General features: G+C 41.2%; 5 protein-coding genes and 1 non-coding gene across 9 annotated transcripts; 3 read left to right on the forward strand and 3 right to left on the reverse strand.

Moving 5' to 3' along the window:
- Positions 1-11793: 11793 nt before the first annotated feature.
- Positions 11794-22352, reverse strand: Cript (CXXC repeat containing interactor of PDZ3 domain). The gene is made up of 5 exons (XM_003473068.5): positions 22205-22352; positions 17907-17972; positions 17128-17182; positions 13598-13701; positions 11794-13319 (listed from the first exon to the last, which is right to left on the reverse strand). Exons 1-5 carry the CDS (start codon positions 22218-22220, stop codon positions 13255-13257), a joined length of 306 nt encoding a protein of 101 aa, XP_003473116.1. The 5' UTR covers positions 22221-22352; the 3' UTR covers positions 11794-13254.
- A 22-nt stretch (positions 22353-22374) lies between these two features.
- Positions 22375-53451, forward strand: Pigf (phosphatidylinositol glycan anchor biosynthesis class F). 3 transcript variants are annotated; one of them, XM_003473067.5, is made up of 6 exons: positions 22375-22557; positions 24258-24506; positions 25748-25839; positions 27425-27541; positions 42321-42429; positions 53127-53451. In XM_003473067.5, exons 2-6 carry the CDS (start codon positions 24279-24281, stop codon positions 53238-53240), a joined length of 660 nt encoding a protein of 219 aa, XP_003473115.1. In that variant the 5' UTR covers positions 22375-22557; positions 24258-24278; the 3' UTR covers positions 53241-53451. The 3 variants fall into 3 exon arrangements, with proteins under 3 accessions (XP_003473115.1, XP_013011234.1, XP_063085155.1); XM_013155780.3 differs by lacking the exon at positions 22375-22557 and adding an exon at positions 22571-23282; XM_063229085.1 differs by lacking the exon at positions 22375-22557 and having other exon boundaries at positions 42321-42433; positions 53127-53212.
- On the reverse strand, positions 50558-87909 carry Rhoq (ras homolog family member Q). Of its 2 annotated transcripts, XM_003472932.5 has the most exons (5): positions 87597-87909; positions 86996-87054; positions 57575-57739; positions 57163-57258; positions 50558-53805 (listed from the first exon to the last, which is right to left on the reverse strand). In XM_003472932.5, exons 1-5 carry the CDS (start codon positions 87736-87738, stop codon positions 53650-53652), a joined length of 618 nt encoding a protein of 205 aa, XP_003472980.2. In that variant the 5' UTR covers positions 87739-87909; the 3' UTR covers positions 50558-53649. The 2 variants fall into 2 exon arrangements, with proteins under 2 accessions (XP_003472980.2, XP_063085160.1); XM_063229090.1 differs by lacking the exon at positions 57163-57258.
- Positions 87910-88192: 283 nt separating this feature from the next.
- Positions 88193-110472, forward strand: Atp6v1e2 (ATPase H+ transporting V1 subunit E2). Its single transcript, XM_003473066.5, has 4 exons — positions 88193-89139; positions 104092-104760; positions 105639-105819; positions 109503-110472. The coding sequence occupies exon 4, from the start codon at positions 109645-109647 to the stop codon at positions 110323-110325; it is 681 nt and encodes a 226-aa protein (XP_003473114.1). The 5' UTR covers positions 88193-89139; positions 104092-104760; positions 105639-105819; positions 109503-109644; the 3' UTR covers positions 110326-110472.
- On the forward strand, positions 91974-92110 carry LOC111757790 (small nucleolar RNA SNORA2/SNORA34 family). The gene has a single exon (XR_002792076.1). It is a non-coding gene; the product is annotated as a small nucleolar RNA SNORA2/SNORA34 family (small nucleolar RNA).
- An 8966-nt stretch (positions 110473-119438) lies between the features above and the next one.
- On the reverse strand, positions 119439-138593 carry Tmem247 (transmembrane protein 247). The gene is made up of 5 exons (XM_063258168.1): positions 138390-138593; positions 137053-137358; positions 134203-134391; positions 119674-119904; positions 119439-119546 (listed from the first exon to the last, which is right to left on the reverse strand). Exons 1-5 carry the CDS (start codon positions 138504-138506, stop codon positions 119439-119441), a joined length of 951 nt encoding a protein of 316 aa, XP_063114238.1. The 5' UTR covers positions 138507-138593.
- Positions 138594-228927: the final 90334 nt, after the last annotated feature.

A 228927-nucleotide genomic window follows, 5' to 3' on the forward strand; every position in this document is an offset into this window, starting at 1 on the left:
GGGATACATAAAAGTTGTTGGACTATGCAATCTGCAATTACTCTGACAGACAGAACTAGACATTAGCACACCAGCACATAAAGACAGAAGCACATAAAACAAAGTGAGGAAACATGGCCTTGGGGCCAACACATGTTAGCTGTGCAGCATCACTTTCCTGAGTCTCAGTTCAAACCCAGGAAGTGGAACCAGATGGTTGCTAAGTTCCTCCCTGGCCTAGTGTTCTATGAACCTGGTTACCTGGGAGTTGGAGGATGAACAGTTATTCATTAAACCCCAGAATATGTAACCTCAAATAGGAAAGGCCCACAGCATCCTTCACTGCATATATAATAGTTGAGAATCTGGTCACCAGAATAATTCACCTTCATGGAGTCATTTTTAAGTTCAATTCTGTAAAGTGACAAGATTATGTACCGGCACCTGAAAGACTTCATAATGTTCCCTTTGCTTCCGTTCTTGCCCACGGCTACAGTGCCAAGAATTGTCATAATCTGGAGAAGCAATCAGAGCTCTCAAGCTGCCTTTCAGGCTGCTGGAACAGAAGGTGCTGACAGGGTGGGAGTGAAGGAAGGCCTCCTCTCAGTTTACTCATCCCGCAGCCGCCCTTCACAAGCTGCAGCAAATATTTTGTGACGTTGCAAGATGTGACAAGAAGTGAAAAGCAAGCTGTGATTCAGCTGGTATGAAGGCTCTGCAAACAAAAAAAAGAGTGATCTGTTTTGCGGCACACTACATCTTCTGCCAGAGTCCACAGGCTGAAATACTGAGAGAATTCTGAAAGATATTGTCATTGTACATATTGCGTCTTCTAAATAAGACCCATTTAAAATCCTCTGGCCTAGTACCTTCCAACTTGTGGGCTGCAGACCCCTAGGAGATACAGTTAATGCCAGGAAGCTGCAAGCCCCTGCATGCTTTGTTTGTAGACTCAATGATGAATGTGCTTATTTGTGTGGATTACTTTTTAACTCAGCACAATGTCATTATGATGAACAAAAGAAATTAGTTTGCAATGTTACTGAATATATTTTTGCTTTCTGTTTATATCTTCTTGATCAACTGATACTAAGATAGTGACTATCATGCTTGAACTTAGGAAAAAGATTTTTATTGTAATGTTGAAATGTTGTCTCCGTGTTTCAGTATGTTTGTCTTGGTCCTTGGAGGAGAGAATAGGGATATTTTGCTGTTAGGATGGAAACTTTCTCTTGATTATTGGCTCCATTTTCATGGTTTCTAGAACCTCAGCACCTGATGCGAAGACATGGAAGTGGCTTCCTGAGCATACTTGGCTGTGTGAAATGCCAGCCCTGGATAGAAGTAAGCTGTGAGCAGTGGATACAATTCAAAGTTCATACATTTATGAAAAACACAACCCAATTTGATGGCAGGAACCCATTTCTTTGCATTGTCAGAAACTGAACCTCAGAGAACTGATGACTTTCCACCTTTTTTTCCCCTGGGAGCATGTCTAGGGCAATGGTGAACCTTTTAGCACCTCTCCAATAATACAGACAGCCCCCTATGGCATGTGTGCCATAGGTTTGCCACCAGTGGTCCAGGGAGAGGCTCTCTGTAAGGTATGCAGTGGGGGAGGGGAAGGGAGATGTGAAGAATTTGTGCTCGGGTTTTTTGTGGGGTACGTGTCAAGACATCCTTCACCCTGGTCTGCATGACCCTTTTGGGCCAGAGTGCCCTCCATTACTCTGGCATCCTCTGGGCACCAGGAAATATGCTTTAGTCTGGCTGGGGCATGGAATAGGCATATCTATCTAAGGTGTCTTTAGCAATGACCCACCAAGTCCCTATTTCTCGGAGGTCTTTCTAGGTGAGCCTGGAGTAGGTCACAGGACCCCTTCATATTTTTTCTATTTTCCCAAGAATTTACTTCTTTTCTCCAAAACTGTTTCCCGCTTTTCTACTTTCATTTTTCAAATAGTGTCTATGCCACTAGTTCATTTTCTGGTTTGTTCTTCACTCAGGGAAGCTTCTGAAACCCAAAGCCAGAAATGTACTCTTGTTCTATGCCTCTTTCTATCGCTTGTCTTCTCTAAGACAAGGGGCACAAAAGGCTAGCTCTGCATGAGGGGGAGGAACAGAGAGGTAAACACGGGGGAACGGGATTGGCTGATCTTACTCTGGCACATATCTAAATTAGTATAGACTTCATGGATCCGGAGTCTGCAAGAGAAATCAGCCCCAAATGAAATGAGACTATTGAGTAGAAGTCGGAAGAAGAGTAAAAGAACCTCTGCAACAGTATTGCAGTTTTTCTACAATTTTCTGCACTGTGGCACCAAGAGCTAAGTTCCTGAACTTTCAGACACAATGGTGAACACCGCCCCCCAAAAAAACTGTGTGTGTATTGAACGTTCCATTGTTGTATATGGCAGTGCTTTAGCCTCTCCCCTGGAGACTTGGGGAGGTTAGGAAGGGTAGGAGGAAAAGAGGAAGCTGCTTGCTCACTGTTATGGCTACTTCCTCCAGGCTCTGTCTATGCAGACTCTCTCTGGAACTTCCCTGCCTTTAGGCATGTTGGAAACACAGCTACTGTTAACTCCACAGTTTCTGCCCCAACACAGATGTAGATGTGAAGTATTTTCAATCAGTCATTTACTTTCATACAAACCACTGAATTTCTATGATGGGGTTTGTACTGGGGAGTAAATAACCCCACTTAAGACTTGATGACCTTATCTAAAAATCTCTTTGGAAAAAACAAATAACAAGGTTTGAATTTATGAACCTTACAGTGTAGTTGTAGGTGGGAAGAGCCCGTGAAAAGACAGGAGGAGAAGCAATCTCAGTGCTATTATAGGAGAAATACAGTCTGCAGGGTACACTGCAGGATGCTTAGCAAAGCTATGAGGTGGAAACAGCTAAAACAGTGGAAACTCAAGAGAGGGAGGGGCAGGGCAAACTCTGAAAGGCCAGGCCGCAGGCTCTACCACCTCTTAAGTAGGCACAAGTAGCTGGTCTGGCTGCAACCAAGCTCCAACTTTCCAGAAGCAGTGTTGGCTATGCATTTCAGATTTGGTGGTCATGAACACACGATTCTCCCACTCAGAAAGCTGCAGTCTAGGAAGAAGATCCTATTTCCGTTTTTTAACTCAGCGGTGGGAATTAGAAGCCTATGAGAGGAACACAGGTATATGGTGTGCATCCGTATGTATGTATATCCTTGCAAATGAAAACCCACAAACACTCTTTGCTCTGCCTCTTGAGTGGAGAGAGAGTGGCAGCTGCCTTAAAGCAACTACATTTCAAGGACAAAGATTTGTTGGGAAAATCACTGGAGAGAAACTAGAGTGCTAAATTAGTCATTGAAACCAACATACTTTTATTATTAAACTTCTAGATAAAGCTTATTTGTTTCAGGTGTATCTTTGGCACTCACCTGAGTATGGTGAAATTCAATTTTTTGCAAATGATTCACAAAGAAATCAAGTTAGCATTCATTTTATAAAATAAAGACAAAACAAGAGGGTAGAAGGCTGTTTGGTCTATTAAATCATAAGGAAAATTCTGTTTCTCCAGCTGTTAAGAGTGACAATGAGCATCCTGTTTGGGGACGCTCAACCATGTCACCTAAAGGCCAACTCCTCCATGTCATGGAAATAAATCAGAAGACTGTTTGGACAAAGACCTCCACATTCCAGATCACACAGGAAATTATTACACACTATTTTTGAATGAATATCACAAGCAAAATATAATTCTTGAATAAATAGCCAAAATAGACTATGTTCATTTGGGGTAAACTGTAAACAATCATCTACATTAAATTACTTGAAAATTTTATCCATGAGTATGCAATAACATGTGCTTTAGAGATGCCCATAAGATAATCTTCGGAGAGGCCTGAGTGGCTTCTGGCTCTAAATGTAATCCATACGGTGATTAAGGAATTAAGAACCTGTAAAAATAGCTCATGAAAAATAATGTACCACTACTTTGCCACTATTAGCCTTTTATATCAATCCAAAGTTTTCCCAAACATGCTGATCATTTCTAGAATAAACTGGAATAAGGGTCCACAAAATTTTTCTTAAAGGATCAAGTAGTAAATATTTTAGGCTTTGCAATGCTGCCATCATATCCAAAAGTAGATTTATACAATATGCAAATGACCATGGCTATGTTCCAATACAACCTGACTTGCCAAAACAGCAACTTGTCTCATGGCTGGAGTTTGCTGATCTTTGATCTGAACAATTACATAAATGTAAGAAATTTATTAATTTATTTTGGAAAATTAATGAATTACTTAGAGTTCCATAGCAGACCAACTTCTGTGGGGCTGTGTACTGGTGTCCATTAACCCACTGGCCAGTACACTGGGTCCGTTAATACTTATAAACAGTACCTAAGGGGGTCTGAATAAGGACTGTCCGATGTGGTCAAAGAGGCCAGATGCTTCAACAGGCAGAAAACTTGTTCTGGAATTGGGGAGAATTATTAATTTGAGGTAGTGTCAATCACTAATCCAATCCAATACTCTTTTATTTTCAACTCGATAATGCTTTTATAAAAGCAGCATGAGACCTCTGGACCTGATACCAACTTCAACAGTTCCGGTTATATATCTAAAAGTTCCAGCTTTTTTTCTAATTCAGATTCATTTGAACCTCGGTTGGTTAATTTTTCCCATCCTATTTGTGGTATCTGATGATTGAATATTACTATGTAAACACCCACTTCCCCTACCTAACCCCTGCCATGGGTGGCCACTTGGTTATGTGTAACTTGTGCCCAGTTTTGAAACTTGGAACTAGATCATAATTCTCTTTCAGTGATTTGAGCTGAAAGAGGGAAGATGTAGTTGCTGGGAGAGATGGAGCCAGAAGAGTCCATGTTGGCCTCATGGGCTGGAACAGCCACTGGTATGCTCTATACGAGGTATGTTCACTAAAAAAGTAGAAATAAAACAGAGAAAGCATGTCTATTTCTTTCCAGTTCTGCAGTCCAAGAAGACTGATTGTTTTTTCAGAAATCCTTACATTCCAATGAGACTACTCTGGGTTTATAAAAGCCTCTCTTCACCCATGCTTTCTAAAATTGTTATTTTTTGTGTTTGAGATGGGAATCTTGCTATATTGTCCAGTCTGGTCTTGAGCTTGGGAGTCCACTTGCCTTAGCTTCCTGAGTCTTGAGATTCCAGGGAGCACCGCCATACCCAGCTTCAGTGCTTATACTTGAGCTGTGCTAGGTGAGCTTCTTCTTAGTAACAGTGCTAGAGAGAGCATCATACCCACACTGCATATCAGTAGCCTTGGAGAGATCAACATTCAGATTTGAAGTACACAGCTTTTAAACCATACACATAGGGCCGCAGATTTAGCTCAGTGGTGTAAGCGCTGGGGATTTAGCTCAGTGGAATAAGTCCCTGTCTGGCAAGTGCAAGGTCACAAGTTCAATTCCTGGTACCAAAAGAGAAAAAAATACAAGCAAACCATACCCATAGCTTGGGAGGGGTGAACAACCAGTTGTATATAGTTGAATGTTCTGGAATCACTTGACGTTTAATGCTATTTATTTAACCAGGCTTCCTCATGTCACCCTGATTCCTCTGAGGGTGAATCCTAGAGGTACATCCCCTATCCATGCAGATCCTGTTGACCCTTCTGAGCCGAGCAAAAGACTGGAGGTAAAGCGACATGAGGCAGCTATAAGACATAGGCAGAGTTTTCCTGGAGAGGGTTCAACTATGCAGAAAAAGTTCCAGAACTTTCACAGGACTCCTGAATCTTGGCTGAATACTAGAATGCACATGTGTAGTGCCCAAGTCCACAAGCCTGGGCAAAAACAAAAAGGGAAGCTTGGAGCAGAACTGTTTCCAGATCTCACACACGGCAGATAATTATTCAACGTTCAAACATAAAGTGGGGGAGTCTTTGCTAATCAATGGGGGCATCTAGTGGTGGTTTCAGAAGGGCTATGCTTTCATACTTTACAGTTCATGGGGCCAAATGATCCTCAAAGGCTACTCCATAGTTTCCCTAAGAAAGCTCAAAAAATGCCTCTGCCAGGAATATAGTTCAGCGGCATAAGCACATGCCTGGCAAGGGCAAGGTCTTCAGTTCGATCCCCATATAAACAAAACAAAAAATAGATTTAAAAAATGCCTCAAAGAAACACACTCTACCAAACACAATTCCCCATGGGAACAAAATCTACTGTTTTCAAAGAATGCATTTGACATTTGATGTATTTGTTAGGCTTTTTTTTTTTTTTTAAGAAATTCCTTTTATTCTAATTTTCTAAGAGTTTCCACTTAATTGTTGTATTTTACCAGATGATTTCTCTGCACTTACTGAGATGGTCATGCAACTTTTCCTAACTTGCTAATGCAGGTAATTTAAAAGACTCTGAAAATGTTGGTTAATCTCGCTTTCCTGGAATAAGTTCACACTGGTCCAAAGTAGTAGTATTAACCGTTATGCATTACTAGTTTTCTAATATTTTCCGTCTTTGCTGATGAGTGAGAATGACTTTATTTTTTTGCACTGGGCATTAACTCAGGACTTTGTACCTGCCAGGATTTCCTTTACAGTACTTGCCTGGGTTGGGTAACAAGGTTATATTAGCCTTATGGGTGAGTTGAACAGTACCCTCATTTTTTCACATTGTTTGAAAAAGCTGTATAGTAGCAGTTAGCTGCTACTGGAATTCTGGTATGCACTGCCTGTGAACTGCTTCATTCTGGTGCATCTTCAACTCATTAAATGTCTCTAATGAGCAGAGACTCTTAAAATTTTACTTTATTCTCAAGCTTCAACTGGCATTTTTTAAATGAACTATTCATTTATTTTCAAAAAGATTGGAATAAGATAGTTTACAATATTTTTTGATCTTTTCTATCTACAATTTATTTCATTATTTATTCCTACAAGTGGTTCTTCATTGTTGTGTTTTGCCAGGAGCTTGAGAATACTAGTCTTTACAATGAACCAACTTTTTGTCTTATTGAATTCTATTTCTTTGATTGCATTTCTCACACAATTATTTTGTTCTTGTATTTAGTAATTTATCCTAGTCATTTTGGGTGTTTTTTCTGACTTAAATTTGAAAGCTCATTGTCAGCCTTTCTCCTTCTTCTATGTAAGCATTTTAAACTACATTTCCCTCTAAATTCCACTTTGGCTGTATCCTACAAGTTTTAATAACATGCTCATTAACATTTGATCCCTTGTATCTCCTAATTTCCTGAAAAAAAAATTTTTTTTTTTTTTGAGTCAGGGTCTCACTGTGGAGTTCAGGCTTGTCTTGAACTATGTAGTCCAGGTGATTTTCATGCCCAGCCTCCTCTGAGTGCTGGGATTACAGATGTGCAGTCATGATTGAAAATGTTTCAGATTTCTTTAAAATCCTTAAAATTATTAAAAAATTATCTTTAAAATTATTTTACTATTAACTGTGGTTAATTTTTTGTGGTTATAAATTTTTCTTTATGGTATCAAATTTCTGATGTCTTATATTTTAGTACACGATCACTTTTTGTATAATTTCCTTGCATGCTTAAGAATGGGCTTGGGCCAAGAATGTAGCTCAGTGGCATAAGCGCCTGCCTGGCAAGTTCAAGGTCCTGAGTTTGATTCCTGGTACCAAAAAAAAAGTATTATTCAAATATTGGGCAATATTTCATATATGTCCTTTAGGTAAAGTTGGTTAACTGCAGTCTTGAATTCTCTTTGAATTTTTTATTTTTGATTGCTTATTCTAGCAATTACTCAAAGAAGTACATAACATTTTTCACTACCAATAGTTTTGCCATTTTTTTGTTTTATGTATTTTGAATCTACATTAGCATACATATTAAAACTTTTGTCTTCTTGGGAGCTTGAAGCATTTATCACATATGTCTTAGGATGTATTTTTTTTTCCTGCTACTATTTGTGACGCCTTTTAAAACAGGCTTTTGATCTTGAAGGACCAGCAGAAGTTCTTAACCTAAGCACTGGGTGTGGTGCTACTTTACCTTTTGAGTTGGTACTTTCCCTTTGTTTCTGGTCATTCCTTTTTCCTAATTTAATCACATACACATTTAAAAATTATGTATGCACATGTGTGAACATATATATTTCCTGTATGTATATATGCACATAAGTAACTATTTTCCAGGTTTTTAATCTTTGGTTCATTTGTGGTTTCTCTGGATGGCTTATTCACAACACTGTTGTGAATTCAAGTCCATCTAGTTGACCTTTGAAGTAGCTCTAACTACAAATGTTACCAGGATGGCAAGTTAAAAACTAAAATGGAACATCACTGCCCCCTGGTGGAGACCTACTATTACCGTGTTAAAAGGTGTCTCAGACCTCACAGCCCCTTCAGTCCGTTCAAATCCTTTGCCAGTTCTCTGAAACCTGTCCTTTGATTTCCATTCTCCTGGTACTACTTTATTTCAGTTCCTTTTTGTTTTTGGTAAAATCCATTACTTTTGAAGTGGTCTCTCCTTTCAGTTACTGTTCTTTCTTATATTTTCCCTGTTCCTTTTCTTACGCTTTACTTTACAGTTTTACATTTATTTGATGAGGTGTATGTCATTTTTATGAACAAAAATTTTGGAACCAATAACAGTAGTCTGAATAGGGATAAGAACAAAGCAGAAGTATAATAAATGTTGGCCAAGTTGAAAAAAGTACTTAACACAATTTGCTAGATGTGTGAGACAGCATATGCACACAGCACTCAGCTTTGTTTTTCTTTAATAACAGATGGATAAATGACATCTGCATGTTAACTTTCCCCGACCCATATTTTCTAACTTAAAAATTAAAATTAAAAAACACATACATACTCAATGTAAAAATTTCAGAGTTCCACCAATGAGTAACTATACTGACATATTTGGAGGAAGGGCTTTTCATTGTGGAAAAGATATAAATATGGTGTGGAGAGAGCCAAGGAAAGAATCCTGTAAGACTGGCCTGGAATTAGAGGTATCAGTAAAACCTGTCATTTTTAATATTTAGGTTCCCTGGTGCTGTCAATGGAGCCTAAAAGCAGTGACAACCAAGGAGGCCCAGATCTTAGGCATCTATACATTACTCTCCATTTAAGGAAATATGGCTGATTTCTAAGGATAAGGATATATAGAGAAATACCTGATTCCAGGCTGAGGTAAGAGGCAAAAGAATCCCACAAATCAAGACAGATGTGGAATATTCTGTGCTGGAAAGCAAGCCGTTGCTCCAGGAATAGGAACACTTCGAAAAGACCAGCAGCCAGCTTGAAAGGTCTCCCAGTGATCAAATCTAGAATAACTTTTTTTTTTGTCTTTTTCCTTTTTGTCGGCACCAGGGATCGAACTCACAACTGCCTGCTTGCGAGGCAGGCACTTATGCCGCTGAGCTAAATCCCCAGCCCCAAATCTAGAATAATTTGATGTCAAAACAAATGATGGTAACAGACTGAATAATACAGCAATCTGTGAGTTTATATTAATATAAATGAGAAAGAGAGAAAGGTTTTCTTTACTGTAGAGTAAGTACAGAAAATATAGGAAAATCAGCATTTGGCAAACATAAGTAACAATTCAGCCAAGACATATCACTGTATATTAAAATTTGTGTATGAACGTTTGTTGGGAAACAAAATACTTACAGTCTCAAAAGTATCTTTCCACAAGATGCTTCTTAATACAACAGGAAAAAAGTCCAGAAATTCACAGTAAGAGACCTAGTAGATGCCACAAAATCACCATCTTTGGAATAATACCATGATATGATGTGCTGAAAAGGTATCATTTCTGCGGTATTCCTGAAAAAAACGCACCATAGTCGAATTAAGAGGAAACATTAGAAAAACCCAGATTAGGGATATTCCATAAAATGTCTGGTCTATGGGCTTAGTGGCCATGGCATTTTTGAAAGACTTGAGAACGGTTTCAGATTAAAGGAAACCAGAGACATGATGACTAATGTAATGTCATTACCCCAGACTGGATCCAAGACCACACTTTTTTTTCCTACAAAAGACTAAGGCAGCCACAGGGAAGAAATTAGGTAATAGTATTGTAACTAATGTTAAATTATGATTTTGATAATTGCACTATGGTTATATGGGAAAACATTCTTATTCTCAGGAAACACAAACTTAAAAAGTATTTGGCATAAAATAGCTATCATGTCTGTAATGAACATTCAGAGTTTAGAATAAAAGGGTTCATTCTAAACTGATGATAAAGGAAAAATTCTTCCTTACAGGATAACAAGTAATCAATCTAGAAAGAGACATTTTGCAAACATTCTGGTAGAAATTATTCAGATAAGAATGATCAAAGGATGCTAAATCCAGGAAGGACAGGTGTGATGAGGGATACATTAACCAACGTGGTCTCAAAATTCCTCCTCACAAATTACCCACTACTTGTAAAGGGAAAAATAGTGAGTATACAAATACAGTCACAGGACATCATCATACCCACGTGATCAAAATTAACATCACAAATAAGGGGCAAAGGGACAGTCTGTACATTTGGGTGTGAAACATGGGGATGTGACAGTATTCTCACTTGAAATGTACAATCTAATCAGAGAAAGCATCAGTAAAAACCCAGCTGGGCCATACTGTTCAAATATATCAATATAACAAAAGACAGGCCAGGGATATAGCTCAGCACAGCGCCTGTCTGGCAAGTACGAGGTTGTGAGTTTGATTCCTGGTACCAAAAAAAAAAAAAAAAAAAAAAAATACAGAAAGGATGAGGACCTGTTACAGATGAAACAGATGACAATACGACTCTGGACTGGGTCCTATAGCTGAAGTTACCAATGGGACACATGAAATTAGAATATAGACTGTATTACTGTGACAATGTTAAATTGCTGAATTTGGTAACTATACTTAGATAAAATAGTATGCTGTTCTTATGAAGTACAACACATAGTATTAAATGGCAAAGAGTACAGTGTTTGCTACACACTCTTCAATAGGTCAAAAAATGTATCATCAAAGGAGAGAAAATGACAGCAAACATATGAATCATTTAAAATGAAATCAAAGTGCAGAACAATGCATACATTATTCTACTTGAAATTCCCAAAACAAACACAGGCATGTATGTACATACATACATATATTCCAAAAAATCTTAATAATCTCTACATTCCCAGGTAGGAGAATTAAGTGTTCAAAAATATTAGGACTTTGGTATAGGATGGAAAGGATTAAGTCTCTCCCAGAGAAAAACAGTACAAACTTCTAGTATTCAACATATGTACACACAAATTTCTATGCACATATATAATTATCATTTTGGTGGTTAAATATGCTAATGAATGAACATATAAAACTAACTTAGGTATGCTTCTAGTATTTTAATATAATCTGAGATTTTAAAAAATCACTTTACATTTATTATTTCTTACATTTACTTTAATACAAGTTACGTTTGCCTTAATTCTGACATCTTATTTTGTTAGTTTCTGTTTTTGTATCTGCTTTGTAAAAAGTACTTTATGTTCATTTTTGTTTGGGGATTTTCCTTCTCATCCTAGTAGCAACTTCTACGCAATTTATCAGTCATATTATTACTTAGAAAACATGAAGACTGCAAACACTTATATTTCCAGAAAACTCACTCATGGAAGGAAGCTTCTTGAGGTTCACATGTAAAAGGTCAGATGTGCAAATCCAGTCCCAGCTGATCCCTAGGAAATGTACTTTCCCAAAGTCAACCAATCCAATTTTTATTGGCTCTGGGTCTTCTTAACAGGCCCTATTTTGAGTTCCTTGTGTTATGATTTTAGTTAAACACCTCAAATTAATAAAAGCAGGGGACGATACTTTTGTCCTCAAAGATATTATTTATTATATTTTGCATTATCCTTGCAATCTTTCTAGATAGGCATAAATAATAATATACCCTAGAAACACTATATGAAAAACCTTGTAGATAAATTGTACAGTTAAAATCTAACTATTACAGCAATTTTAAAACAATAAAAATGTAAAATCTATACCGCGTTATTATCCATTATCCATTGTAGTCTATGTATCTTATAGTATCACATATTCATACATACGGCAGTTAGAAATAAAGAGTCTGCATTTTCGGTTTTCTACAGTAGGTTAGAAGTTTTAGAAGTCTTTAACTATGAAGGTAGCACAAGAAAAATTCTCATTTGAAACCTCAGAGTAGTCCCTTTACGGTCTACATCATGTTTAAAAAAAAAAAAATCAATACATTTGCTTTGTTCTATTTATTTCCTTGAGGGATGGGGAGGAGGTACCAAAAAAAGGTTAGTTGTCTATTTCAAAGAGATTTCTCAAAGACAGGATCCCTTTTTTGTTACACATGAGCATGGCTGAATGTTGGTCTCATGGCTTTCATGACAATCTAAATTCAAATACGTTTTCTGAAATTCAGTGTATTTATCTGGATACATGTTCTTGTTTACACATGAAGGAAAGGAACTGCCACTTTGGCTTCAAAACAAATTTATAATAAATCACAAATCCAACTTGTCTTTGATTTAGGCCTGGACTAATTACTAGGGGACCATTCACTGAGACAGCCTTAAGCATCAATCCTAGGAAACTGCAGCTAAGGGACTGCTGATTCAAAGAACTAGTCCTCCAATAAGGGAATCCGAGGGAAGAAGCCTAAGTCCACATACCCAGTTCACAACAAAATATCAACAATTTCCTCATTCTTTCAATATCTACAAAGAAAGTAAATGAAGGGGATAAGAATAATATAAATGTTAAAAGTACACAGAAAACTTAGAATGCTTTTTATTAAATTTCATTCATTTTATTCTATTTCAATAAAATGCTTGTAAGGAAAATAACCACTTAAAATAAGAGTAGTTATTCAGAATTTTCTGAGAGCTAGGCATGGAGGTGCATGCCTGTAATCTCAACGGTTGGGAGGCTGAGGCAGGAGGATTGCTGTGAGTTCAAGGCCAGCCTGAACTGCATAGTGAGACCCTGTGTCAAAAAAAAAAAAAAAAAAAAGAAAAAGAAAAAGAAAAACTTTTGAGAGCATAAGAGCAAAGGAGGAATGCTTGTAGCACTTGGGATGCTGAGGCAGGAGTATCACTGTGAGTTCAAGGCCAGCCTGAGCTACGTAGCAAGACCCTGTCTCAAAAAAAAAGGAAAGAAAGAATGAGGATCAATTGCCCTGTTTTAAATTTAATCACCTGTCTTGAAACAGATTACTCTGCAAGTTAAACATCTACATTTTGCCTTGAAAATTCAAAGCAGAAAGTAAAATTACACAAGCCAGAAACTTTATCAGTACATCTAGACAGACGTTTGCTTGTAGTTTTTGGTATCCAAAACCTTTTTTCCACACATCGCACAGATGCCTGAAAAAAGAAAACATGTAAACAATCAAAATCTAGAATTAAACGTTTGGATTATTTATGTCAATCCTGATACTTAAAAGTTTCATCAAACAGTATCAGAAATGAGAAAAAGAAAAATATACTTTTATTATGAACATGTTTTAAGTTCTATTTTGAAAAAAGAGTGTTTTATGATACTAGCAAGTTTTATGAAAGGCTATTACTTTTCTGTTATCTAAATCAGCAACAAATAAGTTAGGTTACCGAGCAGTAGAAAAATGGCATTAAAAGAAACTTACCTTTTTTGTAGGCACAGCCCTGGCAGTAATGAGAACCCGGCTGGTGCACAGAACTTTTACAAATTCTGCAAGTGGAGAATTTATTCTTTCCATAGGGATCGAATCTGGAAAATTATTTGTAGGAAAGAAGAATGCACACTATAATGAAAGCTCTTAAGCCCACGTATGCGACACCTATAGTTAAGCCGTGCGCACCCTTCCCTCTGAGTTCCACAGTGGACAGGCAGCTCTCGCGGGCTGGCTGCTGTCCACCACACCATACACGCCTTTGCTGTTTCTTATGAGCGCTCTACTTATGCAGTGTCAGCTGTATTTATTCCCCAACCTGCGTGTGTCACTTGCATTTGTTACTGTGTGATATAAATATTAGGAAAACTGATGAAATATGAGTGCAAAGGGTGACTGAGTCCACAGAAAGTGACTGCTTTAGGATGACTAGGTAGGTGTGAGCCATTAACAAAGCGATTGGATAGGTGTGGCTAAGAACAGTGCTGAAAGCTAGGAGGAAAACCAAGCACTCCATACTTTACAATGGTCAGTTTTTGCTTCACTCTAAAGATTACAAATACAGCCTGGTTATAAATTACATGAGGAAAAGGACATAAAACTCTCATCAGTAGACACACTAAAAAGATCTCGTGTCTCAATATCAAATGATGGTTGAATCTATCCACAACTACGTAGTTTAAAACAAAGCAAGATGTGTGCACCTTATAATGGTTGCCGGCTTTTTAACTGCCATTTTCAATGGACTGGCACAGTCCTTTTGGCTAAAGGGGTTTCTAAACCAAAAATGTCATCATGTAGTGACTGGAACGACAAATAACTTTAGAAGAACGATTTCTCTCTGACTTGGTAGTAACACTCTGATTTAAAACTGCTCCCCTAGAGGGCCAGGGATCTAGCTCAGCAGTGAAGCGCCTCCTGGGCAGTGCAAGCTTGTGAGTTCCCTCCCGATCCCCCCTCCAAAAAGTGTTTCCCTAACCACAAAAGGAGCTTCGTGATATTCTCACAGACTCCAAAGGGTTGCTGTCCTCTCTTAGGGTACAGGAAACAGCTCATTTTCAAAGATTAACTTGACCAAACCCAAAGAATTCCACTTTGTTCCCCACAACAGGAGACAGAGACTATCCTTTTTGATAAGCTAAGTTTATTTGAGCCTGTATGTCTGAAGATTCCTTTTTTCTTAAAATCATATTTTATCATTCAAGATGTAAAATTTAATCTCTAAAGTCAACTAACTGGCAAAATTTTTTTTTCTTAACAATGTGTCTCATAAATAATGTATTGTAGATTCAATACATATATGGAATGTATTGAATTATAGAAGTATACTTTCCAAAGTGAGATAGTTAGAAAATCCAAAAATAATGGCTACTTTTAAATAATATCATAGTAAGTTTAGGAACATAAAGACATTGCAAGTTCTTAAAAATGTACAATCTGTTCACAAATAATAACTTAGTTAATAAAACTGAGTGGTGCTTGAAGACATCAGTCAGTCAGTCCATAACATATCATGCTGTTTTATATCCATTATTAAGTACCTACTATGTACTAGGCACTGTATATAGTAAAAACTTTATTATTTATAATCCTCAAAATGATATCACATACAGGTATTTATTCATTTAGCAAATATCTGAGTGCCTAGTCTGCCAGTTACTGTTCTAAACATCAAATATGAATATATTAGTGAAGTCCCTAACCTCCCCAAACTGATAGGCTAGTAGGAAGAGATAGACAATACATGAGGGGACGGACAGCCTAATAAAAATGCAAAGTTTTTGCAGATAACAGTAAGTGTTATACAGAAAATTCAAACAGAATATGGAGATAAGGGGAAAGAGAAAAGATTTGCTCTCATGTTGGTGAGGGACTGTTATTTGAAGAGGTGATGTTGAGGGAGCACCGTAGGAGGGGCCAGTCAGCACAAATCTTCTTAGTCCGGAGTGGGCTGCACACCTCTAATGAGGACAGTACACAATGAATGAAGACAGTGTGGTACAGTACGTCAGAAAGGAGAGGTTCTTCATGGAAGGCCTTGTGGCTTAGACTATTCTATGGGAAAAAGAAAATCCTTGGAGGGTTTTAGTTTGACTTACGTTTTTCCTGATGCTGGAGATTGAATCTAAGCCTGGTATGCTCTGGGGCAAGAGCTTTACCTTGTTGTCATAGATTTTGATTATAAGAAAGTAATTCTTTTCCTTCTGGGCAAGAGAGATACAGTTCCAGCTCCACTGCATGGTTTGAAGAAAAGAAACTACAAAACCTTTTAAAAATACCATTCTGGTTGCTATGAGATAACAAACGAGGAAAAGCAGGAAATGGCTAGAAATTGTTTCTGTATAAACTAAGAAATAATGGTGGTTTACAGCAAGGTGATAAGAACGAAATGGACAGAAGCAGGTGTACGTATTAGACTTCCAAGGTAGCTTCAAAGAAACTGCTGATGAATATGGGAAGTGGGAGAAAGAGAAGAGTTAGTAGCTTCGAGCCTTGAGTCACTGGACTGGACGGCGGTGCCACTTACTCTAATGAGAAGACTGAAGGTCAAAAGGTGCTGCATTCAGACATCAAACATGACAAGTTAGGTAAGCAAACAGATACAGGCTTAGAGCTCAGAGAAGTCAGATCAGTGTTATATACTTGGAGGTTACTAACATGTTCTTTCAATTTAAAGCCAATGAACTAGAGATACTTCAGGAGCATTTATAAATAGAAAATAAAAATGGAGGCCTGAGACCTGAGCCACTGGACGGGGAAGGGATGCCCAGAGCTGGGAGGAAACCGGGACAGTGGGAAGGCTCTGAGAGAACAGAGGCCCGCCAACAAGGCTTAGCTTCTAAGAGGTGAAGGAGCAATAAAGATGTGGCCATCACTTTTAAAGGTCACTCATGATCCTAACGAGAGCATTTCTGGGCTGTAAGCATGACTTGAGAGGCTGAAGGAGAGAATGGAACTTAAGGACACTGAAAAAATGTCTGGCTGAAGCTTTACCTAACTTCTGAAAAGAAGGAAATTGGTGGGAGCTAGAGGGGTTCATGCAATTCTTAAGACAGGATAGCATGACATCAAAAATTGCTTTTAGAACAGGAGACATTTTTACTGCTCATTCTGCTGAAAAAATTAAGTTCACAAAGATTAAGAAACCAGTTTGACTTGCTTAAAGTAATTAGGCTTCACAGTGACAGAATCTAGATTCCAATTTAAATCTGATTCTGAAACTTATGTTATGTATGATCTTTTCACATTTCTCTGCTGCCTCTGATTTGTAGAATAACTAAGAAACAGGTAAAATAAAAGTCATGGTTTCTGGTAAAAATCATATAAAAACTTAGTATTAATATGTTCATATGTTGATAGAGTGAACAACAGAGTGAATCAGCAAGTTGTTACAGGCAGCTTCCCTCCGTGTGCTCGGAACCACTTGAATCTGTGTTTTATCACAACAGAATGATTTACAGTAGCCTTAAATATTTAAAAAGCACTGGGAATTTACTATTGTTCTAACGGATGCTCATACCTACCTTGCTTTTTTTGAAGTCAAGGCTTTATTTTCATTCAGTTTTCTTCCACCACTTTCTATATCAAAACACACACACACACACACACACACACACACACACACACACACATATTAGTGAGTTACTTCTGTGTTTAACACGTAACATCTACTATCTAGCAATTACTTAAAGGTCATACCTTGATTGCTGACCAATAGAATACCTTATATCTAAATTTTTAAAATCTTCATTTAGTAGCAAAGTTATTGAGATATTACTTAAAACAATTATTAAGGAAATGATAATTTTTATAAAATGCAATAACTTTATTTCTCAGATTCAAATTAATACTTTAGGAATGGGTCCATTTTTTCTCTACTGTCAAATCTAGACACCTTTACCTTGGTGGCATACTTTATAGAAAGTAATTCTTTTCCTTTCTTTTGAAAACATAGAATTCTCTATGTATTTAATGTTAATGAAGGTAAGAACAGTTTAGATTCATTTAAAAACATAAAAATCAGGTGAGGAGGAAACATTAGATTACTAAGCTCTAAGTCAAGACGCAACCATCACTTAAAAACCATTAATTCTGTTACCTCGTGTCTACTATGTTAGGGACCCACACATGTAAATGACAGAACTAAGCAGAATACATTAAACTATTGGAGGATCCAATATTTTTTAGTATTTAATACCTGAAATACACTGAACACATAACAATGCATTTTACAAAAAATGTAAAAGCTAAAACAGTATTCTAAGTGTCTAATTCAATTTCTATTTACTAAAATAAAAAATACCTGTGGTATTTCTTGCACCATCTTTCCATGTGTCCGGAGTAATAACAGTACCAAGTTTCTTTTCACCTGTTATAATAAGACAGCAAAAAGGTAAATACTATTTGTTAATAAATATATTATTTCATACTTGAGCTTCACAATGGTATCAGCAGTCACAATGCAGTAGAAGCTTCTTAAGGCTGGGGCAGGGGCCAGTGAACTGAGACTCAAAATATCAAATGTGGCTGTTATGGTTATTACATTGTGTCAACTTGAAAAGCTTAGAAGTTTCAGAGACTCAGCAGGATGCCAAGGTTCTTGCTTTGTAAATATCCTTTTTCTGTGCAAGAGGAGGGCAAGGAGATTTTGTGAGTGCTATACCTGCCCTGCTGGGGGAGGGGCCTCTGTACAATATAAGGAGGAAACAAGGCTTGCTCTGTCCTCCTTTTGCTCTGACTGCTTTTGCTGGCTGCTGCCTGAAGTATTGTCCAGTGCCGTGCCGCCCTGCCTTGGAGCCAGCTGATTATGCACTGAAACCTCCACAAACTGTGAGCTAAATAAACCTTTCCTTCCTTAATTTTGAGTGTTGGGTATTTTGTCTCAGCATTGACAGAAAATTAAGTGAGACAGTGGCACAATAGTTAACTTTCAGTACAATTTGTAAAATAAGATGATTTACAATAGGCTTTCACCATTAATACTTGAAACAAATTTGATAAAGCTGTTCATAAACATTTACTAAGCATCTATAATAATATAAACCACTATACAAAGTATAGAGAAAAATAATTGTTAACCAGAAAAAGATTTTAGGGAGATTACATGTAAGTTCGTTGATTTCTCTAAAAGGATTGCATAATGGGTTCCATAGGTGGAACTTAGATATGTGAAGAAGGTGGAGTTGTGCATGACCCAATCTGTGTGCACATGCTTTAGGGAAGTGACTGGTACGGATGTGCTGAAGTCAAGCACTTCCAAGATAGTTAAACAGCTTCAGAGGAAAAAAGTAAAACCAAAAGAAAAGTCCCTGATCTTGGTGATTAGGAGATCACTGGTGAACTTTTGGAAGTGACAAACACAACCAAATCTTTAAAGCAATTTATGATGCAGGGAAAGGGAGAACTAAGGTCGTGGCCCCAGACAGCATTATGCTTGAGACATTTCGGCTTATTTATAGGGTGAATACAAAGAGATGACAGATTGGAAATTAAAAATAAAGGTTAGGTTTTCAGAAGAACAAAGCAGTAAAAGGTAGAAGACGGAATAACCACTAATGACACACATCATATTCCAGAACCAATTATCATACTGGATCTTGGGTACTCTAAATTTTTATGTACACTGGGACTTTCCCTTAGCCTTCTAAAGTTAAAATGCACAGAATTGTTAAAAAAAAAAAAAAAGACTGCTACAAATTTAAACATGTAAGAACTAAATAACCTAAAAGACACCACGGCAGATTTGTAATCTAAAGACATTTAAAGTACATTTAATGAAACACACACAATCCGAGATATTTATCAATAAATGGGCGCAGCTTGAGACCATACTCGTAAGTGAAATAAATCAATCTCGCATGTATGAATACCAAAGTTTCCCTAATGTAAGTAATGATTCAAATATATAAAAATATGTGGTAATCATGATTCCCCTATTGTGGCCTTGAAGCCTTATAAAGTTTTCACTCATTAATTAGAAAGGCTTTATTCTGGGCTTCTTGATATGGAAATACTTGAAGCTATAGTATATGAAGTTTTATTCAAATATTTCAAGGAAAAAGACAGACACTATGGTTAACTACTATTAAGTCGGGTTATTTGGTGGTGAAGCACTAGGTTGCTGAAACAGTCATGCTTTGACCTGTATTGTTACATTGTTATGTCCTGTTTTATCTCGATCTCTGCCTTATTCATTAAAAAATTATTTAGTTATTTTTTATGTTTTTTTAATTAAGGGGAAAAATTTTAAAAATTAGCAGGGTATATAATAGTAACTTTTTTGATTTCCTATTAACTTGTTTTGAAGTCCTGTAATACTCCCACTATCTTGTTTTGACTGATTAGACTCTGTTCCATTCTGTATGATAGTATCAAGTTTGAGGGTATAGGCAACTACTTTGAAGGCAATTAAGATTCACTAAGATGCCCATTCTGGTTTGACTATTGTCTCCTTTGGAAGTCCTGTAATGTTTACAATGCTTAAGTTTTATTGGTCTTGTTCTCTACTGTTTTGTTCAACTTTATAATATATAATGAGATAGACAATTCTTTTTAAGGAAACAAGAGACATTGTTGATAACCATTGTTGATAACCTTGTACTCTGTTTTACATCATGTGCTATGTCTATCCTTGGTTTTGACTGACAGCTTTGTTTTGCCATATTTGACTTTATTCCCCCCCCCAAAAAGTAATAAGAACTAAGGAGTAATAAAACCCAAAATGTGTAAATTTTGTTGTAAAAAAGAGAGGGAAAAAAAAAGAGTTCTAAATGATACAACAGCAAGAGTGTTTAGGGGTGTTAAATAGCTGACCATATAAATGTTTTTGGTTGGATCATTGAACACAACTGTTTGCAGTCTCACTGTTTGAGTGTCCACTTTGTATGCTTTGATACTGTGATTTGAACAACTATCTCTAAGATGATAATATGTAATCTATTAACTGGTGATTTCTTAGTTTTTTTTTGTAGTTCTGTATTACTTGTACCCTTACACTGCTTTGTTTTGTTTTGTTTTTTCTCTTTTTCCTTTTAAATAAAATTTAAAAAAAAAGAAACACACACAATCCAAAATAACTGCTTAAGGATAGAGCAGAGTTAAGGAGTGTCAATGAAAAAAGCATACAGTGTCTTTTGAGTGATGAAAATGTTCTAAAATTGATTGTGGTCAGGGTTGCACAACACGTGTGAATACTTCAAAACCACTAAATTGTACTTTTCTTTCTTTTTTGTCTTTTTGAGACAAGGTCTCACTATGCAGTTCAGGCTGGCTTTGAGCTCACTTTATTAGCCTAGGGTGGTCTCGAACTTGCAATGATCTTCCTGCCTCAGCCTCCCAAGTGCTGGGATTACAGGAGTGTGCCACCACGCCTGGCTGAACTGTACTTTTTAACTGAATTATATGGGGTATGAATTATTTCATTAGTTTTTTTTAAAGCTTGACATAGGACGACTATGGTATACGGCATATAGCCTATAAAGAGGGAGGTTTTGGTTGCACTTTTCCCCACACATAATGGAGTAGAGTTTAAGCCCAAAGGTCAAATATTGGGGAAGGATAAGACAGAAATAACCAGTTTTTGAGTACACACTAAGGCACTTTTATACCACACATTATCTGCATTAAATTAATTTAAACTCCACAAAATTTCACGAATTATGTATTATTCTCATTTTTTTCAGATGAGAAAATAGAGGCCAAGAAAAAGTAAGTAGTTTGTTCATGCACTTTCTTTTACCTAACATAAGAATTCTGATTGAACTTATGGGTGTCTGTGTCCCAGTGGATCACGTTCACTAGACAATAGGATAAGAGAAGTTGAAACCTTGTTACAGAAGAGTCTGATATGTTTAGCTGGAGGAAAAAGACTTGGGGATATGAAAGCTGTTTTAAATAATATAAATAGCTGGTGAGGTTTAAAAAATTAAACACTTTCTAGAAATTTCGAGTTTGCACTGACTTACTGGGTGCTAACTGTAGGGAGAAAAGACCTTTTCCCACACTCCTGTCCCCAGTGCTCAAGGTATTCATGCCCGGAGCTTACAAGCCACTGGATGGGATGGTGGTTTAGCGTTGCCAGTTAAAATACAGGATGCTCACCTAAATTTAAACTTCAGAAACCAATACCGTTTTTAGTCAAGTATGTACTAAACATTGCATAGGACGAGGCATTTATACAGTAATAAGGAAGGGCAAACGAAGTCTAGCCTCATATATTGCATGGGACTACGTATGGTGCTGAAAAATTCAAGTGAGCGTCCAGATTTTCTATTAACTTTGTATCTGACAACTTTAGATGGTAACAAAATGACTTCGAGAATTCATTTGAATGAGGGAAAGTTAAGAGGCTGCTGTAATTGAGGTCTGTAGTTAGGGGAGGCCAAGAAAACAGAACACGAGGTACAGAACGGAGACCATTCTGAACACAAAATACACAGATCTATATAGTCACTGGGGCGGGGCAAGAATGACCATAGGACAGGGTGGGAGGACAAAGGCTGTAATCAGAGACCTGAAGGAAAGCCAGAAAGGGCCAAGTTCCCAAGAAGATCTAGTTAAGTAGTCCCAGCCTCCTCCCACAGAAACGGTGTCTTAACTCACATTTTTCGCACACCATCCTTACACCGACTGTTCTCTCCGCCGCAGAAGCTCCGGCAGCTTGAAAACATCAACACACCAGGCGACCAAAGCGCCCCTTCCGGCTACGTCAGCCCACTTCCGGCCTCGGAGTCTTCCGTTCCCGCCTATCTCACACCTGGAAAGCTGCGGGAGGAATGAACGCGGGCGGGTGGGCAGGACTGCTTTATAGGCCCGCCCTCCCCCTTCTGTGATTGGCTGAGAGGCTGTCGGTCCCCGCCCCAGAGCCTGCGCCTGCGCTCAAGCCAAGGCAGCCCATCGCACCTGATGGTGGGAGTCTGTAACTCCTCCTTCCCAGCGGCGGGCGGGAGTGTTAGGTAAGCCTCACTGGAAACCCCTAGCACCTGGCTCGCCTCCGGTGGGTGCACGCCAGCCCACCGACGGCCGGAGTGACGGTTGCCTGCGCTCTCCAGCATGCGCGAGTACCCCGGCCGCTGGAGCGTCCCTCCTCGGGCGTGACCCCAGGGGCTGCCCTGAAGAAGCCTCCCTGGAACCCGAGTTTCGCTGTCTTAACTCCCAGTTTCCCTTTGCTCCAAAACGTGTGCTCTTGGGTTGTGTCCCTCCGCTGATCTCCGCGCCGTCCTCCAGCTGAGCCTGTGGTTGGGTTCCCGAGCAACCTCGAGTGGGTCTAGAGTCTGCAGCCTCGCGAAGGCGGATTCCCGCTCCTGGGCCTGTGGACCTGGCCCAGCTCCGGTCGCGACGCCGTCGGGTGACGGTGGCTCTCTGCCCTTGAGGACCGACGCGCACACTTCACTTGCTTTGTGCAGCAAGACTTTGAGTTTGGGCGCCGCTAACTTACTGTTAGGTTTCTGTGTGATGACTGCACCTGTCATTCTCTTGCGAGAATGGATCTAGACTTCCCTACTCGACCTGAAATGGGGAGTGCAGAATCTGTGAGAAACTTTCCCTTCGTCCCTTTTTACATCCGTTCTCTTCCCGACCTTGGAGTCTATCTTTTGATTAAAGAGGCTAGACTTTGAAAGCATTTCGCACGTGGGGCCTTGGGTGTGTCTCCCAACTTGTTCCTCCTGTTTCCTTATCGGTAAAATATTTGCCTTTGAAAAATGAGAGTGTGAATTAAATGAAGGTTGTTGGGACAGCGCGTAGATTCACTCTTTCTTCTTTGACTCAGTGCCTCCCCCGGTTGTGTGTGTACTGTCGCACCACAGTGCAGCCTATTAACCATTACTTTAATAAAGTCATTACTTAACATTAGTCAATACAATGTATAAGTTCGCTGTTAGGTAATTTAAATATGTGTAATTGACAGTTTTTTTCCTCCTTCCATTGATGTTCTACTTTTGATTAGAATTTAGTACCTGTAACAGACGATCTCATTTTGGTAATTCTGGAACACTGGAAACCCGTATTTTTGCGTAATGTCTATTGCCCTTATCACCATTTGATTGTTAAGTGTGTGTTTGGTATTTTGTGGAGAATGTAAACTGATGTTAAGAATAAAAAACAAGCCGGGTGTGATGGCTCACTCGGGAGGCTGAGGTGGGAGGATCGTTGTGAGTTCGAGACCAGCCTGGGCTACAAAGTGAGCTCAAGGCCAGCCTGAACTGCATAGCGAGACCCTGTCTCAAAAAAAGACAAAAAAAAAAAAAGAAAGAAAGAAAGAAAAAACACCAACAGTTTAGCCAAGATATACTCACGGTGCATCTAGAATGCATCGGTTATGTTTCCAACTAGGCAGACCGTTTGTAAGCCATGCAGTTGATTTCCACTTCGTGATTTTGACCAAAAAAAGTAAAACGAACTACTTAATTATTCCTAAAGCTTAACCTTTTTGCAGAAACTAGTTAGAACTATTTAAGAAATTAGTAATATTTTCCTTTTTAGGTTCTGAGAGATATTTGTACCACACTCTAATGTAACAGAATGTTTTTGAAATATGCATTTACTATAGAAAATAGACTTTAGTTGATGCTTATTTTTATACATTTAAGTACTTAAGGACAATCGGAAAGTCACTGTTATGTGCTGTGCTTTTATTTTCTTTGTTTTTCTTTAGACAGCCAACCTCAAAAACACCATGAAAGAAACTGATATCAAGACACTCCTGTATGCTCATTTTCTCTGCATATTTTCAGTGATTCTAAGTGTCCTTATTCCATCATTCTTCGTGGAGAATTTCTCAGTGTTGGACACACACTTGACTTGGTTGTGCGTCTGTTCTCTTTTTGTAACTGCAATCAACCTTGTATTATATTTAGTATCAAAGCCAAATGCATCTTCTAAAAGAAGTTCATTGTCACATAAGGTAAGGATTACTTCTTAATAACCAGTTTTTGGGTGCAGGTAGTGTTTCTTTTAACGAAAGAATAGCTATTAGTCAAGTCCCCAGGTTATTTATAGTATGTAAGGGGTATGTGACTTTTTTTCAAATCAATAGCCTGTTACTTGCTGTGAGGTGGCCCACAGTGTTTGATTGATCCTTGCCATGCATTAATTATGCAATTATGACTCTTTGCATGGATAGCATAGTACTATAAGCCTGTAAAATCATTGTTTTGTGTCATTATTGAAGATAAATACATGTGACCATCTATCTTTAAACGTTATTTTGGAAGACATTTATTTTAATTTATTTTTTACACTTCTGATAGATAGTTTGAATTTTTCAGAAACTGAAAAATTAATCACTGTGGTAACCTATTTTAAACATGGCCTTCCTGACTTAGTAGTTAAAACTTTTCAGCTATTAGAATCAGTTTTATGGAGTATTCACTGTACTGTAATACATGACTATTATTTTAAATTTAAAAGTCCTCACATTTCATACTGTGTATAAGCTCTCTGCTACTGCTTTGTGCTTTTAAGCTTAGTATATGTTTTATAATTTTATCTTTTTTTTTTTTTGTCTTTTTTCGTTTTTATCGGTACCAGGGATCGAACTTACAACTGCCTGCTTGCAAGGCAGGCGCTTATGCCGCTGAGCTAAATCCCCAGCCCCTATAATTTTATCTTAAGACCCAAATTTACTAAGTCCCCCATGAACTTACTAGTATTCAGGTCTTTTTTTTCATATGGTCCACATAAATAACTTGAATGTGATCTGGAAAATTTTTGAGATTTTACTTTTCCAGTGCAGTTTTCTAGGAGTTTAAAAATTTAAAAAAATCCTTTATTTTCTGCAGACATTTTTTATCATTACATGATAAGACTTTTTTGTATCTTAATACTCTGTTTGTAATAAATATTTCATAAATACTGGTTAATGAAATGACTCAGTACATATAGAATGGAAGTTTTCTTTCATTCTCATGTGGCTTATGTCAGTAGAACACAGCTGTGGGTGATATTTGCCTTTCAGGATTTTTTACAGATACAGTGAGAGCTGTGTGTGACTGTGTATAAGCCCTGTGATTTGACTTGAGGCTCCCCAACAGAGAACAGTCTACTGTTTAATACATATGGGAATAGGTTGTATTTGTAGATAAAGTAGAAGAATGTATTGTCCTTCAGGCATTCTCTTCAGTCTTCAAATGATTTTTCTTTCAGGTAACCAGATTTTTGAAATGCTGTATCTACTTTCTTGTGTCTTGTTTCATCTTTCATGTGATTTTTGTTCTATATGGAGCACCATTAATTGAGTAAGTTTGAAATTTTTACTTTATACTTTAAAATACTCATTTACTAAATAAACTGCTAACTTTTTGGCAATTATGGAAAAGCAGTGCTGGGTTTAATGCATCAGAGTAGGATAGAAATGTCATCACTCTCCTTTAGCACTGTTATTCTTTCAAAAAAAACTCCAGTAGAATAATTTAATTTATTAAATGCTTCTCGCCTTCTGCCACCCAGCTGTATGCTGGGAAGAGGAAGGGAAGATGACAAAACTATACTATGTTAATCAATGTGTAACTTTAGAACCTCAGAGAGAGCTTACTATCATGATATATGTGAGTCTGTTATAAATAACATATGATTCTTTGTAAATGTGATTCTGAAGTAAATGTGATCCTAAAGAAAGTCTGTAGAGCCCTGTATTCAAATAGTTAATTAAGATGTTTATAGGTAAAATTTGACTTAACACTTTTTAAAAAACTGACCAATTTCAAGTTAGTAGAAAGTGAATCCTTGGGGCTGGGGGTTTAGCTCAGCGGCATAAGCACCTGCCTTGCAAGCAGGCAGTCGTGAGTTCGATCCCTGGTACCAATAAAAATGAAAAAGACAAAAAAAAAAAAAAAAAAAGAAAGTGAATCCTTGTAGTATGGGTATGTGTGTGCATGCGTGTGTGTGTTGGGAATTGAACTGACGACCTCATGCTTGCCAGGAAGCTATATCCCTGGCCCCAGGTATATTTCTTATGTAATTGCTTATTATAGCATGGGAAACTATTATAATTTAGCATATTATTAACTATTATAATGGTCATGGTAAAAGGAGTGAAGTATATATATATATATATATATATATATATATATATACACACACACACACACACACACACACACACAGAGCATGCACTTACATACAGTTAGATATGTATATTTGTGTATAATTGTATATACATATATTAAGCCAACAGGTTAGTCTTTTCTAGACAGAAAGGACAAGGCCTTTGTTGTGGGAAATAATAGTTCTATCCAATCCATCTTAAGAATAGAATGAATGAAAAAATGGTCCTCACAGTGAAAAAGTTTTCAGCATCAACTTCCTTTCTTTCTCTTTCTTTCTTTTAACAAGGTTTAACTGTGTTGTCTTGGCTAACTTACGATCCTGCTGTCTGAGCTTTCTGAATAACTGAGATTTTAGGCATGTACCACTGCCCTGACAGCATCAACATTTTATTAAATGCAAATTCTCAGACCTCAACCAGAAATGCTAGAGGTAGAGCCTTCCAAACTTCTATTTAGCCCCTCTAGGTAGTTCTAAAATAAGTTAAAAGTTGAACCGCTGGCTTTAGAGAAAGTTCTAGAGACCATTAAAAAAAATTAGTTAGGATTAGGTTTCTTGCAGTGGAAGTCTTAGTACTTTAGGGTTGTCAACATTTCTGAAATCAATCAATAGATATTTACTAGATTTGTATTTAAAACTTGAATTTCAGTAGTAAAATTATAATCACTTTTGTGGGATGCGTATAACCTTTCAAAGTAAAGTAGAACAAAATATATTAAAGAATGTGCATGTAGCTTTAATATGTTTTTAAAAATTAATAAAGTGTTTTCTTTCTAGGTTGGTGTTGGAAACATTTTTATTTGCAGTTATTTTGTCCACTTTTACTACTGTACCTTGTTTATGTTTGTTAGGACCAAACCTCAAAGCATGGCTAAGAGTTTTCAGTAAAAATGGGTAAGTTTTAATTTTATATTTTATTGATATTAGTCATTTGTTCTCAAACATATCAGAAGGGGTTAGTGTCTCTGATGAAGGGGAGCAAGAATGGACAGCTTGACGGGACTTACACAGACAGAGTGTACGGGCTGCTTCCTCTATGTTAGCAAAATTAGCTCTGCTTTTTTCTGGGTGATAAAATTTTACTTAGCCTTTTATTTGAAAAAGAGAAAAAGGTTCTGCTACCAAAATAAAGCTTTGAAAACAACTGGTATAATTTGGCATGATAAAGTGCTACAAATAAAACTGCTTACATCCATTTTGTCCATAATCTATGGACATTATTTTGTCCATAATGTTTTATGCAAAAATAATAATTTCTTTTTTGGTACCAGGGATCGAACATATGCCCAACAATAATTTCTTATTTAGCCTTTGTTATGGTGAGATATTAGAGTGCAAGTTTTACCAGATTTTATTTCTTAGCAGCTATATATTTTCAGCATAACCAAGTTAAAACTAGTTTCTTCAGAGGCTTTGCAATGAAATATATAGCAGAAATGGTTGAATACTAACTCAGAAAACCAGAAAATAATTTAGTGGTCATAATTTTGTCCTTTTCATCACCCAGCAGTAAATCTTGTTGAATGTTTTGTGTTCTACATTATGCTAAGCTGTGTACTCTAAGATATTAGGAACATTTTTTTTTCCCCTGAAGAGCTTGTATGTTTAAGGAATAACAAGGAAATGAACAAATAGTGTGAGATTAAAATTGTAGGAATCTAACAATCTGTGCTACAGGAACTAAGAGGAGTCGGGGATCAGTGAAGAGTAGAACTAGAAAGGGGAGTAATCTACAATAGACTCGGGTTAGAAAAGAGACGATTGAAATGGATGTGCTGGAAATAAATGAAATCATAAAAACTTACACGTGGCATCTGGAAAGAAACAAATAGGTCCAAGGATAGTAGAGGGTCCTGCAGGGTAGCTTGATTCCAAAAACTACTGACTTTTTCCTATAATCCTGGTTGCTCCAGAGGCTGAGGCAGTAGGATTGCCAGTTTCAAGCTGGACTGGTCAACTTAGCAAGACCTATTTCAAAATAAAAGGGCTGGAGGTGTAGATCAGTGGTGGAGTTTTTCCTACCATACGTGAGGCTTAGGTTCAACCCCCAGAATCACCGACAAAAAAAGGTAGCATGGTTTTACACGCTATTTGTTTGAAGCATATATAAATATTACTAAATATGGCTTTTTTTTTTTTCCTATGAAAAGACTTGAAGTTTGCTTTTGGAAGTAGACCTGGAAAGTGTTGTCTCTTGTGAGTTATGTTGCAGTTTTGAAGGATGGTTGTTGAAAATCTGATCAAAAGTTTACATCAGATATGAATAGATATGGCTCATGATATTTGGTAAACTGGGGTAGCTGGGAGGTATTTTTTAAAAGAAGTATTGAAGCCAGGTATATTGAAGCCAGGTGATGCATGCCTGTAGTCCCAGATGCTCGGGAGGCTGAGCTAGAGAATTACTTAAGCCCAGAATTGGACAGCGTGTCGGCTGACTGTTTTTGTTGTTTTGGTACTGGGGATTGAATGCAGAGACAAGGTTTCACACTGACACATCCCTACACCTTGTTATTTTGAGACAAGGTTTCACTAAGTATTCCAAGTGCGATTAGGACTTGTAGTCCTCCTGCTTTAGCCTCCGGAGTGCTGGCTGTGTTTTTGTAATTTATTTTATTTTTTATTTTTTTATTTTTTGGTGTCCGGGATCAAACTCACAACCTTGTGTTTGTCAAGCAGGCACTTATGCCTGCTGAACTAAACCCCCGCCCCCTACTGGCTGTGTTTTAAAAACTCCACCAGTGCTGAATGTAATTGACATACTATTCACATCACTTATTTAAAGTGTACAATGTAATGGTTTTTAGTATATTTACAGACATCACCAGAGTTAAATTTTAGGATTTTAGAATTTTCATCACTTCAAAAAGAAAAGCTGTATCCTTTAGGTCAGTAATGGCAAACGTTTTAGAGATGAGTGCCCATACTGCAACTTAAAACTCACTTATTCATTGTAAAGTGCCAACATCACAATTAAACCTAAATACTGGGCTTAGGAAAAACATCTCATACATTCACCTCTTTTGTCTTCAAAGAAAAGCAAATAACACCCTTGCCATACGTTTACCACCACTCGTTTAGGGTATCACTTCCTTATCTACTTTCCCCTCCAACTCTCAAGTTGCTATGGGGTTACCTATCCTGGACATTGCATATATTTGGAATCATACAACGTATCGGCTTTATGACTGATTTCTTTCACTTATTGTAATGTTTTCAAGGCTCATTCATGTTATAGTGTATGTTCTTTTTATGACTGAATAACATTCCATTTTGTGCCATATTTTACTTATCCATTTATCAGTTGGAGGACATTTGGACTTTACCTTTCTGTTCTTATGAGTAAGTTGCTATAAACATTTATGTGCAGGTCTCTGTTTAGACATATATTTTTATTTCTTTTGGGAATAGTTCTAGGGTGGGTCATATGGTAACTCCGTGTTTAATCCAGGGTGGCTGCACCATTGCTATAACATCTGGAGAATTCTGCTTCCTCTACATCTTTAACAATGCTTTTAATCTAATTTTTGGGTTTTCACTGTCTTCCTGGGTGTGAAATTTCATCTCATCATGTTTTTTATTAGTATTTCCCTGCTGACTAATGTCCACAATCTTTTATGTATTTATTGGCATCGTACATTTGCATTGGAGAAATGTCTCTCTTTTTTGCTTTTTTTTAATTTTTTTGCTTATTTTTAATTGGGCTATTTCTTTTTATTATTGCGTTATAGGAGTGCTTATATGTTAGCTATAGCTCTTTTATCAGACCCATGGTTTGCAAATATTTTCTTTCACTCTATAGGTTATCTTTTCACTTTCTTGGTAGTGACCTTTAAAACAAAATGTTTTAATTTTGAAATCCAATTTATTTATTTTTTTCTTTTGTTGCTCTGCATTTAGAAATTCATTACTAAATCCAAGATCATGAAAGTTATTTCTGTTTTCTTCTAAGAAGTTTGTAAGTTTAGCTCTTACCTTCAGGTCTTTGATTCATTTTCTGTGAGTTACTGTAAATGTTTTGAAGTAAGGATCCACCTTCATCCTTTGGCATATGACTACTCAACTGTTCTAATACCAGTTGTGGTTGTTTTCCTCATTGAATCGTCTTGGTACCTTTGTCAGAAATCAGTCGATTTTAAACCAATGGTTTTATTTGTGGACTCTCAGTTCTTTTCCATTGACCTATATGTTATGCCTGTGCCACACATTATGACTATGTTAGATGTTTGAGGGGTACACTATATGTTTTCTGTATTCCAGGGCCTTATGTTATAGCTGGGTGCAATTTTTGGAATTTACAATTAGTGTTTCACATAGGTGAAATTGCTCATATTGCTCCTGTATATATGAAATTGGAACAAATATGAAACTTCAAAATAAGCATTATGGTAAGGCTGACTATATATGTAAAAATTCCTGATTTTTGAGATAAGGGTCCACCTTCATTCTTCTGCATATGACTACTCAATTGTAGTAGTCATTCAAATTTTAAAAAGGTAAAAGATAAAACTCAAGGGAAACAAAGAGAAACTTATCCTACTTTCTCAGGATAACATCATACATTTAACATGTATGCGTTTTTCTGGGCCCGTTTTAACTCTTCGTGCATTTTAGACTGAATTATATCTTACTTTGTCCTGGGAGTGGAGGAGAGTGTGTTTTTGTTTGTTTATTATAGAAGTTGCCTTTGAATCTTCTCAGATTTATTGTCATCTTGTTTTCATACCTATTAGTACTATATCCCTTCTCAAGGTCTGTGACAGGAGTAAAACTAAAAGTTATGGGAAGGAAAATCTTGTTTTCTAGCTAACAGATCAACAGAGGTCAGGAAGCTTTAATAGTACTAACAGCATGAAGGGTGTGAGAAGAAAGAAACAAAGGGCATGTTCAGACTATGAAGGGTAAGTTGGTTCGAACTGTAGGAAGAGCAGTTAGGAAGCACTGTCAATATTACAGACGTACAGCCCACAATTCTACTTCTAGAGTTTTACTCAGTAGCTATAGATTAGTATTCATTTCATCACTGAAAACCTAAATGTCCTTTAGAAAGGAATTTGGTCAAGTTATGTTTAATCCACATGAAATACTGTGCAGCTGTCAACACACACACACACACACATTTATTCTATGTAAAATAGAAAAAAGCAAGATTTAGGGGCTGGGGATTTAGCTCAGTGGCATAAGCGCCTGCCTTGTAAGCAGGCAGTCGTGAGTTCGATCCCTGGTACCGATAAAAACGAAAAAGACAAAAAAAAAAAAAAAGAAAAGATTTAAAAATGTATATAGGGTGCTGCTATGTATGTAGAAAATAAGTGGGGGAAGGGATATATTAGTGTATCTCTGGAAAGATAATAAGAAAAGGCTAGAATGGGGCTGGGGATTTAGCTCAGCAGCATAAGCGCCTGCCTTGCAAGTGTGCAGTCATGAGTTCGATCCCTGGTACCGATAAAAATGAAAAAGACCAAAAAAAAAAAAAGAGAGAGAGAGAAAAAGATACAACTTGTTTGTCTCTGGGAAGGACATCTGAGAAACTAAAAGAAAAGATATGGAGACTTTTCCACTGGATCCTCTTGAAATTGGAAACATGTCAATGTATCTTTCTCATCAAAATGAAAATTACAGTGTTAGGTTTTTTTAATATTTAATGTTCTACTTGATACTAAAATATAAGTCAATATTAAGCTGAGAGGCCAGGCATGGAGATATATGTCTGTATTCCCACCTGCTTAGGGTCCTGAAGCAAAAGGGTTTGAGTTGAACCCAAATCCAAAGGTTTGTCAGCTTGGACTACCAAAGAGATGAAAATGTAGCTCAGCACTCCCAAGGTTCAATCTTATGTTCTGCAGGAGGAGAAGGAACTAGATTTCTCTGATGCTGCTTAAACTTCAGAAAATTGCAGAAATTAACCTTGTACAACTAATGCCATACTGAGAACAGTTCAATTGCTGGAGGACAATCCTAATAATCAACTTGTGATACAAAACACTTTGTTAATATTACAGTGGACATGACATGAAATAGTGATAATACAGAAATAATTCAGTAACCTTTGAAGCATTTTCATGACTTTTATGACATTGCTCAGAGTAATCAAGTGAAATGCTCCTATTTTCACCATTTTCTACATGAAGACAATGGAAAGCTGACAGGCGACAACCAATAACCAGTACAGCTGGGACTTGAATGTTAGATCAGTGGTGGCGAACCTATGGTATGCATGTTATTTGTTTTTTAGTGACCTGAAAAGGTGCTAATAGATGGATTGCTTTTTATACACTAAAATCTCAATATTTGGGTTTAATTGCATTGTTAGAACTTGGCAATAAATAAGTGGGTTTTGGGTTGCAGTTTGGAGACTTGCCATCACTGATCTAGATCATGTGACATACCATACTGAAGAATCCAATAATTGACAGTGACGCTTCTCAGTGGCCAAGTGATCTTAGCCTACTTATAGATCTTCATGTGTAATATAATTAGAATAAAACTAACATATATTTTGCAGGGCTGTTGTCACAACTGAATAAGATAATGAGCGAAGTCAATACATAGTAGCTGCTCAAGAATGTTTATCAAGAGAATTAATAAATGTCAGGAAGCATCTTTATAAGTTACACTTCCCATCCTGACAGTAGTTGCTGAGCACTTCCTCCCTGTATTTCTCCCTGGAATACAGTGCACAGACAACCAAAGGAGTGATGTCTTTTTCAGTTCATTTAGCATGACGTTTGTCTGAACTTTTGTCATGAGAAGACATCTTACATCTTCCTGCCTCTCCCCTACATTAGTGAGAGTCCAGGTCCTCCTTAGTATTTTATCACATGAAGTTTAGTATAGAAAGCATGTCAATTTTTGAGTGACCTAGAAAATAACTAAACTGATAGAAGAATTTATTTAACCATAAAGTTGGCCTTTGTAAATGTTCATTTGATCTGATGGTTCTGCAATGAAATGTGAAACATCTATGAAAACCAGTTAATCGTCTCTATATGCAGTGAGTGTGAGAACTTTAACTTCAGAGAATTCCATTATTACTTGAGGAAGCTGTACAAAACAAATTAATAATACATGCTTTTTCTTAATAATTTAGAACAGAAATTAAAAGTTCTAATCTGAAATTTTTATAGTTCTAAGTATTTAAAATACCTTAAAGTATTGATTGGAAATTTTAGAGATTTAAATGTTATTAGTCATCCTACATTTAAGTATAAAACATGGTAATCTTTTGTTTTTTAAAAATTTAAAGTCTGGTCCTTTTAGCATTACCATATTGAAATATGACTTGGATATTCAGTGTGAGCAGGCCAATTTTGAATTAGTATGATATCTCAGTACTGAATCAATAAAAATGTTTCATACTATTTTTCAGTACGATGACCTTATATATTCATTTTTAATGTATTTTCACATTTGTAGCAAAATTAATATTGAACAATTGATAAATATATGGAGACTGAAAACACAAAATCTTTGTGCTTGCGAACCTTGTAGGAAAAGGTTCAATTCTAAAATTTTTTGAGATTTAATACACAATTAAGCAACACTATTTTTATGAGAGTTTTCTTTGAAGAAAATGTAAACATTCTAAGAAAACAAAAGAATGCTCCTATAAAGAAACTGGAAAGTAGAAAAGTCATTTGGTTTCTTAAAATATTATTCCAACTTTTTATTGGTATACTTTTTATGGGGTATATCTAAGTCATACTAGCTTAATTCAGTTTGTTGCCTTGGTATTATAATCATTTTGACTTTTTTTTCCATTTATAGACTTTTCAATAAAGGAAAGTAACAACTGTGGACCTACGTTTTTCATCGAAGTTTGTTTTTGGATTTATCAGTTTTTTTATGCTTTTATTGAATGTTTGAGTTAGACCCTGATCACTTTTGGTGAACTGAACTGTTTCCTGAATGGAACTAAACATGATTCTATGGTGATTTTTGCCAAGGTGAAAAGGTCTTTTTTGTAGACAAAGGCAATAAATCTTTTTTGGTCATTTTGTAATGGAATAAATTTCATATTGAAAAATACAGGTGATCAAAGGCTGACTCATATATCACAACAGGAATTTAGAGCCGGCCACAGTGATGGGTGTCTGCACAGCAGGCCGAGCTAGAGGGCTCCCTAGGAAGTACTAGGCCAGCGTATTGAGGCCCTCTCAGAACAAAACAAAGCCCCCAAATAAATAAGAGAGTTGGTTTAGCCTCAGTGTGGTCACAAAAACTCAATAGCAAAAAGACATTGATTTTAATATTCTTCTGTAGAGAAGTGAAATTTTTATATTGGAACTATGTAAAATATCTTTAGCCACTAGGAGGAGTTGTACAGTGTCTCTTTTAGATGGAAAGATCAAATCCATTTATATAAACACTGTTTTCATAGGAGCTGACCTAAGCTCCAATGAGCTTAGGTGTTCATCTGAAGGTACCTGATACAGAGTCTGGCATACAGGATCACTCAGAATGGCCTATTTCAATTTTAGGGGAGTCAAATAATTTGGATAGGTGCTTGGACCTCATTGTCATAAAGATTGCTCTATAGTATTATTTTAGTTATTTAAGTTTATTCACAGTAGAGCAGCAGGCCATTTACTCTGTTTTTAGCCTATATATATGTTACATAACTATAATGAGATGAGCCAGTAACTGTAGAATTTAGAGGACTTTATTATGGAAATCCATAGGAATAAACCAATGTCAGTACTACAAGAAATTAAATAATTTAATAGAATTCACCTGCTTCATTTCTTTGTATCGTGATCATTTCTTTATTGCAAAAGAATACATGTATGTGTGTACATATGTATTTTTACTATATGTAATAAAAATATATAAAGGTTTCCATGTCATTAAAATTTAAATAAAACATGGAAGGCTAAAATTTTTAACATTCCTATTAAAGAGTTAGTGCTTGTAAACAAATTGTTTATATTCTAATTTTGCCTATGCAGGTAATATATATATCAATTTGAAACAATGATTAAACTAGTTGATACTTTATAACTTTCTTTTTTCCAGTAATTTATTACAAGCATCTTTATCCATCTATGTGTATATAATCTCCCTCCTTTAAAATAGTATACTTAGTTGATATATCTTTAACATAAAATCTCCGCTGTTACTGTTTGAACACTAGTAAAACGGATTATGTCAAATAACATGTTGCACACTTCCAGATACAGATAGGATGTGGTGATGCTTAGGGATCCTCCTAGTTCTTATTCTTAGACGAGGAGGGAGTGAGATTTTAATGTTTATAGAAAATATTATGAACATCTTCGTGTCATTTAATTTTGTATATCTGTGCAAGAATTTCTGTCAGCTAGATTCCTGGAGTAGAATTCCTAGATTAAAAGAAATTGATAGATGCTATCAAACTAAAGTTCTTCCTAGAAGAATGTGTAAACCCTTAGATAAGTATCCTACCAGCAGAGTACTGGCTCCCTGACTCATCCTCGGGCTTGTTTACTTGTTTGTTTGTTTTGTTTTTTGAGACCTGGTCTCACTGTGTAGCCCAGGCCAGCCTCTAACCCAGGATCCTCCTACCTCAAGCTTCTGAGTGCTGAAGTCACAGGCATACACCACCACACTTCTGCTTTTCATTAATCTACCCAGGCTGTTTCTGGCTGAGGCTTTGCCAAGAGGAAGACTGTGTGGCGCAAAAGCTTCATTTGGCTTCTAATAGGATTCAAAACCTTGGCCATGAATTGTTAAAGGTTGATTGGTGAAACCACCATTTATTAAATTTCAGCTGAATGTTACTGATTGAATTGCAGAGATAGCATTTACCTTGGCCCGCCTATCTCCTCCCATTCTTTCCCTCTGCCTCATGTTGGCAAAAACTATGGAAAATAACATTCAGTCCTCAAAGTACTTCTCCAAGATAGAAAGTGGTACCACTTAAGATGGGAAGACAGCTTTACAGAAAATTCATTCATCATATCTGAGGAAATAGTCTAGCCAGCCTGAAGTGTGAGCAAGATGAATCGAAATGGCACAGCAACCTTAAAACATGGATGAGGGTGTATGCAGATGACAGTCAATCTGGAAAAAAGTGCTGTTGAAACCAAAACCAAAAGACTTCATGCAGTTTACTGTAGTGAATATTATTAAAGTTATAAGCTCAATAAAATAAAAATGAAAATGAGGAGGAAAGTTGATTGCAGAATTAGTGAGATAAATTGAGAATTCAAACCACACTGTTAGGTATTATAGACTAGAAACATAGATAAGTTAGAAAATCAAATTTTAGCATGGAGGAAAGGTTTGAGCTAATGAAAAGGAAGAATAGGTGGTTGGGGAGGAAACAATAGAGAAAGGATGATATAGAGAAGAGATAAAGGAAAGTTAAACATAGTACCTCTATAATATGAAGCTTAATAACCAGAGGAATTCAAATATACAATAGAGGACAGTGTCCCCAGATGAAGGCAATGTTCAGTTTGTATATTTAAGGGGCTCATTATATCAAGAAATATCAACGAATTAGGGTTGCAGAATGGGATGTAGGTACTATAAAATAAGCAACTGTCTTATTTTTCTTATTACTGAGACAAAATACTTCACATCCATTAAGGGGGAAAAGGTTTTTTATTTAGTTCACAGTTTGTAGCGGTTTCAGTTCATAATTGACTGGCTCCACAGCAGGGTGATAGGGCAGACAGTCATCACAGAGGAGAAACAACTTAGGGTGGGCAGAAGATAGCAGAGCAACAAGGGTTGGCCACAGTTGTTCTTATTCCTTATAACTTATCCAGGCTACTTAGGGCGGGTGGCACTCATATCCTTAATCCTAACATTGTGCTGTGAATCAATCCCAGTGTCACATGTGTTAGATCCAGCCTCCTAGGTTGGGGGACATCTAGACACAAGCCATAACAGCCACAAAAGGCGTCCAGTGGGAAGAAGTTGGAAAATATATTTGTACCCCGTATATCCTCAACTATTCTGGCTGTCTCCAGACTTTCAGTTATTTGTTCAGCCCCTTTAGAGAATAAAGATTAAATAAAGCTACACACTGAACAGTGAATTCCCACCTCACATCTAGCTCTTTCTTATTGCTTGACCCAGAGTACTGGCAGCCAGGCTTTTATCATCCTGATAGAATATTGGAGTATTTCAGGAGGAAATGGTACAAAATAAAAATGTATAGATCTTGACATTTTGAGATCCTCTAAAAAAAAATATAGTCTTCTCATCTAGTCCTGGGACTTGTGAGGCTCACAGGCTGAATCATCTGGTGCGTGCACTGTTTAGTGTTTTGTTTTGTTGTTACTGGTTTAAAATAGCTTTGTTGAACTGTAACTGCATCCCATGAAATCCACCTGTTTAAAGTGTGTAATTCAGCGGTTTTCAGGATAGACACAGTTGCACACATATTACCACGATCTAATTTTAGAGCATTTCATCACATAAAAATAAACTATGCCTGCTATTAGTCATCCCTTTTTCCCACCCTTCTGTCCCACTCTGCAGGTCGGGCAACCACTAGTTTAATTTCCCTCTGTAGACCTGCCTGTTCTGAGCACTTTGTATATGATGTTTTAAGTAGGATGAGAAATGAAGATTCATCAGACATTTCAGGACTATCTCAAATGAAATCCAGAAATGAAAGCAACAGAAATCTTAATGGAAACAAGGGTAATATAAAGATCAAATGATAATTTTAAAATTCACATTTTTTATATCCATTAAAGAATAAGAAGTTGTCAAAGGTAATATTCAGAGACCTAAAAAGCTCTTTAAAAATAAAAATACAGTACCACAGAAAAAAATCCACAGAAAGAGACAAAATTGAAAAAAAATCTTTTTGTCAAACAAAAGGAATTATGGAAAATGAGTTAACAGGTAAGGCATGGTAGTGTACACCTGTAATCCTAGCATTTGGAAAGCTGAGGTAGGAGAGCTTTTGCAAGTTCGAGACCAGCCCTGAGCTATAAATAAATAAATAAATAAATAAATAAATAAATAAATAAAAGCTTTAGTTCAAAGTAATACTATTTCCAGTTAAAAGTAAGGAACACAAAATTCCTATGAAGTTTGAGTAGAAAGTCTTTAAATAGAAAAATTCGAGAATCAAAGGAACTTGAATGATAGATTAAGAGGCCCATATATTTCCCACATAACTGATGAAAAGCCACTTCAAGACACAATTTTGTGAAGTGTTGCCAGGACCAGCGGTGATTATAAATACTTCCAGAGGGGAGGAGAAACATGTTAACCTACAGAGGATGGGGCACAAGAATGGCACTGAAACCTTTAAAATCTGAGGCAAAATTATTTGCATCAATTAATGTTTTCAGACTTAAAATACCTGTAAAAAATCTGTTTTCCATGTACGTTTTCCTAGGAATCTGTTGAATAAAAGGAGAGGCGAGAAGTGGAGGGGAAGGAAAGAGGGCCAGAGATGGAACCAGGGAGTTCACCAAATGAGGGTGTAGGGACCTCCCCAGCGGCAGTAAGCAGTTCAGGTTGGGGAGCTGAGGTACCTCAGAGAGGAGAGCAAAAACAGGCATCTGGAGGTCCTGCTGAGATTCTTTGGGATATTTGAAGTAACTTAGTGGTAGCTACATAAATAACCAGAGTGGGAGGAAAAAGCTGTTTTAATATCCAAGAACAATTAAAATCATATTTACTAAGAGAAAAGACACGTAACTTGTGGTTTACTATGTGTTTCCCTATAATTAGCTTTCCCTAATTATAATATTGAGCCAAAAGGTGGTGATGTTACCAGAAAGGGAAGGACAAACAGGGAGAAGGCTGTTTGTGGAGGCAGGGTGCCTGTGAAGAAAAGGTGCTAAATCTTCTGTAGTAAAAAGCAGAAAATAAGGAGATGTTGAAAATCACCCATACGTTAGTTAGTATGTTTTATGCAGTTGAGATAAAAAGAACAGCAGAAAGAGTTGTGCTAGGTGCACAGGCAGGAGCTGGGGGATTTGATACATGTAGAATTTTTATTTTAAGCCAGCTACGGTGACCCGTGCATGCCTGTAACCTAGCACTTGGGAGAGTGAGGCAGGGGGGTTATGAGTTTTAGACCACCTTGAGCTACATACCAAGACCCTGTCTCAAGAAAAAAAAAATCCTTTTTTTTAATTTTAAGAAGTCAGGCTATAGAGTTTTCCTATATTTTAAACTAGGCCTTAATTCCATTTATTTCTTTGTTTATTATATGTAAGGTCATAAGCACTTTTGGATGCATCAGATAATCAAAACAGAGGGCAACCTCTTAAATGTTTGCACTTTTCATTTTAATAGACATAAGCTGGCCACAAGAACACTAAAACTGGAAAAAAAAATGAAAACATGTATGATGTGCCTTAGTCTCACGGACTTGGGGCCCAGAGGTCAGATAAGATATATATGTAAATCTTAGAAAAAGCTCTGATCACATAGCTGCCTTTTAAAACCTCTAGTGATTCATTTAATATGACATTTAAAACTTTTCTTATATCCTAAACCTAAATCTACCACGCTGAGAAACCGTTGCACATCCACAAAGATAATAAAAGATAATAACAAATGTTAGAAGGATATGGAAAAATTGGAGGTCTCATACACTACTGATGGGAATGTAAAATAGGTTAGCTGCTTTAGAACATGTTCTATAGTTCCTTAAAGATTAAGCATTACCAGATGACCCAGCCATTCCACTGCTTGATATAATCCCGGTAAAAATGAAAACACATGTCTATGTGAAAGCTCGCACATGAAGGTTCACAGCAGCCTTATTTATGTTAAGTTAAAGAAACCAGGCACAAAATACCATGTGTTGTACAGTTCCATTTATATGACATGTCCAGAATAGGTAAATCCATAAAGACAGAAAGTAGCTTAGTGGTTAGAGCTGGGGTCAGGGAAGAGAAATAGAAGATGACCGTTAATGGATAAGACATTTCTTTTTGGAGTGATAAAAATGTTCTAAAACTGACTAGGGTGATCATACAACTAGGTGAATATACTAAAAACACTGAGTTATATATTAAGTGAGTGAATAGTATGACTTGAAAAGGATTTTCTAGAATAATTTTTTATTCAATGAAACTGTTACTTCTAAAAAGTTCTTAATGCTAACCTGCTCTCAGCCTTATTTCCTATTCTTCTCCTTGGCAACTAGTATTACTTATGCCTCTGTCTGCAGTGCAGTCTTTTTTCCAGTATGAGGTCCAATGCTACTTATCTTTCAAATCTATCTAAACTCTCCTCTTGTACTAAAGCAGGATGTAATTGCCCAGCAGAACACAAGGCTACTCCCAAGCTCTCCCATAATTTATGCCTTCTGTATTCAATATTGTGTGTTGGCTCGTCAACATTTGTCAGCTGTAGTCAAAAACTGTCATTATTTGTCAACATAGTAGAAAATTACTCTAGAAAGTGGTGGCAAACCTGTGACCTGCATTACGCAGTGGACTGTTTGTATCATTGAAAGTTCTAAAAGATTTATCATCATTGCCTTAGAGAATCCTTAAAAGTTGCCTGAACAATACTGTTCTCTTTTTCCATTTAATTTGGCTAGATGTTTTCTCCCTGCATTATTGAAACAGGCTTCTGTTTTGCTAAATTCTAGTTGAAGAAACAGACTAGCATTTATATGCATTTTATAAAACAAAAAATAATAAAGCCCAGAAACTAATACAGTTTTGAGTATACAGTATCGTGATTGACCTTGCCCTCCAGTCAGCCCCAGTTCTCAACAGAAACAAGCTAAGACTGTTATTACCTTATGTAAGTAAGGCTGTGAGATGAGAGGTGATAGGTTTGGCTTATGAAATAATTTTCATTATTTGAGATTTGTCTAATTCAGCATACACTTTAGGTGTAATAATTGAGCAATTTGTCCATTTTGCTGGAAGATTCCCCCTGCCCTGTTAACATCATAATGGAGTTACTGTTCATTTGTAAGTGGTTCAGTAGTAGGACCCCATTCATTGTATTGTGGTAGGCCTTTACTGTAAACCAGACACATGTCCCACAGGACTAAGTATTCATACCGTGAAGCTGAAGCCAAGAATCTGCTAAGAGCAGGGCAGAATTATGACTTTCTGCCTTTTCATTTAAAATGTGTACTTAGTAAATAGTAATGGCAGGGACAGTCACTGAATCTTTTGAAATATTTTGTTCTTGTTTTCTGTCACTTCTTTGCCAAATAAATAATTTATTTAAATGAAATGTGCCATAAAGGAGACTAGTTGAATAAATGATGTCCCATCATACAGTGGTATACTATTATAGCTGTTAACAAAGAAAGGCTATGTATACATATACATGTATATGTAAATATATAAGATATAAATATATATGTATAAAATGTGCCCATAACCTCCAAAATAAAATTGTATGTATATTTGTACATGTCTAAAATATTTCTGGAAGGAATGTGATAGCTTGGAAATAAGTTTCTTTCTGGGGAAAGGAACCAGAAGTTGGTATTAGGAAAGGAGGAAGATTTAAATGTCACTGCAAATACTCTTTTGTGTGTTTGATTCTTATTATGTGCATATATTAGTTTTTCATTGCAAATACATTTATATTTTCTTCATGGTATGTATCTAAATGTTGACTTGATGTTAATTTTAAATGAGTAGAAAACTCGCATAGTGTTAATTTGTGCTACTGCGCGTTTGATTTTCCAGCAGTTAACATACAAACTACCAGTGATTTGTATATTTCTGTTTTACAGAGTTACATCCATTTGGGAGAACAGTCTCCAAATCACCACAATTTCTAGCTTTTTAGGAGCATGGCTTGGAGCGTTTCCTATTCCATTAGATTGGGAAAGACCATGGCAGGTTGGTTTCAACTATTTAAAGCAATAAAATACCTGTTGAGACATTGTGGTAAGGCCTGTGATGCAAACTAAGACATCTATATCTATATTGATACAATATCGATACGATATATGTAGTTTTGCTGTTCAATTTAGAAAGAGTACCAATTCCATCAGTGTAAGCTAGGTGGCTTATTTTGGGGGCTGTCCAGGTGACTTGGACATCCAGGTTGGCCTGCATTTTCCTCCAGCAGTATTTTTTCTACATGTATGAGTGAATAAACAGACTTAATTTGTGAATACATGTGGGAATTTTTCTTAACTTTTAGGTTGGAAGTTACAGAAGTTTTCTGTTTTTAACTTTTATATTCACTGTCCTCTAGTTTTAGATTTATTTTTTCTTAATATGGTGTGTGACAGATTGAATATTGACCTTGAAATATGTTTAGAAAATATACCAAGTAATTTTAAAAATAAATATAGTATCAGAAAAAGCTCACAAATGGATTTTTCATTTCCTGTTACATTGGGATAAAACCAATATGGTAGGTAAAGCACTGTCAGATGAGTGGTTTGTGTGTGTGTATGTGTGTGTTTTGTGTTTTTTGTTTGTTTTGTTTTCATCATTTAACAGAGGAAATCAACACTTAAAAGACAAGTAACTTTGTTAAGGTCACTAAGCTACTAGATGATGGATATATCTTTATTTTTTAAAAATGACTTTGGAGTATACTATTGTAGATTATTCTGTCATTTAATACATTGATAATGATCATTGGTAGTATTTTGCTATAATAAAAACACTGCATGTTTGAATTCATAGCTTCATGAATTTTTCTAATTATTTTCCAAGGGTATTCTCTCCCAAACAGAATTATAGTATTAAAAATTAAATGTAGAGTTTTCTAAGCTAATGACCAACTTTTTAAAACTGTGATATTTACTGATAGAATTAGTATATAATTAACAATTTTATGTAATACTCACCTGCTCGTCTCTTGGGTGTTTTTAATAAGCTATATCTATTATGTGGCTTTTTTCTTTCACTTTTTATTTTTAGCAAAGGTTTTAAGTTTTTGTTATTTTTAAAATTCTTCACAGAACAAGAAATCAATGTGGCTTATGATGCTAATAGACTCTGCCATGGAGGCAATAAAAAAAATAAGAGGACATGGCATTTCTTAAAAATGGAGGCTTTGTTAGAGAAAAGTTACACAAGAAAATAGTACTGGTGTATACTTTGTTATCTAAAATACCACACATATTAAAAAGAAACTTTAGTTCTCTAACCTTTGTAGCCTAATACAGGTTTGGTATGTTTATGGTAAAGCAAGCTTTTCTGGATTGTGATTTGTTTTGTTTCTAGTCAGAGAAATAGGAGCACCTGGCTAGTTATACTTGCTTTAAAAGCACATGCACACACAGAAGTGCAAGAAAAAACTTACATGTTTTAACTAATTTTTCTGTACTTTGAATTCAAATATGACTTCCTATGAAGTTTCTGAGCCCAAGATTATAGTGATACGAGTTTATGAGAAAGTTCAAGCATATTTATATTCTTAAAATCATTTCCTAACAAAGGGACTGGAAGGGCCCATTGAAAATGTATAATCTCTGTGAAAAAGTTTTTTTTCACTTAACATGAATTTTAACTGCTTTTAAGTAATGATGAAAAGATACGAGGCATCTTTCTAGGTGGAGGAAGCCTTCACTTTCTAGAAGGTAGCAAGGGGATTTGGTTAAAGAGAATCTTGTGGAGTGACTATGAGTACATCTTTGGTTTGTTTCATCTAATATTTGAAATTCATCCTGCCTTCTCTGGACTGCAGAAAACCTTTGTGCATTATAATTGGGTTCTTTACCAACTGTAACTAGTAGCTAATTGTAAGTATCTGTTACTACTGTATACAAAGCATTTACTCTTGTAAGTATAACACTTGAAGTCACCTAGGACCAACATTGTTTCATAACAATAAAACTTAGCTTCAGATTCTGACTCAGATTCACATTTAATATACCTTAAGCATTTTGTAAGACTGAGTTTTTCATCTGGAAAATGTCTTAAATGTTTATCAAAACTGGGCTGGAATTCCATGTTATAAAAACTTGTGAGGGGGGTTAAGAAGTGTTGGTTATTTTGAGCTAAGGAAATTGACCATGAGGTTTTTTATTTTATTTAATTAGGGGTTTTTTTTTTTTGGCTTTTTTGGGGGGGGGTAGGGAGGGGAGGCAGGATCTTGCTGTGTAGTTCAGAGGGACCTCCAACTCGTAGCTAGCCTCCTGCCTCAGCCTCCCAGTGCTGAGATTACAGGTGTGCACCACCATGTCCAGCGAGCCATGAGGTTTTTAAACCTGTGTGTTTTATTAATAGGCAGACAGTTAACATGATGATTATGAATTCTGGCATCAGATTACTTGAGTTTAAATCTTGACTCTGCCACTTGCTAAAGGATTAAATGCTAAAATCCTTTTAAAATACTTAGTACCTGATACACAATTACTGCTTAATTAATGCTATAAGCATTTATGACCTATAAAAATAGTTTAATGACTATACTTCTGCATTCAAAACAAAGAAAACTCTATCTACTTGAGTCCTCATGTGGTAGGGGCTGTGTTGTCGCAGTTCATCATCTTATTCTCCCCAGCAGTCCTTCCTTTGGTAGAATGGTGTATTAGTGTATCTTCCTGTTTCTGTAGTATTTTATTGAACCAATTTAGGGTATTTGGATTTCACATAATTTTCAGTTCTGTCAGAGATTGCAGGCGGCATTTGAAAGAACGTGGCAACATGTGTAGATCTCTCTGTGTACCAGGCCTGGGGTTGGCACTGTCACAAAAGCAATTTAATCCTGACAGCTATAATGCAGCGTTGGTTTTTGACCTCGTTTTTACACACTAGAACAGTGATGGTGAGCCTTTTAGTTTTCAGTGATACAAATAGCCCGCTGTGGCATGCATGCCATAGAAAGTCCAAGCATGGAGGAAAGGACTGTACATCTTGCTCAACATTGGCTGGCTGGTAAGAAAGAGATTCAGGATTCAACAAGAGCCCACTACTCCATGATTCCCTTCACTGCTGGCCCCCCAATGGTCATAACCTAGATCTCTTTGGAGTAGCTTGGGCAAAGATGATTTATGTCCCCACCTTGTCACCTCTAAATGCTGCAGCCACTCCAATGATACCTGTATTTGATACCATAATTTTTTATGTCATGATTTAATACATTTGTAGGAGAATATTTAAGGCTGATAAGTAATGCTTTTGTGCTTGAAAAGTCTGCATGCACCTTTGAACTCTGTAGACTTTAATGCTGGTATCTCTGAAAGCAAGTGAACATGACCAGGTCTCTCCTGGGGCAGTTTTTGGTTGTTTTTTTTTTTTTTTTTTTTTAATAATTTAAAAAGCAAAATGTATTTTAAGCAATTGAATAGGTTTTGAACTTTAGGTGCTTGAGATGATCTTTGACACTATTTTAAAATATTTGTATTTATGTCCATAAGACACCAGATAAATGAGGCATTGTTGTATTTAATAACCTTTTTCCTTCCAATTTTACCAGAATTAAACTTTCATATTTGTGAAACATATATTCCCTTTCTGAAGTTACAGATACCACAGATAAATTTTTCATAAATTGAAGCTAGAGATCATAGGATTATAACTAACTGAATCGCTGCAAAATGCTGGAGGGAAGGATAAAAGTGAGATTTTAGATTTGATTGGAGAGTTGCATGTTTTTAGGTTAATTGGTAGTTCTCTTGCCAAAGGGATTATACTGTTTGAGACCAAAGTAAAACATTAATTAGTATGTGATTTATATGTCTCAAACACAGGGAAAAAACATTGTTAACTGACAGAAGATGGCTTGGGATTTAAACAGTATGTTCGTTGTAGGGTAGTTGTGTTGATAGCTTTGTCAGCTCTGTTAGGACTTTCATGGGAGTGAGAATGCTTTGTTCGGGTTAACTCATTTACATGACTAGGACAGGACCACTTAGTGTCACATGGAAAAAAATTCCAGACCAGTGATCTCACACCACTCCACAAATATCTTCTGTTGTTCTTAGTCATAGGAGAGTGCTCAGAATATACACTGGTCAGTGTGGATTCACAAGGACAGCAGCTTTGTCTGTATCTGTATTTCTGCCTCAGGCAATAGTATTTGTTTTAGGAATATCTAGAAAAACTCATCATTGCTCAAGACCAACTTCAGAGGAAAATGTAAATGACCACTAAAGCCCTTGGAAGGTCAGCTGGCTTTGAAAGACAAATTCTGCTATTCCTGCAAAAGCAAATTCGTGGTAAACATAATATAGCATATATATTAAAAAGTAGCTTGTGAGAGATTTAGAACTAGCTGCCTCTGTTTTATTTTCCTTTGTCAGAAAAGAAAACCTGTAACCCAGTGATTGGGAGTCATTAAATGTTTCTAGGTGTTCTCAGGTCAGTTTCTCCATGTGATTTGTGATGGCATATACTCACCCCCTTATAATTCTATTGGAATACACGTTTTTAAGGATTTATCTGCAACTGATCTAAAACTGAATAATTTAATCTTAGCTTACACTTTAACTTCTTGATTTATAAACTGGGCATGGTGGTGCATGCCTATAATTCTAGCATTCAGAGGCTGAGGCAGGAAGACCCCTGTGAGTTTGAGGCCAGCCTGGGCTACATAAGGAGACCGTCTCTAAAAAATAAATAAATATAAATAAACTGAACTTCTTGATTTATAGTAGGGGATCAATAGTTTTGAATGAGACTTTCAAAGATAGCATGACAGGACAGAGTAGCATGTGGACCTGTTGGCCCAGCTACTTGGGAGGCTAAGACAAGAGGATCTCTTGAATCCAGGAATTCAAGTCAAGGCCACATAGTGAGACCCAGTCTCACTAAAAACTAAAACAAAATTAATCCAAATACCTACCAGTGATTGGTTTAAAACTCGTATCTATACTGAATCTTGCTTCTTAAAATTTATGAAAAACTAACAGTCAGGAGCAGGTAGTCATTCTTCTATTTCTGAAAGGAAACTACAGATAATGTGGTGGCAGTATATTGTGTACCTCCTGAGAATTTTCTTTTGTAAGCTGTATACTCTGCAGACAGCATATATTAAAGATGATTGTCTTACTGGGGTAAGGGTACAGTTCCTACTATACAGTACAACAATACTTATCAACTATTTTATTTCTTCTAAACCATTGGTTCTGTTTACTACCTAGCAATGTCAGTTACCTAAGAAATCATTAGTATTCATGTGAGTTTTTTAAGCTAAAATATATAATATACACAATACTGATACATGGTTCTCAAAGTTTTCATGTCAAATTTTGAAATATTCCTTCACCTAATGTAACTATATTTTTAAGTATAATTGGTACTGTTATCTCTGCTTTGCAGATTAGGAAACTGAGGCTCAGATATTAAGTGATCTGGCCAAGATCATATGGCTGCACTGGCCCTGAAACTCTGATCATTTTTCACACTCTTGCTCAAGCTGTTTCCAAGAAAAACTTCTAAATACAACATGTTATTTAAGAAAACAGCTAATATTTTTGTGTACTTTTAAACTTTTTGAACATTCTAAACTATTTTGAAAAAATTACCATCTAATTTCAAATAAATGATCATCATTATAGAAAGCCTGCAGCAGCTTGTCAGTAGGTAATGACGTATCAAGGCAGCTTTTGTTTAATGACATTATAAATTTTAGAATCTATTTTTATTATATATATTCATATATATACTATATTTTAAAAGACCCTCTAGAATAACATAACTCAGCTATTTACTCCTAAATTATGTTTACTCCTAAATTTAGCTGTTTACTCCTAAATTATGTAATTACAAACAAGTACCATCTATATATAAAGACTTATCCTTAAAATTTGGAGACCTAAAAGGTAAAAGGTCACTATGAATAAAAATACTTGTTATGGTAGAGAGGTACAGAGGTATAAGGATTCTTAACCAGGAGTCCGTAGATGGGCTTCACAGGTCTGTGAACCCTTAAAATTACATGTAGGTAATACCTGAGAATCATGTTTGGCCAGAAGAAAACATGAATTTGGTTAGATGTGCCTCCTAAAAATATTTTTAAAGAACTTTCAGGAGCAGAAGAGTTTGCATATTTAGAGAATGCTGCTCTGGGTTGTAATGGCAGCTTATTTGGACTAGGGACCAAAGAATTATGATCTGTAAAGAGTTCAAGTGCACTGGTCCTGTGTGCCGTGTGCCAGATATCATTATATGCATGGTAAAAGAATGCATGGTACATGCCTTCATCATTACAGCACTTAAGTTCTCATTTTGCAGGTAAGGAAACCACGGCACAGAAAGGTTAGCTGACTTGCCCAGGGTCACATACTTAGTAACCAGCAGTACCAAGTCCCAAAGCCAATCTCTAGTATCAAAATTGGTGTTCCTTATCACTGGTCTGTACTACTGAGAACATGCTTTGAGAAAATTAAACACCTCCTCGCTTGGCAGTATGCTTTCCTTTCCTAGAATGTAAGCAGAGTTCAGTTCTGCAGCAGAACCTGATGAGGAAGAAAGTGTGTGGTTTCAGGTGGGAACCTGTATAATTTTGAAATGTTTTTCACCCAGCAATAATGATTTATGTAACAGAGAAAACATACAAAGTTTATGTATTAGGTTCTTTAATTTATAAAGATAAAATTGTTTTATTTCTGAGAGAAAAAAAGTACTTAGTGTGATATGATGTACCCAGATACCATTTTATGAAATGGAAAACTTTTATCACTGCTATTTTAAGAGAAAATCAATCATCTTTTGATTTAAGGGATAAAAAAATACATAAAAAAGATCACGTAATTTAAAGAAAGGATAATAATGGTGTCCTAAGTGGGCTATTTTAGCCACTCAAATTTAAACAGGTTTTTCTTTTAAGACTAATAATTTTACCCTCTTATGTGTATGAGTTATCTCTTCTATTTAGTGATCACAAAATAAAAAAAATACTTAACTGGGTGTCATGCGACATGCTTGTCATCCCCGCTGCTCAGGAAGCTAAGGCAGGATACCAAACTGAGGCCAGCAGCCCAGGCAGTTTAGCAAAACCCTATCTCAAGAGGTATAAAGAAACAAGAAAAAGAAAAAAAAAGTAAAGATACTAGATTAAAAGAAGTTGTCATTTGATAGCAACCACTTGTGAATTACTTCCTTTATATGAAAGGCTTTTGTTCTGTTTCCTTTTTTCCCTGAACAAAACAAAGTAATTATATTCAGCCATCTCACATTACCACAATTTGGAGAAATACTTGTAGCTATGCAGCTGAACTGTGTAGTGTATACACGTCCAGGTCTATCTTTAAGTTCTATTTATGGCATGAAGAATGCTAAACAGAAGTATTTCTGTATGTGAAAAGAGGAAGTAGTTTTAAATAGAAACCTTTAAGATCTAATTATTAAAACAAATGATTATGCTAGGACGATCTGACCAGTTACATGAACTGTGGCTGTGGTGTAAACTTTTAAAGCAATTATAAGAAAGTCAGAACTTGCTTAGCAATGGTTGTTGGGCAACCTCCCATCACTACCCCTTTTTCCTAGTCCTCTGTGTTGGTCTAGGAAATCAGGAAGATTGTGCTTAGATGAGGAAACTTTTTAAAAAGGGCTGTGTTCACAATTAAGGAGTGTTTATTTCGGGCACGTCAAGCAGCTACTTTGTTACGTACAAGGCCAATGAACGTTTATTTTGCTGACTGTGACGTGGAGTTCTTGAGATTTAACTAATAATCACCAGCGTTCCAGGCCTTAACTTCTAGTTCGGCAAAACCTTTAAACTCCAGCATTCTGTTGGAGGCGAAGTATAGCAGCAGTTTAAAGAATTTATGTGAATGTCTCTGTGTATGTTTGAGAGCAAAAAACCATTGTGAAATTACACAGATGAACATAGAATTGAGTACCCCAAACTTGAATCTGGCCAGGACCCGTGAGGGATGAATGTTTTTCCTGCGCCCTGACCAGAGCTTTTCAGCAGAGTGCAAGTGCTCCTGCCCTGCCAAGGATGCGAGGTCCCATGGCAGAGGACACAAAGGAACCACCATGTCCTCCCAAATGTTCTCATAGTGAGTTCAGTAAAGACTACTGAGGTAAGAAGTTCAGTACTGTACATAGATAGTAAACTATGCATATCATTTTATTCGTAACCCCATGTGTTAAGAAGGGACACTGTTAAAGTAACAATCACTTTAGCAACAGCCAACAAACCAGTATTTAATTTGGTACTTAAAATAAAATAATTAAAAATCCAACGGAAGCAGTCTCTAAAGTAACTAAGAATTCATGACAAACACCATTAATTCAAGCTCTACTTACTGGAGATACTTTTCAACATGGGTAACATAAAATGTACCTATAGAGATAAAATAAGGATGTAAATTAGCCAAGTATTAAATATGACTTCAGGAAGTTCCTAAAATTATTTTTAAGAACTTCAGAACTAATCTACTATATGCAAAAAATGGATTAACTACAAATCTCTTTTCTTTCATAGGTGACCTTATTAGAAGCAGTGTATTTGCATCCACTAGCAAAATTCATAAAGTAATCTTGAAGTGTGTTTTATTTCTCAGATACTTCACTAGTTTGAAAGTCACTCCAGAGATTCATCTGAATTGCTATTAAAACCTAAGCCTTTAATGAAAAACATGTCTCTGAAAATAAGGCAATTTTTCTACAATCTGCTTATGAATAGAAAACAAATCTTTGGTTTTTAGTTTAAGTGGCAGGAAGGATTTGCAAAAAGAAACATTAAATAACTAAAGCAATTAAAAAGCTCTGAATAAGCAATGGGAAACTCCAAACCCCAGCAAGGTCAGTAGAGCACCTAAGGCACCTCAGGTTCAGACGATCCAATCATCTTCACTTAAGAGTTCTGAAAGTCTGTATGCATGGTCCTTACCATCTGGAGAAAGTGCTGTCCAACAGTGATTATTGAGAACAAGAAAGAGGACACTAAGAACTGGTAGATGGGAGAGACACTGGAGATCATCTCTTCTACCTCCCGAATTTTACGGCGAGGAAACAGGCCCAGTCTAGAAGCAGCTGACACCAGTTTGTGTTTCCAGATTCCCTAATCCATCTCTTATAGCAGGATAAATTCTAGATACAAAATTTTCATTGCCTAGAAAACCAAGTGTAAAGGGTTTCAAGGAGGTAAATTAGGAAAAAAAAATCCCCATCAAATTCCCAAAGGCAACTAGGAAATGTATAATACTTTACTGTCTTAATTCCTTTATATCATGTGTTGGACAACTCAGAATAGTATGTTAATTGATTTATACAATTCCTCAAATTCTATCTAAAAATAGACCAAAACTAAATGAGAAAGTTACAGAAGATTTCATTTGAGCATACATAAGGCCATGATAGTGTGAACCACCATTCTTGAGAAGGAAGATATCCAACGTCCAGTTCTGAGAGAAAGCTTCTGACCAGTTATCCAGTAGACTCTCCATTCTTCAATGGGGAAGATGATGCTTGTATTTTTAAAAATCTCTACAAAGCTCACGAAGACAGTACATTCTAGATTTGTGACTGATATAAGCATTTAAGGCGGTCATTTTCAAGTATAAATGTTTAGTGTTCCATTACCCAATCTGTGCAATACATACAGCTGTAAGTACAAATCATAAAAATAAACAGAAACCTACCAAAGACAAATCGTAATTTAGGCAACAGCAAGTTGAAATGTAGGGAAGGCTGGGGGAACTATGGATTAGGTTATGCATCTCAAAACTGCATTAGGTGATTCACACTTTGTCTAACGCTACTTTCTGTTGTGTGGCTTTTGGAACACGGAAGATCCATAGCAGACCAAACAAAGAAGGTAAATTAGTTAATAGGATCGGTTATTTAAAAAGGTTCACCTCTAACATAGTGCTAAGGCCTGTTCCTCAGATGATGATTAGAAATGGCTCTAATATAACACATAAGCTTTACAGATGAACATGAGAAGTTTCTTTCCAATTTTTTTTTTTCCTTTTTAAGCAGAGCCTTTCACCTCAGGACAAATACATACTGCTCATGAACTAAATAAAAATGTCTGCTTAATGGTATATTGTGAAATGTAATACAACTGAGGAGAATAGGTATTTAGAAGCCATGGTATTCTGTTTAACTTATATTCTAGGTGTGTACATAAATTATGGTTCTGTAACTTCTGCTATGGTTGCAGTATCTGTATCTGAAAGGTGACAACAGTTTTATTACAGAAGTAGCTGCTGTGTTTTAAATTCCATGTAGCATGCTCAGGTCCTAGGTCTTGTGTCTAAGTTTTCTTGTGTTTCAGTCAGCATACACACTTCTCATGTCTTTTGATGTACACAGCCAATGTGGGAATTTAAAAAAATTTACCAGCTAGTTCAGAGAGCTAAATCGAGTCCGTGATTATGGCAAAGTCTGACCCAAAAATTTAATTTGTAATTTTAGTATGTATCTCATGCAATTTGGGGAGCATCAAACTAAATCTACAATTGTCAGAAGCCTTGTTATAGTTTAATGCACATTAACTAAAATGTGTACTTTTTAGTGTTGATGATAAATGCAGTTATGACCTGATTACACTTCTGGCATTCTTTAAGAAAGCACATTATGCTTTAATATAGAAATATTTAGGTTACATTTAACTTGTGCTCAGGTAATAATAAACGTTTGTTCGCTTTTGATCTCATACGTTCTCTCCTCAGGTATGGCCCATCTCCTGTACGCTTGGAGCGACCTTTGGCTACGTGGCTGGCCTTGTTATTTCACCACTCTGGATATACTGGAATAGAAAGCAACTTACATACAAGAACAATTAACTGGAGCAAAAGGAGGAGATAATAATTCTTTGTGCAGATTCCATAAGGGCTGTGCAGAAATGTATGGTCAAAGCCAAGCAGTTCCATTTACAGCACTGGTCTTTTGTTGTTGTTTTTAATGTAGTTTCAACATGATGTGATTGTAGCTTTTTAAACTATGAAAACCCTGAGAGATTGTACCTTCTAATTGAAATAAAGTATTTATAATAGATTGTGGCTTCAGATTCTGTTTGCTGCTTTTTAGACCTGTAAGGAACATTCTTAATGAACTTTATAGAATTCTGAGGACAGGTTTTTTGTTTTCTTTCAAGTTTTAAACTGCTTCATTGCAAGAGGTCGGGTATCGCTGTAGCATTTCATATGCTTTCTGAGAGAAACGGACAGTTTTCTTGGCCACTGAAGACGTTCTTCACGTAATTAAACAACAGTTTATACATCTTGATCCTATTCTTTTTTTAACTGTATGTTTCTTTGGAGTTAAAATGGCTATGATAGCCTCATCAAAAACAGTCTTCAATCCCTTCTGGGTTAAAGCTGAACATTCCACATAGCAGCATGCTCCTATCTGGGAGGGAGAAAAATAAAATCACAAATATATAAAATCCTTTACATAATCAGTATGACATCACATTAGAACACACACACATTACAAAACACAGGTATGCAAAAGAAACATCATCCATATTCTTATGCCCATCAGTAGCCTACTGTTAAAATACTAGTATTTTTCCTAGACTTTATAAAATATTCTTTCATTCATCAAATATTTGTTGAGTACCTACTGCACTCATTGTTTGGATGCTGGAGAAATACCAGCGAACTTGACCACATCTGCTGTATCTTACAGGGGACAGGCATGCAGAGGACGCTGGACCAGATGGTACACATGCTAGGGAGAAAAAGTGACAGGGCACAGAGGCTGGTGGTGGTAGCAGTGGTCAGGAAAGGGTTGACAACAGGTCAAGCTGAGCAGTGAAGGTCAAGGGGGCGGGCTCTAACAAGGATCCTACATGCAAATACCTGAGGTGGGAACATGTCTGCGGCAATCAAGGAAACAAAAAGACATCAGTGTGGCAGAAGAGAGTGAGCTCAGGGTGGGAAACATGGGGTCAGGGAGGCAGCCTTAAGGCCATACTAACTGGACTCTATGTAGAAGGGACCTGTTTGTTCCTCCACTGACAGTTAAGTGCATAGCAGAGAACGAAATTCATTCTCCACACTACTCCTATGAAACTCATTGCATCTTAGAGGGAGAAGCCCAGCTAAGCACTAGTGAGTACAGAAGCACAATGCTGAAAGGCAGTGTGTGCTGTGGGGAAAAATGGGAAGGGAGAAAAGCAGGGAGTGCGGATGGATGATCAGGTGGGGGTCACATGGAGGCGGTGGGTACGCAGAGACCTGACGGGTTGAAGAATGAATAATGGACAGGTAGAGAACAGTCCAGGCAGAGGAAGCAACAAGGTACCAAGGCCCTGAGGCAGCTCAGAGGCAGAGTGAGGCAGCTAGGGCTGGAGCAAAGAGGGAGCACCGCCTCGGGCTGCTGGCAAGGGGCTGGCTTGCACTCTGAGTGTGGTGGGGACCAACCAGAGGGTTCCAGGCAGACCAATGACCTGACCAACCCTGTATTTTAAAACTCATTCCTTGCTGTGTTAAGAACAGATTATCATGGAGCAGAGACAGCAGAAAGGTGAGTGCAAAGCCATTCCGGTATTCCAGGTCAGAGGTCAAGAGGAGAGGCTGAGAGGGAAGCGTGTAGCGTCTCAGTCTGTTCTGCTGAAAGGTTAAATGTGTGAGATGGGAGAAAGAGCAGGGTACATATGACTTCAGGCTTTCTGACCTGAAGACAAGGGCAGGCTTGGAGGCTCAAATCAGGTACTCTGCACACGTTAATTCAGAAATGTTCAGCCATCCGGACAGACTTGTTAAGTGAACAACTAGACAGAGCATCCAGAGTTTATGGGAAAAGGTCAGGCTGGAGATGCACATTTGGGAAACTGTTCAAGAAACAAGATGGGAAGAGGCTCCCGAGGCCTCAGGAGTGGGGATGGCTGAGGCCTGGGGCCCTCCAACATTCAGGGGCGACGGAGATGAAGAGATGGCAGAGGGGCCAGTGAGGCGGGAGAAGAACCAGGAAAGGGTGCTCAGGAAGCCATGTGAGCAAAGTGCCTAGCATGTGTGATGGCCCTGGGTGCAGCCTCAGCACCACCAGAACAGAATAAAACGTAACCAACTGTGCCGCATGCTGCCAACAGCCGAGGGCCGTATGATTCTGCAACTCCTTTTTCCTTAAACTGTGTAATAAATATGGATATTTCAAATAGATTCTCAGTGTGAATTTTTAGTAGATGCAGGTTTTTTTGATCATTATGAACAACGCAACCTCTCTGTAGCCATCTCTTGGAAGCACATCCCCAATACCTTCATTGTAAACTTGTAACTATACAGTTACTGGGTACAAAGTGACATGTACATGGTGTTGAATGGTTAAATCAAACTAACACGGCCATCATGTCAAACATTTACCATTTTGGTGGTGACAACACCGGCAGGGTGCTCTTGTTAACTAGTCTCATCACCCTGTGCAATACATCCCAAAAACTTACCCCTTCAGTCTTCAACCAATGACCTAACACTTTGCTTAGGATACATGGCTGCATAAGGAATCACTTTACATCCAAGGTGAGTGTGATCTGAAGGCTTCTGCATGTTATGGAATGCCTATATCCTTGCAGCCCTGGAACCGTAGGTGTAATTAATTTTCAATTTTTTCCAACTTTATATGTGGAAACTGAATGACCTTAAATAGGTGTGAATGACCTTAAATGGGTGTGAATTCCTATCTTTAATACAATCTGTTCTCAACCCATTTTTCTATTGGGGCATAGGTCTTTTTCCAGTTAATTCATTTATGCAGGCTTGCATTATAATAAGGATACTAACTCACTTTTCTGTCATGTATATCATTTGTTGTATGACTTTCAGTATATTTCTGGCATTTGATGTATCAAAATTATGTATGGTTAAATCATCAGTATCTTCATTTATGACATTCACCTTTATCATATTTAGAAATTCCTTCCCTTCCTAAGATAACAAATCGAATACAACAAATTCCTCAAGTGATTTGTTAGCGAAACTTTCATGTTTTGCTTTGGTAAAAACTGCCCTAAAGAAAATGTCTTTGTTTTTCCTTCGGTCTCCTAATATGTAGTACATTTAAAAGACCTTATTAAGTTCTATTTCCAAAAATCCTATAAAACATGTAACATTTAAAAATATATTCCAACTGCCCAGTGATATGGCTCAGAGGCTTAAGCACCTGCCTGGCAAGCACAAGGTCCTGAGTTTGATTCCTGATACCAATAAATAAATAAAAATATAATCCAATAATGTTAGGGCCAAATAGAGAAAAAGTAAATCTAGCTTCAGGGTAAAGAAGAATATACATTAAAAGGTATTAGGTACTGTTTCATATTTTTTTAGAAACCTAGCCATAATTTTCTGTTTTTAAGTTGCCTTCCTATGTTACTCTACAACCTAATTCCATGAGTCTGATTTGGCACAGTACAAATATTTAAGTATTTAAAAAAGAATTCAAGTCAGCATCTGTTACTGACACTCTATCCATACATAACTTTTAAGAAAATACTGTTAACAGTGTGGCACTGGTAGATGAGCCCAGCTTTGGACTGAACCCCAACTCTGCCCCTTATCACTGCAGGACCTTAGGCAATGTCCCCAAGCCTTCATTTTCTCTTCTCTATGACAAGGTAAAAAGATCTGCCTCACAGGGCTGGGTAAGGATTAAACAAGACGATGCATGTAAAGCACTCAGCACAGTGCACGGCGTACAGTAAATACACAACTGTTTGCTTCACTATTATCTTACATTTATTTTTCAATTCTGCAAATGTTCCATTACCTCTTTTGCAAGTTTCTGTCCTTGTTCCATACATATAGGTTTTTCTTTCATATCATTCAGTCTTGCTAAAGTTTTGGGGTCATCTCGGAGATCAATCTAATTAAGAAAGGTCAATAGTGTCCCATGACATTACAACTCTTTAAAGAGAAATCAAAGCATGTCATCCCATGAGTCCCCAGTTACTAAAATAAAATAAAAATTTTATTTATTAAATTAAGTTTTTTTAAAGCTACTAACATAAGTGCTCTATTTTGACACTAATTTTTTTTCCCCAAAAATACGACAGAACTTATTAAGCTGCACCTGGATTCAAACACATCATTTGCTAACGTTGGGACCATGGGTCTGAAGTAATCCCCAACCACTGGCGATAGAACTTATGCTTCGCTTGGTAAAATCAAGGCAGATGTACCTGAGTTCCTATTAATAAAAAGGGTACGTTTGGTGCATATTCCTTCAGTTCTGGTACCCACTCCTCTTTCACATTTTGAAATGAGGCTGGATTGACCACGGAGAAGCAGATGAGGAAGACATCAGTCATTGGGTAGGATAAAGGCCTCAGACGATCATAGTCTTCCTGAGACAAAAAGAAAAACCTCATTATCTATATTTACACTGATTTATAATATGTACCTTACACCACATGATCAAAGAGATAAATTCAGGAGTATCCCACAACCAAAATGTACGGCACTCTCCATAAAACAAGATAATTCCATTTGTTTTTGTTAATTTTTTCAAAATTCTGAACACCAGGAAAAATGAGTTTCATTAATAAATTCAAGGAAAACTTAAGAAGTACCTCGTGATTACCAAAGCATTCATTGGAAACATTTTTAACTAAAAAGTCTGCACAAAGAACTGAGGAAAGCTAGATACTAAGTATTATAACAATATATAAATGTTTTTTATTTGTCAAGTATTGATCATTATGTTCCCTCAGGGACCACTTAATCCTCCTAAGAACACAAATACCAGGAACCTGTTTTCCTTTTGAGTACATGGAGGCACAGAAGGTGAGAACTATGTATGTGGGTGAGCAGCTGGACATATAAGAACTGGGCTTCAGCCCTGCAGGGTTTATTCCGGTCTACGCTCTTAACTATACTCAAGATGTGACCATAACATACAGTGGTTTAAATTGTAACAAATATTATCACAGTAAAAGATGCGTTGCTATTAGTTGCCAATAAAATACTTCTGTTTTATTTTTTCAGCACCAGGGATCAAACTCACAACCTCACACTTGCGAAACAGGGGCTTATGCCAGTGGCAGATCCAATGAATACGGTGATGCAGATGCATCACAGTGTCCCTGACAGAAACTGATATAAACATTCAGTTATCAATTCAGGAAATCCAGGCAGTCAGGAGAAGACACAAAAGAGGACCTCTACACTGCTCCACAAAGTGACAAGGACAACAGGGTAAGTGTGCTCTGCATGGAAGCAGTCAGAGGAGGTTGAATGCAATGTGCCTTTTAGTGTTAAACATTTTTTTCATTAGAGCCAGGGTTTTAGCTCAGCAGCATAAGCAACTGCTTGCTAAGCGTGAGGTCGTGAGTTCGATCCCTGGTACCAATAAAATTTTTTTTTTTAAAACATTCACCATACTTTTTGGTCACACTTCATAGCTCACTGAGACCCCCAGTTTTTGCTTCCCCTGTTTTCTACAGTTTTTAAAAACATCCCCTCTCCCCCATATGTGTATAAATTCAAAGATAGAAACATCTGGAGCAAATTCACAGAAACCTCCTTTTTCTCCCCAACCTCTATCTCCCTTCCCACATGTTTTTATGTTACGTAGTCGGCTCCAGTCTTTTCTATGCACGTGTCCACCTGAAGCTGTACATATTCATACATCTGGACACAACAAGACTGTGCAGCGCATGCCCTGCACCTCCCCTGTCCGGTCTGTCTCGGAAACCTCTCCAAATCAGGGCACGCTGGACTGCTGAACTCTCTTCAGCTGCTGCTGGTCTGTGATCCTCCCGATGGATGTTTTAGTCTCTGTCACAAAAGGTAGTAAAGTGCTCTTCTGCCTGGACTACTCTCAGTGACACCAAATTCTGCTCATTCACATTCTAGTGAGGGAACAAAGCCAGGATTCCAGTTCTTTTAAAGTAGAATATTAGCTTTACTAATTTTTTAATATAACTAAGTTTATTGGTATATTTTAGGCATACATAATGGTCATATCTACCATAGGGAATTTGTACCTGTACGTGATATATTTTGATTGGTTTTTCCCAATCTCCTCTCCTCCCTTAAAGCCCTCTTCACCTCCCTACAGTTTACGAAGTTTTATTTCCATTTTACCCCCTTTGTAAGTCAGTTTTCTCCCCTTTTCTCTTCCTTCCTTTCCCCCTTTCCTCACCCTCGTCCTTTCCATTTGGACAAAACATTTGTCACTGGCTACTCTGCATCTGGTTTCAAGGACACTTTGTTGTGGGCCTTGGTCTCCTCCCCTCTTCAGTAACTCACTTCGCTGTCAGAACAGCACAAATGTGGGGCTAGGAATATTAAAAACATCTTCCACTCAGACTGCCGATGGTCCTATTTCTTCCACCGAACAACTTTCATGTCATCTTTTGCCATTTTTCTTAATATAATTTTCAGCTCAAGCATAGAGCTACCCCTCAGTATCTTGGAGGTTGGTTCTAGAACCCTGCAGCTATCAAAATCCACAGCTGCCCAAATTTCTTAGGCCAAACAGCGCAGCGTATGCACAGAACCACCACACACTCCCTGTACACTTTCAATCATCTCTCTAGATTACTTAGAGCACCTAGTAGAGTATAAACGGTTATCAGCTGTACTGCTTAGGAAACGATGAGGGAAAGGCCCACACAGGTTCAGTAAACATCCATTTTCCCCTCAAATATTTTCAGTCCACAACCGATAGAATCCACAGGCCTGGAACCTAGGGACACAAGTCGACAGTAATAACATCTCAGACTCTTGACTCTGGAAGTTAACTCTTCCATTTTACTGCAGTGCTTTCAAAGGGCGCTCCTATACTCCAGGCATGCACACTCAAAGATCTCTTAGGCAATGATATATCAGGACAAAGGGGACCCCCCCATCTTTTATTTTTGTTTTTTTGAGACAAAGTCTCACTATGTATAGTGCAGGCTGGCCTCAAATTCACTACATGGCCTAAGCTGGCCTCAAACTCACAGTGATCCTCCTGCCTCAGCCCCTTAGGTGCTGTGATTTACAAGAGTGCACCACCATGCCCAGTCTATACCCTCTATTTTTAAAAGTGAAGGCCTGAATTTCATTTTAACTCAAACTATGCCCTAGTATTAAGAAACTGAGGAAATAACTGGGTGTGCCAATAACCCCAGCACTTGGGAGGTCAAAGCAGGAAGATCACACAAGGTTGAGGCCAGCCTGGGTTACATAGAGAGTTCTGGATTACACAGTAAGACCTTATCTCAAAACAAACAAACAAATGAAACTAACAAGGAAATTAGGTAGAGTACCTATGGAACATGTTACACTCCAGCAGGACTATGATCAAAAATACATGCTTTGAAAACTCAGTTTGAGCATTAGGTAGTGTAATCAAGTGCATTAAACATGGTTTCCACAATTTACTCCCTGTTTCAAACTGCAAGTCCATCGGAGAATCAAACAGTATTTGACCTCAGCATCTCACCCAGCGGCTCTATTCTTCTGAGAAAACCTGTATTTGGCATGTCTGGGAATGGGGTGTTCTCATTAAAACACACTCATCCAGATTTAGGTTTCCAGTGTTTACAGAAATAGAACCAGATGCTATTCTAGAGAATTCTGAGGAATAAATAAAACAATGCATCTAAAGCACTCAGCATTGCACCTAGCACATGAGAAACGCCATCCAGTGCTTTAACATGAATTCTCCATGCCATGCACACCCAAGCAAAATCCCAAGAGTCCCACACATCCCTGGCTTTGTATTTCCCTCCAACCACAATGAAAGCAACATCTTCGATGAGAAATACAAATTTTCTGCATTCTCAACACAATGCATAAACTGAGGTCTCTTGAGAGCAGTATTAATTTTCAGGATTATAAAAAGAGAATGATATCCCTCTAGAAATTAGTCATTTTGGAATTGAACAGCCGTAAGACTACTTTACAAGAGAATGAAGGAAGACTTCAAGAATGCCAAGTTAGATACTGTAATGAAAATTTTACTTTTCAAGCCAGTTTACCTCATCAGGGAAACAGCATCATATACTTTCTCTTTGGGGCTATGACAAGAAGTGTAAAGTAGGTAAACTGACAGTTCACTAGAAATGCTGGATATTAATCAAAATATTCCACAGAATATAAATCTGCTCTACGGATTCCTTTTATAAGCACCGTGAATTCTGATTTTCTTCAGTGAGGGACACAAGTACAAATAAGGGCGCTAGACTGAATCATTTCTAGGCACTGCAGATGCTGTTAGAATAGCTAAATGTGGGAAACTGAGGTTATAAAACAAACAAACAAACAACAAAGCAAATAGGCTTAGAACGCTTTCGAAGGAAATGTTACTTCACAAATCCAAGCTTCCTAAAATGAATTCCTTCTGCCTGTCATCTCTGGCTAAATAATTGGCAGTTATTATAAGAATGAGACCTTTCCGCTTCCATCCAGCCTAAGTAATTAGAAGTCTAATAATAGATAGCAAGTTGAAAAAATAAATTATCCCTTGTGCACACTGTACCTGGAATCATATAAAACTATTTATGCCCTCTGCACCATATCTTGAGTTCACTTAATGTGGAAAATTGGATTTGGGAATAAATAGGTGAAAATCTGCAGATTCTGTCATCACAAGCATGTATTTTAAATATGACAACACAGAGAAAGTTAAATGTAGTACAACTGCCCTTATTTTAAATGACCACTTATCAAAGTCAGCACTTCTCCCAGCCAACTCTCCAATATCCTCCTAATTAACAAACCAATTATATATTTTAGATCTAATTTTAAAGGTAGGAATTTAAACATTTAACTAGAACATTCTCAAGACTGTAGAAAAGTATATTATGGACAATTATCTGACATCAAACCCATAAAAAATGTTGAGTTTGGTCAAAGGATCTTGGACTGCCTAATAAATCCTTTACTTTGCATCAATTCGCCAGGTAGCAGAGTTGTCAATTTTTAAAGCATGTTCTGGTAGCTTAGTGATTAGACTCTCCACTGCTGTCAAGAATTCTCGATCTGTGACAACATAATCCTTAAAATTATCCCACACTTACTACCTGACAGAAATTACGAATAAGAGACCAAAGGAATATGCTTGAAGCTGGGCATTGTGACACACAGCCATAATCCCAGCACTTGGGAGGCCGAGGCAGGAGGATCACTGTGAGTTCGAGGCCAGCCTGGCTACACAGTGAGTTTAAGGACAGCCTACATTACAAAGTGAGACCCTGTCTCAAAAAGGGGGTGGGGGTGTGCCTGAGAGGAAACAAGATTTTCAGGAGAAACAGGGACACACAGCAGATGTACTGCAGACAGATCACCTGCTGATGTCTGATTCAGCCCACAACACTGCAAGCCTCTCTGCTTCACTATTCTTGTCCAATCATGTGGATGCCCCCTCCACTTTACTGGTCTTGGTTTAAAATGCTTGCATATGTCTATTTAAAATAAACAAAATGAAAGCCATCACCAAAGATTCACTGAGATTATACTGCATGGAGAATGCTCACATACACACATTCAGAAGCGTAACTGTATGCTCGGGAACTCACAGTTTAGTTGGGAATTTAAGACATACAGATAGAAAGAAGTCATGGACAATGGGGGAGACGAAAGTGGAGGCAGAAGCAGATGAAGGGATCAGTGTCTAATCCAAGAAACATTAAAGTAAGCACCTACTAGGTACACAACGCAGTGCTGTGACCATCAGGGACAGGAAGGAAAGCTGAGATTCAAAGAATTTATCAGACACTCTGCAAACATTTACCAAACTCTCTGGTAAGATGTTAGTGTGCTAAAAATAAGGCAATGAGCACAAACGAACAACAGTACCCGTGAGGTATCTGTGCACCTTCCTAGAACTTTGTAGACCAGGAAGCCACTCACTAGAAGAGAAGGAACCGTGGGCTGGTGTGAAAATATGCATCAGCTTAGCAATGGGGAGGAACAATTCTGATAGGCAGAGAGATGGTAACAGTCTTTGCTCTTAGGAAGTTCACAATAAGACAGATGAGATGTATGCAGACCTGCTATTAAATGTCAGAATGTGGAACACTCTAAAAGTGTAATTAGTGGACACTAAGAAAAGACTTTGTAAGAGAGGCATGTGAGCTGGGCCTTGCAGAATGGAGAGGATCTGAACACACATAACCAATGTGGTCTTTTTTCTTGGAGCCTTAGTTTCTCTGTTTATGAAATGAGAGGGTGTCAGTGACAAGTGCTTGAAAACCAGAGGAACTACACTCCCAAAGAACCTAGGCTGTTATTCCGATTTTGGAAACTGTGATTTACTAAAACTTTACGAGAGGTTCCCTAACAACCTAAAACGAGAAAACGTGGGACCACAATTGAGTAATTGTTTTATTAGCAAGCCTTAGCCTTCCAAAGTCTAAAGCAGCTGCTGATTACTTTCAGAAATACATAAAGTGTCTGACAACTAAGTAAGAACACCCTGACAGCTGGTGGCTTTGTGGTATAAGAAACAGCAGCTCTCCGCCGCTTCCTACGGCAGCGTAGTAATTTCCATCTGAAACATCTGTTTCTAGTAAGGAGCCCAAAATAGGAACCAGGTCTGGCTTTTGAAACACCAGCCCTCAAAGGGTGTTATGCAAAGGCAAGAGGACACATGCACGGAAGCGGGCTCCTGAAGAACGCGTGTTCTAACAACATCATAAACATTTCTGTAGTAGTTTTGGGCGATCAGTTGTGAAAACTCAGTTCTTTTTGGTAGTCATTTGTCACTTCTGAGTTTATTTTTTAACTTAACATTGCAAAATAAAAATACCACCTTTTACCTCCTTAAAAATAACTCCAGAACTGGGAGAGTAACTCAGTGGTATGGCACTTGCATAGTGTGTGAAGTGCCCTGAGTTTGACCCTGTCACCACAACAAATAACATTAACCCCTCAAACCAAAAACCAGCTGCTTTTCAAAGAAGTTAGATTAAATCTCTTTGGGGGCCACTTTGCTAAATTTGTTTAGAGGCTCATTAGCGATGAGTACACTGGGTTTGTCTACCACACCCACTATTGCTGAACTAAAGAAAGGAAAAAGATTTCTTTAAGTCCTGTGTATGTCAAGGAGGTAACTGCTTTTCAAACTCTTTTCACATATCTGGTCTTTGCTTCTTATATTTTTGAATCTTCCTTTGAGTCGTGAAATGACACTTCTATGCCATCATTAACTCTCAAAACAATTCTCGGGATTTAGTTTCTTCCAGCAACTGTTATCTTCACACAATTTTCAATGAGTCCGTCTCCCCCTTATTTTACCAATTATTTAGGACCTAGGGCCCCAAATCTTGGGCTTTTTCTATTGTTAGTCTCCATTTGGCTGCCCAACTGACTCTAATTGCTGTTCAGGTTGGGTGAGGGAAAAGGAGAAGAAATATACAAAGAGGACCGGCCTTGCCATTAACCTACCACAACTCCACACCAGCACTTCCTTATCTCTAAAAGCAGGGGCCTGAACCAGCCCCCTGCTTCCTCTCAAGCTGAAAAGGCTCAAAGCAACTTTTTACCCTGTGAGCATCTCTAGTAACAGATTTAATATAGGAGGAGGTTGCAACTCCTGGATAAATCTCAAGTCCAGGATTCTGTTGTATCTAAGCTGACCCCACCCGGCACAGGATCAAGTTGTAGCTAAATATGGCCCTTGGGCAAGCTTCATTTCCCCATCTGTGAAGGGAGAGTAAATAAACAGACACATGTTGAGAGAAAAGAGAGCTGGTCAAGTGCTTTGAGCTCTTCTCGCAGACAAGTCTGACTTTCCAAAAAAAGACAAGCCGCAGCTTCAGAGCCATCACTGTTTCTTTTATGCACAGCGAGGCGACTCCCCTGGTTCAAAAGAATACAAAGCTGAAATTCTACATTGTGTGGAGCTATAATTACAAGTCTGTTTCACTAAAACAGAGCTGAGGTACGCAGAGAGGAGGTAAAAGGCAGGTCACACTTCCACAATGCATACTCTTCCCTAACTTCCTGGCACAGATTTCAAGTTGAGGGAACAAGTCATTCATGCATTCACTCATCTAAGCCAACAAGGGTATCTGGCAGTGAGGTGCTGAGCACGGTGCACGCACACACCAGTGGAAACCAGACGCAGACCCTGCCGGCCTGCAACTTTGTATGTAACAAGCAGTGGGCAGTAGCTCTCAGCCAGGCAGCATGGCTGTGTCTAGGGGACACGCTGGAAATGTGGGAGGTGCCTGACTGTCAAACTGAAGGGGAAAACACTGCTGGTATTGTGGGACAAAAACCAGATTGAATCAGACCCTCATAACCCCCCATGACAGCTGAGTATACTGGCTAGGTATTCAAGAGCATGTAAAATTCTTTTATAATTATACAAATCAAGGGCCAGGGATTTAGCTCAGTGGCGTAAGTGCCTGCCTGGCAAGCACAAGATCATGAGTTCAATCCCCGGTACCAAAAAAAAAAAAAAAAAAAAAAAAAAGATAGCTATAATGATATAAATCTACTGATTTGATTGAATATATGAACATGAAAGTTTTTTACAAAGCATGATTTTAATAAATTTTCTAGGAGGATAATCTCAATCCAAGTAGAAGGAGGCTGTGCTTTATTTTGTCTGAAATATCCCAGTTGTTTAGGACCATAAAAAAAATTCTATACCACTGGTAATATTACTTTTAGTATTTGAATCACCCATAAACAAAACCATGTCTGTCAGTATTTGTGGCCATTACACTCGTGGTAACTCTATCTATAGCTACAGGTACATTGGACGACTGTTTCACTGTAATTGCTTGAATATTCAGCTCTGGGAATTTGGGGATTTCACAGTGAAATAAATTTTTTTATGATGAGTTACTTTTCCTTTGCTTCTCTTTCATATTACTGCTAGGATATTCTACTGATTTAAAATGATGTATCTAGGGAGCTTGTATTACCTACAAGTTTCATTTGAGGATTAGTAAAAAGGGGAGAGTTTCATATAGTTGAGATACTAAGTCAGACAAAATTGGGGCCAAAATTAACCTGACTGCAAATTGGGACAGGTGCTTTGAAGGCGAAGAGGCAGGAAAGTCTAGCAGTCAGGACAGACCTCACTGAGGGGCGACCTCCAACCTGAGACCTGGGGAAGAGGCCAGTGCAGGACAGCGAGGGTGAAAACCTCAGGGCAGGAAGATTCTGACATACCTGGAAAGCCCTGGGAGAAACCCGGATGATGGCTAGGTGGAATGTCATTAAAAGGTGAGACCAGGGAATCAATCATGTAACTTGACTTTTTAAAGAAGAGACTCAGGCTGTTCTGAGGAAGAGGAGCTGGGCGGGAGGAGGGGCAGGAGTATAAAAGTTATGACAGGAATCTGGCGCACAAGAGATGGAGGACTAGGTGGCAGCAGCAGACGGCTAGTGGCTTCTAGGTCTATTCTGGAAGTAGACCCAGGCTTGGGTCACGGGCTGAACATAAGGCAAAGAAATAATCCAGGCTCTGATTCGTGTGGCGGGGTGGAGAGTGTCTTTTGAGGAAGCCTGTGAATCACATTAGAGAGGAAACCTGAATCTGACTTCAGACCTGCGGAGTCAGGATGTCAAGCAGGTGGGCAGAGGAGCTCTCTGTCTCTGCCTTCTAGACTCAGCTCTTTATGGGATGCCTACTTCTGGCCAAACAACATCTCAAGATTCTGTGTTTCAAGATTATGAAAAGACACCATAGGTACAGGCAACTACTTTGACTCACCATGATGCCTATTCTGGTTTGACTATTATCTTCTTTTGAAGTCCTGTAATGTCACCAATGTTTCAGTTTTATTGGTTTTGTTCTGTATTGTTTTGTGAAATTTTATTATACATGATGATATAGGCAATTCTTTTGAAGATAGCAAGAGGCATTATGGTAACCATTGTTGATCACTTTGTATTCTGTTTTTACATCATGTACTGTGTCCATCCTTTTAATTTGACTGACTCTGTTTTGTTTTGTCAAATTTGGTTTTATTCTCTTCCAAAAAAAGTAGTAAAAACTGTGGGAGTAATAAAACCCAAAATGTGTGTTATTGTAAAAAAGAGAGGAAAAGAAAGTGCTCTAAAAGATATAACTGCATGTATATTTAAGTGTATAAGATAGATAACCATATTACTGAGCTTTTGTTGGATCATTGACCAAAACTGTTTGCAGTCTCATTGTTTGAATGTCCACTTTATATGGTTTAATTATAACAAACAACTATTTCTAAGATGACAATATGTAATCTATTAACTAGTGATTTCTTACTGTTTATTTTTTTTAAATTCTGTATTACTTGTACCCTCTTTCTGTTTTTTTTTTTTTTCCTTTTTCTCTTTAAATAAAATTGAAAAACAAAGAAAGAAAGAAAAGACACCACAACCCACCCAATCAGGCTAAGCCAGAGACCCACAAGTCCTCAGTAGCAACCCCAGGCACATGCGGAGTGTCAGCCCCCCAACCCCAACACGCACACTCATCTCACCCCTCTCCCTCCTCACATGTCCTTACCTACCAACTGCTTCCAGGTTTTGACCTAGAAATCGCTTTGTCCATCAGATCTCCTTCAAGTCCCCAATTCAGATCAAGCATCCTCACATTCTGTAGTTCCAAAGCACCATGCTTCACCTGCTCCACTTCAGCCCCGTCTTCTAAGTGCCTCTTTTCTTATCTGTATCCTCCTTAGCACAGCCTAGTCTTAGGGCAGGGCCTGGTCTTAAAGGCCTGGCTGATAGTACCTGCTTACTTAACATCTGCTGAATAAATGCGCGTCACAGTGGGAAGGTGGAATAGAAAAATAAAGCTGATACCAGGTCACAGGAGGCCTGCATGACACTGGCCTGCACTTCCTCCATGAGCAACAACACGGAGAAAGTGGATCAAGTGACTGAATTGCCAAGTGGCAGTCTAATTCCTGGATCAATTTCAGTGAGGAATCGAAGAGGTTCCTGCGATCGGGGCTAGTTTTTCCACGGTGCACAAATGGGTCTGGCCCCCTGCTTGGACAGAGTGTGAGCGCCAAACCCACTCTAGCATGAACACTCAGGCTGACAGCCTCACATAGAGACACCCCACTTCTCGGTGCCTGCACTACTTCTAACATGCCTTTCTTCATTGGCTTGATGTTTATTTTACCTAGACACTGCTGGCTGCCTCTTCAACATTTGTGAACTTCCGCTATCTTCTAAAACCCTGATACCGTTCAGGGGCGACCTCCTTCAGTCCTGGGCAGCCTTACCCATGCTTAAGCCAATCAGTGAGTTTCATTCTTCCCCTGCCACTCCCAAGGGCACTGATGCTTGGGTGGGCCCACATACCAGGAACTAGCAGAATGAAACACTGCTGAGATGCTCCCGACTCTTCTGCTGGGGTTGCCCCTCCTGCCCCTCTCAGCAACTACTTATTCCCAGCCCTACTGCTGCAGCTCACATAGATTTTTCAGGGTGCCCCGTACGTGGGTCAGTGTTGTGTACTCTGATGCTATCAGTGTGTATGCACAGCTTGGTCATACAATCTGTTCCTGTCTCTAGGGTCAGCACGCCTCTAAGTACCAGGCCTGACATTTCCACCAGGAAAGCCCTTCCATTTGTTCAGCCCTCTGTCTACAGTGTGCTCACGAACAAACACACAATCCGGCAGCGAAGCTAAGACCCAGCAACTGTGAACAGTCAGCCCTCTGTATTAGTGGATTCTGCTTCCAAGGAGTTAACAAACTGCAAGTGGAAAATATTCATACATACACAAATATGCATCTGCATTGAACATGGATAGACTTTGTCTTGTCCCTAAACAATACAGGAAAATAACTATTTACTAGCATTTATACTGGGTTAGCTATTATATGTAATCTAGAGATGATATGGAGGATGGTGTGTAGGCTATATGTAAGGGATGTGAGCATCCATGGATTGGGGTACCTGAGAGGTTCTGGATTCAATCTCCTGAGGACACAGAGGGACAACTGTACACTCTGATTAAGCCTGAAGTGTTTCTGACCTCCATGTCCTACTGAGGCAGCCAAACTACATGGGGGAGTTAAGCTATGACTAACAAACCTTTTTGGAATCTGTAGACTTAAACCACACACTGCAAGGCAGACAAGTGCAATCTGCCATCTGAAACAGAGGCAGAGTTCTCAGTCAGAAGCAAAATCAGGACGTCCTAACACACTCCACAAACAACATTGTCTGGATCAGACCTCTTAAACATTCACACAAATATTTTAGAACTAGACAGAGGAGGTGGGTGCCTGACACTGTGAATGAACCAACTGCCACTGGATTGTATACTTAAAGATGGTTACACTTGCTGGGCATGATGGCACACTCCTGGATCCCAGCTACTTGGGAGGCTGAAGCAGGAGACTCATGAATTCAACCCAGCCTGGCTGACTTGGCAACACCCTGTTGTGAAATGAAAAATGAATGGGATGGGGGTGAGGATGTAGTCTAATATTGGCCCTGGATTCAGTCCCCAGGACAACAGCCAACAACAATAACAAAAAGATTGAATTTTTACCTGAATTTTAAAATATATGTGTGTGTGTACACAAGTATACAAAGGTATAACTTTGCAGGCAGCTGCCCCCCCCAAAAAAAAACCATTTTCACAGACTTCTCTAAAAATTCAGATGTGCCAACCACAGCAGAATCACCTGCACCACACTGACTCTTAATCCCTGCTTGACTCACCATCGCGCACTTCTATGTTGTTAAACGAGGGTCATCCTCTTGGGCCATGTTGGATCTACCCCCTCCACAGCCCACTGTGGATCACTCCCTTCATATCTTCCTTGCCAGCTTTGGCCTTTTCAGCAATAGAAGGTCTCTGAGATGCTCCCACAGCCTCCGACAAGAAACCCTATGGCATTCCACATGAGTCTCGACTCCCTGGCTGGACTTTCACCATTAGTCCAGGACACACGGCATCTCCTGCTTGTTTTTTTTTTTTTTTTTTTTTTTTTTTTTGGTCTTTTTCCTTTTTATCGGTACCGGGGATCGAACTCACGACTGCCTGCTTGCATGGCAGGCGCTTATGCCGCTGAACTAAATCCCCAGCCCCCTCCTGCTTGTTGATAAGGAAACTGAGGCTCAAGGAAGCTCACCTCTGTCCAGAGTTACAGCAACAGTGGGCAGAAGCGCAGCTGAATGCAGGACTCCTAGAAGTTTCAACTAGGCAGTGTTTCATAGGTTCGGACCTTCTGAGTCTGAGTTAGACTTGCTAGCTATGTGGCCTTGGGCAAGCTACTCCCTTGCATGGTTCCTTCCTCTACCTAATGAACTGCTGTTGCCATGAAGAGCAAAGGGTGCTTGGCCGGTCTGGCGGCCTGAAAACCACACCCACTCAGGGATGTTCTTTTTCTGTTCAGTTTCAGATTTGGGGCAAAGGAATACATGGGCAGGAAATAAGAACTGGGGATGAACTGACCTTGAAAAGAGCATGCAATGTTTTGCTGGTTTCAATAAATGCATATGTTTACATGCCTACCTAGGAAATAGCTTGACCAACAATGCTCAAAAATGCAAATAACAACGCACAATGAGCCTTGAGGAATCATGAGGCACCTGGCTCTGGTATAGCCACCAAATCCTCCCTGGCCCCTGCTGCACACAGCCAGGGCAGGCTTTGGCAGCTGACTATAAAACACTGACCGGACATTCATTTACACCAGCATCCTCTGCATTCCAAAAAGCAGAGTTACTCCCAGAGCTGCATTTCCCACATTGAAAAGCCTGGTCAGGAAGACCCAGTGACACTTGCCAAAGCAAATCAAGGGCCAGGGAAATAAAATCAAACCAAAGCAACACTGCAGGTCATGAGGAAACCAGAACCACCACCAAACTCAATCAGAAAAGCACCAGATAAACTGTACTTTCACATACTCAGGGGTTTCGAGCCAACTCTTTTTTGTGGACTGTCATAAAACCCTTGGAGGCAGCACTGAGTCAGGTACACGCGTCCCCTCTTCCCCCCAGTGCAGTGCAGGCAGCATCAGATCCCACGCACCGAGTGAGGTGGTGAAGAAATCTTCCTGGAACACCTGGGCCCATAGGAGTGGATTTAAAGTTCAAGATTGCAGCCTACAGCCTGGCTGACTTCCACAGGAGGCTGCAAGCTTCCAGTTCTGAGCCCTGCCCTGTGTTAGCCACGAAATGAGCCCCTCGGTCATCAGTCTGCAGTCTATCACTGAAGTCAGTGTTCTGTGCTGCTTGGATAATGAAATGGTATGTCTTCCTCACAAGCCTTACGAGTCCGTCAGAAGTGTAGCTCACAGTAGAGAGCTAGCATACACAAGGCCTTGGGTACGTCCTCAGAGCTATAAAAATAAAATAAAGCAAGGCAAATAAAAAGCTAGTGGTTTACTAAGGAATCTGGTGAGATCCAGGGAGCAGGGTAAAGTCATGAAACAGTGGGACGCAGATGTGGGACCAAAAACCTGGCCTGAGGCCTAGGCCTGCCGCATGTATTACCTTACAGGGTCTTTCCGTGTCTAAGCCTGTTTCCTCATCCATTAAAAAAAAGGAAAGGGATTGGGCAGATAATACTAGTGACCTCAGGAAGTCCTTGCTATGATCAAATGGGATAAACAACTCCAAAGGCCTCGAATACAGGCACAGATTAATGACCTAAGACCAAGACAGCTAAGTGCCACAGGACTTCAGAGCACACAGAGCACATCCACTCTTGAGGACTACAAAAGGCTAAGGCCAAACAGAGAAATCACCTAATGTGCCTGTGTTACCTCCCTCCCAGCACCGACCTTCACAGAGTTGCTGGCTTGCCACTGTACCTTTTGGAAAATCCAAACTCATTAGGCTAGTGTTCCAGGCCACCCACGGCTGGCACAGGCTCCTCTGCCAACCTTAGCTTCAACAGCTTCCCTGATGCCACCCACTGTTGCCAAAATGGATGCAGCCTGCTCGGCACCCACCTTCATGCTCTCTTGCACACCTCTTCCATGCTTTCCTCTATTCTGGAAGACATAGTCCTTTCTGGGCCCCTCTGTACCCCAACAATAGTCATATACCTATGCCATCTCCTCACCTAGGAAACAGCTCAGGTCACCTTCTAAGTCACTGACACCACAAGATAATTAATGTATGGTGGCTGTAGGAGGATACCCAACTATTTGAGATAAGGTTACATGCTGAGAATTACATTATCGAAAATCAAACCATAGTTACAAGTGTGGGTTGTACTAAGGTGACTGACATCTGAAAACACCCAAATATAACCAAGGTAAGTGAAATGCAACCAAAAAAAAGCTGTAATCTAATGGCGTATGTTTTGGTCTATCTGTAAAACGTGTCGCCTGAAAAAGTTACGAACTACACAGACCTTATAAGAGTCCAGCAAAGCACAGCTTACATCATTGGATTATGAGTATTTATCTATCTTTGTCCATTGGTAGGGTCCACCAGTCTGGACCATGCTCACACATGGAAGGAAAAGGCCATTTTTCTAGGACCCAGAGGAAATGAACTTTCTGTAAGATACCCAATTCTTTTTGCACCAAAGCCTAAGTTTCAGGCAAGATTCTTACACTTTCTTTTTCCCCAGGAATATTGAGGCAAGCACTGGAAAGAGAAGCCGCACTATGACTGTGTTCTTCATATTTATGTTTCCAATTATAAAACGGGGAAGACTTCAGTTAAATCCCAGCTGCCTGAACAAATACATTTATCCTGGATGGTTCCAAAATCCTCTAACATGTGCTGTAATATTTTTTAAAAGGCATAAAGCCACAAGGACAAAACAAGTATGAGAGGAGACAACAAAGAGAATTTTATAAGCTGAAGGCAAAAGAAAAGGAAACTGACTTAGTAGACCCAGGGAGCAGATCCTGAGTCAGCAATGAGGGAGGTTAAGCCCAGCCCGGGCCACCCAATGCGACATCCCAAGGGTCTGAGGTGTGGGGACTGCAGCAGCATGTCCTCTTGGATCTAAGACAAAAACAGAGACACAAACAAAGAGGTGGGCAGAGAACCAGCTTATGTAGAAGCTTGATCCCAGATCCCTTTCTCTATCATGGTATATTTCCTAACCCTGGTGAAAAGCAAAGGATATTTATTCTCTAGGAAGGGCAGAAGAGAAGATGCCTAGATGGGAGATGTCTTAGGGATGTTCCTAGTGCCTGGGACAAAATACCTCACACCCAAAACTTAAAGGAAGATACCTTATTTTGGTTCATATTTTAGAAACTGCCGTCCTTGCATGATCAGCTGGTTCTAGGCAGAAGCAGCATGGTCTGATGGAGAAACACTGCTCACTTCATGGCAGCCAGGAAGCAGAGTAAAGGGCAGAGGCAAGGAGAGAGATACACCTTCTCAAGGCACAGGCGCAGAGATGGGCCTCTTCCACCAGGCCCCTCCATAATTCAATCATCGCCCACAGTAATTCTATAATTAACTCTTCCTGCTTCTGAGCCCATGAGGCTTTGGGGGGACCTCTAGATATAAACCATAACAGGAAGACACCAGGCTTGGCTGCAGACACTGAATCACTGAAAATTGAGCCCCATTCTGCTTCCTCTAAGTCCTTCAGAGGACACCATCAGTCCAGCACCAGCCCTCCTCTGACAGAAAAGGGAAGATTATTTTCCGGGGAATATGACCAGTCTATCAGGAAGGTCAAAAACCCCCTGACCTTGCAGATTCCCCAATGGGAAGCCTTACAGATCACAGTAAAACAGTTTTCAATGGGGTGGGGAAAGCATGGGATGGCACTGATTCAAAGGACATTTGGCAATGTCTGGAGACATTTTTTATTGTAGCAACTGGTAGAAGGGTGTTAATGGCATCTAGTAATAAAGGCTAGGGATGCTATAAACATCCTACAGAGCACAAGACAGGCTCCCATAATAAGGAAAAGTCCAGCATAAAATGTTCAGTGTTGAGTGGAGAAACCCTCAACTCCAGGGAGGATCAGAATCCACCAACCCACTCACACCCAGATCTGCCCATGCTTGATGTCAAATTACTCTTCATGAGGAAATGCCATGTTAAACAGATAGAGATCAAAACGAAAGACTATACAAGAGGACCAAAAGTTTGAAAGAATCACAAACAGATAAATAAGAAACAAGGTCCATTCAAAGGATGAAAACAAACCAATAGAGACCACTCCCTGCAGAAATACAGACATCAGACTTAACGGAATCCAAGGAATCCCAAGGAAAAGGGTTGAATTAGCTGGATTCAGTCATTCCATACTGTGCACAGCTGTCCCCTCTATGTGCAAGGAATGCATTCCAAAGCTCAATAGATATCTAAAACTGCAAATGATACTGTGTCCTGTACACACTATGTTTTTCCTATACATAGATATCTATGACAAAGTTTAATTTAGAAATTAGGCACAGTAACCAATAATAAAGTAGAACAATTTAAACAGTATATTGGAATTTTTAAAATCGTTAAAGGACTATCATTTCTGTCCTCAAGAAATTACAGAAAATATTCCACCAAAAAACAAGCCAGACCAGGAGAGGAACATTAAAAGCAGAATCAGATGATAGCCAAGCATGGTGGTATGTATGGGTAGCCCCAGCTGCTCAGGAGGCTAGGGCAGATAGCTTATAAGTTTGGGGCCAGCCTGGGCAACTGTAAGAGACTCTGTCTTACAATGAAAAAGGAAATGCAGCTCAGTGATAGAGTGATCAAGTTCAACCTCCAGTATCACACACATTTAAAAAAAAAGGATTATATCAGGGAAGGAGATTACATCACTGAAGAAATTCCCCCAAAATGGAGCAATAAAACAGTGACAGAGCGGGTGAAAAATGTAAGAAAATCTGAAGACCATCTCAGGAACTCCAGCCTTTAAATGTACAGTAACAGAAGTGAAGTAGAAGTGGAGAATTCAAAGACGTGAACCACAAAATTTCTCAGAATCAAAAAGACATGAATTTCCAGATGGCAATGGCTCACGATAGCCAGCAAGAACCAACCATAAAGTCTACGACTATGAAATTTCAGAAAGTGAAATGGCAGATCCCAACAATTTCCAAAGAGTAAAAACAGGTCTCTAATAACAGATTAAGGATGAGATTTGTATGGAACTCTGAACAGCATAAACAGAAATAATGGAAACAACGACCATGAAATGTGTGGAAAAAACACAGCAGAAAGACTGTAAATTTGAGGCCATCCTTGACAACTGCCAGAGATCCTATCTCAAAATGAAAGAGGGCTGGGGATGCAGCTCAGTTTTCAAACGATCAGGTATGAAAGAAATAAAAATATTTTCAGACATATGAGGGTCAAAAAGTTTGCCCCTAAAAAATCTACTCTCATGAAACTACTAAAATACACCCTGTATCGAAGTGAGGGAACACACCGAGAAGACATGAGATCCTGAATGCAGGGAAAGAACACTTTCAAAGAGTGGCAGAGAAAGGGAATCCCAGAGAGCAGCTGTGCAGCGGTGAGAGACATCTGCCCAGGCTGCAGCAGGTTGCACGGCTGAGGAACACACATGCCTGACTGCACACAAAGGCAAGTTTGGGGAGAAACAGGGAGCCGTACAGTGAACACTGAGCAAGGGAGCAAATGAGTTAGCTATGAACACCAGAGAGACAAACTGGTACAAGAAGGAAAAAGTAGTCAGTACGCTCCAGCTCTCAGCTAGGAACAGGAAGAAATAAGCGAGGGACCCCATCACTGGTCAGGCTGAAAATTCTAATTCCACTACTGCATGCAAAAGGAGGGATGGGAAAGACTGTATGCAGCCAAGAGAACGGAAGCCTTCTTGCTCATGCTGTGAATGTCATAAGGGAGGGGGACTTGTCTTTTCTCGAGGGGAAGAGGGGAGAAATCTTTTGCTTCTTCGTAACAGGACGTTATAGAACCACTGACAAATGCCCAGTCCCCCAGTACTGGGAACTGAACCTTGCTAGGCCAGCACTCTACCACTGAGCCGTATTCTGACATATGTCTATATATTTTATTTTGAGACACGGTCTAAGATGCTAAATTGCCCCATCTGGCCTGGAACTTGCAAGGCTTTTTCCTCCCTCAGACTCCTGAGACACTGGGATTACAGACGTGGGTCACAATGCTGGGCTCACTGACTTTTAAAACAGCTACGTTACAACTTCAATGAAAACAAAATGACTTATTTTTAGTGGGGGAAAGAGAATAGAGTAAATTTCTCAAATTACTCAATCTCACTACTGAGAGTTAACCACTTTAACATTTTGATTATCTGGTTCCCATTTTCTCCCTGTGTATTATATTCAAAGTTGTAATGATGCTATACATAGTTCTGATTCATGCTTTTTCACACTTAACACATCATTAGCTTTCTACATGTCTTTAAACATTTTTGAAAGCATAGTTCTTAATGGCTGATATTATTCTAGCATACATTATTCTATGATTTTTCAAGTCACTTTTTACTACACATCAATGTGTTCATAATTTATCACCATTACAAATAAGGAGAATATCTATATTTTATAGAGATCTTCGTGTACTCTGAATGTTTCCTTCGCATAAATCCATAGAAATGTATCACTGCAGATTCAAGGGTCTTTGCCAAACTAATCTTCAAACTGGTTGTTTCCAGTTTTACTTCCAGTACAGTGTAGAGTATCCGTTTTCTTTCCTCCTGAGCATCAGTTTTTCCCATCTGGTAAAAGTTTTTATTTACACATTTGCATGGTGTATTTTCATTGGCTACTTGCTTTTTGTGAACTACTGGTTTATGTCTTTTACTCATTTTTCCACCAGGACCTCATTTATACTTTGGACTCTTATGAGATAACATAAATCAGACCTACAGATCCAGTGATCCGTGGACTCCCCAGTAAACCATTTCTGAATAGAGGTGACTCTACAGAGCCCATCCAATCTGGGAGAACCTGGCCCAGGAGACAGGGCTCAGGCACTTTTATGACTTCTCATCCTTGACCATTTTTGCAGGGCAGCCTGCATTCTACTTGTATTTTGGTCAACTGTATAGATTTTTTTCCTTCCGGTGGGTTCTGTAAACCACTCCTGCAGGCCCTGCACAGAGCAGTCCTCCTGTAGGCCTAGACTCGCTGGAGGACAGTACATCCCTGCAGCTAGCATTTTACCCAAATGAACCAAGCAGACTTCTTGCTAATGAACTCTACAATGAGTCCCACTGTGCTTAAATGGGTGATACACCAAAACAACCCCTATTCCCTGATTTTAAAGTCCTTCAATACTATCTAGACGGGTGAGAATCCCCCTTCAAAAAGCCAATAAGAAAGCCAGCACAGAGGCGATTTACAGTTACAATAATGGTACTTTCCACAGTAATCTTGCCAACTCTGACTTAGCGCCTAAGGGACCCAATCCTTGCACCAAGTACTAGTGCCACAAGCCATTTCCTCTCACTGGCTCAGAGTCTCCGTAAGAAGTAAAGATCTATGTGGTGAACGCCACATTGCAGCCTAGAGACAACTTGCTTAGCTGAAATTCAAAAGAGGGATGTGCTTCAAGAAGGGAGGAAGCCACCAGATGCCTCAGTCTCAGACTGACCTTCTCATTTCTGTGTGAAGCCTGGACGTAGACCTGCAGCTCCTGTCTTTGGACAAAGTCCCAGTACAATTAGAGCAGAAATGCTCCCTACCTTACTTCTCCAACCTCAGGCCCAAGGCTCCAGGGCCAACAAGGCATTAGAAACACCTCCAGGTACTAAGTGGACCTCCTGGACCTGGCTGGCTGGGGAGGACAGTCCTTTGAAATTAAGCTGGGATAAATGGAATTGTAATTGACCTAGACAGTCAGAATTAAATAAATGTTCTCTCTCAGTGGCAGCTCTTAGAGGGGGCCTACTTCAAGCCAACTCATTTATAATCCCAACCATTAGGCTTCTTGAAAAAGGATGGTTTCTCTAGCTTGGAACAAGTTTGAAAAAAGAAAGGAAAGGAAACATTTTAAAGGGAGAATGGAGAAAGAGGGCACTTGTGTGCTAAAGGCTTAGGACGGAACAATTACTGCCAAAGTGGGTGTTGGAGTAACAAAGCCCTTCCTCTTCATCCAGCCACTCCTGAGCCCTGCTTGAGGAGTTTAATAGAAGAAGGAGCCGTGGCCTGTCCAACACCTCATCAGTAGGCACAATCCAAGCTGCCCTCTGACACTACTCAGAGCGCTGACCTCAGCCACAATGAGCAGAGCATATCTACTTGGTTGCTTAATGAAAACGGCCTGGGATTTAGGCCACGAGTACTGTGGCGCCTACTATATGCACAGCCCCAAGCCAGACTGCATACCAGTGGAGCCAAGCATGCCTAATGAAATCTTGCTTCCCTTTTAGGCAGCCCCAATGGCTGAAGGATTTGATTCTGCCCAACAAATACCGAGTCCCAAATGTGGATAAGAACGAGAAAGGGAGAACACGGTGCGTGGGGAGGTGTTTGGTAGGGCAGAGGGCTAAAGAATAACTAAATCATGTCCCCTGCATTCTGAGGACCATGTGTTAGTGGGGGCGTTGGGGAGGGCGGGTGCAGGTGGCTTGTTGGGAGAAGGTACATGGTACACAAAAATAGTTTCAGTGGCTCTCACATTTTTGTCTGCATAAGAATGACCTGAAAGGCTTGGAATAACAGAGATTTCCTAGAGATTTTAATTCAGGAAGTCTGGAGGGGAGGGCGGTCTAAGAATCTGGATGCCTAAGTAGTAACCAGGAGACACAAGTTGCTGGAGGACCACTTTGAGAGCCTGGGCGGTAACTCAAACCCTTGCTGAGTGGCCAGCACACCCATCTCTCTACCTGCGTGTGCTCTCTACCTGGACAGGCCCTCCTCAACTGAGCTCTTATTACCAATTCATCTCCATGGGAGAGCTGACCCTGGCCTCCTCCACCTCCCCACAGAACAGAAAAGACACACCTGCCACTTGCAAGCTGCTCTCAGATGGCAATCTGACATCAGGTCAAGGCTAGTGGGAAGAGGAGGACACAGGGAGCACAAAAAGGCAAGGAGGAACATGGCCTCCTTGGGCTAAGGAAAGTTTACGTATTATCTAGCAGAAGATCTGCGACCACACATTTGGGCAAAAGTCATTAACCTTCCAAACTGCTCATCAGCAATGCAGCACAGGTACCACCGCACAATGTCCCTTTCAAGGAGGCACAGTGGTTTATGGGCAAAGAGACTCAACTTCATGGGAACCAACAGCAGCAACCCTACCACGTTCTACTTCTAGAAACAGTTCCACCAACTCCTCTATCCAGAAAAGCAATGTGTCTGGAACATACCTCTTGCAGGAAAATATTTAATATTTACGTGGCCTGAAATACAGGCCACGTAAAGAGGGCTTTGTTTTGGTCAAGCTGACCAGAGTAAGTTAATATGAAAAATTCAGGACTTGGGGTCCGAAGCTGCCCCTGGAATGTGGGCTTTGGCTTTTATCAGCTGGATAGCCTGGAGCAAGTCACATAACCTCCTGAACCTTCAAATGGAAGCAAATGAAGCAAATACTACCAATTCCCATGACTCATGGAGCAGGTGAGAGGCCACAGCGTGGCACCAGATGCCACCTGTTTGACAGGGTCTCACTATATATTCTTAGCTGGCCTTGCATTCACTACTAGACCCAGAGGATTAAAGATTTGCACTACCATTTCCATTGTCTTTGCCTTTCTTTTGTAAGCCCCCAAACCTATCTGAGTCTGTGGAGTCCTGCAGATCTGGAGATGGTTTGTTCACTTCTGCTAGCAATCACTCAAAGAGAAACAGCAACAGTAACATCCTCTCCCCCACTTTCTTTTCTTTCATTCAAATCAACAAGCAACATAGCACCAGATTAGTATCTTTCTAATTACCAAGTTGTAACTCACAAGGTGTGAAACTCCATTATGTAGCAATCAAGCCACTCCTCATTGTTATCACTGACAGCAGGGACCTAATGCCCATGAAGATCCAAGTGGGGACCCCTATACCTGCTTCTCCACACCCAGGATAGGAGTTTCCTGTACTTTCTGCTTGTGTGACATTCAGTACAATGCTTCCCCAACTTTTAACTTTGTGGCACCCTGAAAAAAGGAGGTGCTCTGTTCAGCATACTTGGGGTAGACACAGGTAGGGGGGCTGTGGGTGAGTGATCAAGGCAAGACTGCTCAAACATGAAGGGACAGTGAAGTCCTAGGCTGCCCCTGACCACAGAGAAAACTGTTCTCTGGGAGCTGGGAAGTTCTAAATGGGTCCAGTAGCCTTACTAGGAGGTACTACCATAATCTCATTTGACCAGTAAGGCCACAGGTCTCTTACTAGGGAGCCCTGAAAGCAAAGATCTTTCAACAGCTTCTCCTGCCGAGGACCCCGCAGTACTCATTCATATGTGCTGGGCCTTTCTGCAGTTTGATCACCCTCGTTCTCCATTGAAGGTTGAAGGTTAAACATGGCTGGTACTGAATCCACACCTCTGAAACCAAAGTGGAATGGTGTTCCCCACGCTGACCTGGGCCATCACTTGAAATTACCGCTGGGATCATGTGGGGTGACTGCACGGATAATCTCTAGTCCTTCAGCCACTGCAAGGTATAAACTGCTCCTGACTCCCATCTCACACAGCAGGAAAGACCTGAAGGGCTGAGCTAGCTCAGCTATGCACGTGGATAGCTAGGATTTAGTTAGTCTGCAGCCCACTGCCAAACTGCCTCCTGCTCAGAGGATCAGGGAGCAAGAGGTCTTAAGAAGGATGCACAGGCCTAAGCCTGGTGGCCATGAGGCCTTCTGGCCCTATATAAGGAAAATGCTGGTGGCCCACTGCATACCAATTTGCTTGTTACTCCTTTGGCCCTTGGAGACTTCAACTGGATTAACAAAACTTTCCTAGGAGAGGGAGTATGCCTCATCCTACCATCAGTTATACTCAGTTTCTGGTTAGCCTTTTAAACAAGTTCAGATGATGGTCAAATGAGAACAAGCTGATTTGAAGACTTTTTTTTGTCTTTTTGAGACAGGCTCTCACTACGCAGTTCAGGCTGGCCTTGAGCTCACTTTGTAGCCCAAGGTGGTCTCCAACTCGCAATGATCCTCCTGCCTCAGCATTCTGAGTGCTGGGATTACAAGCATGTCCCACCACGCCTGGCTCAAAGACATTTTTGCTAGAGGCCTTTCACGTTCCAGCCACGGGGCTAGGCCCTGGGGATGGGATGGGATGGATAAAGGCACAATCCCGTGTCCTTGTGGAGCTCAGAGACAACAGATCCAGTCCAGGAAATGGTTCAAGAGTAGTCTCCCAGGTAGCTGGAGGGTCAGCCACCTTTCCACCTCAGACTACCCTGCAGGCCCAGCAGCTGCACCAGGCACTAAAAGAGGAACAGCAAACTGCTGAGGACAAAGACAGTCACTCCCGGGCCCAGAAGGACCAAATTAGGGCAAAACTAAGCCCCTCAGAGTAAGAGGGAACAACCTACCATGAATATGAATTTTAGTTTTTAAAATGTGTGGTCTTTGGTTAGTTTGTCCCTAACTGCCATACATTCCCCCTCTGTGCAGCCCACCCTCCTATCTGAGCCTCTCAGTGGCACCCGCTGCTGCCAGCACATGTGTGCTTGCTAGAAACTGATACCCCCATGGAGCTGCTTTGTTTTAATACCATGCGGTCTCATCTTCGGCAAACCCCAATTCCACAACAAAACCGCAAATGCCCAATACTCTAGAAGGCCTCTAATCTGAGGAGTTTCATATCAAGACATGGGCTGGGGTGTCCCTCAGAAGTAGAATATGCATAGGCCATGGGTTCTGAATCAGCACCACACACAAGACACGAAAGTCACCTTTGCCCTATCACGGCAAACACAGAAAATGACAATATACCCTTAGTCCCTCTTTGGGCTCTCTATTCCTCTGGCCCCCAAGCTGATGGGATAGCATCTTGGCACACTCATAACACTCATGCCTGGTATAACTGCTGGGAAGGTTTGATCCAAAGAATGGAAATATCACCACACCTCTGAAGACCCAGGCTACAAGTGGAAAAGCTAGAGAAATTGGGTAGGCGTACCCACTGCTGAACCAAGCCAGAAGCCAGGCAAAGCCAGTGGGCACTGCCCCCACCCCAAAGTCCCTGCCTCCAGCTGTAGTCTGAATTGGCACAACCCAAATCGATACCAAAGTCTTAAAGACAGAAGCACTGGGTATTCTACACAGTAAAGGTTTTAAAGTCAACAAAGGCCATCCACTGTCCCAATGCAAAGGAAGAACCCAGCATTCCTGGGTGATGTAGTACAGGCTAGAGTTATAAATAGCTTCTAAAAAGGTTAGCAAAATGCACAGAAGATAAATCTACAGGAGGTTACTAAGGGAAACCAGGATGTTCAGTGCCAGAATCTCACCTGTTGCAGCAGAGGTCTGGAAGCAACCCTGTGGCTGTTTCCAGACTCTGCTCCACGGGTCCCTCAGGACAGGAATGCAGGGCTGCAGGAATGGGGAATTTGGTGCTGTGGATGGACACTTCCTAAGTTTCACCTTGGTTCAGTACAGGCCCTCTCCAAAGTAGAAAAACCTTTTTCCAAATCGCTCTCTCTGATTCCCATAAACCCACTCCCTCTCCACTTCCTCCTCTGGGAAAAGTCTGTCAGGAAAGATGTTATGTGAAGAGCCGGATGAATGCAATACCTTTCCCTTTTCCCTCTCTACTTTTCTATCATGCTGGGCCCTTGGGTGTTGCCCCATGAAATACAGAAAGAGGAGCTCACTAAGGCTGCTTTGGGTGGAGATGCCATTTATCAAGGGAAGCGACTCCCTGGCCACCCAGTGGCCTTGTGGGGCAGGCACAGCTGCTGGACAATGTCAAGTGTGAAACAAATCTCATTTGTCACTGAAAAAAGCTGTCTCAGGGAACAGTAGTATGGATAATATTTATAGCTCTCCTGGCTACATCCCTGAATTTGTGTGTTTAAGTTTTCACAGACATACGTAGCAACAGCATGGCCAAAAAGCACACACACACTTCCACACACTAAGACAGTAGCTAAATCTGGAATTCTAGGGATCCCAAAGTCACCCCAACACACATCCTCCTGAGTTTGGGTATTCTGGGACCTAGAATAAACTAGGCTTTAGTTCTTCCCTCTTCAGGGTATCAAGTTCTGCCTTCCTGCTAAGGATTAAGAGATCAGATTAGAGCTCACAGTAAGAGAATAACTTGCCAGGCAGCCCATGGGCAGTAGGCCATGGGCTTGTCTGGACAGTGGGAAAGTTCTTCCCACTTCCCCTTTGCTACAAACAGTGTAGAGACAGAAGAGAAAATCTACCCTTCAGACTCCCCCCAGAGCAGGCAGTGGGCCTGCTACAGAGCCAGTACTGAAGACCCAAAAGCCAGCAGGAAAGCAGAAGCTCCACTGAGGCCTGGGCAGAAAGCCAGACCTCCACAAAAGGTCCCAGTACAGAGGAAGGCGCCTCCATCAACTTCCACTCCAAAATGCTTGGCAGTCAAAATGTCACATTGCTGTCCTTGGACTACCCAGGGCTTAGCCAAGAGAGGGGAGGGCTTCTCTTTGGGAAGGATGCCAGTGAGCAAGCTGAGACACTGAGGAATGTCTCCAAGTAGGCACTTGATGGGAACTGATGTCTAACACGCTCTATTATCATTCTCTGCCTCTTTCTCTCTCTGCTAGCAGCAGCAGAGGTCAGGTGGAAAGCAGCCTACTCTAGAAGGCAAAATGTCATCTACTTTGACAATCCCTTGATTGTTGGATTCCTAATAGTAAACTGAGCAAATGATGCCCATAGCTTTGAACTTGACTGGGGTCACAGAGAAGGCCACCAGTAAATACAGGAAACATGCCAACTTGAGGGAAGTGCTGTTGCTATTATTTAAATAAATACAGCGAGTGCCCACGTGCATGAGAAAACATTTGAGAGAGAAGGCAACTGCCTTCCAGCACTGTGAGCTTCCTCCTCCCTTCTTAGCTTTCTGAAAAAAGAATGAACTGAAGCCTACATATGCCACCTTCTTCTTAAACTCAGGTATTTCTCTTCCATTAATGGGGTCCCATCCTTCAGCAGAAAAGATTCTAGCACCTGGTTCTAGTGAAATTTCCATCAACTCCAGACAAAATGAACGTACCATCCCCTTCCACCTGTGACCCTCTCCCCACAATATAGAGAAGTGCAATAATTTCTTGCAGTATCACAACTTCTTGTACTATGCACAAAGAATAGTGCCAGCTGCTTTTACGTAGGTTAAAGAATTTAAGACAGCCTACAATCTTGCAGTGTAGATTCTAATTATCTACATTTTTATTATTATAAACAAAGTAAACAGCTAGAGGCACATCACAAACACAGCAATGGGGAGCACTGAACCCAGGCCTGTTTGGTTTCAAAGCCACGGGCTTTCCTTTGCTGCCCATCAGGCCTATGCACACGTGCTTGCATGTTTGTACACATGTACACATGTAAGTGCATGTAAGTAAACTTAAAACGGACTCATAAAGACTTTAGTGATCAAGCATAAAACAAAATCTGCATATGGCCAAGGCATCTGACCCTGACACCACCACCTATAGGAACATCAGCTTACATTACCTTTCATTTGTTCTTTGCACTCCCAGATGTTTAGCACAGTACTATGGGTACAACTTAGACCCCACCTTGCTAAAGTTGCTTATTAGAAACCAGAGATGAAGCATTACTGTCTTTGATGCAAAAGAAGTCTTAGCCACTGGGAGAACAACCAAGGGGGCCTAACCCATATCTGGGCCAACAGGGTAGGCATCCCACCACTGAGTGAAACTAGTCCTGGGGTATTTGAGCTTCATGTTGATGCTGCTTGGCATGTATCTTACAGTCTTCCATTCGAAAGAGCAATTATGATGATGGATGGAAGGCCCTAATTTTATGAGCCAACTCAACATGGGGTACACCACTAGATTTAAATTTCCTGGTTTGCACAGGTAACATACAACTCTCACTCAGAAAACAACTGTGAAGACACCAGGTATCACAACTATGTGTACACAAACAACCCAACCAACTTGGGGGCATCTCAGGTACTTCCATGACTTCTTGTGTGCATAACCACAACTGTGGCTGCCTCATGCCCGATGGGTAGAAAGCACTTGCTAAGGTGAGTCGGGCTTGAGAGTGCACAGAAGTTCTGACATATGCATGTGCACTTGCGTGGCAGCATGTGATTGAAAAAATTATCACAGTGACAAATAAAGGAAGTAAGGGGAGAGGACGTCGTGAGAGAAGTTAAACTTAAAGACAAATTTTTTCTTTTCAGCTCTTTTCAACTAGCAATGCTAACCTCTTGTTTATCAACTGTGCTACTTAAAATTCAGTCCAGATTGAGTTTTGCCTTTTTCTTCTCTATCTTCTTGCAATGGTAGAAGGAGTACTAACTACATGGCAGGCAACCCAAAGGCCCTGGAAAGCGGAGAACTGGCTGCATGGATTTGGGCACTTGGTGACTGGGAGTGGCCTCTGACACTCTGAAGTGCCAGCACTTGTGCATCCTCACATGTTCTGCATCCTCACAACATCATCCTCACATGATTTTGGCCACATCAAGGCACCCCCAACAAGACACTTTAGAATCCAACACAGAATCTGAGTACAATTCTGAAAGCCAAACCTAGACAAGCTACAAAAAACACTGTTCCCTTTACTGAATGCCAAATATTTGCCAGGCTCAGCATTAAGCATCTGGGCATACAGTATCTCCACAGGGAGATGGTCTCTTTGTTTTTAAACTCATTTTACATATAAGGAAACTCTACTACTGGACTTCCCCTAAAGCCAAGTCCTTCAGATGTTCACATGTCCCCAAGGACTCAAGCCTGCATGACATGCAGAAACTTCTGCCCAGTCTTCCTGTCAAGTCAGAGCTGGAAGTTGTGTGTGCACAACTTCAGCACACACACAATCATTTTAGTCCCAGAGCAAAAGTGGATCTGAGGACACCGGACTGGGACAGCGATATACAGAGAAAGTCCCAAGAAGGCACAGCCCAGCCACTTCTGATGTGCAAACACTGGCCAGAAGCTGCAGGGAGAATGCATTTTCTTTCTGCACAATAATTTCTCCAAAGAAAACCCAGACAAAGTAACCTGGTCTTCTTGAGAGGGAGGAAAGCTTTGCCTCCAAGATTCACATTGAACTCTTAACCCTGCCCCTCCATGCCAGCCCCAAGGAACGACCGGATCTGGTTGTTGTTTCTTTTCTTTTTTTCCCTGTGGTCCTCTGTTAACACTACAAATTATGTTTTCAGGGACTCAAGGCCCAGATTGCAATGATGTTGTAATAAACATAACCAGGACCAAATGCCTTCCCATCATGTTAGATGATGCCATTTCCCACCAATCAGACTCCTCGGGCAGGCAGACCACTCACCAATGAGGGACCAGACAGAGGCTGCGAGGGGGAGACCTGGTCATCTGCAACTAAAAATAAGGGCGCTTCACCATTGGCCTGCCACTTTGCAACGGAGTTGGGACCCACACACCCGCTGCCACCCAGAACAACACACACAGGCAAAAACTTTCGCAGCCCAGGGGTTCATAAGGGTGGGCTAGTCTGCATTTGTTTGTTTGTTTGCTTTCTTAATTGGCTGACTTGAGAAAAAGCCAGTTCCAGGGGGAGCCCTGGCAGACACACCCTCCCACCTAGACACCTGGGTCTCCAGGACCCTTCACAGACACACAGAACTGGGGAGGGGGAATGTCGGGCAAAGGCCGAGACACTCACCTGTCCCGCCGTGTCATAGAGTCCCAGGAGGTACTGCTTGCCCCCCACAGTGACGCTGACTGCAAAGACAGAAGTGGGGGTAGGGACAGAAGCCCACAATGACCTGGGCTCTGGGGCAACTCCGGTCCCCACCCTGACCCTCCTTTTCCAACCCATAAAAGACGCATGCAGCCGCTCCCCGGGAGATGTTACCCCCTTTTCCTTGCATCCAGATCACAGTGAAGTGGCTTGAAATAGGGTGTGATGCCCCATCTTCGCTCACTCCCCTCAAGTCCCACAGCCACGTCTTGCATGATATCCCCCAAATATTTTCCCCAGGGGCTAAGGGCTTGAGGCTATAGGGCAGGTGGTGGTGGGAAGGTCAAGAAGGGCACCGGGGCAACGGGCAGTGGGGAGAGCAGGTCCGGTTGGGTGGACAGTAGGCAGAGTGGGAGCTGTGGCGAGGGGCTGTGGGAGGCTCAGCCTGGGAGCCCGGCCGGCGCCGGCGCAGGGCGCGGGGGAGGGGAGCGCAGCGCGCTCGGGGGGAGGCGGCCGGGGGCTCTGCCAAAGTTGCTCCAAAGTTCCCGGCCCGGGGAGCTGCCCCTTGGCATTCGCGGCTCACCGGCGTAGTGGTCGAAGACGGTGGGCACGTACTCCTCCGGGAAGGCGTCGTTGGCGTAGCTCATGAGCAGGCACGTCTTGCCCACCGCCCCGTCGCCCACCACCACGCACTTGAGCATCAGCGCGCCGGGCCCGTGAGCCATGCTGCGGCCGGCCGGCCTCCGGGCATGGTCCCCGCGCGCCCCCGCGCCGGCCGGGCTCAGCCCCAGCGCGCCAGGGGGGGCCGCTGCCGCCCCCCCAGCCCCATGCAGCGAAGCCCCCCGCCGGAGGGGAGGGCAGGGGGCGCCGGGTCCGGGATGCAGCCGCCGCCGCCGCCTCGGTCGCTGCCACCCGGGTCCCCGCGCCGGCCCCGTTCCCCGCGCCCGCGCGCCCGCTGTCCCCGCCGCCCGGCGCCCGCGCCCTCTCCGCGGCCCGGCCTCCCCGGGAGGCTCCGCCGGATCATAAGACCGGCCGGCCCCAGGGGAGACGGCAACTTCGCGGAGGGCGGCCGCGGGGAGGGGCCGGCGGCTGTCCCCGCCCCGGCGAGTCCCCGCGAGGGCGGCAGAGGGCGCGGAGGAGGAGAAGGAGGAGGAGGAGGAGCCGGGCGCGGAGCGGGGCGGCGCCAGGGCTCCTCGCGAAAGAGCGCGCCGCGCGGGGAAGCGTCCGCAGGCTCCGGCGGTGACGCAACCGGCGTGCGGAATTAGACCCGTGTAATTACACCCCGCCCACGGGGCTGGAGCTGTCCCCTCGGCCTCCGTGGGCTCCGGAGAACTAGAAATCGGGAAGAAATGAAGGTCGACAGGGGGTTAAAAGGGAGAAGAGCGCGCAGGCCGGTGGGGGGAGAGGTGGCAGTGTCCCTTAGCTGCAAAGCAGCGACTCCTCCGGGTGTATTGCTTCGACCCATCCCCACCCCACGCGTTTCACAGCGTGAGCTTGAATCATATTGCATGAAACTGGTGACTAAGGGAGATAAAGCGTGAGAACCCTTTATCTCCCTTGAGAAGCCTCCCAACCAGCCGGAAAGAGACCTCCGCTGTCCCTGGGCTGGGCCCAGCTACCTGTGCTCCCCCTGGAGGCAACATTCTCTGATGATGGCTGTGAAATCTGATGGTTGATGCACCCTCCTTCTCCAAGGTTGGGAGGCTACCCCTGCTCCTCTGTGGTAAATCTTGGGATCACACTAGGACCAGGTCTGGTTCTAGAGTGTACCGCCACATTGCACGTGGGGCTGGGATGTTGGGCGCTCCAAGTCTCCTCAAGCCCCATCCTGCTAACCCAAAGGAAATCATTTCCGTTTATCGATTTGCAGCAGTGCACAACGCTGTGTTGAGTGTCAGAATAGAGGTCAGTTGAACCCTTGCCCTTAGGTCAGAGGTGAGTAAACTGGTGCTTGGAGAGATGAAGTGGTGTCATTTGGGACACTGTTGGATCTTCATTTCTCCATTCCCAGGTCTCGTTCTCAAACGCTTTGTCTTATTTCCAGTCTCCCAGGAAGATTTCGAGGATTAGTGAAAGTTCCTTGTGGATTCACATTCAGATCCCTTCCTGCTTGTCTATATCTTAGGGTAGGTATTTCATTGGCTGTTATACAATTGTACAGTGACTCTGGGAGATACTTTGTATGTACAAACTGGCAGGTTAAGAAAGGCAGTGCAATGCCTTGAGGTCAGGTCTGGCCTCTTACTCTTAGTGGGGAAATATGTGGAGCATATCCCATTCCTTGTCTGCAGGACCACTTGCTCGGCAGCAATTTACTGGGACTATTAACCTGGGAGGAGTGTCTATTAGAAGTAATTGAGGGCACTGGACCAGGAAAGCTCAATTTGGCCTCAGCTCTAACACAAGTTACCACTGGTAACTTGTGTTAGAGCTGAGGCCAAATTGAGGCCAACTGTTCCTTCTCTGGGCCTTGTTTTTGTTGTCTTATAAGTGTGAGCTCATCTTGCAGGGGGCCCCTGGGTTCAGGATGCTCTGGGAGAAGCCCAGGGAATGTGAATGCGCTCTAAGTGGGAAACTGATGTTGGGTGAATCATGCAGTGGTGACTTCACTGGCGACAGTGACCTCATTCCTTTGGCCCACAGTAATTCCAGACTGCCAAGAATACTGAGGGCTCTGAGCCTGCCCCACCTGGCATGGAAGTGAGGCAGGACAAGGGTATCCAGGATGCCCCCCACATCATCCCCTGGATGCAGACCTCCACAGGAACCTCCCTTTCCCATGGGCACAGTAGATAATGCCCCACATAGTAAAAGAGAAACACACAAAACCCAGTTCTCAAATGCCAGGGATCGGGACAGGAAGCAGCTCTGTTTCTAAGCATCCCACAGGCTCTCTGCTTGCTTTTTTCCTTTTGTTTGAACTGCAAATGTTTAAACAGACACAGGTCTGTCTGTGTGAGAACAGAGAACTTTTCTATGTAACCTTCGCCTCTTCTTTTCTTTACTCTCTCCTTCCTCCTTGTCATTGATCCATTCAGCATTTCATTTAACAAGCATGTATTGAGATCTACTAGAAGCCAGGCTTTATTCTTGAGCAGGGGATGAGGAGCTGGCAAGCTAGTCCCTGGAGGGGGAGTGGAAAGGAACTGATGAGCAAACAGATAATTATTATATAATGTGATCGGCACTGTGGTAAAGAATAAAGAACAGTCTTCTGGAAGCAAAGAGGAGGCGGGATGCATAGCTCTGAGTGTACCAAAGAAAGATTTGCAGAGCAATGTCATTGCCCTTAAGGTTTAAGAGGCTAATAGGAGTAAAGGAAAAATGCCCGAGAAAGACAGAGGACCCTGTACCAAAAACCACACACAGCTTCCTAAGAATGGTGAGCCATCTCAGGTGGACAGAAAGCCAGGAACTGGTTTGTACTGGACTTAGTACCATAAAACACAGCTAGTCCATGGGCTTCTGAAATCCATGGGAAAGCAGTGCCCCACTGGTTGGGCAGTCTTCACTGTTCAGAGACGAAGGGCCAAGGCTGAGGAGGCTTTGGGGGAGAAATCTGCCCTGCACCCTACCCACAAAGGCACAGTCTGGGTTCATTACAATAAGGGTGAGATCTTATCACAGATGTGACTTTTGTTTATCCAACCCTGTGCTCACAGGGGTGCATCCACCCAGAGCAGGACATCTTTAGCTATTTTCCTAAGGATGAAGGCACTATCTACATTAGCAGCCACCCACCAGAGTGAACATGTTGCTATGGTCAGAGTCTTAAATGTCTCCTAAGGCCATATGCTAAAGGCTTGACCACTAGCCTGTCACTACTAGGTGGTGATACAATCTTGAGGTCGGTGGGGATGTGTCCTCCCAGGGGATTTGGCCCCTCCTCTCTCTTTGCTTCCTGGATAGGATGAGATGAACAGACCTCCTGACATGTGCTCCCCCACTCCCTACCATTATGTGCTGCCTCCCCATAACCCCACAGGCAACAAGGCCAAGCAGCCATGGACTCAGACCACTGAAACTGAGCCAACATAAACCTTTCTTCCTTTTAAATTGTTTACCTCAAGTATTTGGTTATAGTAACAAAGCCAACTAACACAGATATGATGAAGGGAAGTGATAAGTATTTGCAGAGAATGTGCTATATCGTGTGGGACCTGGGCACTGACCTGAGTATTCAATACTCATTATGTTGGTATAGGTTTGTGTTTATTTGTTTGTTTGTTTGTTGTTTTGTTTGGTGTTTTGGGGCAATGCTGGGAATTGAATGCAGAGCCTTGCACCTGCTAGGCAGCACTTTGCCTCTGACCTAATCATCAGCCCTGAAGGTCATCTTATTCCATCCCCAAAACAATCATGCAAGGTAAGATTTTTAGAGAACAGAATTGTTGCTTCTGCTTACTGATCTTTCTGACTTCATATTTCTTGTCATGCAGTTTAATTAGAAGGGACCATCTTACACATCCTGCTTTGGTCCTTGCTTATTAGCTCTGGATTCCTACCTGATTCAAGATGAGACAAGCAAAGTCCTTTCCTGAAAATTTTGAAAAATTTGAAAACTATGAGTTTCCTGGTTTTTACTAACCAAACAATAATTTGGGCCTGGAAGTTATTGGCCATTTGGTTTTTGGTCATGCATAAACTAGTCAATCAAAGAAAATGAAGCTAAAGTATAGAGAGAAACAAAGATGGAGAGATGCCACTCACTCACTCCCCAAAAAGAGAAAATAGGCTATTTGTAATTTCTTGATTTTAATTACTCCTGAAACCTTGTGGTACTGCTGTTCTTCAGTTAGACCCCTGAGTTAATAAATCTCTGTCATTAGTAACCAAAGGAATCCTGGCAGTAGCAGTGTGATCACTCTAGCTGAGATAAATGATATGCAAAAAGATTAAAATGCTTGCTCAAAGTGACACAGCCAAGTGGAAGAGCCAAGTTTCAAAGTTACCTATGTTACTGGCCCTGAATCAAGGCCAGCAGCTTCCTGACGCTGTTGGTTTTAACCAGTACCCTAAAGAGATGTTTTTCTATGGTCTGTTGGCCATTTCAGAACTTGGGCAGTGAAATGGTCAATTCATTAGAGAGGAACAGCTTGAAGCAATGCCCCCCCCCACCATGAGTGGCTGTGAGCGTGGCAGGCTCTGGTGGCCCAGGACAGGAGCCTCTGGCGTTTACAGGGACCTGCGCCATGCTGGGACCTGGAGCACGGGGAAACCAAGTAACCCCTCCCCCTGCCTGTTTTGTTTTGTTGAACTTCAATATACATGAAAGTATGGACAGCTATTTTGAAGAGAATGAGAGACTACAACAGCCATTAGTGACTTCCCTATTGTCTGGTTCTGAAGACCTAAATTGCCTTCCTCATTCTGTTTGGATCAGTTTTATACTGTGTTGTTTTGTATGAATTCTCAGTATGTGAAGACATGGACAACTATCTGGAAGAAAACAAGAGATAATATGATAGACAATGAAGATCTCAGGTCGTCTAGCTTTGAAATTTATAAACCTTACATTGCTTTCTTATGTCCTATTTTGTTCTGTTTTGTTGTGTTTAATTTTACCCCCTTTAAAAATAAAATAAAATAACCAAAGTTACCTATCTTCAGAGATCACACTCTGCCATGTTTTACACTGACAAGGTATCAAAAGTTTTTGAGTAGTAAAATGACAGGTTCAGGTCTATCATTTGAGAAGTTTACTTTGGGACTGGAATATGGATTTGGAGGCTAAGAGAATTAAGATAGAGAGTGGGGTTCAGCAGAATTTAGATGACAAAATCTATTGGGATGCATAACACTGTTTTTATTGCCCTGTACCACACTGTCCAACAGAGTTGTTCAATTGAGAAAAAGTCTTAGACTTCCTATGATTAGATCAACATAGTTTATCCCCTAGGCAAATATGGTGCCAACCTAAGGCCACATGGTTGTTGCCTTAGGCTTGGGCTGCCTAATCTGTCCCTAAAACCATCATGGTGACAAAGGCTTGGAATATTCTAATTGGACCTATCAGCCCTTCCCACTCAAATATGAAGGTTCACACCTACCAGAGTCTGTGATTTCTGCACTTGGGTAGCAGGTATGGGAGGGAGTCTGTGTTGGAGAGACTACCAGCAATATCTGTTACATCCTGAGTATCGCCCGCCAGTCAGTGTTCCTAGCTACAATGGACATAAAGAATTTGAGGGGAGAGGTGCATGTCAAACAGGGGAGGATGGAGGAGGATCCTTATCAAATCTATGATTTGTTCCACATGTTAGCCAGTTGCTCTGTGTATACAGAAGCCCATGCTTACTCCAAATTACTTATCCCCGGTCTGGTTCTTCTGCCTCTCTGAAACTCCTTGTTAGGAATTATCAGTAAGGAGGTAAAATAATCATTCCTCTTTTTCCCTGGTGCTGCTCTGCTCTCCCATGATGTTCCTTTCCTCCATACATGCCCTGTATCTTCAGACTGTGGCCTCTTCCCTCTCCAGTCTGTCTTGCCATTCAGAATCCTCTGGACGACTGTCTCAGTTACCTTCTCATTGCTGACACTCTAAGTTAAAGGAGGAACAGTTTATTTCTGCTTACAGTTTGTCGAGGTTTCAGTCCACAGTTAGCGGACGGACTCCAAGGCAGGGTGGAATGGCAGAGGGCGTTGCAATGAAACGGTTCATGGTGGGCAGAAGGGAGAAACGTAGTGAGACAGCAAGTGATGACACCAGCATCACACACCGTAGATCCTGCCAGCACCCCGAAAGGCCCCAGTCAGGACCTTGAGGCTTTGGAGGGCCATCTAGGCACAAGCCATAACAACTGCCTTCACTCTGTTGTGCCATTTGCTGGACTTACTTACCTTTTCCTTCCCACTAATGCTCCCTATAAACATTCTTTTCTCTTTGGGTTTAGATGTGACATACAATGCATAATATTTTGTGCCAAGACATTAATGACTTAAATATTGCAACAGTTTCTTAAAGGTCAGTTGCCCCTAACAGGATAATTAAGAAATAATTAATTGCCTATTTGGTTTTAGTTTCCAATTAGAATGTATCTACATCCATTTTCCTACTTCACGACCTCCCTGAAGCCCAGATGTGTGCCTAAGCCTCTGAGAATTTTGGCTTAAGTACCTTTGATAATGTTTTGTCATCTTTATTTCTGTCTTCTTCAACCTCAATTTGAAAATCGAGTAATGCTTTTTCTCTTTGTTCAGAGTGGTTTTAGTCTGTTTTGTATTGTTTAATTCCAACATGCATGAAGGTATGGACAGCTATTTTGAAGAGAACAAGAGATATTATGGTAGCCACTGTAGATCTCCTGTTGTCTTGCTTTGAAATCTGTGTCATTTACATTGTTTTCTTCTAATCTGCTTTATTCTGTTTTGTTATGTTTAGTTTTACTCTCTTTAAAATAAAATAATTGAGTTCCTGGTTCAGAAGTGATATCCATATGCATGGGCTGTGTAGAGGTTGATGGCAGCGATGGTACCAGAAGTGGTTTCTTGCCAGAATAAGTTCCCAAGGCATGTGTTGGACACCATTCCTGTCTTGAGCAGCCTCTGTAGTCCTCCCACAGTCTGCAAGCTCCCTGTGATTCTTTTAAGGTTCTTTTTCTGTGTAACTGGTCTCAGACAGCTTCTGCTGCTTGCACCAGCCTACTGAGGAGTTGGAGAAGTATATCAGTATATTAAATATGCTTCATGTGCAAAGATTACATGCTAGACATACATTCCTCATACAGGCAACTCAAACATTGTACAAGAGATATGAAATCACAGTGCTCAGATATTGGATAGCGTGTATCACAGGATTATGGTTCCTGATAAAAGAGAACAGATGAGGCAAGCCTTCAATCACCCCGATTTCCTAGGGGCCTGCTTTCTGAACAGAAGTACACTGAGAATGAACCCAGAGAGAGCACATGGTCTTGCTCAGCTCAGGAGGTCACTGGGGGAGATTTTAAAGTCAAATTATCATGAATGAAAGAATATTACAGCAAAATATCACCCCCAGTCTGTTGCTGAGTACTTCATTTCCTTAGTATACTGGGCAGTATTTCACATGACAAGGCATAGAACTACCAAGCAGTTTTGTAGCAATTGGCACCCAGAACTCACAAAGTGCTGGGAGATGCGATATTTTAACCAGTCAATGTAAAAAGACCTTGCTAAACGCCTGGAGAATTTAGTAGATACCACTCGAGGGGTATGCTTGAAGTTAGTCTGGGAGTACAGATAACACTACACATCCCCCAACACAATTTATAAATAAACCTTAGAAAAAGCAAGATTATTTACTACAGCCACAACTGCCAGTTGAATTAAATCCTTTATTTTCAAAGGACAACAACATAGACATCTGTTATGTTTTAGATTTAAAAATATTTCCCAAAAGCCACATGTATTTGGTGAATGATTGAATCATGGGGGCCACAAGTCCACAGCTGAATGTGCTGTTCGGAGATGGGGCTTAGGTGGGAGAGGCAGGCCCGTGGGAGTGTGACATGGAAGGGTGTATCTCCCTCTGTCGCTCCGTCCTTCACTCTCTGCTTCCTGGAAGCTGTGACATCAACAGCTACCTTCTGCAAGACCCCTTCACCATCCCCTTCATGCCTTGAAGCCTATGGACTGAAACTTCTAAAACCATGAACACTTGTATCAAGTTTTGTGTCTCAGTAGTAAGGAAAATAATTAAGAGAACATCCAACATCATGAAATTAAGAATGTTAAGAATTAACTGACATGCAAATAAGTAGGAAAATATAACCCCAAGTCAGAAGAAATCATAGTCCATAGAAATAAACCAGGATAGAACAAAGATAATAAAGTTAGCAGATGGAAATTTAAAAAGAAATTTAAAATATTTACAGGGTTATAAAGAAAAGCACAAACTTAGTGAGGAAGGAAAGAAAGATGTTTACAAAGAGGCAAATGGGGCTAGAGATTTAGCTCAGTGGCCAAGTGCCTGTCTGGCAAGTGCGAAGTCATGAGTTTGTTTTCTGGTACAAAAAAAAAAAAAAAAAGCAAGTGGAACTTGTAGAGCTGACAAATATAACACTTGAAGTGAATATTTCAGTAGTTAAAGGTTTAAGAGCACTTTGGACATTGTAGAAGATGTCTCTGACATTGAAGACATAGCAATAGGAACCATCCAAGCCAAGGGACCTGCCAAGAGAAACATACACACATGCACACACAGAAACACAGAGTCCCAAAGATCTGTAAGACAATACTAAAGGATTTAGTGTATATACCCAATTGGAGTACTAGAAAAGGCCTAAGGGTAATTATTTGAAGATACAATGGTTAAAACCATGTGACAAGCCCAGCACTGGCCTGGAAAATTAACTATACCCCCACAGCCTGACCACCATCGGGGGAGCACTGGTGAACCACTGCCCCAGCCTCTCCACCACTCCAGGAACTCTGGATCAGAAGAAACCAGGTGCTAGTCCAGTCCACTACACTGTGGGACTGGCATCCAATGCAGGAAGCACCCGGGATGCAGCAATGGGCTGATTTGGAGAAACACTGGAAAATGTCAAGAGAAAGGAGCAAAATATAATCTCAGACCCCAGCCCACAAAGAACAAGTTCAGGAGATGCAGACACAAAAGAAACTAGAAGTCACATGCCTGGAATTTCTGAAAAGATAACAATAAATAAAGAAGCAACCAATGTCTTGTATTGTTTGGTTAATTTTACATGCTTATGTCTGATGATTTGGACAGCTATTTTGAAGACAATGAGGCGTTATGATAGCTATTGTTAATTTCCTATTATCTTGTTTTGAGTTTTCATTGTTTCATTTTGATTTGATTTGATTTTTTTATTTGATTTTATTGTCTGATACTATGAGCAGCTTTTTTTGAAGATAACAAGATATATTATGGCAGCATTGTTGACTTTCTATTATCTTGTTTGAAGTCTTGTACCACTTTCATTGTTTTGTTTTGGTTGACTTTATTCTGCTTTATTTTGTTTGGTTTTATTCTCTTTAAAGTAAAATAAAATAAAAAATAAAACCATGTAACATTGAGTGAAATTATAAAGATCCTAGAAGCCCAACACCCAAAGCAGTAAAAATACAAAGTTAATAATCAAATAAGTACTTGATAACTAAATCATCCAAACCAGTAATACATACAGAAAAATTAAAGACAGAAAGAGAAAAAATATATGCCCTTGGGAGAAATGTAAGAATAATTGCAGTCTTCTCATCAGAAACAATGCAAACTAGGACTTAGTAGAAATCTCTCCCCCATCCCAAAACTGGGAATTGAATTCAGGGAGCACAGAACTACAGTTCTAGATTGTTAAAAAAAAAACTGTTTTGGAGTTAAATGTGTTGCTCGTATGCAGCAAATTGTTGGGTCTTGTTTCTTGATCCATGCTGCTAGTCTGTTTATTTTTACTTATCTTTTAATTTTATTTATTTTTAAAATTTTATTTTAAAGATGATAAAATCAAGGGGAATAAAACAGAATAAAACCAATCAAAACAAGCCAGTGCAAGCAATACAGGACTTCAAAATATTACAAAATTAATAATAGTTACCATGATGTCTTCTGCTCTCTTCAAAATAGTTGCAAATACCTTTAGACAAACACAGAACAGAATAGAATAGAATAGAAAGAATTAAAAACAAAACAATGACTGCAATAAAGGACTTCAAAACAAGCCAATAGTAAATCCAGAATTGCTACCATATATATCTTGCCATCCTCAAAATAGCTGCTCATGCCACTGGATTTAACATAATCAAACAAAATAAAAGAGAACAAAATACAACCCAACAAAGGAATGAAAATGATACAGGACTTCAAAACAAGACAATAGAGAATCAACAATAGCTGCAACCCTCAGAAGGAGTTTCCTCCTAGATACACACTGCGTACCGCTATCCCCTGAACCAATGATCAGACCACTGGCCCCAGACCTGTAAGGTCAGTGAAACACCAAAGCACCACAGGCATCCATTTGTATTTCACCTCCATACTATCATCCATAGCTGTGTTTCTGTGGATCAGGCAGTCACTTGTGGAGGGGGAGCATGTACTTCTTGTTTGCCAGCCTGTGCACCAGAAGGAGCTGGGGTCTGGATGTCCTCAGTTCACCAGCAGACCACGCATAGCAGTGGTTCCCAGAGGGGGCTTGTTTCCTGGTGTGGCCTTGTTCTCTCCCTGCAGTCCACAAATGATGATGACTCACAGGGAGGGGCTTGGATCTCAGTCTGTTTCTTTTGATTGGTGAATTAAAACCATTCACATTGATGGTTATAACTGAAACATATTGGCTTATCTTTATTTTATATATATATATTTTTTAATTTTTAATTTTTTTGCTGTTAGTTCCTTGTTTCTTCCCTCTGTTTAATTGCTTGCCTTTCCTGGTGGCTTCTTTCTATTGGTGTCCTTGGAATTGTGCACATTATTATCTCTTTCTAGAATATTTTGTAGAGCTGGTTTGGTGGTCATGAATTTCTTTAGTTGTTCTTGTCATAGAAGTATCTTATTTCTCCACTAATTCTGAAAGATAATTTTTCAGGATATATCAATCTGAGTTGCAAGTTATTTTCTTTCAGGACTTGGAAAATTTCATGCAAGCTCTCCTTGACTTAAGGGATGTGTGCTGAGAAGTCTGCTGTGGTTCTGATGAGCTTTCCTTTATTGATGATTTGTTTCTTTTCTAACAGTTTTTAATAGTCTGTTCTTATGCTGAATACTACAATCTTGCTGAATCTATGCTGAATTTCTACAATCTTGATTATTGTATATCTTGCTGTAGATTTATTTTGGTCATGGGTAACTGGAGTTCTATATGCCTCACTTATTCACATCTCAAGTTCTCTTTGCATGCTTGGGAATTTTCTGCCATTACTTCTGTGAACAGGTTTTTTTTTTTTTTTTTAATGTCATTTGTGCTTATTCCTGCTTTTTCACGTTCAATCAATCTTACATAGTTCTTTTTGCAGCATTTTGCAGCTGTTGGATTGTTTTTTCCATTGTTCCCTTGCTATTTTTCAGAGATTTTAGCCAGGTGGTTGCACACGCCTGTAATCCCAGCACTTGGAAAGCTGACACATGAGAATTGCTTCAAATTCAAGGCCAGCCTGGGCTACTTAGTGCATTCAAGACCAGTTTGAACCCTGTCTCAAAAAGACAAAAAGACAGACAGAAAGAAAGAAAGAAAGAAAGAAAGAAAGAAAGAAAGAAAGAAAGAAGAAAGAAAGAAAAAACAGATCTTTCTTTTTTGTGATTGCTTGCTGAGATCCTGTCTTCTAGGTCTGCTATTCTGTCTTCACTTTTGTTTATGTGATTTTGCAAACTTTCAATGGAATTTTTAATTTCCTGGATATCTGTTTTAATCCATTTTATGGATTCCATTTCTTTCTTATATTGGGCATTCATCATTTTCCTGTGATCCTCTGGGTTTTTTTGTTTGTTTTTTAGTTTTTGATTTTTAAAATTCTATTTTTATACTACATTTGCTGCACAAGTCCTCTATTATAGTTTTTTTTCTCTCTCTCTTCTCTAACCTGGGAGATTATAGTAGATAGTATTATTACTAGTACAGAGTCTTTCCTAGGAAATGTCACATGAACAGTAACATACAACATGTGACTTTTTTTATTCTCCTTTCTATAACAACACTGATTGTCTGGGGTCATAACCATCATATTAGTTCAGTACCACAGGACTGGGTGGTGAGCCAAATAGATAACAACATGTGACATATTCATAACGAACACATTCACAGACACATAATGCAAATTGGTGGTTGCCATAGTTAAGGGTAGAGAGGTAGGAGGGGGATATGGGGATCACCTACTTAATGAATATGCAGTTTCTTTTGGGGATGATAAAATGTTTGGAATCTAGAGAGAGGTGGTGAATGTACTAAATGCAATGAATTATTCACCTTAAAATGGTTAATTTTATGTTATCGTGAAATTCACCTCAATTTCAAAAATTGTACCATTGTCCACAAAAAGAGTCAGGAAAAGTGCTAAAAAGCAATAAAGAGCAGTTGGGACAACTGGAAAACAAATAGCAAGGTGATAGATTTAAACCCAGGCATATTGATAATGATGTCATGTATGATGCCACAGGGCAGGGTGCAGGACATGTCCCTGCATCCTAGGCGGGTTGTGAGAACCTCTGTGTTCGAGGACTTCAAAGGTGAAATCTGTCTGATCTCTGAATGGGAGCTGTGAAGAGAAGAGGATGGTGGTTCTGGGTTCCCGAGGGGTTTCTGACCTACTCAGAGAGAGTGGCAATCAAGAGACATGACCACCCCACCTGCACCAGCATCCGCACACTGAGAACAGACTTGAAAGTTCTCTCTGCTTCTGTTCAACTCCTTCTCTTCTGGAGCTACTTGACCTATCATATGCTCCAAAGACCCCAAGAACCCTGGTCCCAGCAGGGGAGAGTGCTCTGGCTATAGGTGTTAGGAGGCTGAGCATCTGTACCCTGGAGATGTGGGACACTTGGGTCCTGCTCTGAGTGTTCCTGAGACCTAAAGGTAAAGTGGGGATTTCAAGCACATGCCATAGGGCCAGGGCCAACCTTTAATCCCTTCCCAACAATGTGAGCAAATACATTGTAAAAATACTGAAATAACTTCCTTTTGCTCAGCAGATACTCCTACTCAGAGCTCTCAGCTGCCCAGTCATCCCAGGCCTTTCCCTGATCATTCTGACCTCCTGATTTAACATCTAAAACATTAAGACTTTCGGGGGCTCTCACCTCACCCTGACCTAGAGGAATGTGGTTCCAGGTAGGACAGGAATCAAGTCCACACTGTCTAGGGTGGAAGAGGTCTGGGCCTCGGTATTGTTTGCCATCAGAGACAGAGCTGGAGATTACTGGCTTTTCTCTTGGGGGAAGCTGCCCAAGAAACTTTAAGCTATGCAAATTAGAAGCAAATTGCTTCTGGGTAGAACCCCGCAGTTTTAAAGTAATCTGCCAGCAGATGTTTTCGTGTTTTTTTTTTTTTTTTAATATAGTAAAATCCAACAAAACAAAACAGGACAAGGCCAATCAAAACAAAGCAGCAAAATTGGTACAGAACTTCAAAGCAGGATATTAGGAAAACCAAATAGCTACCATAGTATATCTTGCAGATGTTTTCGAAAGAGAAGTTATGTTGTAAATTCTTCATGTAAATTATTTTGGCAGAAATGTGTGCTTCCTTACATAGTTTTATCTTTACCTGTTTGCTTCCTGCAGATATTAGCCTTCCTAGGCTGGGACCAACCCTGCTTCGCCCTGGCATGGAGTTCTTAGACTACCTTTAATGCCAGCACCAAATCAAGGCAAAGCTTTCCAGGCATTTCTGATATTCTCTCTAGGTATCTTTTTTTTACTTCCCATCCAAATGAATTCCTCCCCCTCCCCCTTTTTTTCCAGCTTGTTCCCCAGAGGGCAGGATGCTTAGTTTCTGCTTACCTCATGCTCACCTGGAGCCTACCAGTTCTGCCTTGCAAGCAACACACCTGTGGTCATCAACCTTAACGGCCCTGTGCCAAAGCTCTTTCTTCCATTCCCAAACCCACATCTCTTGTCCCAGGCTCCATCCCTGCAATCTCCATCTGGTTTATAGTTGGCTTCTCTTGCCTCTACCACTGCCAGGCATGAACCAGGGTTTCATCAAATTACAGCCCTGCTCAAAAGCGAGGCTTTTCAGCTGTTCCTCAGACAAAGGATTACTATCAAGAACATACAAAGAATTCAAGAAAGTCAGTCCTCCCTGATTTAAAGACCCAGTCCAAAAATGGGCATCTGAGCTGAACATACACTTCTCAGATGAAGAAATACAAACAGCAAATAAATACATGAATAATGTTCAACATCACTGGTCACTTGAAAGATGTAAATTAAAACAACACTGAGATGCCACTTCACCCTGGAAAGAATGGATATTATCAAGAAATCAACCAATAACAAATGCTGGCAGGTCTGTGAGGAAAAAAGAAACCCTTCTCCACTGTTGGTGGGAGTGCAGACTGGTGCAACCACTGTGGAAATCAGTGTGGAGATTCCTCAAAAAACTAGGACTAAAAGTCTCATTCAATCCAGCTATTCCTCTTCTTAGTATCTTTCCAGAAGAATTAAAAACATTATATCACAGCAATATGTACCCATATTTATAGCAGCACAATTTATAATAGCTAGATCTTGGAGACAACCTAAATGCCCATTGACTGAGGAATGGATAAAAAAGATGGGGTATTTTTATACAATGGAATACTGTGCAACTATAAAGAAGGATAAACTTGGGGCTTTTATAGGTAAATGAATGCAACTTGAGACCATACTCATACGTGAAATCAGACACATACTGTAAACATCATATTGTCTCACTAGTGTGAGAAGCTGAAACACTGTATGTATATGCATAGACATATATAATATGTATATATAGTTACCCCATAATTATTGTTTTGAAATTTTATTTTTTTCTCTTTAAAATAAAATAGATTTGAAAAAAACAATTGAAAACAGAAGGGAAAAAAGTGTAGCTTTTTGCCTAGTGCCCCAACTGTCAGTTAAACACTGCCAAATGTCCCCAGTCAAACCAAACCCCGCTAAACCCAGTGGCCCCCTCCACCAGCCTACCACTGTGACTTTGCCCACAGCAGTCTCTTCATCTACTTGGCCTCTCTCTCTCTCTCTCTGCTTATGAAAATGTCCATCTGCAAAGCGAGTCTTTATTCCTCCCTCCCTGATGGACTCCTCACGCACAGGAGCCCACTTTCCAGCTGAAGGCTGCTTCACCTCTGTCCTGTCTCACATGCCCTCAGCCCATACCACTGTGAGAGCAGCGGGTACATTTCCATCTGTCTAACTCAGTACTCTCTCTCTCCAGAAATCCCAGGCATTGCAACTCAGTAAAGACTCGAGTTATTCTTTCCTTTTTGAGTAAACTCTTCTTAATGAAAACCACCAGTGCTCTGCCTTTCCCAGGTGACTCTCCTGCAAATTAAAATTGGTGCAAATTAAAATTTGGGCAGATACTTTGTATCTGCCCAAAACCTTGTTTCCTTGTCTGAATTCTCCTACATTGCCGAGTACCCTTTCCTTCACTTTACCCCTAGTCCCTCACTGGTATTTGACTGTTATCAGTGGGACACCTCAGACCACCCACCCAAAGATTTAATTGTTGGTGGAGTAATATTTGATAAACAAGACATGATGAGCTTGGGTTGGGAGGGCTGGGGTTGGATCCTGTGATTCCTAGGCTTGTATCTGCCTTGTTCTCTACTGCTTGTCTCTCTTGCCTGTCCAGTACTTCCCATACTGTCCAACAAATATGTGTTGAAAGACAAAAAGGGGGATGCACCTTTCCACTTACTTAATACTGTGCCTGAAATCCCCAAAAGGATTTCCTAGATTTCTTCATCCAGGAAGTGATGCCTTGTGCTCCAGGCTCTGGAGTGCCCCATGCCTTCCTGGTGCCCCAGTCCTGAAACGTCTAGAGGCCCCAGTCTGGGGCCACTTCCCTTTTGGGCCCGCGTGGGGCGCCTACATCCTACAGGGCTGACCTCAGAGTCTTAAAACCCCGCTGGCGTGAAGCACAGTTGCTTTGCTCCAGGGTCTGAGTAGAGATCCTGGCTGGGCCAGCAAAGTCACTTTGCCCACCAAGCACTCCTGCCTCCTCCTGCCTCTTCCTCCCACCCATGGTGTGCGGATTCCATACTTTCCCCGAATGCTTACAGCTTCACATGGGCTGGGGCCTAAAGAAAAACTGCACTTCCTCTAGGGACCCTCCTGCACCCACAAATACAAAATCATCAGATTTGAAACATCTCTGACAAGGTCACAGGGAGGGGGAGGGGCATGGAGCTGTTGGCAATATTACTGCTCTTGACCTGGGTAGTGGTTAGAAGATATTTTTGCCTCGTAATAATTCTTTAAACCGCACATTTACATCCTGTGCACTTGTCTGAATGTGCATTAATTTTCACTATAAAAGAGCTAAAAACACAAAAAGGAGAAAGTTCTCTTACCACTCCTAAATGCTTAATCCAATGTGTCCAGTAACTATTTGCTCTAACCCTCGCTGAAGAGGCTCGTTCTTGCTCTCCAGGCATTTCAGAGGAAGAAAACGTGATTGGAGCAACAGTCTACCTCTGAATCTAGTCTGGAAAACAGGCCGTCCTGTCATCATCTCCACTGGGAATCCAGAGGCTCAGGATGTGGTGGGGTTTGAGCGGGCCTGAAAAGAAGGGTGGGATTTAGCAGCGGAGGGGAGCAGAGCAGGCCCTTTCAGCTGAGAGAACAGTGTGTGCAGAAGCTGGTAAGTGGATCTGGGTTGATGTGCTTGGGAGACGGTGAAATGCGTCTGGTGCTGGACAGATGGTGGGAGGTGAGTCCGACTCCCTGGAATGCTACCTGCCCTCCCCAGTCCCACACACAGCAGGGGATGGGTGCCACTTTCATGCAAGCCTGCCTTGGCTGAGCAGAGGGGTCTGAGCTCTCATGCAAGAGCAGACATGTGTTTCTTGGTTTGTTTTGTTGTTTTGCTCAAGCGACAGGCCCATGTGGACTTGTAATCCCCATCCCAGACAGCCTGGAAGTTCCATCTGCCAGATGCATTACGCGCAGCACACGCATTCCTGCGAAGATATTTGCTGTAGCCCTGACTTTGAACCCTGCCCCACCCTGCAGCTGCCTTGGAGTCCAGCACTAAGAGATTGTTAAGAAGAAGGGGTGAGGAACGGGCATGAGGATCCAGGTCTGCAGAAGCTGGCATGGGGTATGAAGTTACTCCACTCCACTCCCAGTCAGTGGTCCTGGGGTTTAGGAATTTCACCCAGCATCTCCAAAGCGTATGGCTAGTGTCTGAGACTGTGGGCAAAGATGCCATGATGCGTGGGGGTTAGGGTATCTCTGAGTTCCAGGGAGGACTGCTGAATTTCAAAGGCAAGACTAGAGTAACTTAGGTAGTCAGTGCACACGAAGAGAGTCTGTGATGAGAAATAAATGAGACCCAAAACAGAGAAGAGTTAGTAACAATAACAGCAGTCATAATGCAGATGACAGCTACCAAGCATGAAGGCTAGCTCTGTTCCTAGGTCAACAGTCACTTCTTCCACTTAACCCTCACGATAATCCCTTGATGTAGATGCTATTATTATTTCCATTCTGCAGATGAGGAAACTGAGTCTTTGAGGGCCGGTCTGCCCTGGTCAGTGCAGAACGAGGTATCCCAGCAGGCTGACTCTGGAGCCCACAGTGGGAGCTGGTGGTGCCCACTCACACCCTGCCTGGGCACAGAGAGGTGCTGTCTCTCTCAGACTGGAGCGTGACAGCCCCTGTGTCAGGCATGACCCCCCCTAAAGACCATCTGCTGACTTTTACTTGTGCTAATTTCTCATTAAACCACCTCCAGATTTGGCTTCCCGGGCCACTCATATTCAGGGAAAGGAGGCCATGAACTGCCAGCATGACAGCTGTAGTTTTCATTAGTAAATTAATAAACTGCCTGCTGGGGTCCACACATGTCTTTTTAAATGAGCCCACCCTGGAGTGGAGCCCACTGTGAGCCAACTTAATTGAGATTCTCAGTGTGCAGGCAAGTGGCTGGCCTTGGCCCAGGTGCCAGCGAAATCTCTCTTGTCCTTCTCTTGGCAGACGTGGCCAGCTGTCCCCAGGGACAGCCTGACTTTATGGATTCAGGCTGCCTGGTCAGACGGCGAGGGTCGTCTGTACAAGAAGGGAGCGACAGTGCCAGGTTCCGGGGTGTGTTCCAAATTCCACATTCTGTGTGCAGACTCCCGGCGCCACAGCGAAGGCGGGCCTTGGCAGGACACTGGTGAGTTCAGCTAGAGTATTTTTTCCTTCATGCACTTAACCTGTGGCTTCCTGCATCTTGTGCTTTGTCTGCGTTCAGTCCACGGTGGCCCCCCAAAGCTAGTGATCAGAGGGTGACTCAGGCAGCTATTTATTTTTTTGAAAACCACTTAATTGAGCTGTTGTTTAGAAAGAGAATGTTTTGCTCTTTTTACAAAAATATAGGTTTTTTTTAAGTGCAAAGTAAAACAATGGGAATAAATGGGTGAGCGTTTTGTGTTGTGTAGTGTTGTGTTTGTCCCACTGTGGTGTGTAAGGCTGAACTGCAGGACTTGCTCTTTGTCATGAGCTCTGGATTGTTTTCTATGACGCTCAGTGAGTGGGACCTCTTCGTGGACAGAATTCGTGTGTGTTAAAGACACACCATCAAATCGGTCTTCTTCATAAGTGTTCAGATGTACAGTCCAGAATGTGCATGGTGTTGTGCGGGGCAGCTCTGGAACGTTTTCATCTTGCATGGCGGAGACTCCACACACCCAAAACAGAGCAGTTACCCTGGTCCCCCGTCCCCGCACCCTTGACGACCATCTTTCCGTTTTCTGCTTCTATGACTGTGATTACTTCAAATCCTCCAAAAAGGGGAATATGCAGTGTTTGTCCTTTCATAACTGTCTTATTTCTCTTAGCACAGTAGCCTCAAGATTCACCCATGTTGTAACATGTGGTAAAATTTCCTGTCTTTATGAGGCTGAGCACTATATACATATGATATTTTCTTACCCAGTTATCCTTCAATGAACATTTAGGTTGTTTCCAACTCTTGTCTGTTGTGAAAGCAATAAATATGGGTATGCAAATCTCTCTTAGAGATCCTGTTTTCAATTCTTTTGGTAAATAGGCAGAAGTGGTAATTCTATCTTTAATTTTTGGAGGAACTTCCATACTGTTTTCCATAGTGGCTATACCATTTTATCTTCCCACTAACAATGTACAGGGGATCCAGTTTCTAGAAATCCTCACCAATACTTGTAATTTCTTTCTTTCTTTCTTTCTTTTTTTGGTCTTTTTGAGACAGGGTCTCACTATGCACTTCAGGCTTGCCTTGAGCTCACTTGGTAGCCCAGGCTGGTCTCCAACTTGCAACAATCTTCCTGACTCAGCCTCCTGAGTACTGGGATTTCAGGAGTGCACCACCACAACCGACATAATTTTTTTCTTTTATAATGGCCATCCTAACAGATATGGGATAATATCTCATTGTAATTTGGATTTACATTTCCCTAATAATTAGTCATATTGAAGATTTTTCCATATATCTGTTGGTCACTTGTAATATTCTTTGGAAGATATGTCCACTCAGGCCCTTTGCCCATATGTAGTTTGCATTTTTTTCCCACTCCAAAATTTGCTTTTTCTCTCTGATAATGGTACCTTTGAAACATAGAGAACTTTAATTTGATATAATACTATTTGTCTCTATTTACTTTTTCTCTTGGAGTCATATCCAAGGAATCATTGGTCTTAGCTATGTGTATTAGGATTGAACTCAAGGTCCTCAGACTGAGCCCTTTTTTATTATTTTTTATTTTGTGGTAATGTCTTGTTAAATCGTTAAGTTGCCTGAGCTTGGTGCAAATTTGTGATTCTCCTGCCTCAGCCTCCCCAAACCCTGAGATTACAGGCGTCTGACATCATCCCTGTTATTTCCCCTCCCTCCTTCCTCCTCTCCCTTCCCTTGCCTTTCCCAGCCTGTCCTCCAGCTCCTGTGCTCAAGCAACCCTTAGCCCTCCTGAGTAGCTGGGACTACAGGCCCGCTTTCATTTTCAAAGGACAGTTTTGCTGGATATAATATTCTTTGTTCGAAGTTGCTCCCCTGCCGCCTCCTCTTCTCCTGGTCATTGTTCTGTACTTTGAATATGTCACTCCACTCCCTCCTGGTCTGCAAAATTTCTGGTGAGGAACTCACAGCTGGTCTCACAGACCTCCTTGATACGTAATGAGGCTCTTCTCTTCCTGCTGTCCAATGTCTCTCTTTCTTTTTGACTTTTGACAATTTGCTTATGTTGTTGTGAGGACCTCTCTTTGTCCATCTTAGCTGGGCTCTGTTGGACTTCTGGAAGGTAAATATCCATTTACTCCCTGGATTTGGGAAGTTTGAGGCCATCATTTGTTCGAAAGCTTTCTGTTTTTTTCTCTTGCCCCTGTCCTTCTGAGACTTCCATCGTGCAGATGCTGCTTCTCTTAATGGTGTCCCCTAAATCCCTTAGGCTTTTTTTTCACTCTGTGTCATTCTTTTTTATTTTTTTCTCCTTTAGCTGGTGTCTTAGCTACTTTTCTTGCTACTGAGACAAAATACTTGACACTCAAAGTTAAAGGAAGAAAGATTTTATTTCAGCTCACAGTTCAGTCCATCGTCAGCTGGCTTTAAGGCAGGGTGGCATGGCGGAGGGGCATCACAGAGGAGAAACAGTCCATGGCAAAGCAGGCAGGAGGCGGTGTAGGAGCGGCAGCAGGCCGGCCTTTCCTCTCCCCTTTATATTCCATCTAGACCATGAGATGTTAATTGGTGCCACCCATACCCAGGGTGGGGCTTCCAATATCTGTACCCAGGACCGTGCTAAACCTATTTAGTTACCACACACACACCTTTAATCCCAGTATCACACACCCCAGATGCAGCCATCTCTAAAAAGCTCTACCTATGAGCACGAGGGGACATCTAGATACAGTCATAATGAATGGATAACTTCAAGTGACCTGCCTTGAAGTGTACTGATTCTTTCTTGTGCTTGGTTAAATCTGTCTATGTGGTCCTCTTAACAAATTTTAAAATTCAGGTATTGTGTTCTTCTGTTCCAAAATTTGTGTGACTCTTTTCATATCCCCTGTTGCGTGTACGTGCGTGCGTGTGTATCTGTATATAACTCTGTACGGTGTGTGCAGTGCCGGGGATTGAGCCCAGAATCATCATGCTAGGCAAGTGCTCTGCCGCCTACCACCTTTTTTTTTTTTTTTAAGTACTAGGAATCGAACTCAGAACTTTGCACTTACCAGGCAGGTGCTGTGCTGCAGGGTTATATCTCTGGCCCCTCTGCCATTTTTTCAAAATATGAATTCCCAAGTGATACTGGCAGAAATTCTGATGGCAGCAGATATAGGTAGAACCCTGAAAGTTGTATTTCTTAAAGGTTCCTCAGGTGACTCAGATGTATACACAGGTATAAAATCATTCCCAGTAAATTCTGCTCTTAGTCCCTTTCACCTCTCAGCTTTCTCCAAAATGCTATTATCTGCCTAGTGTGTTCCCCTCTGTATCATCTGAAGGTTCTTGAAATCCTCCTGCCTCCAAGCAGCCTTCCTGAATCGAATGCTGTCTGACCACAGTTTCTTGTGGCTCTTTCCAGGCCGCTCTGCCTCAGCTGTGTCTGTTCTTTCCATTGATATATTACTTAGTTATTTCCATCCCACTGGCTACTGTCTGAGTCCATCCCTGCCTGGAGAATTTGCTAAGTAAGTCTGCTCTAACGCCCCCAAGTCTGCTGTAACTACTCTGAGTGTAGTGGGTACAGCCCTCTGGAGACCCAGGTGAAGCCTCTCTTTTCTGAAGGGGTAACCTCAGACAAATTCCTTTCCCTCTCTAGACCTCAGTTTGCTCATCTGTAAAATGAGAGTAATGGATATGATCTCTGTGATTCTTCTCTCTAGACTCTGACTTTCTCTCCCCTTACCTCGTGTACTGTCCAACTGAGGAAGAAGAACTTTGAAGACATTTGTGAAGCTCTGCCTTCCCTCAAATAAACCAACAGGTCCACCAGCTCTCCCACCACCCCCCTCTCTGAGAAAAGCCATGGCTCTAACTGATGCTGATGTGCAGAAGCAGATTAAGCACATGATGGCTTTCATTGAGCAGGAAGCCAATGAAAAGGCAGAGGAAATAGACGCTAAGGCTGAGGAGGAGTTCAACATCGAGAAAGGACGCCTTGTACAGTCCCAGCGACTCAAGATTATGGAGTATTATGAGAAGAAGGAGAAGCAGATAGAACAGCAGAAGAAAATCCAGCTGTCCACCATGAGGAACCAGGCGAGGCTGAAAGTCCTGACAGCCCGAGACGACCTCATCTCAGAACTGCTCAGTGAGGCAAAGCTGAGACTCAGTAGAATTGTGGCCAACACAGTTGTGTACCAGAAGCTGCTGGATCAACTGGTGCTCCAGGGTCTGCTCCGACTGCTGGAGCCGATGATGATCGTGCGGTGCAGGCCTCAGGACTGCTTCCTAGTGCAGGCTGCAGTGCAAAAAGCTATTCCTGAGTACATGATGGCCTCCCAAAAGCAGGTGCTGGTCCAGATTGACCATGAAACACACCTGCCTAGATATGCAGCTGGAGGTGTGGAGATCTACAGTGGCAATCAGATGATAAAGGTTTCCAATACCCTGGAGAGTCGACTTGAGCTCTCTGCCCGGCAAAAGATGCCAGAAATACGAACGGCTTTGTTTGGAGCTAATGCCAACAGAAAGTTCTTTATATGAGACATTGGAAAGAGAAGCCGGAAAGTAAACTGCTAAATCATAAAGAGTCTTGAATTGTTTGGGCAAAGGAAATTGGTAATGCTTCTCTTCTTTGAAAGCCCTATTATTGTCCTATCTTTTTTCATGAAATAAAGGTTTAGCTCTGAATAGCTAAGGCATTATATTTTGTTAACTTTCCAGTAAAGCTCAGATTAATGTTCAGAAACCAAGTTCCAGGTCATTCACTCGTAGAGAGCATCTGGGCCATTTTGTGGTCTGGGAATCAGGGAGCGAAGCTGTCTTTTGTTAGTGCAGCCTTGGAATGAATTGGGTTCTTGACCTGTAGGCTTGTGTGCGCTCAGTTTCTCTAAGTTATGCATGCATGGTGCATTTTCTTCTTTTTTCTTTGTTTTGGTTTTCTAAGACAGGGCCTTGCTGTGTAGTTCTGACTGGTCTTGAACTTACTAGGTTGCCCAGGCTGACCTTAAATTCAACTGAAATCCTGCTGCTCTTGTGGTTAGTTCTCCAGAGACTTAAAAGTTTTCATTTTAGGGGCTGGGAGTTTAGCTCAGTGGCATAAGCACCTGCCTTGTAAGTGTGTGGTCATGAGTTCAATCCCTGGTACTGACAAAAAAAAAAAAAGAAAAAAGAAAAAAGTTTTCATTTTTATCTGTGGAATTGTGCTTTCTCAGTGACACCTTGATAGGACTTTGGAGCCTATGCCAGGATTGGGAACCTAAGCTCACACATGCTACTGACTCCCAAAGTCTGCCTGCTTCCACCAGATAGTTCCATTAGGTACCTACTTCCCAGCGCCATGCACCTGAGGCCCAGCCATTCTCTGCTCCAGCAAGAACCTGATGTGCATGCAGGAAGGGTCAGAGTGGGGTGCCCATGTGCTGTGGAGCTTCAGAGCGGCATAATGGTAGCTGCCGGTACCCGGCCAGGACACAGGGCATAGATCGGGGGGCTGGTGTTTGTCAAATTTGCTGCATCCAAAAGTCAGCAAAGTATTCTGTGCCTGGAAAAGTTCTTTCTTGGATCATTCAAGCCTAGCGGAACTTGAGCTCATCTCTTACAGTCAACTCGAGGCACTTTCTGGGAGAAGCCAAGAAACACAGATTGTGCAATTTCAGTGGTTTTGCACGTGGGCATTGCACTGTATAAAAACAAATGGTAAAAATCAGGCTAATAATTTAAAATTTTAATTTCTCTTTAGAAGACATTAAATAGCAAATAAATACCATGAAAAGTGGGAGGAAAGTGAGCTGGAGAAAGAGAGAGACAGAAAGACAGAGAGAGACTACAGGAAAAGGAAAAAAGCTTTGTAATTTAGTATCTTAACTAGCACTTTTTTGGTTACATTTTAAAAATGTAAATATCTTACATTTTTATTTTGCAGTGGGCCCTGAGAATTACATAGCTCATTCTGCCTGCCTGAGCGTATGTGCTTCAAAGTCTCAACTGTGCCTGAGCATGCTGTATTTATTAAGCATTTTTGAAGAAACCAAACCCCAAGTGACCCTCTCCAGGCAAAGTTGTGTCCTGTGTGATTAGTACCACATTGCAGGGAGCAGGGCCCCTGTGAAACTCAAATGCAAGGCAGGACACAGGTTATTAACAAACGGGTGCCTGGCAGGCCACAGAGGCAGGAGTCTCTTACTGCCTCAACAGAAAGCTACCTGGAGTCCTCTGTAAAGCCCCCTCCTTTGTTTTCCTTTCAGAAATGTGTTCTTCTGCTGTTCCCAGTTTAAATGGTGGCATATGGATGGCCCAGGGCCCAAGCTTACATGTAACAGTGTCCAGAAACAAACTAGCTCTCCTTGAAGCCAATTCCACTGTTCTGAGAAGGAATCCACATGGCTTAGTGTGGGCTGCATGTCTATCTCTGGTCCAGTTGGTGTCTGCGGGAAGTTCCTAGAGGAAAAAAAGGGCTATAACAACCGGACAGACACCCAAAGTGTGTCTTCTGAGTGGCTGTGAGTTTCAAATTCCTTCAGTGACCATTTTCTAAGTGACAGCCATGAGTTAGGCACTGTTCTAGGTGCCGGGCGGCAAGAAATATGACCTGGTCCTGTCCTTTAATGGGTCATAGATATAACAGATGGTGACTATGGTGGCATACAACATGATGAGTGCCATCCTAGTGCAGACACAGATACCATGGAAGTACAGTGATTTCATGGTCTTTAGCTGTAGAAAGAACTCCAGGCAAAGGTGGGAAGAAGTCATGTGCAAAGGCCCTGAGATGTGACAAGGTAGCATATGTTAGAGGAATTGCACAGGCATGTGATAGAGGTTGAGGGATGCAGAAGCAGTGACCACAGATGAGGCCGGAGGGCGGGCAGGGTATGATTGTCCGGAGTCATGCACCCTGTTCAGGCATTAGCTTTAATTCGGGTGGCTGAGTGATGAGGCAGGTCACTGAGGAACTTCAGATAAGAGTGAAACAGTGAGAACTGTACTTGGAAAGACAAAACAACAACAAAACCATCCTAGTGTCATTGTGTGTGAATGACACATCAGAGAAGGGGCGAGATTGGAAGACAGAGGCCTGGGAGGAGGCCACTCATCAGCTCGGTGAGTGATGAATCATCTACCTAGCTCTGTTGTGAGGGCGGTGAAACTCAACACAGGTCAGGACAGATTCGAATCAGGGACAGTGCCCTAGCATGCCCTCCGTGCCTCTCTCCCCAACTAATACGCAAGGTCATTTGTCCACAGCTTGAGGCCTCATCACGGGGCCATATACTCTTGTAAGTTTCTCTCTGCCCTTGGAACTACCTCCTCCTCTGCTGGGCTTCCTTCCAGGCCAGGGCAGCCTCCCCTTCCCAGCTGACCTTACCCTGGCCGCCTCGCCTTCTGGAAACTTGGCTTCTCTTCCTACTGTAACCCAAGAATGTGTGGGGCGCCATAGCCTCCCCTGCTCTGGCTCCCTGAGCCAGCCTCCATCTGTTATTGCTCCCTGCTGTTAATTCGTCTCCAAAAGCAGCGACTGTTGTGTAGATTTTATGCAAGTTTTGTAGGAAACTGAGGCCAAACTTTCCCCTAAGTCCTGTCCAAACATCTCTGTTTTCCCAACTTTTCCTTTGTCACCATGTTCCCTTAGCAAAGCAAAAACCAAGTGACTAATGAAGCCTGACCTCCCACAGTTCCTGGCCACCAGGATGGCACCTTCTGTGAGGACTTTCGTGCAGTGCCTACATTTGCTGTTAGCTATTTTTCCTACCTGTCTGGTCTCTTCCAATACAGCGCCCTCTGCTCAGGGATCTCACTGATCTTTGTGTCCCTGCTGCCCTGTGACTTGCTGCCTGGCACACAGAAAGCTCCAGACAAGCGCAGATGGCTGTTGCATTCTTCTTCCTAGCCCGGCCCTTGTCCTGGGTGGGACACTCCAGTGTGTGTAACCTCTTCTGGCCTGAGGGGAGAGGCAGGATATGGGGGGGAGGAAGCTTTTGATGAGACGGGGACTTCGCTGCTCCTGGGAAGGGGCTGCTGAAGAGTCAGGAAGACTCACTTGGCTCTGGGACTGGAAGTTCCCTCTCTCCCTGGGATGCAGACAGGAGACTTTGCTTTGGACCTATGTGGTTCTTACCTGTTCCTCCAAGGGGGCCTCAGGCTTGGCTGTGTGGTCCCTCTACTGGGTGCTGTCCATCTTGTGACGGTGTGACAGCTGCAGTCTCTCAGAGGCTTTCTTTTTCATAGATGCAGCCCAGCATCTATGCCTTTCCTATTGCTCACGCCCTGCCCTCAGGAAGGGGCTGTCCTGGCTAAGTTCTTCGGTCCCCAGCTGAAGGAGCAAACTGACTAAGGCAGGCAGACACAGTCCTTCCCTGCGCTCTCATTAGCACTTTCTCCCGAGGTGCAAGGGAAGCTGTTGGCTGCAGGCAGAGGCTCTGCTTGTGGTGACAGCTGCTGGGGGAGGAGGCTGGAGTGGAGGGAAACTGAGCCCTCAGCACCAGGCCCTGCCCAGCACAGATGCCTGCTGCCCTGTGGGTCGGGTGGCTTCCCCCCATGGGGCCATTTGGAGGATGGGGAGTGCAGATTTCCTTCCTGACCTGTCTGAAAAAGCCAGAGATGGCCTGGATGCTTTGACATGTGGGAGGTCCTGAAGAAGGCAGGGACCACACCAGCAGCACAGAGAACGCTGCAAGGCTTCCTCTGGCCCGGGGCTCCCAGGACCCTTGGAAGTGGGTTAGATCTGTTCTGCCACCATGCCCCACTTCCCCACCTCTGGGGAGCAAGTGTAAGGCCTTGCTGGGGACACTGCTCTTTGTCCCCTTGTTATGCTCTCCCAACTACACGCCCACACCCCTTTTAATTCATATCCCCATCTCTGAAGTTTGTTCCAGTTATTCACAGCATGAGGAAAGGATCTCAGTCTCTCCTCCACTGCCACCTTCTCAGACCAGGGATCCCTGGGCTCTCTAAGTCCTGGTCTATGCTTTTCGTACAGAGCCAGCTCCTGGTGGGCTTATCCCAATGGGCTTATCCTCCAGGATGGTCCTTCTTTGGCTGGGAGGCAGAGACAGCAGAAGGGGACCCCCAAGCCCTAGGATATGTTCCCGGTAGGCTCTTGCCTGGCCCTCCATGCTCCTGGACAGCTTGCAATGGTTGAATTGAGAACGTTTTTTCATCACTGGGAGATAAACCCATAGAAGGTGATGTTGGCTTCATCTTGGCTGCTACCAAACCTGAGCAGATTCTTGTCCAGGCAGTCACAAGGGGTTAGAACTTGAGGGAAGCTTGAGAGTCAAATATTATCTTGAATGTGCAGTTCAGAGAAAGCAAGAAAGCACTAAAACCTTCATGATCAGTTAATAGGGCTTTCGGGGCTGCAAAGAAAAAAAAGCTTGAAGAGACTGCAGGTGTCATCACTCACTTTACAAAAACCTTTCTGTGGAGAAGTCTGAGAGCTCTGGTGGCCCGAAGGTCAGACATGGTAAGAATCACATGGCTTAGCTGGGTGCTGGAAGGAGCCGCCTCTCTCTCTCCTTGGTATCCTGACCTCAGAGAAGGGGTTCCTGTGAGTGACTGCATGGGGTGGGGGTAACTTGAAGAGGCCAAGGAAAGACTGGGCCCTTGTGTCAGGTCAGGGCGCTGAGCCACACAAGGTAAGTATGGAGAAAGGTGATTGGGAAGCAGGCGGCATATGGCACCCGGCCTACGAGGGCTGGGAACAGGTGCAGGTGAAAGGAGAAACCAAGGTGGAGAGGAAAGAAGGAAGGAAGGAGGAAGGAGGAGGGCTGGAGAGGAGAGGAAATGGAATAGTGGAAACAAGAGAGGTTTTAATTGGGGAAGGGAAACATAAGGTGCTTTTGAAGATTCTTGCCTTTGCTCCTTTAAAATCTGAGCCCTGGGGTTTCACTGAATTTAATTGAAATCAGCAGACCTCTTGTTCCGTCATTCATTCTACAAGTAATGATCAAGTTGTTACCAAGTATCAGGCACAGCATCACTTGCTGTGAACTGGATAGTTCCAGCCTCAGCCTTCACAAACAACACTAACACAGATAAAGAGGGTGCAAATGGGCGCAGGTGAGCGCTCATGGTGGGAAGGGGCACCAAACAATGTGGTGGTGGGTGGTTAGAAGTTGATCTAAACAGTAAGAAAAGTACAAAGTTCTGGGCAGAGATCTTTCCATGAGCCCTGCTCCGGTAGGGTGGTTCTTCCTGTCCCTGGCATCTGCAGGATGAGAAGGAGGTGACCACACAAGCAGATGGGCAGGTGGGGCTGGGGGAATGCTCAGGGCACTCTCAGCAGAAGGAACTGCGAGGGTATCCCACTCATCTCCATCTGTTCAGGCTGCTATGACAAAATACTTTAGATAAGATCGTCTATAAGCGACAGAAATGTATTGCTCACAGTCTGGAGGCTGAGAAGTCCCTGCTCAAAAGAAATTCAGCAATTCCCTGGAAATGGGAGCCAGTGCCTTGCAAACAGCTGGCTCAGACTTGTGCATAGGTTGGTCTCTCTGTCTCTCTCTGTCTCTGTCTCTCTCTGTCTCTCTCTCTGTCTCTCTCTCTCTTTTTCATTTGGTACCAGGGATCGAACTCACGAGCTTGTGCCTTCCAGGCAGGCACCTATGCCACTGAGTAAATCCCTGGCCCTACAAGTCTCTTTACAGGCAAAACAAAAGTTTTCTTTTTTCTGTAAACTGCATTTGGGGCCAATGACAGCCCTTTTTTCTTACACATCTTGCCATTAATTTTACTCTTGTTTTTCAGTAGCAAGAACTATTGACAGTCAGGTATTGTACAACTGAGATGGAAAAAACACAAAAACGCACTATTTGCAAGAAATCCTTTGGCCAGCAGTCACCTCGTCCCTGCATTCCCACCACCTTTTCCACCTTATGTGACTGGTAGGCCTTGGCTGAGCTCCTCTCCTTTTCTTTGTGCACTGGAGCACCAGGGTTTGGCTCAAATTTTGTTCCTGCTTCCCGGGGCTCCTCAGTTCCTGTCTTCCTTGGCTGGCTGCTCCAGCTCTGGCTGACTGCACCTCTGCTGATATCTCTGTCTAGCCATGCTGCACTGGCACCTGCCGGGGTTACTACTGACCTTTTGCACATGCTGGCCTATGGGGTCCCTGCTCCTCCTGCTAGGGCTATGGCAGCACTGTACCCCAATGGATTTGGGGGAGAACGAACTGCAAGCCCTACAGCCTCTGCTTCTATCTGAGAGCAAAGCAATTCCCAGCAAGGGCACTAGGGTGGCTGTTCCTGAGGAAGTGGGTGGCAGATGATAGCTTCAGGGCTGAGCACTAACAACAAAGAGCATTAATAGGGCGCGGTCCCTGCCTCCTGCTCATCCCCTAGGGAGAATCAACACTTGGATCTCAGTGTTTGGGGGCTTACTATAGCAGTGTGTATTCTCCGGCAGCATCCTGCAGCCCTTTATGTATGGAAATCAGTGGGGTGTCGGCCAGAGACCTGGGCCAAGACATCACCAGCCTATGTTTTGTCCCAGGGTTGCGATTCTCTCCCCATCTATTGCACATGCCTCACCTTTCTCAGTACCTCAACTTTCCTATCAGTAAAATGGGAAAGAAAATGCCTATTGTCATGGGGGCACTTTGACAGTGAAATGACAGAAAACAGAAAGCTCTCTCAAAAAGCAAACAGAGACTCATGCATTCCACACTCATTTTGATACTGAACCTTAACTCAGTGGAAAAATTATGGTGTTATGCAAAAATAGAAATATATTACAGAATCAGAAAAAGATTTAAAACTTTTCATGTAAACCTTCAAAAATTTAAGATCCTGCTACAACTGCCATTTTTCTTCCCTCACAGATTTCATAACAAAGTCCTCCAATAATTATGCATAATGTGCATATCATCTTATTCTTTGGTTTTCCACATGGTGGTATCATTGGATCTTTATGATCTTCCTCTTTCAGTGCCTGCAAATTAGCAAAGCAAATACACAGTTTCTAATTTAACTAATCCAGAAGTAACTGACACTTGATCTACTTTTGAGTTTTCATTGCAATGGATAACGCTGTCATTAGCACGTGGCTTTTTAGTAGGTGATTAATCTGCATATAACATTTTGTCTAATTGTTAAACTAGTACATATACATTACAGAAACTTCAAAGAAAATTTAAATCATGAATAATTGTGTCTCTGAAAGACAGACAATGTGTGTGCAGGTCCCACCTTTCTATTCCTTTTAAAGTATGTGCATTCAGCTATCAGTGGCTGGGAGTATGTGCGAAATGATACATCATGGTTACTGTTGGGCAGGCACAAAGGGTAAGAGGCTAGATTCTTGCCACAAGTTACCCTAGTTTAAATGCAGCTCCTGCTGCTTAGCCCTTTGACTAAACCCTAAGTCTCAAAAAGCAAACAGTTTGTACTTTCTTAAGTTAGTCAATGGTTGGCAAGTTCCTCCCCTGGCCACAGGTTTTAGGATCCCAATAATATGTTTCTCTTAAGAGTGGAGTGTTGGGAGCCACCAAAGCTGGAAATTGACCACATGTGCAAGGCTGGAGTATGACAATTCCAAGAACAAAGCGCACCAGGGCAGCCTCCTGAAGAACCTGCTTCAGCCCAGAGAACACCTACCCCCAAGACAATCCAAACAGTGGGTTGCTAGGACAACAGGGTGTCATGTGACATTAAGTTGCTACAAGGTATAAATAAATGCCTCTATAGTGAGGAGCTAGTATCTTTCCTCCCATCAGAAGGAGTAAGGGCTCAGCTTTCTCTCTGCTTTATTTTCTCATCCTCTCACAGTCCTTCACCCCAAGAACCTCAGGAGCCGCATGGGTCCCGGCAGTGTAGAATCAATCTATAGACAGCACTTAGCAAAACAACCGGCATGTAGTAAGTGCTCAACAAATACCAGGCACTGAGGGGCTGGGGATTTAGCTCAGCGGCATAAGTGCCTGCCTTGCAAGCAGGCAGTCGTTTGAGTTCCGATAAAAACGAAAAAGACAAACAAACAAACAAAAAAAAAAACAAAAATACCAGGCACTGTCATTTTTTTCCTTGCATGTTCCAGGTTGTGAAAAATTCCTGAAAATCACCTTTTTAAATGACTTCCTAATATTATGTTGTTCTTTTATGCCCTATTCAATCTCATCCTACACTTTGTGTCTTCCAATAAGGAAATGAATTTTGTGGACCTAAACCCTTGCACCAGTTGGCTTATTTCTATAAGTATTCTAGATTTGCAACTTGTAGGGTAAAAAAAAAAAGATTTTTAATAGAGACTAAAAATAAGGGCTGGGGATTTAGCTTAGTGGCTAAGTGTGAGGTTGTGAGTTCGATCCCTGGTACCAAAAATAAGTAAATGAAGGATAAAGGCAGATGTCAAATCAGTTTGGGAAAAACGATTGTAAAGAACAAAGCTTAAGCGTGGATTTCAAATAGCAGCAAGAATTATAGTCTTGGAGTTTTCCCTTGCATCTCGCCTCCTTTCTCAAATTGTAGCCTTGGGAGCCACACACTGCAGATTGTTAGACTTTTGAGACGGTCCCTTGGTGTAAAAGGGGCCAACAGCTAGGCAAGGGGGAGGTGGAGGCGGAGGAGAGAGAAGGTTTGAATGTCACCAACGCCCCAACCCGCTCTGTAATTGAATCACCGTGGACCCGGCAGCAGCGGTCACATGGCCTGAGCGTGACCTCATAGCTCGGGCGGGCCGCGGTAGGAGAGGCGGAGGGGGCGCTGCAGCACCCCAACTCGGCAAGTCACCGATGGAGATCTAGGGCCTCGGGAGCTCTTCCCGGCTCTCTGGGAACAGAAGGAGGTGGAGAGACTAAGAAACCCGGACTTGTCTAATCGCCCGCGCCGTGAGCACTCCAGCAGCTGCGCGTGCAGCTGCCTGCAGCCGAGGGCGTCTGAATCCCGCCCGCGGCACGCGCAGGCTCCGCCGCTCACCGCCCGGGACACCGCGGACACCGACCCCGAGGCTTAGGACCCCGCTGCACCCCGCTGCAGCCGTGGGTGCCACGCTGCGTCCGGACGCCCCGCGCAGGCCGAGGCACGTGCGGTCCTTTGGCTGGAGGCGCTGCCGGCCGGGGGCGCTACCTGGCGGGACCTGACCGGGACCTGCAGACATCTGGAGTGCAGAGAAGGAGTTCGGAGCAACCTTTAAAATTAAACAGACAGACAAAAAGCCCGGAGGCAAGTATCGACGGAAGGAAGGGCCAGCGCCTGGGCTTCTTCGCCAGCACCTGGCACCGATGAGTTTCAGCCAGCCGGGCTCCTTCCCTCAAGGGTGCCTCCGGGCCCGCAATGACAGGCTCTGGGGAACCGCCAAAACCCCGAATTTGTATCATTTGTCTCGGGGTAGATGCCTCTCCTCCCCGGCCGGCAAGTGCTGGGCTCTGTGACCTCCACTCCTCTTTGTTTTTCTTGTAGACTCCTAAAAGAATTTTGAAAAATTAGGCTTGTGCATTTTTAGCTGCAAGGATTTTTTAAATTTCCTTTTCTCCAGTTTAAATAGCTACATAAAGTCTTTCTGGTGTATTGCAAATATTGACATTTTAAAATTATACTTGTTACAGTACTCTGAAAAATGTTTTGAAATGCAATACTATAGCAATTGGCTACCCACCATCACGTCTTCAAAAAATACATGAACAAGTTGGAGACATTTCATCCTTTTTTTCCTCCTTGCGCTTATATTTCCATTCCACTTTCCCTAAGAATTTCAGCTTGTATGTCTATGCTTGGAAGTCTTTGTATTTAAAATGAACGTATTCCTAAAATTCCCTGCAACCACACACTCTAAATGTTAAAGAACATTTTGTCTGGATTTATATCGCATCAATGATGCACAATTAATCAAAAATAAGGGAACAAAGAAACTAAAAACTGCATCTCTTAAGGGGACGAAGCTGTTCTCCATCCCAACTAGCTCATATATCCATGGGTGAACATCACATATTGCTAGAACGTGTCAGGGGTTAGCATTATTATTATTTTTAATTGATGCAAGACCTGAACTTAGAGGCCTTTTTCAAATAATATAGAGGAATGCAAGGATTTCCTGGTAGTGATGTCACTCGGTTGTGTCTCCTTTTGAATTATTTGCCCAAAACCATCTGGATAAATCATTAAAAATCTTATCAGCTGACAACTGAAAATTGACTTCCTTTCACTCTGAATGAAAGCAAAGCATTGGAAGCTACACGATTTACATAGTCATGAAAGTTACTCCTTTCTCAACGTGGACACTGGAATATAAATTGCGCTTTGGTAGCACCAAGCATTTCTCATACGTCACTGTGCCAGGCTGAGATTAGGGATAGGTAAATGGGATGCCTTTATTGCAGGACATGGGGAAGGGGACCATGAAAGGGAATCAGGGAAAAGAATTAATAGCATCCTGCCCACATACATGGCTGGGCCAGGTTACCTGTGCAAGAGGACCCTAGGGGAAACTGAAGACTTACATTGGTCTCTTGAGTCCTTTGGAAACCTTCACGTGTCCCCAAGAGTGCTCATGCCTTAGTTTATACTGGTTTATTGCTGATTCAGTGAACAAAGAAGGGGAAGCTGATGGGTGGAGGGGTTCCTATAGGTTCCAAAGGTAAGCAGGAAGGTGCTCTGGGCAGGAGCACTTCCTGAGGGGTGGCCTTGTCTCTGCAGGACTTTTCTTGGGAGGAGGCAGAAGCAGTAGTGACCCTTGGTTGCCCTGGCTACTGTCTGCCTGTCCAGGATCAGACCCTCTCAGCACCTTCCTGATCCTCTGTGTTCAGCCAGTTTGAGTTCTGGAAACCTTTACTTCACATTTTTCCATGCAGACCCTGAGGTGGGGAGCGATCTGCAGCAGACCAGTCAGAGTGGAGAGGAGCAGAGAGAGTTCCACTAGGCCAGGCAAGCTACAGCCTCATCAGACAGATGCTGACAGATCTGACAGATCGCTGGCCTTCTTTGCTGGTTTGCTCTGCTGTCATCTCTGGGAGCGCTATCTCTGGGGACCTTTGCTGGGCTCGGGAGCATCTCTGTGTCATTAGAAGGACCCCTTGCCAAGTGTAGTCCCAACAGTCTGGGAAGCTGAGGCAAAAGGATTACAAGTTTAACTGTAGCCTGTAGCTAGCTATTTGTTTATTTGTTTGTTTTATTTATTGAGACAGGGTATCTCTGGGTAGCCCAGGCTAGACTTGAACTTGTGGTGACCCTTGTTCCTCAACATCCCCAGTGATAGGATTAGAGGATGCACCACCATCCTGGGCTAAAGGCCCTGACTTAATAAAAGAGCTCCCTTTCTTCCTGGCTGATGATGTAGTCCATTGCCAAAGGATGTGGCCTGGCCAGGGAAGAGGCTGCATTTCATCCCCCTGTGTCCACTCAGCTTGGCACTTTTTGGCTTTTGCACACTTGCACAACATTCTGGAGTACAGTGCTTATTCCTAACTCTGCTTAGAGCACACTCTTCCCCACTTAGAGTACTGTCCCTCTAGCAGTGTAGCCAACTTCTCCCCATCGTGTGAGGTTCATTTCAGGTGCCATTTCCTATCACCTCCCCTTCTGGGCTTTCCTGCATATATGGATTCCCCGGGCATAGATACACTGGAAATGGTGGGTGCTGCAGTGAGGGGGGGGGGGTTTTTGACCTGTAGGAGTTACTGGGCATTCTCTGGAGATGGGATCCATTCAGTGCACAGGAAAGCCCCCCCCCCACACACACACACACACAGAGCAAAGAATCATCTGGTCCCAAGTGTCATTCATGCTGAGGTTGAGAGACTGATTCTGGACTACATCATCTCTAGCGTTAAACATTCTTACTTCATGGCTTAAATTACATTGTGGGCTTGTATATGTGTGTGTGCCATTGTTTCATAACTTTAGTATCATTGTTAATTCCTCAACTAGATGGCAACTTCCCAGAGGCCAGATCATGTGTCTTGCAGGTGTCTACCCCAAGGGCACTAACTCCACATTCTCCAGGGTTTAGGGTCACTCAGAGGAGCTATAGAGGGATCAGCTCTGACCTGCCCCAAGGCTGCCCTCACATGTTCCTATGAGCTGTCGCTGTTATCCATGACATTATACCTAATGAAACAAAACAGCCCAGAGAGCCCAACAGACAAAGGCTTCCTTGGTATGGTTCATGGAACTACCCCGTCTCCAGCCTGTGCCTCCCTTCACACCTAAATCTTTAGGCTGAGCTGAGGAGACCACATTGAGAGAAATCATAAACTGCAAGGCACCAGGAAGCCACGTGTCAGCTTTCTCTTCAGCCTGGAACAAGGAATTTATGAACCACGTTTCCCAGATCTGTAAATGCAGCCTGATAAAACCTCACACTATGACTCACTAGGAAGAAAAGCTTAGATAGATTTCTCAAGGAGTAGCCACTGTCAAGGGAGCCGATAACATTGGTGGGGCCCTGGGACATGAGGGCCACGAACCATGTGTGTAAAGTCTGTTGTGACCGTGTTTTCGTCTCCTAGCTCGACATGTAAGTCTCACAAAGCCTGAAGGTCAAGTTTGAGTGTGGCATTCTCACTCACTTTCCAGATTGCTATGCTGGAACATGGTTGTGGGGACAGCTGATTCTGGAGCCCCTTGTGCTCATAGCTCATAGCCTGCCCCCCTTGTCGTCACCACCAGCTCTGCTGTGACCGCTGAAGAGCCAAGATAAGCCCCCCACCCCAGCGCATGCATCCATGTTTCAGTCTCACTGTTTGTCGACTTACCAGCCATTCAGCCTGCCTTAGAGGATGGGCTGTGGAAGGGGCCGCAGTCCTAGAAGTAGGAACTAAGCATTTTTGCACAAAGAAGTCCAGGGCTCTGTGCGCCCAGCCTATGGTCTAGCAAGAAGGGAATGTGAGCATTTATGGATATATCTGTGAGGTCCTCTAGATCCCTTACCCATGGGGAAGAGAGACATGAATAACATTCTCTCAAAGTGCTGGCCCAGAGTAAGGTCCCTTTTGTCCATGCTGTCATTCAAGGAGGCAGTACTGCCCTCACGTCTGGACAAGAGGGACCTTACTGAGTTATCTTTCTCAAGAATGCTATCAGAAGTCCTGGGTTTGAGACGTATTGGTCAGGTCTAAGTCACATATCCACCCAACAACCAATCATTTTGGCCATTGAATAAATGCTTCTGATTGGCCAGGTTTGTGTCCTGGGCCTACCACTTGCCTGGAAGTCTGCTCACCAGGACTTGGTGGACTCTCTGAGAAAGAGGGAACTCTTCCAAAGAAAACCAAGGGAAAATAAATGCCAGACGCACACAGCAGATGTCACTGGAACCCTTTCAGAAACTGGCCTGTCTAGGGGTCTGCCTCACTGATTTCTCTTATGTATTGGGATATCCCTGAGCCTGGCGGAAGGTAAGATCCCTGCCACATATGGTGATAACCTACTCATAAGAGTCTAAATATTGGTAGCCAAGATATTAAATCTCCTACAAGGATTTATAATTGAAGACCAACAGAGCCTTAGTCCAAGAAATATTGCCCTAATGGTAGGGTCACAGGCTTTATGGAAGATTATGGCAGAACAAGGGAGGAAAACTTACTGTTTTGGGTTTTTCAAAATTTTATTTATGTGTAGTACATAATATGTACAATCCTTTTCTCATCCACTTCCCCTCTCTTCCATCTCCCCTCCACCTGTCACTTGAGCCCCTTCCTTTTTTAGGGCACATGTTTACAATATATAATGTCTACATTCCTCGTGTAGAATTGGTACAGGAACATAACACATCCTAATTGCTCTTTTCCATCCTTATCCCTTCCCTCTCTCCCGCCTCCCTCCAGCTCTTAATCTCCTTCCCTTTTGAGAATGATCTAGGGAGAAAATATTTTAGATCCAAAAGGCCTTTTGGAGACCTTGATGCTCACTAGGATCTCAGGTATCCTGAGCCTGTGTTAGATCTCATGACCTTGACTTCATTTCATAGTAATTGACCCATATCAAGGGTGACCAGTGTTGGGAGGGGGTTAGGTCAGAGGGGCCATAGACTCCTAGACAATAGTGCCTAGGTAAAGAAGAAACTGTTGTAAGAAACAGCTCAGTACGGTTCTTCCCTGAAATCCCCCTTCACTCTTCCTCCCTCTTTCCTTGTTCCTTTGTTACTATGGCAACTAATGATGCTCTTTCCTCCTCTTCCCCTCTGGCATTCTCTGGCCCCCACCCCCAGCAGTCTGACCAACTTCACAGAGCAGTCGACAGCCTCTTCCCAAATCACTCAGTGGAGAAAGGACACCAGCTTTACCCACTTCGTGCTCCACCCTTTCCCCTTCTCCCACACCTCATTTCCCTTCTCCTAAACCTCTCCCCACTAAGCCTTCCTTAATCTTGATCCAGGCTTTAGCTAAATTTTCATCTCCCTTCAAGAAGTTGTATGAAAATTGGATTTCGCTACTCTAACCTGATTTGAAATGCATTAAGAGAGCTGTCTCTTGGAACACCTCAAGGTGAGCAGTTTGGGAGGGAAGAAGAAGCACCCCTTACTGCTGTTCAGTACTTCAACATTGTTAGGGAGTGAATCACATTCTATTTTTGTACAGGGAGTGTTTTCTGTTTAAAGAAATCCCTCAGTGTGTCTCTGAGAGAATGAGAGATTATCACAAAGGAAAAAATATCCCAGGTTCAGAGATTGTGAACTGGTGGCCCTGCAGACTTTGGTTGGCTCAAAGAGTGACTAAAGGAAATGGAACCAACATTTAAAAGTCAGCGGGTCTGCTGAGAAAGTCTGTATTTTCAGCTGCCCTTGACTTGGCCGTAGGGCTGCAGGGCTACATGGTGAGGTAGAGGGAGAGAGGGAGAAGAGGGACTGTTTCCTGGTTTCTCACTTCCTGCCAGGCACCAGTAGCAGCTTCCCTACTTGAATGGCCTGGGCTTTCCTGGCACTGAGTGTCTGACCCTTGTTCTAACATGGCGACAGGACTATCCCATGGGGTGTAGGGTTTGCTTGGGGCAGTCTTCTCTCTTCTCAAGTTTCTTTGAAGTTAGCCTGACACCGAGAGCTGCCTGCCACCACCAGTGCTTCCAGAGTCTTCTGATCAAATTGCATCATTTTCCAGAAACCAACTCAGGCTGGCTCAGAGTGCAGCAGATTTATGCATGTGAGGAGACTGCAATTGCTAAGAGGGCTAATCAAAGAGTGAACGCTGAGCTTTTTTTGTTCTTACTCCAATTACCCCTCTCTCCTGTAACGTACCTGCTCATAAAATACCTAAGAATGGGCCATGGAGTCCTGTTCTTCAGAAAAGAGCTAGGCATAACTGATTCCAGAGGGAAGACCCTGGATGCCAACTGCAGACTTGCTGCCCTGACTGGGGACCTTGCAAAGGATGTGGGCTGGGGTTCAGGGGAAGCAGTGCAGACTTTTGAGTCTGGCTTTCCTGCCCTTCGAGGAAAGCAGCAGGGTGCAGAACAGATGTGCCCCCCGAGTGAGGACTTCCTTTCACCCCATCTCAAGGACATGTTCCTCCTCAGTCTTGGGGGAGCGGAAGTGGGAGGACAGTGAGAATAAAGAGACAGGTTCAGCAGCAGAACAGCTTCAAAACTTTTACCCTGAGGTGCACACTTCGGGATGTGTCGTGGGACCACATGCTATCCCTGAAATCAATTATAGCTCTCTTCACATATGTGATCAAGGGAGCTGTGCAACTCTGTTCACAAACCCACATGGACAGGACAGCAGATTTCTTTATTTGTCTTAAATCAGCTTTTGGCTCCTGGCCATACGTGGTCTCTGCCAGTTTCTGGTTGAGTGAGAAGTTCCTGATCCTGCTGCTTTCTCATCTGGGCTGAACTGTCTTCCCCTAAACTCACGTGTTGAGCCCTAATGCCAGCTACTGCAGAACATGACCTTATTTGGAGACAAGACCTTTAAAGAAGTGATTAAAATGAGGCTTTAATCCAATCTGACTGGTGTCCTTATAAGAGGAGGAAATTTGGACAGAGAGGACACCCAGGGTTGCACACAAAGAGCAAAGACCACGTGAGGTGACCAAAGTGGCTACCTGCAAGTCTGGTAGGGAAGCCTCAGAAAAAACCATCCTTGCCCACACCTTGATCTCACACTTCTAGCCCCTGGAAATATGTAAAAACAAATGTCATTTAAGCTACCGGCCTGTTGTATTTCTTGTGACGGCTTAAGCAGACAATACATTAGGAATGGTCATAGTACCCCCTTCTGGGGTGGCTGAGGGATTAAACATGACACAGAAAGCACCAAACATGGTGGAGAAAACCATGGACACCTGGTGAAGGTGAACTGCCCTCCCCCCTTGTAAGGAGTGTCACAGAGTCCCCTGAGCTCACGGCCCTTTCTCAAGTCACCTGTTGCTGGTTTCCTTTCATTCTTTGATGCATGTAAACACTGAGGCAGCTCCTGTGGGCTCGCTGGCCCCCAGCAAGAGGGTGGTCCCTGCAGTCCCCTGGTGTCTCCAGGGCTGGAGGCTGCAGCAGGGTGCCCAGTGATGACTCGTCATATGGAGCAAGTGTCAGGCTCTGGTCCGTGCTGCGGTTGAGGGAAGCACCTGACTCCCCTCCCCCACCATGGTCCCCTTGCTCAGCAGTTCTGCGTGGCTTCCTGGGTGGCTGCCTTCCCAGGCCTTCTCGCTGCCCCAGAACCTTACAAAGGCTGCTTTGATGAAAAGTTCGAGGCAAAGTGACTGTGTCATTTGATACAGGAGGCTCAAGAGGGTAAAAAGTGTAGCTTTCTTCTCCTATTTTTGGATTTCCTAGCCCGGGGAAAATAGTCAACTGAATGGGGCAAAGGTGGAAGCCAGAAAGGACAGGAAATGCCATCGAGCTGGAGATTTCAAGGTTTCTTGGAGCTCGGAGCATGACCTGCTCACAAAGGAGTGCCTCCTGCCCAGGCAGACGCTGGCCCTAGAATTGGGAAGTGTCCGTGGGCTGCTTGCTGAGAGGGGGCTTTGCCTGCATCCCAGGCTATGCATTCAGCATCCTCCAGCCCCTCAGCCACTCCTGTGTCAGCAGCTCTCTCAAAACACATCCCGTTCTCCCGCTTCTGGGGTGGATGAAAGGACAGTTTTGAGAGGCCCCACGAAGCCCCGCCCCTTCATCTGCCTTCCAGAGCTGGCTGTATGGGCATTTGACTGGTGGGGCACAAGGGCCCTGTGCTTGGTTTAATGCTCTTTGGTCACTGTCTGGGAATGCTTAATAGTGTTTGAACGGAACAATTAACTCTTCCTAGTTTTGAAGAGTCCTGCATTCCCTTTGTGCTGGAACCCACCCTCCTGACATTTCCTGGTTAAATCCAGGCTGGTATCACTTCTCCCTGCTCATCTCTCCTGTTAATACCTTTCTCTGTGGATCTGCATTTTCCCTGGGTTTTTCCCTCATTGTCACACTAACTGTCCCTAGAGCCTGGCGAGAGGCTGTCATCTATGACTCGGGGTCTTTCGTGGGAATTTTCCCAATGAACCCAGGCCCTTGGATGCCACCCCTTGCTGTGTGAGGAACAGAGATGCCCACCTCCTGACCTGTGTAACCCCTCCTGCGGAGGCCCATCCCCCACCACACTCCTCCAGCCAAGGGCCCTGGGAAGGCACTTGATAAATACAGATGAACCTGCAGCTGCTGCCCCTCTGGCTAATTAAATCTAAGTAAGTCACAGACTTTAAATTATGCAACAAGGCTGAGCCAAAACAAAAACGTGGGAGTCTGGGCTTTTCTGTCATGCCTGGTGGAAAAATCCCACCTTTTAATCATGCTCAACCTTCCTGAAGGAACAGTGGCAACCTTTAAATAATGGATGCATGTACATGAGCCAGCGTCCCCACAGTCACACACAGAAGCCAGATCAAACAAGGGAGAGAGGCACATTAGGCCTAGGGGGATTCCAGAACTTTCTGGTGATTCCTAAGGGTGCCAGGCAAATCTAGCCCTGGGGATTTGTTCCTCAGAAGCCTGGAGCAAGGATTGGGGAGAGAGCAGAGAGGGAGGAGGGGCAGGCACTACCTCCTGATGTCACACAGCAAGGTCCTGCCGCCCATGGCCTGCACCAGATGCTGATAGGGACTCCCACAGCACTTCTGAGGCACCACACTCTGCCCTTCTGTTCCCCATCTCCGTCTTGCTCCTTAAGGCCCTGTGGGCCAAGGGTAGGGCCAGCACAGCAGCGGGCGAGGCTGAGTCACCGAGCAGGGGACTCACACACAAAGTGAAAAGGTGCTGGGGATTTTGTCAAAATGGACATGATTTGCAGGGAGCCCTGGGAAGCTGCATTCCTCAGATTCTGGCTGACTGATGCTGCAGGTCTACACGCCTCATGTTAAGGAGCAAGAGTTTAGCTTTTTCAATCCTACTGCAATTAGCATCAACTGGGGCATTTTAAAGATGAGCTAGTCACCTCTAGACACCAGGCTAAGTTAGACCCTGGGCTTTAATCCCTATTTGCTTATTTTTGTACCAAGTGTGCCTTTAGGTAATTTACTAGCTCCCAAATGAGGGAAGTCTAGAAATACTGGCTGGCTTGCTTAAGGTCACCTGTAAACTGAACCCAGCCTGCTCCCCTGGCCCTCCTATGGATGCCAGCAGTCTCCCCTCTCCAGCCAGTCCTCATTGTGGGGCTGCAAACCTATGCACTGCCCTTGGGGAGCATACAGGATTTGTGTCTTTTTCACCCAAAGCCTGCTGGCATCTTACTATCAGTGTGTCCTTATTTGGGCCAAAGTTGAATGCAGCTCTGTAATGTGCCCTGTTTGGTACACAGTCTTCAGCATGGGACCTTGGGAGGCTGAGCAGAACCCCTAAATGGCACTGGGTCAATCTGTGGGATTTAGGAGCAGGACAAGATGGGACAGGGGAAGGTGCCAGGCACTAAATGACTTCCTCTTGCAGCGAGGCGAGGGTGCCCATAAAAGAGATGGGCACTTCTGCCCCAGACAAGGCCTTGTCCTGGCAGTGGAGGAGGCTGCAGGCAGCAGTCAGGATGGATGCAGGCAGGGCAGCCCTAGGGGTGTGTCCAAGGAAAGCCATGACTTTTTCTGTGGTACGTAGTTGTGGCATGTGGTACTTTCCCCGTAGCAGGTGCAGCTGTGGCCAAGCCCAGACCAGTGACAGCTGTGTTGCACAGTTTGCTTCAGCCCCACTAATGCTCAGTAGCTCAGCAGCTCAGGAAAGGAATGGGGGTGAGCTTTAGATAGGAGGCTGAGCAGGAAGGTCATGAGTCTGAGGCCTGCCTGGGCTACATAGTGAGTTCAAGGCTGACATGGAGTACCTAGTGAGACCCTGTCTCAAAAAACTATTAAAAAAAATGAAAGTGAGGATAGTGAGCACAGTTATTTGTGTGTATGTATTCGTGTATTTGTAATGTATTTGTGTGTATATGTCTCCGCTGTCCCCCACTAATCCTAATCCTAATTTTGTTCAAGGTTGTAGTAGCGTCCAGGCAAAAACCTCACCAGCCCTCAAGCCCTGCACGCTGTCTGACCAATGAGGTGGAAGCCGAAGTCTTTTGTAGGGCTCCTTGGAAAGCCTTTAAAAGGAAACTGAATTTTTTCCCTCAATGCCCTGAACTTGGGACTGTGGACATGTTATGTAGGGCTGTGGCAGCCATCTTCAGATAAGGAGGGCAAAAACTGTCAGGTAAGGATAAAAGATGTGGGGCTGGGGATTTAGCTCAGCGGCATAAGCGCCTGCCTTGCAAGCAGGCAGTCGTGAGTTCGATCCCCGGTACTGATAAAAATGAAACACACACACACACACACACACACACACACAAAAGGATAAAAGATGTGTGCTAAGGATGACGGACAAGGAGCAGCTTGCATGCTGTGTGATTTCCAAGAAGAGTTCCACTCGCCAACATGGATACCTGCCACTTTTGGTGTGTAGGAAACACAAACTTCTTAGTGGTTAAGTTACCACAGCTGGGTTTCTTATACAGTTGAATGCAACCCTCAAACTCAGGACTGTAAAAAAAGAATATTCCTTGACTGGAGATGGGAAGGGAAAGTTGAGGCAAAAACATGGTCCCCAGGAATTAGTGGGGGAGGAGGTCCTTTTGGTCCTTGTCCCACTGTACAATCTTCAGCGACTGCTTATTTCCCAAGGGAGTAAGTTCATCGTCTTCAGGCTAACATTCAAAGCTAGAGAACAAGGCCCCAAACCAGTTTTCTGGGCCTCTTACCCTTTGGAGCAAGGATGACCCTGTTCCTCGGGTTCAGCCTGTATTCCGGTGCCATCTTAACGTGCGTGGTATTCCTCCCCATTGGCACCTATCCAGGCTCACCCACCCATGTGGACTGCTCTGTGAGAGGCTTTCGCCCCAGGGCATCTCCTCCCTGAGCGCCTTGGTGACTGAGGTCTATATTCTGACAATGCTTTTGTGGCACCCCCAGACTCCAAGAGTGAACCCCTGCCACTACTCCCCCGTTGGCAACTCTCAAAAACAACAAGACAGAAAAAATTGAAAAAGAGAAGCACTTTATTTTAGCTGGTACCCAGCGGTGTCAGTCAGGCAGCTGCTAGACTGAGCACCCTGAGCGAAGGAGTCTGAAATTTTGAAGGCAAAAACTGCAAAGTGAGGGGGGTCGTTTGTGCCGGTGGGTGTCCTTTGGAAAGCTCTCAAGCGTACTTTTGGGTACAGCTTGACCTGGGGACTTTTCACATACATAATATGTTTTTAACATAAGTACAAGGTTGTTTTTTGTGGTGGGTCGTTTCTTGGAACAGATGTCTCCATCAGGACAAATAATTTTATCATCTTTTATGGAGCAGTTGGGGGAGGGGGAGGATCTGCACTTTACAGAACAGCAAGGGAACTGGTTAGCAGGTTACAACAGCTTTCACACCTTCCTGTGTGTTAAACTTACCTCCCTGGAAGGTTCCAAGATCCTCCAGGCAGGGTCCTGGGATCAGGGAAAGCGGGGTGCTGGGATTCAGACTCTGACCCTCAGGACCCTCCTGTGTGTAGGGGTGGGGTGGGGTGGGAGGGTAATAGATGTTTCAATCCCCAGGGCTTGGGTACGGTGGCCTCTGGGAGCACTGAGCAGAGCGGTGCCTGGCATGGCGGAGGTGCTCAAGAGGTGCTTGTGTGTCAGTGTGGCGCCTGCTTGGCCATCACTGCTTGGTCTTTTTCTTACCCTTCCGTTTTCCTCCCTCCTGATTTTCTGCTTTGCAGTTCAATCAGGAGACCTGAACTGTTTGAGGAGTGACCAAGAAATGTTGTCATTTTCCTAGAGGGCACTTCTCACTCTCCTGGCTTCAGCCTTCAAATATAATGGGGGGGGGGCGGTTTGCAAAGCTCACCTCTGTGGCTAAGGGTGTGAGGTGCCTTGCTAACTACCCTAGAGAGTTACCTAATCCTTGTCTAAAGATTTTTCTAAAAAGGAAAATGAAAGTATTTAAGTCTACTTTTTCCTAACATCAAATTGAGTAAATGACCTTATAGCACCTGGTTTTGCTTTTTCCTTTGTATGTACCCTCACGTCTGTCTGTAATAACCAGGTAAACAGGTGGTTCCTAAACATTGTGCTGTCCTGATGATCTCCTCTCTCTCTCCCCTCAACCCCCTGACAAAAACCTGAATCAAATAAGATGATTTGGAGAAGTAACCCAGGGCCAAAATCCTTGACAGTTTGAGAAGTGAGTTTTGTCACCTCTGAGTTAAGCACCTGTTACACACAGCTATGAGTGGGGGCGGATGCATTGAATTGGATGGAAAATAAGAAGTCACCTTGGTTTAAATGCATGCTAATGTGAGCTGGCTGTGAAGTCCCAAGGCAGCCTTGCTTGTTTCTTGAGCTCTTGCTGAGCAGCACTTGGAGCATACACCTGGGGAAACGCCCTTTCATCCCTCTCAGGACAGAGCTTATGCTGGGGGGAGAAGGGAGGTCACCAGGAGCACACTGGCCCAGCTCCCTGCATTGTCAGCCGGTGAAGCCACCTGGGCCAGGCCGGTGGGGTCCAGAACTGCTGAGAGTCTGCAGGGTGGGGCGGAGAAGGGGTTTGGAGCCAGTGGCAGGGACTCCTTTGTCCCCTGGGCAGCTCTGTGTTTCGCCTTCTCCTGGCCTCTTGTGTTCACAGTCAGTTTCTCTGGTTGTTGCACATGTGTATTTGTGAACTGTGAACATCTTGGTTGGGTACGCCATTTATTGATTTGTGTCTGTGCTCATAAGTCTGAGTATTTGTTCCTGGCTTAGCTTTTCTGCATTTTTGTGAGTGCATGCTCGGGCTAGTAGGTGGGCGTGAGCAGGGCTCTGTGTGTGTGTGTGGTATGTATGTGTGTATTTTCCTCCTCTAACTTTCCTGATAGAATAGCACTGGTGACTTTCTCTGGGTCCAGTCGGGTACTTAATTCTTCTTTACGCTCCTTACAATTTTGCTACACCGCTGCTTCTGGGCAGGGCCACCCCTTCCCACCAGGTTCTAAGAAGCCTGTCCTGAGCTCCCCAGGGCACTAGCAGCTCTTGCTCTCTTTCCCTTTGGCAGCACTGGGGGGTTGAATCCTTTCCTCTGCACTGAGCTACATTCCCAACCATTCGCCCCAGCTGGGGCTGGGTTTAAACCTATGCTCTTGTCTCAGCTTCCAAGAGTGCTGGGATGATAGGTGTGTACCACCGCACCTGGGTTGTGTCTCTCCTTTTAAATCAGACATTGTCTGAAGGCAGGTGCCAGGCCTGGGTGGCCAGCTATGTACTGTCCTGCTCAGGCCAGTGGTCAGCAGACCTGGCCAGTGGCCTATTAATGACCTTCTGACATTTGTGTAGCTAGGGAGTCTTGGCTCCTGGATGAGCTCCCTACCACTGCTGTTACCACGAACTTGGTAGCTTAAAGCAACACATTCATTCTCTTATAATTCTAGAGGTCAGAAGCCTACAATGGGTTGACAGGGCTGGTTCTTTCTGGAGGCTCTGGGAGAGAATCCAGGTTCTTTTCCAGAAACTGTGCACATCTCTTGATTTGTGGCCTCATATCACTCTGACCTCTGCCTCTATGGCTTCTCCCCTTCACCTTCCCGTCCCCCTCTTTTATAATATTTGTCATTATATTGGGATCACCTGGGTAACCCAGGATCCTATCTCCATCTCAAAGTCTTTAGTCACCTCTTCAAGTTCCTGTTGCCATGTAAGGGAAGATATCCATGATTCTGGGGACATGGACATCTTTGGCGGGAGGAGGTATCTTTCAGGCTGCCCCAGACTCTATGCCTCAGAGAAAATCTATATGAGTGTGCATAGATGTGGTAGAATCCAAGCCAGCTTGGTCATGGAGTGCTTCTTCAATTTTGGAAAGCCTTACCAAACCCTCCCTTCCTACAGATAGTTTCCTCACGCTAAGGTGTTCATGACTGATGGTAGAGCTTTGCTGAGGAGGAGGCTTCAGTGGGAGGGAGGCGCCCTGTGAGGGGAGGAGGAGCCAGGGAGACTGGGTGCTTACATGGATTGCTCCTGTCGACTCTCTAGTGTGGGGTTCCCAGTGATGGAGACAGCAAAGGCACTTGGAAGTAGGACCATAAAGTTTTAATCAAACACAGCAGAATGGTGGCAATGCAGAACAGATAGTGCCTGGAGAAGAGGAAGAAGACCATCTCCTTGGTGACATAGATTATGTGTACAAAGATGAAGCAGAACAGGAACATGGCAAACTGGTTCTGAGGCAGCAGGAGGTCCTGGAGGCTACCTGAGAACTGGGGGGAAAGAGAACAGTGGAGCGGGCAGCACCAGCACTGGCATCAGTCAGGTCTGTGTCCGTCCTGCTCAGTCCCTTCCTGGGTGTGACCTTGGAGGGTTATTGTCCTCACCTAAGGTACTAGCGCTCCCTTCACAAGAAGAAGAAGGGGGAGAAAATAAATGAAGACTTTTCTGGTATTACTGGCTCACAGAGGAACTCACCGATTTCTAATCTCAAGAGCTAGAATTCTCCCTCTGGGCCAGGCTACCAGCCAACACCATCTCTCTGTATGTCTCACTGCCCATCTGAATTACATCTGAGCATCTTCTCTGTCTTCAGAATCCCTGGATCTGGACCGTGGGTCTGGGAAATGTTCTCTAGACAGTATCCTGGCCACTCAACTTCACTTACTGGACAGTGGCACAATAAGAGGACATGCCTTGGGTACAAATGACTGTTTCTGAGCCCCCGGGTCCTTGGTTACATGGTTATTCAGCACAGGGTAAGGTTTCACCTGGAGACAGGTGCTGAGAGTTGAGCGATAAGGCTCCCCAAACCCACATGGTACCCACCTGGTACCATGGTTTATCTTAAAATTTTAAAAAATCACACACAGTTTTTCTAAACAGCCAGATAGCAGGGACTGTGCTACCCTGTCTGGTAAAAATCAAAGCACTATTTTTAGTACAATGAAATCCATCAGCCTTCCCCACTCCCCTTCACCTTCAGAAAGAGATGAGGAGAAGCTTCAAAAATCAGGCAGCCAGTGTTTAATAGACGCACACTGTACTAAAACATTTGTAATATTGTTGCCAAAAGCTGGGGGCTTGGGCAAACCACTGTTGGAACAGCCACATAAAATATGATGGCATCTAAAAACTAAGAGGGACAGACAGTGAGTCCTGTTCTATTCTCTCTAAAATGGGAATCAAGGAAGGTCAAAGGCCAGAGGAGGGGACCCTTCAGTGTTCTCGCAGGAGTAGAAAGATGCTCTCCAGACAGTCACTGGCTTCAGCCCCTGTACTTAGCCACCTCATGGCAGTGTTTTGGTCTGAAATGCTGGAGAGGGCATAATTATTATATTAATAACAGCACATAATTTGTGAATCTCTCTAGAAACTTGAACTCTCAGAATGTTCTATCTTTTGAGCAGAAGACAACAGGTGGATAGGAGTATGCACCAAGGATTTCTATCCCATTTGGTAAGGAAATTTTCAAACTAAAAGAGCAAATAAATATGATTAGGAGGAGTTGAAGTCCAAAGGCATTGCTTAATACCATAACTACTTTAAATAGTTCCAGGCTCAAATTCGTGACTGAGGATATTGAGAAAACCCACACATTTGAAACGGAATGAATAAGAATTCAAAAATATCAGAAAATGTGTCAGGATGCTAGAGACAGGCAAATATTTTCTGTATTCTCAAAAAGGGAAAAGATAGAGTCTGGAAGGTCAGTAAGTTTGACTTGGCAGACTGATGTTATTTAATGTATAATTAAGCAGGTATTTTATGAACAAGAAGCGGGAGGGTAATTGTTAAGAAGCCAGTGTGTCTTCATTGAGAACAAGCCCTACAAAACCCAGTCTATTTTCTTAAAAAAAAGACCAATCAAGAGGTGAAATGCTACCCGTAACATAATATCTTAATTCTGGGAAACAATTTGACAATGTATCTCAGAACAGCGTTTTGGCCAAGCTGCAGAAATGTGAGCTACATAAAATGTAACTCCACGTGTTGATTAATGGAACATTGCTAACCTGCAGTGTGCTCTTTTAGTGGCATTTACTTTAAGTCACATCCTCCTCAACGATTATGGCAGTGGCTTGGATAAAGATGGGCGGACAAGTTTCTCAGCATTGAGGCTGACTCAGAGCTGGGAAGCAGAACTAATACATTACACCCCAATAAAATTAAAAGTGATGAATGTAACTCACTGCATTTGGGTCAAGAAGTGAATTGCATGAGTACATAAAAATGGCAATAGCCACCATTTATTGAGTGCTTACCTAATGTACTGGACTCGCTGCAAAGAGCTTTACATGTACCCTCTCACGTGAGCCTCACAGCAACTGTAGGAAGTAGGTATGAGCTGCTAGGACTTGGAGGTCAGTAACTGGCCTGATGTTAGGCCATAATAGAGCTTGTTAACCCAAGACTATCTGAATTTAAAACCTAGGAAACACTGCTTTCACCGTTTATCTTTTCTGATTACGATTCCACATTCCATTTCATCCCGGGTAGGCATTTGTTTGTTTGTTTGAGACAGGATCTCATCTACTAGTTAGCCCAGGCTGTTCTCAAACTCACCCTCCCAAGCAGTGCAGTGACCCTCCTGCCTCAGCCTCCCGAGTGCTGGGATTACAGGCATGTGCCCAGCTTTCAAGTGGGCATTCTTATGCTTGTTTAGTATGCCGAGGAGCGTACATTTCTTGTGGAAATTTGAGCATACATTTCTTGTGGAGAGACTGTTGTTTGTGTTGACTGTCAGGCAGTGTGGTCCTACAGAGCGAGGGGGGTGGGGACCACAAGGGGGTCCTGGGCTCATTCCGTAAGATGCACAGAGGGCTTGAGATGATGGAGACTCCTCCCCTAAGCTGTTAGGAACCCTGCTGGCTAGACAGGTAGGTCTCAGCCTGACTTGGGAGCTTTGGAAGGCCTCACCATGCCTCACCCACCTGGCGTGGTGCCCTCTGCTGCTGCAGCTGTGCCATCACCGCCTCGTGCTGCCGCTGCCTCTCGTTCTCCTCGTGCAGGTGCTTGAGTCTCACCAGCTCAAAGTCCATGCGCAACCTCTCCAGTTCCAGGGAGGCTGGGTGCTCCGTCCCTGGGGCTGGGGACAGTTCTGTGGGTTCTGGTGCATCTCCTGCCTGGCCCTTGGTGGTGGGATCAGACTTGGGGGGCCCTGGGCAGCCTCTGTCCTCACCAGTGTCCATCTCCTCCAGGTAGTCATAGGATGAGTCTGGTTTCAGGGACTCTGGCTCCTGGAGCATGTGTAGGGACAATGGGGAGTCAGTCTGGGGTGGCCCTTATCTTACTGCTCTCCAGAGTTCCCAGCCACAGTGACCTGGAAGGTTGGAAAGTGTCCTCAGCTGTGAAGGTCCAGCCCTGGGGTCTTGCTGGAAGTGCACTTGGCCAAGTTACCAGCACCCCTGCCCTAGGTGACCTGAGGCTTAACTGGCCATCTATGAGCACAAAGCGGGAGGTCGTCAATAGAGCTGAGACGAAATTGTTTACCTGAGGATACGTTAATGGCTAACGGGAGGCAGCTGAACCTGTGTCACTGTCATTGCTTGAGACTAGGTCTAGGTGAATGAAAGCAGGATGAGCTGGAGGCAGGCACCTCTGCCTTCGAAGAGGCCAGAGCCCCCTGGCTGCCTGTATGCTAAATTAACTCAGTGTCTATGTCACTCATCCTCGTTTACCCTGCAAGTGGCACCTGGGTGGGGAAGTTTGGAGGAATGGGCTGGTTCCCCATGGGTGGCACCTGGGCAGGGACCAGGAACCGGGGTGCAGGCCAGTCTCCAACACCCAGGGTTGCAGAGGAGAATGCCAGCTACCAAAAAGGGTGCATCTAGAGTTGCAAGGGGGGCGTTGGGGTAGGAGGAGGGATGTGTCTGTTAATTTCAAATCTCATTCCCAAGGCTCCATTCTAGCTAACTTTAAGATATAGAGGCTATGTAGAGAGGAAGAAATCTAGGGTCTATATTGGAAGAACCAAAGCATACAGGAACCAACAAAAAGAATATGGGGGGGATTCCTATCCACAGGGAGAAAAGAGCCTCAGACGGGGCCTTTAGTGAGTGAGACCAAAAATAGCTTCAAGTGATCTTATATGTTTGTAAAAGGCCTCTGGCCCCTGGTCACAACTGAGCGCTAGTTAGGGGTGCTGGTCCTATTCTTGGAGTCTCTAAGTCTGATAGCACTCAGCTCCTACCACACGTTCGTTCCTGGAGCATTCTTGGTTTCCCTGGAGAAGGGGGCGGGGGACCAGTGAGATGAGTCTGCCTCTTACCAACATGACCTTTGGCTTCCCTTCAGATGTAGAGTCACCAGGCACCAGCTTAGAGAAGGTGGGACAACTTTCTCCTGCCCCCCGGGCTTCCATCACCTCCCTGTCCTCTGTTGCCATTCAGGAAGCCACAAGATGGCCAACCTAGGCCAGGGGGCATCTTTTGAAGCAGTAATGTCTGACTTCATCAGATTCCACAGCCTGGCTGTGGTCACAATTCCCTGTCCTCATAATCACCTGCATTCTGCCAGTTGCTAGGGTCCCTCTGACCGAGGGTGTGACGTTCCATTTGGTATTCAAGATCTCGTCATATAAGATCCTTTCCCTTGGGCTCCTTAAAATGCAGATGGCATTGAAATTACTCCCAATTAGCTCTCTAAGCCTTGTTGTAGCTGAATCAGCCACTTCCTCTATCCCCTCTGTTGAAGTACTAACCCCCGTTCTTTAGAATGTGGCTTTCTTTGAAACAGGATCTCTACAGAAGTGATTGTTAAAATGAGGTCATTAGGGTGGATCATAATGCACTATTACTGATGTCCTAAGAAGAGGAAATTTGCACACTGGTATATACAGACAGGTGATGATGTAGAGACAAGGAGGGGCCTTATATTATGATTCTCCTGAAAAACAAGCAATAAGAGGAGACACAAAATTTAAGATGACAGGCAGCTCATGAAATCGTGGAGGCTGGAAGGCTCCATAAGCTCCTGTCTATATGCTGGAGTCCAGGAAACTGGCCATGTGAACTCATTCTAGCCTGAGTACCAGGAGTCCTTGTCGTGGAAGACCTGGCCCATGGCAGGAGAGAAACCACGAATTGGCACAGTCAGTGGAGCCAGTTCAGTCTTCCTCTGTTTTTTGTGGATTCAAGACCGTGGTGGACTGGGTGAGACTCCCCGCTGGGGAGGGACACCTGGTCGTCCAGGTACATGAATTCAAGTGCTAAACTCCTTTAGAAACACCCTCAAAGACACATTCAGAAACAATGTTTACCTAGATAACTGGATATCCCACCGCCCAACTAAATGGACACAAAATTAACCCCCATGGGCCTGGAGCAGAGCCTTCTCTCACCAGCCTCTTAAGGAACCAACCCCACTGTCCTAGTTACTTTTTCTCATTGCTGGGACAAGACACCCAACGCCCACAAGTTAATGGAGGAAGGGTTGATTGCAGCTTATAGTTTGTAGAAGTTTCAGTTGCTAGCTGGCTGGCTCCGAGGCAGGGTGGCATGGCAGAGGGGCATCACAGAGGAGACACAGTCCATGCTTGGCAGGCAGAGGGCGGCAGCAGCCAGTAGCAAGTCTGCCTTTCCTCTCTCCCTTTATGCTCCACACAGGCTGTAAGCCTATTGGCTGGTGCCACCCATGCCCATGGTGGGGCTTATCTACCCCACACCCTCATCTAACCACCTTTGAAACTCCCCACCTACGTCTGTGTTTGGGGGACATCTAGATCCAAGCCATAACATCCGCAAACATGTTAGCCTCCACATCCAGTCTCTAAAGCTATGAGAATGTAAGTGTCTATCACTAAAGCCACCCAGCTGTGGCACCAGAAAACAAACATGACCTGTGTTATTCACACATACAGATGGGTGGAATGGATTGAAAAGTGGCAAACTGGTAGGCCAGGAAATACGCTTTGGCATCTCGAGTTTTGAGAAAACCACAACAAAACGCTTTTGGTAGTTGGAGGAAGGGTCATATTATGGAGAGAAAGGGCTGTTTTTGAATTCTAGCTCTGCTGCTCTCTCTAGTGGTGCCATTGGGTGAAAGTTATTTCAATCTGTCTGATACTCTCATTTGTGAATGAAGATAATGACTTAGCTACTTCTCTTTATGGTAGCTCCGATGTGAACATAAGGTGGTGGGTTAAGCCCACTCTCTCTCCATAAAGGGACTAAGCAAATGGGAACCACATTATTGTTAAGCGGGGTGAATGTGTCACGGAGAGAAGAGTGCGCTTCTGTGCTTCTTGAAGATCTGTACGTGAATCGTGGCTTCCTCTCCTGGCATTGTGGAAGCGACCGCGTGAACTATCTCACAGCTACCGTGGAGATGTCTGTCCTGCCTCCTGCATGGGATAGGCTTGCCAGGTACATGCAGGGTGCCCAGTTAAGTTCAACTTCTAGATAAATAATTTTTTGCATAAATGCTTTAAAAATTGCACAGGATACTTTTTTTTTTTTTTTTTTTGCACAGGATACTTTTTAACTAAAACTTTTTTCATTGTTTGTTTGAAACAGTTTTAACTGGGAAACTTGTATTGGTTGCTTATCAAATCTGGCGGTTATAACTAGGAGACAGCTACTCAAAGAAGCAGTTTTATGTGGTTAAATAATCTGTTGTTAAAAACCAGCAAAGACTGAAATGTATAGTAAGTAAGTACCAAGGTAGTTGTATCAGTTGTATATTGAATCATCACAAAATCTTAATTGGACACAGCAATAAACTTTTTATTTTAAAGAGAAAAAACAGTGATACAGAAATTCAAAACAATTTAATGGATCAACAATGGTTAATATATTATGTATTGTTATCTTCAAAGTAGTTGCTCAGATTACAAGATATAGATATGAAAAATTAAACAGCATGAGCACAAATCATTCTTTTCAATGAACTAATGGAAATTAGTAGTAGAGTTATTTTACTATCTTGTGTGTGTTCACATATATATTTTTTCTTTTCCCTTCCTTCCCTTCTCCTTCCCCCCATCCCAGGTGTTCTTTCCTTTTGAGAAGTTTCTTCACCTTTCACAATATTATACATTTTGGCTCTTGCTTACTCTTTCAGCTTTTTAAACTAAGGATTCAATGTTTAGACATGTGAGTCTGACTTATTTCACTCATGAGTATGGTCTCAAGTTGCAACCATTTACCTATAAAAGCCTTGAATCTATCCTTTATAGCTGAGTAGTACGCCATAGTATAACAGTACCTAGCTTTTTTATCCATTTCTTGGTTGATGGGTATTTGGGTTGTTTCCAAGATTTAGCTATTTTAAATTGTGCTGCGGTAAACATGGGTCCACATATATTGCTGTGATGTGATGTTTTTAATTCTTCTGGGAAAATATCCAGAAGTGGAATAGTTAGGTGGAATGGAACCTCTAATCCTAGTTCTGTGAGGAATCTCCACACTGATGGCCACAGTGATTTATGAGGCTGCACTCCCATCAACAGTGGAGAAGGGTTCCTTTTCTCCCACAGATCTGCCAGCATTTGTTGTTGGTTGATTTCATGATGACAGCCTTCTTTCTGGTGTGAGACAGATTCTCAGTGTTGTTTTAACTTGCATTTCTCGAATGACCAATGATGTTGAACATTTTTTCATATATTTATTTGCCATTCGTATTTCTGAGAAGTGTCTATTCATATTAGCTGCCCATTTTTGGATTGGGCCTTCAAATTTGGGGAACCTAAGTTTTTCCAGTACGTTATATGTTCTAGGTAGAAGTCTTTTGTCTGAGGGACAGCTAGCTAAATTTTTTCCTACTCTGTGGGTTTTCTTTTCACTCTATTGCTGATTTATTTTGATGTACACAAGCTTTTTAAATGAGATCCCTGTTGTTGATTCTTTGAAGTATATCCCATGCAGCTTGTGTTTTGTTCATGAACTCTCTGAATGCTCATAAAGATTTCTACCTAACTCCAGTAGATTAAGTGTTTCTGTTTTAACACATAAATCTTTGATCCATTTGACTTTAGTTTAGTTCATGGTGATAGGCATGGGTCTAGTTTTAGTCTTCATCATGTGGAAAGCCAGTTTTTTTAAGCATCATTTATTAAAGAGGCTATCTTTCTTCCAGTAAACGTGTTTGGCTCCTTTGTCAAATGTAAGGTTGGATGAGTGTGTTTGTAGTTGTCTGCATCTTCTAATCTGTTCCACTAATCTTCAAGTCTGCTTTTTCCCCCCCTCATACCATGCTGATTTTATCACAGTAGCTTTGTAGTATAATTTCAAGTCAGGAATTGAGATGCCTCCTGCCTTGACTTTGTTGCCCAGGATTGCTTTTGCCATTCTAGGTCTCTTTCTCCAAATTAATTTTTGGAATGTTTTTTCTAGAATCTGTGAGATATGCCAGTGGTACTCTGCTTGAGACTGCATTAAATCTGTATAACAGTTTTGGGAGTATGACCACTTTTACAATGTTGGTTCTTCTTACCACGAGCAAGGGATATCTTTCCATTTTCTGATATCTTCTTTAATCTTTTCAGAGTATTATAATTTTCAATGTATAGATCTTTTACTTCCTTGTTAGATTGATTCTTAAGTATTTCATTTTTTTGGAGGCTATTGTGAAGGGTGTGGTTTCCCTAATTTTTTCTCAGTGAGTTGTTAGTTTGCGTATAGAAATGCTACTGATTTTTGAGTGTTGACTTTGTATCCAGCTTCATTACTGAATTTGTTTATTAAATCTAGAAGTCTGGAGTTTTTGAGGTCTTCTATGTAGACTATCATGTCATCTGCAAATAACGATAGTTTAAATTCTTCCTTCCCTACCCTTATGTGTTTTATTTCTCTCTCTTGTCTAGTTGATCTGGCTAACATTTCCAGAACTATATTAAATGGGAGTGGCGATAGTAGACATCCTGTCTTGCTCCTGATTTTAGAGTGAAAGCTTTGAGATTTTATCTATTTAGTATAATGTTAGCTGTTGGTTTGTCAAAAATGGCTTTTATCACATTAACATAAAGATTGTCTATTCTAATTTTCTGTAGAGTTTTAATCATGAATGAGTATTGGACTTTATGAAAAGCATTTTCTGCATCTATTGAGACAATCATGTCATTTTTGTCTTTGACAATGTTGAGATGGTGTATTATGTTTATTGATTTGTGTATGTTGAACCATCCCTGCATTGCTGGGACTAATCCCTCTTGGTCATGGTGTATAATCTTCTTAATTTATTGTATTCTGTTTGCTAGTGTTTTACTGAGGATTTTTACATCTATGCTTATAGTGAAATTGGCTTGTAGTTTTTTTGTTTCTTTGTTTGGTTGGTTTTTTGCAGAGATTTTTTCTCTGGTTTTGGTATCAGAGTAATATGTGTCTCCAGAAATGGGTTAGGGAGGATTGCTTACCTTTCAATTTCATTAAAGAGTTTGAGGAATATTGGCATTGCATCTTTACTAAATTTCTTGTAAAATTAATCTGTGAACCCATCAGTACCTGTGCTTTTCTCTGTTAGTAAGTTTTTAATTATGTTTTCATAATTCAGTTTGAGAATTGATATTGAGTTATTCAGAATTTTTTTATCTTTTTGACTCAGCTTTGGTAATTCATACATTTGTAGGGATTTGTCCATTTCTTCTGTGTTTTCCATCCTATGCAAGTAAAGATTTTTGAAGTAGGTATTGATGATCTTCTGAATTTTCACAGGATTGTAATGATTTCATTCTTTTCATTCTTCATTGCATGAATTTGAGTTTTTTCTTTCCTTTTTTTGATGAACTTGGCTAGGGATTTGTCAATTTTATTATTGTCTCAAAAAACCAAATCTCCAACTCATTAATTCTTTGTGTTGCTTTCTTAGTCTCCAATGTGTTCATTTCTGCTCTGATCTTTATAATTTTCTCTCTCCTTTGGGCTTTGGACTTGACTTGTTCTTCTTTTTCTAGAAGTTTGAGGTGCAGCAGTAGGTTGTTTATTTGTATGCATTCTGTTTTCCTGATATAAGAATTCACCGCTATAAATTTCCCTCTAAAGATTGCTTTCGTTGTGTTACACAGGTTCCAGTAAGTTGTATTTGCATTGTTGTTTGATTGTATATACTGTTTAATTTCTTCCTTAATTTCCTCTGTGACCCATTGGTTATTCAGTAGGGGTTATTTAATTTCCATGTGTAATGGAGCTTTTGTCATTAATTTCCAATTTCATTGCACAATGCTCAGATAATATACATCAGATAATTTCAGTTCCTTTGCATTTACTTAAGCATGTTCTATGGGCTCAGATATTGTCTATTTTAAAGAACATCCTATATGCAGCTGAGAAGATTGTGTAATTTGTTGTTGGGTTGAGCACTCTGAAAATGTCTGCCAAGTCCATTTGTTCACAGGTTTGTTTCAGTTCTATTATTTCTTTGAGTATTGTTTATCTAGTTGATCTATCACCTTGTGACAGTAGGGTATTATGATTCCCCATTACAATTGTGCTATTGCTTATTTGATTTTTCATGTCTATTAATATTTGTCTTATATATTTTAGTGTTCCTATATATTTTGATTGCTATCTATTTCCCTTGAATTTTTCTCCTAATCAGTATGTATTGACTTTCTTTATCTCTTTTGATCATTCTTGGTTTGACGTTCTTATTATCTGCAAACAGAATAGCTATCCCTGCTTTTTTGGGGGTTCCTGTTGCAAGAAGTATTGTTCTCTATCCTTTGATTTTCAGTCTATGAATTTCTTTTTGAATTAAATGTGTTTTCTTTTGATTGGTGGATTGAGGCCATTTACATTAATGGTTATAATGGATATGTATTGGCTTATCTTTGTATACTATTTCCCCACTGTTGGTTCCCTGCTTTTTCCCTCTGTTTAATTGCTTGTTCTGTCTAGTGGGTTTTTTTTCTGATGCTGTCCTTGGAATTGTGGTCATTTTTATCTCTGTCTAGAATATCTTTCAGTTTTCTTTGTAGGGCTGACTTGGTGGTCATGAATTTCTTCAGTTGTTCTTTGTCATGAAAGTATCTTATTTTTCTATTAATTTTGAAAGATAGTTTTGTAGGGTACATTAATCTGGGTTTGAAGTCGTTTTCTCTCAGGATTTGAAATACTTCATTCCAAGGTCTTCTTGACTTGAGGGTCTGTGTTGAGAAGTCTGCTGTGATTCTGATAGATTTTTCTTTAGAGGTGATCTGTTTTTTTCTCTAACAGCTTTTGATATTCTGTTCTTGTGCTGCATCTTGGGATCTTGATTATTATATGTCTGGATATATATTTATTTTGGTGATGGGTAATTGCAGTTCTATATGTCTTATCTGTATGTCAGATTCTGTTCTCATGTTTGGGAAATTTTCTATTATTTCAGCAAATCATCTTTTTATGTCATTTGTGTTGCTCCTACTTTTTCATTGATTCCTATAAGTGTTATATTGTTTTTCTTTCTATCATCTTGCAGCTGTTGAGTTGTTATTTCTTGACCTATCATGTTTAAGAGATCATTCCTTTTGTGATTGATAGCCACAGTCTTGTCTTCAGGGTCTAAAAGTCTATCTTTGGTTTCATTTGAGCAATTCTGACAATTTTCAATGGAATTTCTAATTTTCTAGATATCAGCTTGAATCCATTTCATGCATTCTATTTCTTTCTTATATGAATCATTCACAATTTCCATCCTTTCCCTATCATCATCATCTTTTAAAAAATCTATCTCTACTCTAGATTTGCTGAGCAATTCCTTTATGAATGTTAACAATTTTTTTACTTGAGAGAATATTTCTGATCAGATTTCCTTTATAACCTCATGGATTTGTTTCTTTACTTTGGTTGCTATCATTTCAGAAATTTCAGGTGAATGTCTTCCGTTTTCCTCTATCTCATTGTCTCTTGGACTTGTTCTGGAGGGACTAGAGGTCTGAGACTGCATCTTGCTTCTGTGTCTTGTCATTTTCATTTCAAACATCTTAATTTTGTGTTCTGTATTGATCCTTGAAAATTTTTGTAGTGGATAACTATATCACTATTACTGAGTCTTCTCTGGGAAAAGTCTGTTCCTCAGGGATGTCTGTCTTCTGTATTTAAGAGGTTGCTGGCTTGTGTTTGTTCCAAGATCCTACTTTTCCAGTTAAGAGTGAGATGTTGATATCTGTTTGGCTCAACCCCCAGTTCTTTGGTGCGGGGCTGTGGTGAGGTTGTTACCCCAGGGTTTCCCAGTATTGTTACAAAAGGGAGAGCAACTGATTACAACAGATATGACATCCTAGCTCAAGTAGTATAATTATCAATAATAATAGTGTCAAGAACAGACTAGAAATGAATGAACTGTGGTAGCTATTAATTTTGTACCTTAACCCATAGTAGCAAAATCTACAATTACATAACAGAACCAATTGTAAACTGGGAGCTTATATTCAAAGTGTTTCCTCTTGGTAGACTGGTTTTATCTTGTGGTGGGGAATACTTAAGAAAGAGAAAGGATAAAACAAAAATAACTAAAAGGAAAGTAAAAGCAAGGCTGGAGGACAAAGGATGATTATGAAACTTTGGGAAAGTACAGGAGAGGACAAAAGAGAAAGGATGAATCAGTAAGCAAGGGATTATCTGAACTTGGTCTCTGGTTTTGGAGATAGGATTAGTTTTAAGTACTTTCTAGCTGTTTAAAAAGAAAAGAGTAAAGAAAAGAAAAAAGGAGAAAATGAGAGAGAGAGAACCTGTCTGCTTGTATTCTGTGTGTCTTTGCCCTCAATCACAATGCTGGTTCACCTAACTTATTACCTGTTGGCTCCTATTTTTATTGTTACTTCAGACCTTTCATTCCACTAATCCTGTCTGTCCATCCTGGGTATCCTGGGTGGACCCTACTGTGTTGCTATATTCCCTCTGGTCTCTGGGTCCTCCGGAGCAGTTCACCTGAGTCTCAGCAGTAGAGCTGGTGATGGGAGGGGCCACCCTTCATGCTACTCACCAAGGTTGTATGGCAGAGATGACCATTTTTGAAAAAAGATAGGTTCTCAGTACATAGCTCGGACTGGCCTGGAATTCACAGCAAACTGACTGCCTCAGCTTTCCAGATGCTGGGATTATGGGCTGTCCCACCATACCTAGAAACAAACATTTATGTAGATCAGAAATTTGAAGGTTGACTGATTTAGGAGACATTTTGGTGGGTGAGGCTTGACTGAGGCACTTTGTCTCATGTGTCCCTTGTCCTCTTTTTGGGAACAGTGGGCTAGTCTGGGAATGTTATTTTCATGGCAAGGGAAGAAGCCCAAGAGGCTTGGGATGGGCACACCATCACTTCCATGTTACACTGTTGGCCCAAACCAGTCATATGGCCAAACCCAAATTAAAGAATGAGGAAATGTATTCTGTTCCTTTAGTTGGGGGAACAGCAAACATTAGGATAAAATGTACAAATACAAGGGACAGATCTGGTGTCAACTAGGCAATGTACCAAAGGAGGTAGAAGGTAGGATGTGCCTGGGAGAGCTCGGAAGGGGAGAGATGACAGGTAGGTGGGATTGGAGTAAGAAGGAAGGATCAGGATGGGCAAAGTCTTGACTTCTAATTATTATCCATTCTTCTGTTTCTCTTCTCTGCCTATTATGGTTGATACATTGGTCAACTTGAAAAGTTTAGAAGTTTAACTAAGAGACTCAGCAGGGAGCCAGAGTTCTTAACTTGTAAATATCCTCAGCCTGTACAAGGTGGTGTGAGTGCTTTACCTGCCCTGTTGGCGATAGCCTGCTTACAATAAAAGGGAGGAGAAGAGGTTTGTTTCCTTGCTTTTTGTGCTGGCTGCTGCCTTGAAGTGTTGCCCCAGTGCCATTGCCATCCTGCCTTGAAGCCAGCTGATGATGGACTGAAACCTCCACAAACAGTGAGCTAAATAAACCTTTCCTTCTTTCATTTTGGATGTCAGGTATTTTGTCCCAGCAATGAGAGAACGATAACCAGGACACTTCCCTTCTCTCCACTGCCCTTTCCCTAGGAGGCTACATTCATTCAGTAAGCACAGCAAAATGTTTAGGATTCTAATTCACCTCCCCTAAGATACCACCATCACAAACCTGTCCTGGGGGAGCTCCTCAGGGAGTTGGGGAGCTCAGTTTCATGAACTTAACTTAGTTTACCATTGTGACAGTGTGAATAGATCCTCTTCCTGCAACACTGAGCTCAGAGAAAGGGGATGTGTAGTGAAAGGACAAGGACAAGGGAAGTGAGATACGAGAGCATCTGGCAGCGATGACGTGGGACCAGTGTTGGATTCAAGGCGATGCAGGACCAGTAGCAAGGGCTGGTGCTTCTTCTCTTGTACTTTGTCATGGCCATAATGGATCCTATTTGGGTTTTCTGCTTGTACCTTTTCACTTCTCTGGGGTCCCTGTGGCCCTGACCTTGGTTGGCCCTGACCTTGGTTGGATGTCTTTCTCTACGCCTTTGTGTTTGTTCTAACAGAGTCATTTGTGATATCTTAGTAAGCTTTTCCAAAGGTGAGAATCAGAATGACCAGGCAGAGTCCCTTTTCCAGCCACTGGGCAGTGTAAGGAAAGCACCCAGCTCAGCTCTTGCTCTAGTGGAGAAGCCAGGGGCAGGCAGAGCCTTGTGGCACAGTGCACGTCTGCCTCATGGTCCATGGGGTTCAGGTGGGCCCAGCTTCCCTTAGAGGGGCAGGGGTGGGAGCGGCGCATGTGGAAGGCTGAAGGCACATTCTTAGGGCAGGGATGTATTGTAGGCTTGGAAGACTTGTCCATTAATACAGCACTTGGGAGCTTTCTGGGGCATTATCTCATTTGATTCTCAGACATTCATGTGAGGCAATTACTGCTGCCTGAGTCATACAGAGAGAAGAGGTGATTTGTCTAGGTGCAAAGAGTGTTAGTCGTAGAACCAAGCCTGGACCACATGTTTCCCCCCTCCTGCCTCTGTGGATTTTTGTGTGTTTGTTTGCTCGAATCTAGCGCCTTTGCACTGAGCGAAATCCATGGATTCTTTCCCCCAGGTCTCCCTAATTTGCTAAATCGTCCAGGCTGAGCTTGAACTTGCATCTTTGAGATGAGGGAGCTGAGGGATTGGGGGATGAGGAGGCGCTTATGAGGTATGACTGAAATATATGGTCAATGTTTACATTTTAAAAATCATTAGAGTAAAAACCATATTGCCATTGATCCCCCCAAAATAGTCCCATCTTCCCTCACCCTTGCCACTTTCTAAAGCAATTCTGGAAGTCCTCTTTCATGGGTGTTTTTTGTTTTGTTTTGTTTTTTGTCTTTTTCCTTTTTATTGGTACCAGGGATTGAACTCACAACTGCCTGCTTTCAAGGCAGGCGCTTATGCCGCTGAGCTAAACCCTCAGCCTCTCATGGGTGTTTTTATGAGGTGTGGTTACAAAAATACAATGCATGCTGCCGCCGAGTACCATTCAGCAGAAAGGTGAACTCCTTGTGCATCACACTGGGTCCCATCCCCTTAGTCTCTGGGTCTGGCACTGTGACTTCCTTAAAGTCAAAATGACCATGAAAAGTAAGTGTTCTGAATACACTCGGGACACTGAAGGCGACTACAACAATGCAAATAGAGAGATTGCTTTAGATACAGAACTGGTTCAGAAAGCGGCAAAAATGATTGGACAAGTGTGTTTGAAACTAGGGGGAGTATTCTGAGCAGGATTAACGGCAATGTGTCTTTTACTGTAATAATTTAAAAATTTAAACACTCACTGTATATTTTACTTCCACTTCCTATGATATTCTTAACTGTATTCCATTTTGGACTCTGTCTAAAATAGGTGTATGTATCTATCGCTTCAATCCAAATTTCAAGAGGTGTGTGAGGGGAGCTTTGCTCAGCACAGGTGAAGGAAGTTTTCATTGTGCATGAGCAGGGATCTTGGAGCCAACTTATCATTGGAACCTGCACACATTCTGCCCTATCTCTTTGTCGCTTCTTTGATCCAGGGTATTCTGCACTTCATCCAGGGATGGGTAGTCTGACTGCTGAAATGTTCTCTTCCCTTCCTGGGTGCCTCAGCTGTAGGTTCTGTAGCTTTGTTATATGTACACGTGCACGAGTGTTTAAAGAGTGATCATTGTAACAGCAACGATGGTCTATGACTATGTAATGAGCACTGGGAATTCTTCATGGATTATTTTACTTAAGTTTCAGAGTCATCTGTAAGTTAGGTACTGTCATTATCTCTGTCTTTCTAGAAGTAGAGTGGAGTTGTGAGAGGCTAAGTTCCCTGCCCACAGTGACACAGCTGGAAAGACCCGGACTTAAACACTAAAGTCCCTGTATTAAATCCTTTCCTATTTCAGATACTTACAGGGCTTTCTATGTTCCTGATTGGCTTCACTGATGAGAGGGTATTTGAGAGAAGGAGGTGACTCAAGGTGACCCAAGGATTTGTTGGGGACATCAGGTGGAGGAGGGAGGAAGGAGCTGCCTAGTGAGGGCCCTGCCAAGAGTTCTCAGGAATGTGTGTGCGCACAGGACCACCGTGGTTCAGGCACCAGACGGAGACCACACAGAAATTCCAACAGAGAAGGAGGCAGAACATGCAGAATTGTTCACCAGTGACAGGGGCTTGCTACCTAAGAGGTAAAGACAACTCTAAGAAATACAGAAAGGGATAAGTGCAGGAGAGATGCTCTGTGAGGCTGAGTTTCAGACCTTATTATAGAGGCTATGGCTGAGCCACTGTATGGTATAAAAGTTCATGGAGGTCACAGGGCAGGTGGCGAGCCCTCTGGGGTGCAAGCAGGACCCACTGGGAGTTGCTGGGAGATCACCGGAGCCAATTTCTGCTGGAAAGCTTTTTGGGGAGCTGCCCCTAAATGCTGCTGACCCTCTAGAGGTGAGTGTCCTGAAGCGTTCTGTGTGCGGGCCCAGCATTGCGGTGATCTGGGAGCAAGAAAAACGAAAGTGCTCGGGGCCAGGCAGAGCAGCCCCTTGTCCTGTGACGCTTCTCTGTGGGCCTCTAATGAGCAGGCTTATTGCCATGCCAGCCTGCAAGGGAAATGTTCACGGGGCTCAGCTTCAGAATCACAAGCAGGGCAGTGAAGGGTGGGTTTGCAGCTAAGCAGGAGTAAACTGATAATGGGCGTAGCATGTGCCCAGCAGCCAGGCAGGTCCCTTCCAACCCGTCTGCGATTTTTTAAGTTATTTTTTACTGGTACATGTTCATAACACATAGCACTCATTTTGGGGGAATTCACATGTATGCATGCTACATCTTGGTCACTTCTGCGCCCTATCTCCCCCACCTTTCTCATCTCCAGAACCTACTTCCCTGTTTCTTGCCATCTTTCCTTCATTTTGCTCTTTAAATGATTCATATCATGGGCCTCTCAGAGAAACCACAGGCTATTTAACCTTCCGTGCCTGACTTATTTCAATTATGGTCTCAAAATACACACACACAGTGGAGCACTACTCAGCCACAAAGAAGGACACATTTGAGTCATTTGTAGGAATATGGCTGGATCTTGCTCACCTTTTGAGAAATCACCGCAAGCCAATATTTCATAAGCCCCTTCCCAGGTTCAAGGCCCCATGCAGGGAAATAATCAAGGGTTACCATACATAATTCTGACCTTTGTGGAGTACGTAGTAATACCGTACTGTGAATGCTTCTTGATGGTCTCTAAATATGCCCTATGCTTGCTTCCTCCCTGGCATTTCACTGACAGTTTTCTCAGCCTAAAATATTACCTTCTCCTTATCCCTGCCCACGAGAGGCCCCTCCAGCCTCCGGTGCTATCTCTGTGCTTCACAACTCTCTGGTGGCTTCATCTATCTCCCCTGATGGGCTAGAGGATGGCTGAGGGTGGGGCCCAAGCAGCTTGCTCAAACAGGTGCCAGAAAAGGGGCAGCCAGCTAGTGGGCCTGGGCTGGTGCTGGCTCCCTTTTGTAGTGACATAAGCAGACCAGAGAGTCATGGAGCCAAACTTTCCCCTTCCAAGTACAGATACTCCCAAAAGAGTCCCACTTAAACACGTTGTTTCTACATGTCCCTACCTGTTCAGCAACAGGTGAATCCCTCAGAGGTGAATATAAATCCTAGTCTTGTGAGTTTAATTCAATTTTTTTGAGATACAATCTCACTTTGTAGTCTAGGTTAGCCTCAAACTTGTGGGGATCCTCCTGCTTTATCTCCAGAGTGCTGGGATTACAGGCTGGCACCACCTTGCCGAGCTTTTAATTCTAGCAGGGTGACAGGTGTGGGAACTTTGCTATTTAAAGGAATTCTGTGAACAATTTAACAAAGCTGCCTTCTCCTGATTTATAATTTATAGGAAACCAATGGCCATTCATGTACCAGGTTTGTTAAAGCACAGATCACTTGTGGTGACCTCAGAGAACTCTGAATAAAGATGACCTTGTGCTATAGCCTGGTTGAAGGAATGTATGGACAAAGGGCCTGAGTCAGGCTGAAATCCCAGGCTTTTATCAGCAGGATCTTGAAAGACCTGGGGCCCTCCCATCTCGGGGCTCTCATAATCATATTCTGACCAACTTATTGGTGGGTGCAGTGGAAGATACACATGCACTGAGCACTGGAGTTTTGGGGTTATGGTCTCAGGTCTGCCTTAGCTGAACCAAGGCTTCACTCAACAAATCACTGAAGCCTCTGGGACGCTGCTTCTGCATGGACGCACAGGCAGTTAAGGTCTGGGGTTCCTGGGCTGGGCATGGTGGAGCACTGTCACTGGGGCTGCTGTCTCTTGCCCTTGGCTCCTGATGCTTAAACCAGCTCAGCTAAATGAAGAAAGGGAGAGTTTCCCTCAAAACGCCTTGTTGAATGTTTCATTTGACACTGTGCTATCAGTTTTTGTGCATTAACACACGTACAAACTCCCCTCTCCTCCCAGCACTCTTGCGTTCTCAGGCTTGTGAGGCAATAGGCTATGAGCTCTCTCTGGGATGTGTGTTGGCCAACACTGTCCCCTTGTGGCTCTACTCTGTCATTGCTGGAAGGCTTTCCACCCAATTTTTCCAGGTGTTTTCATTTTTGCTCCTGGTCCTTTTCTGAAGCCTCAGGTCACCACAGAGAGGCTGCACCATAGACCTGTGGAGGGGTTTCTGCTCCAGAGAATGCCTGTTTGCAGTCTAGACATGTAGTACTGGCTTGCAGAGCTCTGTGTTCTAATGAGGAGAGGAGTACGTCATAGCCAGGAAACCATGAGAGGTGGACAGTGGCAGAAGAGGGGGCCAGCAGGGGACATTGGGACATCGGCAGGAGGCAGCTGGCAGCCATCTCAGTAGGGATCTGGGACCTGGATCCCCCGGAAGCCCTGCTAGCGTGCAGAAGGCAGTGGCCAGCTGTGCCAGTGCACCTGGGCTCATGCAGGGCTTTGCGATGCACTTTGGCCGCTGGAGGGACACAGGGCTAAGGGCTGGGGGACCTGAAGTTTTCAGGTCTTGGAACTGGGGTAGCAGGCAGGGCTGAATTACAGGCCTGACCCAAGGCTGGTCTGTGCCTATGAATGCTGAGTAATCGCTGAGGGATCCTGCATGGATGAGAGTCTCCAGAGGGGAACTGAACCTATGGAGAAAGATTCAGTGGCTTTTACTGTGCATGAGGAACTGCACCCCAGCCTGTACTTAGCTGCCACAGAGGGCTGGGGATGTAGCCCACTGGTAAAATTTTGCTTTGTAATTAGCATGCATGAGGTCCTGGGTTCAAGGTGAGCCCTAGCACTCCCTCCCAGACATACAAATAGATTCCAAGCAAGGCCTGATCTTGGCAGATACTTCAGGCACTTAGCTATGTTTGTGATCTGCAGCCCCGGTAGTGCCCTGCTCCTCCCTCAGCAGGGCCTTGCTCCTGCCCTGCCCACCTCACCTGGACTCTACCTTGAGCCTCAGCAGTGTCTTAGCCAGGAAAGCAAAGCTGCTATTGGAGCTGCAGCCCCTGACTGAGAGGGGTCCCATCTACCAAAACACACTATCCTGGTGGCAAGCTGATAAAGGCTCACTGTGCCATTCTTCCCAGCAATGTTTGCAGCTGAACTAGTATCAGGACTTCTTAATGCAAGTGGTGGAGTTTTAGGTGCAGGTACAGAATGAGAGAGATGATTGTGTGTGGGAGGAGGGCCTAGAGAGCCCTTTCCTGTCTTCATTGTGGTCTGGGAAGTTTGTGTTTGTAACCCCTCTAAACATTACCAAGTAAATTCCAATCTGTCACTTCCAATGCAACCTATGGCGAGAACAGAGATACTAAGGCATATTCATCATCGTGGGGAGCCAAGTGGTCCTAAGTTCAGTCAGCATGAAAGCTCATTAGAACAAAGGCCTCCCCCCAGGGCTAACCTGGATTTTATTAATTCATGAAGAAGGGAATGACTTGAGGATGAGTGGACTGTGAGAATGGCAGGAGATCTGTGAATACTGTGATCTGGGCTATGTAGGAGTCCTGAAACCACTCTGCAATATACAGAGAGAAGCCTGTGCAGAAAGACCAATCTGAACAGTACCGTGGGGGTAGCATGTAATGTTTCAGGGCCAGGTGCTTTAGTTCTGATATACAAAATTTTCTACCCTGGGAAGTCATAGTGTCTTATCTCAAGGCTCAAACCCTGTTGATGGCCCGGAAGCTGGGGCTCGACAGCCTGCCAGGCTCAACCATGTTTTGATAGAAGCCGAAATGGAGATAACTGGTGTTTGTTCAAGGAGAGTTGCCCAGGTGGTCCTCTGCAAGAGGGTATCCCAAAATCTTTGCTGTGCTGCATGAAGATGGGCACTCATCAGCTTAAATGGAAGCACTTAACATAGGGCTCTCCTAATATGCTGCTGCTGGCTTGAACCACTGCTGGTACATGCATGTCAGTCCTATTGGGTGGTATAAATAGATCGAATCACTTTTACAGTCTTTTCACTAAAAACCCCAGCTTTGGGAATGCTTGTGTGTTCTGTCTGCTGGCTTCCGACACTGGCAGGATTGTAACTGCCTCACGTTTATGAGGACCATAGCACTGGGGCCTTGTCTGCAGTTTGCCGGAGGTTGGGTATAGCTTTGCTTTCATAAGTTGAGCGTGAGGCAGTGTTTTCCAGACCAAGTTTCTCAGGAAAGCAGTGCCCAGGAATGCACACAGGAGCTCAGACTCCACAGTGAGATAAGTTTTGGAAGTACTGTGCATAACCCCTTCTAGAAGCAAGAATACTCAGTCTGCGAAATCTAGCTGTGAAGGAACGTGTGCACACTGGCTTAATGCAGATTTCCCCAAATTTCCTTGACTGTAGTAGACACATTTTCCTGTGTTTTCCTCCCATAGAACTAGTTTTGCATAGAGTTTGTGGGGAGCCTGCTTTTGTTCACACTGGGGCTTTATTACAGGTTGGATCAGAATGAAACTCTGCTTCCAGAGGCTGCTGGATGCCCCTGGCTTTGGCATCACCTCTACTTTGAACACCCTGCAGCTCTGAAGATCCACTTCATCATCTCTCTTGATGACCTCGGGTCACAGCCCTGGCAAGGGGTTGCTAGATTTATCAGCAAGTGGTGGAGGAGGACTGGCTAGATTTGAATTTCAGATAAACAATATTTTGATGTCCAGGTATGTGGGAACGTGTTGGAAAGATGTCTGAGAGGGGTGGAGATGCCCAGGGAACAAATTGTTATGGTTCATGTCTAGATGTCCCCCAAAGCCTCATGTGGTCATAGGTGGGTTTTTTTTTTGAGGTGATTAGATCTAATATGTGATGCTGGGATTAATTTATGGTGCAATTCCATGATTAAAGATGTGAGGGTGGATAGTCTAGATAAAAACACACAAAAAGAGGGTCATTATGGTCGCTTGTTGCTTGCTGCCTGCTTTGTGATATACCCTCTGCTATGCCAACCTGCCTGGCACTAGCCAACTGTGCACTGAAACCTCTACAAACTTTGAGCCAAAGTAAACCTGTCCCCTTATAACTTTGGGCGTTGGGTGTTGAGTTTCAGCAACAAGAAAAATAATTGAGCACAGGTAAACTCAGAGAGTTCCATGCTAGGATCTTGAATTTATGCCTGATGTTACCACTGCCAAGCACTGTTGAGGGGGTGTGTGCTGGGCCTTGGGCCCAGGCTCCAGGAGCATGGCCCCAGTTGATTCCCTTCAGGGAAACTGATATTATCACTTCTATTGATGTATTGAGAAGTGGTTTCTCAATACATCAGTGTCATGCAGCTGTTAAGTAGTAAAGCTGAGATATAAAATCAGGCTTGTTTTACTTCAAAGTCTGCTATTTTGTTTCTTCTTGCCCTTGTGCTGGCCCCCACACATGGCGTGGGCCTCCGGGTCCCACAAATTGCCTCAATAAACAGCCCGTAACCCATTGTCTCCCTCCCTCTCTAGACATCCTCCAAGGTCCCCCGGGGACCAGTATTCTGGTAACACAGTAGAATCCGGGGCATGAAGGGAGGGAACGTTGGCCTCAAGAGGACTTAAGGGAACCTTTTCTGCCTTTGCTTTTTGCTGTCCCCCTCAGTCAGATGGCAGCTTCTCTGTCCCCTCAGGTCATTCCCTCCTACCTTTTTTTTTCTTTAAATCCCAAGCAGATTTCTTTCTAGCCTCTAGCATACAGTACTTCTCCCAAGTGTACAAATCGTTTTAGATGTCACTATCGGCCCACATATTTCTCTGTCCCCAGGTTTCACGCTTTTAGGGGGGCTGTAGACTGTGACTTATGCTTACTTGAGCATCTAGTATGCCTGTGGTATGGAGTGGGTACTTAACTACCTACATGTTTATTGCTGATGAGAGAGACAAGATGGACCACAAATGATTTTTTGGAAAAAACAAACCAAAGAAGTATATCATTCAGTGCATTGTTTTGCAGTAGAAAGTGAATTATTGGTTCCTTGGTATCCAAGAGTGTTGTGTTGTGGTGTTGTGTTATGTTGTGTTTTGTTTCGCAGCCCCCTCCTGGTTACTTTTCCAGTTTACAAGTTTGGGCCCCACATCTTCTCCTTGGCAGCAATACTGCCTTTGTCCAAAAGATGGCGGGCAAAGCCAGCAGGAAAGATGCAAATTCAGCCCGCCAAAGCCAGGCCCAAGACGTTAGGTTTCACATCCGTAGCTCTTTTCCTATCTCCCAACCTGTAAATGTGTTTGGAAGAGACCCACTGGGCTTCGAAGCAGATTCTCTTCTGACCCCTGTGAGAAGGAGCCATCTGCACAGAGTCTTGAAGGGAAAACCTAACAGAGATACTCTGCACACCCTTCTCACCTCGAGACGTAGCCTTCAACTCCAAACGCCTCACGATGCCATCCTTCTTGCCTGGTGAAGCCCACTGACTCTTACAGTCACTCCCAGCTCTGTGGCCCCTAACCCTGTTGGCCCCCTAATTCCCTCCTCCTCATCCCCCAAGCTTAGTGACATCCCAGCCATTGCCGCACAGGTCCCTACACTCCACAGAAGTCACTAGAGACTTCTGGACTTGAGCTGGCTGGAAAGGGGTGGCATTGTAACAAACCAGCCTGGGGAAACTCCAGGAGAGTTTGCCAGGTAGCTATTTTGTGGGAATAATGAGACCTCCCATTGATTTCTTCTTAATCACCTCTGATCACTAAAGTAAACCAGGGCATAGGCGTGACTGAGCGAAGAGGTGAGACATCTCCCTAATCTTTAGCTAAAACAGGTTTCAGGGCTGTAGCCACCCCCACATAGCTTTTTTTTCTGACCTAAATTGTACCCTGAAGCCCAGCTGGGCGCTCAGCCAGGGTTTTGGCCATGGACAAAGGCGCCCTGTTTAAAGGTCTGGCCACTGTGTTTTCCTGACCAACAGTGTTTGCCTCTCGCAGGTCAACCTGATAACACAGAAGTACTCGAAGATGATCCTGCCCTCAGGTCTCTTCCTGGGACAGGAGCCACACTGCCCCTGTTTTTACCACGTGCAAGGGTACCATGTGCTGAGGAAGCCCCCTCTGCTCCTGGTCTGGCTGATCACCCAGTGGGCACTGGGTTAATTTTTCCTCCAGCAGAACTTGCCCTATTTTTTCTGGCTGCCTGGGGAATTGCTTCTTTTTCGGTTCTTTGAACCATGAGTGAGTAACGTCCCCAGCATGGCCTGTTCTCCCTGCCCCCTACTTCTTCATCCTTCCAAGTCCCTTGGCAGTCTGCCTCTGGCACCGCAGGGATAGTGGGAGAGGACCCGGCTGGACTGGGAACCTGGACTATTTCTGTGAAATACCCACACAGACCTGTAGAGCTCTGTAGGAAGTTTCCACTCTTGTAGTATGAGGACAGCAATGCAGGGCCTGCTTAACTTCTCAGTTCTGTGATCCCCTGAGCACTTAGTGGCTCAGATGACAAAGGCTCTTTTGAGGAGCAGGAGATGCAGGAAAAAGGAGTAAGTTAGTAACAATGAGAGACACTCAGACATGAGAGCATGGTAGGTCGAGAGTGTGTCGGGTGGGTAAGTGGTGGGAGCAATGGCACAGTGACAGGAACCATTGGGACATTACTAAGGGACAGTGGATAACCACTCCAGCTTGATGAAGAGCTGTGTACACATGTGTGCATGGGTACCTTGAGCTGAATCTGAGAACTGGGAAGGAGGTGCAGTTATGGAGGGTCTGGACCTTGCTCATGACCTTGGGGGACACAGTAAGTTAATGAGCAAAGATCACATGCAAAATAGCATTAGGAAAATTGCTGTGGCCATTTGTGAATGAGAGAGGGTTGGATAGACAAGGGAGGGGCCATTTAGGAGACAGTTGTAAGCTTGGGGCCAGAGTGGATGGTTTGGAAGATGGTGATGGTGCCTGGGAACAGATGTGAAAGCCATTACGCTATAGTGATACAGAGATGACTGTAGAGGAAAGCTGGTCTGGCCCAGAAGCTCAGCCTCCCAGGTGTGCCCTCCCAGGTGTTTCCCCCAGGTGAGTGTTCATTTAGCCATATGTAGGTAGTAACAGAGGAAGGGGGAGCAGAGCCACGATCCCCTCACCCTCTAATCTCCCCGCCCTTTCAGAAGGTGCTACCCACCCAGACTATGTTCTTGGTGCAGCCTCTGGGTGCCAGGCTTGCTGCCTGGGGAGGAAGATACGTGGTCAGACTGGGCCAAGTCCATTACTGACTGGGCTTTCACATCACCTGGGGTGGTGGTCCTCTCCCTCCGACACAGGACTCAGCTGAATTGGGGGTGAGAGAGAACTTAGCCACCTTGGTAACCACAGGGCTGGACTTGGGGCGTGGAGACTGGGAGTTCTGCCAAGAGAGGGGGTGGGAGGGGTGACAAAGATGGAAGAGAAATTTCTGGGGAGAGCAAAAAGCAAGAGGTGTTCCTTTCTTTCCAGTTCAGGCCCTTTGAGACAGCTGCTCATATGATTGATAGAGACATTTATTTGCTGCAGTTCTCCTGGGATCACCACCATCTAGTAAACGACCCGTGGCCTGTAGGAGGACACTGCTGGCATTGTGAGGGGTGCATTTTAATTCTAAGGCAGTCGCAGAGGCAGGGAGACATTGATTAAGCAAACCCCTGGCAGGAGAAGAGCCCACAAGGGGGAGCTGGGGCTGGACTGGGGTCCGGGCTCTGCTGGTGACCAGATCTTTCTCCTGACCTCAGTTTTCTCATCTGGGGGCACTTGACTGGAGGTCTCCAAGCTCCTTTGGTACCTAGACATTTATCTTGTGCCATGATCCCAGCCTAGAGCTGGATTTTGTGGACACTGATAAAGAAAACAGCACAGCCTTCTGGACAAGGCGAGCTCAGAATTGGCAACCTGTGAATCTCTCAACAGTTTCTGAATCAGTCTGAACAGGCTCTGGCCTTGTGGGCCAGTATCCACCCTCCCATTGTTGTGTTTGGCTGTTACCAAACGTGCTTTTAAGAGGTGACTTTTCAAATATTTTTAAACTCATGAAGACCCTTTTTCAAACTATTTTATATAGAATTAAAATAAGACAGATAAAACTGTAATCTGGCAGGAAAACCTGGAGTCTTGTCAGTAACGCCTCACACTGCTCACCTGACTCCCCCCTCCATTCCTAGGGCGCTCTGCAGTATCCAGATTCCACACGGGGTAGTTTGATCCTGACCAACCTCGAGGCTGGACAGGTGAGGTCCCAAAGTTCTGTGTCCACAGAAGGAAAATCACTTGAAGAACCAGTACCTGATTTCTCCTGTCTGCTGTGAGATTTCCTTGAAGACATACAAAGTGTACTCTGTTGAACATTGCACTCTGTCACTATGGAGGGCTGCCTCTCTCAACCTGTGACATTTTTATTTGTTCACTTTAGGAAAAACTTTATCTTTTTCTTGGGAACTGAAGTGTCTCTTTAGCTCTTCTAAAGCAAACAGAAAGTGAGCAAAACTTTCATCTCCCAGCCAGAGGAATTTTCCTACAATAAGATGCATATTGCTTAGGGAGTTTCCTCTTGGGCTATAGCTGGAATGCTGGAGAGGGTCACTTGGTAACCATTTTGAGCTCCTCTTTCAAGTCCTTCTGCTCCCTGGACTCTGTACTGAAATCCTTTCTCACCATTATAGGCTCCAGTGCAGGCTCTGAAAGGCAGATGTGGAGCGGAAACCAGCACTTTGGGGTGGTGGCTCTTACTGGTAGTCAGTGGGTGCTGGGGTGTGGCTGTTTTTGTGACAGTGGCTCTGTGGATGTGTGCTGGGTGGGGCTATGGCACATTGAGGGGGGGTTCCAGGGCGCCCCAGTCCTGGGCTGGAGGTTTGGTAGCATGCTCAGCTTTGCTTCTCCGCTGTCCTGTTTACAACAGACTCAGCTTCCCATGGGCAATTCGGGTGACAGAGTTGCACTTTACAGCATGCCTAGAGCCTTCTGCTGCTATGAAGGTCATAACCCCATCTTCTTCTTGTTCGGTGCCATATATGTCTCCTGCCTGTTCCCACTGGAGGTTTCCCAGAGTACCAGATTCTTTCCCCTATTCTCCTAACTCCCTCCCAGCCAGCAGAGAAATCAGTGGTGGCGGGCTATTGTCATTACAGGGCCACCCGGTAATGGCCATGGGGAAGCGTGTAGAAAATATGGTTGGCACCCAGCACCCAGTAGAGTGCTTTGGGCTTCAGGGAGGAGTCACGCAAGGTCTTTTGGGGTGCTGGCTCTAACTGGTATTCAGGGAGCCTGAGCTGTGAACATGAGGGCAGATGGGGTAGGGGCAGACAAAGCTCTCAGGGCAGCTGCTCTGGGTCAGGACTGCTGCCATGGGAAGGGCTGTGACTGCAAATGATGTGACTTGAAAGAGCCTGGTGTTCCTACCTGAGGGCGTTTAGATCCCCCCCCCATAGATCAGGGGGCTGTCTGATGGAAGCACTGTGACAGCCCAAAGGGCTGTCTGATGGAAGCACTGTGACAGCCCAAAGGGCTGGGGTTAGAAGCTTGTTCTGTGGGCCAGTGGGATACCATGGCTAGAAAATATTTCAAATAACTAGGAGGGAGGATTTCTAATATTCTAGCCACAAATAAATGATAATGTCTGAGCTGATGGATGTGGCCATTAAACCGACCTGATCATTACACGGGTATACATGGTTTGTAACGTTCCTGTGTGTGAGCTAAGAAAGAAGTGGGGAGCATGTAGGAGGTTGTGATGCGGATCAAGTAAGAGTGACTGGCAGGTGACAGCAGGAGAAGCAAGGGGACTGGGGGTGGAGAGTCAGAGGCGGGGAGTGACCAGGGGCAGCTACCAAGGCTCTGGCATGGCCAGCTCAGTGAACAGCACTCACTGAAAGAGGGATCATGGAAGAGGTGCAGGTTTGGATACACTGGATCTGAGGATATCTGACCAGCAGCTGGTTAATCAGTTTGAAAAGAGAGAGAGAGAGAGAGAGAGAGAGAGAGAGAGAGATCTCTGAAGGTATATGCTCAAGGCATCTCAGGTTCAGAGAGCAGGTGACACTTCAAAGGTACAGGTTGACTGGGGAGGAGAGAGGATTGTGGATATAACTGGAAAGAACCTCGTAATTAAAGGAAGAGAGACCTACGAAAAAGGTAGTGAAAAGGGACCAAGACAGAGAAGGAAAATTAAAGCAAAGAGATCATCAGAGTCTGAGTTGCTTGGCTATCCCACAAGGTGGAGACTGGAAAATTCCCTTTGGCTCTGGCAGATTGCTGGCAGCAACTCACAAATGTCCACGAGTATACACCAAGTGCCTACTGCATGCCAAGCACTGTTCTTAGACCTTGGGATCTGTGAGTGATTCCATTCTAGCAAGGGAAGATAGGCAATAATGAATGAACACACTAATCAGTGCATTTATAGCATGTTAGAAGGTAGCACAAACTATAAAGAAGATAAAGAAGAATGTAGCCCATATGAAGGGAAATCAAATGTTGGTCAGGGGATGCCATTTTAGATATGGAAGGAAGTGAATGTCAAAGGCATGGAGAGTATTCATGACCTATACACCGGGACAGTAGTTAGCATCTACTCTATGCCATACCAGGAATTTGGTGAAGAGTCAGTGGACCTGGGTGATAAATTCCTTAGTCAAAGTTGTAGAGAGTCCAGGGAGTCCCTGAAGAATAGTGACAAGGCAGAGTTGGGGACAACGTGAAGCCCAGCTTAGCCATCGGTGATGGGGTGGGGTGTGTCTCTGAGATGCAGAGGGCCTGCCCGCATGGTTTTCACACCTCTATGACAGCCTGCATTTTCCTTGACCTCTTATTACTGACCCCTAACAGGCCTCTTCCTTCTACAGGGGTGTTATGTCCTTGAAAACAACTAGCACCAGCTGCTACACTGTAGATGCTTTGTAAAGATGGGTTCGAAAAGTGGAGTCTCGGCCAGATTGTAATTCACATTAGTACATTGGCTGAATCCAATTGGTGAGAGTTGGTTTTTCCTGTATCACTTTGCATTTTGAACGTAAACACTTCATTCCCAAAGTTCCAGGTCTGAAGAGTGCCATCCTCACGTGGAAGACAAGAGAGATGTTAGAGTTCCGTGAGTGTCACCTTCTGGAACTGTGGATCTGGAAGGGTCTGTGAATCCTGAGTATTCCTGGGCTCCCGGTGACCTGCAGCTGGGGGGAAACACAAGGGTGCCAAATGCGGCCGTGCTGGTAGAAGGTGAAGCCTCTAACAGAAATCAGTTTACAATAAACAGCAAATTGTAGGCAAAGGCAAATATTTAATTTGAGGTGGAGCTGTGTTTTCCTTATATTAGAATAACAGAGGCCATGTATCAAAGCCACTGGGGCTAATGGCAAACAATTAAATTAAGTGTAATTACATGCCACTTAGACTCCTGGGAAGCCATTCAAATGTGCAAGGGTCCTCCGTGAGAGGAGCACTTGGTTCTTCCTGACTGAGAAACACAAGCTGAAGAGGAGGTGGTTTGAGTGGAGGTAATTATATTTGAGAAACTCAATTACCACTTCTCAGCAACTGTAATGGGTTCTGTTCAAGCAATGGAGAAATGATTGTTTATCCTTTTGATGATCCAGGTGAACAAAAGAAGACATAACAAAGTTTCTAGAATCTGGCAATTTCAAGGCAAGACCAGATCCTAAATTATAGAAGATAGTCCGGGACTCATGAGTACACACTGGCTGACCCACGTAGGCTGCTAGTGCAGAGCAGGTGTTTGAATGCCAGAGAGGGAGGGGTCCAGAGAGACCCCAGAGGGCAGGTACTATGTTTACCACCCTTTGCCATCCGCCTGCACTTGGCATAGGCATTGCCCACGGTTTGGGAATACTCAGATCTGCTCTCTCTCTCTTTTTTTTTCTTTTTATCAGTACCAGGGATCGAACTCAGGACCACCTGCTTGCAAGGCAGGTACTTATGCTGCTGAGCTAAATCCCCAGCCCAGATTTGCTCTCTTGAGTAAGGCAAACTTGCTAATGTTTTGCTTTTTCTACACTTGCCTCTATCAGTTTCTCTTTGGGGACAATAATAAAAGTCAGCTTTAGTTCACACATTGATTTCATGTTACCCCTTAGAGACTTAGATTGATAAGAACTGGCAAACAAAAACCAAAATAGACCAAAAGCTTGCTTTAACTAGTTTGACTAGATTTGGTTTTAGCCCCAAGCTAGTTATGGCTTGCATTAGATTAACAGTTTTCTTTTCATAGCACTGTGAGATCCAGTGAATGTTTTGCCTTCCTGACCTGCTAGTCTCTCTCCCTGTTCTCACCTGCTGTTTACTGACCCTTGCACAGGCTCTCAGAGGTGATCCTTTCCTAAAATCTTCCCTTTCTCTCCACCTCGTGCTCCCCCCCAACCCCACTCTACTGCCCTCTCCAGAGGTCACCCGGGCTCTCCTTTCTCTCTGAGCTTGTCCAGTGGTGGCCTCCCAAGTAGCCCACTTCCCCCATCCTCTGTGTTTTTTCTCCAGCTCCAGGGACACAGTCACAGCTCACAGCTTCTTGCCTATCCCCTGGCTGGGTGTGGCCAGACTCTAACTGTCCTCCCTGGCTCCCTCTTTTGCCCAACCCTTCCTCTATGTCAGTGATGGCGAACCTTTGACAGTTTTCGGTGGTGTAGACTGCCTGCTACCGCAGGAGTGCAATAGGCTTGGCACCACTGCCTGCGCTGTCCAAACAAAAGAAAACGAAGGGATCACACTGCTTGGAGCATAGTCTGATTTGGAGGGCCATTTGAACCCCAGCTCTACCACATCCCGACTGAGGACCTTAGTTGCTTTGTTGGTAAAACTAGGACTAAAAATGATAACCACTTCAGAGGGTGATTGTGACAGTTCAGCAAGTGAATCTGTGAGGAACAGGAGCTGGTACAGCATTTGTTATTGGCCTTAGGAAGCCTTTCAATGCCATCATAGCTCAGAGCCTCGTTTCCATGGGGTCCTTGCCTGGGTCCCTTCGGTTGAGTATCTTGAGGGAAGACACAAAAAAGATTATTCACGATTTAATTTCATTTCAAATTTCATATTAATATTTTAGATTAAAAACTAGTTCTTAAGCTGCTAAATTTAACTTGGAAGTGTCATAATTCTCGCAAATATTTAGAAATACATTAAGAGGATCACATATCATTTTCTCTGAAGTATTCAAAGTGCCTTTAAAATTCTATATTTTCTACTTTAATTTTTCAGTGCTTCAATTTTCTAATTAGTCAACCCTTCTTCTGTCTATTTTATAATCTTCAAAAAATGTATTAAATAATACCTAAATATGCTAATTACTAGTGCCTTCATAAATCTAAGGAAGCACGTTAAAATTTTCAACTTAAAATCTAAGGTCAGGTGGGCATGGTGATGTACACCTGTAATCCCAGTGCTCAGGAGTCCGAGGTGGGAGGATCAAATGCTGTGAGTTTAAGGCCAACCTGAATTGCATAGTAACAAAAACCCAAACAAACAAACAAAAACTAAGTACAAAAGTAATACACTTTTAAACTAGAATCACGATTCTAATTTTTTAGATACTCTAATAGGTACATTTTCTTAAATATGACATAGATTTAAATATTGAATTTTTGCATATTATTTTTCAGTTTCACATCTTATTTTTTTAAGAAAAAAATAATCACTTCTATCCTTCTAGGGTTAGAAAGGCACTTATTTGCTGGGTGTGGTGGTATATACCTGGAATCCCAATATCCTGGGAGGCTGACCCAAGAGGATTGAAAGTTTCCGTCCACCCTGAGCAATTTAGTGAGACTTTGTCTCAAAATAAAAAATAAAAAGACTGGGGATATAGCTCAGTCTGTGAAGGCTGAGTGTGAAGGCTCTGAGTTCAATCCTCATTACTGAGAAAAAAAGAAACGTGCTTATCCAAAAAGAAAACAATGTTCCATCTCCACTTGAGTGGCTCGTGGTTCTGATACATGCTCCAAGCTTTTCACTGAGAAGAGACAGCCAGGGCACAGGGCCTGATTCTCACCCGTGACACTGGAGCAGGGCTCGGGTCCCTAACATTTAGGTGACACCGTGAGCAGAAATTCTATATTTAATACTAAGTTATACATTGCCAAATTTTTGGTGACTGTATATAACCTTACTAAGATTACAACAAGTTCTGCTTCTGCTTCAATTAAAATTCACATTTCTTTGGATTTTTTAAGTTACATAGGTATGTTTTGCTCCTGATTCTTTATATCTTTGCCAAATAATTTTAGCTCCTTGATGGGGTAAGGTAGGAGGACTGCAAATTTGGGTCCAGTCTGGGTAACTTAGAAACTTAGTGAGACCCTGTCACAAAATTTAAAAAGGGCTGGGGGTACAGATTAGAGTAAAGGCTCAGGATTCAATTCCTAGTATGGCGAAAGAAAGAAAGCCAGTGAATTTTATCGCTGGATTTAGGAGCAGATTCTGTCTCATTTTTTACCCCACCCCATTCACAGGTCTCACTCTGGGATATTTATCACTGTCACAGCTCTGACATTTACCCTCCTGCTTAACACAACAGCAACCCAGACACAGTTTGTGAAACAGTGGCTGTCAGGACTTGGGACATGAGGCAACCACGGGCGTCCATGGAGAATCACTTTGGGCTGTGTCTCAGAGGGATCAGGAACTACCTACTGATCTTCCTAAATTAAGTGGGGGGAGCTAGGAGAGTGGGGACATCAAGATGGCCAGACTTGGCAGAATAGAGAACAGAAAGGAAAGAATTATATGTAGAGAAGATTCTAGAGATCTGAGCGGATCCTCCTCAAGGGCTCTGCAGTGCTGAGTGGTTCGGGCACGTGAGGATGCTCCCACGAGGCCTGGCAAGAGCCACCTGAGAGCACTGGAGGAAACTGGCTTGAGGTCACATAGATGAAAGGAAGGATTAAGCAGTACCGTGCTTAATCACGGTACTGAGAGAGGAGCCCTCCAAACTTACAGATGTGGGGTGGACTAAGCAGGACCTTCCCTCAGTAATGGGGAAGATGAACCTAAGGCTAATTGATGCTCTGCTACCTAAAACTGTACTCCAAAACAAAGTTCAAGAATAATTATACAATGTGAAAACATTTAGCACCCAGAAAGATAACACTGACAATGCCTAACATCCAGTCAAAAATTTCTGGGCATGTAAAGAAAGCAACAGATAAAAAAAATTCCTATTGCGGAGAAAAATCAAACAATTGAAACTAATTAAGAAATGGTTCAGATGACAGAATTAGACAAAGGTTAAAATGATTATTACACGTGTACCAAATATGTTCAAAAAGCTAGAAAAGATTAAACATATTAGAAATATGAAATATTCTTTTAAAAGACCTAAGTTGAACTCCTGCAAATGAAAACTATATCTGAGATGAAAAATTACACCAAATGGAACTGAAAGTGGGTTGTACAGTGCAACAGAAGAGATTAGTGAAGATTAAACAGATTAACAGAAACAACTCAAACGAAGAAAAAAGACTAAGAAAACAAACAGCACCAGTGAATTTTGAGACCACTTCCAAGGGTCAACTTAACATCCTAGGGGAATGGAAAATGGGAGGAATAGGAAAAATATTTAAAGAAAGTATGGCTTAAAAGTTACTTTTATTTTTGCAGTACTGGAGTTCAAACCAAGGGTTACTGAGCTATACACTCAGCCCTTTTGGTTTTTGTTCTGAGACAGGGTCTCACTAACTTGCCTAGGCTGGTCTTGAATTCGAAATCCTCCTACCTCAGCCTCCCAAGTAGCAGGAGCTAGTGTGCCTGACAAATTTTCCAAGTTTAATAAAAACCATAAATTCATAGAAACTCATTGAGGCCAAGTGTAAGAAATACTGTACCAGCGCACATGGCTGTTTAATACCTTTAGATGATGACAAATCAACCAGACAATCAGGAAACAAAGACAAAGAAGCAAAGATAAGGATGAGAGCAGAATTCTAGTTAGAAACAGCGTGAATGAGAAGACAGTAGATCAATATCTTTAAAGTGCAGAATTTCTTTAAAGAGTCACCTCAGAATTTTTTGTCCAATGATAGTATCTTCAAAAACACATGTAAGATGAAGGTTTTAAGGGCCTCAAAGAGAAGAAAAAATGGCATCACCAAAAGACCTGCAGTATTACAAATTCAAGAGGAGGAAAATAATTTGGAGAGTCAACATAGGTCTATGCAAAAGAGTAGATCTCAGTGTAGAGTGCATGCTTAGTATCTGCAAGGTCCATTGTTAAAAACCAAAAGGAGGATTGTGAATTTGGGGGTCACATGTGATTCCACGGCCACACTGGGCCACAGGATTGGATCTTGCATTGAAGAACCATATGAAAAGCAGTTACTACATGAATAAATTTATAGACTTCTTGGTATTCTTTAGATTTATTTAAATGATATTCTAAAACTCAAACTTTGGTTTATAACAGTAGAGGTAGAGTGTACGTGGATAACAGCACAAAGGGTAAGAGGGAGTTGGAGGGTATCACTCTTCACTCTTGTAGATGGAGTTACCTTCTCAGCAACTCCTTCTACCTTAGGGATTTTTTTTTGCAGACTTTATCACATGGGCATGATCAGTTATTAAATCAGTCATCTTCCCTCCCTGGAGGATGAGAGGTACAGCTAAAAGTTCCAAGTTTCTAATTTTGGCTTGGTCTTTCTGGTGGCCAGCCTCCACCCAGGAGTTTACCAAAGGCTTCGTTTAAACAAAAGATGTACCTATAACCCAGGAAATTATAAAAGATTTAGGATCTGTGTGTCAGGAACTCGGGTTCACGGCCAAATTGAAAACGAATATGAAGATTTTATTAGAGTTAAACTCAGCTATGTCAATAATCTTGTTAAATAAAAAAGGTACAAGCTCCCAAGTAAATAGGCAGGTTTTTATCCATATTGTTAGATTGGACAAAAAATAAGCTCCAACATTATGTCTCCTATAAGAAATCATTTTAAATATATTTAATTTTGACATAAATGTTAAAAATTTCAAAGACACTGGGTTTAAAGTAAAATGATAATAAATGCATACCAAGTACAGCTGCTTATTAATGTCAGATTTCAGCACAATGGATTTTACCAGAGATAGAGGTTCATTTCATAAGAGTACTGCTCACTAAGAAGATAACAATTCTAAACACTTATGTACCTAACAACAGAGCTTCAAAAATATGAATTTATAGCACCAAAATGCCTGTGTGAGAAACAATTTCCAATCAATGACTCTAACTTGCAACTCAAGCAGAATAAGGTAGAATCTGAAAATGTAAGCAAAAGAAAGAAAATGATAAAGATCAGGGTAAAAAAGTCTGTGAAGAGGAAACTATACATAAACGATAGAGATAAGACATTAGTACTGATAGAAGGTCAAGAACAATAATAAATCCCTCACCAAAACTTATTAGGGAAAACCACAAATGACATCAGTTTCATCAGTTATAAAAGAAGCGATATCGCTTAGAGGATAACAAGGACGTACTATGAATAACTGCATGTCAGTAAGTTTGGCAATTTAGAGGAAATTGCCAAATTCTTCAAAAGAGACAGTTTGCTTATTTTTTTACTTGAGAAAGAAGAATTACATGAATCATAAGCAAGTGGAGTTTGGAGCTGAATTAGAATTACGTCTTCAACAATATGCAGCTTTTCACTAACTTGGCCTTTTCCTGCTTTTTAAAGTGAATGTGCACATGTATGTGAATTTGTGTGCATCCACTTGTGCGGGGAAATTGGCACATTTTTTTTCTGCCGTCAGATTTTCATGTTTCTGAATAAAACTCCTCTCCCGATCGAGGGCTTGAGGAGAAAGAGCTGTCAGTGCATGCTGAGCGGCAGACAGGAAGCTGCCACAGACTGAATACCTGGACTTAGCATGCCCGGGGTCTCCAGACCCCCATTCTTGTTTCACAAGTGCTTTCCTGATGTCTGTAAGGACAAAGTATGTGTTTCGAGGTCTCCCAGACATTTGAGAGAGCACCTTATCACCCTTGACCTGCAGTCCTACACATCTGCTCAGTGCTGTCTCCAATTTGCCTCAGGGGAGGTCCAGAGCTGAAGATGTATAACACCTAGATGGTGAGGGAGTTTCCCCAGAATCTTGAATAATTTGAATTTAGGACATTTTTGCTTAAGCAGTGGAGAACAATCTAAGGGACCTTCTCGGCTCTAGACAGTCGGGGGCAGGCAGCTGATTCTCATCTCTAATTCCTCAGAAATGTGTGAACAGGAAAACAGGCCCTGGTTGGAGGAACAGCCTCCTTGCTCCCCCTAAAAAAAGGACACAAAGGAATAAATAATGGCTATGAGAAGACCAGGACACCAGAGACAGTGGCCTTTGGGGACTTGTTCAGAGTTGTGTGGGCAGGAGGTGCCCAGAAGCAGAGGCTTAACCGGTGATGCTGTCGTACTTTCCGAGACATGGGCCGGCCTATTTTCTGCTGCTTAAACTTTCGACATTCCTCTGTGGTTAGAAGATTTGGCCTGCCATTCAGATAGGCATGGAAGATCTTCCAGAAGTTTGTGCTGGGATAATTTGCATGGCAAATTGCTTGAATTGATTGTGATAAATAAACTCATGGATGACATTCTTATGGGATTATTGAGGGAGCGCTGTCATGTCTCTGTTCTAGTTTAGTTCTACATGTCCCATGTGCCCCATGAAGTGCTGGTTCTCTGGGCCTGGATCAAGGCTCTCAGAAGGAGGTATTAATGCAGGGGAGGTAAGACTGATAAAGATCAAAGCAGGAGGCTGAGGCAGGAAGATCACTAGATGTCCAAGGCCAGCCTGGACGATGTAGTGAGACCCAGTCTCAACACTACCCCCTACCCCACCAAAAGAAAAACAAACCCATGCATGCTTGGCCCCAGGGGAGGAACTTCTGAAGCTTGGGACAGGATCAATTTTAAACTAAGCAGAGTTTGGACAGGTGGTCTCTTAGGGTGACATAGGTCAATTTTCTCTATTATAAAGTACTCAACAACTCTGGTAAAACTGGAGTCATTTATGATTTAGACTGTGTGCCCCCACCTGGAAAGGTGCCTTTAGGGATAGTATGTGGATTCAGTGCAAGGCTATCCCGTGTGGGAGGAGAGCAGCACAGTTTTCTCCAGGGAGTGGAGCAGAGATTATGAAACACAGTATAATCTGCAACATCATTGTTAGCAGAAAAGGTCCTTTAGCCTTCCTCCACCGTGAGAGGGATCCCTCCTACTCTCAGACCTTGGGACAAGTTAGTGTGGTAGTGTTTCCTGAACACTGTAAGGGAAGGATCCTGTTTTGAAGACCACCCATGACCTGGCCATGTGCTTGTTTATGGGAACTGCAGACACCCAACACTGAATGGGGGCCTAGGGAACTTGACTCAAGCCAGAACTTGGCTGAGCATGATCAATGTCTTGGGTACAGGACCTGTCCCATGTAAAGCCCTGAATAGGGACAACTCACTGCTTCCCAGAGAAGGCCTGAGACAGGTGCTGGCTGGCAGGCGCATTCCTGGTGGGAACCTTTCTTGGCTAAGGAAGGTGGCACTGGGCTTACCACTGTTTTCCTAGGGTGTTCTGCCATGTATGTGAGCACTCTGAGGAGATGTCACATGAAAATCAGATTCACCAGAGGATCCCCAATTGACACATGTCTGTCTCATGAAGGGAGAAAACTGGCTTCTCCAGGGTAATGCTGGGAAGAGAAAAAAGTAACACAGAAACGATAAAATATTTGTTTACATTATTACTCACTTGCCAGGCAAGTAATTTTAAGAAGTGGAAAATTTAAATATGAGTCGGGGGGAGGGTGGAAGAGGGATAAGGACCTGCCCTTTAAGTATGTCTTCACTGACATTGTTTCAACTATTTGTCTCAACACAACTTTTTGTTTTTACATCATTGTACGTATGCACTGTATGTGTGTGATCCAGGGTCACGATGCTACGCTATGTCTGCCCCCCTTATTCTAACATGTTTCCACAGTTGCTTCCTGGATTTTAAATGCTCCTTGCTCAGAATGACATCATATTGCAATTACATTGTTTCAAAGCACGAGTAGTTCAGAATTTGAAGATAGTTTTCTCTTATGGAGAAGAATAGTATTGTTGCTTACTTCCTATCGGGTCAAATTTCATGATTTCTTGACTAGGAATGTTTGGGTACAAATCAGGGAATAATTTAGAAAGGAAAACCAAGCAAAAAAACTTGACTCCTTCACAATAGAGGTCCATCGCAGGGGTGGTTCCTTGTGGGGCAGGCTATGGAGTTTGTTTTCAGTCTCCTCTATTGCCTTAGCTCAAGGCCTCTCAGATACTGCATAAGAACAATTTTGTTGTATTCTATGTTTAACAAGAGGTGAATGCACCCTTCCCTATACTACCCTGATTAGAAAGATGCAAGATTTTTCACTTTGCAAAGGGATAACTGGCTTTGCAAAGCTTTTGAATAATGACTCTACCACATGAAAAATGTTTTTATTTATTTATTTATTTATTTATTTATTGTCTTTTTCCTTTTTTTATCAGTACCGGGGATCGAACTCACGACTGCCTGCTTGCAAGGCAGGCGCTTATGCCACTGAGCTAAATCCCCAGTCCCAAATGTTTTATTCCTTTTCACACTGGTGACACTTCTGATTGGGGAGGAGTTAGAAACTGGGAGAAATTTAACCACAGATTTCTTAATCTACAGAAAAGCAAAGATACACAGTCATACCACAGGATTCAGCTCACATTAAGTTGACCAAGTTTAGAAAACAAAACCACTAGAAGTTATAGTGAACAATGTTTATTATGCTTTGGTTGACTGTGCTGGTACATAAACTCTGCCTTGGAAAGAGCCCCTGGGCCCCTTGTTTTGCTGATGCATATACACTCTGCAGCTGCCTGGCAGATGGGCATGGAGCCTGTAGGGCTAGAACCTTTCTGAGACCCAGAGGTTATTACACCTCTGAGTTACTTTGGATGTTTTAATCACGGTCATGCTCTTCGTGTGATGTCAATGTTGGTGTCTTCCAGGAGTTTTCTTTGGTCCCTCAGCTGTACTCTGTGGAACCCTGCAAAACCAACCTGCCTTCTCTGTCCATCTCGCCACTGCACTGTCGTGCTCCTGGGATTGCTGCTGTCCAGCCTGGACACCTCCATTTCTTCTCCTTCCTTGTCAGACAGCCTTCTCTAGGCCAAGTTCAGCTTGTTAACATCTGGTTTAAAGTGCGCTGCCCATGATGAGGATTCTGGGATCAGAACTTGATAAGAAATTCTATTTGAAAGCCTCAGGGTTAGGGGAAGCCAGACTTTTTCTTTTTTATGGTCTAGTGGAAGTAAAAACCAGAAAAAATGGTCCTCTTGATTTAACCCAACTGGAGTTATCCACTGACTCTCTAATGATGGGGCTGGTTACTCCTTGGGCCATTAGGGATGTGAGGGGAGACTGGAAAAAGAAGCCCTGGAAGAGAAGATTTGGACTTAACTTACCCTTTCCTGGCACAGAAGATAGGCACTTTTATTTGGAGTTCGAGAATATAAAATCTGCTAGATTCTTAGAAGTCATATTTATCAACCGCTTGATGACAAAACTGTTGTCTGAACAAGTTGTGTTGTCTGCCTAAGGTCCCAGAGAGATTTAGGGCCTGGCTCTGTCATTCATCTCTAGGGTTCCATCAGTTTTTGCTGCCTTCCACTTTGGCCAGCTGTCAGCTTCTACTGCTGCCCCTGCCCGAAGGCTGTCCTTAGTCTCTCTGACCATTGTTCTTACCCACAAGCTACATTTTTAAAACAAAAGCACTAAAATCATAAGATACCTTGGCACTTTTTTTTCCCATGAGAATCTTTTTCACTGTGGTCTGTGGAGGAAGCTGACTAGCAATGTAGGTGACGTGGTGGTTATCAACAGAGAACAGAGGCTGTGCAGATAATACATGTGTCTAAATATGTCAGCAGGTGCAAGAACTATCTGGTCCCGCTGAGGTGACAGGAAATGTATTCACCCAAAAGTGCAGGTCACAGATCGGTCAGAGAGATAGCATACTACCAGGGGTCAAGTGAGCCACAGTGTGGTCTCAATAGACATGTGGTGTCCCTAAAGCCAGGGGGACATAAATGCCCATCTCTAGAAAATGTCCAAGGGTTCATAGGGAGCGCCATAGAAAATTTAAAAAAAAATTTAAATTGTAATTTAAATAATTAAATAAGATACCTACAGTGTAGCTTTAATCATAGACTCTGGTCTACTCACTGTCTCTAAAGTATTTCTGGGATCATCTAACATTTTTGTTTTTCCATTTATTCATTCATTCATTCATTCCTCACTTATCCATTCATTCAATAACCAATTTTGAGTTCCTTGCTTATGCTAGGGACATTCTCTCTTCCCTGCCTATTGTAATTTTACTCTGAATCCTTTAAGATTTGCCTGGAATCCCAAGGCTTTGGGGTTACCTTTGTTGTCCACTATACAGATTACTTCCTCTGCCCTCTACCCTTTACTTGCATTTGGCACTTAATGAGCTCATGTTGACTTTGTATTACCAATTAGATAAACAGAATATTTGTTTAGCCCTTTGCAGCCAACTAAGCTCACATGTGTTATTTCATATTCACAGAATTCAGGTACATATTATTTTTGTTGCAAAAGTGAATAAACCAAGGGCTTAGAGAGATAAAGAAATTGGCTTGTCACATGGCTCAAGGTAACTGTGTAAGACTCAAAACTCTATTTTGTTCATCTGTCTCCAAATCTTTGATGTTTTTCTCTGTCACCACACTAAACTTGTCTAAGGTTCTATTATTTTCTATTCAGTCTTACACATTATTGGTATTCAACCACATTCTCATTGATCAAGCCGTTCTGAAGTTTTTCACTCTAGTTTGATAGATACTAAAACTTGGAAACCATCAAGAATAAAATGGTGAGTTGTATTATGGTCATGTATTCTAGCGTCATCTTAATTGTTTGGCGGAGTCTGGCAGAAGATGAAAATTAGATGAAGACATTGCCATTTTAGAGTAACTCATCAGAACACAGTTTAGGTCTCACATTATGCTCCCACCCCCAGGACAGAAGTCAGTGTCTTAGGGAGAAGAGGTTGGGGGAGTGCAATCAAATGGGACCAAACACAAGAGATTTGTTTGATACCTGACATCTAACGGAATTCTTTTAGTTTAAGTGCCTTAGATCTATATTAATTTAATTTGAACTGACTATTTAAGTTGAGCATTGCCTATCTTTGCTTGGTTTGTTTTATATTACATATGTGGCATAGGCAGCTAGCTAGTAGAGAATGAACTTAATAATTTAACTCATTTGATTCACAATTGTGCAACCCAGTTAAGGGTTCCTCCTAAACTGGGTGCTAGCTCAGTCTGCTTATATGGATAGTTACATCATTTGTGACTAAATATAGTTTCATTTCTTCCTTTTCTCTCTGTATGCTTTTATTTCTTTTCTTGTCTTAGTGCAATAGATAGAACTTTTAGTACAACAGAAAAAGGCAGTGGTGAGATTCAATAACTTTGTCTTGTTCTTCATCTTAGGTATTAAGTGTCTAGTTTCTCATGAATAAATATGACATTAGCTGTTGGTTTTTTGGTAGATGTTCTTCATCAGGTTGATGAAATTTCATATTTTTAGTTTGCTGAGAGGTTCTGTGTTTATTTTTACTATGAATGGGTATTTGGTTTTGACACTTGTTTTCTGAGTCAGTTGAGAGGATCATACAATTTTTCTTCTTTTGCTTCTTGATGTGTTGGATTACACTAATTTTCAAATACTGAACCAGGCTTGAATGCCTAGAATAAATTTTACCTGGTTGTGCTATATAATTCTTTTGACATATAATTGGATTCTGCTCACTAATATTTTACTGAGGACTCAGATTAATTTATTTAAGCCATAGTCACAAATAAAGAGCATCATTGGCTCCCAAGTATCATAAAATAAAATCCAAATCTCTCAGTCATTTATCATCTGGTCCCAGTTTATCTTGCTGTGCTTCTATTTTCTGTGAAGTATTGCTATTTCCCTGAAACTTTTCTGTATTTTCTCACCATCCTGTGTTTGAATACCCCATTTCCTTATTTGGTTCTAAGTATAACATCCGTCTCTCTTCCATCCCCATTTTCTGAAATTTTATTTTCCTTCAATATTGAACTGATATCATCTTCCTTATCTACAAGTGTGTCTTTTTTATCTTAGTATTTCTCAACTATCTCATAATTATCACATAAAAGATGATAGTGTACATTTTTTGAAAGAAAGCTGGATTTCAGTGTTGGCTTCCTTCCTTAGAATCTGACTCTGTCTTTGCTTTTTTTTTAAAAATCTTAGATATTGAGGTCAACTTGTCTCACTTTTCAACCAAAGTAGTGATCCCCTCTATATTTCACACAGAAAGTTCCTTTGGCAATGAAGATTTTGTTATCTCATGGTCTATATTATTGCTAGACTTTGTAACTGTGAGGTGCCTTATGTGGTATATTGGGCCAAAGTTCCTGCCTAGACCTTCTAGTCCTGGTACAAAAGCCACTGGAGAAACTTGTAGCTTTTGAGAAGTGTTCATGGAGAGGAAGTTTGATGAAATGGAGAGTTTAGATTTTAGCATTTAGAAATACTGGGATCAACATCCACTCTGCTATTTACAAAACTATATGATATTGATGTCTTTTTTTGACAGATCTGTTTTCTTATCTTAAAAAGAGGGATTATGATAGTTTTCTAGGGGGAATTACCAGAACAAATTAAAAATGCATGCATAAAATAATTTATATATGAAGTGTAATTCCTGGGAAAAAGTCACTGTTAACTAAATGGTGATTATTATTAAGCTCTCACACTGTTTGCCTACATGTCATGGGGGAATCAAGAGTGTACAAACTAGTCTCTCCCTCTTAATGCATGTAAGGCTAATTTGAGTTGTGTCCCAAATTTATTGATCCCAATAAGAGGAGAAGCTTTATTCCTTCTCTTGTCTACTGGTCTAGCTTGATAAGTGAAGGTTGTGTTTTCCAGTAGAGATGATATCATAGTTTCTTGGGATCAGCACTGGCTTCCTTGAATTAGTTGATCTATGATAAGTTCAGTTAAATTTGCTAGTGGTGGTTTGGGAAGGCCCAGCTGTCAGTGTGATGCTTGTGTAGGAAGAAAAAAGTGAAGCAGACCGTAGGACTCACTGGGTGAGCTGTAGACAGTAGTGGAGGAGGGGAAAAACAAATGAGAATTCCTAAGAACTTTCTTTTTATGTCATCCAAAGACTTTGTGGGGACAAGTAACTATTTTCAAAGACAACAATTCATAGCGATAGCCAAACCTTTTTAAAAACATTGCTGTGTTCATGCCCCTTTTTTCTCACACTAACATTCTTACTTTGTGACCTTTAAAGATAACTGTGTCTAGCTCATTTGCATTTTTTAAGCTGTGAACTAACATTAGGATTCTAATGGCCTGAGTACTTTATTAAATGCTGTGCTTTTAGTAGGCAATCTCTAATGGCTTTTGTAATCTACTTTGCTAGTGGCTGATCTCCATGACGTACAGCTTCTGAAACATTGCCACAGGTTGGAATAGATGCAGAAATGATTTCTGTGGGAAAATTTGCTGTCCTTCTGGGCGGAGGCTCAGTGGCTTTCATGCTGGCTCCAATCCTGATTAAACTCCTTCACTTGGCAGACAACATTGACTCCACCCTCAATTTGGCGGATGGTCAGAGTAAATCCAGGCTTCCTTTAATAGGAACACTAGATTATGTAAACTTCAAGCTTTCCCCAAATTTCTCAAACTTGGTAGCCCTGTTTTTATCAGAAGCTTGTGTTCTTAGGAAATGGTGTTCATGGAGAATTGCTTAGAAGGAAAGTCTTTTTATCTATATTCTTAATAGTATTCCTGTAAGCTGCAGATGGGGACTACATTGTCTTGGCCTTTTAAAGAATTCATTTCAAGGAGTTAAACTTTGATTTGCATCATTAGCTAATTAATATTAAATAACAGAAACCTGCCTGTTGTATTCAGGGTGGGTCCTTACTGCAGGTGAATTCATTAGAACCCACTACATTGAGGTGAGGAGAAAATTCTTGATTTCAGTGCTTCGTTGGAGCACTTATGTTAGTCTGTTAGAAACCAGAACACTGGTAATCAACTTCACCATCTGAATTTGCCACAGGGATGCACATCACCCTGTCTGACTCCTTGCTATATCTCTTTGCCTACTTTATTTTTTCTCTAAGCCCAGTTTTCTCACGGAAACAAAACTCCCATTGTCAAAAGCATGACATCTGCCACCACTACAAATTCCTTCAGGAGTAAGTTGGGGCAAGTCTGAATTTTAGAGCCTAATGTCCCTCACTGAAGGCCAGCCCAGTACGTGGATAATTCCAGAAGAGAGAACAAAGAAAATGTTCTCAGAGAACAAGGCTTAGCACCTGTTCCCCTCTCCATGTTGCAAAATCCCTTTCTGTCCCTCCCTGGTTGCCTGCAACTTGCTCTGGCCCCTTGGAAGTTCAGCTTTCTCAGGAAATCACAAGGTACTTCAGAAATGGAAAATCTGGATCCCATTCAACAGAAACACAGTAATGTTTTGTGGATGGCTGGGTTACAACCAAGGCCAAACATAACCTTTGTCAAGATTCCTTAATCCCAGTGGACCTCACATCAGGAAGGACCTCACCAGACCCTGTAGAATGCCTGAGTTTTCCATGTCTTGGCTGGCACCAGCATGTCTCTGATCAATTAATTTTACCTCAACATTGGAGAGGAATGGGCCTGGGATTGCATCACAGTGAAGAGGCCGAGGTTCTCAGGATGCATTAACTCCAGAAGTTATGGAATCCTGATGCCAAGAACTTCTCTGCTCATGGCCTTCCTTTGTGACCTTCCCATTGCCCACGCTCTGTGTCCTTTGTCATCTACAGCAGCCCCACCAATTTGAACCCTAAAGAGCTCTATATCCCAAAAAGTCAACTCAAGTCCTTGACATTTTCTCCGTTTCAACAGCTGCCCCTTGATACCTGGGGTGATGGCAGCCTTTGGTTGGGAGTATTTTGGGCCCCTACTTTGTGCCAACAGGCTAGACCAGTGGTGACAAACCTATGGTATGAGTGTCACAGCAGGCTGTTTGTTTCATTGAAAACTCTAATAGGTTCGCCATCAATGGGCTAGACTATTTTTTTTAGCTAATGCAACCTAGACCATTTTATATGTCCATGGTTCTACTCTAATTAGATTTTAAACTTCTAGGGGAAAACATATATTCTAACTTTGACTTTATATTTGTTGCAGACATTATCATGCTTCTGAGCACCAAAAGAAACTCAGAAAATTAATCCTCTTCAATTCCTGTTTTTCTGCATTGTCCTATTACTCTTGCTTCTCATCACTGTGTGTGAGGTTCTGTAATTAATAATCAGTCTCAGTGTGATAACAAGTAATGGTCAACTCTGAGTGGCACATAAAGCATAGATTTGTTTTTGTTTTTGTGCATTTTCTGGATCTCTCTTCCATGTGTATCCTTATTTGAGACCCAGGCTGACAGAGATGAGTCTTGGCCCAGAAAAACTACAAATGAACTGGAAAGAATTTACATCACTAGGATTTTTTCACTGTCACTTCCCTTCATATCTCAAGTCACATGACTAAGCCTGGTGTGGCAAGGGAGTGAACCCCAGCTACAAGAGAACATTCAAGTCACATGGCAAAGGGTGGGAAACACAAATTAAACACTGTGCCCAAGACTACTTCTATATGCCTGGCTCTGCTTGATGTGTTACATAAGGCAATGTATATTTAGCTTCAGCTTCTGTGGTTTTAAGACATATACTTTTGTCCTATTTTATCACAAGAAAAGGAAAAGTCAAATAATTTAATCAGCTTTTGAATGAGTACATCAGTATCTGTCTGTCTACATTTCTTTCTGATTTTCTTGTTGGCTGCTAATGCCTACATTTTCCCTATCCACACAGTCCTGCTCATACCATTCTTCAAATTTGCACATGAACCTATGTAAAGAGTCCTCAGCAGGTCATGCTGGTTTATTTATTTCTCATACTGAGATATTTATGCATTAAAGAGACTTATGGAGCTCCAGCTCTCATCCAGGGATATAGCATCTGCAAGGTCTGATCCTCAGAATTGGAGAACAAACAAAAGTGACTGCTGTAGTGTCCTAGTTCCTAATGGTGAGTCTGATGGAGGAAACTTCAAGTGCTACCCATATGTAGAGTTGAGAGAACCATAGTTACTCTTTTACTAAATGTTCTGTTATGGATTAAGAACTGGTAGTCAATTTAACGCCAGCTGAATTAAATCAGCAGGGTGCTGAGCATAGATGTCCCACCTGAGGAAAGTTGCCAGCATCGATAGAGACGTGGAGAAGAACTTATGCATCGAGGCATTGAGGCATTGTGGGTTCTCCTACGACTTGCTGTTTGAGCTGTTGGTTCTCCTGGAGAAGCTCTGGTCCTGACATCTAGCACTGCTTCTTGGCTCTGAAGAGGAAGACATGTGCCACTTGGTCTCTAGGATTAACTCGTCATGCTGGCTTCCTGGCATGTACCTGACTGTGCTTGTCATCAGAGGAGCTCAGGGCTTCCATGTTGCTGAGAATGGCTGTATTGCTTTTCAGGACAGCCCTGGCCTTTGTTGTGAATGTGACTTTTTGGTTCCAGCATAGAACCCTCAACCTCCCAGCACAGCTCCTTCACTCCACTGGCAGACTTCCTAGCTTCCACTGTTGACCTTAGGGCCTTCCCAGCATGGATCCATAAAAGAAACTGGCATAATTCCTTCTCTTTAGACCTCCAGTTGGATTCATGGGAGGCACTGTCATGAGCTCTGGGTCTTCATCTGAACTCATGTGGGACATTGCTATGGGATTCAGGCCCTTGGCTAAATATTCTGACTTTAGTGTTATGGATAGATTTCCTGCATTTTCTTGTGTTAATTCTGGGTGACCATCATAAAAATAATTTTTTTATCGGTACCAGTGATGGAAATCAAAACTGCACACTTGCAAGGCAGACGCTCATGCCGCTGAACTAAATCCCCAGCCTATAAAAATAATATTATAAACTCCATGTCCTGATTCTAATTGTTCTCTGCACAACCCCTCACTACAACAGTTCTAAATTGAAGGTCCAAATTATTGGTAGATTTTGACTTGAAATCAATGAGCCATAAAAATATTTTTAAAATCAAAATTAGAGTAGAAAGTATGAGACTGCATTACATGTAGTAAGGTCAGCTACAGCAGTGCCTCGATTCATGATCTTAATTCTAAGTTCATTAACTGAGGCACCACTGTATGCCAAACTTGCCTCAGTTACATGTCTGTATTGTATGTATAGAGAAGTATAAGGTAACATGTATGTTTTTTATTGAGTTGCCATCGAAAATGTTTGGAAAGCCATTGGTCTAAATAATACGTGCTTCAGCTCATTCATTCGGTAGGTCTATCATTTCTGACATCTAGTACAGTAAACAATTTTGAAGGCCAAAGTCCATCTTCGTGTCCTATCCTGCTGTGGAGGGTTGAGCTGAATGGTAAGGATGAGTTTCACATCTCTTTCAGGTATGCAGGGTCTGACCTTGGGCTAGGCATGCTCCTGATGTCCAAAAATGGTACATTGGCTATGCTACTGTACATCTGTAAGAACAAGATGGTCCATTAACATTGCTTTCAATCCACTTCAGCTCTATGATTCTATCAGTTTCTTTTGTTACAGAAAAAAACAGTCTGTCAAAATATCTCATTATTTTCTCAATCACTTGAGACCCAAAAGGTGTCTTTCAGCCTCTGTTCTCATACTTCATCCATAAGTCTGTGCCACTCCGTATTCAAGTGTCTGTATATATATGTATGTATACAGTATGTATATATGGTGGACAGTTGTTCTGGTCTGCCCAGCCCACTTCTCTGCCAAATCCACTCCTAATTTTTGTTAGCAATATTCAATGATTAGTGGCTGGACCAAAGTATACATTTGTCACCCCAAAAAAGTCAGCCAGAATCCTTACATGAGATGTTCTGTAAGGAAACTGAGATAAAATTTTCTGTTTTTCTGGACTAATTGCTCTAATCTTGGTTAAGCCTGGTGTCATTTGCACCTCTCATCGGCACCAGGCAGCAGGAAGCTGAAGAAGGTGATTTGCTATCCTCAATGGGTGTGTGTGTTCAATAGTTCGAGGGAAAAGCACCAGGAAACACAGCACATCTGAGCTCCCGGGTCTACCTGACCTGATGTCAGATCCTCCCTTCTTTCTGTCTCATGAGCTGTGATTGTCTTCTTTGTGTCGCTGGTTTCAGTTGTGTTTCTGTTGCTTGCATCAGAAGATGTCATGATCAACACAATGGATATGATATTTGGATGGCTAATGTCACTTATGATCCAAATTTGTTGTCACAATTAAAAAATTTTTTCTTTTCTTTTGAAAGTATTTATAGTGCACAAAAATATGTTATAAATAAGATTTTGAATGGACAATAACAATTGTAACACACCTGTAAGAAGTTGTATATTGTTATTTTTCAATTTTTGCTTTGGGTAAAAATAAAATAGCATCATTAAACTTTTCAAAGTATGACCTTTAATGCATTTCTATCAATGTGTTTTTAACATTTGTAACTAGTGTTATTTTATATTCAAAATAGTTTTCTATTTTTATAATCCTAGTATACCCAAAATTTGGACTTCTACTTTTTTTCTGAGTATTACTAATGTACATCAGATTCAGAATTCAACTCTTTATATCAAGCCAGAAAGTCTTTATATTAATAATCTGTATAACAGGATTTCTCAGATTTAGTATTACTGACATTTGGGGGAGCTGTTGTAAGCTCCCTAGCCAGTTCCTCTTCCATTTGGAACAACCAAAATAGTCTTCAGATATTACAAAAAGTCTCTTGAGCAGCAGAATTGTCTCTAGCTGAGAACCATTACTATATATAATATTCCTTTGGATTGACAATGTAATTTTTCTTAACCAGTCAGCTATTGTTCAATATGTAGGTTACTTTCAATGCCACAACTAAGGCAAAAATGAGTATTTAATATTGTGGAATTGATTTTCTTTTTGTACCTGGGATTGAATTCCTGACCACATGCCTGCAAGGCAGGCACTTATGCTGCTGAGATAAATACCTGGCTCGGAATTGATTTTATGAGAATAATTTTTATCAAGGTCAATAAGTAGAAGCACATTAGGGGTTTTGATACTTATTGCAAAGTTGTTTTTCAAAAGAATTCCACCAGTTTCATTAGGAGGAACACTAGATGAATGCAATATTTTCTTGCTATTTGCTAATGTATAGTTTCACATGTTGCAATGTCAGTGCAACTCCAGTGTCACGTGGCAAAAGGAATCTAGAATGTGGAGTTAGACTAGTCTAGATCAAAACCCAGCATTAGCACGGATGGCAGCTTGACCTTAGGTAGTTACGTAATCTCTCAGCCCTTATGTCCTGTTTTGTAAACTTGGTTGAATAAACTCCACCTTTCAGGGTTGTTGTACTTAAAAATAGCTATTTTATTTGTTCACCATGAAAACTTGACATAGAGATACTACATGACCCAGCAATTCCACTCCCAGGTGCACATTCCAAAGAAGGAAAAGTAGGCTCACACAAAAACATGTACAGTCATGTTCACAATAGCATTACTTACAATAGCCAAAAGATAGAAATTGCTCTAGTGTCCATCAATGAATGAGTAGATCAACAAAATGTTATCAATTACCCTAGGTTACAGGATCCAAACACAAATGCAGGTATTGTATAATTCCATTTATTTTTACTATCCAGCCCAGGGAAATCCAGAGACAGAAAGTGGACTAGTGCTTGTCCAGGGTGAGGGAGGAAGGATGGGAAGTGACTGTAGCAGGTATGAGGCTCTCCTTTGCTGTGCTGTAAGAAGTGGTAGTTGTGCAACTTGTGAGTGGTCTACTGCTACTAAGTTCAGCGCTTTGAAGTGGTCATTTTATGTCGTGTGAATTTTATATCCTTCAGGGTCACTCACATGTTCCCAGGGAAGGCCAGCATACTACTTCTTGCAGAAACAACTAGAAGCAGGGATCTGGTGGCCTCCTGGAGCACTGACATTCCTCATGCCTTCTCTGTGTCTACATCATGAGTCCTAAACTTCTCACAGAGGAAATGGGGTAGTTGACAGCTCCTAGTATGTGGAGTGCTATTGCCTTGGTCTCTATGAAACTTTTCCCTCATTCATCCTGCATAGCTAGGTTTCTCACTCCTGGATTATGCTGGTACAGCAAAGGCAGAGTAAAAAAAGAAAACCCTCCAGGGAATAGGGAAAGAGATGGAACTGACCATGTTAGGTTTGAGGTCAACTCTGAAGCCCATGCATGAACTAGATTTCCAATATAAAACAGTGACATCTCCAAAGTAAGCCCACTGTCTTACTTTTCTTATTGCTGAGACAAAATACCAAACACCCAAAGTTAAAAAAGAAAAGTTTATTTGACTCACATTTTGTAGAGGTTTCAGCCCATAATCACCTGGCTCCAAGATAGGGCAGCATGGCAGACAGGTGTTGCAGAGGAGAAATAGTTCATGGTGAGCAAAGGATAGCAAAGTAAGCAAGCAAGGGACCTCAGCAGCTTCTTTATGTCCCCTTTATAGTCTTATCTAGATTACTAGGATTAGGGCAGTGTCAAACCAATCAGTGGACTGATTTATTAGTAGTAATTGCACACTCTTAATCCTAGCATTATACGTTCCAGATTCAACCACTTTTGAAAAAGCCTTATCTATGATCCTATAAGGCTTTGGGAGGACAGCTAGACACAAACCATAACACCCTACCCCTGACCCCCTAAAGATCCATGTACATTCCTTTACACAAAAGGCATTTAGTCCATTTTTAAGAGTTGCCAAAATCCTAACAGTTTTAGTATTGCTGAAAAGTCAAAGTCCCAAGCCTCCTCTGAGATTTATGGCAAACTCTTAGCTGTGAGCTCCTATACAAATGAAAAGAAATTTCAACATTTCCAACATTCAATGGCACAACGTAGACAGCACCATTCCAAAAGGTACAAATCAGAGGATACAAAGGAATGGGACCAAAGCAAGTCCAAAATCCAGCAGGGTAAACATTAAGTCCTGTAGTTCTATGTACAGCATCCGAGGCAGTCTGTGGCAAGATGTGAACTCCAGAGGGCTTGGGTGCCTCCACCACCTACTGTACTTGTGGTGGTTGTAACTCTCATGGCTTCACCCTTGGGCTGGCTCTGCTTCCTCCTTGCAGTTTTCCTCAGATGACCCACCTTCTGGCTTCTCCAATCTTCTGGGGTCTCCACTGGATTTTCACTTTCACACTCACAGCTCCATACACTGACCTCTCAAGGGCACACTGCCTGGCCTCCTAGGCTTTCTTCTGAAACTGGGTAGATGCCATCCTGCAACCACAGTTCAAAATTCTCAAATGAGAGAACTCCTCTGCATGCACCTAAAACCAGCGCCACATGGATGATGCCAAGGCCTGGTGCCAGCTGGAGCAGTAGCTGGACTTCTTGCTCTCTTGGCTGTGGGGGTCAAGTGCCTAAGAACCATTCTGGACCATGGTACTCTGGGACTCTCTTCTCAAAACAAAGTCTTTAACCTTTGCAGCTCTGAGGCTAGTTTTTATAATATCTTCAGACCATCTTTTCTATTGTCTTCCTCTGAAATACTTGAATTTTTATTTCTAATATTTTCAGTAATCAATTTCTCTTCTCTTCCATTGTGGCATACCACGCCTTTACTGGACCTTCCTTTCTGGCCAAACTCAAAATGTTTTAAGTCATTAAACTGGACTCCTTGATCTTGTTTTTCATCATAAATCTGGCTAAAAGCTCCCAACAGTAGCCATGCCACTACCTCAACATTAGACTGTCTTGAAATTTATTCTTCAAGATTAATTAATCCATCTCCCTCAATCTCAGTCTCAGGCAAAGTCTCTGGACATGAGCAAAATGCAGACAAATTTTCTGCCAAGTCACAACATACATCATCTGGAGTCCAGCAACCAATGCAATTTTTCTTCCCAGCAGAAATCTCCTCAGCCTGGTCTTTACAGGTATTATTTCTGTCAGCCTTTTGGTTTCCTGAACTCTGACCAGAATCTCCCATAAAAGATAGCCTAAGGCATTACAGGTCTACTTTTTCAGTTGACAGCCTCAAACCTTTCCTAGCTCTGCCCTTTCTCATAAACTAGTTCCAAAGGTTTCTAAACCACATTGCCATGTATAGTCACAGCAATGACCCCACTCTCAATAGCAAATTCTATCTTAGTTATTTTTCTCTCATTGAGACAAAATACTTGACACCCAAAATTAAAGGGGGAAAGGTTTATTTAGCTCATGTTTTGTAGAGGTTTCAGTCCATAATCAGCAGGCTCCAGGGCAGGCTAGCATGGCAGACAGACATTGCAGTGGAGAAACAGTTCATGGCAGGCATAAGATAGCAAAGCAAGCAAACAAGGGAATTTAACAACATTTTCCTTCTTCTTTTATATTCTTTCAGGCTACTGGGATTAGATTGAGTGCCAATCCAATCAGTAGACTGGTTTAGTAGTTACCCACCCTTAATCCTAGCACTCATAATACTAGCATTTCACCATGAATCAACCACATACTGTAGACTCAGCTCCCTCTGAAAAAACCCCACTTATAAATATATGAGGCTTTGGAGGACATCTAAACACAAACCATAACATTCACCTTGTAAATTTAACTTGCTCCAAGTAAAAGCAACTCTTTGAATAGCACCTGCCTATTTCCTCTCGCATGCTATGACAAGTTATTTCTTCCCAGAGAACCTGAAATGGGATGTTTGGAGGAAGCTTTGCTGTCAATGGCACTGGCAATGGCATACAGCAAGCCATGTACACAGCTGGTGCTGCTGAAGATGCCTGGACTCACAAGATTTACCTTTCCATTTGCAGAGTCTCTTCCATCAGCAAGCTTTGTCAGTACTATGCCTGACCTATATCCTAATTCCCTTGACTCTTCAATAGGCCCCTAGCTAGTGGCCTTGCTTCTCCTGTCATGCTTCCACAATCCATGATCCAACAAGCTTCAGGTAATTAGGTTCTGGCCAAACACTCCCTGAATTCTCAGCACCTTTCCACTGTACTTAGAATAAACTAAACCACCTACCTGAATGACTTTCAACCTAAGGGGTTGGGAACGTGGATTGGTGGTACTGCTTAAGCTTCAGAATCATGTGGAATGCTTTTTTTTTTTTTAATTCTCATGCCTTAGCTTCCCACAAACTAACTAGAGTCCTGGGGGTAAGAGCTGGGAATGAGTATATTCCAGAGGTCATGTAGCCAGTTCTGTAGTGCAGTAGTATTGACAGCCACTGCCTTGCATAGTTTGCTGCCTATCTGCCTCTTACACTCTTTTATTACTGTCCCCCTCACTGCCCCATGGTGTAGCCTTTGCACTGACCTTTCCCTTGGCATGGAGGACCTCACTTTGAGGTTTTCACTCAGCTCCTTTCCGCTTTGTAGATGGCAGTCAATTCATTTTTTCCCAGAGATTTCTTCTGACTTTGACCATTTTATTTACAGCTGTTTATTCAATTCTTTCCCCAGTTCGAGTATAAAATACTTTGTAGCTTGAAATTCTTCATTACATGTTGAAATTATAATTTTGATACACTGGTTTAACACTAAAGCATATTAATAAAATTAACTTTATCTGTCTTTTACATTTTTCATGTGGTTAATAGAGAATTCAAAATTACACATGTGGCTCATACTCAGTTTATTGGAGAGCAGAGGGTTGAAAGGGCAGGCAGTATAACAATTGCATCTCCCACATGTGTGATCAATGGAAATGCCATCAGCCCCCACCACTGCACCACGCCTACTTCAGGAGCTTTGGACCAGGAAATTTTGGTGACTCTCACTGATGCTCTATTTCTGCCCGTGGGATTCCCAGCTAAGGGCCTTTCTTGCTTTGGTTTGAAATGTCTCCTGACTTCTTTTTTGCTTTCCTTCTCCATTATTGTCTGTTCTCTTCTTGATTCTCTGTTTTAGTTCTTAAGTACTTACTGTTTTCTATCAAAAGTTGATACTACAATAGTCACTGCTTATCTGACGTATCAATTACCTATAGTTATGTAGGACCTGAAAATATTTATGAAAAATTCCAAAAATAAGCAATTCATAAGACTTAAATTGCATGCTATTTTGAGTAGCAAGATGAAATTGTTTGCCATTCTGCTCTGTCCCACTTGGGACATGGAATCATCCTTTCATCCAGCATATCCCTGCTGTGTGTGTAACCTTCCCCATTAATCACTTAGCAGCTCCGTCAGGTATCAGATGGACTGTCATTGCTTGTGTGCAAAATAGCCCCTTTTTTGACTTAATAATGGTCTTGAAATGAAGAATTAATGATGCTGATAATTCAGGTATGGCAAAGAAAAGCCACAAACACTTCCCTTAAGTAAAAAGATGAAAGTTTTCCATATACACATAGGGCTTGGTACTGTGCTTTCAGGTATCCCGTGGTGGTCTTGGAACATAACCCTCCACAGATGATGGGGAACTATTGCATGCTCTTTGAAAACTACACTTTTTATTTTCCATTATGTCTTTTCTAAGAGACACAAAAATCATTCAAAATGAATGGCAGAATTGGTAACTGAATGACACCTCAGGGAACATGTTATAAACTAGTAGATTTGATCCTCAGAGCTCAGAGTACAGTGACTCTTTCTTCAGGAAGGTGATCATTGAACTCAAATTCAAATGCAGGTGCTAATTAGGAATGTGAAATATGGAGAAATGTACAAACCACAGTCCCTATGCTCAAGAGACCTGTGGTGCAGATGGACAGCAGAGTACAAATACTTGTACTTTGGACATAACAAACACTATGTAGGCTCTGGAAGATGGGGGAAAGTGAATTAAGAGCTAGTGCTGGTGCTGAAAGTGCACTCACAAGAGGAAGGAGGTTTAAAATTAAGAGGTGGAGAACTTCTTATTACAGTCTAGAAGATATACGGTGACCCAGGACTCAGCCATGTTGGTTTTCCCAGACTTAGTTTTTAGAGGGAGCCATCTTAGTTAGCATCTTAGGCCCTTAAGGATATGGTATGTACTACCCTGGTTCCATTGCAAGTGCTGGAAAAAATATCCTTATTTTGCCAGGATGAATAGAATTCTGGAAATTGGATTCTACAAATCCATTCATTTGTATAGGAAGTTTGCATCTAGGTTTATTGGTAAGATAGGTCTGGAGCTCTGTTTTTTAAAAATATCTTAAAAGTATGGCTTTGATATGAAGGCAATGCTGATCTTATAAAGTCATTTCTTTTCTCTTCCTCCTCCTCCTCTTCTGCTTCTTCTTCCATCTTCTCTTCCTCTTTTTCCTTCTTCTTTTTCTTGTACTGGGGATAGAACTCAGGACCTTTGCTTGCCAGGCAGAACTATATCCCTGGCATAAAATCAGTTTTGAAGCTTACTCTCTTTTGATTCTATAAAAGAGTTTGTATAAGGCTGGTAAATTATTTCATTAAACATTGGGTAGAATCAACTTGTAAATATTTGGGCTTGCCAGGTCTTTATAGGAAGGCTCATAGATTAAATTTCTTTAGGAAAAGTAATATTACTATTTAGATTTTCTATTTCTTCTTTTGTCAGTTTTGGCATATTTTATGTTTCCAGACATTTGTCCATTTCATATATATTTTCAAATTTAAATTCATTGTATTTCTTCTGTTATTATAAAATGGTATCTGTAGGATCTGTGATGATGCTCGGGCTTTTAATTATAATATTTGTTTTTTCAGCATTCTCTTTTTAGTTGCATAATCTCTCTAAGATTTATCAATTTATTAGTATTTTCAAACACAATGTTTGGTTATATTTATCCTCTATAAAGTAAAAGGGTGTCCTAAAAATTTGTACAATCTAAACAAGTCTATAGATGTGTGTGTGTGTGTGTGTGTGTGTGTGTAGTTATAAATCAAGATAATAAACTGTTAAATGATATATCTTACCTTAACAAATCTATATAACAAGATTGAAGATATGTGAGACTATGGCTTTTATATTTCCAAAGTTGGTTAAACTTTGAGATAACAAAATTAAATTTTTTGGGGCATATCTAAGTATTTTATATATGGACCAGTAATTTTTTGAAGAGGCCTGGAGAAGACCAATAATGTTTTGCTAAAGAATATATTCTCCTTTTAAATCGAATTAGCAATTATGTTGTTATAACCAAAATTTCTATAAAAGATTTCTATAAATTTTGGTTATAAATTTTGCAGAAATAACAGTATTGCCAAGTTAGACATCATTTCCTGAGTTTTTGTAGTTCTTAAATTTTAAATTTTAATTAAATCTCTTTAATTAAATCTTAAATTTTAATTAAATTTTCCTGGGTAGCTGCTGAAATTGTCAGTAAAATATTCAAACTGTTACTGTGGTTTGGAAATAAGTTTTACACATGTAAATATAGACAGTGTGATATAGCAGTATAAGTGATTGTTGCTATAGAGAGGTTAAAACATATTTTTATTGCATTAAAGAAAATTTAGCATAATTTAAAGCAATGCTAGATCTACATAGTACTTCAGTTGCTTTTTCTCACACTTCAAAAATATTTAGATTTTATAATAAAAACTGTGTGTATCTCTGATTTTTTAAAAAAATTATTATACAGATTATTTGGAGGTTTTTTTTTTTGGTGAATAGATTGGCTCTATATCCATGCAAACATTTTTACTTATTTAAACTTAATTTTTCTCATGGCTATTTGAGTGTTACTCTTTTTCTTTTTTAATCTTTTTGAGTCAGGGTCTCACTATGCAGTTCAGGCTGACATTAACTTTAATCTTGAGACATTAACCTTGAGCTTACTTTGTAACTCAGGCTGGTCTCATACTGTCTACCCTCCAGAGTGCTGTCTTCTTCACCTTTCTCATGTAATTTCCTTCGACTTTGAAAAATAATGTCCTCCAAAACATTTAAAGAAGAGTTTTTTAGCCCTTTAAAAGTGTAGTAGAAAAAAAATAAAAGTGTAGTAGACAAAATTTGCTTATATGGATTGAGCAAATCATTTCTATTATTAATAGCAAGCAAAATTTCAAACCAAATAACTGGATTTGTAAATTAAAACTCACCAAATACAATGACACATTTTTTGAGGTTCTTCAATTGTTTTGCTTAATTCATTTAACACTTTTTATAACTCATTTGAATCAAATCTACACATTATAGCAACACTTAGTGCTTCTTTCCTGTACTCCAGAGTGTTTGTAAACTCACCCTTGATGTTTCACCAAGATGCTTCACATATAATCATATTTACATGTGATCTACATATTCATGACATATATGATCTATATGTTATGTAAATAGACATAGTCTTTGGACTGTTCCAAAGAATATCAGAATGTTGACACAGTTTGTCCATGTCTCCTAGAAACGAGTTGAAGCTTTGTGCTGTATAGGGTGAAGAATGCTTTTAGATGGTTAGCAAAACAATGGTTCTAATATCTAATATGCTAAAGATAGCTTCTATAGTTTTTCCTTTAAGATAAAACTTGTACTTTTTACAACAGTAGAAAAAGTCATCAATTCCTGATTTCTCCCTTCTGGTAGTTCATCAGGACAAATAAAATATTGGGAAGTTAACTTTTGTCCCTGATATATTCTGGTTGAATAAAGTAATATTCACTTTTACTGTATCCATTTATTTTATGTATGATTTTTCATTTTATTATCATCTTGCTTTGAATTCTCCATCTTATAGATCCCTGCTTAACAAAATCTATAAGAAATCCATTGTATAAATCTCACCACTCTAGATTACATTTCAAAATAATTTCTAGGTGGATTTCCCAGCAAGCAGGTGAGCATCACCAGTTCCAGAGGCCCGCGGCCTGCGGTAAGTGCCCAGTGCACTCTGCCCGAAGCCCAGACTGTTTGGGACCCTCCAGGCTTCCAGGTGCAGTGAAGCAGGTAAGTGGGCCCCAGGCACCTATATCCGCCTCCCCATTCCAGCTGTGCTTGGAGAACTGTGGAGCTTCCAGCAAGCAGGCAGGCGCACACTATCCCTGGAGCCCAGCCTATTTGGGACTCTTGCACCCTCTGGGTGCAGAGGAAGGGCTGGGCAGATCTGGGGTGCCTGCATCCACCTCCCTGTATGTCTAGAGGATTGTGGATTTCTCAGCAAGCAGGCGAGCATCACCAGTTCCAGAGGCCCTGCGGCCTGCGGTAAGTGCCCAGTGCATTGCCTCAAGCCCAGACTGTTCGGGACCCTCGAGCCTTCCGGGTGCAGTGAAGTGGGTAAGTGGGCCCCAGGCACCTACATCCGCCTCCCCATTCTGGCTGTGCTCAGAGAACTGTGGAGTTTCAAGCAAGCAGGCCGGCGCATAGTGTCCTTGGAGCTCAGCTTATCTGGAACTACGGAGCTCTAAACAGGCAGAAGAGGGCCACTGGTTCCAGAGGCCCAGCGGCCTGGGGGTACTGGGTGCCAGAGTCCCAGGAGCTGTGAACATAGAAGTGGATTTCCAACAGACACTGAGGAAGCTTTCAAATAACACTTGAAACACAGAAATATAGGAAAATGACAAAACTAAAGACCAAATTACAACCTCAAACCTCCAGCCCATCTCAAGAAACCCTAGGAGCGATGTATATAGAAGAAAATATATGCCATACACCTCAAATATCGGATGTAATAGCTACTGAAATAAACAAGCAACTCCAGGAAGCTTTACAGGAATTCAAACTCAAAATAATCTCCCAGGTAAAAGAAGAAATGATAAAAGAAATTAAAGAGATTCTAAATATATCTAAAGAAAACACAGTTAAAAAATTGGAGGAAATAAACAGAAAGATAGAATGCCTGCATGAGCAATATAAGAAACAAATAGAATACATAAAGCAGATGCACAGAGATATACAGGAAATCAAAAACTCCACTGAAAGCTATAAAAACCGCCTCAATGAAAGTGAAGATAGAACTTCAGACCTTGAAGACAGGATTGCAGCTAGTGAACAGGAAAGGAAAGATCTTTTAAAAATAACAAGGAATCAGGAAATAACAATTCAACAACTGCAAGATGATGCAAAGAAAAACAACATAAGATTGATAAGGATTAATGAAAAAGAAGGGGACAACATAAAGGATGTCAAGAGGATATTTAGAGAAGTAATAGCTGAAAATTTCCCAAGCATGAGATAGGAAACCGACATCAGGTTCAGTGAAACCTATAGAACTCCAAATAGTCATACCCAAAATAAAACTACACCCAGACATATAATAATCACCATCCCAGAAATCCAACACAAGAATAGATTATTAAAAGCTGTCAGAGAGAAAAGACAGATCACTTATAAAGGAAAACTATCAGAATTACAGCAGACTTCTCAGCACAAACAATAAAGTCAAGAAGAGCATGGAATGAAGTATTCCAGATCCTAAAGCAAAATGATTTCCAACCTAGACTGATGTACCCTGCAAAACTATCATTCAAAATCGATGGTGAAATGTGATACTTCCATGACAAAGAACAGCTGAAGAACTTCATGAACACCAAGCCAACCCTGCAAAAAATATTGAGAGACAGTTTAGATACACAAAGGAAAAAACCACTAAGCAAAGCAGATAATTAAACAGAACAGAAAGATAAAGATGCAACAGCAGAGAGATAACATGTCAACTATAAATCAGCATATAACAGTTATAACCATTAATGTAAATGGTCTCAATGCACCAATCAAAAGAAACAGACTAGCAGAATGGATCAAGAAACAAAATCCAACCATATGCTGTTTACAGGAAACCCATCTAACCCAGAAGGATACTCACAGACTGAAAGTCAAAGGGTGGAAAACAATGCTTCACACAACAGGAATCCAAAAAAAAGCAGGAGTAGCCATTCTGTTTGCAGACAACGTGAACTTTAAACCAACAATGATCATAAAGGGCAAAGAAGGTCACTACATACTTGTTAGGGGAAAACTCCAAGAGGAAGAGATAACTATCTTAAATATATATGCACCAAACTCCAGAGCACCCAGTTATATAAAACAACTATTAACAGAAATGAAAACTTAAGTTATCAGTAAGACAATTGTAACAGGAGACCTTAACACAACTTTGACACCAAGGGACAGATCAACCAGACAGAAAATGAGCAAAGAAATAACAGAACTGAATCACACCTGTGAACAAATGGACTTGATAGACATATACAGAATGTTCCACCCAACAACATCAGAATACATATTCTTCTCAGCAGTACATGGGTTGTTCTCTAAAATAGATCATACATTAGCTCACAGAACATATTTCAACAAATGCAAAGGAGTTGAAATCATCCTTGCATGTTATCAGATCATAGTGCTTTGAAATTACAAATTAATGATAAAAGATACTGCAAAAATCCCACAAACACATGGAAACTGAATAACACACTATTGAGTAATCAGTGGGTCACAGAGGAAATTAAGAAATTAAACAATACCTACAAGAAAATGAAAACACAGACACAACTTACCGGAATCTGTGGGATGCAATGAAAGCCGTCTTCAGAGGAAAATTTATTGCACTGAGTTCCCACATCAGGAAAACTGAACGAATACAAATAAATAACCTGATGCTACACCTCAAACATCTAGAAAAAGAAGAGCAAGTCAAGCCCAAAGCCAAAAGAAGGGAGGAAATTATAAAAATTAGAGCAGAAATCAATGCAATAGAGACTAAGAAAACAATCTAAAGAATCAACGAATCAAAGAGTTGGTTCTTTGAAAGAATAAATAAAATTGATAAGCCCCTAGCCAACCTTATTTTAAAAAAGGGAAGAAAAAGCTCAAATTCATGCAATAAGAAAAGAAAAAGGTGAAATCATTACAGACTCTACAGAAATACAGAAGATCATCAACACCTATTTCGAAAACCTCTACTCTCAAAGGCTTGATAACACAGAAGAAGTAGACAGATTCCTAGAAACATATGAAGTACCAAAGCTAGATCAAGAGGATGTAAAACTGCTGAATAACCCAATCTCTGTTAATGAAATTGAAAATGTAATTAAGTCCTTACCCACCAAGAAGAGCCCAGGCCCAGATGGATTCACTGCAGAATTCTACAAGAAATACAAAGAAGACCTAATGCCGACACTCCTCAAACTATTCAATGAGATTGAAAGGGAAGCAATCCTTCCTAAGTCATTCCTGGAAGCAAATATTACTCTAGTACCAAAACCTGAGAAAGACCCAACTAAAAAAGAGAACTATAGACCAATCTCTCTAATGAACACAGATGGAAAAATCCTCAATAAAATATTGGCAAACAGGATGCAGCAAATCATCAAGAAGATTATGCACCATGACCAAGTGGGATTCATCCCAGGAATGCAGGAATGGTTCAAAATACATAAATCAATAAATGTAATCCACCATATCAATAAAGCCAAAAGTAAGAATCACATGATCATTTCTATAGATGCAGAAAAAGCCTTTGATAAGGTCAACATTCATTCATGATAAGAACTTTACAGAAAATTAGAATAGATGGTCTTTACCTCAATACAATAAAGGCCATTTATGACAAACCAACAGCCAGCATCATATTAAATGGCCAAAAATTGAAAGCCTTTACTTTAAAATCAGGCACAAGACAAGAATGTCCTTTATCACCACTCCTATTTAAAATAGTACTAGAAGTACTAACCAGAGCAATTAGACAAGAAAGAGAAATAAAAGGGGTAAAGATAGGAAAAGAAGAATTAAATTATCATTGTTTGCAGATGACATGATACTCTACATAGAAGACCCCCTAAACTCCATTGAAAGACTCTTAGATATAATAAATTCAGTAATGTAGCTGGATACAAAATCAATACTCAGAAATCAATAGCATTCCTATACACTAACAACAAAATCACAGAGAGGGAAATAAGAGAAACCACACTCTTCACACTAGTAAGCAAAAAAATGAAATATTTAGGAATTACTCTTACGAAATAAGTGAAATAGCTATACAGGGAAAATTATAATACACTGAAAAAAGAAACTGAAGATGATCTCAGAAAATGGAAAGACATCCCTTGCTCATGGATAGGAAGAACAAACATTGTGAAGATGGCCATTATCCCAAAACTCTTATACAGATTCAATGCAATCCCAATAGAAATACCATCAACATACCTTATAGATCTAGAGAAATCACTCCTAAATTTCATCTGGAACCAGAAGAGACCTAGAATCGCAAAGGCAATTCTAAGCAGCAAAGACAAAGCAGGAGGCATCACAATCCCTGACTTGAAATTATACTACAAACAACAGTAGTAAAATCAACATGGTACTGGAATCAAAACAGAGCCGAAGATCAGTGGAATAGATTAGAAGATACAACCACAACTACAAACACACTCAACCACCTTATCTTTGATAAAGGAGCCAAGCAGGTTCACTGGAAGAATGATAGTCTCTTTAATAAATGGTGTTGGAAAAACTGGCTCTCCATTTGCCGAAAACTAAAGCTAGACCCATGCCTATCACCATGTACTAAATTAAAATCTAAATGGGTCAAAGATCTGAATATTAAAACAGAAACACTAAATCTATTGGAAGACAAATTGGGTAGAAACCTTGAAGACATAGGGGTAGGTAGAGAATTCATGAACAGGACTCAAACTGCACGAGAAATACTTCCCAGAATCAATAACTGGGACCACCTCTTATTAAAAAGTTTCTCCATGTCAAAAGAAATCTCCAGTATAGTGAAAAGAAAACCCACAAACTGGGAAAAAATCTTAGTGACTAACTCCCCCTCAGACAAGGGACTTTTGTTTAAAACATATAAAGAATTAAAAGACTCAGACCCCCAAAATTCAAAGATCCAATCTAAAAATGGGCATCTGAGATGAATACACAATTCTCAGATAAAGAAATACAAGTGGCAAATAAATACATGAAAAAATGTTCATCATCATTGGTCATTAGAGAAATGCAAATTAAAACCACACTGAGATTCCATCTCACTCCTGAAAGAATGGCCAGGATCAAGAAAACCAACAACAAATGCTGGAGAGGCTGTAGGGAAAAAGGAACTCTCCTACACTGTTGGTGGGAGTGTAGACTGGTACAACCTTTGTGGAGGTCAGTCTGGAGAATTCTCAAAAAGCTGGGATTGGAAGTCCCATTTGTTCCAGCTATTCCACTTCTAGGCATATTCCCAGAAGAACTGAAATCATCATACCACAGTGATGTATGTGCACCTATGTTTATAGCAGCACAATTTGTAATCGCCAGATCTTGGAAACAACCCAAGTGTCCATCAACTGAGGAATTGATAAAAAAGTTGTGGTATTTCTATACAATGGAGTATTACTCAGCTATAAAGAAGGATCACATTGAGATATTTATCAATAAATGGGCACAGCTTGAGACCATACTCATAAGTGAAATAAATCAATCTCTCATGTATGAATACCGAATAGTTTCCCTAATGTAAGTAATGATTCAAATATATAAAAGTAGGTGGTAATCATGATTCCCCATTATGTGGCCTTGAAGCCTTATAAAGTTTTCACTTATTAATTGGAAAGGCTTTATTCTGGGCTGCTTGATATTATTGCCTGTGATGAAATGAACAGCTATTTTGAAGAAAATAAGTGATCATAATAACTAGTGCTGATTTACTATCATCTTGTTTTGAAGCCCCACCAAACTATGGCTCTTCTGTCTCCATTGATTTTATCATGATGTATCTTGCTCGACTTTATTATATGTGATAGTATAAACAAAAATTGTTATAGGCAAAGAGATAATATAGAAACCATTGTTTATTTTCTGTTAGTTGGTTCTAAAAACCCTACAATGCTTTCATCCACTTGAATGGTTTTACACTGACTTGATATGTTTGAAGCTATAGTATATGAAATTATATTCAAATATTTCAAGGAAAAAGACACTATGGTAACTACTATTAAACCGGGTTATTTGGTGGTGATGCACTAGGTTGCTGAAACTGTCATGCTTTGACCTGTACTGTTATGATGTTATGTCCTCTTTTATCTCAATCTCTTCCTTACTCATTAAAAAATTATTTAGTTGTTTTTTATGATTTTTTTAATTAAGAGGAAAAATCAAAAAAATAGCAGGATATATTATAGTAACTTATTTGATTTCCTATTAACTTGATTTGAAGTCCTGTAATACTCCCACTATCTTGTTTTGACTGATTAGACTCTGTTCCGTTCTGTATGATAGTATCAAGTTTGAAGGTATAGGCAACTACTTTGAAGGCAATAAGATTCACTATGATTCCCATTCTGGTTTGACTATTATCTTCTTTGGAAGTCCTGTAGTGTTTACTATGTTTAGGTTTAATTGGTCTTGTTCTCTACTGTTTTGTTCAACTTTATAATACCTAATGAGATAGACAGTTCTTTTTAAGGAAGCAAGAGGCATTATGGTAACCATTGTCGATAACCTTGTACTCTGTTTTTACATCATGTGCTATGTCTATCCTTGGTTTTGACTGACAGCTTTGTTTTGCCATATTTGACTTTATTCTCTTCCAAAAAAAATAATAAGAACTAAGGAGTAATAAAACCCAAAATGTGTAAATTTTGTTGTAAAAAAGAGAGGAAAAAAAAGTGTTCTAAAGTATACAACTGCAAGTGTGTTTAGGGGTGTTAAATAGATGCCCATATTAGTGTTTTGGGTTGGATCATTGAACACAACTGTTTGCAGTCTCACTGTTTGAATGTCCACTTTGTATGCTTTGATACTGTGACTTGAGCAACTGTCTCTAGGATGATAATATGTAATCTATTAACTGGTGATTTCTTACTGTTTTTTTTTGTAGTTCTGTATTAATTGTACCCTTATACTGCTTTGTTTTGTTTTTTCTCTTTTAAATAAAATTTAAAAAATAATTTCTAACAAACCTAGAACATTTCTTTATTTTTTTAAACATTATAGTATTAGTGTTTTTCAAAACCTCTACTTGTGGGGCCAACATAAGCCATACATAATTTTATTTTTTTAGAGGGTTAGTGAAATTTTTATATAGTATTCACTTACTTTGATTTAGTGCTATCAAGAGTTTGCTACTTGGTAGCTGTTTTATTACTTTTCATAATTGTCTGCATACATTTTGTGTATGTGTGTGTGATGTTTGGTTTTCTATTAACCAAAATTTATGTCTTTCCAGTTGCAAGTACTTTCATGGTCAAACTGAATTTATATACTGATTATATATAAAATATATGATGGTGGTTACAAAACTCTGTTTCCAGTTTCTCCATTTGAAATGATTTTTCTATAAAATGAAGCATAAAGTTTCTCCTGTGTTTATTTAGTGTAAAATTGTGATCATTAGTTCTTATCAGATTGTGTTTCACAAAAAATATTCCCTTACTTGGGGAGAATGCGATGGCTATTTCCTACACTCATCATTCTGTAGACTATATAAGTTTCTTTTTTATTAACCTCTAGTGTCCCAATTTTGGGAATATGATTTTATTTTTTTAAATTTTATTTTAAAGAGAATAAAATCAAAACCAAACAGAATAAAGCTAATCAGGACAGAAAAATGAAAGTAATACTGGACTTCAAAACAAGATAATAGGAAATCAACAATGGCTATCCTAATGTCTCTTGTTTTCTTCAAAATAGCCATTCATACTGTCAGACATGATGAAATTGTAAAAAAAAAACAGAATAAAACCAATCAAAATGAAAGGATGAAAGTGTATTTTAAATCAACAAAATAAAACAGACAAAAGCCAATCAAAACAAAACAGTGAAAGTGATACAGGATTTCGAAACAGGGTAATAGAAAATCAACAATGGCTACCATAATGCCTCTTGTTATCTTCAAAATTGCTGCCCATACCATCAGGCATAATGAAATAAAACAAAATAGAACATCATGATACCAATCAAAACAGAACAGTGGATAAAACAATAAAATGGAACAAAACAAAACAGTGATAACAATATTGGATTTAAAAAATGAGACAGAAAAAAATTCCCCATATTTGCTACATTGCATATTGTTATCCTTTTAATAGATGTTCAGACTACTGGCCTTAGGCTGCAGAGTCAATGAAACCATACAAGCATTAAGCTGTTTTAGTACCTCAGATGCTATCAACTCAGCCTGTCCTCCAAGTCACCCAATTGCTTATGGAGGGGAGTATTCTTGTCTCCCGGCCTGCATGCCAGTTGGCTCACAGGAAGGGCAAATGGGCTTCTTATCCTTCTTTGATTTTTTCTTTTAGCTTTAAGGCACAGTTTAATTTTTTAATTTTTGTTTGTGAATTAGAACTATTATCTTGTCATCACTTTAAGGAGCAATTTAATCTTACTTTATTATAAAATTGCAAGAATTTCATTTGACTTTTTCAAATTGTATTGTAAACCAAATATTGTATATTATAATCCAAATATTATAATCCCTTTAAAAATATTTTTATAGCTTGAGAAATTTCATATTTGTAATCCTATTGAAACACTATTGGAATCCTGGTGAGTTAATTCCAATCTACCACCTCCAGTGTAAAACATGGTGAGAATAAATACATTAAGACATATTTAAAGTTACAGGCAGACAAGGAGTCCTGAGTCTGGTCCAGGAGAGGATACACAGAACAAAGGCCTTAACCCAACTCCTCACCCAGAATTTATTATTTTGTGAAGAAAGGACTGGCTCAAGGATGAGTGACATTGAGATTGGTGGGAATTATGTGAGCAATGTGAGCTGAGCTGGCCAAGTAGAAAGCAAGTACCTTTGCAATATGCAGGGAAAAGGGTATGCAGAAAGGCCAGTCTGCATAACTCAACAGAGGTAACATTTGAATTATTTAGGAGGTTGTTGCCTTACTTTCTGATATGTAAACTTTGTGCCCTGGGAAGTCATAGCCTCCTATCTTGTGGCTCAACCCAGCTGACATTCCAGGAGCTATGTGGCTCTGTTATCTTGCTGTGTTCAACCATTTATTAGAAATTCTGTGCAAGGGACCAGGAAGCTGTTGGCTGTTTTCAAGAATTACATATTAGTACTTTAGCTAGCCTTATTTGTATTGCTTAGAGCCAATTGAAGAGAGAAGGAAATAGTATAGTCAGCTCCGGACATACCGGTACATGGAGATGGAGTTCAGTTTAACTAATACTGAAGCAATTGTTCTGCATTCAGGGAGAGGGACCCAGGTTGTTTCCTACAAAATTGCATTTTTAAAAATTTGAATTATCTGATTTTATTTAGCATTAAATGCAGATTTGACAAGAATATTTTTCTTGCTCATTTAATTTGAAAAAAAATTTATTTTGGAGGTGGTTCTAGGGATGGAATCCAGTGCCTCACACATGCTCTAGCACAGAGATGCATTAAAGTTTTGACCAAAAATTAAACTTCATCAAATAAAGATGTTCTAATTTATTTCTTAAATTCTTGGTTCACATATGACAGAAGTCAATTTACTTTAATTGCTTCCAGTGTCTAAAATCCTAACACATTACTGCTTTGAATATTTTTCATTACTTTTTTTCCTCCCCACATTTTTCTTGTCTGAGTTCTACTTTGCCTTTTTATTTCTAGCCACATATTTACTTTTATACCTTTTCAGGGATCTCAGGTGTTAAAAAAATGAAGTCTTCAAATGTTACACAAGTGTTCATACATGTAAAATTTGAATATATTTTCACCAAAATTCTAGATCAAAAAATGTTTTTTGGATTAGTTCATAGAAGTATTTTGAAGTTTTTTTTACTTTTCGTATGCAAACTTTTTAGTAAAATTAAACGCAAAATACAAACTACAATTGAACTGTCAAATTTTTAAAGATTATTTAATCTGAAGTATTTAAATTTTAACTTTTTTAAAAAAAATATTAAATATTTTTATAAAACTACTCACAATTATTCAGTTTCTGTCTAGTTGCCAACATGAAGAGTCAGAATTACATTTCATGCATATTATACCTAAATCATTACATACAGATTTAATAATAATTGGCTTAATACTGCAAAATATTCTTTATAGACAAATATCATCAAATTTCAATAAATTTCTCAATTTGTATGCAATCCTAAGATGACTAATTAGAGTATAAATGAGCAAAAGTGGATACATAACACTATAGGTACTTTTTCATGTAAGAATTTATTGAATTCATTCTGAAATTTAGGATTTAATAACTAATTAGTCTTATCTTTTTCCTAAGTGTTTTGTTACTGAAATCCTCTTGACATTCTAAAGTAGAGTCCATCTCTAGGGCTGGTGTTGGCGAACCCTGTAAATCTTCAGGGTCTTCTAATGGGATAGACCGCTAAAACTTATTTCCTCTGCCTAAATGAAACTTTGTACCATTTTTGTCAACGTCCCTGTCTTCCCTAGCCCTTGCCTTCTAGCCTCTGGGAACCACAATTCTATTTTAACTCCTGTGCATTTAAGTTTTTAAAAGATTCTACATATAAATGAGATTATGAAGTTTTTGTGTTTGGTTTATTTCATTTAACAGAATCTTCAGGTTCGTCTATGTTGTTGCAAATGACTGAGTTTCCTCCTTTTAAAGGAAAGGGGGAGAATGTTCCATTGTGTATGTATGCCACGCTTTCCTCATCTGTTGAAGCACCTCTTTGTTCATTGTGTATCTTGTCTATTAAAGTGAGCAATGCTGAAAGGCACATGAGGCTGAAGAGATACCTGTAATATCCTAATTTCAATTTCTTTGGATGCATATCTTGAAATAGAACAGATGAATTATGTGATAATTCTATTTTTAGTTTTTGAGGAACCTTCATATTATCTTATAAAATAGCTGTACAGATTTACATTCCACCAAAAACATATCAGGTCTCCCTCATTACTGTTCTTACCATGCCAAACTTTACCTTTCATCTTGTTTTATAACAGTTCTAATAAATGTGAAGAATTTTTCATGTAATTTTAATTGCATTTCCCCAATGATCAGGGATTGAGCTGTTTTTCCTTATGTATTTTTGGCCATTCATTCAACCTCTTTTGAGAAGTGGCTATTCAGGTTCTTTGCCCATTTTTAATTTTAATTTTTTTTTTTTTTTTTTTTTTTTTTGCTTTTGAGTTCTTTATAAATTTTGGGTATTTGCCTCATATCAGACTTATGGTTTGCAGTATTTCCTTAGAATATGTGGGTTGTCTTTTCATTCTGTTAATGATTTGCTGTATAAAACCTTTTAGTTTCACAAAGTACAGTTTGTTCATTTTCACTTTTGTTGTCTGTGCCTCTGGGATCCTGTCCAAGAAAATTGATGCCCAGATCAATTTCATGAAGTTTTTCCTGTTTCCTTCTAGTATTTTCATAGTTTCAGATCTGAGATTTAAGTGTTTAATTCATTTTGAGTGGATTTTTGTATGTGATAGGAAATAAGGCTCTGATTATATTCTTCTGTATGTGGATATATGAATTTTAGGCCTTTTCCTATTTCTGTGAAAAATTGTATTTTCACAGACATTAGAATTTTGATAGGAATTAAATAAAATGTATGGGTAGAATGGATATTTTAACAATATTCTTCTAATCCTTGCACACAGGATATATTTCCATGTATTTTGTCACTTGAAATTTCTTTTATCAATATTATAGTTTTCAGTATACATCTTTTGCCTTCTGTGCTAAATTTATTTTATGTATTCCATTTTTGATATTATATATGAGATTGTTTCTTTTAGTTCCTCAGATAGTTTGTTGTTAGTGTAAAAAAATGTTCTTAACTTTTGTTGTTGACTTTATGTCTTACAAACCTTACTGGACATGGTGGGCGATTTTTTTTTTTTAATTGGTACCAAACTCACGACATGTGCTTGCAAGGCAGGCGCTTATGCCACTGAGCTATAAATCCCCAGCCCCGTGGGTGATTAAAAATGTGCTGTTAAATTCAGTTGCTTAGTATTTTGTTGAAGATTTGTGCATATATGACAAGGTTCTTTTTCTATTTTTTAATGTGGTTTGAAACAATCCAGTATTGCGAATTTTCTTTAAGGCATTGCTTTTACTGTGTCTCACAAATTTTATTCTTCAGTTACAAGAATACTTCCTAATTTTCTTTTAAAATTTGGTCTTCCACTCATGTTTCTGAGTACTGTGCATTTTCTTGAGACAGGGTCTTGCGATGTAGCTCAGGCTGGCCTTGAACTCACTATGTAGTCACCTGCCTCAGCCTCCAAAGTGCTGGGGTCATAGGTGTGTGCTAACACATCCATCTGTCCTTGTGCATTTTCTATTTTTAACTTTTTATTACTACATGTCTGTGATGCATAATGAATACACTGATCATGGGAAATTGGTACATAGACAAACCACATCGTAATCTTTTTTGTTTTCCCTTGTCCTGACTGCCTTCTCCTCTCCCTCACCCTGTATCCCGGAATCCCCTTCCCATTTGCAAAAGGTCTATTACTTCTGTATTTTCTAATAGTTTTCTGCTATTGCTTTCTAACATAATTCTATTTTGGTCTAAGAACATACTTTATATGACTTAAAGTCTTTTAATAATAGTCTGCTTATATAGTCCAGAAAATAACCAGTCTTGTCAAGTATTCTATGCACACATTAAAATAACATATTTTTGGCTTTTGGGCAAACTGTTCTATAAGTGTTTTTAAGTATTCTATTTCATCTCTCATACTTTCTCTATTTGTTCTAATTAATGAGGAAAGTGTAAAGACATTTCTGACTATAATTTGGATATTTCAATTTTATGTTTTTTACTTTATATGTTTGGAACTCTATTGTTAGACCTATATTACTACATCCTCAATATATTCATCCCTTTTTTATTATGAAATGTCTGATTACTCTTGGTTCTCTCTTGTTAGTATTAGTACTGTATAATCTATGCTTTAACTTTTCAATTTTACCTTTCTATATAAAGTAAATTCTCGCAGGCAATGTCAGTCTTGTTCCTTTATTCCTTTTGATATTCTCCATAATTTAATTGGGGATAATTAGACCATTTACATTTAATATTACTAATATTATGGCTTGGTTTAGTTCTGTATCTTGTTTTCTACTTGTCTCATTTGTTTTTGTTTCCTTTTTTCTGACCTTTATGCTTATTTTTAAAATCTATTTCTTTTTTGCACTAGAGTTAGAAGTTTTTGATTTTTCAATGGTTGTTTCATGGCAGAGGTGGCAAATCTTTTAGAGATGAATGCCGAAAGTGTAACTGAATACCAACTTCTTTATCACAAAGAGCCAACACTGCAATTAAACCTGAAGACTGGAGTTTTAGTTTAGAAAAATAATTCATAAATTAATATCTTTTGACTTAAAAACAAGTAATATGCATGCCATAGGTTTGCCACCACTGTTTAAGGCTTAAATATACATATTTAAGATTGCATATATAGCTTATTGGCAGAGGATCTGTATACAATGTTAAAATCCCTGGATTTCATACTCAGAGCTACAAACAAGACAACACAAAACAAAACCACAGTCTATCTTCAAGTATTACGCTGCTTCGTGTTTGGTATAAAAAACTTAATAGTTTACTGTATTTCTCTTTTTTCCTACCTTTGTTCTATTGTCATATGTTTTAGTTCTATGTGTGTTATAAGCTTTATAATATATTGTTATTATTTTGCTTTAAATAAACAATTATGTTTTCAAGACTCTAAACATAAGAAAAATAATTTTCTTCATGTTTATAAGCATATGGCTTTCTCATGTTCTTTATATATGTATCAATACTTTCCTTCTGGTTAATACTTTCTTCTTTGGATATAAGATACAATGATGGTGAATTCTTTCAGATTTCACAGTATTCAGAAAGTCTTGTTTTTGAAGGATATTTTCACTGGCTCTACATGGCTAGGTCGTTAAGGCTATTCCTTCAGTATTTTAAAGATTTTGCCCCACTGATTTCCTTCTGGCATCATGCTAATAAAAATCATTATACAGTTTTATATTTGTCACTCTTATGTAATTTATCTTTTCTTCACTCTATCCGATTTTAAGATTTTTCTCTTTAATAGTGACTTCAAATAATTTAATTTTGACTTTCTCTGAGTTTGTGTTTTTCATGTTTATTTTGTTTGGTACTTTGTTGAACTTGTATGTGTAGACTTACAGTTTATAGCATTTTTGGAAAGAATTCTTTCATATTTTAAAATTTTATTTTTATCATACATATTATCATATTCATCACAGGAAATTTGTGCCTATATAATAAATCTTAATTATTCTTTCTTTTCCTATTTCCCTCCCTTCCCTTTGACCTCGCATTATCTCCCAATTTACACAAGCTTTGTTTCCATTTTTTCCTTCTATTTTTTCCCTTCTCTTTTCCTTCCCCTGCCCTTGTTCCTCTTTCCTTTTGAAGGTGCTCTTTCTACTTCCAAATACCTGTCACTCATTATACCTCTATTCACCCTTTGGGTTTCTCACACCAAAGAAATAATGTGCCATATAAACTTGTGTGTCCTAATTATTTCACTTAAGGTTATAGTCTTGAGTTGTACCCATTTTCCTACAAATGATTCAAGTTTATCTTTATGTCAGAGTAATACTCTAAATACCACATTTTCTTTCTTTCTTTCTTTTTTTTTTTTTTTTCCTTTTTCCTTTATATCGGTACCAGGGATCGAACTCATGACTGCCTGCTTGCAAGGCAGGTGCTTATGCCGCTGAGCTAAATCCCCAGCCCCTATACCACATTTTCTTTAATTATCTTTTTTTGGGTAATTTTTATTTTAAAGAGAATAAAACCAAGCAAAATAGAACGGAATAAAGCCAATCAAAGCAAAACAGTGTAAGTAATACAGAACTTCAAAACAAGATAATAAGAAAGCAATAAGGTTACCATAATGCCTCTTGTTGTCTTCAAAATAGCTGCCCAGACACAGTAAAAATCAAAACAAAGCAGAAGAGAGTAGAACTAATAAAAACAAAACAATGAATACAATAACAGACTTCAAAACAAGATAATAAATCCAAAATGGCTACCATAATATATCTTGTTATCTTTGAAATAGTTGCCCATGTCATCAGTTACAACAAAATCAAACAAGATAAAACAGAATAAAATCCAAGCAAACAAAACAAGGAACATTATACAAGACTTTGAAACAAGATCATAGGGAATTACCAATGGCTACCATCTTTAGGAGGAGATCCCCCATAGATGCTACATTGTGTTATGCTTTGAATAGATGATTAAACTACTGGCTTTTGGCCTGCAAAGTCAGTGAAATGCTAAACACTACAAGCATTAAGTTGTATTTTACCTCAATGGCTATCACTGCAACCTGTGTTTCTCTGGAGCAGCAGGTCCCTCTGGGGGGCTATAAGGGACCTTGGCTCTTCTTGTCTCCCAGGCCACATGCTGGAAGGGGCTGGCATCTGGTTCTCAACCTAGTGGCCCATGCATGGTGCCAACTCACAGTGATAGCTTGGCTTGGCTTCTTATTGGTTTCTTGTTCTCTTCCCCCACATGAATGACAGTGACTCATAGGAAAAGCATGGCATCTGGTCCTCTCCCCAGTGGCCTGTGCATGGCACTGACTTGCAGGGAGGATTTAGCTTTTCGTTGGTCTTTTGTTCTCTTCTCCCATTGTCTGTGAATGGCACCAACTCATGAGAAAAGGCTGGCATCTTAATCATTATATTTTTATGAATGTATGAGCTCTTTCCAAGGATTAGCTCTTATAAATTGTGTTGCTCTAAATGTGAGTGTCCATGTGTTCCTGAGGTCTGTTGTTTTTAACTGTTTCAAGAAGATACCCAGAAGGGGAACAGTTAGGTCAAATGGAACTTCTAGTTCTAATTTTTTTGGGAATCTTCATATTGATTTGGTTGTATCAGTTTACACTCCCACAAACATTGGAGAAGTGTTCCTTTTACCCCACAGCCTCACTAACATTTGCTATTGGTTGATTTCTTGATTGCCACTCTTTCTGAAGTGAGATGGAATCTCAGTGTTTCAATTTTCATTTCTCAAATGACCAGTGATGTTGAATGTTTTCTTATATATTTATTTGTTTGTAGTTCTTCATTTGAGAAATGTCTAATCATTTCAGATGCTCATTTTTGGGCTGGGTCTTTAGATGGGTGTTCAATATTTTTTTTTGAGTTTTTCAGATATGCTAGATGTTAGTCCTTCGAGGAATAGTGGTAAATTTTTTCTCATTCTGTGGGTTGTCTCTTTATTCTGTTCATAGTTTCTTTTGTTGTGCAGAAATTTTGTTTTGTTTTATTTTTATTTTAAAGACAAAAAAATGATAAAAACAACACATAATTTCAAAACAAAATAATCAGAAATTAACACTGGTTAATATATTGTATATTGTTATCTTCAAAGTAGTTTTTCAGATTACAAAATTTAGACATAAAAATGATCAAACAATGAAAACACAACAGAGATTAGTAATATAGTTATCTTGCATATATATATATATTATACATATATAATATAATCTTTTCCCTTCTTTGTTTTCTCCTTTTCCCTAGCCTGTCTGTTCTTTCCTTTTCAATACTTTCTTTCCTTTTCATTTTCACACTGTCTATTGTACATTTTGGTTCTTACTACTCTTTCAGTTTTTTATACTAGGGAGACAACACAATATTTACACATGGATGTACAGAAGTTTTAAAATTTCAACTTCCGGGAGAACATGGTGGATAGACAACAGCAGTTATGGAATCTCTGAGATAGCCAGTTTATAATCCAGGAATGGTGCGGTGTGAGGAGTCCTAAGCATGGGGAGATATACCCTGCCGACCCAGGAACAAACTAAGCTGAGAGAAACCAACTGGAAATGCAATCCTGGTGCTATAACTGGAACAGATAAAATCTCCGCGCCGAAGCTGGAACCCGCGTGTCTGGAAACCACGATTTGAATTTCCTGCTGCCACTGCTGCGTCTGAATCGGCACAGCAGGGGCAGAGATGCTAAAGCTCTGAGAGCGGGAATTGGTGAACAGAGTTGAGAGCAGGACTGGCAGGGAGTCCTGCATTGACCTGCGGTGAGTGAGAGGAACGGGGACCCTTCCATAGACTAGGAGACTCCAACAAAGGACATTCTGGGACCGGGCAAACTAGCTGGAACAGGATGCTGCAGTGCCTTTAGTCGCATATTCCCCTCTCAAGCAGGGTAGCGCTTGGCCTGGATGACGCCGCGGACTAAGACCCAGTAGGCTAGCCTAAACCAGGTCCCAGCACCTGGCGGTATACCCTAGAAGTGAAGCCTTCAGTAGATTGACCTGGCGGGGTGGGTGCAGCAGAGGCTGCCCAGGTCTGCAGTGGGCGGGAACACCTAGCCAGTGTGATTCAAACAAACTGTAACCGACAAAGAAAGAAACTGGGCCTCCTATATACACCTGTATGGAAGGAACAAAAAATATGAGAAGAGGAGGCAACAAGAAAGGGTCCTCGGCCCCAAATTCTGAGAACAGTGATGCAGAAAAGGTAAATGCAAAGGAGAATGAGGCCAGAAAACATGCAATATCAGACATGGCACCAATCGACATAAAGCGATATCTCTGGAGCCTCATAGATGAGTTCAAAAGTGAAGTATTTAACGAAGTAAGGCAAGATATAAATAGAATAGTTAGATAAATATTAAGCACTGCCCAAGAAAAAAACAGATGGTGGGATGGAAGAACAGAAAAATGAGAGAATTGTTTGATGGAGAAAATAGAGAAAACATAGAATACATGAAGCAGGTTCAAAGAGATTACCAAGAAACTAAAAACGCTATTGAAAGCTGGCATAACAGCTTGAAAGAAACTAAGGATAGATTATCTGAACTGGAGGGCAGATTTGTAATGTGGGAGCATGAAATGAAAAACTTCTTAAAAATAAAAAGAAAAAAAGCAACAATACAAAGACTAAAAGATGATAAGAGGATCTATAACTTAAGAATTAAGAATGTAAAAGAAGAAGTAGGGACACAAACAAATGAACTACAAAGGCTGTTCACAGAAATAATCCAGGAGAATTTTTGCAATTTAGCAAAAGGTAAAAATACTCAGATGTATGAGGCATACAGGACTCCAGCCATCTACAGCCCAAACAGAACAACACCCAGGTACATAATAATCAAAATTCCAGAAATCCAATATAAGAACAGAATATTAAAAGCCGTCAGAGACAAGAAACAGATCACTTACAAGGGAACATCCATCAGAATTACAGCAGACTTCTCGGCACAAACCATCAAATCATGAAGAGCGTGGGGGGAAATAATTCAAGCTTTGAAAGACAATAACCTCCAGCCAAGGTTGATATATCCTGCACAACTGTCCCTAGAAACTGATGGAAAAACAAGGTGCTTTCAGGATAAAGAGGAGCTAGGGGAATTTGCAACAACCAATTCAACTCTACAGAGAATACTGCAGGACATTCTAAAAAAAGAAAAATATCAAGATTCCAGAAACAGTGGCAGAGAGGCCACAATGAATGGAGCAGAAAGCAAAATGAAGAAGACAAACTGACAACTAATGACAGAAAAAGAGCTCAACAGAAATGAGACAGAGAAGGTTGGATGGTAGGAACAGCTATTTTGGAGAAAAAAGACATCATAATAGCTACTGGTGATTTAATATCATCTTGTTTTGAAGTCCCATCAAGCTTTTGTTCTTCTGTCTCCATCAGTCTTAACATGTTGTATCTTATTGGATTTAATTATATGTGATAATATAAACAAAAACTTTTATAGACAAGGAGATTATACAGAAACCATTGTTCATCTTTTGTTAGTTGATTCTAAATACCCTGTAATACTGTCATTCTCTTGAATGGTTTTACATTGTCTTGATATGTTTGATGCTACAATATATGAAGTTATACTCAAAGATTTCAAGGAAAGAGACACTATGGTAACTACTTTTATGTAGGGATATCTTGTGGTGAAACACTATTTTGCTTTTAAATGGTTATGTTTTGATCTGTGCTGTTTTGTTGTTATGTCCTCTTTTATCTCAATCTCCTTTTTTATTATTTACTTCTTTATTTTTATCTTTTTAATTAAGGGAAAATAAATAAAAAATAGGATATATTATAGTAACCCACTTTGATTTCCTACCAACTTGATTTGAAACCCTGTATTTCGCTCACCATCTTGTTTTGACTGATTTTCCTCTATTCTGTTTTGCTTGATACTACCAAGTTCGAGAGTATAGGCAACAACTGTGAAGACAGTAAGATTCACAATGACACCCATTCTGGTTTGACTAGTATCTTCTTTTGAAGTCCTGTAATGTCTCCAATGTTTTGGTTTTAATGGTTTTGTTCTTTAGGATTTGTTCAACTTTATTATAACTGATGATATAGGCAATTCTTTTTCAGACAGCAAGAGGCATTATGATAACCATTATTGATCACCTTGTATTTTGTTTTTACATTATGTATTATGTCCATCCTTTTGATTTGACTGACTTTGTTTTGTTATGTCACATTTGGTCTTATTCTCTTCAAAAAAAAGTAATAAGAAATGTGGGAGTAATAAAACCCAAAATGTGTAATTGTCATTGTACAAAAGAGAGGAAAAGAAAGTGCTCTAAAGGATATAACTGCAAGTATATTTAAGTGTATAAGATAGATAACCATATTACTGTGTTTTGTTGGATCATTGAACAGAACTGTTTGCAGTCTCACTGTTTGAATGTCCACTTTATATGCTTTAATTTTGTAAGTTGAACAACAATTTCTAAGATGATGATATGTAATCTATTAATTAGTGATTTCCTACTGTTTATTTTTTCTGAAATTCTGTATAACTTATACCCTTTTTCTGTTTTTTTCTTTTTCTCCTTAAATAAAATTAAAAAACAATAAAATTTGATATGATCTCACTTGTTGAGTGTTTGTAATATTCTCTTTGTGATTGGGATTTTGTTTATAAAGTCTTAACCTATACCCATAGCTTCTAGAGTTTTACCTATTCTATCTTCTAGCATATTAAGTATTTCTGTTTTATTATTTATACCTTTGATCCATTTTGATCTGTTAGAGACATAGGTCTAGGTTCAATTTTCAGCATGTGGAAAACCAGTTTTACCAGTACCACTTATTAAAGAGTCTATCTTCTTTCCAATGGAAGTATTTGGTTCCTTTGTTAAGGAAGCTGAGTGTGCTTGAAGCTGTTTCTACATTTTCTAATCTGTTCAGTTTCTCCTTGGGTTTTGTTTTGTTTTGTTTATTTCTGCCAGTTCTGTGCTGCTTTCATCATGATAGCTTTGTATTATAATTTCAAATCATGGATTGTGATGCTCTCTGCTTTGCCTTTGTTTCCCAAAGTTGCTTCTGCTATTCTAGGTCTCTTTTGCTTCCATATGAATTTTAGAGTTGTTTTCTATAGCTCTATGAGGTATGCTATTGGTATTTTGATTGGGATTGTGTTAAATCTGTGTTACAGTTTTGGAAGTATGACAATTTTCACTATATTAGTTCTGCCTATCCAAGAACAGGAGATATCTTTTCATTTTCTTTTCTTCTTTCTTTCTTTTTTTTTTTTGTCTTTTTCCTTTTTATCGGTACCAGGGATCGAACACATGACTGCCTGCTTGCAAGGCAGGCGCTTATGCCGCTGAGCTAAATCCCCAGCCCCTATCTTCCCATTTTCTGATATCCTCTTTGATCTCCTTTTTCAGAATACTGTAGTTTTTAACATATAAGTCTTTTACTTTCTTTGTTAGATTTATTCCTATTTCATTTTTTCTTTTTTTGTATTTCATTTTTCTTGATGCTATTGTGAAAGATGTTTTTCTAATTTCTCTCTGAGAGAGTTTGTTATTTGTGCACAGGAATGCTATTGATTTTTGAATTTTAACTTTGGATTCTACTGTACTGTGAAATTTGGTTATTTTATGAGCCTTTTGGTGGAGTTTTTGGGGGCTTCTATGTGGAGTCACCAGCAAATAATGATAATGTAACTTCTTCTTTTCCTATCCATTTACCTTTTATTTTTTCCTCTTGTATAGTTGCTCTGGCTAATGCTTCCAGAACTAAATTAAACAGGAATGGTAATAGTGGGCATCCTTGTCTTTTTCCTGATTTTAGAATGAAAGATTTCAGGTTAATGTAGTATATTAATCTGCTAATGTAATATATTACATGATCTGTAGTATATTACATGATCTGTTAATGTAGTATGTTACAATCATCCCTGAATCCCTCGGATGAATCCTACTTGCTTATGGTATATAATCTTAATGATTTTCTGCATTCTGTTTGCCAGTATCTTGTTGAGGATTTTTGTATCTGTGTTCATAAGGAGATGGGCTTCTGGTTCTTTTTTTGGTTAGACCCTTCCTTGGTGTGATATTGGGATATTGCTTGCTCCATGGGATGAATTTGGAAGTATTAATTCCCTTTCAGTTTCATTAAAGAGTTTGAGGACTGCTGGAATTAGATCTTCTCTAAAGTTCTTGTAGAACTCAGCAGTGATTCTGTCAGGACCTGGGCCTTTATTTGTTTGTAATTTGGGATTTTTTGTTTGTTTTGTTTTCTATTACTTCTTCAATTTCATTGGCTGATAGTGGGTTATTTAAAATTTTTATATCTTTTTGGTTCAGCTTTGGTCATTATATGTGTCTAGGGATTTGTCCGTTTCTTCTGAGTTTCCCATTTTATTAAAGTATAAATTCTCAAAGTAGATATTGATTATCTTCTGGATTTCTGCAGAAATCTATTGTGATTTTTACCCTTTGAATTCCTAATTGAATGGATTTTGGTCTTTTTTTTTCTTTTTAAAGATAAGGCTGGTTATTTGCTTGTCTATTTAATATTTCAAGGGACCAGTTCTATGATTCATTGATTTTTTTGTATGATTTTCTTGGTTTCAGTCACATTAATTTCTGTTCTCCCCTTACAATTTCCTCCCTTATATACACTTTTGGTTTAGCTTGCTCTTCTTTGGTCTAGAAACTTGAGATTCAACATCAGGTTATTTATTTGAGCTCACTCTGTTTTTCTGATGTGGGAATTCACCTCTATAAATTTCCTTCATAAGACTGCTTTTATTGCATCCCATAAGTTCCAGTGTGTCATACTGCCATTATTGTTAAATTGTAGAAACTGGGGGCTAGGGATTTAGCTCAGCGGCATAAGCGCCTGCCTTGTAAGCAGGCAGTCGTGAGTTTGATCCCTGGTACCGATAAAAAGGAAAAAGACAAAAAAAATTTGTAGCAACTTATTTCTTTTTAAAATTTCATCTGTGACCCACGGTGCTCTTTGGGAGGGTGCTTTTTAATTTTCATGTGTTTATGTAGCTTTTGTGGGTCTTTTGCCACTGATTTACAGTTTCATTGTGATATAATCTGATAGTATGCATGGTTTAATTTCAATTTTTTTGCATTACTTAACCATGTTCTATGAGTCAGTATATGATCTCTTTTAGACAAAGTCTCATGTGCTGCTGAGATGAATGTGTATTCTGTTGTTGTGGGATAGGACACTTTGTAGATATCTACTAAGTCTATTTGTTCAAAGAATTGGTTCAGATCTGACATTTTGTTATTGAATAATTTTTGTCTAGTTGATTTGTGTATTTGTGATAGTGGAGTCTTGAGGTCCCCCATTACAATTGTATTAGTGATAATTTGATTTTTCATGTCTGTTAATATTTGTTTTATATATTGGGTACGCTGATATTTGGTGCATATATATTTATGATTGTTATGTGTCCTTTACAAGTATGTAATGACCATCTTTGTCTCTTCTGATCAATGTTGGCTTGAAATCCACTTTGTAAATAAAATATCTATGCCTGCTTTTTTCTGGATTTCTGTTGCTTGGAGTATTGTTTTCCATTCTTTGACTTTCAGTCTATGCATTTATTTCCTCATTAAATGTGTTTCTTATATACAGCACATTGTTAAATCTTGTTTTTTGTTCCAGTTTGCCAATCCATTTCTTTTGATTGGTAAGTTAAGATCATTTGCATTGATAGTTATAACTGATATGTATTGACTTATCCTTGTCATATTATTTTTGTGCTGTTTATTTGTTTTGTTTATTTTCTGTCTAATTATTTACCTTGAGTGGTGGGTTTATTCTACTGAAAGTCTTGGAATTGTTATCTTCATTATCCTTTTCTAGAATATTTTTCAGAACTTTCTGTAGAGCTGGTTTGGTGGTCATGAATTTCTTCAAACATCCTTTTTCATGCAAGTGTCTTATTTCTCCATCAATTTTGAAAGATAACTTCACAGGGTACATCAACCTGACTTGGAGGTTGTTTTGTATATGGCTTGAAGTACTTTACTCCAAGTTTTCCTGACTTAAGCATTTAAATTGAGAAGTCTTCTTTGATTCTGATTGATTTTCCTTAATGGGTGATTTTTTTTTCTTTTCTCTCACAGCTTTTAATATGCTATTCATGATCTGTATGTTCTCCACTGCCTAGCAGAAGACCTGATGGAGCTTGAACAGACATTTACTGGGTCTTGGCAGGTGATTACCACAGCAGGAGGGATCCACTTGTAACTCCATACTAATTTCATGCTGGTTTCCAGAAAGCAAACCTCTCAGGACCATGCTCCATTCATGGGTTGGTACCCTGGAGATGTGTGAGCATTTAAGTCACTATTGTATATACACACCCTCAAAATGAATGAATGCATTTACAGTGGATTTTCTAGATCACATCTGCATTTGATTAGGTTCATTTGATTATTAATAAATGTTTTCATCTTTGCATGAATGACAAAGTTTTCTTTCTATTTAGCACTAGTTCAGAATCTGACCATGAAGTTAATCAAGAAATAGCAAAGTGACATCCCCCTATCAAACTCTTTGGTCTTACCAAACTTTTGTCACTCCATGGATAATCCCACCCAATCAATTCAAAACTTTAACACAATTGAAACCTTGAAGAGAGCTATGAAACATGGAAGTCAAGTATCTGAGCCAACCCCCCGCAACGACCCCAACTCATGGTTCAAATTTTCTTGTCATTTTTCAGCTATGTGACTTTTCTTTCTGAGGCTCATTTTCCTCATGAGAGTGATAACAATTAATCACTTCAGCCTGGGTAATGGATTATGTGAATAAAGATGGGCTCCACACAGGGCCTGACACTTTATAAATGCTCAAGGAATGTACTCTTTGATTATCCTCAAGGATTATGTCCTGAATGAATTTTCTGTAGTCATTTTTCCCCCAGCAATGTCCTCCCCTCTTCTCAATGTCAGTTCCTCCATCTGTCTTCATCTAGGAGGCCCAGCATGGCTAACTCCACACAGTTGCATTTGTATTTCTGGGGCCAGTGGGAGGATTTTGAGCCTCATAAGGACAGGGCCAAGCCTATCCTCAGGGCCTAGAGCAAGACCAGTTTGGAAGAAGTGTTTGCTAATCTCTGGCAAAGAAATATTCTTAGTGTTTGCTAAGCTGGTTAGGAAAGTTCCTCTTGATCCTGGGTGTCCTTCTCCACAGGTCATGGGCTGCTGTCAGTAGCTTCCCAGCTAAACCAAGGACAGAGGGAGGCAGGGCAGGAGTCCAGGTCAGCTCTAGTAACTGTATTGAGGTTCCCTTGTTTGCTTGGGGGATGGAGAGGAAGCTGGTCATTGCAATCATGCCAGCCCCTGCTTCCCGCATACTTGTTGAAGATGAGAGAAATCCAGGTATACCACAAGAGGAACTAGCCTGCAAAAGTTCTAGCTAGACTATTAGAGTGATATATTCAGCAGAGTGCCTGCCTGGAAAGCATGAAGTTGTGAGTTCAATTCCAAGCACAAAAAAAAATTAATATATTGTGTTACCCAGTTTTTTTTGTGATCAAATATCTGAGAAAACCAATTTGGTGGAGGAAAGATTTATTTTGGTTCACATTTTCAGAGCTTTCAGTCCATGGTCGGTTGGTTCCATGGCTGTAGGGCTGGGGACAGGCAGGACAACATGGCAGAAGGGGTGAGGGAAGACAGACACTTTTCACCTCCTGGCTTGTAGAGTGAGAGAAAGAGCTGAGAAGGAAAGGCCAGGGACCGTATACAGTCTGCAAGGCCATGACCCCGTTACTCCCTTCAACTAGGCCCCACCTCCTAGCGATGCCATCAAATTTTGATCTCATCAGGGAACAGTTCCACTTAATAAAGTGAGGTCCCTTCATAATTGCAAGTCACTCCCAAAAGTCCATCAACTGGTTTTAGGGGACATTTTAGATCCAAATCATAACATATATGAAATTTTAAAATACAGTGGTACCTTGATTCATGAACTTTGTTTCGTGATGTATTTTATTTAATTTTTGTGCTGGAACTGAACTCACAACCTTGTGCTTGTCAGGCAGGCACTTATGCCACTGAGCTAAAACCCCAGCCCTTGGTTCATGATTCTGAAAAAGATAGCCACATTTGTGTTGGTGCAGGAAAGATAGCCACAGTCATGTTTGTCACCCAGTGCAGAGTTTGCAAAGAAAAACTTGCCAAATGTTTCAAAAGCATCAGTGAACCAAGGTACCACCATAAATTAAAATGTACTTTAAATTTTTCACAGCTTCCAGAAAGGTAGATTCCATAGAGCCATGCAGGAGAACCTGATATTCCATTAAATTAACTCATGCTGCACATCATGAGGGCTATGGCCCAGCAGTGGGTGCTTCAGAAGTCAATCTGACCCATGTGGCTGTGCGGTATAGCCTGGAGACCCCAGGAGGAGGCTGGGGCCCAGCATGCTTTTGGCCACCTCCAGGAGCAGGTGTAGGGTTAGTCTTGGGGTTCCTTACCCTTCTAGTGCTTGTCTGCCATCTGGGTGATATAGGGTACAAGTCTTGAGGATACATCAAAGGCCCTGCATGGTGTTCTTAGTTGGTCATTCACCCACTGAGTGTTCTTGGACCTGTAGTTTCTTTATCTTGAGATGAGACAAGATTGGACTCATTTGGTCTGTAAGAGCCCTTGAGAACACACATTCTATGTTCTATGAGTCCAACTGCTCTGTGTTTGTTTTTGCTACCTTTTTTTCATTGTCACTATGGAGTCATGCATCAGTCCTGTGTGTAACGGGACCCAGAGAGCAGTAGGTTAGGGAGAGGTTAGGGGACTTTGTCCTTCCCATGGCCCTCCCTCCCTTCACATTCTTCTCAGTGCTGGTGCACACCCAGGAACCCCTAGTCATACTCCTACCACTGACGGCTCGGCACATGGCAAGGACCTGTGCTTCAAGTGCAAGTGGCTGGGGCAGGAGGCCTCAGGGAACTGGCTCTGGACAGGGAGGGGAGTGTGTTGGGATTTTGCCTGAGCCAAGGGCACACCAAAACAGAATCTGGGCCAGTGAGCTGGCAGCACTGGGACTGATGTAAACATCTTGGGTTACTTTACTTTCGTCAACAGCATCTCAGCCCTGTCTGCACACATGTGGCCCAGGAGACATGATTCTAATGCGTGTGTTTCATCTTCTTTCTGGGCAGAAAAGTGATGCCTTCTTGGCTGCTGGGCTCAGGGACACACAGCCAGCTGCAGGTCGGTGCTCTGTGGGCTGCTGGACACTGGCAGAGCAGGGGCCAGGGCACAGGCTGCGCTCCTCCCTGTTGGAGTGGGAAACTGTAAGAAGATAGCTGGACCGCATTCCTGAGTTCTCACAGAGTGTGTGAAAGCCACATCCTGCCCCTGCCCTTCTTGTCCATTGTTATCCTCTTCTGAATGATCTCAAACCTCCCAGGGCACTAAATCTGTCTCCTTTAACCCTAACGCCACTGTCCTCAAGTGGCTCAGAGTCAACACAGAGTAGAGAGATCAAGTTTTGAAATCACTCAGTTCTTCACTTTTTCCTCTGCAAAGGAACGACATCTATATCCTTCTCAAGAGGTCAAGGTGAGGTTTAAATGACAAAATGCATAAAACTAGGTCTGTGCTTTATACCTGTTGTTTGATTATCTTTCTCCTCCCCACTCCCAACTTGCCCCTGCACTGGTCTCCCAGATCCTGATTAGTGCCCAGTCTTTAACAGCTCACACAGGGCGTCCCGCCTCCTGCCTGTTCCTCATCCCACCTCTGATTTCCTCCAGGTTCACATATCCATTTTCTCCACCTGGCTGCCTGTGTGACCTGAGGACCTCTTTGCACTCCTGGGGCAGCTCATAGCTGGGCTCTTCCCGTCTCACCACTTGCATTTCACCTCTTCCTGCCCAGCTGCCTCATCACAAGCAAGAGCTCCCCCCACCTCCAGGGTCAAGTCCACATCACCCCCAGCTGCACAGCCTGGTGAGATCTGCGTTACTTGCCGCCTGTGTCCCTTGCCCCACACGCTCCTGGAAGCAGCAGTATCTGCACACAGCCCCAGTGTCCACCCTCCCCATCTTGCTCCTGCTGTTCGTGTCCCCTCCTCTACCTTCCACATGCCTCTTTTTTTCCAAGATAATGACCTTAATCAATATGTTTATGCACCTAACAGCCACTGACCCCTGTACCTTACAAGGACAAATTCATGTCATAGTTCAACAACCTAGTGAAGGGAATAACCATTCACAAATGAAGAAACTGAGGCACAGAGAGGTTAGTGGACTTGCCAAGCTCATTAAACAGGTAACTGCAGGCCAGCACATGTGTGCGGCTGACTATGGAGGCCACATGTGACCACTCTGTTTCTGGGGCCCCTCCTGGCACTGCCTAGTGCTGCCCTTTCCACACTGGTGACTTCTCTTGTCACAGTGTTTGTTGCCAATTGGTTGCTTCTCTGAGCCTGTGGAGGGCAAGAACCACGTGCAGTTCATTTTCACTTAAGGAGCCAGCAAGTGACACGTCAGCTGCATGACTTTGACAGGATGTTTTCTTATTCTGTCAGGTTTGGCCAACCATTTCCAAGATACGTCTGGGGCTTGTCTTACTCCTCTCCCTCCTTCATTGCCAGGAAGCATCTCCTCCCTTGCCAAGGCTCATATGCTATCAGCTTCACTGAAGGCAGGGAACCTCGACATGCCAGGAGACCAGGGAATGGGATTGGCTCTGGCTCCCATTTGTTTGTGAGAAAGAGCTTGGTGAGGATGAGTGAGATCTTCCTTCATTCCCTGGTCTGGGAAGAGCAGAGTGCAGGAGAGTGTGGGGGTTGGGGGCAGGAGATAGGCCAGCGATGGGTCCTTTCGGGATGTCCTCCCACTGCACCATCCCATTCCCCAGGTCAGATGACAAAAGGAACAACAAAGAATCAGCTGCAGAGCTAGTGGTTATGAGGTTCCCCATGAGTGGAATCAGGGAATCAATATGTAGAATAAGGGAGATGTGTCCAGTAGGACCTCTAGACAGCTACTCTGCCCAGCAGCTGAGATGCTGAGCACATGGCGGCAGCAGTAGGGACACAGGAGGGAGCCACTGCTTACTGAGCACCTTCTACAGCCAATCTCAGGACTAGAGTTCCAATTCACTTAGCGGCACACAGGTCTGAATCCCAGGGAACCGGGTGCCACATCCTTCATGCACAGGCGGAACTGAGCCAGGAACCACTTTGTGTTCCAGGAAGTCTGGTGGCTCTAATATCAATCACCCAAGTTTGAACATCTCTTCATCTCAGGTTTTTGTCTCACCAGGTGGGCTGTGCAGTGGCCTCTGCTCCTGGGGGAACTGAGGCCTGGGACATGTCTGTTCCCAGATGCTTTCTGCAGCCTCTCTCCTACTCTGACAACAGAAGCTGAGGCTCAGAGCTGCTTTGGAGATTGTCTTGGTTACATCAGTATAGCTCTTTTGGTGTGAATGTGTCAAAACACCCCTGCCCAAACGTAAAACCAGTGGTGGTTTTCCTCCTTTTCCTCCTCCGTCCTCTTCTTCTTCTTCCTTTTTCTTTATTACTCCTTTTAAAGTTACCCAGTCATATCTCACAGACCTTATAAGTCACTCTCCCCAACTTCATCTTTCTGTCCCCATCATGGGACTTGTTACACAACGCTGAAGCCTGGGGACCTCTGGGCAGTAGCCTGAAGGGTGGGGCTCACCCTTAGCCTCATATAGGTTCTTAGCCTCATATAGGGCTGAAGCACCAGGGCAGCAAGAGAGTCAGTGCTGCGGTCCAGTGGCTCCCATCTTGACAGTGCAAGGGGTGCTAAGAATCCCGTAGGACACTCCAGGCACACTGGAGGTCACCCTTGGGGTGAGGACGTCAGTGGATCCAAACAGTCCTGGAGAGTGGCTTCAGAGTCTGCAGGAAAAGCACTTCACTGCGTGGTGTGGGTTTCGGGTCTACACAGCTTCTGCCCTGCATCTTTGCAACTGTGTAGACTTGGACCTGCCTTCACCTCTCTAAGCTCTTTGGCATGTGCTTCCTCTGCACTTACTTGTATTTCCTGATGCTTCTTCACCCTCCTCACCCCTGATCTGCAAGAAATGGTCTGAACAGCTGCCAGAGGAGTAGATTTTCCTTATTTCCAAAAAAGGCTTTTCTGAAGATGTGTTTGCCTGGGGATAGGGATGGAAGGAGGGAGGGATTACCAAAGGAAACTTCTGTGAGTCAAAGACGTGTTCTTTAGTTGTGCTGATAGTTTTTTATAGGCCTAGACATATGTCAGTGATTAACCAGGGCCTAATGCCAAATTTTGTTTAAAGGAACATTACGGGGGGTATATAATGCCCACATTTATTTTTTAGAAATATTCCTATTGATGGATGATTAATTTTAATTTTATAAGTTTCATTGTACTTACATGTATTTAACAAAAAAATCAATAAAATATTAAATTTTTAATATGTAATGAGTGTTTAGAATAGACATCAACATTTTCACATAAGCTGTTTACTTGCTTACAAAACCTAAAAGATAACATCAGGAATAACATCAGTTCCTATGTGAACTGCAATGAAAATACAAACAAAAGTCTACACAGAAATGATCTTGTCTTCAATTGTCACAGACAAGGCAGTCTTCACAGGTGAAAACTACATGTTCCACAGACTAGAGTCACCTACACTGATAATACTTGTGTTTTGTTTTCCTGTCTTCTTTAGTAGGGCATACTTGACATCTTTTTGATCTTCCTGCTTCTTAGGAGATTCTTTTGGTCTTTCACTTGCCGATTCAGTGGTCTGCTCCAGAATTGCTTTTTCAAAGATACATATGGCACTTCACTGGTATGGATAGGACCAAAGTGCCTTTTAAAAAGATATTTGCAATTTATACTTCCACCAACACACAGAATGCGCTTTCAACATACTTTTATCAATATTTACCTGGGTTTTTTTCCATTAGTAAAACACTCTTGAGGTATAAAATTCATGCAGAAGAGTTCACAAATCATGTTTGGTTAGATGAGTTTCCCATATCTGGAATATATGTGAACAGCTACTGTATACATCAGAGAGGGTAAGAATGTCCTCTCAGAAACGCCTCCTCCTGTCTCTATTTACTCTGTCACTCAAAGGTGACCAATATCTGACTTTAAATATCCCAGGTTAGTTTTGCCTGTACTAAACTTTTACATGGAGTTTATACACTTTGTAATCGATTGCTTTTAGTTTCTAACACTCAGCATTTCTGAAAGTCATCTGAGTTGCATGTAGCTGTAGCCTCTTTATTTTGATTCTGTAGCTTACTCCATTTTCCGATTGCACTACAAGTTATTTGTCAGTTGTGCTTGTAAGGGACATTTGGGTTATTATTAGTCTTGGGTTTTTGGAAATAATGTTGCTATGTATATTCTTAAACCTGTTTTTTTTTTTTTCATGAGAAATGCACTCATTTCTCTTGAAAATGCCTAGTGGTAGAAGAGCCAGGTGAAGAGAATGTGCTCAGGTTTAGTTTCTCTTCGTGTTTTTATCCATTTATACTTCTGCTAGCAATGTAGGAGAGCTTCAGTTCTTCCTGTTCACTCTTGCACTTGGTATTAAAGACCTTTTTGTCTTTAGCCATTCTGCTAAGCAGTTTCTCTTTGTGGTTTTAATTCTCATTCTCCTAATGACTACTGAGTTTGAGCAACAGTGTATAATTTCACTGACCATTAAGGCTTCCGTGAAATGTTTTTTAAAGTCCTGGACTCACCTTTTTTTTTTTTTTCTTTTTGTCCTTTTCGTTTTTATCGGTACCAGGGATCGAACCCACAACTGCCTGCTTGCAAAGCAGGTGCTTATGCTGCTGAGCTAAATCCCCAGCCCCACCTGGACTCACTTTTGTATGGCTTTTACGTATTGATTTGAAGAGTTCTTTGTGTAGCCTGGATATTAGTCCTACTTCAGATGTGAATGGTCTGTTCACATTCACAAAGTCTTGCCTACTTTGAGATCATGAAGATATTTTCCTCTGTTAGAAGTTTAATCTCCTCTTCTAGAAGTTTAATCTTTTACACTTGGATCTCTATCTGATTTAATGTAAAGTGAGAACAAAGGAAAAATTTCTCCCCTGTGGCTATCCCGTTGACTCAGTATGTTTTTTTGAAAAATCTACCTTTGTCATATAGAGAGTGTTTGTCTAGGAAGCAATGGGTCCGTTCCTGTAATGTTTTGTTCTGTTCTACAGTATGTCCCTCCTTACACAGTACCACACTGTCAGAGTTACTGTGATTACAAGATAGGTTTTGATACTCAGTAGTTTAAGTTCGACTTTGTCTTTCAGTGTCATCTTGAATACTGTTGTCTCTTGGTATTTATTTTTTGAGACAGAGTCTTGCTACATAGTTGAGGTTGGCCTCAGCCTCCTGAGGGCTGAGGTTACAGGTGCGTGCTGCCACACCCAGCCCTCACGTAAATTTTAGAACAAGGTTATCAACCACACAAAAAATTATATATATGGGCTGGGGATTTAGCTCAGCGGCATAAGCACCTGCCTTGCAAGCAGGCAGTCGTGAGTTTGATCCCTGGTATTGATAAAAACAAAAAAGACCAAAAAAAAATTATATATAAATTTTATATAATTATAAAAATTAGATAATAAATAAAGTATATTTATAATACATTAGATATTATATACTATATTGTATAATGTATTATATAATAAATATTTTATAATAAATTATATATATAAATTATCTATGTACATTGTGTGTGTGTGTGTTTTGGGATTTGCAATTAATATATAGTCCAGTGTTAGGATAACTGACATCTTAGACATATACTGACTTTTCCAGTCAACGAACATGGGCCAGCCGTTCCTTTATTTTGGTGTTTTGTTTTTCTCAATTTTTTTGTTGTATCTTTCAGATATATTCTTACTCTTTTTATTGATTTAGTTTGTGCTATCACTCAGAAATAAAACTTCAATTATTTGCTGTTGGTCTATAAAATATAATTAATTTTTATATGTTATCTTTGAATTCGATAATTTTGCTAAATTCCCTTATAAGATAACACATCTGAAGTTTTGGATATATAATTATATATTTGTACATATAATTATGTAGACCATAATAACACAATTGTTTAACCTTTCTAGTCATTATACTTTTTCTTGGTTTATTGCTCTGGTTATGTCCTCTAATAAAATATATGTAATATTGTGAAACATATATCTACGTTTCATCGCTTTTCCTATTTCTAAATCCTTAAAATTTCCAGAGTAATAAGCATGTCTTTTACATGCTGATGAGGAGAATGGTGGCTGGGGGACCCTAGACAGCATCAGGACGAGTTCTGGCCATCAGAAAAGCATGGCAGGATTAGAAGGTAAGGACTTGCATCCTCATCCCCAGCCTGTAGGGAGGTGAGAGGAGATGAGGATTGAATTGATTGCCAGTGGTTTAAATGCCTGCGTCAAGACAGCAAAACCTTTATAAAATCTGAAAATGACAGGGCTTGGGAACTTCCAGAGAGCAGAATAAAGGAGCTTTCCAGAGGGGCAGCATTCCCAGAGGAGGCATGGAAGCTCTGTGCCTCTTGTCCCACATCCCACTCTGTGACTCTCTTCCATCTGTCACCCTAACCCTTTGTAACTCCTTTATAATAAGTGAGTAAACATTGGTAAAATATTTCTCTGAGTTCTGTGGCTGCTTTAGCAAATTAAACCCCAAAAAATATCTGTGGCAAATTTCAGATCGTTGGTCAGAAGTATAAGTGACAATTGTGACTTGCAACCGGCATGTGAAACGGGGGCCGTTTTGTGGGTGTGAGCCCCAAATTGTGGGATTTGATGCTATCTCCAGCAGAGAAAACCAGAAATGAATCGAATTATAAGGTATCTAGTTGCTGTCTTCTGGAGAATTGTTTGGTTGGCATGTGGGGAAACCCCAACGTTACTGGTGTGGGAAGTGTGGTAACTATGAGTATAGTACAGGAGAAATGATCTCACTTACTGTTTTATAGAAGTGATGACACTGTCCTTGTCTTGTTCTCTCAAGACAGTATTTCACCGTTAAGTATGATATTTGACGTAAATTTTAAGTTCTCAAATACTCTCTTTCTAGTATGTATTTTTAAAAATGAATTTCAAATTTTATTAAATATTTTTCTGATATCTATTAAGATAGGTTTTTTTCTTTGTTAATATGGAAAATTATATCGATCAGTTGTTCTGTAAGTTTTATTTGTGTAGTAGACACACTTTGCTCACCATATATAGTCATTTCCATATTTTTCTGGATTTGACTCAATAATATTTTGTTGAAGATACTCGAATTGATGTTTGTGAAAACTGGCCTGCTATTAGTTTCCCTTCTTGCTATGAGACTGTCCAACTTTGGAATCGAGAGTAAACAAATGAGCTTAAGAGTAAATAAGTTAAGTTTCCTTTTTTGCTAGGAGCTTGTCCAAATTTGGAATTAAGAGTAAATAAGTGACCTTTTTCCCTTCCACATTGTTGGTAGGAATGTAAACTAGTATAACCATTATGAAAATCAGTATAGAGATTCCTCAAAAAACTATTACTAGAAATCCCATTCAACCCAGCTAGTTTCCCTCTAGCTATCTTCTGGACAGGGTTAAACATAACATATTACAATAATATATTTATAGTCATGTTTATAGCAGCAGAATTTATAATAGCTAAATCTGGGAGGTGGCCTTATATTTCTATTAATAGGTAAATGGATAGAGACAGCATCATTTTTGTGATTGTTTTTGTTTTCTTGACACAGTTTTCCTGTACAGTTCAGGCTGCCCTTGAGCACACTATATAGTCCTGGTTGGCCTGGAACTAATGGCAATTCTCCTGCCTCAGCCTCCTAAATTCTGGGTTTACAGGTGTGTATCACTGTGCCTGGAAAATGGATAATGTAGTATTTATACACAAGGCAGTACTACTCTGCCATAAAGAAAGATAAAAGAAACATTTATAGGAAAATAAATATAACTTGAGACCATAATATTAAATGATAAATCAGACACATAAGCTCAAATATTGCCTAGTTTTTCTTATATGAGAAATTCAAAATATAAATAAAGAGCAAAGTAAAAATAGATAATAAGGACTAGGTAGGCAGATCCTGCAAACGGAAGACGTAGAGGGAGGAGGGCAGAAGGGGAGGGAAATGGTTCAAAAAAGAATTAAGATGTGTTACATACACGCACCAACTTTCCACGAGGAATATAAGAACTACAAACAAAACTTTTACTAGTAAAAATTCCTTAAAAAACCAAACTAACAAAAGCTTCCTTTTAAAAAGTTCTCCAAATATATTTGAGATAGAGTGATATTTCTCAAACATTTGAGTACATTTTATGGTGAAGTCCTCTAAAACAAAAATTTTCTCAGTAGGAAAGTTTTATTTAAAAATTCAGTCTCCTAACTGGGTGTGGTGACATGAGTCTGCTCTAATCACAGCACTTGGAAGGCTGAGGCAGGAGGATCACCAGGAGTCTGAGACCAGCCTGGGCTACAAAGCGAGCTCAAGGCCGTCCTGAACTGCATAGTGAGACTGTCTCAAAAAGACAAAAAACAAACAAACCAAAAAACCAAAAAAACAGTTTCCTTAATAAATGTGGAAGTATTCATATAGGTTTTATTTCTTCTTAATTTTTTTACAATCATTTTTATGCATGAAACACCCTATTATTTGCCTTTGCATGCATATTCTTATAGGACAAATTCCTAGAAGAATCTAAGGACAGGCCCACTTTCAAGGTTTCTCTTACAGAATATCTCGTTATTCCCAGGAAGCACTGTTAACGTTTTCTAACCCCTTTCTGTCTCTAGAGTCATGCCATCGGTCTAAGCCTAGCTGACACGCAGGCAGCCTGTCCCTGGGATTGGGAGATCTCGCCTTTCTGAGCCTCAGCCTCAGGAGGAGGTTGGCGGAGTGAGCCTGGACTAAGTCAAAGCATGTCACAGCGCAGGAACTGAGCTGCTTTTCCCTCTTTGTTCCCGGTGACTTCCGACCCCTCAGAACCCAGTCATAACACAGGGAAGAGTTTGGGAACAGCCAGTTTTTGTCTGCCCTGTGGATGCTCCGCCTCGATCTTGTACCTCACTTTGGAATGAGACATCTATTGACTCTTGGCCTCTCAGCCTCTAAGCTGCTCCCCTCTGACATCCTGATACTCTCATATTATTTTGCTTGTTTGCTACTGGGAATCGAACTCATGACCTCATGTTTGTCAGACTGGCGCTGTGCCTCTGAGCTAGATCCCTGGCCTTGTTACTGTTATATATTTTTAAAAAATTTTTTTAACCCAAGTACATTTATTAGAAAAGAAGTAATAAAATATCCTCATATCTTTCCTTGAAAAATTAAAAAGGAAAGACAGAATGAAACCAAAAATGAATAGAAGAAAGTAATAATCAGAAAACACAATCCCTTATCAAACTGCCAAAATCATCTTTCATATAGATTAGCATTTTGATTCTTACATTTCCGTAAAAATAAAAGACTCAGAATAGTCTAAACAACTTTGATAAAGGAACAAAATTAGAGCTCTATTTCTTCTTGTATCAGTCCTAATTAGTTACTTTGATTTTTCAGTTAGTATATTTCACCTTATTTAATGTTATAAAATCAATTATATTATATTTATGTAGTTTTAATTTTAGCTCCTGCTAGTAATTTGTGCTAACTCTTCCTGACGAATCTTTCTAGGTGTTTGTTAACTCGATTAATATTTTTAAAAAACCAGCTATGGCTTTGTTGATTTTCTCTATTTTATATTTATTTTCTATTTCATTGCTTTCCTCTTATGCTTATTATTTCTTTCCTCTATGATTTTATTTTTTAGTGTATGTTAATTATACTGAATATTGTTTTACATTTTGACAATTATATAACCTACTTTGATCCTAACCATTCCCTATTATGTTTAATTGCTATTTGCTAACATCTTGACATAAATACTTATGCCATTGATCTTCATCCATTTTTCTTTTCAAATTTTCCTATTTAATGCTATAGTGTCCCTTCAAAGTATGGTTTTAGCTGAATTCCAGAAGCTTTGATACATTGCTTTTACTAATACTTAAAATGTTCTAATTTCTAATTCTTTTTATTCATTATTTGATCTTTGGGTTTAGAAGTGTATTGCTTCTATTTCATACTTGAAGATTTAGAAACCTACATTTGGTTATTGATTTTTTACTGAATTTCATTGTGGCGAAGGACCATATACTGACTCATTCTGAGCTGTTGGAACACGTTGCAGCTAGCTTAGCACTGGTACTGTGATACATGGCCAATTTTGGCGAACTTCCCATGTGCACATCAGGGTTTATTCTGTACTTGTGCACAGAATATGTGTTCTTATTTCTTGTGTCTTTAATCTTTTATATTCTCATCTACTTTGGTTTTTGTAAGGATATCATTCACATGGCATAATATCTACCCTTTAAACATAAACTTCAGTAGTTTTTAGTATTAATAAAATGACACAACCATTTTCTAATTCCAGAATGTTTGCATAGCCTCGAAGAGAAACTTTCATTTCTTCCTTCCTTTAGACTTTGGCAACCACTAGTTCATTTTCTGTATCTAAAGATTTACTTATTCTGAACATTTCAGAAAAACAAAATTTAAAGGTGATTTCTGTGCCTGGAATTTTTCACTAAGCATAATGTTTTTGCAGTTCACCTAGGTCAGTGCATATATCCATAGTTATTAATCTATATGGCAAAATAATATTCCCTTGAATGGATATATCACATCATTTTTATTTATCCACTAGTGGATGGATATTCGGATTATTTCCACTTTTTGGCACTTATGGATAATGCTACTATAAATGGTTGTGTATAAAGTGTGTGAATGTATATTCTGCTGTCTTGGGTGTATATTTCAGGATCACATGGTAGCTCTAGGTCTACTTACTGAGGAACTTCTAGGCTGTTTCCC

Source organism: Cavia porcellus, unplaced genomic scaffold, assembly GCF_034190915.1.
Source record: "Cavia porcellus strain 051 isolate PalLab524CR breed Dunkin Hartley unplaced genomic scaffold, mCavPor4.1 scaffold_1, whole genome shotgun sequence".
Classification (NCBI taxonomy): domain Eukaryota; kingdom Metazoa; phylum Chordata; class Mammalia; order Rodentia; family Caviidae; genus Cavia; species Cavia porcellus.

Coding starts and splice junctions, on each gene's coding strand:
- Atp6v1e2 (XM_003473066.5), top strand. CDS start 109,645: ATGGCTCTAACTGATGCTGATGTGCAGAAGCAGATTAAGCACATGATG.
- Pigf (XM_003473067.5), top strand. CDS start 24,279: ATGAAAGAAACTGATATCAAGACACTCCTGTATGCTCATTTTCTCTGC. Junction 24,507..25,747: donor GAAGTTCATTGTCACATAAG/GTAAGGATTACT, acceptor TTTTTCTTTCAG/GTAACCAGATTTTTGAAATG. Junction 42,430..53,126: donor ATTGGGAAAGACCATGGCAG/GTTGGTTTCAAC, acceptor TTCTCTCCTCAG/GTATGGCCCATCTCCTGTAC.
- Cript (XM_003473068.5), bottom strand. Junction 13,702..17,127: donor TTGACTTCAAAAAAAGCAAG/GTAGGTATGAGC, acceptor ATAATTTTCCAG/ATTCGATCCCTATGGAAAGA. Junction 13,320..13,597: donor GGGCTGTGCCTACAAAAAAG/GTAAGTTTCTTT, acceptor TTCTTTTTTCAG/GCATCTGTGCGATGTGTGGA.
- Tmem247 (XM_063258168.1), bottom strand. CDS start 138,506: ATGGCAACAGAGGACAGGGAGGTGATGGAAGCCCGGGGGGCAGGAGAA. Junction 134,392..137,052: donor AGCAGAGGGCACCACGCCAG/GTGGGTGAGGCA, acceptor CTTTCCCCCCAG/TTCTCAGGTAGCCTCCAGGA. Junction 119,905..134,202: donor CTTTATGGTCCTACTTCCAA/GTGCCTTTGCTG, acceptor TTAATTTTAAAG/GTTGCTCCGAACTCCTTCTC.
- Rhoq (XM_003472932.5), bottom strand. CDS start 87,738: ATGGCTCACGGGCCCGGCGCGCTGATGCTCAAGTGCGTGGTGGTGGGC. Junction 87,055..87,596: donor CGTCTTCGACCACTACGCCG/GTGAGCCGCGAA, acceptor CTGTCTTTGCAG/TCAGCGTCACTGTGGGGGGC. Junction 57,740..86,995: donor TCTATGACACGGCGGGACAG/GTGAGTGTCTCG, acceptor TTTTTGTCTCAG/GAAGACTATGATCGTCTGAG.